General features: G+C 42.1%; 3 protein-coding genes and 3 long non-coding RNA genes across 10 annotated transcripts in view; 4 read left to right on the top strand and 2 right to left on the bottom strand.

Moving 5' to 3' along the window:
- Positions 1-12,840: 12,840 nt before the first annotated feature.
- Positions 12,841-163,836, top strand: PHLPP1 (PH domain and leucine rich repeat protein phosphatase 1). The gene is made up of 17 exons (XM_068931584.1): positions 12,841-14,415; positions 96,948-97,144; positions 99,403-99,528; positions 114,089-114,255; positions 125,269-125,415; positions 125,910-126,140; positions 128,843-129,045; positions 130,726-130,786; positions 132,679-132,774; positions 136,588-136,743; positions 145,869-146,069; positions 147,049-147,211; positions 152,275-152,405; positions 156,002-156,106; positions 157,006-157,200; positions 159,507-159,735; positions 161,763-163,836. The coding sequence occupies exons 1-17, from the start codon at positions 13,038-13,040 to the stop codon at positions 162,885-162,887; spliced, it is 4,911 nt and encodes a 1,636-aa protein (XP_068787685.1). The 5' UTR covers positions 12,841-13,037; the 3' UTR covers positions 162,888-163,836.
- An 11,627-nt stretch (positions 163,837-175,463) lies between these two features.
- On the bottom strand, positions 175,464-194,537 carry LOC104145928 (MARVEL domain-containing protein 3-like). 4 transcript variants are annotated; one of them, XM_068931585.1, is made up of 4 exons: positions 194,441-194,537; positions 193,146-193,301; positions 189,404-189,573; positions 175,464-176,352 (listed from the first exon to the last, which is right to left on the bottom strand). In XM_068931585.1, the coding sequence occupies exons 2-4, from the start codon at positions 193,259-193,261 to the stop codon at positions 175,646-175,648; spliced, it is 993 nt and encodes a 330-aa protein (XP_068787686.1). In that variant the 5' UTR covers positions 193,262-193,301; positions 194,441-194,537; the 3' UTR covers positions 175,464-175,645. The 4 variants fall into 4 exon arrangements, with proteins under 4 accessions (XP_068787686.1, XP_068787687.1, XP_068787689.1 ...); XM_068931586.1 differs by lacking the exon at positions 194,441-194,537 and adding an exon at positions 193,585-193,621; XM_068931587.1 differs by having other exon boundaries at positions 175,475-176,352; positions 189,420-189,573; positions 194,441-194,521.
- Positions 194,538-194,627: 90 nt separating this feature from the next.
- LOC138065958 (uncharacterized) lies at positions 194,628-210,193 on the top strand. The gene is made up of 3 exons (XR_011139000.1): positions 194,628-194,748; positions 194,880-195,021; positions 210,123-210,193. It is a non-coding gene; the product is annotated as an uncharacterized lncRNA (long non-coding RNA).
- Positions 210,194-212,905: 2,712 nt separating this feature from the next.
- BCL2 (BCL2 apoptosis regulator) overlaps positions 212,906-288,358 on the bottom strand; it is a 97,461-nt gene continuing 22,008 nt past the window's right edge. Inside the window, exon 2 of the mRNA XM_068931589.1 lies at positions 212,906-217,825. Coding sequence (XP_068787690.1) covers positions 217,691-217,825 — 135 coding nt within the window. The 3' untranslated portion in view covers positions 212,906-217,690. The remainder of the gene's footprint in view (positions 217,826-288,358) is intronic.
- On the top strand, positions 217,245-225,241 carry LOC104145929 (uncharacterized). Of its 2 annotated transcripts, XR_011138999.1 has the most exons (4): positions 217,245-217,337; positions 219,291-219,376; positions 220,810-220,937; positions 222,063-225,241. It is a non-coding gene; the product is annotated as an uncharacterized lncRNA (long non-coding RNA). The 2 variants fall into 2 exon arrangements; XR_694472.2 differs by lacking the exon at positions 220,810-220,937.
- Positions 239,056-242,197, top strand: LOC138065959 (uncharacterized). The gene is made up of 3 exons (XR_011139001.1): positions 239,056-239,207; positions 241,275-241,368; positions 242,076-242,197. It is a non-coding gene; the product is annotated as an uncharacterized lncRNA (long non-coding RNA).

Raw genomic sequence — 288,358 nt, forward strand, 5'->3', positions numbered from 1 at the left:
TGCTCCAAGTTAGTGAGGGTATAATCTTCAACGTTCATACAAACTTAGCATTCCCTTTCTCATTAGCCTTTTCTAAGGTTTAACATTGCAACACTGCAACTGGGAAAATCATATCATTATACTGCAGAAGCAGTAGAATTCCTGCACTAGAAAGCTGCTGGGTGGCTTCCGAATCACTAAATGATTAATAATTAATAGATAATTGTTGGATAATCTGAATAGACAATCACAGCACAGGCAATTTATTAATACCATCTCTGGAGAATACTTATACTAAAATAATAAATTTTTAACAAGTCCTCTCTCATTATAACCCTAAGGGCTTTCTGTTGAGAAATAATGCAAAGCTGCCACATCTTGCAATGAATTGCCATGTATTAAAATTAGAGATTCTACCTTTCTACTAAGCAAAGTGTACACATGTTCTTAAAGTAGAAAGTCAGTTATTTTATACACATAGCATGCATGTTATGTGACAGAGATAAGTATTTGTGTGTTCAGATGGATTTTTAAAGAAAATAACTCAGTTCTTTTTGAAGTATCTGATTCATCTTGTTTGTGCTACCATTTTGGCCAATTCCTATGCCCATTGTATTTGCTCAGCTCCTTATTTTCAGTTATTTCCAATTTCATTCGTGAATTCTAATTTACATAGGCTCTTGGAGAAGTGTCTAAAGTGCTTATATTACTGCAAAGAAAGAAATCTTTAAATTAAAAATGCACAGTCCTTTTTCATAAATGTAACTCCAGCACAAGGTGATGCAGTAAATAAATGACATAGGCTTTCAACTGTGAAAAGGTGTGTTTAGGACTTGCTGAGGGCAGGAAGAAAAAAAGAATCCAGTGATCTTTGTTGCTCAAAATCACTTGCTACTCTAACACAGCTCATCACAGTTGGCCCAGAAATGAAATAATTGTCATGCCGCGTTTCAAAGTTGTGACTCAGGAGCTAAGGGACATGTCTTTGTGTTTCACAATGCTATTACATATGGAGATATTTACTGTGAGGCTGCCAAATGCAGAATTTTACAGTATCACAGAATTATGCTTTATTTGAACATTGAAATATACAGATTTTGATAAATGACAATTTCTCTTGCTGACTAATGATCCTATGTTGAAAGGATGGATGTTCTAGAATGGGCCGATATATTATTCTGCATATTACAAAACCTGTTTTGTTCAGCTGTAGTTCGAATGTGATTGGTAGCTATACTGCAGAAATAACGCAAAAAGATAAATTTGCCTAGTGATGGTAGCTGTCAAGTGCTACTACACTGAAGGGCAGAAGCACTAGCTTATAGAAAGCAGTGTCTTCCAGCAAAACAGTTTCAGTCAAATAAATGGAGCTTAGAAAATAATGTAATGTTACAGCTGAAGTACCAGGATAATTGAGCCTATAACATCTGCTCAAATGTAGTGACACCAAAAATAAACACTTTGGTGCACGTTGTTATTCCTTGTTAAAGCAGAGTGTAAACATATGACATGACCCAGCACATCAGGGAATTTGGGAATGGAATAATCTTGCTATCACAAGCACCCTTCCCCTGCCAAGCAAGGAACTTTCCCAAAAAAACTTCAATAGACCCATTGTTTAGGCTGGCAAAAGGGACCATGAACTTAATTAGTCCCTTCAGTAAGGGGTGTTCTTGTGTCTGTTTTACAGCTGGAACAAAGGTCTTTGGTTTGGGGTGTTTGCTTTTTTTTCCCCTAGTAGTAAAAAGTTGTACTGAATCATTCCTGGAAGGAACGAATGACCCACTTTGCTTTTCTGGAAATAGAAAACATCTTTAGTATGTTACAAAGACTAATTTTTCTCAGACAGTGTTCAAGGATAAGATTTTCCTTTTCTTGCAAATTACTGTTGACTTTGATTAAACAGAGCCCTTGATTTGCTTATTCTTTTCTGTTGTGATTTCCACTGGTTTGAAGCTGTGGGAAGCCAATCCTAGCCTCTGACCAGGAAATTCTCTCATAAATACATGCTGCTGTTTTTTCTTCCACAGTATAAACACAAATGACTATTCAATTTAGTTGAAAAGGGACACATTTAAAACTGATAAAAAGGAAATAAATTTTTGCACAACACACAATTACTCAGCAGAATCCATTCCTTCCTGGCATCATCACACCCAAAATCCTAGCAGGCATTGAAAAAGAACTGGTAATACAGGCATAAAAATAAACAAGGGCTTTTAAGGGACTTCCTTACACTCTTGCGCTTCTGGGGAGAAGCCAACATCCAAGTACTGCAGTTTTGGAAAAAGGCTTCTAAGGCTGCCTATCCCACACTGTCTGCCATCATGCTCCTTGCATCTTTCCTTGAAGTATGCGCTAGCCATCACTTGGCTGCAGGACCCCATCTAGAAGGACCAGTGGGTTTAATCCATTATAGTGACTTTTATATTCCTAAAAAGATGTGGGTAGGAAATCTTACCTTCTTGAATAGACATTTACATTGTTTGACTGTGGCAAACATGAACCTGTATTTATAAATCATTTCTATATCCCAACTCTTGCTAAAAGGCTGTTGGTTATGTGTTTCACAATCTGTCATTACACTTGTTCAATAGTGACTGCATTGACAACGAATTTCTTGTTGTGTGACTCAGGCTGCTAATTTCAGCCTGTAAAGCCTTGCCACGCTTCTGTTTTCTGTGTGACAAGGCACTGCGCAGTCTGATCTAACTTTGAAGTTAGCCCTTCTCAGAGAAATATGACCTCCAGCGATCTGTTCCAACCTAAATTTTTCTATCATTCTGTTCAAGGCCCTGCTGCATGAAGATGTTGTATGAAAGCAAATTAAATTCATCCATCTTAAAGCACCATAGCTCTAGTTAGCTATCGTTCCCATCATTAGGAACACTTCCCCTCTGCAATGAATGCACTCATTGTATGTGTTGTGTGGAGGCTTTCCAAGTTACGTGGCTTCCTTCAGTCTCCCGCAACTGCTAGGCATTCTCCATACTTGGATCAGAGCGTCTTTGTACCTGCATGACCTCCATCGCTCCATGGCCACTCTGGCTCAATGTGATTATTTCCTCTAAAAGCTGGTCCACAGCCTCCGAGCAGACGAGGAGGGTTGGCGCAGCTGTTCTGGCCATGACTTGCTCCATGTTCTTGCACAGCTCCCACCAGAGCTCCTGACTCTGGCTGTTGGTTTTGGAGAGACACATGCTCAGTCTGATTTGGAAAAGAGTCAGTAGATGCAACCACTTTATTTTCAGAGAAAGTGATGAACAGAAAGTATGTCTGAAGATAAATGCTGCATCAAGGCAACAGAGCCCTGGCTAAAGCAACTGAAGACAAGCATCATACACTGGGAATTAGATGGTATTTTTTGCAAGCGATGGCACCACGTTGCTCAATGACGAGGTAGATGGTTTTCTGACGATCACCTAAGAATCCAGTGAACGTTCCTTGTATATCGTGGTATCTAATAAGGGGAAAATGTAAAAGGCCAGCAAAAAATGATATGACACAGAATATTAGGGTATCGGATAGAAATCCATGCAGCTAAATCAGTATGGATATGAGCTCTGCCAGCAGCCAATCTGCAAATGCTGTGGAGAAGATCTCTGTTGCAAAGTCTTATTTGCTATACTATAGACCAGCTGTATGGGGAAAACTTCACTATTGTTTGCATGGGAGGGAGCAGGGGGGATTAAACCTAATTGCTCACTGCCACACGTACCAAGGTAGATCCTTCTCTCCACCTGTTTATTTCTGTAAGAAAAACCTTCACCACGTGCTCCAGATGACACCTTTGTCAGAAACTTTACGCTTGAAAGCTTTAGTTCCCCACAGTACTGAATTCCAAACCTAGGATCAGGCAAGGACTAATCTGTTTGGTGTCTCACAGAAATGTGTCAAGTAGGTGGAGGCTGAAGTTCGTGATGCTGTTACGAAAATGGCTTATCAGTATCTGCTGGCAGCAGGACTGTTCCCAAAAATCTAGCTGACTTTCAAAGCATGGCATTTCCCAGCTGCACTGGGGCCACTGATGGATTTACATGTGCTTATCACCTGTCTTCCCAAAGATACCAATGAATATTTTAACGACAAAAGACGTCTTGATCGGTTGAACAGGCAGATCACGGGTTCTGAACTTCCTGGAGAGTGCTGTGACAGCGGCTAGGCTCTGAGGAGTTCAGGCATTCATGTGGCTGGAAAAACGGGGACCTTAATCTGCTCTAGCAGAATTCACATTACTTTGGAGAACCTGGCTTAGCCTTGTTCCAACCAGAGTATATGGGGTCAAAGCAGAGCATTCAGCTCTGTTCTTAGTATTTGCAGAACAACAGAGGATGCCTTTGGAAAGCTGAAAGCAGAATGATGCTGCTTCTGAAATGGTTGGATGCTGAATGGCGATATGTGACTGTACTTTGCTGCACCCTGGCCAGCATCTGCAAAGCTAAGGAGGCAAATTTTCACTTCAGTGAAATCTGGACATTAAAACCTTGGCTGCTCCCCACTTCTTTCCCCCTCCTTCCCCCCAGTTCTGGGCCAGCTTCTATACAAACTAACAGAGAGTATGGAAGAGGGTCTACCAGTGACCTGGGCTGTTGCACGGGCAGCTATATAATCTATAGGCTAAATAGCAGCCTCATTGTCCTGGAAGTTTTCTTTAGATTCATCCTTGAAGACTGGGTTCCTTCACGTTGTTACAGAGTAATACTAAAAGCATTCTTAATCTTATGTAACAGCTCAGCAAAGCCCTATGACTAGATAATCGTAGCTGAAATTGCTGAGTGAGTGAGTAAGGGAAGGGTGGAGATTTTAAGAAGAGGGATCTTCAGTAGGCACGCTCAGGTGCCACTAACATGACACACGAGGGCATTTTTACATGTAGATGCAAGGCTGCTCACATAGAAGTCAATAGGAATTTTGGCGCTGTAGTAGCTAAGAAAAAAAAATCCTGGAATTAACTTTTTCTACTCCTGTTCATCCGAAAGAGATTAACGTGTTCCGTATCTGTTTCTTGAGAGCCTGAGATGGTTGCTTGAGGAGTGCCTGGGGAGCTGTAACTATACCAGTGAACTATTTTAGTATTAACTTTTAGGTTGATCTTGCCAATATTTTAATTTTATAAGGCTTTATTTTATTAATCTCCTTGGAGGATGTGTATGTTTACTTTTAACAAGATACATCGTATGTGTTCAAGAAATAAAGTGGTTTCTTCAAATGCATAATGTGCATCTTTGTTTATACTTCTAGTAAATGACTGTAGATGTAGCCGTTGATAGCAGTCTGTACTAGCACAAATCATCAGTATTACATATTTTGAAAGCTTATCGTCAGCTCTGCTATTCTAATAGTGCTTATTCCATTCACAAATAAATAGTGGGTATTTATGTGATATATTCTTACTGTATTAAAGTAATATCTGTAAATCTTAATGCACAGTTCATTGCAGTAAAGAGCATTTCCATCACTGGGTTGCCACCACAGCTCCAAAGTCATATTGGCACAGTGGAGCGGGCAACAACTGTGCAGAAGTGGCAAATAAAAGTGGGTAGAGGTATGAACTTTGTTGCCAAACCTACTGTATGGAAACATATCCTCAGTCTTGCATGAAAGGTCTTTACGTACAGCCCTCTACCAACAGTGGCATCACTCAGCTAAGATATTTACAAATGAATTAATGGGAGATTACCATATTCATGAAGAATTGATACAAAAAATGTCTGAATCTCCTAGGTCACTTTAAACGTGCCAGTCATACTATTTAGGGCTATATACTATGTAAAAGCATTGCATCCAAGTCATTGCGTTGGTTACAGCTTACTGAATCCACATTAATCCTTCTCTATCAGTGGTGACGATTGTACCTTAAGGAATTGTAGGGCTCCAAACCAAAAAGGGTTTAAGAAGCCAAACCCAAGCACGAAAGATAAAAAGAAATAATTACAGGATCTATACACTTCTGGAAAAGAATCTTTTAGTGCATTAATACCCAACAGCCAATGAAACTCTTCTCCTTTCAAAAAAAACCAAAATATGTAGCTCGAGATGGAAGAACAGAAGACACAGTAAGAGGATTAGTGTATAGTAGGTGCTGAGTCTACTGGCAGTTACAATGTCTGGGTTTGCAATTAATATCAACATATATTAAAAATAAAATCTGTAATATATACTGCTTTCACTTTAAGGTAGCCTTTATCGTGACACCAGAATATATAACACAAACCTGTGAACAATCCTAGTAACAAACCTGGTGTTTCTCAAATGTGTTTCCTCTGGGTGTGGCTTTCAGCCCTATGGTTAACTCAGAGTCAGCTGCTCATTACCTTCAACAGCAAGAGAGAAGCTGATACTTAGTTCTTTACACTGCCTCCTTCACATGTGACAGCAACAAGAAGTTTGTGCTGGAGATGAAATTCCAAAATTTGCTAATGAAGATGCACTTCTGAGCTATTTAATTGCAACACTAATATAATGTATGTCACAAAGGAAAAGGTTTGTGTAATCAAGCACTCTATACATCACAATGCTGACAATCGCTTAGGAAAACTATACCTCGTCAGAAACAACACAGCTCAGCTCTACCAGAAACTGAAATTCAAGTTCAAGTCTTACCCTCAAATCCCCAGTGCTGGTGGAAACCAGAGGCAGTGTGGGAGTGCCTTCTCTGGCGCGGGAGAGCCTTGCAACAGCCTTGTAATGCAACAGCGAGAGTATGCCCAGGTCCAGACCGTCAGGTCAGACTAAGCTGGGACAGGATTGCCGTTCAGTGGGCAAAGAGCCTCACTGCCTCAAGATCTGCTTTTGGGAACCAGTTTTTAGTTTTTGCTCATTGCTTTGACAGGGATTTCATGTACGACCATGAAGCGGCTGCCTCTTTTCTCCTATCTGTAATACAGAAATAATTGCACTTAGTCATTTTTGTGAAGTGCTCTGAGGTGTATCGCTGAAGAACATTTAGTAGTGTGGCTATTACTTCTATGGAAGTGGTTTTGGAGTCAGAAATATGGATTAACCCTTGCTGAAAATTAGGCAGGGGGCTGTAAATACAAATAACCTTCCCGGCAATGCTTCCCAACCTCCATTGTTCCTTAACACAGAATACAACCTGTTACATAATTTATAGCCTAACTTAATTTCAGGCCTCAACTGATGGAAACATCCTAGTTCAGGAATGATTCTTAATCTTATGCTCAATCTCAAATATCTTTAAAATCAAGAATTTCCTTGAATAAGCAACATCTTAAATGCTTCACCACACCGAAGGCCTTGCACTCTAAGATGAGTACGAATCTTCCAATGAACGTAATATACATATTGTTGTGCTTAAGCTCACAGCTGGAGCAGCAGTCAACGTAAACTTAGTTCCTTGTCATCAGCATATCCAATTTGCTCCTGTAGCTGTGACAGTTGCAGATAAGGACGAAGGGTATAGGTGTCTACCTAACGTTTTGAAAACTCAGATTCATCATTATTGATAACACTAAGTATTATTTTGAGAACAGTTTCCATATGAAGACATTCAATTGCTCATTACAATGAAAGATATTATTTATTATATTGTTTTATTTGAGCTGGCCTCTTCTCTCATCCTTCCCCTGCTCTTTGCATTATTTTTACAGTGGCAAATGTTTTGTCTCTTGTTTCAATATTTTGTAATTGAAATAAGCCTCTTGCTTCCTTCTCTGTAGGGAAATTTTCTCTTACTAGAAAAACAGGCCACTAAAGAACAGAGCCAAACAAACTCCCTAACATGTTGCAGGGCTGAAGGACCTTAAATTCCTCCTTCCTAAACACCTTCCCCACCTTCATGTGCTACCTGCAATCACTACAGTGATTCATACCTTCTTAAAACACAGATCAACACTTAGCAGCACCATTGATGATGACTTACAGCAGAGAAAGTACAATTTTTCCCACATTAGTATTTCTCAGTACTCATCAGCTTTGATCCAGAACTGACTTGTCAGTCAAGTTTTCTATAGTCAAGGACTGGGGATTAAGCAATTCCTGTTTACTGAGGTCACACTATTTTGAAACGATATCTTTCAAAATAAAAATCAGACTGGGTAATCATTGCATATTTGATATAGTAAAAAAAAAAAAAAATCCGTTTGAAAATAGTTCATGGTAAAACTGAAAAAGTGTTTTTCCACAAAAGCTGTATGCAGTTTGTACTATCCCATGACAGCTGGAAGTATTTCAGAAAACACAGAGAAAAGCAGTAAGGTGTCACTGAATTGCCCGCCAGCTAACTATTAATTGTAGCTAATAGCCAGGATTACACTAACTGAAATGGTAAAATGTTAATATAGAACAGAACTTGCAGTAAAATGAACCGAAGGTGGACCTGGTCCACTCCTCTACGCTTGCAATGAGAAAGTAAAACCACAGAGATCAACTGATGCCCATAATCTGTCCCTTGCCCTGTAGAAATATCTAGTAACAGCACAGGGTGTCCCCAAGGGCTTTATGGGAATTTGTGCGAAACAGGGGAGGCTGCCCTCCTGCAGATTTTATAAGTAGTAAAATAGGAGTTAATGTACTCCAAGCACCACTACAGTTATTCACTCAATCAGCTCTATGGTTGCTACTGAGCAATAAGAGGGCGTATGGCAGCCTGACGTCTCCCACTGTAGCTGGGCTAACTGCTGGCGGAGGGGTAGCCAGCAAGCACCGCAGCAACTCCAGCATCTGCGAAGCTTTCACCTAACCTTTGGTCTGCTCTTGTTGCACAGAGATCTCCCTGTCTCTGATAACCGTATATTTAATAAAGTCCACCAAAGTCATCTTGTGGTTTCCAGGCCTTTTGGCATTCTCCTAGCAGATTATCCATGGCAGCGTATAAGTTGTTCATTCGATATAAAGAGTTTTGGTATGGAAGCATTTATAGCAATCTGTGGCTAATTTCTTTTTTTTTTCCTTAGTTTTTTGTTTACAGAAAACTCTTCTTCAAGATTGCCAGATTCTGGTCAGAAAACTCAAGACTGCAAATCATCTTGTTTCATTTTGCTTTTTTTCCAAACAGCCGTCGTCAATCAAACTTTGGAAAAGGGAAATGTGTATTTCATCCTTCCACTTCCTCCTGAGAAAAATCAATTTCCTAAGCTCAATTCACATGTCTTATAGCAGCGGTCAATCTATATCAAAATTCACCATTCCAGCAGAATTAGAAACTATCTGTTACTGGAAAACAGTGAATAGTACAGTTTTGTCATACGCCTGGGAGTTCACTTTGAATATGCATACAATTACAGATTTCAAATACACAAATATATATATATAAGAAAATATAGGAAGACATTGCTGATGAAAAACACTTCCCTGCATAAAGTAGAAATAACCTGGCTTTGTACCACTGACATTTGGACAGGTAGAGTCACAGCAGAAACCACTGCTTTCATATTCAGAAAACTATGAAGAGCTACAATGTGGTCTCTTTTCTCCTGATGGCACAACTCAGGTCTTAGAGGATGCTGGCAGTCTCACTGTAGCCTTCTGCTCCTGAACAGTTTTCACAAAGCAGTGATAATTCCAACAATTTTCCACCCTTGGGACTTCAGTACCACTACTTTGTTTTTTAATTGCATAAAGCTCTTCATTAGCAAGGCCCCTGGCAGTGGTAAGTTAGCCTAGCAACAGGAAGAGTGAGGTCAGTGCAGTCGCTCGCCAGTTCTCAGAGCTGTATTGCAGATTGCTGCTGCTCTGCGTGGACTGAGAAAGCTTCAGAGTAAATCAGAGCAGGAGCTCTATCAGTTCACCCCACCGAGGATCTGATCCAAGGCTATTTAAATGACCTTAGCTGTGTGTTCTTACGCTATATAGACTATCTCACCAGAGGAGATGAGAAGAGCTTGCCTTGTTTAGTCTGTCAGACAAAGACAAAGATGAAGACTGGTAGGGGATACAATTGCTGCCTATAAGTACATTGGGGGAAAAATACTTGACGGGAGTGAAGTGAAAAATAGCTATTTGAGTCAAAGGGCAATACTGGCTTGTGAACAAATGAGTATAGGCTACCCATGTGTAAATTCAGACTGAAAACGGGAAGAAAGTTCCCAGCCATTAGGGCACTGTCTTCCATTTGTCTTCCATTTCGATGGCAAATCAAGTCAGCCCATTTCAAAACGATATGCCAGAAGTTAATCTACAGTGTTAGGGAGACCTCACAAACACGCAGCACTATGGGATGCGGTATCAGCAGTCATAAGGGAGAAAACTTGATGTCCCCATGAGATCTCTTTTCCAGTTCTATGTTCCTAAATAATATCTGAGAATCTCTTGTGTTCTGGATTTTTTTTAGTGCAATCTTAACTATGAACACTCTCTCCCTGCTCCCTCCCTATCTCCTCCAAGGCAAAATAGCAACAAAACTTCCTTCCAGGGCAGCAAACTTTTCTAGAAGCTCCCTTTTATTTATGTTATTTACATTTAAGGAGTTATTACTGTTAACATGTGTATCTACAACTTACTGTCTCCTGCTGAGTGTATCTGTGTGTGTTTGCATGTAAGCCTTTATTCTCACACACTTAAATCAAGACACCTGGAGTAACTGTAGTGAAACTGGTGGCATTAGGGTGCTGTGAAATCAGCAGAAAAAATTGAAGAGAACGTACGAAGCAGTCAGAATCAGACTGCAACACGCTCAGTGCTGCTCTTATAGCATGTACTGCTACCGTCGTTGGAGTTTTTGGGCATCAGTTTAATCCTTTTACGGCCAAGTGTTGCCATCACCCTCTGTTAGTTTATGTTTGGGATGTGATTCTGGCTATCTAGCGCAGGAAGAACTCCAAAGACGTTTTGCTGGTGACTGGAACTGCAGATATAGACGAGCGAACGGCAGGATCACAACATAACAATTAATTTACAGATTGCTCTGTTCACAAAGTGGATGGTTTCCATATAAAGGTAAAACATGATCCTCGGTATTACAAAATCTCTTAAAAGGTAGACAGCTGTTTAATAACAACTCTCTATATATGTACATTCTGTTGTAGGTTCCTTAGGGAATAACTCTGTTTTCTGTGACGTGTTTAACCCACTCATACAGGGTGTGAAGACAATACTGTGCAAGGGTGGAGGAGTGTTTTATTAGAAGAGATAAACTTTAGTTTTATTATGGTTCTGGTTTATTTATGGTTCATATATTATGCGTATGTACTAAAAAAAAAACTAACCAAAAGTACTGGTTCACTGACACTGAGGATTTATCTCAGGGTTCTCAGTGATGAAGATTTATCTCCCCTAACACTGATGTAACTGGTTAATTGCCCAGAACTCCCACTTTATTGAAGTCTATAGCATTTCTGATGAATATCTGGCAAGATGCTTCATTGCAGTTTTACAAAATTAAAAAGGAAAGATCTCAAGCAGCTACAGCCTAATCCAACTGACATTACTCAGCTAAAACATCCCCATGAGTTTAAGAGATTTTTCTGAATACTCTGTCCTTACAGCATAAAAACTCATGCTTTCAGCTGCTAATTGCATTTATCTGATTGTAATTTATCTTTTCTGTAATTCATTTAAAATCATGTTATTAAATAGCAACATTTCCCCCAACTGCTGCTGCTACTAAGCAATTTTTTAAAAATTAAGTATTTTCAGTAATTTCAGTCCCTGAACACATCAGGCTAATAGCACACAAACTCTGTGCACCTACTCACAAAGCAGCTCTTTTTCTCTCTCTTTATATACATACAAATATATATCTATATATATATATCTCTATCTCCCACGCACACGTTTACATCTTGACTCTGAAGAGACTGTCTCAGATGAGCAGATAGCTCAGGCTCAGCTGAGACAGGCAATAAGGAAGATATGTCAGGTTTAAGAGAATGGCATGGCTATGGTCAATGAACCTGTAAAATCATGTCGTGTATGTTGCCAGATGGCTATTAGCCAGCAATTACTGTGAAGCACCGGTGTTCATAGCGAGGCACAGCAGAAGGGTGACAGCCCACAGGTCTCATTATCAGTGCTGCAGGCCATACCGTTTCCCTTGATCAGCTCTTTCTGCAAAACCTTCTGATAAGACTTGAGGAATATAATCATCAGGCACGGGACAAAGTCCTGGAATAATTTTAAAACTGCTTAAGCCCCGTGCCGCAAAGAGTCGCAGCATAGCACACCTCCCCAGGGTCAACGACTGGAAGTGAAGAGACTTCCAGTATGTTCTGGACTCCCGCCCTCACGCTCGCCCCCTCGGCGTGCTCTCACCCCACAGGAGCTCCTATGAACAGCTTCTAGGAAAGGAAGCAAGGCGCAAGGGAAGCTTGGCGGTGGCAAGCGGGCAGCTCTGAAACACGACGGTCCTAGGGTGGGCAGCCCAGCGGGCCCCGCCACCCGCGCGGCGGGCAGGAGAGCAGGGGCGGGACCGCACTAGGGCTCTACGTGCTCGGCCCGGCAGGCGGGCGCCCTTTAGCAGCGGCAGCAAGCGGCGGCAGGCTGCCCGGCCGCCCGGCCGCCCGCCGGGGACAACGCTCGGGAGCACGGCGTGAGGGCCGCCAGCAGCCCGGCCGCCCGGCAGCGCGCCGCGCACGCCAGACAGCCCAGCCCAGCCCGCCGCCGCGCTCAGCGGCGCAACCCCCCGCCGCGGCGGGGAGCGGGTGCTGCCGGGACTCGTAGTCCGCGGGCGGGCTCTGGACTACGCTTCCCAGCCGCCCCCGGCACCAGGCGCGGTCACGTTGTGTTTATCGGCCAGGCCCCGCCGCGCCGCGCCGCGCGAGCGGTGGCGTCACCCTCGCGAGCCTGCCTCGCTCGGCGGCTCTTGTGAACGGCCAGGCGGGGGCTGCTTAAATATTCATGAGGCGCGGGGCGCGGGAGGGCAGAGCCCGCCCGCCCGCCCTCTCCCTCCCTAATGGCGCTCGCGACAGCTGGGGAGCGGGGCTGAGCCGAGCGCGCGGCGCGGCGGCACCGGCGGAATGCTCCCCGCTGCTACGTAATCCCCACGGAACGCGGCGCCTCGCTCCCTGCCGCTCCCCCCGCGCCGCGCCGCGCCGGGCCGGGCCGGGCCGTGGAGCGGCGCTCCCAGCAGGGCGGCGGCGGCATCCCCGGCCCCGCGGGCAATGGAGCCCGCGCAACAGCGAACGAGAGAAGCCCCGGCGGCGGGGAGCGGGCGGGGGGAGCCGGAGAGTAGCTCCCCAGGCAGGAGGAGTCAGGCGGCGGAGAGCAGCGTGGAGCCGTCGGGCAGCGGCGGGGCCGGGCAGCTGGACGGTAAAGGAGCCGGCGGCCCGCGGAGGCGGCGAGGGGTGGCTGGCGGCTTCGCTCCCCCCGCGGCGCTGGCGGCCACCGGGGCTCCGGCGGCCGCCGGCGGGGCCGGCAGCGCCAACTCCCTGCTCCTGCGGAGGGGGAGGCTGAAGAGGAACCTCTCGGCCGCCGCTTCCTCGCCCGCCGCCGCCGCCGCTGCCCCCGCCGCCTCGCTGGGCACCCGCAGCTTGGACAGGAAAGCGCTGCTGTTGAAGCCGCCGCGGCAGCTGCAGCCGTTGCAGCCCCCGGAGCGGGACTGGGTGCGGCGGGACCTGCAGCGGGGCTGCGTCCACGTCTACGAGCGCCACATGAACTGCTACCTGCGCCCGGTGCTTTGCACCCTGGAGACCACGGCGGCCGAGGTGGCCGCCCGGCTGCAGCAGCTCGGCCACAGGGGCGGCAGCAGCGTGGTGCGGGTCCTGGGCAAGGCGGGCGCGCCGCCGCCGCAGCCCCCGCCCGAGGCGGCGGCGGCGGCCCCCGCCGAGCCCCCCGCGCCCGCCGGGGCACCGCCCGAGCCCGCGGCGGAGAGGCGGCGGCCGCCGCCGGACGAGAAGCCGAGGAGCCACCGGGGGACGCGCAGCGGCTCGTCCGGCGCAGACTGCGGGGAAGCGGCCCGGCCCGGCCGCCTGCCACTGGGCGGCAGCGCCGAGGAGGGTAACTTGGCCGGCGGCCGGCCCAGCCCGGCGCCCTCCGACTTCAGCCCCGGGGCGCCGGTGCCGCCGCCGAGCGAGCTGTACCTGGCGGGGCCGCCGCTGTCCTGCCCTTCCCTCCTGGGCGAGCTGGGGCCGGCCGGCTCCGACACGGAGAGCTTCAGCCCCAGCGCCGAGAGCGTCTCCGACCGGCTGGACCCCTACAGCAGCAGCGGCGGCGGCGGCGGCTCGTCCTCCTCGGAGGAGCTGGAGGTGGAGCCGGTGCCCCCCGACGGGGAGGAGGCAGGTGCGGGGCCGGGCCGGGGCCAGCCCTGCCCGGGGGAGCCGCCGAGGGCGGCGGCGGCGGGCGGCGGGCGGGAGCTGCCGCCGGGGCCGCCCGCCCTGTACGTGCAGCTGCACGGGGAGACCAGCCGGCGGCTGGAGGCCCACGAGAAGCCCCTGCAGATCCAGAACGACTACCTCTCCCAGCTGGGCTTCCGGGACCTGTGGCGGGTGCAGGAGGAGGGCATGGACTCGGAGACCGGCTGCCTCATCCGCTTCTACGCAGGTGAAAGGGGAGGGCGGGCGGCGGCGACCGTTAGGTGGGATGGCGCGCGGGAGGGGGGGACAACGACCGTCAGGGCGCGCCCGGGCCGTTGGTGCGGCGGCGGCGGGGCGGCCTGTGGGGCAGGGCGGCAGGGGGTTTGCCCGGCGCGGCCGGGAGGCGCCGAGGCCGGTGCGGGGCGGGCAGCGCCGCTCCTCCTCCTCCCCCCTCCCCCCCCCCGGCTCCGGAGCGGGGCGGATTTGCGGCGGGGCCGTTAGCGGTGCTGGCAGTTGCCGGTTGCCTGAGCGCTCCCGTTGGCCCCCACAGGGCCGGTGTTTCGTAGCGCGCTGGGGTCACGAAGGCTGCTCTCGGGTTGTTTGCTGTTCCCATCAGCGACGCCCGGCGTTTGAGGTTAAATCGGTTTTAATCTGTCGCCTTCTTCAGGGAAGGGAGATAGATGCGTTGGTGCCGCTCTTCAGGGCGGAAGGTCAAAGCCCGTTTCAGACATTTGCATAATGCTGATGGCTCGTTCACGGTTCAGTCTAGCTGTTTGCTGTGGTGTGTCTTTTAAATTGCTTAATAACGGCGCTGAGGGCAACGTGGGGTTATTGAGAAGGGATGTAAGGGAAGATCCTCACAGTTTAACTTCTGAAATGAATTGTACAGGGTGCACAAACTCCTGAACTGAGCGTGATGCCTTCCTGCAAACAAAATCCTATACTTAGTTTTCTCTATTGCTGGCACTTGTGATCAATTTTTAGAGCTGGAACTGTCTGTTAGGGTAGCAGGGCTTCACAGCGAGATTAAGGCAGGAGGCAAAGGAAAGTATGGCAATACGGAGCATAGCCTTTGAAACAAGTTAATCCAAATCTTAATCGTAAAAATACGAAAGCTATTTAAGGCAGCCTCGCTGTTAGGCTTGTGGTGCAGAATTCGGGGAGTATAGGTGGAAAAGTTAGTTCCCGCGTTGTAATTATGCAGCACTTTGCAGTTTTATAGTGGTTTAAAAATACTTTCTGTGCCAATTGAATTGGTCTGTATAGAATACCTGTTGTAATCTTGAGGGACTGCTTGTTTTCCTAAACGGTCTTGGCCACTCTCTAAGAAGAGGAGAAATTGTTTAATGTCCAATTATACATTCAAATACTTACTACATTTACCTATTTTGCAGGACAGCATGCTGTCTGAAGATAAGGCCGAAGATAAGTAGTGCTACCAAAGTAGGAACAAATGACATCCCCTTGCTGAGCTGGCTTAGCAGCGTGGTTCTTGACTGAGCCCTGAGACTTTGGTGCTTTAGGACTCAAAAATACTGAGATTCTTGTCCGTTGTGAATACCAGTGAATGTAAAATAGAGATTTTAATGGTGTGGTGGGAAGGAGAACAGTACGCTAAACAAGTGCTCTTCTTTAGTCAGGAGAGAATGTGGGAGAGGTGGTCAGTAGTTGCTTCAGCTTTTCTTCAGTTTTCTTGGTTGTATTAATGACCCCAGCATAAGAAGTGCGGGAGTGCTACTCCACTCAGGAGCTGACAGAAATATGTTAGACATGCTGGGGTCAGAAAGGAGCTAAAACTCATCTTTTCAGGTGATGGTGGTGGTCTGAATGTTTCTCAGCTGTGCTAATAAGGGTAGAATTCAGCAGATGATGTTGAAAGGAATGTTGCTTCCGTGATTTCCGTTCCCACAGTCAAATGGGAGTGCACAAACATGTTCTAAAATGGGACAGCCATATTCCTCATTTTTCTAACAGGGTGTCTTTTACAGTTAGCCTGTTCATATGTACCTTTTATGCATTAAATGATTAATACTGTCTTTCAAATGCTGATGGTCCAACTCTGTTTATTTCAGTATTTGAACTTCCAAAGTTGATCCATTTGATTGCATGAGCTATGCTAGCAATCTCGATTTCCTAACACAAAACTTAAACTGAAATATTATTATAAGCACATATAGGAGTACATTAATGCAAATTTGTTATGCAGTTTCACATACTAAGTAGTATGCCTCTGTATTTCAGAACTGCAAAGTTTTTGAAATCCTTATTTTTTTGGCAGATCTATGATGAACATCTAAAGCACCTGTGATCAGGTGCTTGTGGCAAAATGGTTGCTGCATCTAATGTCTCAGACCAGCCAAAAACAGCAGAAGAAAGTGGTATCAACATCTAATCATACTGATTTTTATGTAACTGTCTTGAGAACTTAACCTCTGCTTCCATAATGTATTCCCCCCATCCTCCCTAATGATGAAAGGGAGAGAAGGAGAGAGACTTTGGATTTTGGCCTCAAAATTAGGGTGTTTTGGATAAGAGAAGTAGCGTTCTTTTGAATGATCCTGCAGGAATACCCTAAGAAATGGTTTAAAATCATGCTTTTCTATTTTCCCTGGACTTTATAGGTTTAAGCAGACTGACACTTGCCCGTATGGATAGAGAACAACTAGCATCTCTGTCCCTGTAATTTCCTGCAAGCTGTCTCAGAAGGATTTGGTGATCCTGGACTTGTAATCATGTAAAATGGCATAAACCTAGGCTGGATTTATTGCATCTGTTCTAAAAAGAATTCTTTTGCCTAATCTCCATGGAGTGGGGAGAGAAGAGAGCATTAAGGTGACTTTTGTGATTCTTTATTTCTGAAGAGAGACAGTTCTCGGATATCAAGGAAGTTGGGAAATAAAACTGGAGGACTGTTATACTAAAACCTACTGTTAAAAATTCCAAACAAGATAACATGATGCAGCCAGTGATTTTAACATACTGATTACTGTATGTTGGTAATTTCTGTAGCTGTGGAATCTATAGAAGACATACTTCAAAAAAACTACCAAAGCTCCAGAGAATCAGATCTTTTTTTCTATTAACAGAACAGCTTTTTTAAAATCTATAGCAGTCCACAAGCATTCTGTAAATGGAATATGTTCTTTAAATGCAGAGTTCCAAGTTTAAAAGACCCAGGAAACAAAAGATGACATTATGTAGGAAGCACATTTACCTTCCTATTGTCTTGGTTTGTTCCAAAATGTGATTAGTGCATCTTGTTTTTTGGCACCTCCTCTACTCTTTTTACTCTAAAAGCGTGAATGTGGTTGATTGTCTTCCTTCTCTTGCCTCTGAGGCTTATGCACGTAATGCCCTCGCTAAAACAAACTCCCTTACAGACTTAAGGATCTGATCTTACTCCCTCTAGCATCAGTTTGAGTAGAACTGGGCATTAGTGACTGGTCATGCATGTGAACTTCTCTCTCTCTTGTGATCTAACTCAAGAAAAGACATTGTCCTCTAAGTTTTAAATATTTAATCCCTACTTAAAAGGATATGGTTAAATAGTTTTCCACTGAGATATTTCTTTACTGGGTTATGGAACTATATAAGAACCCAGAGTGCAATTACAGTCATGGTAGTGTAGCTGGGAGACAGATTAGGTCAGACTCACTGAACTATTCCTAAAACCATAAAAGTGACTGTGATCCAGCATGCTTCTTGAATACAGGTTATAGTAGTCCTTACTGCTCTGCGAAAATAATTTTTGTGAAACGTGATTTCTCCCTGTGGCCTTGACTTCTCTATAATTTGCATGTAGAGGAAAAATAGACTAACACAATTTTTAAATGACTAGATTGGTGTAAAACTGCTTACTTGAGATTTTAGGTCAAAAATAAGTATGAGAACTCATTTGGTGCTGTTTTCCGAATCATCTGCACAACAAGGAGCATGAATAATTTGAAATCGATCTTGAAGCCTGGTTCAGTGCAATGGATGTTTGAGGCCTTTCAGTTTTACTACTGAAAGGTGATTTTATTTGCGGTTCTGGCACTTGAATGTCATTAAATCCTCTGTTCCCTGATATGACATAGAGCTTCTGCACCTGCTAGTGTTATCAAACACTATTATCACTTTTCAGTAGACTGCCTATAGGCAAAATACTAAGAAATGCCAATTGTAATTAGGAGCGTTAATTTCACAACTGGCTATCAGATTTTATTTGGGAAGAGATGCTTCTTGCTTGTGACTTTTTAGGAAGCTGTGAGGAGAAATGAATCCAGCTTTGTCTTAAAGTTCGTTATACAAACTCTGGTTCTCTCTGATATCGAGATAAGGGTGGGCAGATCTAGCATCAGGAACAATTGCAATGATCTAAGCAGTAAAATTATATTAAAAGAAAAAAAACTTGGTAACTGAGGTCACAGTAAAGCTTACAGCACTATGGGTGAGAACATGGTTTTAGATGCTTAGTCTCACGTGAAAACACTCTAGGCCTGGCAATCCCGAGCTTCACAAGATGTAATATGTATTGAATTGCTAGCTGTTTGTTGTGCTCCTCAGTAGTAAAAATAATGAATAACTCAGTGCAGCTATTTAATACAATTGGTAAATTCAACTCTAGATGACCAAGTGCCCTAAAAGGGGGGAAAGTGCCAAAGATGGAACTGTTTCTTGATTTAGGGTAAGACAATAGCTGTGCTGTAAAGAGCTTCTGACTTTAGAGCGCTGACTTAGTTCTTAAGTCCAGCATCTTATTTAACGTGGAAGAAATTCACAGACTATAAAAACAGTTGAGGTTGGAAGGGACCTCTGGAGATCATCTAGTCCCCCCGCCCGCTCAAGCAGGGTCTCCTAGAGCACGTTGCACAGGAGGATTGTGTCCAGACAGCTTTTGCATCTCTCCGAGGATGGAGACTCCACAACCTCTCTGGGCAACCTGTTCCAGTGCTCAGTCATCCTCACAGTTTTTTTTTTTTTTTTAAAAAAAAAAAAAAAAGGTTGAGAAGGAGCTTCCTGTGTTTCAGTTTGTGCCTACTGCCTCTCATCCTGTCACTGGGTACCACTGAGAAGAGTCTGGCCCCATCCTCTTGACACCCTCCCTTCAGATATTTAGAACACCTTGATAAGATTTGCCCCCCCCCCCCCAAGTTTTCTGTTTTCCAGGCTGAGCAGTCCCAGCTCTCTCAGCCTTTCCTCATGTGGGAGATGCTGCAGTCCCCTAACCATCTTTGTAACCCTCTGCCGGACTCTCTGCAGCAGGTCGATGTCTCTCTTGTACTGGGGAGCCCAGAAGTGGACAGAGTCCTCCAGATGGGGCCTCCCCAGGGCTGAATAGAGGGGCAGGATCCCCTCCTTCGGCCTGCTGGCAATGCCCTTCCTAATGCAGCCCAGGATACCATTGGCTGCCTTTGCCGCAGGGGCGCGTTGCTGGCTCGTGGTCAGCTTGTTGTCCACCAGGACCCCCAGGTCCTTCTCCTCAGAGCTGCTTTCCAGCAGGTCAGCCCTCAGCCTGTACTGGTGCCTGGGGTTATTCCTCCCTAGGGTACAGGACCCTGACCCTCCGTTTGAACTTCAGGAGGTTCTTCTCTGCCCATCTCTCCAGCCTGTCGAGGTCCCTCTGAATGGCAGCACAGCCCTCTAGCGTACCAGCCGCTCCTCCCGCCTGCCAGCTTGCTGAGAGTGCTCTCTGTCTCTTCATCCAGGTCGTTGATGAATGAGTTGAACAGGATTGGACCCAAGTCCTGAGCCCTGGGGGGATACTGCTAGCTACAGGCCTCCACCTGGCCTCTGTGCCACTGATCACAACCCCTTGAGCTCTGCCGCTCAGCCAGTTCTCAATCCACCTCACCATGTGCTCATCTAGCCTGTAAATTAATCCACATTAATGTGAACGGATACTTTTCCTATGGATGTGATTGGAAAGGTGAGGTCTTCATGTGTGAACCTGAAACTAAAGGGAAAAAAACCACATCTGCCTAAGGCTGCCTTGATTTTAATTTTTTCCTTCGTTATGTGATTTTGATATATATTTTATTTACTTTGTAATCATATATGTGTGTTTATCTCCTGCAGGGGGAAGAAATGCCTAAAAATTCCTACTTTGGGAAACCGGTTCATTTAAATCCTCTAGTGTGTTTAAACTCAAGCAGCTAACCTCCTTTGCTGTGACCAAAGTAGTGAAATTCCTAGCCCTATTCTATAGGAAAGCTTAAAATGGCTGAGCTGCTGTTGGCTTGCTCCACCTGTCCATCTACATACTAGTGTGCTTATCTAGTTCTAGCCGGAATGGCATCTCCCTAAGGTAGGCAGTTTTGCGAGGCTCTGGGGCAGTAAGTACGCTAGGGCCTCTCCTACGCAGGAGGAGCTGTGCAGATAGTGCTGGAATGCTGGTGTGACTTGTAGCTAAGCTTTGGTATGTGACAGCTGTTAAGTACAATGGTTTCTGCAACTTTTAACTTCTGGTCTACTCCTGGCTAGCATCCACAATTTAAGTAGGTGTAAAGTACAAGCCCAGGAGATTTCAATGTGATTTACATAGGAGTTACTATATGTACTAAATATATAGTACCTAAACTGGTACATCCAGGAGCTGAATTTCCTCACTGCAGCAGTATGAAATGCAGCTTTCTCCTTTTTTTTCTCCTCTTTGCATGTTTTGATACTATTCCTCTTTTCATATCCCACCAGCAGCTATTTCTTTGCACTCTCTCTTTTTTTTTTTTTTTTTTTTGTTTCCTGCATAAGCATCCTCTTGATAATGGAATTGCTAATATACCTAAAAGACCTTGTGCAGTTAGAACATCCATCTCTTCTGCTAGGACGCTGACAGACTGTGATCCATCTAAAGCACTGCATAGTTCTTATGGAGACACTGCTTAAGAGTATGAAAAAGAAACAACTATAATTTGAAACGATGCTAGCAACTGGTATGTGTTTCTTATCTATTGAAAATGGCTTAGTAGTTTAACAAAACTATACAGAGAGATTTCTTTATTATCCAAATGACCCTTTGAAAGAGAAGGAGGTATAGAACATCCATGTCTGCGAAGATCAGTTTTGAAAAGTGCGTGCATGCAGAACTTTGTAGGAGCAGAACTTTAGAGATGTCAGTCCTGACGACTGCTACTTGTTAGACTCAGCTGTTTAATTTGAAGGGACACTGTGCCTCAGATGCTCACATTTCCATTTTCCTATGGATATGAGGTCCTATGGTCATTTTGGATCAACTGTTTACGCTATTACTGTAGTAACTTAGACAATTAAAAAATACAGAAACCCCAAAGTGACTTGCAGCTTTCTATTTGCCTTGGACAGTAAAAGCAAAAACACATTTCTTATTCTTCAGTATTTCATTATTTCACTGCTTGTGGAACATGGAACACTGGCATTTGAGATCAGATAAGAAATCTGCACATATATTTGTTTTCCCTTTCCCTTGGCTCTATTGCTGTATCTTAGAACTCTTACTCAGTAAGGATTTGCATCCTATGAAGGCATATATGTCTGAAACAGTCCTGTAATTAATAACTATTCTTTAAACAAGAGAACTGAATGTTGCATTTATCTTCAAGGTTTTTGGTGAGGTCTCTCTTGTGTGTGTTCCAATGGAATAGACTTTGATGCTTAGAGTCAGTTGCAGTGTCTGTGGGGAGGGAACTAACTTGATTAAGTAAAAGTGGCGCTTTTTTTTAATGTTGGTAAGCTTCACTATCTCAGCTATGTAATTTCCAGCTTATTTTTCCATACCAAAGATGTTTCAGAGAAATGCAACCAGCCTTTGTAAACAACTAAAAAATTTTCAACCCCCTCAAGAATGAATGTATCTTAACTTTTTCTAGATTTGACTCTAAGCCAGGAATTCTGAAGCGTTTAGCCCTTTACAAAATATTAAGGACACTTCACAGGAATACAATGTCCACGTTTAAAAATAATGCATAACCTCTGGCTTATGATACTTATCTATGAGATAGAAAACTGAAGCTAAAATTACAGCTGCATGGTAATGACTGAGTTATGTGTAGGGTTGAAGTAATCAAGTAACTACAAATCTTACATCAAGAAAGCGTTTCTGTAAAGTCTAGATTTCCAGCTTTCTGTTTCACTCTGAGCTGCAATTCAGTGAAAGTGCCTAATTTTATTCTTTGTATACTTTTTACCTTTTGAAAATCTTCTCTGGACAGTCGTGTTGTAGCATTTACTTTTTTGGAGAGAATGACTTTTTCACTATAGAACGTTTCTTTTTTCCTCTTTTATGCTGGCATTCGTCCAATATGCTATCTTAACATAGATGTTGTTTTCCAAAAGTAACTAGTGTTAAATACTAATTGAACATTTTTCCACTGTTTGATATTAAACGTTGAAGCCAGCTTAGATATTGGAGAATTTTAAGCTTGACTTATAGTATATTTTAAATAAGTCTTATTTTTTTCCTGTCTGCTTTATCATAAAACGTTACATGCAAAGAATAGACATCACTTGCCTATTGGAATGTAGCAGCTGTCCTAACATTGTAACCCAACATATGTGGGTTTTAAATGAGTAACAGTATTGTCTGTTGCTGAAATTCAGGTCAGGATTTCAGGTAGGCAGAATTAATAGTAAAACCAGTTTTTTTTTATGGTGTCTGTGTTGGCACATCTGCTTTGTGTGCTTGTTTTTAAAAAAAAAAAAAAAAAAAAAGCAGTGACAGTAACTATCATTTGGACTCTTCTCTGTGAGCTGTCATCCTTAGGGTGACCCCCTCCATACCCTCTGCCACATAGAATCATTTAGTTATATAAGCTGATAGTTCAAATTCCTTATGCCACTTACCACAATTTCGATTCCCTGTATAGCTAACTAACCAGACCTGACCATCTTAGTTGGATTGCTGTGACTTTCTGCTCCTATGGCTGTGGTTAAAGCATGTGGAAGAATGGGAGTGATGTAGTATCTCCTAGTGTCTCCCTCACCCCCCAGTTATTTAAGAGGGAAAATTATTCTCTGAAGAATGTTGCATTTAAAAAATGATGACTGTTAAATTGAGAAGAAAGATCTCCTAGAGTGAAGAGTCGTTTAATTTCACATTATAGCATACTATCTTTGAAGCTTTTTCTGTTGATGGAGAAGTAAAATTTCTTCCAGCTGGCTTTGACTTATTTGGAGTGATGCTGAAAATACTTATTGCCCAACCAACCGTGTGTTTCTTGATCTGACAGTTAAGAGTAACTATTTATATATACTATTTTGAATATTAATTTCAAATACTAAATTTTAGGAGATTTTTCTCTCCAGCTTCATCTAGCTTAGTTCTCAGTGTAGGAGGAAAATGAAGTGAAATTGTGTAAGAGATGTAGATTCAAACATCTAAATACAGTAGAGAGGATTTTTAAAATTTAATTTGCGCAGGCCGAAGGTGAATTTGACCCTCTGAACTTCGTAGGCTATCCATTGTTCATGGTCTTGTCTGATGGCAGTGGGAATCTTCAAACGAACTTTACAAGGCTCTGAATTGTATTCATAATTCTCAAAAACAAAACAAAAAACACATAATAGCTGCATTTTCTGGTTCCTCTCATCTGCAAGCGCTCCAAGTACCATGCCAACTTATTTAAATAAAAACAAAACAATGGGCCGTCTTCCAAAGGGATAATGAGGAACTGGAATGTCTTTGAAGATCAAGACCCTAGGCTGTAGGTGCGATTTACATAAACCTAATTAGGTAACCTGAATGCTGTTTCTCTTCCTGTTTGTCCAATCTAGGAACCTTTGTGTCCAAAGAGGTAATAAGACCTGTAATTAAGATACGTAGCAGGCCACTCCTTTTCTGAATGTGTGCTCGGGTGAGGAGAGAATTTTAGAGGCAGCATTAGAATAGAACAAAACTTGGGATTCGGATACCTTCAGCTGATGAGTGTAATACCGACTCCTTTCCTTTGAAAAAAGCTGCATGCTTGTTTAAACAACAACTATGCCTAGTTCAACCTATTCTTTGCTTTAAAGTAAGTGGTATAGAAAACCTGAAAATTCTTAGTGGCAAAGATTTTTACTTCTATATAAGCCATAGATGGTCTTTATCTAGAGTGTGTGTGCGTGTATACGTATATATCAAGCAGCATATCAGTTTTAAAGCTACCTTGAAACTAGCAAGTTTGTAAGGTGGGTAGTAAGTTCCCAGATGAGAACTATATACAGTGACATTTCATCATTCAGTCAAATGCTTACTCTTTATTCGTGTCTAATCCTCTCTAACCTATCTAAAGCAAGCAAAACGGTAAGTAGTAGTGCTGGGTTTGCGATAAGAGTCCTGTAAACAGCTGAGAAGTTAACTATATATGCAGCCTAGTTCTTCATAAGATGATCAGTGAGATTGGTTATCCCAGTTGCTTTATGGTACACATTGACTTAAATTATAGGTGATGGAGGAACGTAATTTTTCCCTCTACTGTGTATTACGTCATGGGACAGGCACACTTCTAGGGGACAACAGTCTCCAGGAGCAGTCATTTTATTTAAGAAATTTAATTATATCTGAGATCACCTGATACTATATGTTGCTACTCACTTAATTCATCTATGTATATTGGCTTTCATACTGTAAAGTGTGCCTGTTGTAATAAAGTTAATGACAAAAGTTGTTATGAATGAAGTATGAAACTCTACTGAAAGGAGGTTTGCACATATCATACAATCAGGATGATATAAAAACTTTTTTTTTTTTTTAATCTTACACCAATATTACGTGGATATAAACACTCTTAAAGGTAGAGTAGTTTGCAAATTGCATATGGGGTGTTTCTCAAAGTAAAGTCAGTCCCATATGTATGGGAAAGGCAATTTACCATTTCAGATATACCAACATGAGTCTGTTGAAAGCTACATAATGTGTAATTATAAGATTTTTTTCCCCCCCCCTCCTCTCTTTTCCTTATTTCAGTGTAGTTGAATGAATTTTTAACGTACTGTCTTGGTAGAAGCACAACAGAAGCTATGAGGTGGCACATAGCATGGTTTTGTGGATTAAAATTTTAAGATTGAAAGCAAACGCTTGGGCCAATATCCTTTCAGAGCAAGTAGTTAACTACTTTGTCTTGGGTGTCCTAACTAATAAAACAAAGGACTGACGGAAATGGGAATCTGAGCTCTTTGAAGTGTCCGTTCAAGAGGCTGTGGAAGCGTCTTTTTTTTTTTTGCTGTGTATTTTTGGTAACATAAAACTCTTGCCCCTTGTTTGCACCAACCAAAAGAGAATCTATAGTCTGTATGTTCCATGTGAATTAACTGAAGATTAGTGTGATACATTTCAGACTACTAAATGCTGAAATTTTTCCATTTCATAACTTGCAAAACAATGGAATTATTTTTAAGTTCTTCATTCCACTTAAGATTAGATTATAGCACTGAGAACTACTTACTTTGTCTCTTTAATCTTCTCAATCAAATGATGACTTTACATTCTGTTCTTCACACAAAAAAAGTGCATTGTTTTGTTTTGCTTCAGAGATTTCAGCTTGGGCATGTCTCTGGGGAAAAAAAACCCACCTTTCAGAATGTTTGTTTTCGGAATCCATGAGATAACAGATACTAGTTTATATTTCCACTTCTAGCTTTTTCCTCCACATTCCTCTGGAATGAAAATATGTTGATCAGTATTGATAGTTATGATACAAAGATTGAGAGGCTTTGTAGCCTGCAGTGGAGTAAGTGATGCTCCTTCCATCTGTGCCAAAATAAATGTCACTCTGGAGGAAATGCCCTACTGTGACTTAGGGTGCATGCTGTATATATTTAATTCGCAACACTGGGCGGGGTGTGATCCTTTCTGTAATGCTCTGTTGGAGTGTGAGCAGTTTCAGCAGCTCTCCGTGCTTCAAATAGAATGCGTATTTCCAGTTCCTGGCAAATAACCAGTGTTACTTTCAATATGGGAATGGGGGAATGCAAAGGTGTTTACCTAGTCTCAAGACAGCGCTGTTCATAAATATCAGTAGATCACAAAAGTGTAGATCAAAGGTACATTCTTTTTGCCTAGAATATGCAACCAGACTTTGTCCCCTAGAAAGCTTTTGGGTGTTCTTGGCCATGGCTCCCAACTTGACCACTTTGTACAGCAAGTTCTGTTTTAGTTCTCTTCTGGAACATTTTTCAGGGCTTTGGCAGTGGCCACTTATCAGTATGGCTCCGTGTGAGTTTTTTTTGTTTGTTTTCAATATCTATAGGGAGATGTATGAAATAGTACTACTGAATTACTTGTGGAGAAGAGCAGTCATTCTAGCATAGCTAACATGGGGCTGCAATAAATAGGCAAAATTCTGCCTGGAAGGTGACAGCATATAGAAGAAGTTGCTGTGTCTGTGAACAGTGTAGGATCAGGCTATGATGTGAAATCCTGAGATAAGAAGAACAGAGCATTAAAGGGGTTAAAGTAGATTGCACCTTGTATTACAGAAACAAGCATGTAGGGGGGAAACCCTTGTCAGATGCTTCTTTCCTTACCCAGCAAAGTATCACTTTCAAATGTAGGATATTAGGAGGCAAAGGTGGTTGTTACTTGTTTAATGCTCTCAAAGTGCTTGCCTGCAAGAAGACTTTGTAAACTGATTGTTGAAGGGAGAAACTGAAGGCTATCTTACATAGTAAGAATAATCACAGAATGGTTGAGTTTGGAGGGACCTCTGGAGATCATCTAGTCCAACCCCCCCCGCTCAAGCAGGGTCTCCTAGAGCACGTTGCACAGGAGGATTGTGTCCAGACAGCTTTTGCATCTCTCCGAGGATGGAGACTCCACAACCTCTCTGGGCAACCTGTTCCAGTGCTCAGTCATCCTCACAGTTTGTTTTTTTTTTTTTTTTAAAAAAAAAAAAAAAGGTTGAGAAGGAGCTTCCTGTGTTTCAGTTTGTGCCTACTGCCTCTCATCCTGTCACTGGGTACCACTGAGAAGAGTCTGGCCCCATCCTCTTGACACCCTCCCTTCAGATATTTGGAACACCTTGATGAGATTTGCCGCCCCCCTCCCCCCCCCCCAAGTCTTCTGTTTTCCAGGCTGAGCAGTCCAGGCCAGTGGACTTGTGGATGTCAGGTTTGCCTAAATGGTCCCTAACCCATTCCTTCTTGACCAAGCAAGAATGGAGAGTCTTCCTTTCTCCCTGGTCTCCAGGGTCTGGAATTCCTGAGGGCCAGCCTTAGAAGTAAAGAATGAAGAAAAGACAGTATTCAGTATCTCTACCTTCTCTGTATCCTTCATCACCAGGGTCCCTGCCCCATTCAGTAGCAGGCCCGTGTTTAATGACTGAAAGTAGAAGAATTCATGCTGTTAAATGGCTTTGAACCTTAAACTGGATGTACTGATCTTTAACATTAGACTGACTTTCTAGCAGTGGTATTAAATGCCACAGTTCAGTAAGGCTTATGTTTTTTTAGGAATGTGTTGTCAAACGTGGAGGACTTTCGGCACTTGGCAGTTCTTTTACTTGCTGTTACCCACTAAGCATGATCAACTGGTCAAGTTAGAAACTATGCTTAACAGGCTTTTTTCCTTCTGAACTGTGAAGGAAAGTGTTGCTGAGAAATGGTACAGAGCAGGTCTAGTCTCCTCTTGTTGCCTGGAAAAGGATGATTCCTAGTAAGCAAGTTATGTGAACTCAGCATGCAGACTGCTGTCTGGGGAGGGTGGTATCTATGTACTTGTCAGTAATAAATGAAAGAATGTCTTTTTTTGTTTGTTTGTTTTTAATTGGGGTGCACTGTCCTTGTGCCCATATATTGTCTGTATTCTGTGCCATCTGTAAGCACACCGCACTTAAACTGATGAACCGCCTTTCCAGACTTGGAACTGTTATTTCGAGTTTCTTAAGATGCTATGCATATTGGCAAGCCTAAATCAGGGTAGATGTTATATGAGGCTCTACTCAACAGGTGTTTGGCCCTAGTGTCTTGGTACCTTTTTTTTTTTTCTGGCACAGGCTTTTTTTGAATTTTCAGGGTTTTATTTTTTGCTGAACCCTTCATTGCTCCTATTTGCAATGAACACGTAGGGTGTATGCTCATTGGAAAATCCTTTGAGCTTTTCTCTGCAGGCATTACTGTACTGCTTCACAGTAACAGGTGTAGGTGTTCAAAGAAGGTCAGAAACTAATGTCTAACTTCTTTACCTAATGTGGAAGCTGTCTATACCAAAACAAACCTCCTGGCATAAAGTTAGTACTTGCTAGCCTCTTTGTAGCAAAATGTCTGAATATAGTTGTGTCTTCCTCCTCAGTAGCAGGGAAATAGCTTGGTATCTTTATTTGCCTAATGAAAGGTCAGGCAAACCCTGACCAATCATTTTTACATGAATGTACTGTTAGCTCTGGAGTTACTGTTGTCCTTCTGGTACTTCTGCTCAGAAGAATATATCCCAATGGGACGGTCTGCAGACAAAGGATGGCAAACTGCTTGGTGCATGGCATTGCCTGGCTCTCTTTGAGCGCATATGTTTGTTTGCTTTGCTTCTTGTTAGCATTAGTGAAAAGCATGGTAGTAGCTATTTCTAGATCTCATTTAGCATAGCAGAATGGCCAGCAATCTCAGTGTCAATCTTCAAGTAACATGGTTTGAATTGATGGAGGACCAGCCCCTTTCTGGTAAGGTACAAGGGAGCAGATGCTGTTATCAGGAGGTCTCTTCAGTAGAGATGGCGCCTATAACTAAACTATTCCTGAAGCATAAGCAAGGCTTGCTGGACTCTCAAGAACAAGTAGGACTGTGCTGCAGCTTACTCTCATCCTTTCGACTGTCTACTGTTCTCATCCTTTCGACTGTCTACTGTTCTCATCCTTTCGACTGTCTACTGTTCTCATCCTTTCGACTGTCTACTGTTCTCATCCTGTCCACTTTCTTGTGTGTGTATGGAGCTATTGGGAGATTTGGTGAGAAGCAGTGTCATTAGTAAAAGGAAGCTGCCTTGGTTTTGTTTTCTAACAACCTTTAAGGCAAACTGCTGAGTTTGTTCCTTCCGTGTTGTTTGTTAAAAGGAGGAAAGATGGCACATAGTTAAAAAAAAGAAGCAGAGGTTTTAACATCTCACTGTTTAGCTTCAGTTCTTGTTAATACATGCACTTTAATTTTTACTGAAGGCACTTGAAATAAAATGAGATCTTTGAATACTGTAAAGTTACAGTGCTCAGTTATATGTAAAAGTGCTCCAAGTACATGTAAATATCTGGTCAGAGGTTGAAAGTACAGTGGTAAATAAAATTGTAGTTTCCCTGGGAAAGTCACGAGTTTCCCAGTGAATTACGATCAAAGGCAGGGTGGGGGAGGGGTGTGGGGGGGTGGATGGTTTATGTTGTGGGGTGGTTTTTTTTTTTTTCTTGTGGTGAAGAAGCAGGCCTTGTCTGCAAAGTAGCTAGTAAAGACTTTTGTCTCTTCAGGTAAAGCAGGACTCCTAAGAGCCTAGCTAGCTCTTCTAGACACCAGCAGAAGCATGGTGGTGACATCAGCCGGAGGAAAAGGGAGAAGGTCAGGCAAAGTCACTGGGGCTGCTTGTCCCACAGGCACTTGGGAAAGGGTTTCTTTCGTATGCTGTCTAATAGATTCAGCCTTTTATTTTATAATATAATTAAATAACCAAGCCTTTGTGAGGCTCCTGAATTCCTTTAATTTAGCGGCTGCACAGAAGCTGAATTCAGAGCATTCATGGGTCTGTACTATCTCCCTGACTACTTGCCAGGTCTATTCATGCTGTTCTGAGTGCAGGAAGTTCTCACATTCATTCAGGACTGGGGGTGTGTATGGGGGTGGCAGGGGGAGGGTGGAAGGCCCCTTCCCCTCCCCCCCCCCCAAAAGGGAAATGGTTGTAAGGAAAATTCTTCAGTGATTCCCTGGGACCAATTTACCAACTGTTAATCTGTGAGTAAATAATGGGAACAGTTTATACACTTGGCAGCTCGTGAGAAAGAACACAGAATCATGAGAAGTTCACAGTCCGCAGCCCCAAGATAGCTGAACACTTTGTGTTAGGATTTGTCTGAACAGGGATAGACAAGTAACTTTTTTTGTTAGCCCATGTAATCTAATGCATTCTGAAGTATAAGTGTAAGAAAAACTTTACTCTGGCATGTGCTGGCTGGCTGCTTATGCTTAACTTGCTCGAGTTAGGTAATTGTTTCTCTACTGGAGTTTTAATGCTCTAGCTGGTACGTTCATGTTCTTTTACAGGCTGCTACTTATGCTTTCTTGAGGAGGGGCTGGGGAAGTGTATTTACTGCCTGGTGAGAAGGAAGCAGGTGATAGCAGCTTTCCCTTTGGATAAGGGAAGGGCAGAGGGGAGAAAAAGATGAAAGAAAACTGAGAAAGCAATGAATAAATCAAAGCTAGTAGACAGGAAGTGCAACATGCTCTGCAAACTTGCACATTCATTTCACTTCCCAGGAACTGTCCCACATCTCTAATCTGTGGCATCTAATCTTTATAACTAGATACCACAGTGATTGACCTAATTGACATTTCTGAAGTACCTAAAGGAAAGTGACTTCTGAATGTGAACTTTCTGCTGATGAAAGCATCGCATCTTGGGAAATACACAGCTAGGTAAATACAGCAGATAATCTGCAAGTTGCATTTTCACCAAATGAAACAAATTGGGATGGTACAGCCTCTCCCACAAGTTAGGTGTTCGCATCTAAACGTCAATGTTCAGGTTCTCTGTTGCAAAGCTAAAAGAGGAGGGGCAGTGTTGGGCAGAAGAGTGAGTATACACTGTTCTGAAACTTTTGAGTGGGAAAGCTCACGGCTGAAAACCTTTTCACGTAGCCAAGGCATGCTACATTGGATGTGTTCCGTCTGGGAACTGGATTGGAGGAGCGGAACCCAAGGGTCTCCTCTCCAGCCCTTTGGATGCCCTGAAGTACACCTTTTCATAGGGGATGTGAAACTTTTAAGTCAGTGTACCCTTACAAATAACACCTTAAGTGCAGATTACCTTAAAGCAATGTGATCACTTTTGTAAAATACTTCCATTACTGGGATCTGAGCATGCCATAGGACTTAATGATTCTCCTGTTAAGGGACTTAATTTGCTACTGTGGTGTTGACCTGCAGCTTCCTGTTCTAAAGCTGCAGTGAGTCTCTGCTGAGCTTTGTTCCTTTCCTTTGTAATTCCTACAGGGCAAGGCATTCCCCTCAGACTCTTGATATAGTTTGGTTTTTCCACAATAAGTACTTCCTCTCTTTGCCTTTTTTCTCTTTCCATCCTCCAACTTGCAAGCTTTGGAAATCAATTTAAAATCCTCATCATGAGATAAAAATTGTCATGAATGGAAGTTTAATTTGCTGTAGTTTCTAGAATGAAAGGTCTGTTGAGAACATCTACTTATAGATTATGGCATGCATTACTACACATGTAACTGTGTGAAAGTAATGCCAAATGTCTGGATTATTCTTGTAGAAATAAGGAAACGAGTGTAAAATACTGTCACTGGACGGCCTGTTCACGTTCCTTATTTTTTTTTCTTTAATTTAGAACTGTGAGTCTTGCTTTCTCTTTTGCAGTAAGAATAACGGTGCTGAATATCTATGGCAGCTTTTTCCTTTTAAAACAGTTTGCCGTTTGGTAAGCTATAAAAGTGCTGTAGCAGCTTTGCTTTATATAGAGATAGGCACGCAGAAGGTTTTTAATCTCTTCAGAGTTTAGAAAGGCCATTAGTTAAACTTACTTTGAGAGCCCAATTTCATGACAAGGCTGAAAAGTATGTGGAGGTACATATTTGCTTCAAGGATCGTTTGGAATCGATTTTTTTTGTTGTTTTTTTTTGGAGGGGGGAAGGGGGGGGGTTAACAACGTGTGAAGGTCTTTAAGAAAAGAAAGATAAATAGCATCAGCTATTCCACACATTCTTGAGTGGAGGCAGGGGATATGTCAATTGAGGGAGAGTTTACAGGCTAAATAAAACTGCTGTTGCCAGGCAGCCCAAGAAATGAGTTGGCATCACTTGAAAATAGGAGTAAATTGTGGGTTGATTTCAGAGCAGAGTGGACAATGGAGAAGTGGAGAAAATGAAGAGAAATTGGAATGTTTTTAAACTAGCTTGTTTCTATTTCCGGAACAGAGTATTAAAAGAAGGGTAGCTATCTCTAAAAGCCTAACTGCACTGTGTAGTAAAAGGAGAGATGGGCTGCACTGGAAGTGTAATTCCCTTCCCTTTTTTTATTATTATTATAGCATGGCATGTTGAGTTAATGACTGCTATTAAAAAATGGGTGTTAGATCACTTGAAAAGATACTGTTCTCCTCTGGGCTATAAGAATTTTGGGAAGATAGATGCTTAAGAGTTACCTTTTCCTCCTGTAATACTAAATCTTTTTGTTTAGCTTTTAGTTTATATGAGTGAGTTGCACCAAGCATCTTGTTGGCAAATGTTCAAGGTACTACTGCTTACAAATATGAGTCCCTATGGGATTCTACTGTTCCCTCTGCCTTCTTAATTCAGGATTAGGCACCTATCACACAGGTAACTAGCTGTCAAAGACTTACTATGTGGATGAGATTTATACATAAAAAATGTTTTGGCTATTAAAGAAAGCCACTTCTTGCTTGTCTCCTCCCCCCATCATTAGTGTAGAATCTGCTCTGTTGTAACATATGCCTTTATAAAATTAAACTTGTCAGTATGTGTTTAGCAGAACGTTGTAAGATAGTAATTAATGCTCTAGCGATCATGTGAACGGAAAATATTTCTACAAACATGTCTATATATCTAGATACTTAAGAGGATAAAATTAGGTTTTGGAATTTCCCTCAGGTCCTGTTTAACTTAGCTAACTCTTAGCCATACTTGTGTTATGGCGATAACAGTTGCATCTGACATTGTTTTACTTCTAATGTTAAAGATGCAGTGTCCTCCACAAAAGCCTAATATGCAAACCATAGCAGTTGGTGCAGTGAAGATAGTCGGATGGAGGTTCTGTTGTTATGTTCTAGCATCTGGCAAGTTGCTTCCACTTCTTTGTTTTCCTTGCAAATTAAAAACTCTTGTGGTTGTTGCACAGCATCATTTCTTGAAAGTGCCTTAATATTTCTACTTCAAACCTTGAAAGTTGAAAAATACAGTATTAAAGATATGGAATTTCAGTTTGTCCAGTGATTTTAATGTGCACCTTGTCTTCAGTGTTTGTAGCTGTTTGTAACTAATGAGTATAGAAAACATTGATTTAGCTGCAACTCTTAGCTTCTCCTAGGATTATTGTTTGTGCAGGGTGAAGCTTTCTTACTGATACAACAGTACTGTTTCTTCTTTTGGTGTACTTATGTTTGTAGATGAAACTGTGTAGGCAGTTTTAGTGGATGCACCTTATTGTCTGCCATTATTTATTTTTATTTTTGTTTAATTATGTTTATTTTTTGTTCAAGTATCTTGAAGTTAGAAATCACTTGGGTTAGGTAGCAAAACTTGTAGCTGTCAGGTTTTCCCTCTTTACGCTGCTGAGAATTGTGAGTAACATTGCTTTAGCATATGTATTTCTTCCACAGTTTTGATCCTGAACTTGTAGGGGCCAACTGTGTGTGTGCTTCGTCTCTCTTGTTTTAATGTCTTTATTTCATTTCTTGCAGTTATGTGCTGATTTGGCCATCATAGAGCATCCTTTAAAAAAAAAAAAAAAAAGTAGTGCTGCCTTCTCGAACAGTTGAAAGTTAGCAAAAGTGAGGTGACAAGATGTTGTTCTTCAATGGCTGCATATGAATGAGATGAGGTAACATGATGGTTTGAGAGAACAGTTGCAGCCACAAGCAAGGTAGATTCCAGATGGCACTGGTAAAGCCAGACTGAGATGAAAGAATAGTCTCTCTAGGCTATACACTTTCTAAATTTTTGGTGTCTGTGAAATAAGCTTGGAAATCCTTTGTCCTGAGAGTGCTTGAGTGCAAAGTTCATTTTCTGCTGAAGCTTCTTACTCAGTGTACGTATAATGTGCCTTCCTGCATCTAGTACAAGGATTCCTGCATGCTACAAGAATGCTAACAGAAAGCTAACTTTCTGGCTGCACATAAAAGAAAATACGTAGTATTAGCATGTTAGTCCTCAGCCCTTTGCAGGCTATAATTGCACCGGTGGTCCTTTACTCGTGTTCAGTGCTGCCTCCTCTTACAGAACAGCTCAGGCTGCCTTGCGAGTTCTCCAGAGGCTTCTCCTGGGATTTTCTGTAGCATGTTCAGTAAAGTCTGAGCTTTCTTTTCTCCTTCTAGGATTTCTGTCCTGGAGGTGGGAAGAGGGACTGCTTGTGAGGTGGGAATTTCGGTTGGGGGGGGTGCCTTCCCCTTCTCCCCCCCAGTGTGGTATAACCCTGCCATCACAGGAAGTCTCAAGAGTAGTAGCTGCCTTTTGGTTTCTGTAATGCACAGGTGGGCCTGCAGCATGCTGTAGTGCTACAGGTAAAAGCATTAACCTGTCCTCTGAGGAAACCTTCAGACAAATTGACGGGGCACTATGCCACGCTGCCACACAGTCGTCTAAGGAGTTCTGTGTTCTTCCATTTGGACAGACTGTCTGTCCAGAGCTAGATTTGTATTTTAAACCACCAGAGGATTGAGGTGGCCCTGATGTTGGAACTTTGAATAGTTTTTGTTAGCAAATTGCTAGGCTAAAACTTACCTAAAACTTTAGTGGCTCCCAAATCTCTTGTTGTAATAAAATTCTTGGCCTCCTGTTAGCTTCTTATCCAGCATGTGATTAATTGCAGCAAATCACTAGAGCTCTTTTCTGAGTCCTCAATTTGCTCAAGAATCAAGTTATTGATTGAAGGATTCTTCTTTCTTCCCTTCTGTTCCCCCTGCATAAAAATTTAGATATGGGAACTTTAAGACTAAAAATGGAGAATTTTAAGATTATAAATCTCAAACGGGGAGGGAGGGATTGAAAAACAGATTACCTCGGGACTGTAGTAGAATGGAAAGAAAATAAGTCTTGTTTAAATATCTTTAAATTTTATTTTTACCTTTCATAACAAGCTAGGCAAAAAATATCAATTAAGTACATTAATTTTTTTATAAGCTTTAAACCTTAATTAGACCTCAGAGTGCTGCTTTCGAGATTGGAAGCAATTATCTAAGTTACCAAAATTAAGTATTTGTGACTGTTGCAGTTTTACCACAGTCTTCTGGGCTACTTGTACTTTTTACCGTGGAAGAAAAACTTACCTTTTAGGCAACTATAACATCATTGTAGCAGTATTGGGGGCAGACAAGGGGAGAATGAAGAGTACCCTGAAAGCAAATGTAGGACTTCTTGTGTTCGGTGGATGGGTCACTGCTCAGCCATCTTGATTGCTGCATTGTCGTTAAAAGGCTTGGAAATAGCAGTTCTTAATTGAACAGATTGTCCTTTTTCTTGAACACAGCTTGGTTTTTAGACAGTGAGGAGAGTTCTTGCTTTTTTTTTCCTGTTTGTTTGTTTTATTTTTGAAGAGATATTGTGTACTCTGCTGAACTGCAGCCCTTGGTGACTCTAGGGAGCCTGTCGCTGTTTGCACAGCTTCAGGGAAATCTGACTCTTGTGAGCCCGAGGGCTGCTCTGTGCTGAATGAGAAATGAAATCTATTTCCTATCAGGGGATTGCTGTACTGAAGACAGTGCCCTGTTAGATTACTTCTAGAAAACTTCTTGAAGCAGCAGCTTTCCTAAGGCCTGGTTTTAGGTGAGGCTTTTTGCTCAACTCTTCTGGATGTCTGCTAAAGGAAAATGGACACCGTCTTGTGCTGGGCAGAGCTAAGTAAAACCTACGTGATCTGTGACTTGAAGGATCTTGTGATTCTTATTCCTTTACATAAATGCACAGGAGTGGGATAAGTCTTCTGAAAGAAAGATCTTTCTTTGGTTGTTACGAGTGGGTGTATGTTGGTTTGGTTTTTACTGTGGTGGCATATGTAACAGCTCCCAGCTCTGTTAGCCTGTGAATGACATGCAGTCATTCAGCTGACATGCAGTTCCCCCCCCCCCCCCCCCCCCACCTCGTGGTCTGATGAGATATTTTTTCCAAGAGTCGCCAGTCTCCATTATAGATGATACCAGAATTTTCTATCAATCTTTTTTTCTTTAATCTTTATCTTCAGTTGCAGTAACACAGCCGTGCTTTGGAGCCACTGAGAAATGCTGCCTGTTGTTGAGCTTGGTGCAGCTGCTGTTATGTGTTTGCTTGGGTCTAACACCAACGGCTGGCCCTGGCAACGCGTTGGGCTTCCTTCCACAGACTTTTCAGTAGAGGATAGTGCTCAAATCTTGGAGGCTTGGGGTTAATACATGCTAATCTCTGTAAGACCAAGTCTCAAAAGCACTTCAGGTGTTCAAATATGAAGCAGGCAATGATTGCTGTCATCTCCTCTGTGTTACCTGTATTGGTGAGCTTCTTTTGGATAGCTGAATGGGGATTAATGGTGTCTACTTGTGCCCTCTTGTGCATACTCCTTTTTTTATTAAAAGGGTTACGTATAACGTGCATTGTGCTGGGACTGCAAAATCGGTGACTGAAGTGATGTGACATCTTGTTTTTGAAATATCTTAAATAAGTGAAGAGTTTGCTGCCTCTGTCTCTAGCAGCTGTTGGGTTCTAACAGGCTTCTAACTTAGGCCCTCTTAAAAATAAATGTGTAAATATTTACATGATACCTTTTTTCAGTGAGTGTCCTCCTACGTCTCCTGCTGCACACCATCTGAACCACATATTACAGGCTATAGTTAGTAATGTATTGAAGCTGTGGGGATATTCTGTATTAAGTAGGATGTGATTTAGCCCTAATAGAGCAGAGATTTTTTTCAGCTTGAGGCTTCTTCACTTTTGCTAATTTTATTGCCTAGATGCCAAAAAAAGACAAGGGTTGCATGCAATTCTGTAACTCCTGTAGGATTGCAGAGGGGTAGAACTAGGATATGAAGCTCATCATGTCCTTACTTCTTGATGTTTAAGACCCTTCTGTCAACCAGGCTTTTTATATAGGAATGAAAGTTTTCATAAAGGCTATGCATATAAGTTTTGCTTTCTAAAACAAAGGGAACTGGATCAGTATGTCTTGGGTAAAAGGAAGTTGTCGTCTACTTTTAAGAAATGCTCATCAAGGAGGAATTTGATCTTCTCTTTCCTTCCCCTTCCAGGTGTTGTCACCTTACACAGAAATTTTGCTAGGTGGGTGATTAGTATTTTGAAATATGATTAACTCTGCAGAAGGCTTTCTTGCTACAGAAATTATGGAATAATGTTTTACAGTTAAAGAAGACATCTTCAAACTTCTTAACTGTAAATTAAAAATGAACTAGTGGTATGAAGGTATTTAAAGAAGCCTACGCTCCTATACACACAAATTGAAGGTTAAGCCAGGGTTAACTTTTTTTAAAGACTTAGGTTCTGAAAATAAACAAAACAATTCATCCTACTCTTCTCCAAAGTAGCACTTGTTGGTGCAGATTAGAGAATTGCTTTAGGGTATTTTGCACAGTAGTGGTAGTATCGTGTTGACATATCTATTGATATGTCATATCTATTGACATTGTTAGGATCCAGAGGTCCACAGAAAAGACTCAAAAGTAGGAGAAATTGTTATGATATTGAGAGGCTGATTAAAAGAAGGTATTTTCCTTTCCTACCGGTATCTGATTTTTTCAGATGGTTTCTCCACTGTGCAGTCGGCTATTGTCTTTGGAGTTAGGTTATATGCTTTACATTTTCTTTTTTTCTGGGAGACCTTTTAGGGGAAAGATACTTCTGTCCTACCTCGCTGAAAAAGAAAGCGGAGCACTAGACAGGAAAGTCTTTTCCAGGAAGCAGTGTTGTCTCTGTTAAATCTTTTGGAGTTCGGTGTTTCCGTTAGGATATGCTGTAATTTCTGTATAAATGTGCATGCTGTAGCATGCAGCTGCTAGGCTGTGAATCACCAAGAAAGATCATTAGATTTGTCTTGTATGGCTTTGTAACCTCCAACTGATAAAGTTTTACCAGTAGTACAATTTGGGTAATATTTATGGTATAGGGATGTTCTGGAGTGATTAAAACAGTCTTGTTCTGCTTGTTGTTGTCTTGCTTGCCGAAGCTTATCTTAAATTCGGCATGCTCCTGTAAGCTGACTGGTTACAAAGTGGTGTTACTGTAGAAAATAATTTTGTAACCCCTTTTGCAGCAGCTTTTTTGACATGCAAATGAAGTTCTTGCACAGAGAGTTGACTTCTGGAATGGAAAGTGTTGGCTCTTTGAAAATTACTTTAAAATACAGATTAAGATAGGTGGTTATTATACTAATCAGATGTGCTTGCTCAAATGTAAGGTGGATACATCATGAGTGATTTAAAGTTTTTCTTCTTTCTGTAACTACCTTGGGGTACTTATGCCAGCACTATTGCATATATTCTGTGCTCTGAGTTCACCAGAGGCATGGTGAGATGGAGAACAAGCTACTCAGATAACACGGCAACCATGTAATTTGGGCAGCAGGGAGGGTTACAGATTCAGACACTGTTTTGAAACAATCTCTTTTTGTGGTTTGTTTAAAAGACCTTTGCAGACCTTCATTGCCCTGCCCTCCTCCAAACTATAGCTGAAGTGACTTGTTCTTATGCCAAGGTTCTTTAGATATCAGGAAGGAAAAAGGCTTAAACATAAATGACACCCTTTTAAAAAAAAAAAAAAAAGTAGATATGTGTGAGGGTGTTGCATTGCCCGTTTATCCTCATTCAACTCTTGTGAGCTCAGTTGTTAACGACTGCAAGCAAACACTCTCCTAGGATAGTATCAGGTAAGGTCTTTTATGATAAGACAAAGGAATCAGCTGTTGTACTGAACCCTCCAGGACTGCTGCATATAGTGCTAGTTCGAGGCCCTCTTCCTTGAATGTGGGTAACAATGACAGAAAAGGGACACTTGAAGTAATCGGGAAATTAACTAATAAAGTTAGTTAGAAGGTGGTGGGTTTTTTTTTTGTTGTTGTTTGTTTTTTTTTTTAACTTTTGAGGCTAGCAAAATGGAGATTGGGAAGGATTTGATCTAAACCTAACGGGCTGGATTGTATGCAAACCAAAACTCGGATGCTGTCACCCCATCTAAGAGAACATTATTTCAGCCATTTCTGAATTGTGATTAAATGAAATGTAAGCAAATGTGATTTGACTCTAGGCAAGTACTCCTTAGGAGTATGCCTGTCTTGGAGTTTCTCAGCCACTTTTTGTAATGAGATTTTCAGATTTAGCCTGTCTTGGAGACAAATGGGCTGTGCAGTAGAAAGGCAGGCATACATCTATTTGAGCCTGTTATGCTCTCTAGGAGATGCTAACCTCCTCTCTCAGCCCTCTGCTACTTCCTAGAATTTGTGATCTTTCCCATTTAAGAACGTAGATTTCATGTTTTCTTTTTCTACTGGAGAACAATTGAAGCTGACATTACTCTGTCGTTAAGTCTAAATTTTACCCCATTAAGTGCAGCCTGCTTATTGGGTGGGGATTTGCAAACTGTTTCTGGAGGAAAATTTCCCTCAGAGGAGGACACAGTTCTTTCTGTCCACTAGTGGAGAACATACTCTTTTTTGAGGAAGGGAGTGGAATGGAGGATTATTTGCCTTCTATTTTTTAAGGAGAGTAGACTTCAGTGGTTATCAGGGAAAATGAAGGTTCATACATGTTAGAAGGGACCTCAGGAGGTCTCTAGCACAACCTCCTACTCAAAGCAGGGTTACCCACAAGGTCAGAGCAGGTTGCTTAGGGCTTTATTCAGTCAGGTCTTGACAACTTGTAAGGATGGAGACCACACTGCCTCTCTGGGCAACCTGTTCTACTGCTTGACTGTCCTCAGGGTGAGAGAGCTTTTCCTTATGTTCATTCTGAACCTCTCATGTTTCGACTTGTGCCCATTGCCTGTTGTCCTGCTAGCAGGCACTGCAGTGAAGAGCCTGGCTCCATCTTCTTGACAGCCTCCTTGTAGGTATGGGAAGGAAGGCTGCTGTTAAGTTCCCTCCAGAAGCTCTCTTCTCCATGCTGGACAAGCCCAATTCCCTCAGCCTTTCCTCACAAGGCGAGTGTCCTTCTGTCTGTCTTAGTGGCCCTCCACTGAAATCATTACAGTTTAGCAATGTCTTTCCTGTACTGGAAGGCCTAAAACTGGATGCAGTATTCAAGGTGCAGTCTAACCAGCCCTTGTTACAGGGGGATGATCCTTTTCCTTCATCTACTGGCTATGTTAATGCAGCCTGTGATGTTTTTGGCTGTCTCTGCTGCCAGTGTATACCACTGGCTCATGTTCAACTTGTGCCTGCCAAGGCCTCCAGGTCCTTTTCGGTAGAGCTGTTCTTCAGTCAGTCTGTCCCCAGACTGTATCATTGCACAGGATTCTTCTTTCCCAAGTGCAGGACTTTGCACTTGTCCTGGTTGAATTTCCTAAGATTCCTGTCAGCTCCTTCCTCTAACCTGTCTAGGTCCCTTTGGAAGGCGGCCCTACCCTGCCCCCCTGCTCTCACTTTGCCCCCCCCCCCCCAATTGGTGTTATCTGCAAACATGGTAATGGGGTCATATTTCAGGGGCTATCTTATCGATGTGTATAAATATCTGAAGGGAGGGCGTAAAGAAGACTATGCCAGACTCTTTTCAGTGGTGCCCAGAGACAGGATGAGCAGCAGTGGGCACAAACTGAGATACAGGAAGTTCCATCTGAACACAGGGAAAAACTTCTTTACTCTGAGGGTGATAAGCACTGAAGCAGGTGGCCCAAAGAGGCTGTGGAGTCTCCATCCTTGGAGATATTCAAAACCCATCTGGACAGACTCCTGAGCAACCTCCTCTAGGTGACCCTGCTCAAGCAGGAGGTTTGGACTAGATGATCTCCAATAGTCCTTTCCAACTTCAGCCATTCAGTGACAAGAGTGCACTCCGTTACTTCCTTGAGGTCATTGATAAAGATATTAGACAGGACAGGTCCCAGGATAGACCCTCGCAGTACCCTACGTGTTACCAGACTCCAGGAAGGATACGGCTTGCTAGCCTCTCTTCTCTGAGCCTGAGCATCCAACCAGTTGTCCGCCCATCCAGACTGTAGCATCCTAACTTGGATACAAGGTGTTACGGGAGATGATGTCAAAAGCCTTGCTAAAGGAAAGGTTAAATGATATGCTCTGCTCTCCCCTCATCCACAAAAACTGTCATTTCATCATAGAAGGCATTCGGATTGGTCAGGTGTGACCTACCTTGATTTCCAAAGAGGACTAGTTCCATGATTTTCCCTGGGACTGAGGTGAGGCTGAGCGCTGTAGTTCCCCAGGTTGACCTTCTGGCCTTTTTTGAAGATGAATGTGACATTTGCCTTTCTCCCGTTGTGGGAGGTATCTCCTGTTCCCCATGACGCTTGAAAGATAGTAGCAGCCTTGCAAGACTATCAGCTGCTTTTCTCAATAGCCTTGTTAAATGCAGTCTGCTGGGTCTCATGGACTTTAATGGGTCAGGTTCTCTAAAATAATCTTGACCTCATCCTCATCCCCTGCTGGTAGTTCTTTCCCTTGAAGTTTTCTGTCAAACATAAGATGTCTGAGATACCTTCTCACTGAAAGCTGATGCAAAGGAGGCATTGGGTACCTCAGCCTTAAGCGCGTCTCCTCCCACTAAATTGCCTCTGAAATTCAGCCAGAGGCCCAGGTTTACCTTGTTCAGTCTTTTATGTAGCAGTATACCTCCTTTTACTGCCCTCAATGTCCCTTGCAAGTCTTGATTCCAGTTCAGCTTTGGCTTTCTTAATGCTGTCCCTGCATGCCTGGGCAGCGTTTCTAAATTCCTTCTTTGTAGCCTGTCACTGTTGCTACCTCATGTATACTGCATTGCACTGGAGCTCTGTCAGGACTTCCCTGCTTAAACAGCCACTTTTTTGATAAGTCTACTTGTTTTTCTGAGTATTGCAGTGGACCTGTCTTGTGTTCAGAGGGGGTCCTTGACACCAGATCAGCTTTCCTGAGCTCCTCTGCTTGGCAGAGTGGCCTCTCATTGGATCCCACCTACCAGTTTCTTGAATAGGTCCAAATCTGCTCTCCTGAAATCCAGGGTGTGTACTCTGCTAATTTCTCCCTTGCCCCCCTCAGGATCTTGAACTGCAGTGTTTCATGGTCACCACAGCCAAGGTTGCCACTGATTTCCATGTGCTCAAGCAGCTCTTTTTTGTTAGTGAATGGCAGGTTGAGCTGTGCCTCACCTATGGTTGGTCCATCTGGTAGCTGTATTAAGAAGTTATTCCCAGTTCCCTCCAGAAATCACCTTGGCTGCTTGCATCCTACTGTGTTCTGCTTCTGGTACATGTCAGGGAGGTTCAGGTCTTCTGTGAAAATGAGTGTCTGTGATCCAAAGACTTCAGGTTTGTTTAAAGAAAGTTTTGTCGTCTTTCTCACTCTGATCAGGTCGTCTGAAACGTACTTCCGCCGTAGCGTTACCCTTGCTAGGCTCTCCTCAGATTCTGGCTCTCACGTTCTCAACCAAACTGCCACCTGTCCCATAAAAGAGCTCTATAAATCTCGGCTGTTCTCTGTCATGTAGAGGGGTAGTCCCCTCCTTGTCTTCCCTGATGCGCTTATCTGTCTATTGCAGCGCTCCAGCTGTACAGGCTGTCCCATCATGTCTCTGTTATTCCGATAGTGCCATAGTTTCGTGAGCACATGTGGAGCTCTAGTTCGTCCAGCTTACTCCCCAGTTTATGTGCATGTTTTTGTGTACACTTGAGGCAGGTGGCTCTTTGCCCTATTTTATTATTGGAGGTCATCTTGTTTCCGTTCCTCTGCACTTCTTGCTTTTGACCCCTGTGTGCAGCTCTCTCACTTAATTGTGGGTTGTAATATCATTCCCCCATCTGTCCTCGTTCAGAGCTCTCCTCACCAGGTTGGTCAGCCTGTTGGCAAAGATGCACTTGCTCTGCTTTGTCAAGTGGAGCCCATCCCTCCTAACAGTCCCTCATCCTCAATGTGGAGTCTGTGGATGTAAAAGCAAAATGCCTATCGACAACCCCAGCTGTGCAGCCAGATGGTGGCTTGGAAAATCTGCCTGTTCCTTCCCAAGCCTTTCTCCTGCACTGGCAGAATCGAGGAGATACCACCTGGGCCCCCATGCTCTCGGCCCTTGCCCTCAGGCCTGTGTAGTGACTCCTGATGTGTGCAAGGTTTCCTCTGGCAGTGTTGTTGGTGCCCACCTAAATATGTAGCAGGGGGTGATACTCTGAAGGCTGGACAAGCCTCAGTAGTCTCTTTGCAACATCCGAGATCCAGGCTCCCAGCAAGCAGCAAACCTCCTCAGATCGCATCCTGTTTTGTAAAGAAAGTTGCTGTTTGCATGACCATGATTTAGGCTAGATTTATTAAATTGTGAGTTTCCGTGTCTATGTACTTTCAGTGACGTGTGAAAGCTTGAATGGATTAATACTTGTATTGCATAAATGTAACAACTTGTTTGTATGTCCTTCATATATTAAAAATAAATAATTTAGTAGAGCACGTGTGACTGGTTTAGTGGAAAATTGATCTAATACTTTCTGTGCTACTTCTGTAAGTGAATTCAATTCTTTACCTTTTTAAGTAGGGGCTTTGAAGATGGATTTTAAAATTAAAAGTAAACATGAATGTTAACTGTTATGTGTTAGTACTTCTCACAGCCAACTTAATGATAGGAATGTGTGTATTTGAAATTTCCATGAGGTGCCTGAATCTGGAAAGTCAAATTTTTGTAACTTGAGCTTTTTTGTCAGTGTTTCTGATGCCCCTTTTAGAAGAAACACCATTGAAAGCGTTTGAATGTCAAATGTGCTTGTAGAATATTTCTGCTTTAGCTTGTACATACTGTAGTAGGTTTACTACGTTCTTTTAATAGTTCACTTCTGCTCTGTTGTTGTTGTTGTTGTTGTTTTTGGTTTGGGTTTTTTGCCATACCTACCAGGAAGTAATTGGTGACTAATTCCATATTTCACTTACTCCTGTCTGTCCCCAGTCCCCCAGTGTGGTTTGATGGCTCTTGTGTAAGAGTGTTGTTGTTTTTTTTTTTTTTTTTAAACCCACTACTCTCACTTATTTTGAAGACTTTGATCAACCTTTTCATTTTCAGTGGTTGGGGGAGGAGGAAGGCAGCTTATAAAATCTCTTAACAGGTGAGAGTTGAGGGGGGGAAAAAAACTCCCTGCTATCCACTGCATCTGCATCAATAGCATGGTTTTGGTGCCTTGTACAATGTGTAGCCATTAAATCAAAGCACATTAGAACCACGCTAGGAAGGAGAGTCAAGTGACTTCCTTAAATAGATAGAAAGGGCATAGGCAGCTCCCTGCCACTGTAACAATGTTGTTTATAGGTGAATAAAAATGTAAGTATAAAATTAAGATGTTAATGTGATGTGTTTGGTTGTCTTACTAATTCTGTCTTGCATTGAAAGAGTTTGCGCGCCTGACCTTTTGAGGTATCCAGGAACACTTGATTCTTCTATTGCTGCAGAGGCAGCGTTTATGAGGAGTAAGTTTCACTGCGAAAGAGGACCTTAGGTTCCCCTGGAATGTAATTAGACCTACAACAGGGGTGCCTAGAGCCCTAGCCTTTCTGAAAACAGGACAAAGGTTCGTTTTCACAAATATTTCTGTAGGTGTTAATTCTTCATGTGGCTTTTGGCTTTTGTGTTATACCATGATTTGGCTACACTTGGTTTACCTAGCAAACTAGGTATTTGCTGTCTGCAGAGGGTAGTAGGTTTGGTGACACAGACAAATAACTTGTGCACAGATAGAGATTCACTTCCCTTGTGAACAAAGGTGAAGTTTTGGCTGTCTCAGGCTAGCACAGAAGAGAATGGGTTTAACTTGGGGAACAAAGTATTGCCAAGCCACATTCTTCAAATAGTGTGTGTGATGTCAAACTGATTTAACAAAGCTGAAAGCGCTTGTTAGACTTGCATTTTCACTTTCTTTTCTCTCTCCTATCTGTCCTGTGTTTTGTCGTGAGTTAAGCACTTTAAAGCATCAGGATGATGTTTACTTATCATCATGCAGAATACTTTTTTCTTTCAAGCAAGGCAAGGAGAAGGTGCTTTGTTCTTCTAGGAGCTTTTTTCCTTTTAACTTACATGTTCCAGATACTGATTGGTAGAGTGTAGCCTTGCAGATGTCATTTGTAAATGTAGAAAACGGTACACTGCAAGAAAGCAAGACTGTGGGAAAGCAAAAAAAAAAAAAAAGTCTTTGTATGGAGGTGGACCTTCCTTGTTCTCTTGAGTCAGATCTGCTTCGCTTTGTAAGCTAACTGTGCCTTTGTAGCTGTCTTTGAACAGGGGTTACTTAGGTGTTTGATCACTATTTGCATCAAACTTGTGTATGTTTCTTCCATTGGAAGTAAGCAGGCTCTTTTTGGCTCTTCACTTCAGTGTGACTCTGTAGTTCTGCAGTGTTGTGAACATGGAGCCTGAACTACGTGCAGCGTGGCTAGGGAAGCTGGGAAGACTTTTGGACTTGAGTTCTTTCCAGCAAGGGTTATCTCTTGCTTTAAAGTGTCTTTTTGTGGGAAAGATGCCTAGGGCTGTTTCAATCCTCTTGTCAGCTCTGAGTGATTTTTGTTTGTTTCTACCTGGGTGCTCTTATTGAAAGATAAAATAAGGCTGCTAAGGTACTTAAAGATTTTCAGCTACCAGGTATTTCACAGAATCACAGAATCGTTTAGGTTGGAAGGGACCTCTGGAGATCATCTAGTCCAACCTCCCTGCTCAAGCAGGGTCCTCTAGAGCATATTTCCGAGGATCACATCCAGGCGGGTTTTGAATATCTCCAGGGAAGGAGACTCCACCACCTCTCTGGGCAACCTGTAGTTTTTCACAGTAAAGTTTTCTCTAAGGAGACTTTGAATTAATTATTCCAAGATAGATAAATTGAAATACCTTCCACTGTCTTGTTTCTGCTGGATTTGTTTGGTATTTAAAATGTTATCCTTTGTTAGTATTCAAGCAGGTCAGGTATATCCCTGCAGCCATCCGTTCAGGTGTGGACTCAGAAATATCTCCAACCAAAAGGGGCTGTTAAATTTCTGGTAGTCTTATGAAAGATTATGTTAAGGGAGAGGGAACTTTAGTTGATAGATGAGTGATGCCTTTGTCCAGTTGAAGGGAGGAGTTTATGGTGTAGAGGCTGTATGAAAAACTGTGGAGTTGTAAGGAAGTGAATGTTGTGATAAAAGCTTGTTGGAGCAAGGGGGAGAGTGGGCAGGATAACTTGGGTTTGTGAATGGAGCGGTAGACTTACTTTTCAACTGATTCCTTACATATGAGCTATGTATGTAGATAGAAACTGTCTAAATATAATGCAGAAAGAATGGGAGGCAGATTTGGATGGGCACTTTTGAGACTCTTTTTCAAGCATGGAAAGCAAGAGGAAAATCAGTTGTATCTATGGAGCTGAGGGAAGGCAGGATGCTGGATGAGGCAGACTTAGATATGAGCTATATTAAAAAGCCTTAAGTACTGACCAGTGGTGGAGCTTTTAACCTGGTATGTGCATGCAAGTACTATCTAATATTCAAAGGAAAACTCTTAACCTAGATTATGAAAGCTGCATGCTGGAGAGAAAAATCACCAGAATTTCCAGATTGCCACTGTTGTTATTAATGATTTAGAAATGGACTCTCTTGTGAATTAAAAGTTAAAGTTCATTATCGTTTCTGCATGGAAAATGTATCTTCCTTTCGAAGTTAGTCCGTATGTGTTTGAATGTGTAATCCTTCCTTCAAGCTGTTTTAAGCAAAACTTTGCATGTTAGTGGATTCATTTCTTGATATTTTTAGAATATGGTATTCTGCCTATAAAAGAAATTAACTATTTCAGAGTTGAAGAGCAAGTATGCCAAAGAAAGTTGAATCAACTTTGTGGAACATTGGCAAACCTTGCAGAGGCATTCTGGTTTCATTCTGCTGCTTTTGCAAAAATAATTAGAACTGCAGGGTTCGTTCTGCAGCATACAACTGTTGTAGGTCCTCTCTGTTCTGCAGCTGCTTTATTGAACTAAAAGTTGAGAGATATCCTCTGAGTCATTCCTATATTGAAGATCCCCATGGCTTCATCCATAACTGCAGCATCTCCTGTGGAGCTCTTGTTCTCCATTTTTACTACTTCAAAATAGACACAGGAGAGATGGTTTTTGATGACAGAAGCTTGAACTTGAGAATCTAGATGAGTCATTTTGCATTCTCAGAGAAAGCACTTTAGGTGACCCTGTTGGGATGCTTTGTAATACAGAGGATTAGTAAAGACTTGGCATTCATTTTGATGACTTTCAATTCTGTGAATAGTGTCCTTGTTAGAAATGGAGGGTACATCAGTATGGACTAGATAGATTAAAGTATAAGCATCTGTTTCCTTCGAAGAAGTTACCCTTGATTTGTGTTCACAAATGTTCTATCCATTCTTTAAAACAGCTTACCATCTCTAAAAAGAGGATATTGAATCTTTATCAGGACCTCTCTAGGATTTCTCTTACCTTAGATAGCATGAGTAGGGCACTCAACTTCATGGCTGTGATAATAGTATCTTAGATAAACTAGTACTATTTTTGTCAGCTTCTGAAATTGGATATTAAATCACTACAATGCTAGTGAATACTGGGTTTACATTTTGATAGTTAAACAGTAAAGATGTCTAATCCAAATAAAGGTGAATTTAGTCTTAACCTTTTAAAAAACACTTGAAAATGCATGGCTTGAAGAGCGCTTGTGTGCCTGAAAAGGTCTGCTTTTTCTAGCTAAACATTCAACCTTAAAAATTGTCTACCTGCATATGTTGTGTTACATCACACACAATTAACTCCACAGCTGTGGGACTGTGTCAGGAAATGCACTGGGATTCCTGCTGACTCGTGTGACTAAACAGAAATCAAACTTAATTATGATCTGAGACTATGTACAGAAAACTGTCTTTAATTTAGCTTTTTTAAAAGATTTCGAAATAAGTCAGAGTAAGAGGCAACCTGTGTAGCCCATCTGAAGAGGTCCGGATGCATGACACGTGATAAAAAGCACCTAAAGTCCTGATGCAGTGATTTAGTCCCATTTGTAGCTATATTTCAAAGTAATGAGACAATATTACTGTACATACAGAAGACTTAACCTCTAAATTACTGTAAATTTTCATTGAATTTATATGAACATTACTTGTCTTTAAACATAAAACCTTTCCTTTGACTGGGATTCTAATATAACGTCTGAAAAGATGTGTAATTCATCCTATAACATAGCCTAATGATTGTTTATATTGCTTGACTTCTTGTAATATCTTAGCAAAAGTGTCGAGTTTATCTGATACTACCTTTAGCTTAAACTATTCCATCAGAAACTTGCTATGAACTTAAACTGGGGAGCCCTGGCCACCTGACCCTAATGGGTTAACACTTGAATATGCTTCATTGGTTAGTAAGCTCAGGAAATTCCAGGACCACAAGAGATTGAATCAAAGTCTGCTTCTTTATTTAAAACAAAAAAAAGTATTTTGAAAGCATCGTTGCACAAATTTTAAGCTCTTGTGAGGATACTTAAGCTTGTCTGTTTAGTGGTGAACATAATTGATTCACCTTCTCATTGCACAGAACATAACTCAATTATGGTAAGAACAGTGTCTCCAGAGATATGAGCCTAAGTGGATATATGAGATCCTGGCCTCCATCCAGCAAATCATGCCATGACTTCTTTTACTTCTGATGCTTAAAATCTTATATTAGAGTACTTCTGCATAAATTAAAGCAAATGGGGAGGAAGGGGAACTGAGTGGTATCTACTCAGTTTAGCAGTCCTGAGAAGGCATTGCTGCTAGTTCAAAGTATAACATGGAAAATTGTGGGTCTTAATCTGTACCTTTTCAGGATGCTTGCTTATCTCTGCTAGGTATGCAGACAGTCAAGGTATTTTTATCTTATTTTCTTTTTTTTTTTTTTTTTTTTTAAATTAATACGTGACCTCCACATTGGGGCCTTTCTGCTATTGGGCCTTGACTGCAAACCTTGCTCTGTGTATGTATTTTTTCCTTCAGTCTAAATACATTTAACATATGTTAAACAACTAAATGGCTTTCTTGCAAGAGTCCATTAATAAACTTAGTACTATCTCTCCTCTCAAAGCATGTCAGCTGCAGGTGTGTAGGGGGTGAGGTGTTTGGGGGGTTTTGTTTGGCTTAAGTTCTTTTTTCATGCTATTCCCTAATAGGAGTCAAGTTTTGAGATTCTTTACTCAGGAATACAACACCAAAGTTTGTTTCAGAATGAACTGTGAATCTTTCAAGCAGAACAATTACTGTCTTTCTCCGTGGTGTTTCTGTTTCTGTTGTGGCTCTTCATCCACTTAGTCTGCTAAGGTAGCAGAGTGATAGAAGCATGACCGGAAGCAAACCCAGATCCTAGCAGACCTTTTGTTTCTGTAAATAAATAAATAAATGAATAAAAGAGGACGTTTTCAGAGGGGAATAAAAAATAAGCCACATGGTCTAACGTGATATTTGTAGATTTCCTCACTCTTTATTTTGTGCTTTGCACCTTGGGATGATGATGTAGTGCTTACGCTCTGCATTAGTCTCCTGTCTTGTGTGTCCTTTTTGGCTGCAGGAGGGATTTTAGGTCCTGTATAGAGAAGGGCAGTGAAAGGGTATGAATCCTGTCCTGAAATCTGAAAAGGACCTAGAATTTATGGCAGATGCCAAGTTGAATGTGACCCAGCAGTTCACTCTTACTGTGAAAAATGGGCACTTGGTCCTGGGTGACATTGTTAGGAACATCTTTAGCAGAGTGGAGGATATCCCTCTCTATATGTTGCTGAGGAGGCTGTACCTGGTATCCTGTGTCCAAGTTTTGGACTCTCAGTTAAAGAGGGATGTGAAGAAACTGGAAAGAGTCATGGAGAGCTACTGGAATAGCTGCAGACCTAGAGTTCATGTCCTGTAAAGACAGCGTGAAGGAATTGGGCTTGTTCTGTTTTGCAAAGAGGAGGCTTACAGCAGCCTTAGAACTACCTGAGGAGTTAAAGTTAGAGCCAAACTCTTCTCAGCATTGACGCGTGGCAAAATAAGGGATGACAGCGAGCAGTTGCAGGTTGGGAAACTGACACGAGGAAAAGCTTTTTCAGTAGCTGTGGATAGCGTAAGGCTGGAACAGGTTACGCCATGAAGCTGTAAACCTCCGTGGAGATGTACGAGGTTTGACTAGACAAAGACTTGGCTAATCTCTCATAGTGTTGATAGCAGTTGCACTTCAGTCACTGGATTAAGTTTGAAGGGACCTCTAGGGCTCGTTGGACCCCACTTCCTGATCAGAGCTCAGGTCCAGTTAGATTAGGTTGTTTGAGGCTCTGCCCCGTCAAATTCAGCATATTTCCAAGAATGGAGATGCCACAACCTCTCCAGTGTCTGAATGCCTTTATAATGAGGTCTTCCTGCAGCCTTTTCTTCTGAAGGCTGAACAAAACCAGTTCCCTCAGCCTTTCCCTGTACAGCAGGTGTGTCAGCCTCTTATTCATTGTAGTGGTCCTCTCTTTGCCTTACTCCAGTATGGCAATGCCTATCTTGTCCTGGGGGTCCCAGAACTGGATGCAGTACTCCAGATTCAGTCTTACAAGTGCTGAATGGAGAAGAATCGCTTTCCTTGACCTGCTGGCTGCACTTTTGCTAATATAGGCCAGTACGCAGTTGGCCTTCTCTGTCACAATGGCACTAAACTGGCTTATGTTCACATTGTCTACCTGGATCCCCATGTCCTCTTCTGCAAAGCTGTTTCCTGCCCATTGTACTGATGCGTAGGGTTATTCTATCGTGGGTGCAGGACTTTGCAATTGCCTCAGAACTTCATGAGGTTCCTATCAGCCTGATTTTTTTCCAGCCTGTTGAGGTGTCTCTGAGTAGCGCTGCCCTTAAGTGTATAGACTGCTTGCTCCCTAAATTTGAGTTGTCCATGAACTTTTGAGAGTGCCTACTATTCGTTATATAGACCATTAACAAAGACATAAAATAATCCATGAGGTTTGCCACCAATATCTGACCCCGCACTGGGCTTTGTACCATTGATCAGAACCCTCGACCCTGACGATATGACACCTTACACAGTCCTTGGCAGTACAGCTAGCTGTGAGAATGCCATGGGACACCCCAGGAAGGACCTTGCTAAAATCACAGTAAGCAATACCTATGACTTTCCTTTTGTCTCTGTAGCCACTTAGTCTCATTCTGGAAGGCAATGAGGTTAGTCTGGTGCAATTTAGCCTTGGTTGAACTGTGTTGGCTGTTCCCAGCCATCATCTTGTCCTTCATGTGCCCTGAAATGGCTTCCCAGAGGACTGGCTCTATAGTGACTCAAGTTGTGCTGACTGGCCCCAGATCTGCCTTTTTGCAGATGGATGTGATGTTTACCGTTCAAACAGGAGGTTTGGGATAACGATGTCCAGATGTCTGTTCCAGCCAGCACCTCTGGTCTTACATTAGTGGGATTTCTGGTAAACCTGGGATTGCCCATTGCCATTTGTACTGCTGGCACCTAGACTTTCTGAAGAAAATGGCTCTTCTAGACTGCAGATCTGAGCGTTGTTTCACTTCAGTGGTGCCCTTCTCAGACACTTTTTGTAGACTTAGTTGTTCTCTGAGAACTTACTTCAGAATAGCAGAACGAATTTTCCCTTGGGCATCTAATTTTATTAGTGTTTTGTCTTTGGTTCACTGGGAAGGTAACAGTGGAGCCAAAGTTTTCATAAAACGTGAAGCTGCATTATTGCTAAGCTCAGAAGAAGGTTGGTTTGAACCTATAATGAAACATATAGAGTGGACTTGATTAAGGATCTTTCATCTGAATATATTGCTGCAAATGCTGACTTGCCCTAGATAAAAGTACAATATGGAAATCATACCTGTTTTGCAGAAAATCCTAGTAAGAGCTGTAGCTGCTGCAGGTGATTTGCCTCTTCATAGGAAGAACCAAAATACAGACAGTTGTTTCCTGAAGCTATGGCTGTTCTCTATGGGCAGTAAGTTGTGAGAGAAGAGAGAGTTATGAGATCTTGAGACTTCTGTAGGAAGGACACTGAAGAAATCTGGCTCCTGTTTAAAAATTAAATGCGTTTTTAGTGAAGGAAATAAAAAGGAATGTTTTTCCATTAACAGTGCAGTTGTTCATAGTAGGCTATTGAGAAGTATAAGCCCTGGGAAGGGTAATGTAGTTTTTCCATGCCTGAGCTGAAACTTTGGAGATGGAGAAATTAGCCTTGACAAATGGTACTGTGTTTTTTTTGACTGTTCAGGATTTGTCGGCTTGCTTAAACTTGTGTGTAAGTTCGTGAGTATATGGAAAAATTGGTTCACTTCTGTGTATGTACAGGGGTCAAACTGTAAAAGTTAGCATGAATAATTTGAATAGTGCTAGTTTAGGGTGTTTGTACTTTTATGGTCGAGCTTGTGATTACATGTTCAACCCAGTGTGCCTGCGTGCCCTTCTGAAAACAAGTGCTGCTGTTTTGTAAGAGTCCAAACAAGTATTTGTATTTAGCTGACTGCATTCTTTTAGCCAATGTGTAACTTAAAAAAAAAAAAAAAAGAAAAGAAAAAGAAACCTAAATACACTTACTACAGGAAATGAAGTAGAGCAGTTAAAGAATCTTATCATTTAGAACAGAATTTGTCTAGAAAAACACGAATATTGTGCATGTTTCTGTAATAAGAGGAAAAGGATGAACGATTCATTTATTAGGAGTATGACGCTTGAGTTTCTTAGTAACTCTGGGTAAGAGGTTATTCAGGGTTATAAAGACTAAATATTACTGAAATCCTGTTGTTTATATCATCCTCTGACGATAGGATGTTAGTCTTTGTAGCGTGGGATAGATGCTGCTTTTTCATGTTTCCCTTGTAGTACCTCAATGCTGTTAAACTGCTGTCCTTCACAGAAGTTTCGGCATGCAAGTAATGAGGGGACTGGCAGCTCACACTAGTTTAAATAGCAGTTTTCAATCTTGCTCTTCACATAAACAAAGTAGCTTTTAAAATACTACATGGCCTTTCAGAAGATTGAGTCTGATGCTTTTTAAAATCACATCTAGCATTGTTGGATAAAAACTTTTTACAGCTTAAACTCTAGCGTAGTTGAATTAGGGGGTATTTTCAAAATAGAGTGGATATTGTGCAGGGTTTGTGTGTGCATGTGAAAATCTTTGATTTTTAGAAGAATCTAAATTGTCCCTACTTTAAGGTGCACTGAGAGTAAAAGAAACTGAACGACTCAGCTGGGAAGGATGTGGGAAGGTAACGCCTGTTGCTTTGTAAAATTTTTGAGATTCAACTTTAATATGGAGGATTTTGTGAGGTACCTGAGAAAAGATTGTTGTGTAAATGCAGGCATTTACCTCTTCAGTTCTGTTGGTTGTGGACTTTTGAGTTTATAATGGTGGGTTTTTTCCAGTGATAGAAATGGATAGGTGTTCTTTCTCTTCACCGGGCTTATGCTTCTGTTCTGTCAGATCTGTAGACTTTTTTTGTTAGGAGTAGACTGGGTGATTTAAATGTTTTTCTGCAACTTATTCTCTGACCAGCTTCGTCTAGTGTTTCTTAGATGAAGCTTGGATGAGTATACACTCAATGAATAGATTCCTAGGTGCTTAAGTTGTGAGTTGTGAACAGAGTCTAATCCTGGTACTCTTTTATTTTTTTGCCTGTAATTTCTTGTGGATGGTACTTGCAGTTCTTTCTCAGGCATTTCTGTACTGTCTGTTCTGCTTGTGATAGGCTTAGATAAATGCTAGATTGTAACACTGATCATAACAAACAACTATTGTGTTCTAGTCTTCAGAATGAATGTCTGCTGTATGCTGTAATTAATAGGGTAAAAGAGGACACTTGAGTACTTAAAGTAAGCCATTTTCTGCTTCTTTCTTTTGCCTCTCTTTCATTGCCTCTCGAGGACAACTGTCTTCCAGACTGTAGAGCTGAGAGTGCTTGTGTTGCGTCATCTTATGCAGAAGAGGATTACGAGACAGGTTGATTCCAGTTTACGCTGGTTGGTTCCTCTACTAGAGGCCTTCATGTAGTGGGACCCTCATACAAGTTTGGGGGAGGACAGGGGGTTGTATGTAGCGTGCTAATTAAAAAAAAAAAAAACAGCAACCACAAAAACCCTACATTGTCCTCTTCTATGGCCTGGGACTGAGTGAGTAAATACTCCTGTTCAAATGAGTCCATTTCTCAGCATCTTCCTTACTGATTTCTGTTTTCAGCCAGAATTGTAGAAAGTCTGTGTGGCTGCCTATACGTAGTAGATATCGGCCGGCCTTTTACAGCTCTGAAGGTGTGAGAAAGCGATCTTGTAAGACTTATGCATCAGGACAGTTGAAATGAGCATCAAGGCTTGGGCTTCTTATCGTCAATGGATGTTGTTAGTCACTATTTCCTCAGTAACTCTGTCAAACAGTGTGACAGAGCTGTCTTTTGAGAAGCAGTCATGGTGTTCAGTCATGGTGTTCCTTTTATCTTAAATCTTAGGCATTCATTTATACGCTATTTTGAGTTGAGGAAAGATACGGCGTGTGGTATGGATGGGGAGGAATTGGTTCTTGATAGCATTCACATCAGCTGTTTAATAGCTGGGAATTTGGAGTTCTCCTTTCCGGTGTTCTGTCTGTTTCCTTAGCTGTTACTCCGTGCAACAACTAATGGGCATCCAGATGGCATGACGGATGCCTTACACAGATCAAAAATGAATGTTTCATCACCCTTCCAAAAGATACTGTGTAGTCTACTAAGAAGCTTTTTTAAAGCAAGTAGCTCAGCTTTCTGAGAATTTCACAGCTTCCAAGTCTTTGCCTCTTTGAGGGAAGGGAGGACTGGAGTTTTAGGCTTTGCAACTGATCCCTTGCAGGAATCTGGTTCTTGCTCGCAGATCTGGGGTGGCCAAGTCAAGCTGTGGGATCAGATTCTAAAATAATTCTTAGTGGCTGGGAACATCTAACCCCAGTGCCTGAGTCTTTGATCTTAGATAGTTATTTGCAGGGTACTGGCAACCTAGGGGCTAACTTGGAGGTAAAAGAGTATGGGTTTAGGGTTTGTTTTCTTTTTTGTTTGTTTTTTAATCCTGAAATGCTCCTGGAAATTAATACAATCTCCCTGGTTGGGGTACTTTAACAGGGTGAAAATGATGGGTATGCAGTCTCCTGGTTGAGATCTGTAGTCATAGCAGCACTTAAGTGCTAATTAGTTATCCTCAGAAGTAGTAAATGACAATTGGGGCAGTAATTCTCTTTCCTGAGAAATTGATACAGTTTTATCAAAGATAGATTAAAAGAATTTCTAGTCTCTGCTGGTTGGAGATTTGAAGGTTCACAAAACTAAGCCAATTTAGTAGGTGGTCATGCGCCCTCAAGCAGTTCCCTGGTTCTTCAGAAAATTTTCTTCTGCCTTCATCCTCAAATAGAGGGGTTATAGGGATTGACAGAGACAGTAGCTCATTTTTTGTAACTTCCTTGAGACATGCAAGCACAGCGAAGCTTTGTCGTGTGAGGGTGCTCACAGGAAGTACGTACTGCAAGGCATTCTCTCTGTCCCCGGGCTCTATGAAAGAGCAGTGAAGGAGAACGTGGGAGGATTGTGCTGGGCAGGGTCTCTTCCCTCCCCACGGGCTGTCACTGAGTTGTGTGAAGTCTCTTCTGAGAGGAATCCAGGGTGTCATGTTAGGGCAGTTCTGCTGTAATCCGTCCCGTAGAGGTTCTGCTCTTCAGCTCTTCATGATCAGCGTTAAAGGTAGGTAGGAGATGTCCTTGCAGGTGCTGGTGAATCTGAGCTCTGCTTGCTGCCCAAAGAAGAGCACAGTGAAGGCTTTGTTTGCCTCTTCCTCAGCTCAAAAGATGCTTCTGCTCTTATTTTAGGTAGTTGAAGGCTGACCCTCTCTTCATGGCTTATGATTCATAAGTACTTTTTTTTTCTATTTTGATTGACTTTAATTTCATCCTATAAACTGAAAGAGAAATTGAAGAAGTCTTTTTAATGAACAGAGCCCCGATGTCTAGATTTACATCCTCTGCAGCAAGTAGCTAAGAAGGCAAAGAAAATACTGGAGTCTTTGAAGTAATGAAATGAGTAATACTCTTCTGTTTTTATGACTTGTACAATATAGTCAAAACTGGTGATGCTTCTGCATTTGTTTGTCAGACAGCTTTCCATTAAAAGACAGACTGGTGCAGTCACTGGTAAGTTGTGAAAGCTGTTTAGGCTTACATTTTCCATACAGAGTATCTGCTTTGTGCTGAATTACTTTTAGAAAACCTCAAGGAAAATACGTAAGCCACTTCCAGGAAAGGTTAAGGGAAATAAATTTTGCTCCTATGGAAGAGAGGGGTGGGTGGGTGTGGTGAGGGGAGGAGAGTTAACAGCTTTAGTATTTCTGTATTCTGGAGAAATAGAAATTTGCCAGACAACAGGCATTTTACTTACTCTTTCTGTGAAAATCTCCAAATTTTTGTACAGCTTTTCAAGTTACTGAAAAATCTTGCCGTGTACGTGCTCAGAGGAAACTTAGTTTGTAAGCTGCATTTCGGGAAGATAGCAGCGGTATGAAACATTCAAATTCCAGCCCCCTAAGATGCTAAAGGGCTTTCTCTGGTTGCACGCAGGATCCAAAGAAAGTGCTACTGTTGTGTAGGATGCAAGAAGTGAAAACTAGGATATTCTTTGTTTTCTCTCTCCCACTGCCTCCCCCCCCCCCCAAAAGTCAGCACTGGGGGATTTGGGGGCGACACATGTTGACTTGTAAAAGGGGATGAGAAATAATCTTGGCATTGCCTCTAGATTAAAGACTTTTGAGACCCATATTATTTTTTTGTGGCGGGTGTTCCGTTACCAGACTGTTTAGCAGGTTGCAGAACTTCATTTCTCAGAGGTGTATCTTATCCCTATATTTTCGTCTTCACTTGAGTGTTCAGTAAAGGTTTTGAGGCGTAACCAGTTTCCTTGGATGAAACGTCTTTTAGTGCTGTGTTTTGCCCGTATTGGAATCTCATTAACTGTCATGCGTATTTTGGGGTTAGGAAGTGACTTAAACTTCTCACAGGCTTCAAACAGTATGTCAAAATAATAAAATCTTGCTCTTGCTATAGCTGTTGGGGTCCGCAGAGTAACGGATCTCCTGTCCTAAAACAAAAGGAAGAGTCCCACGTGATTTCTGGCCAAGTACTTACATGCAGTCTTACAAAATGAGAATGAGCTTGATATGTGTTTATTGTGAGAATAGTTCCCCTGGTATGTATTATCAGAAGACTGGAATTTAAGTCTAATTTTCTTTACCAGGAAAAAATAATGAATTGCAGGCTTCAGATAAATTAATTTTTAACAAGTTTTTTTTCCTAAGTGAGGCCATTTCAGCTAGGCTATTCTTAGGGTTTTTAATGCTGTTGGAATTTCAAATAGCGACCCTTCAATTATAGCTGAAGATCTTCCTGTAGATACTATAGACTGTGAAAGTGTCTTAAGATTTGGGGGGAAGGAGAGGAATTGTATTGCCATCTCAAATTTTTCAAACAAATTTAACAATTTAAGTACAGAACAGTTGATTTCAGCACAATATAAGACAGGTGGCCCTAAAGAAGACACAATACAATTGTCTTTGTAATTTGTAGTGTAGCACTCTGCTCAACAGAGCTGTCATGAGTAATTTTCTTCATACACAAACCTGGAAAAATACTAGTAATCCACTCACTGTGTGGTTAAGATACACTTCAGAATATAACTATGCTCTCCCTGACACTTAAAATGAGCAGATTATAGGGTTCCGGTTTTGTTAAGTAATTGTGTGGTTTCTCTTCAGATGTAGCTGCTATAATTTAGAAAATGGAATACGATTGCTTTGAGAAATTGTGTCATGAAATCCTGGAAAACAGGGGCATGCTGGGAAGATCACTCCTTTCAGCTTCTCTACAGCTCTTCAGTGAGAAGAGAGTCGTATCTGTGCCTTGGAATTTTTAGTAATGTGTGCTCTGTCAGAGTTAGTGGTATACAGAATATGGGGAACTCTAGTAATTGGTACCTTTCCTATTTAGGCTTGCAAAGACTGATGGCAGGTTTTTTAATTTAATTGCAAAATCGTGTCTGAATGTTCTTAAAGAACTCTTTAGCACTGCAAGCTGCTAGGATAGTGGTTTCTCCTGCACAAGACAAAGTTTTGCCAACAGTGGCGTTTTGACTGCTGTACAGAGAGTCCTCAAGACTGTATTTTGTGAGGAGAGTGAGAGAAACTTGGAAGTCTCAGCAAAATCTTTAGCAGGGAATAGAGAGAATCTGTGTGAACTCCTCCTAATTTGCTCCCTGTTGTTAGCATATAAGGATAATTTTTATTCCATGTCCATCATAGTTGCTGCTGCTTGTTGTGACACAACGCGAAGACCAGATTTTACAGAACTTGCCAGGATAACTAAGCCAATATTGGGCAAATTCTTAAGCTTAATTTTGGCTTGTGTTCTGTTTCTTATTGGGGAGACTACTAATATTGAAAAGGGAAGAAAAAAACTACAGTGATCTGACCAGGTTTGGAAAGTTGAATGGGTAATTTCTAGGCCTGAAAATGCTGTGACTTAGGTGCATGTGATTGCAAGGTGAAGGAGGAATGCCAACTATATTTCACAAACAGAACGGCGTGATGAAAATACAGCTACTCCAAAGCCTGTTTGTAGTTTCAGCCGTGTTCTGCTTTTGTCCAAAGAACCACATGAGCCCTCATTTCTAGAACTCTGAACTACTTTTAGTAAAGGAGAGGAACACTGGGAATGTGGAACATTATGCTGTTTGCTAGTCCTCTTTCAGTTGTGCAAGGAGTTTTCCAGGAAAAGTGGCTAAAGACAGCTTCCTGTAGCTCAAGCCAGAGAGTTTATAGGCCTTATGCAACTAAGCTCCCCCTCGCCTTTTTTTTTTTTTTTTTTTTTTTTAAATACGCCTCTTCATTTTGTGTTCAGCCCAGCCATGAACTGGTAGAACTGATTGTTACATCTTTCCAAGGGATTGCCCAAAGTGGGTGACGAGGTGAGTGTGTCTAGTTGACACTTCTAATATTAACTTTTAATAGAGGCTTCTGTCCTCTGATAATCCATTTGGATTCGTTGATTGTGTGGCAGACTTTTTTGTTGTAAGTCATGAAATCAATTAGTAGAAAAATCTTCTTCTGCAGCCTTATGTCAAATTATGAATGTCACTGAATTGCTCCTGAAGTTTTCATAAATACATGCTCATAAATACAAAACTGGCTCCTTTATGTGTATGTGGCCACTAGTGTATGTGGCAGGCAGAGTGGGAAGAGTCACCAGTCCTGTAAAGCGACAGTATGAAGTAACCAACAGTGGTATTTACTAATCTGGGAGTCTCCCTTTATCAACCGCAACCCCTCTTAGAGTAGTTCTCACCAGGGGTCCTGAACCAGAAAAGTTTCCACTACGTCTATGGAAATGCCTCTTGGTGAGGTGGGCTGCACTGATCAGCTTGTACCCCAGTTGCTTTCTGTGAAGAGCTGGGTTGGCTTTTTGGCAAATGTGGGGAGATGTGTTTCTATGCACGCACATGTGTGCCTACTCTTGGCTTGTGAGTAAGATCACATGCATCATCATGGGCAAAACTGAAGGAGAAGAAACAAGCTTCTTAGTAATGTGTTTGCATTGCAGCTTTTAGTGGAGGAAAAACTTAACAGACTGTATAGAAAAGCAGGTCGGTATAAAAGCAATGTAGCTGATTTTCTGTATAGCTTGTTTACTTATAAACATGCATAATTTGACTTGATCTCTTGCAAATAACAAAATCTTATGTTAGAGAACTAGCAGGAATCTCCCAAGTTAGGTTCTGTCCTCTATTTAAAATGGTCAGTGTTCTTCACTGCGCACAATGTTGTAGAGTTAGTGTGTGGGGAAAACAAAGGTTGACAGTTGTAGCTGGAAGACTAGCTAGCTAACTTCTGTTGTTCCTTCATAGCAGCTGGGTCTCTAAACAGGAGGAAGGCTGCAATGAAGGGTATGGAAGAAAACAGACAGGAAAGATGAAGGGGAATATGCATAAGCGTACAAATTGCTGAGAGCTGCCACTTTTTTTTTTTTTCCAAACCTGTGCTAAACGTACGTGATCCGCAGCGCAGGGAGCTATACAGCCTATGAAAGCAACTCTTACGTTTTTGGGGCAGTATTTGTTAATACTGTTTTAATTCAGCTTGCCTTTTATCCCATCTAACCTCTTTGTAGAGGCTTCTAAGCTGCAGTATTTTGCTGGACAAGGAAAAAGATACAGCCTTTCTCCTCTCAGTCTAGAAACAGTGAAAGCAGTTATTACTTATTTTCAATTCTGTCCCTGCAAAAGAGGGAAGTAATCCAGTCTGCTCTGCCTGAAATATTGTGTATAATATCACTTTTAAGCACTTTTTTGATTGTTGCCAGCAAAAGCCTCTACTGCTAATGAGGGAATCTTGTGGAGACTGCGGTTGAAAATGGACCGGCCAAAGTCTGTGCCTGAAGAGTCTCCTGCTATTTCTATCAACAGAGGCATCGTTGCTGCGCTGTGTCGGGAAAGCCTATAAAGTCTGATGAGCCCCATCAAAGCTGTACATCAGTTGGTAAAAGCTCTAGTGCTACACTGATACTGCAAGCCTTGTCAGCCCCATCATATGCAAAGCAATTGCCATCTTAATGTGTGTTGGAAAGAGCAAATTGGAGTGTAATCCTGGAGAGCTGAAAGCATTTTTTCAATAAAAGAATATTTGACATTTTAAAAAGAAAACTTCATTTCATGTGTTGTTTGTCTAGAGCTAGGCTTTGCTGCTTTGATTTTTTTATAATCTTCTGTTTCTCCATTGCAAATGAATTCAAGGGGTGCAAGAACTGCATATACAGCCTTGCATATAAACTGTTACTGCTGTTATAGAGCCCTGAAACGCCCAGGTTTCTTCAAATTATTACATAAGGCAACAGTAGTATTTTTACTTATAGCAACTTATAGAAGACTATCTGTGCACAAATCAGGGTTGTATTGTCAAGGGGACTGTATGTTGCACTGATGTTTTATTCGTGATAGAGATGCAGGCACAGCGAAGGCTGGGACTGCAGCGAGAGTGTGGCTTTGTAGTTAGTCGCATGGAATTCTTTCCTCTCCTTACTTTCCCTCAAGGCACTTTACCAAGTTACTCAAACCACAGTTTTTGCAGATGGCCACTTGTTTGTTCCTTGCTTTCTAAATTTGTTTTGTTTTTAATTTGATGCACTTCAAGTTGAGATACCAATTCTTAAGTCAGTGGGAGTAGTAGAACTTCACTATCTGAAGGAGGGAGCTGAGGAATGAGAGATGAGATCCTCCTTCTGCTACTGACTCATTGTGGCCTCAGGCAAGGCTGTCTCTCATCTTAACCATCTGCAGAATGGTGAGGAAGATACTTGTCTCATGATGTTACTTGCTAGCATGTGAGACAGTTAATGTGGTATTGGAGAAATGAAATGCTCGATGCATCCGCGGACTAAATAAGGCAGAGATTGCTAACTGGAAGAAGATAAACTAATTTTGTCTCATTTCTAGAGCAAGATCACCTTTTTCCGAGGTTAGCACTTTACACAGGTAAAGTTCACCATGTTTTAGAGGTGAGAACACTCTTTTGTAGAAAGGAAGACTCTCAAAGGGCAGCCTTTCTTTTCTAATATCTCCCTCATTTGCTTGAATTAAAAGTCTTGGCTGATAATTTTAAGGAGTTTGAAGGCCCGACTGTGCAGCCTGAAAGTTTTAACAACTACTTGGTATAGCAGATGACTGTTTTGTGGTTTTGGTTTTTTTTGTGTGCGTATGGCAATTTTTGCAAGTCTAGTGACTTCTGTTGATATTTATCCAAATTTGTGGTGATCTCATTGAGTGCACAACACAGTAAGATGGTTAAATAATGGGAAATAACAGCTATAATGCTTGTGGAAAAGAAGGAACCATATGGTAGATATAAGGCACAGTGAGAAGAGCTTGTTTCTTCATATATTGAGTCCTCATGGGGTCTAGGTGGTAGGAAGCTGTTTCCTTGCAATTGCTCTTAGGATTAACTCAGTTGATGTAAAGCTTTTTTTGAGTTACTGATGCTTTGGCCATTTGTGTAACAATGCCCTGACCACAGATGAAATTAATGTTTTCAAAACTGTTTTCAGGAAACAGACAGCTGATAGGAAATGATAGGCCACAATGATTTTATAGCGTGTTTCTAATGTGAATCAATTTTCCAGATCCTAGAAAGGACAATTCACTTGCTTGAAGATTGCTTCTTTAGCAAACTCAGAAAGTTGCAATTGTTTGGAAAGAACTTTTTTTTTCTTCTGAGAACAGGTGAAAACATAGACCACACCTTTATGTAACATAAAGGTAAGTGTGAGGCAGTATGTGTGCTTCACTTCCAGTCTCAATTTCTTAGAATGCATTTGGAGTGTGACTGAGGCCAGGGGATAAAAACAGTTAAGTACAGGCCGGATTTATTATGCCTGACCCGTAATTTGGTAGTTCTGAGATTTATGAAGATCCAGGTTTGTCGTGCGCTTCACAGGAATCTGGAGGCATGCTGGGAAAGAGGTTGCAGCATGCGAAAAGCAAGCTGCTTGGGACAAGCTTGCCTTTTGTGCGTGCATGTTTTGTCTTTGTGGGTGTAACTTTGCTGCCTGTATTTAGCTAGTACCTCGCATAGTGGGTTCCTGTGCCACGACTAGGATTCCTAGGTGTTACACAGAGAGAAATAAGGATACGAACAGTTGAAGCAGATGGCCTAGCCGAGAACTGTTGGAACAGAGGAGGCATGAGCAATGTGGTGAAAGCACGGTGGATAAGCGTAGTGAAACACCTCAAATAATACCTTGCCAGTGTGTGTTTTTTTTCTTTCCTCTTTAAAGAGACCAGAAGGGTTCTGAGCTGGTCTGCAACGGCTTTTTTGAAGTTACTTAATGGTCTGGGATTCTGAATGTAGAAAGTGCATCCTTCTAAAACCTGTTGACCTTTTATGCTCAATCACAGCAATTTTCAAGAACAGACTGTGCATATCCAAAAAAAAAAAAAAAAAAAGTGGTTCAATGAAGAAGCCTCTGTGGCTTAGAGTACTATTTTGTAGCTTCACAAATGGAAAGGTGTGAGACTTTTCGTAAGCTCTTTGGGGTTTCTTTCAGGCTCCTGGCGTTATTGCACGCTCTTAACTTGCAACATGCTTGATATAATACAGCTGAGGAAGGAAGATTGAATACAAGTTCTATTTCAGTAATGGAAGCCAGTATACTGATTTCAAATTAATTAGCCATCATGTCAGCTGGTGGCTGCTTCAGCACTAATTATAAATTGTCTGGGTTACCTGACAGTTCTACTTTAGTTTGCTCTGCTTGCTAACTCCAGCTTTCCTTTTCTAATTCAGATTCTCAAAAAATTCGAAGGAGACTGTGTGGACACCCAGCCCGCCCCCCCCCAACCCCGGTGTCCTTCACTTGAATACTAACGAAAAAAGCTGTTTTAGTGATAGCTGAAAAAGACTATATTCTTTCTTGCAGCAATCCAGCATGGTTTGACAGCAGAGGTGATATTTTATCACCTCTTTATACCTTATCTTCCACTTGTTGCAATAAGAAGCAAAGGACATTGTATGCTGCCTAGATAAGAAGGTTGATAAGGAGATTAAGTCTTTTAAATTCTAACAGGGTATCTGTGTGGGTTATCTTGTCCATAATGATTGTCATCTCTATATTTTTTGAGCAGCTGCAAAAGGGGCAAATACTAAAAGTTAGGATCAGCTTTTTGATTAAAAAGTTCAAGTCTTACTGTAGGGAAAAGATTTTGAAGTGCAAAATCAGAATCAGCCATGCAAGTAAGGCACATGCCATATTACTGTTTCCAGGTTTCAGAATGACCTCCCAGATTCATTCCTTTGTGTTGCTCTATGTGGGTGACTGCAGTCGTCATTGTAGTTTCTAACGATGTAGACTCCTGAAAGTAGGTGATTATTAACACAGCACATCTGGATTCTTATACTTTTGCAGTCGGTAGAGCCAAAGGGATGCTTTGGTGGTGGTAAGACATTATGTACTTGGGAGAATGTCCATCTCTATACGATAAATCTTTTTAGCATCAGTGTTAAAAATCATTGTAGCAACTTATGCTGTTCCTTTTGGTTGATAATGACTTTTGGTTTAAGAAATTTGAGAGCCTGGCCTTTCAGGATCTGCGGAGTGCCTGGATGTGAACCCCATGTTTGTATCAACAAGATTTCCTGTCTCTTCAGCTCCCTGCTGATAAGCAAGGTTCTCTACCATGACACTGCAAGAAAAAATGATCAACTACATGGCAGAAGGAACGTACTGTCATCTCATCCAGCTTATTGTTTAAACTGTTGTACGCCTTTAAATGGTTTTTTGTTTTGACAGACTTGTTCTGTTAGAAAAATTCTTAGTACCCAATCAAAATTGCAGTTGGGCAGGATGTACTTCTATATTCCATAGGGTTTTATGGAATTTAACCAATTTTCCCATTCAAAGCCAAGTATTTTGCTTTGTGTTCTAGTCTGTCTATGCTAGTTTTAACTTCTGTCATTCGATCTTGTTGCATATTTGCCAGACTCGAACATAATTGTTAAATTTTTCATCCAGGATAGAGAAGTCTTGAAGGCTAAGTTTAAATTGCCGCTTTCACCTTTTAGGAGGCTAAATAGGTCAAGATCTCATTGAATTAAAGGTTCATCTTCCAGTCTTCTCATTTTTGCATCTGTTTCTTGACTCTGATCTCATTTCAGTCTTTGAGCTGTAGATTCCAGAACTGGTTATAGTATTTCACTAGTAGTTGCATCAGTAATACAGCATTTTTAATCCTATTTGCTATTGTCTATTTATATTCTCAAGGATATAGTCAGCCCCTTCGACTTAGCCTTGCATGGAGCTTTTCAGGTGCAGGTGAGAAAGCAAACCAGACCCATGTGCCCTGAACTGTTATACTGGGATGCGAGAATCCTGTAGGTCTGCCCCGTTGTTGAGACCACCACGTGTCTCTGAGGTTAGCTATTGCAAGTACATTTTTCACTGATTTCCCCCAGCTGCCTGGAAGTAAGTCCAGGTTTTTCTGCACTGAATAGCTTTAAAGTATCTCATTCACTGGCTGGTGGTTGCCCTTCATTCCTTACCCAAAGAGATCTGAATTTCATCTAGACCTGTTAATTGTTTTCTGGAAGCCCGGGTCTCTGCATAGCCTCCATCTGATTAGTTCTTCCATAGACAGTGCATTTCTTTTCTTGGCTAGGCTGCGTTCAGGCCTTTACAAGATCACTTCCTTACACCTCTTCCTGGATTTATATTCATGTTCACTAGAAACGCCTTCCTTATGACTGGCTCGCGCTGCCTGTGAAGGTGGCACTTTCTGAGGTGCTTGTTAGCTTACCCAGAGAAGTTACTGGGAAGATAAATCACCTACATGTGGGCCAGATATGTTAGAGTTGTCCTAGGTACACCACTGGACTCTGATGCCTGTCAAAGGGGTCAGTTGGTCTGTCACCTGGACTTGGGTGATTGTGCATATTGATCAGCATATGGTTCGTTCCTGTCTTGCTTATTTGACTAATTCCAATAACTCTGTTGATGACCAGCCCTCTTTGTTGTTTGCTACTCCCTCTGACTTATTTCTCCTCTTGTTCTAGTCACTTAAGCCCTCCCCCTACAGGACCTCAGTAGAATCGCTTACCTAGAATTTTCTGCGTATTTTTTGGCCTTTTGACCAATTTATTTTATATTGTCTCACTGCACAATATGAAGAAACTATCTGTCAGGAGACTGCTGGAAGTCTGTTATTTTATCAAAAATATCTTCTTCAGCTATGCTTACAAACTTATCCCCCTAGAAACAATGATTTTGCAACCAGTTTGGTTAAAAACATGTTGATTTTTGGGGGGGGGAGGGGGGAAGGATTTCTTCCCCCCACCCCCCATCTCCAAAACCGGCATGTTTGGAGACTACTGATTTCAGCTTAAAAGGTCTAAATACCTGGTTGATTTGGTTAAAATCGCGAGGCAAAAGATCAATAATGACAATAGTCCAGAAAGCTCAGCCAGCTCTTTACAAATCTTTTGAATGTGACTGATTTAGAGTTGTTGGGGTTTTTTTGTATGAAATGTAGTACAGCTTTTGTTAAGCAAGTAATGTTTAACATGTGTGCAACTGTGTTGATAATCTATTTCCATCCTCTAAGATGGAATCCTCTAAGAGTGTAATATTATTGCAGAGATTCCTGAGAGATTTGATTCTGTTGACCACAGACTGACTGATGTTCTTTTGCTTCCGCTGCAGAGTATATCGTTTTTTTCATAGTTCATAGGTTCTAACTTTTTTTTTGCTATAAAACATCTTTTTTTCTTTTTTTCCTAAACTATTTTTGCTTTTCACAGCTGCTTTAACTTCTGATGTGTTTTTCTTGGGCATGTGAAGGGGATTCTAATAAAACGTTTTAGCTCTCCATTATTGTATGCTTGTATTAAAATCTTGCTTCTAGCTGATGTGCCATCATTTCTCAATGCTGCAGCTGCTCTTTTTGAAGTATCGAATACTTGCTTTGCTCACTTGGATTTTTCTGGTTTCTGTGCAGTAAATGTAAAAAAAAAAAAAAAAAAAAAAAAAAAAAAGTCATCACCACTTGCACCTAAGCCTGTCACTGATGTTTTAACTTATTAGTCCTTCCTTTTTACCTTTATGCTACTTAATCTCAATGGATAAAGTTTAATCATAAACCTGCTCAGTAAACCAGGTTCAGCCAGCGTCAGGATAGTTCCCTTAGGTTTGGAAGAGGTTAAGTTTATCTGCATAGTTCTGATGCTGTGATGTCCATAGCTGAACAGCAGGTAGCACATAGTTACTTAGCATTGCTTTTGTGTATTTGCTCAGTGCATTCCCTCACACACACACACACAAAAAAAAAAAAAAAGAAAAAAAAGAAGAAAAATCCTAGCTGACACTAGCTGGGCACTAAAAAGAATGATCTGCAAGTCTATACCATGGGTAGAGTAAGGATGGATTACTGACTGAGCAAGAGAACAATTAAATGTGAGAAATTTGTTCAAAGAGGGAAAAACTCACACTGTTTTTATCTCTCTAATTTCTCAGAGGGATGAGATTCCTGCTAATTCAATAGCATCAAAATAAGCAATAGCTGTAAAATGGGAGTGACGAGCAAGAACCTTTAGGGCAAAGGTGTTAATTTAGGGCTGATAGGGAAGAGAAAAGGTTTTCAGAAAGCTTTGCAGTCTAAACCAGCTTTTTCAATAACTGGTTAGGAGTGTTGTATCTGCCTAACTGTTAATAGCAGTAAAATTGGTCCATAGGCAAGCTGACATTTAGTAACATCTGCTACAGAAGTGCTGATGAGTAGTTGGGTTTGGGTTCCTGCAATGTCAGGCATTGTACAAAATATTAAATTCCTGCCCTAGAGGTCTTTGCGTAGACAAGACAAAAAGGTAGTTCAAGCAAGCGTAAGCAAGCAGAGTAGTAAACGTAGTGGTTATGCAGCTGCTTTACTTTCTGGGTTTGATTAAGTGTGGGTAATTTAATGGAAAGAAGTGAAGGCAAGCTGCAGGGGAGCAGAAGAGATGGATGGGAGTGATGTTGCAGTCAGTTATGGAGGAGCTTGATTTGGAAAGAGTGGAGGAGATGTCATCACTGTAACCAAGAACCAAACCAGAGTCTGTCAGTATATTAGAAGGAGGGTTAGAAGAGGAAGGGAAGTGAGGGTCAGACTAACTGATGAGGCCAATATTACAGCCCAAAGTGATTGCGCTACAAGGTATGTTCCTTCTTTCCTTTGGACTGTGAAAGCTGTTTCCCAGCTTTGTTCGCTGTTCAGCGCGAGTTGTGGCAAGGCAAGTATTTGCAGTAATTAGAAAAAAATAATCCTTTATGAGAAGCAGAGGCAGTGATTATGCTGTTTACCATAAGTTGTCCTTATGCACTTCCTGGTGTGGTTAAAAGCAATTGATATTCATAGGGGTCTCCCTCCGACCCTTGCTTCATTCCATGGTACTTTGATATTTGAAAAATAAATACCTCATCCCCTGATTATTTCACAAACAGCTCCTTTGTGGCAAGGATGTTTCTAAGAGCTTGCTTTAATTGGCAGAGGTTGATCAATACAGAGTTGGGCCAATGTCTAAGAGCTAGTAGCTGACTTGCTGAAGGATGGAAAATTGAATTTTCCCTCCCTTCTGCCTCTCCAACTAGCTCCTTTGTTACCGTCACTGAATCTAGAGGTGCCAGTGTTCTGTAGGACACGGAGGTTTCCCTGGAGCCTTTCTTCTTTAGCCTTTCTTCTTTAAATGGGCCTGCATTTGAATCCTAATTGTCACTTTTGTGGTGGTTGTGGATCATTATTGCTTTACTAATGATGGAACACTAGTCTCCTGTGGTTTACTATAATAAGATGAGTCACTAGAATGTTATGTAACTGCTGTTGAAACGTCTTAAGGTAATTTTCTTATTTAACTTATTTATTCCAAAAGGGATGCTAATATTTATCATCTATAACTTACAAAATATGTAGTCACAACAGCATCACTTGCTAGAGATGCAGACAGTCTGCAGTTCAGAAAAATAAAGCCACACTGGGCTTTCTGACCACACTGAGCTCCAACAGTCTATTTTATATACCTAACAAGGCAATGCTGTTGAGTGACCAGAGTAATTAATGTTATTTGCTTTTCAGTAGGTTTGTAGGTCAAGCATGATACTTCTCCCTCTTTATGTGAATATGGTATGTAGAGGCCTACATCTTTGAGAGGGGGTGCAGTCTGAGCCTTCGTAACCCTCAGGGATGAGATGATGATTGTAGATCAAGGGTGAGGAAGACTCAGACTAATGAATTCAAGGTCTGCCTTCCATAATAGCATCTACTGATACCTGAAGGATGACAGACTTCTTCCTCTACAGATCCTTATGGCCCTTATTTTTCCCCCAAAGTAGGGAATGATGGATATTAAGTGATTAGGTGCTTTTAAAGCAGTATTTGAAATTGGTTTGTGCAAGCCACCTTGACTCTGCCAGCTGTTCCTTGTTTGAATGGGATGCATAGGAAGTGAGACAAAGAATACATAGGGAGCTTTTTATAAGCTCTGTCAGCCTTTCCTCTTGGTTTGGCACATGCGTTTTTCTGTGTCCTGTATTTATTCTCATTCCGAAACTACTGTGAAAGGGTAAGGTTCCAGGTCAGGTTCACTGATGTTGGAGGGCAAAGGCGAAAAGTTTGCCCAAAAGTGATGAACTAGTCTCACGAATTAGGAGCCCACTCTGCTTTTTGAGCTATATTCTTGGCTTGTGGAATGATTTTAGTGTAGCTACAGCGAGATAATTAAGTATTTCCAGCTGTGAATGATTAAGGGGTACCTGATCCATGCATATTGCTTCTGGGAGGAGGCAGAAATATCTTTTCTTGTTCTGCTGTGTATTGAATAAAGCAGGCTTCTATGTGTAATCTTGCTGTCCTGCAGGAAAACTGGACATCTGTATTTGGTGTTCAGTATCTTAGTTGTACCTTCTGTCCTTGAACAGTGATGGGAGGAAAGAAGACCATTTCACATGTTCCCCTTGTAGTTGTCTGGAATATGCTGCAAATACTGTAGGTAGCAGCTCAGTCCCAGGAAAAGCAGGCAAGCGGGGCCTTGACTATCAAAGGAGTGAATCTTTGTGCTTTAGTAGCCTTGCTCTTCCATGTTATTACTCATGCTTGTACCTTAGGATGTGGGGGATAATGAACAAATACATGGCTGTGTGAGAGTATTTTGGGGCATATTGTCTTCAGGGAAAGTACCAGTTCAGGTTCACCCTCTTCTTGCAGCACAGGAGCGTGCTGTGGCTCTAATAAAGCCATATCGCTACAGAGTAGAAAGGATGTCTGGTTTCTATCGCTGGAGATCTTCAGTATGCCTAAAAGCTACCTTCTCCGCCCCCCACCCCCTTTTTTTCTCCTCTCTTTTCTTTCTCTGGCAGAGAAAACAATTAGGCCTGATAACTATTTTTGTTTTTCCTTCAGTCCTTTTCTCTGTAGGTAAGTGAGTGCACCTTGGAAGGAAGGGCTTAAGGGAGTATAATTGGCCCCAAACTTTGAAGGCAACTGTAACTCAGTCACTGGTGTGTTGGGATGTTGGCACTTGCCTAAGAACTGGAAAACAAATTTAGTCAGGAATGGGATGGGAGTAAGGGGCTATGCCTAGTCCACCCGTCCCTTGGACGCAGGCCTTAATTCTGAAACTCCAAGAAAAAGTTTGAGAGCAAACAGCCTTAAGGGCTCAAACAATAAATTGTAAATTGAGGAATGATATTTTAAAGAATAGTGTGAGTGGGGGAACAAGTTACATGCTTCAGGTTTGACAGTATTAATGATAGCTTAGCTATATTATGGATAGTAGTTTTTAAGATGAGAACTTTGTCATTGGTTTGGGTGGGGGGGGGGAATTGTAAGTCGTATCTGAATCCAGTGATAGTTTTTCCCATAATCATAGCAATTTAACAGAGAAATTGTTATCGTCGTGGAAGAGAGAGTCTTCATTTGAATTTTAAGGGCACTTGAACAGATGTCAGGAGTTTGGGTGCTTGGTGGAGGAGAGGGAACACTTTTTTTCAGCTCTTTTAAGATTTAACCAAAAAAAAGCAAACAAGATCAATTAGAATGTTTTCATTTATTTGTGCAAAACATTGAAAACTGAAAGCTTTAGAAACTTACTTGCATCTTTTTATAAAGCTTCTGAGAACTAATTTACGCGGAGTGATGAGCACAAAGTAAGGTGACTATACCAGTAGAGGAAGTTGTCAAGGCTATCACCCATCCAGTCAGATCAGGATAAGAAAACTATTTAGAGATTACAGCAAAAATGAGGAACTTAATATTTTTACTAATTTTTCTACTTTTTGTAAGCTTTTATTTTTTTCCTTATTAGAGAACAGAGAATGTCAGGTTTCTTCCCCCCAGCCCCCAACTTAATGTGTCTCCAAACTGTGAAGACTGGACTCTGAGAAGAAATAATATGTAGCAAACTTCTTGCCACAGGTCCTTCTGTTGTGCCTGAAGCTAGAAGGATAGCTTGCTAAACGGAATTGCAGACTGTGCAGGTCTAGTCCTGGATGGCTTAAATTTAAAAAAACAAACAAACAAACAGCAATGCATGATGTCTATCATTTTTTGGGACCGTTACACAGTGAAATGTGACTATTCTACAGGCTGCTGCTTCGTTCCCCACTTCCATTTCTGTACTGAGACCAATAAGCTATAAACTCTTTGCAAGATACTTTAAATGAAAGCCAGCTCGGAGCAAATATAGAACAAACAAATGCAGAAGCGAGCATGGAGGGATGCCACCTCTGACCTTGCACGTGGAATGGAATGTGTCTGTTTACAGAAGCATAAAAATAACCACGTCAGGGCACATTTTGCCTAGACGAGAGCACATGTGCAACTTTTTTCTCTTACCTTCCATCTTTTGTTGTTGTTTAACATGGTCAGTATAAAGCTTATCTGTTCATCTGGATGCTTATTAATCTGAGGATGTAAACTGAAGTTTAAATATCTGATACATAACTGAAAGAGCCAAATGGTGTCAGGCTTCTGTGAGCTATCTAGTGGAGATGATAAACGGTTATATTTAACTTTCGTGACCTTGCTTTTCAGTGACTTTTCTAACTGTTGTTGTTTTTTTTTCCTCCTAGTAGATGGACACAATAGCGCGCTTTTCTGGCACAGCATATATCAGGGCTCTAAACCTATGGGCCAAAGAGCCATTAGAGTATTCAAAAGCAGGGCATGAGCTCATTTTAGCCCGTTAGTATAACGTAACTTTCTGTATTGCTGCTCATTTCGTCAGAGTAGCCCCTAAGCTCAGCAACCTTTCTACCTTAGAGAATGGCTTGACAAATATTTACATTAGCAAGCTATGGTGGAGGGTATCAGCTGGGAGGGTGGTTTGTTTGAAGAGAGCAACATGGAGACTTTCCTTGCTAAGGAATAGAGACTTGTATTGGAATTGGGGTCTGGAATGTGCTAGCTTTAATGCTTTTACATTCAATGATGCTTTGTTTCATAGGCAAGCATCTTGTTGGACAAGTTTTCCCTAAGAAAAACAGCCTATAATATAATGAAGAATTGTGATTGGTTTCTTCCTTTTTGAAGCACCATCTTGTGTAGATTTTCTGATCTTCTTGTATTCTAAATAAGTCATTTAAATTTAAAATATCTCTGATCTGGGAGTTTCCCTAGCTGTGGTTTGGAGATCAGGGTGCACTTTGTTCATGCCCTAAGCAGTGTTTTGGCATGGGAAAGGTTCAGAGTTAGCCCACATGGTTTGGGTATGCTATATGCAACTAGTTTTTATTCTTTACCTTTTTTTGAGTTTGTTCCCAGATCTTAAAGATACTACTTCAACGGTAGAAAACTGTAACTGATTTGGATATTGACATGCAAATGAATGACTCATCACATGTAGCTCCAGAATTTCTTGCCTAGTGTTTTCCTGCTACATGCCCAATTAACGGAAGCTTCTCCTTCTGTGTCTTCTCCTAGTGTTGCCACTTATAACCACGCATTTCCATCACTTTTGCAGACTGATTGTAGCATTGCGATTTTGTATCGTGGGAGGGATGAAATTAAATTTTATTTGTGTAGTGATTATGGTTTGTTTGGGGATGTAGACCAGATGTATTCTGTTAATTTAATTGCTACCTGACTATTGTTACGTACTTAAATTTCTACATATGAAGAAGTCACCTGCAAACGGAAAGCTCGGATATTACAAGGTACGAAGGAGTTGGGCAAGGTGTTGGGTTGCAAAGGAGTCAATAAACAGTAGTAGCTTAGGAAACTTCAAAAAAAGCTCTATCATGGCACGATAGTTTCATGGTTTGGCCAACAGTGCGGTCCAGCAAACAGATGCACTGTCACAACTGTGAGGGGTAAAGGGAGAGGGACGCTGTGTGGAAATGAACTGCAGAAATGAAGGTAGGAGGGATGAGAATACCTTGAGATGATCTTGTTGCTGAACTGGACACATGGTGTGGTGAAACCCTGGTCTGCGGAGGGACCCCAGAGGGAAGGCTTGGATTTTGTATTCAGAGCACAGAGGTGGCATGCAAGGTGGTCGTATAGGGAATGAATCAACAGGGGCTTTTTTTTTTTGTTTGTGCTTGTTCTTTTCAGTATTGCTCAAGTTAACTATTTTCTTCAACTTTGCAGTTGCTGGTAAGCCACACGCTGCCAATAGCTGGGCATTTCATGGAGGTCAGGCATGAGTAAAAAGAAGCAGCTTCTCTATTAGTAATCATTTGGGATACGGGAGGCGTTGGGGGGCAGGAAGGGGTTTCAGAAGTGAGTTTGGGTGATAGCAGCCCTGGGCTGAAACCATTTGAGGTGCTCGTTATTCAAGAGCAAGAGCCAGACATAAGTGCCCTCTGCGCAGCCCACGTGACTCTGCTTGCCTGGGTTAAAGACAAGCGACTGTGGCAGTTTCCAAAAGTCACGTTAACATCGTTGATGATGCTCTACCGAGGCCTAGCTTATGTGCTTCAATTTTGAAATACTGTGCAAATATAATGCTATAATACCATTGTCGAGAAAACAGCCCATAGCTGCAATGGAACAATGCAGACTGCCTTACAGGTACAACAGCATAAGCACACACTCGCTTGCTTCCTGGAACATGAAATGCATGTTATATTCAATTACTAGCATATTTTTTGTTCTGTCTGCAATGGTTGATACTGAGTATATTGCACGCTTATCCCTGCTAGGATATGAAGACTGGCTCCCCTCTACTTTACGTTAGTATGAAACTACCTATACCATTAGTTGACTGTTTCAGAAATCTCCTGTATTTCTGTAAGAGTGTTAAGAGCGTGTCAGTTCTAGAACAATTTTATAGCAAGCTTCTTCCTTACACAGGAAGCTGAGTTAGGTTGACTGTGCTGCAAGTATTTCTTAGGCTGCTGAGTTGTTAATTCATTATCAAAGGTTTTTAATTCTTTTTTTTTTCTTTCTTTCTTTCACGTAGTGAAAGTGACTTCCAGTTCAAGGGAGATGGCATTGTGGTTCACACTGGAAGCTGTTGTGTGGGTGTAGAGAAATGTTGATATAGTCCTAAGTATGCAGGATTTACTGCAGTTTTAATTGGAACAAGTGAGATTCAGGAAAGTTGACCAGTCCTTGGAAATTAAACGGGCAAACTCAAGGCCTTGGCAGCGTAGAAAAAGCAGTACATTTATATCACTTAAAAGAGAGTCTTAAAAACTGCTTCTTACTGCTTCTGAGTATCAAAGAACAACTGTTTAACACTAGTTGTTGACCTGATTTTTATTTTTGGTAGCAGGAGTAAGTGTCTGATTTGCACCTTATACTTTACTCCTTTATCCTATAGCCACTTAACAAGCTAGAATAAGCTTTGTATTTAAACAGAGTATGTAGTATTGCAGTTATTTTTCCATTGTTCTGAAACCATTGATGAAATAAAATCCGACGAGACTTTTTTTTTTTCCTCCTCTATATTTTTGCCTAACCCTTGTTATATCTATGGAGACCCTGATACTCGTGCACAAAATATACCTAACTTTCTTATCTTGCCTATGGAGGGTGTCTCACTGCTACTGCTATTTCTGATCTTTGCCTCTAAGTGATGCCACTGATTTGGTGTATGTTGATGTCAGGCAGTTGCTTCTGTCTGTGTTCCAAACTAAGAATTGTGGAAGAAGAGTGAGGACGAGACATCTAAAATCTCTCGTGCAACAGGTCTTTGGTAGGAAGACTGAGAGAGGAGAACAGACTTGTGTTTTAAACTGCACTTTACACAAAAAGTAAATTGCAGGGGCGATGCAGTTGAAGGGTTTTTGTCTTCACTGATAAGTTGGTCCCACTGTTCTGTACCCCTTAGCGAGTGTGACCGTGGGTGTCTTTGCGTGCAGCAGTCCTTTTGTTGCTTTAATGATAAAGCCTGAGAAATCTAGAAGATTAAATATCTCCACCCTGTCCTCTGATCTGGGTGTTTCACTGTTGGATTTTGGCTGTAAATGGGCAAACAACAGGCTATGGGACTTGGACGGGATTTTAGGTCATTTGAAAACAGCCTCTAAGTCTTTTCAGTCTATGGAAGTCTTTGCAGTCCACAGAAGCTATATTTTTTTAATGACATCAAACCCAATAGTAAAATTAAGCTGAAAATGGAAGGAAATACCCGAGTTGTTAGGAAGTACTCCAAAGAAAAGGTAGATAGAGACCAGCGACCGAAACTCAGCGAAATTTTGTTGTATTTGCTTCAGAGAAGCCTGTTTTCCCCATGTGTAGCACTCAATGGGAACATAAATAAGGAGTGCATGTATTCAGATTCTTATAATCTCTAGTTGCAACTGATGTAAACTCAAGTGAGTTTTTGGGGAGCAGCACTGGTGTTCCTGCTCAGCTGTGAGCTTTGCTTCCTCTGTTGCTGCGTGGACCAATTATCTCTGCGTGGACAATGTTTACCAAAGCCACGTTCAAGGTGGCTCCAAAAATACTTTTTGGGTCCCCCCTCTCCTGCTCCCAGCCCCTTAAAATGACGAAATTGATCTTTTCTGGTTGCCAAAATGGTTTTAGGAGCCTTGTTTTATGGCTGTGACTTACTGCTACTCCTCTGGCTTAAGAATTTGCATATGCCTGGGGATAAAATGATGGTATGGAAGAACGTATATCCAGGAAACTATAGCCAAAGATTACTGTTGGGAATGCTTTGAACTTGCAGGTGGTTCCTTTTTATTTGTGCTTGACTGAGTAAGTTTAGTTATATGTTGTAACTAAAATTGCTTTATTCATCTAGTCCTTAATAAAATAATAGGCTTTGAGGCTGTGCTCTTACATAATCCCTAAACTTGGGGATAAGTGTGAGCATTACATGTAGACTGTTTTTGATAAGGGTAAGTGAATTTGTTTATACAGCTGCTTTGAAGTTCTGTTGCCAATGTACTTCATGCTAAACTTTGATGTAGCTGGCTTTAGGAAGAGAAACATTAGCTGAGCTGGTCCTTAGCTGCAGAAGTTTGTCAGTGTCAAGGCTCTTCAGAAAAAGGGCTTATATGTCACTAAGTGACAAATTCACTTTCTCCTCCTCAAAGCTACTCACAAATTCCACAAAATGTGGAATGTGGAATCTCCTCATGCATGCTGTCTGAAGTAAAAGCATCTTTCATCTGAGCACGGAGCTCCTCTATTTAATGCGTAAGTCTTTCACTGTCATTTCTAGAGCAGTAAGTATGCAAGTAAGATGAAGTTGTTCCCTTACGATTCCTGGTCAAGAAATGTAAACTAGTAAATTGACTCCAGGCTTTCTAGCTTTGTGTAACTTTGTCTTTTTGTGTAGGCTTTGCAAGAGATGTAAGCAATCAATCTCAAGGAGAACTTCATTTTGGAGCAGGTGACTCTTCTCATTTTCTCACCTTCTTGTAACAGTTTAATCTCTACTCCCATATGCTTGAAGAACAAAATAGCACATTAGTATGCCACATAGACTTTGCAAATAGGGCTTCATCCGTATGCTTTTCTGATAACTGAAATCATGTGAGTGTTACTACCTGTTTTCTGAGTTCCGCTTCTCTCATCATGGCATGCATCTCCCATTATGCATGGTAGAAGATTGCTGGCTCCTTTTTAAGAGCTTTTGCCCCCCCCCCCCCCCCCCCCCCGATGATCACTGCAGGACAGTAGCACCATGATCTCGAACAGCAAAACTTTGCTGTACGGAAGGAGCTGGGGATACAAAGCAAGAAAGTTCATTTAAAGCATGTATAGAGGAACTTGAAAAAACGATTCTAAACCTGAAGCCATATCCTTATAATGGGTATACCTGCAGCACTGTAAAACCCTAACAACCTTATGGTATGTTACAGTGAGGTCACTGACCTTGGAAATTCCTGTTAGTGCTAAGAAAATGAAAAAAGAAAACATGGGGCAATCCTGATTATGAAGGGTGTATTGCACTGCGATGTATTTATTAGTGTAATATTACTTTTTTTGTCTTGGTATCACATGATCTGACATAACATTTGTATTCTAGGTGCTAGGCTGTGTCCTGGGGCATGTGGAAAATAGTTTTATGTGGCTACAAGAATGGAACATACCAAAAGGAGTGATCCAGAAATAGTCCAGGCTGGTCAGAGAATTGGTATTTAAGATGCCGGTCTGCTGTGTGTCTGTAAAGAAATGGTGATATCCATAGGTCTTTGTGCTCTGAGGAAAGAATTGTGTATGGTGTTGCTTTGTTGAGACAGTTAATAGGTGAGGCTAAGGTAATCTTTCTCCTGAAGTCTAAAGCTTTTATGGTACTTTGTCCTCAATTTGAGAATTTTTTTTTAATAAAAGTGTGTTTATTTTTGTTTTGTGTTAATAGCTGCAGCTATTCACTGTTTGCAATGTGCAGCAACCTGGCTGAAGTTACTGAATTGGCAGATTCTGTTAAATGGGTGCTCTTAAATTGGGGAGTCTTGTACTTTAGAGGAAGCATGGAAAATTTATCATTTGTGGCATGCAAGTTATGAAATGAGATAGTATTTACTCCTCTAGCCTTGAATCACTGTCCAGCAAAATCTAGTGTTACCCCTTCTCTCCCAAAATTCCCAATCCTAAATGGAAAGAGCAAGCACTAAGTATGGAGTTCTATTTTTGCCTTTAATACTGCAGAAAGGGGTATCCTGAAAGTGCGTGTCTTACCTCTTATGTGTTTGATCCTTTTTAAAAAGAAGCCCAGTGATGCTGAATCAAGACACAGAATTTGAAGATAGAATATTACTTCCAGGGTTTTTGAGGGCCGGTGGCTTGTACATTTATGTATAGATATGGGGGGTGCAGCACTTAGTGCTTCACGGGGTGGAACCCGCTAGGAGAGCATCGCTTTGTTCCAAAATGTCATGTAGTGTTAGCTATTCACTAGCCTTTTCTTTTGAACAGCTTTTTCTTCAGTAAAAACTGAAGTAGGAGCAGTAGCATAGGTAGGTATAGGTAGGGAGGAAGTACCTTCTTGAGAACTGGAACAAGAGTGGAACTAATTCCTCTAAAGCCAGCAGGGATTCTTTGGGAAAAGTAAGTCTCTATAGACAGTGCAGGCTCTTGAGCGTGTGTTTCGTTGTACCTACGAGAAGACATGGTGAAGAACTTGGAGTAATTCCTCTGCAGCTCGTACAATGGACTTGAGGGAGCTTTCTGCGCGAGCGTAATTCCAACTCAGATACAGTCTGAGCTGGAAGTGCTGAGTGGTTCTGCCAAACCTTCCTTTGAACTTCCATATGCACAAACGTATGTATGAGAAACTCTTAAAACAATAAACCTTGTTTAAGAAGACCTGGTAAGGAGATTTAGGCCAAGTGTGGGGTCCCAGTTGTCTTCGAGAGTCTCACTGTGGAATAGCGCAAGTGAGTGTGTGTGTGTGGAGAGACCAGGTTTGTAGAGCAAGAGGAATAGACAGTGAGGTTCCACAGCTGTTGTGTGGCTCGTGACAGCTAGACTGACCCTGTTATGAATCAGAAATCTTAGTGACCTTGCAAATATTGTTTGCTTCACAAATGAGCAAGGATAGCAACGACTTGGTTAAATTTTGTTAATGCAGCCTGGCCCAGAGCCGAGCATATTATGAACTGGTTGCAGGAGCGTGTTTCTCTTCTGACAATATCAGCTAGTGAATCAACATAGACGCAACCTGCCAATTTTTTATTTGTATACATTTTATAACACTCTATGGGACCCAGGTTTAGGATATCAGATTTGATACTACTGCACTGTAAGCAATAGTGCCTTTTTTTCAGTAACGTATGTCCTATTTCCAACTTCTAATTCTGTCTGGACTGAATACTGCAACTTGCCATGCAGTAAGCGTTATCCATAACCTACATGGTTCGTCACAGCAAACAAGTCAGGGGCTAGCTTTGTTGCTTGTTTTCTGTGGAAAACTTTCCATCTTAAAAAAATAAATTAAAATAGGTTCTTAACAGAAAAACTCTGACAATGTATTTACTAGGTCAGGGAAGCAGCTTGCTTTCTTTAAATTCAAACAAAGTACAGACAGTATATATTTTGAAAGCTTTTTTTCATGATTCAGCTCACTTGTCCCAGTTACCAAAGGCCCACTCAGTAGTGTGTGCTTGAGAAGTACAATGAGATATGTCAGTATTTATTCTGCTTCTTCTCCACTTAATAACATCCTCCTCCCATTATTTTATCCCTACTCTCCTCCCATTGTTAAATAGCTTGAATCTGTCAGATTGAATAAATATCTGTTCTGTCTACTGGACAATCGCTCAGTTCCATCAGATATAAGTGACCCACAATTTCCAGAAAATGGAGCAGCACATTGTTGCTGCCCTTATCTGTTTGTAGGCTACCCCTTTTTACAAACCCACTAAAATTGAGATGGAGTGGTGAGAGCTAAGGCTTGTGGTCTCCATGGGCTGCACCTTTGTGTTTTGAGTGAGTATGCAGTTGTGTGAGCCCCGTGCCTGTGGGCTGTACTTTGGCCACCCGTGTGTTCATATATCATGAATGATGGTTAAAGTACACCATTTTAACCACTGATTGCTGTGGACATGCTGAAGTAGCATGTTATATTTTGTAAATATGATTTGGAGCTAATGAAGCATATCAGAGAGGAGTAGCCTTTTACATGATGCCGTTGCTTCAGCACTAATATGACTAATCTATTTGGACAAGTAACGATGAACTTCTGAATGGGTTATTGCAGGATGCTTGAGTAACTCAGTTAGAAACAACCACCTTTGTGTTAGCATGATAATCTCCTTTTTGAAAGAACGAGTAGCTAGGTTCTCTTCAAAAGCATACTATTTTTGTTTCAGAACAGTGGGATGAAAAGCCTTGGGGCAATGCACTAATAAAAAGAAAAGGAGGGGAAAAAAAAAAAGAACCAGTCCAACTTCATTATAACTACAGGCTGGAAAATATTATTTGGAGCATCATCAGTGGATAGAGAAGGGAGGATAGGATTAGGGATGCCTAGTGGTACAGGAAGTGTGTTGGGGAAGAGATAATACCATTATTGCCCACATATAGAGAGTTTTGTATCTTGGACCTGAAAAGTTTAGGTATATGATAATTTACCTTTAAACTAGGACACTTTTAAAAGTTCAGAGTTTCCGTGTAGTTGAGTTGCTACAGACTCGAGATAAGTCTGGGTTAGTGCCAGACTGACAAATCCAGTGGTTAGGTATTTCTGTCTTTTGTAGATTCACAGGCTATTTTCACCTTTCTGAATGTCTACTTCTGGTACCACTCTTCTAGCGTATTACATAACGTGGAAGGCTGAATCTCTAATAACAGGATTAGGCTGAATTCGTTGTTTTCTCTACAGATTTGCTGTAGTGTTGTTGGCTTGTCTGCTTTAAAACTTTACTTCTGGTATGCTGCTGCTGCTCTGCAGTGCTAGCTAACTTTGAAGGAGAGGGATCAAGTAGCTTATATAGATATGATCAGCTCACCTACTTTACATAAATTTTGATAAATTGAAGCTGCCTTTTGTCAATGAGACTGATATTGTTGCTTTATGCTGGTTCTGTTGAAACTGGGCAGGTCTTTGAAATTTCATAACAAGACTTTGTATCAAAAGCAGACTTAAGTTAGGTGGGAAGTGTGCAGCAGTAAAGGAGCCTGCAGCATTCCTGATTTTTCCTTCCCAGTGTGGCCTTTATTTTTTGTCAGAGGCACCGAGAAGCTATCTATATCATGGTGGATAAATCCTGTATTTGATATCCCCTTTTTTATTTTTCAGTAATATATTTAGGAGAAAGAGACTTAAATATATTTTGTTGCTGTTTTATTTTCATTAAATAATAAATTTAGCAATGTCTTGGACCTTTACTGTTCTACCATCCTGTAGCCTAAGGAGGAAGCTAGAAGGGCAGACTAAATACTGTGGATTTGGCCTCATCCAACAGGAATCTTATTGTTTGTTTAAGACTTGTGTAGATAGAGCTGAAGGTGCCCTGATAAGGAGCGGTGCGCTTTGAAAGGATAGACTTCCTGAATACGCTTTTTTCATCCTTGCGGTCTTCTGGCCAGATCTGTCTCTAAACTGCTGCTGCACCATTTTTACCTTTCAGCAGACATCCTTAACGGAAGAGTTATGACCTTATCTGAGACATCTCTGGGAAAGATTATATTTAGTCATGGGGAAACGATCTGTTGCAACTATTTCCAAGAAATTTAAAAGTAATCCTGAGCTACTGTGCTGAGATTGTCATTGTGGCAGTAGCTAGTTAGGACTATTAAGTTTCCAAATAGATTCTGAAGAGATTCTGACTTTGTGCATTGAATTGTATTTACTTTGCCCCCAAACAGATTTTTCTTTTAATGAGAGTTGGATGAACAGAGTTGCTCTGCTTGCAGCTTGCATGGAATGCTTTAAAAAAACATTTTGTCTGTGTGTTTTTTTTTTTCCTGAAATGGTAAATAAAGCATAAAATTTCACAGGCAAGAAAAGCTGGGGGTAGCACTTTGCGTTTCAATCCAGTATCCTGAGGCCTAGCATAGTGCGTGCAGATCACTTCCACACTCTCCACAAGTGAACTTTACTAAGGCACGCTTACTAAGGGAACAATTTGCTTTACATGCATTGAATCCTGTTTAGTGAAAACTTAACCCCCTGTACGGATTCAGAATGTCCTTTTGTATTAGCTTAAAATGTCTTGGAAAGGAGTAACTTTGTTTATTACTCACTGACTACTTCCATTCCAAAAGTCCCCGTTGAATAGTTTCAGAGGTTGTCTGCACTCTTATTTTAAAATGTCTGGGTTATGTAGTTTTGACTGTTCAAACTGAGGTGAGAAGTTAAGAATCTGTTACCAATATCTCTTTCAGCTTAGACTTTGAAGAAAACAAGTTGCTCAATTAAGAAGCAAAGAAGTTAATCCAAAAAAAGTTATGTATGTTTGGTCTAATGATCAGGTTCTGGGTGAATTGACAAGCTTCTTTTTCAAAGATGGTCATAGATTTTTAAAACGGCTTGATGCCTTTGGACTCTGATCACTTCATGATTCAGTAAGACAAAACCTCAGTGACAGATCCTAACTCATCACCTCCTTGAGGCTGAGATCTCCAGGTCCAAGTCAAAAGTTCAGACAAAAGTTATTTTTGGAGAAGAGTAGTCAGTTTTGTCTCTTTAGCAAGTCCGGTTGGCTTGCTGTGCATATTTCATAGCAGTAGAATATATCAGCCTTCTTTCCTCAGAAGTGGCTTATAAGTTTTAGTGCCTTTTTTTCCAAAGCAAAGAAGTATGAATCAGTGCTGAAGTTAGCTTATGAAGACAATGGTGAATTCTGCCCTGTAAGTAGCAAAAACTAAGTCAAAGGAATAGCGGAAACATTTCTGGAAGAAAAAATTAGCTAGAAGTGATCGTAGGAAAAAGATTTCACTCTCATTGCAAAAGGAGGACGAGAAACTTATGGGAATAATTCTTGTTCAAATACCAAGTCGCGTAATGTTTGAGTACAGCTACTATGCTTTTTCAAAGCCTCTCATTTCTGAAGGGTCAAGATAACTGTACCCTCTTGTGGGAAAAGACAAAAAATTAAATATTAACCAAATATGTTTTTAAATTCATTTCATAGATTCTCACATTATCTTAACAATTCTAATGACAAATAGTTCAGTGGAGCAGCAAGATGAAGTATGTCTAAACAGCGTTTTATACTGTGAGTATGCAAAATGCAAATTGGATGAGGTAAACTACCCAGTTCCTGTCTCATAATTACGTTCCAGGTTGTTGGCTCACTTCACTTCAAAAACCAGCAGGAGGCCAGCACAAAAACTCAGATTTGTGAGTAGGACTTTGGGCAAGGCAAACTGGGGCAATCAAGAACCACTGGAGTTTCACTTTTCCACACTGGAGAGGCAGTCATCCCCTCCCTCCCTCCCTCCCTCCCTCCCTCCCTCTGAATTTCTGCTGAATCCTTGCAGGCGTTCCACTGATGAATTCCTGTTCCTAAGTCTACCTCTTGTCATCCAGATGTGACAGCGAAGCCAAAATCCATCAGTTGGCACCCCTTGAAGCTGAAAACAACTGTTTGTGTCCACCATTTTCTTTTAGCTGTGTCGCCAGGAGCTTGGTTCACCGAGATGTTGTAGGGATGGTTCTACTGGTGGTGGCAGCAACAGCTCCCTGCTCGATGCTTGAACCAGAGATGGCATTTTTTTAGGGCCTAAATCCTTCTCCCCATATCCACAGATGCGTATGCACCCACACACCCCTACATGAAGATGGCAATAGTGGATCCAAACTTGGCTATAACAGAGAGGGGTTCCGTTTTTTTGGCAGGGATAGTTGACTGAGCAGCTGTTCCCCATTTTCTTGGGGAGCTGTGGGGGGGACTCAGCAAAATTTGGCCTGTTGACTAATGCTGCGAGGTATGTTTGCCAATGCCAGTTTAGGTTTGTGAGTTTGTTGTGTGGGTAGACTAATGGACCAACTCTAGGGACTTAGACAAGTTGAATGCAGCACAATTTCATGAGTAGTTTCATCAGCTGTCTAGAGTGGAAGAACAGGCTTAATTTCAATTACTACTGATAAAATAATTTTGTTTGGCTCCTTTTGTTGGAGTGTCTTTCCCAAGTGTACTGTCTCTTCTGCTATGCCTTCACACTTAGTATGCTAGCTAGCGTATGTTTTCAAAATTGTTTTCTTCTCCTCTTACTTGTTTCTGTAAGATCCCCTTAGCTTTAAGGGGAGCTGTTTCCAAGCACGTGTCCTTCATTTTTTGTTGTATGTGTATCCAGAATAATAATGAAGTACAAAAGAAAATGAATCTATTTGCATTCTTCATCCTGTAATGTTGTGGTAAAAACTTTGCATTGAATAATTTTATGGTGTTTCACTGTTCTTTCTGTACTTGAATGTGACCCATCTAGCTACAGGAAATCTTTTGATACTTAAAGTGCTGGAAAATTAGGTCATCTATAAATCAGTTCATTTGACAGCACAGTGTAACAAACTTTTTCTTAACCATTAATGCAAATACTACTGATCTGAAGTAAAATAGAATGTTACCAGTTTGGAGGTTGACTGTATGCTTGGCATTTCTTCATGCAAATGAATAGTTCAATTGTAATTAATTTTAATATTCACTTTGCTCCTAATAATAAAGTTCAGTGGAGAGATTTGTATTTTTGTTTCTACAGCATTATAAACAAAACTAAAGCACTGACAATCCACAGAGGACTATAAAAAAACAGCTTGCAAGTATAATATATCCTTGACCTCTTCCTTCCCTTTCTTGCTGGGGTGGAGATGAAGATATTTGGAACATAAATAGATTGTGTCCAAAGGAAAAAAAAAATTCTTTGGGAGTTTCAGTTCTCCTGTCTCCAAGAAGAGTGAGTGGGCAGAATAATCAAAAAGATGATATTTTGAGAGGAATTATTTGCAAAATTTATTTGAACACTTAAAACTTAGTCCTGTGAATGTGAACGTTTTGTGAATGGGGTATCATCGTGAGCTTTTCCTGTCTTTTTCTGATAAAGTGCTTCATATATGTTTTAGACGGATCAGCACTAGTGGTGATCTCTGAAGAATGGCTTTATATTGTGGATGTGTTGCTATTTTCAATAATAGAGCAGAGCTCTGACAAAGGAAGGGCTGCGGAGGATTCTGTGCCTGTTTCCTTGTTCCGCCTCCCTGCTCAGTTTAGTAAAGTGGCAGGTGAGCCAGCACAGGGGAGGCCTTCTGCCACGAGCAAAGCGTGTGGGGTTGTAAAGTCCAGTCCATTTGCGTTCCACTGCATCGAGGCAACCTGTGAAATGACTTTCAGTAAAACAAATGTGATGTGATCTGTTACTTTCTAAGCACCTGAAGACTTAAAAGACACGGCAGTTGGATTGGGATCAAAATACAGAATTTGAATGAACTGAATCTTGTGTATTTTAGGGTTTTTTTCCCTGCTAATTTTTTTTTTACAGTTTTAATTAAGAAATTAATATATGTTGAATTAAAACAATGCACGTTTGCTTGCTCTTTTGCGTACACAGTCTCTTGTGCATGCCTTCTCATGTGCTCGTGCTGTCTTTTTTTTGGTGCTGGTATTGGAGGTGGATGGAAGTGAAACTTTGAGTTGCAGTGCTTTTTCCAAGCAGTTTAAATACGGTCTCTTCAGCCACCATTTTTTCCCCCATGATACAGGAAAGTATTAATTTCTATGGTAAAAATATGAAATCTTACTGTGGTCTGACCGTGATCAAAACACCTAAGCACTTTCTTGTGCTGGGTATTATACGGAACTCTGTCCAGCTGGACTGCTCTTATCTTTTGCTATTGAGAGGTCTTGCATTAAAATACCAGTAAAGAAGGTGCTCAGCCTTCAGGATGGGTGCCTCAGATATGCAGATAGGCACTTCAGACTCTTGTATAATGGCATCTCTCTGAGAGGAGAGAGCTTTGCCAGGTAGTCCTAGCTTCAGACTTATCCCACCAGTGTTATAGAAAGCACTCACTGTGAGTACTAACAGAGCTCTTTCTAAAATTATCGTGAACCAGGGTTTAAGTGGCGCTCTGCTGAACTTTCAGGTTCCTGGGGTTGTTTTTAGCACGCTCACTTTCCTGCCAAAGCTGAATTTACAAACTTGTTTTGATTTATCTTAGACAACTTCCTGACTTAAAACTGACTTTGGGAGCTCTAAATCAGACTACATACTGGTAAGACTGGACCTTTGCACAGACTTTTTCTCCCTTTGCTGTGGGTGTGGAATTTTCTACTTTTTTTTTTTTTTTAATAAAGCTGCACAACATGGAACAATTCTTAAAGTGTAATCAGCCTTATTAGCTAGCAGATGTGATGGTCCTTTCACAGACCCTTTGAGTGCTTTGGATAGAGAACTAATGGGTTTGAAGATGACTCAGATGTGTGACAGTTGATTTAAATTAAAGAGGGAATGGGAAAAGAGGGAAAGCTGATCTTTTCTCTGTGTTTTTTTCCCCTCCCCTTTGTAATAAAATCGTACAGCACGCGCTCCCAGACAATTCCCATATGCTATCCAGTTACTTATAGTCTCTGTGGTAGAAAAGAGAAGAAACGGTGTTAAACCTGATATCTGTGGGCATATGATAAATCTGCTCTGCCTCTGTTTCCAAGGCTAGAAAGGCATTGGGAAAAGGTTCCCTTTCATGGGTTTTCATGATACATATCTCCCACTCCCCGCTGTTTCCTTGTTGTCTTGCTTTGTGAAACCAGCCACTTTTTCCTTGGCTTTGTTTTTCTCTGGAATTTGATCTGAACGACTGAGTTTTGATAAGAGTTGTCTTTTATTGCTGCATTCTTTCACGTGTTCTCCAGCAACAGAACAATGTTGTCAACTATAAGCAGGCAAAAATCAAGGTAGTGACGCTTTCTAAGGGTACCTGTTGGTCCTTTCTCTCCATTTCCAGCATTTAGACTTCTGTGTAGGATTGTTTGAAGCTGCTAAGAGCAAACTGATGAGAAAAAAGGGCTGTTATGGGTGTGAGCAGGAACAGTCTCTAGCTTTAGAGTCATAGGAGAGAAGGGGAGACATGCAACCAAAGAGAGTCCTGGCCTATTGCAGTTCTCACTTACAGCTAAAGTTCTACTCCATCCCATTTACTGAAGTCAAAGCTATAAACCAAAAAGGCTCTTACTTAACTTTGCTTTTAAAAAAAGTTTATATAAGCGTTTTGCACACACATACAGGCACACACACATATTGGCCACTGTTACATGGAGAAAGCAGCCCAGGCATACGTATAAAATATCTGAGCCAAGCTTACATAGTGAGTTGTGAGCAGGCTGGCTTATATGACAGAGTAAGACTGTTTTATACGGACGTTTCCCAGCCAGAATTCCTTCTTGTCTTAGCAAGGAAACCTTGTGTTAATGAAACTGAATTTGAAATGTTTAGTGTTTAAGACTGTGACAGGTAGTCTGTCCAACTAATGTGCTTATGCCGTTCCTGCTGGGTTTTGTATTTTTTGTCTCTGTGCAACTTGAAGTAGTCAGTCTATTTTTACCTACTTGTTTCACTTTTTCTGTTTATTAGATAATGCAGCATTTGATTGTAGGTGCTTAACAGTTTTAAATGCAGCCTTCTAGCTTTCTTTTCACGGTGCTAAATTTTGGAGGGACTTGACTAGACGGTGTCTAATGTCTTTACATGTTGTTCCATCTCAGAATGCTTTGGGATCTTTAAGCTAGACCTAATTGAGATGTGGTAATCATAGTCTTGCAATACTGTACAGAATTGTTTTGACATAAACTGCTTATCAGATGAGTTTTATAATAAAACTTATGTTTATATTTTGATCTATACAATAATACTGGTACAGGAATCTTTTGTAGGAAATGTCGTACTCTAAAATGCTTTACCTTTACAAAGATTTAGATTACCATAAGCTTTTAGAAATGTTGTAGAATACCAGATCTGTTTTTTTCTGATAAAAGAGCAGGAAGAAAATTGCTGTGCTTACAACTTGAATATATTTAACACACAAAATAGTTTGATCATCTTACGGCTGCTGAAATTTTAGTGTAGAATACCTTTTGAAAGAGGTGGCGTTTGTGTTATGTATGACGTTTATATGAAACCGTCCTTGAGCTAGCTAGGGTGCATAAAAGTATTTGCTCTATAGTTCTATAAGCTGAGCCGTTCAGCTAAATTGATCATGCCTTTACATTTCACCAGTGGCATCTTACTGTGCTCAGGACAAGACAGGTGCAGGGTTGGGGAGGAGTGGGAGTTGTCTTTTGCTGGCAAAATTTATGGGTTTCCATCTTTCTGTCCTGGTATCAAGACGTACAGATGAACTACTGCCAGAGGCTGCCGTTGTTCCTTCTCAGAGGAGTGTGTGCTCAAATAGTTATTTTGAGCTTGCATTGCTATACTTCGTGTTGAGCATCTAACGCTGATAAAACCTGAAAGCCACTGTTAACTTCAGTGGAGTTATCAGTGCAGTTTTGCTCTTAAGCAAGCATCATCAAGACTCCAGCTTTGCCTAAAACAGTTGGTTAGCTCAGAGCTTTTGCCAATGCAGCAATTGCATTAGACAGGGTAAGTATCCTTTGGGATGCTAGGGATTTTACTGTGCTTGTGGCTTTTGTGTGTTGAAAGTATAGTAAGTAGAATTCAATTTTGCATGACTTCACAAAAATAAGTGTACGTTTTCAGGATTCTCTTCAGCTGTGCTTTATGGGGATTGGGAAGGGGAGAGAAAGGGGAAAGATCAGGCTGAACAGTCATTGGGTCCTATCCTACTGAAACTGTTCATGTTCTTTTGCAAGTCGTGATGCTACTGGCGTATTTGTAAGGTTTAGATTTTTGGGCCTGTCTGTTAAATACCTAGCTCTAATATTAGTGCATACCACAATAAAACTATTTGGGAAGTTGAGCTTCCTGAGGTCCTCCTAATAAGGGACAACATGAAATCTGTTGCTGAAGCACTGTTTTTATGAACTATACTGGTAAGAGATGTGATCAGGTGCTGGCACAAATCTTATCAATATTAGGCTTATTCTGTGTTAAATTTACTTTTGGCAAAAACATTTGGTAGAAGAGTAATCGAGAATCTCCTTCAGTAGCTTTCTTAAGTGAATCCTAAGTTCAAGATGAGAAAGCTGTTTCAGATAGTACTTCCTGGAAGTTCTAGGCCAATACTGTAGCTTTTTATTACCTTGTTAAAGCAGAAGAGAAAGAAGACTTTTTCTCCTGATGGTTTCTTTTCCTCTCTGTATTTCAATTATTTTTCCATGCAGAGGTGACATACAATAATTTTTCCAAAGGAGTGGGTTTTGAGGTTTACTGCTGAAGGATAGGAGGCTCTCTGCCCTTTACAAGCTTTCTTCAAACTGAAGTATTTGGGCATAACAGTAGATTTCAGCTCACACTCTTGTTCATTTCTCATGCAAGCAAAAGGACATACAGGAAGCCTTGAATGTCTCTTTGTCTTGCTGCAATAAATGAACAACCTGCTTACATGCAACTTGCTATAATTTCCTGCAGACGAGCCAGGAGGATAGGAATGCTCGGGGCTGGGAGTTTGAATGTGATGGAGCTGTGTTTCAGCCACAGGAATGCTCTGTAGAGAATGATAAGACGAAGAGTTTGAGAGAGCGGCGGTTCCCCCTCCCCCATGCATGCTATACTCTGCTGCTAAAGGCTTTCAAAATACATTTGTGCTGCTACATCTGGAATTCACTTGTTATGGTTACAACTGGATACTAAGACTTAGGGTGCACTGCCTCTACATAGTAATCCAGAGGAGCTGCTTGCTGGGCTTGCTTGCTTTTAACTGCATCATTGTACCTCCTACTTTAGCCTCTTGCCTTTCTTAAGTTGTCCCAGTGCAGGAATCGTGCTAGGTTAACACTGATTTTTTTGGTTTTTTTTTTGGTTTTTTTTTTTCCAATGATTTCTGTTGAGTCACTGTTGTTTTTCCTGAAGCTTTTGGCTTACACAGGTTGATTGAGCTTTTAACACTAAAGCAGTTGCAACCGTTTTCCATTGATAAATACATAGCGCTTGATAGAAATGCCTGTGAGAACAGGATGCAAGGAATAATCCAGTGAACAAAAACCAGAACTCCATCTCAGTGGAAGAAGGAACAGAGGGACGCTTTTTGCATTGTGCATACACACCTTTCCTCCAGTAAGGATTTAATATAAATGGAAGGCAGAATTATTGCTATAAAAATAATAGATGTGTCTTATTCTATCACATCATATAGTAATAATGCTTCTCTTTGAGGACGATCTTGTTGTAAAGTTGGAATATACTTCACAGTTCACTAGAAGCTTGTCTGTCTGCCTGTTTTGTCTCATAATGAACATGTCTTTAAAGAAAAGGCTGAGGTAACACAATTCTATCAAATCCAGCTTTTGTGGTCTACTTGCATTTCTCGGGTGAAAAGGTAACAGTCCTCAAGTATTACAAATTGAACTGCTAATCTGTTAGAGGAAACATAACCATTTCAGAGCTTCCCCTAGCCCCCAAATTAAAACAGAATGCAGCAAAATGAGGAGTTTAATGAGTGAAGTCTATTCCAATAGTTACATGCCTATAAAAACAGTGTAATGGTGACTTGAGTCCTTGTTTAGCAGAGCAATAGAGAGTCAATCAGCAGCCACATAAATTTCATAGGAATTTTTAAGCGTCTAAGTAGATTTGGATGCAAAGATGCAACTCCTGTTTTTGGAAGAGGATGGTTTACCAAGTAAAATATTGCTTTGTTATCTTTGCAAAAGCATCCTCTGTTGATTGCTGTCAGAGACTACTAAATTAGATGAATCCTTAATTCTGCTAATTCTGAATGCTTTCCGCTAATTCTGTGCCTTTGTTCTTAAATTATGGCAGTGTAGTACCTTCAGCAAGGAAAATCCCCTTGACGCTTTTTTTAATAAGCGTATAACTGTGAGCATATAACATAGCACTTTCCTCATGAGTTTAAAGTTTAAAAAAAAAAAAAAAAAGAGAAGGAGAGAGAGAGAGTGGTACAATAGTTTCAGAATTATATTACTTCTGCTGCTTTTGCCCTGCTCCAGCTTTTGTTGTTGTTGTTGTTTTTTATTCAACTTGCTCCTTTGTTTTTATGCATCTCATTGTTGGGGCCTTGCCTGAAGTCATCACTGCTGTCCTTGCTTTGACAAGAATGGTGGAGGAAGCAGCCTTAAATGACTGAGAAGCTTCCAAAATATCCCAGGCCATCGCTTTCTCAGTATTAATGAAAGAGCTTGAGTGAGAGTAGAAATAGGCAGAGTGACCTGGTGGTAGGGGTTCAGCAATAACTGTTCATTCCAGTGCTGTCTCCTAAAGGTGGGTAAAGACATTCAAGGGCTTTCAGTGTTTTTAAGCTAATTGAGGACTTTTTGCACTTGTAATTAGGCAAAGCCTTGGCTTGGGTTTGTCTGCCTGCCCTCATTGGTCAGTGTAGTTGTCACTTACCAGCGGCTAAGGGCGGGAGGTTTGGGGGGTTGTAGACAAGGCCGGTGTGACGTGCTCTTGATTTCAGCTCAGAGGTATGGCTGAGAAGATACTGCAGGTATGAGCTGAGAGACTTCCACCCTCTCAACAGATTTCACCAGATCCGCTAGGAAATACTTCAACTTTTCTTAGTGGAGTCCAACCAAAGTCTTCAAAATTGAGTGGTGGATTTGGAGGGGTGTGTGTGTGTGTCCCCAGTGTATGCCCTGAAGAGATTTGATGCCCACAAAGTGAAATGTCTTATTTGTGAAACTGCTCACTGAAAGCTGTGGGAGGGCTTAAATTACGTATCCCCGTCAGCACAGCTACCGTGTTACAGCTCTGGCCACTGTTTGCCATCCCTCTGTTCTCCGTGCTGAACTACTCACTATGAGCTGTCCCTATAAGCCCTTTCAGTCGAAAAGAGACACAAGAACTAAAGCAGCCTGTTTTGTCTGAAAGGGCTTAGGGACAGCTTACCACGAGCAGCTGATGCAGGAGGGTTGATGCAATGTGGGCCTCAGGCCAAGGGCCCAACAAGGAGCAGATGAGAAGGATGACCTCTTTAGCTAGCCCAGCTGTAGCTGGAAAAGGATGTCCCTAAATTAGGCACTGAAAAACTGAGACATTCCATGACTTCTGAAAATCCTCAAACTTGGACATTATTCCTACTGAATACATCCTCTGACTGGATATATAATTGTACTTCTAAATGGCAAAACTAGATATTTTAATTGTTGGTCAATACCTGAGACAGCTCTGAGAGGGCAATCTTTCAAGTTGGCCGGGCTGACTGTGTCATACAGGCCTAAGATAATTTTTAGTTTTCATTCTGTCAGACCGATATTAGTAATAAAAATAAAACCCACTGCACAGAAGTGAACACGTTTCTTATGTCAGCACTTTTCCCCGCTCTTATTTTGGTAATGTCTTAACTCTTTACAGGCAGACTTTATTGGCTGTACTTTTCAAACAGGGTGGAATAATAAGTACTCACAACTTAATCAGCTTTATGACTTCAGAGGTTTTCTTCCAAATACTTTTATGTCCCCTAATGAGCTGGTCTCTTATAACTTCTTATAGTAATGTATTCCATATGCCTTCCATTGCTAGGTTAAAGAGCTTTATTCCCGAATCCAAAGCAAGTGACTGTGGGTGTTTAATAAGGTTTGAAGTCTTTGCACCAGGCAGGATGTCAGCACATTGTGTACCCAGAGCTTCTTCAAGCTGCTTGTTGGGAGGTCTTAGGTTTTTGACATTATAAAAGGATCACTGGTGTCCCATCCATGCTTCTTATTAAGAACCATATGGTTCTTGGTCTAAACAACAGTCCTGCCATTTAAATCAGATACCCTGCTTTTCTCTATGTCCTTGTTCTAAATACCACTAATTTTCCTCCAGGTCTTAAGGCAAACTAAAACTGAGAGGAACTCGACCATGAATGTCAAGATAGCCAAATGAATGGTCTGTTGGTAGTTCCTTGAGGCATCTCCTCTAATGCCTTGTGTAGAACAAAAGTCCTGTTGTAGATGTGCTGTGCTGTGCTTAGGAGTTGCTGTAGCTTTGGACTCCTGACAGGAATGAAAAATAATCTTTTCATGATTTCTTACTGAAACACCCAAACTGCTCTGGTTGGGCTTAACATTTGAAAAACATTTTCTGGTATGCAATTCTTCTAGATCTTCTGGCATGCTTGCCTCTACTCTGATCAAGGCAGCAATAATTATCTTCAGGTTTTTGGCAAGAATTGAATTTGTGTTTCAAGTCACAAAGGATCATAGTTACCTTTTTATCTGCAGAACTGTCAGCTTCAAAATAATATCACAAGCCTCTATGAAAACTCATCTACTCCCTTTGGGTATAGCAAAAACTGAAGAAAAATCTAAATATGAATCTCACACCATCTCCTCAAGTGCAAATGGGAAGTGTGTCAGATGGACTGAGGAAGTTAATTTCAGAACTGCTGATCCCTTTACTGAGAACAATATTTTCACCAGCACTGGTAGGTTACCTGAACAATTGATTGATTTTTGCTGGTGACGGTATGATTATGCAGTCATTGCTATTCTTTGTTACCTCTTGAATCCTTAGTCTACAGAAGTTCTAGTGAAGTTCTAATTGTCTGTCCCTCCTCTAAACTCTGAAAAAGGAGAAGGTCATTTGCATCGATTGTGCATGCCTTCTCATTTCATTATTTTTCAGACCGTTAAAAAAATTCAAAATGTGGGTCCATTTGAGTCTTAGCTCCTTTTCCAGCTCCCTCCTGTCACTGGTGTGCTTTGTTGCCGTAGCTGTGCTCTGGGGCAGTGGGAGACCCTGCCACCTGCTGCTTTCCGTGGTGAAGTGGGGAGCAGCAAGTATTGGGATTGCTTTGCACTGTTTTCAAGTCTCGTCCCTCTTTTATTGTGGCAGTATCTCCATGGCTTGCTGTCGTTTAAACCTTTCCTGTTCTTTATTCTCTTCTGTCAGCAAATAGCTGAGCTTTTTAAAGCTGCAGTCTGTTCAAGTTTATCTTTCAGTAGGCAGGGTTGCCTCCTGTTAGACAGCTTTTGCTCCAAGTTATCTGCACCACTTGTGGGGATTTAGGAATTCGATTCCACTCTTGGTTGATATGTCCCCGAATAACTATTATTTAAAATTGAAATAAGCCAGCAGCTTTTACCATTTGGTGGATTTCTCTCTTGCATAATAATAGAACATTGTGATACTAGTAAATTGCAGTGGCAACAACCCTTGAACAGGAAGAAAACAGAATGATATGTGAGCAGATTGTGTTTCAGGCAACTTGTGATCCAATATTAAATGTAGGCTTTTCAAGTTATGTAGTGATGTGGACAAGAATAGAGAGAAATAGTTTGCTTTAATGAAAGAGTTTCAGCATTTTGTACTTTCTCATCAGGGCTGTTCTAGCTTTCATGTAGCAAAGATCAGAACTTGCTAGAAGTGTGTGTTAAATCCTTCGAACTTGAAGGGGCTGTTACAACAGTCTTTGGGGGAATAGCTGAAGATTTTACCCTGGTAATTGTTTTGTCAAATCTGTAGTTTGAGAGAGAGTACAGTTCATACCTAGCAGGAAGACTTCAAGTGATGGCTCTATCCTAGCTTTGCTAGGAAAGATTTATTAGCAATAATAATTTACTGTGACTTGCAGTTATAACCTCAGTTGAATTTATCGGAAGTTTGCAGAAATGCCTTCTTGAAAATTTTGGATACTCTTACTGGTCCAGGTATCTCTAACTATGGGGGTTAATCCAGGAGAGTGAATTGTTTAGTCTGGTCCCAGGAAGCAGGTTTCCCAGGCTTCTGATTTTTTTTCCTGTAACTTTTCTGAAGGCTCTCTAATTTTTCAGCACCCTTTTTGAAGTGTGGACAGCTAGTGTGGTATTCCAGTAATCATTTTCCCAGTGCAGTAGACAGGGTAATGTTACTTCTCTGCTGCTACTGAATGTTCTCATGTTTCATGCCAGGCCTCTTGGCTGTAGTGGGAGCTCATGTTCTTTGTTATCCACCATAATCCCAAAGAACTTCTGAGGACTAGTGTTTTCCAGGACACAGTTCTCCCTGTATTAGGTGTGACCTGAGTTCTTTGTTCCTACAGGGATAAAGTTGCATTCAGCTATATTAAAATACATGATGCTGAATGGACTTGGCTTCCCAAGGGATTCAGATTGTGCTTTGCAGTCCTGAAGAGTTCCCTCAGCAATGAGTTGTGCTTTTCCAAACAGGTGATAAAGTTAGAACCCGTAGCTAGAAACAGTCTCTGGGAGACAATCTTGCTTAAAACATTGCTTTTGATGTGAAACTGTCCATATTTCTTAAGTCATTCTTCCTGCAACCATACTTTTGGCATTTATCAGGCACTTTTTAGTCCATTACAGAGGTGTTACTGCTTTTGTGCATGGTTAACTCTTTCATCAATGCTTTGTGGCGATGTTCTGCACAAGCTAAGTAAAATATCAGTAACTTTGCAACCACGTTTTTCATATTCCAAATGTGAAGTTTGATTCAGCTTTTGTATTTAGTTAGTGCTGAGTTGCTCTCTGTTTTACTGACTTGTATTTCCTACCAATCTTTCCGTAACTTTGTGTGCAATGGATAGTCTCTGCTTCCTCTATTCTGTTGGGCTTCAGGAAAGTGTTTATCCACAGTTTCTGTTGTTGGATTTGAATTTGCTTGGCAGTGAAATTATTGCTTTCCTGGGGCGGCTGTTTTTTTTATTTTAGTAAATGCCGGTATCCTGTAGGCATTAGAGTTTCTGTCTTTTAGCTTCAAGCAGCAGTAACGTTCCTGCATATCCAACCTGGCAGACATCGGTAGCCTAAATGCCAGTGTTTATTAGAGCAGAGCAAGGTTTGAGTTAACTATGCCAGGTCTTGGCTCATTAAACTGGCAGGAAGATTCAAGAAGGCTGCTTTTGAAGATAAGGGCAAGAATTGGTGCAGGATAGTGGGGGTGAGAGAAGTACTGTGGGTAGGCCATGTGGTAAGCATCTTCTGTCTTCAGTGAGGTAATTTGAAAGAAAGAGCAGAATCATTGAGACAAATGAGCTGTCATATAAGGAGTAGGAGCAAGCTGAAATAACAGTGTGCAGCAGTTGTCAGTGCCTTGATTTAACTGGCACTGTTCTGAAATATCTGGGTTAGAAGAGAGATTCAACCCTCTGCTTTTCTGGAGTCGTAATATGTTAATAATTCTTTGTTTCTGAAAGATTTTTGTTAAAGATCAGTGTAGGAAGATGAGTGGTTTATCTTGAGTGTCATGATCAAGAAGCTATGTAGAGGTAACGCAGCCTTTGGCTCTTCATGCGGAGGAACTGCCTTTCAAAGTTTCATTGCCACTGATGTTCTTCCAGAAATCTCAAGCAGTTTAACTTAAACGTGATTACCTCTTGTCTCTGTTTGCAGGAGACTCTAGGGTTTTTGGGGGGGATTCAGATCTTGGCTTGATTATTTAGGGTTTGATTGGGTAACTTGATGTGGATAAATTCTTTGTATTAAAACGAGCTAATTGTGCTTCTTCCCATTTATGCCCTAAAAGAAGTTGGTCCTGTAAGAGCAGAGGCAAGAGATGGATGCTTGTCTTCATCCTGTTGTCATTGTTAATGGTTGTTTCTGTAGAAAGCACGATCCTATCAGTAGATCAGATTAGTAGAGCCATTTAGATAGGAAGTGTCTTTTAACAGATTGGGTCTAATTGTTAGTCTAGCTAATAATCTGAATTATTATAAACAGCGAATTCATTTTAACGCAGACAAAAGTACTTCACTCTTATCTGAAGCTCTGGTTAGACTGAAACAGAGTCATTTTGGGGTTTCATCTAGGTTACCTCTGTTTACGTTCTGGCTTAGTATGCCAGCTCTGCTGCGGGGCTTGGACTGAACAAGGTAGGCCGGAGGGAGTCCCAGCTGTACCACATGGGAAGCAGTATTTAAGCTATTCAACCATGACCTTAAGGATGGCAAGAAAAGAAACAGGGAAACGCAAAGGTGTAAGTGAACATGCAGTAGTACCTCATGCCCTTCTGCAGTTACAGTAGCTTGAGCATGAACTCAACAGTAAGCTACCTTGCATGGCATCCTACTGTTGAGGATGAACATTTGCTTGCCAGGTCCCACAGAAAAGGTTGAAAGTACCATAGAGGAAGTACCATTAACTGGTACTTCTGCAACTATTGCAGGTTATGGGACTGCGAGGCTGAGGTCTACTCTTTGTGATAGCAACTTGTTCATATACTTCTACCTATGAAGGAAGTCTGTATTGAAGCTGATATGCCATTATCTGCTTGCATGGTTCTGAAGCTGCTTTTCATTTGTCACGCTGTGGTCTGTATCTAGAACCCTTGAGTGAAAGTAGCAAAGATTCTCTGTGGTAAAGTAGATGCTTTTGTTTCCATTTCAGGGAAGCCCCACAGCATTGGCAGCTCTGAACGGATTCAGCTCTCAGGAATGTACAATGTTCGAAAAGGGAAAATACATTTGCCAGTCAACAGATGGACAAGACGCCAAGCTATCCTTTGTGGAACGTGCCTGATTGTCTCATCAGTAAAAGAAAGCCAGACTGGAAAGATGCATGTCCTCCCTTTAATTGGTGGAAAAGTAAGATTTTATTTTTAGTATTTGCTTGCTAATGCTGTGTGTTTAACCCCTGTCTCTTTACACAGAGAAGACTGTGTTCAATTATGATGATTCCTTTTCCTCCCCCTTCCCCCACCCCAAAAGATTGTTCTGCAGGTGGGATCGTCGGAGCTGATTGTAGTCAGCTTCCTACTTAACAGTTTAACAGTTTACAAAGTATAGATTAAAATATTAAAAGAGCAGTGATGGAAGTACATTCAATTTTGTATGGACCACAGTCTCCTTTTCTTGTGTGCTGTTATCAATATTGCATATGTACACAACTAAATGATGCACACATCTGTATTGTGTATGACCTGTAGTATGCCTCTTTGTCCAGTTTTTGTCCATGCTGTGTTACTCTTAAGTCCTGAAAACCAACCTAAAAGGGCATGGGTTTGTTTTGAACATTGGGTTTTTTTGAGCATTCAGCATTATATGAGCAGTGGTCCAACGTAAGCGAACAGTAGCAAACGTTTTTATTTCCAAAAAGCTGAAGCTGGATCTTTTGTGATTGATTATACCTGTGAAACTTTAGTAGTGACAGTAGGATTACACCATTAACAACTTCAGCCTAAACATGGTTTCACATTACTATTACGAGGTTGATTACCCAAGGTAATGGGGAAAGAATCCATTTTACTCCCTCAGCCTGAGGTTGAATTTACACCTGAAATAATGTTATTTTACTTTGCGTATTGATAAGTTTGATACTTAAGAGTCATTGAAAGAGAAACAAGCTTCATGATGTTACATACGGAGACTGGAGTTGATTCATTAATGTTCTATACCAGCAGTGTGAAAAGCAGTCCCTTCTTCTAGGAGTTCTTTTTCCCCATCCCTTTTTATGATTCTTCACATCATTGTTCAACTCTTTTTCCTGGATGCACTGAAGTAGAAACTGTGTCCTCTCTCATAGCAGCTGTGTGCATGCTCTCCAGCAGTGAGTGGTATTCCTAGCTGCTGCATATTGGAAAGGGCAGAATTCACACCCTCGTAGACCTTCTCTTAAAGATAAAAAAAAAAAGAAATGTTTTTAAAAAGGGTTGTGTGCCTTTTCTTAAATGCTTAACATGGAGTTTCTAAGTTGTTGTTTTGCCACAGAAACGCCTCCTGTAATGTAAAACATACAGACTGTTAAAAGGAAAGTTGACAGAAATTTTAAAAAGGAAAGGAGAGTGGAGCTGGGAAAAATGTACCGAGGGCTTCTGCTGACAAAGCTTGGGTGGAGGATGCTTGGCACAGAATTAAGTGTTTTTTAAATTATCACTCAAAAAATATTCTTCCTCAACCCCATAAATACTCTGTACTTCCTGGTTTGCAAAGGCACTCCAGAATGCAGTGCTGAGACACCGAGACCATAAGTTGTGTGGGACTCCTCGTGTATGGTAGCAGAATGATGTATTCTGGGGTGGTTTTTAGCAAGTTGAGAAATGCCAAAGAATTTAATTGGGGTGTAAGAGAAGCATTTTGTTGAGCCAGTTTTTAATGGTGTACTGCTAGTCAGGAGTATAAACTGTGCTCCTGTAGGTTGTTTAAAGACAGCTTTAAATGTCTCTCCCTAGGAAGCCTTCTATGGTGCTCAGCCTCTCGTACAATGTTAACATTCTTGGTGTTTTCCTTCTTTGGTTCCTTCATCAAACCTGGAAGTCTCTTTATGTCTTGCATACTTTAGTAAAGATAGTGAGCAAAAAGAAGGTTGCAAATACCTGGAATAACAATTTTTAACAATAAGACCAAGTTGCAAGGAGAAAAACCCCAGAGAGCCCTAAACATTGAAAACAGCAACATATGTATTTTCTTTTTATTTCAGTCTTACCAACAACTACCAACTCAAAACTAGAATTCTTGCCAAATCGTTCTCTGCCTGCAGCACCTCAGGTTTGCATTCGTGTTCATGTGACATGAGGTTTAAGTCACGTGGCTAAGAGATGGGGTTTGAGGTTTTTTTGTTTGTTTGTTTGTTTTCCACCATAAAGCCTATGTCATTTTTTGGATTTTCCTGTGTTCTGGAAAATAGAGTTGAGCAGGCTTGAAGGTTCTGTTAAACTCCTTTCAGTTGTTCTGAGTCCTTGCTTATGTAGATCTGATGAATATTTGACACTCAGCTGGAATACTTGGGAGGGTTAATACAACTCTTTTTGAAGAGCTCCTCCTGGGCACACTTTAACTTTGCCCTGGGGAGTTGTGCAGAGAGGTTTTGATTCTTGTTCACTAACTATTTTGTGTCTTTACTGCAGGTGGAAGAAGTCAAAAAGCACCAGCACTGTTTAGCATTTAGCTCCTCTGGACCTCAAAGCCAGACTTATTACATTTGTTTTGATAACTTCACTGAATACTTGCGATGGCTTCGACAAGCATCGAAGGTGAGCAGAATGCTAATTCCTGACCTATTCTCTCTTGCAGTGGGATGGGGTGTTCTGTGCATTTCCCCCAGGTCTGTCCTTGGCAGAGTGCTGTAGTCCCTCTTCTCGGCTTGCATGGTCAAGAGCTGCTGCTGCTCTTAACAGTGGTGCACAAAAGGACTCTGTTTGGGAGCTCTTGGTAATAGGCGGTGGTGAGGTGAATTTTTCTGTGTTGATACTGAGACTTATTCCTGCTGTTGTTGTGTAAGCAAAGTTCTGTGTTAGAGTTTTTCTCCCTTCTCTCATCTTGATCCAGCTGGACGGATGGAGCGAGATCATTAGAACAGAGATGGAGGGAAATATAATTGTCAAAATTTCAGTATAAAAAGCTTTGTTTCAGTATAAATAAAACCTGAACTAGCATCAGAATTTTTTAATTAATCTCCTACACAGAGCCCAAAGCTTAAATTGTTAGAATAAGCGATTTTTTTTCTGTTGGAAATGTTGCTGAGTTAGTTTCATAACTGATTTTTTTAACCCACCTCTTATATTAATTAGTAAAGCTTTTCTAAACTAAATTTTATGCTGTGTTTAAAGCAGGCTTTTCCATGAGAATTTATGTCCTCCATTATGTTCGTTTGACTTTTCAGTTCCATTTTGTGTTGTTTAAAGGTTGTTTTCGCAATTCTTTTACCTTTTCATCCTTCCTACCTTTCATGATAAATTTTCATGATATCTAAAGCATCTTGTAATTGTGTTTCTTGAACTCCTGATTTTTTTTTTGTTTAATTAATTAATTTATTTTAACCATAAAGCTTCTGTTGTGCTGGTAGCACTTTCTCTTTGGTTATCTGCTGTGCCTAAACTGCATTGGTTCTGCACTTGAAAGGGCTATCTGTTCATGCTCTTTGCTATATTAAAGCAACTTGCTTTATGTAGTGTTACTTAAAGATATATATGATCTTTCAGTGACCGTCTTTTTTACGTTGCAGTAATGTTATGTCTATCTGTTGCCAGATTTGGCTATTATGTCAAACTTTCTTTGAGCAATAACTACTGCAACCTCCCAATGTACGCATCATTTTAAATGTCCTTTACATTTTCTCTAGTAAGAAGTTTTAAAATTCTTTTTAAATACGCTGTTCTGGCATCCCTACTTGGGTGTGCTAAGTCTCTAGGCAAAAATCCCAAATGCATGTTTTATGAAATTGTAAGGTATGGTCTGTCAGATTTTGAGTTCTTGTTGCTTTGTGGCGCTCTCTGGGAGAGCAGCGTCCTTTCGTTTTGAGAGGCTTTCGCACTGAATGAATGAAAGACAAATCTAATGAGTGAGAAAAACAGTGTGAAACAATGAACTTCAGAAGTAGAGATAAATGGTCAGAAAGTCCCTCTGAATTACTGGCAGCATAAACTTCTTCTGTGCCACGCTGTGCTTCTCTCTTTCTCGCTGGTTCACCCAAATGACTAACAGCGTTGGGAAGATGGCCAGCATGAGAACACATCCCCATGTAGTCATGATATCCTTCCATCTTTCTTATGTAAGAGGAGAAAGAAACTGCATAGTTTAAAATGTGTTTTCAGACTGTGAGAACTGAGGAAACTTGCTGTGCTTGTTTTTGGTGAAATATGCTTCAAGGAAGAAATAATATTTAATTTTCCCCGTCTCCCTACCACTCTACTCTGTTCTTGTAGTACAGAGACTGAGGTTGAGTTTTATGGATTCATAGGTTTTGAAGACTACGTTTCCACTTCAAGTTGTTGCTTTAACATTTCATTTAGGTCTTCTATCCTTAGACTGAAAGACAGATACAGGCATGATTGTATGCAAGGCAGTTGTGTGGGAAGCACTGTGCGGTTACGCTGTTTCTAGAGATAGAAACAGAGAAACTAGCAGTGCTGCAGCAACTGAGGTTTCCTCCAGCAGATGCTGTCCATGTCCAACTGCTTAAGATGAGTTGTTCATGGTATACCTGTGCAAATAAATGATAGAACACTTCAGTATCAGCTCAGTAGATCACATAGAGTTCTCATGCAGGAAAGAAACAACGCTTTCTTTAAAGTAGTTTGCCACAGATTTTGCACACTTGGAAGCTACTCCAGTTCAAAAAAGTTTAAATACTCTTGCTAACCAAGAAATTGCTATATAAAGTGTTTAGGCCTACTGGTTAGCAAATTTAGGACGGAAGGTGTTATGTCTCTCCAACTTGGAACTTCTGATTGTTTGTTACAGGCTTGGTCACGTGTTCCTTGCAGATACTTTTTTAATGGTTGTGTATATTTTAATGGTAAGGCGTATAATGCTGTCACCTTTCTGAGTTATGGTGAATAACATCTAACTCTTTCTGAACCTAGTTGTTATGTAATAGCGTTTGTTTTGACACTAACGGTCATGCTAACTCAGTGGTGGTTTGGTTTCTGTAGTCCTTCGTGCTCTTGACATACACTCCTGCAAATAGGTTTCAGCTACTTACAAGTGTAATGCAAGTTTTAATAAAAATTTTAACTTGGGAGGAGACCACTGGTGAAATATTTCATTACAATTTCTCACTTCAATTTTCAACGGAAAGTTTCAAATTTGTTGCGTCTGTCTTGTGTATACTTCAAAAGAGCTAGAAAATGATGTTATTTTAGCTTTTAAATAGCAAGCTTGATCTTGAAAGGGGACTTTGCAAAGAATGCTTGCTCTGCACTCTTTCTCCCCACAGAATACCGGCAGTGACAGCTTTTTCAGTAGTGTTCCGGACATGAGACAAATCCAACGCATCACATCTACAATAAAATAAACGTATGCTAGAGAAAAGATTTTAATTCAAGTTTGCGAGGACTTGGGCTCAGTTGCATTAGAAGTGAACATCTTTTGTATAATCTGTTTCATTCTAACAGTCAAGTGTATCTTGGACAAGACAGCTGTCAAGCACTGCCCTCATAGATTTGTTGGAGGGGGTGATGAATAGGTTTTTGGTTTGATTTTCTTATATTTCTGTGTGTCTTGAGGTGAGCAGAACTCACTTTCAGGACTGACTGGAATTATTGCACAAATGCTGACCTAGATGTCGAACTTGGTGACATACTTATTTCAAATAGGTCAGTTTTAGTTATGCTCATTTAGCCTCAGACAGAATATTATGAAAAGCTGGAAATGTCGCTTATTCGTTAATATGGATAGTTTTCTACACCACCGTGCTTTTTTTTTTTCCTTTAATTTTTGAAATACTGGAGACATAATTAAGGAAGCTCAAAGGAGAACAACAACAACAAATTTGGTCCTTTGTGATCTAATACATTCGTTCTGTTGCCAAATGCTGAAAATAAGCTTATGCAATCAGAGGGAGGGGGAGTGGAGGGGGAGAGAAAGGGATGTTTTATGGCGTTACAGAACTTCACCTGTGTGAAGTTGGCACGATGGTGCTGGAGCTTGCACAGCCACTTGCAGAGGGATCCTGAACTGCTGCCACTGACTACTTGAATGTAAACTGCAGCAGGACAAAGAAAAACATGCAGTTACTGGTGAAGGGGCGGTGAAGAGGGCTTTCTTCCTTTGCCACTTCCAAAATTTTGGAAAGGTGGATGATTTAGCAGAACTAAAGGGTACACCCTTAATGTAGCTAGAGAGAGAGTTTTTATGTATAAAATGTAACTGAGTGGTGGAACTGCTGTCATGAGACTTGTGTTTGGGGTGTGATGGTGTCTTCCACGTGCTTGACACTTCTAACAGCCAAACTGAGTTTAACATTTTGGCAGACGTGAAATTGCTATGTAAATGCTGGCTACAACATCACTAATGACGTGTACGGTTTAGCTAGCATAATAAAAGGGTTATCAGTCCTCCATGCTTCAAGGCATACAGTTAAAATGAGCCATCAATGCCTGTCTCAGAAATTAAGTACTGCATAGCTTAAATAGGGGTATATTACAGAATTTTATCTTCTTGGAAATAGCATGTGTCATTGGGCACTCTGAGTTGGGTTATCTGACCCCACAGCTCTTCTCCCGTATCTGGTTTGGAAGAGCAGGAACTGCGTTGACAGCTTATTGCAATAATAATTTCCTTTAGTGTTCTCAGTTCAATGGGGCAGGTAGAGGAAGAGGTAATGAGACACAAGGACTAAATAATACACAACTACCTCACGTAAGCTGTCTGTGCATGACCATACTATGTACAGATGCAGGTGCACAGGTGTACATCTCTGTGTGTGTATAAGTGTGTACACACACACACATATTATATATATATATACACACACACCCATACATATATATCTATATCTATATAGATATAAAAAAGTAGGCCACTATCAGCCACTTCCCAGACTGCATTGCACAGCTGTTACCTGTAGCAACAGCGTGTTTAGGGGGGAATAAACTGTTGTATGGGACTTGAATGCCTGGGTGGGTTTACACCTATGCACAAAAAAAGAAACTCCTCCCGTATAAAATATGAGGAACATCCAAGAAGTGTCCTTGGTGGAAAAACTACCAAACTTCGTCATTTTCTTCCGTATGCTTTTGTTTTCCCTTTCCTGTTTCAGTCACCTTTGCCTTGAAATCTGCAGTAGAAAACGTGCATGGTGTTCAGACAATCATAGCCTGCTATTAAAAAGGATAAATTGTGATGTAAGTATGCTACAATAGCAAGAATATCAATTTCAAGGGTGATGGGCATGCTGCTGCACTGGTTTTATTCCTTTGTCATCAGAGCAGAGCACTCTGTTTATAACCGCTCGCATTGCGGAGCTAGTGGAAAATAGTAACAACTTTAGTTTATGTTACACAATTGGGTAGTGCATGAGCCTCTGCACCAGTATGCTCCTTCTTCCTTGAATTTATGTAGAGGCGTATCTGAAGAAGCAATACAGAACTTTTTTTTCTTTTCTTTTTAAGTTTCCTAGTTCTGACTGGCTGCCTCAATCATTCTTCCAGTTCTCTTTAATACAGCAGTTTCAGGATTATGTTTGGAGAATATGCTGTGTGGTGTGAGTCTGAATAGCGTGAAGAGGAGGAAAGTGATGAAGGCCTCTAATAATAAGGTTTTATTTCTACTGAGGAAAAACAGTCTGAATTCTGCAGTCCGAGCACACTTGCTTGGAGTTACAGAGCATACTTATATACGTGAGAAACTCCACAGAATCTAAAAAAAGAGTTCTTAAGCTTGATTGCGAAATAGGAGACGAAGCTCATCAGCTTGTGTAATTCACAGGAATGGTGCTGAGGTGCAAAGAAATCTGTTGAATGTTACTGATTAAAGTAGTACCTGCTTGTCAGTTGTGCTTCATCTGCCTCTGAGGTAGCTGAAGGTACTCAACAGTGGGATTGCCTTTTCCTTCAGGACAGAAGATTCTGCTCATTAGTTACAGTTACGTGTTATAAACCATATCCATTGGTGTGTACAGCTCAATCTTTTTTGCAGATACTGTTAGATACTAATGTATGACTCATACTAGGCCCGGTCAGCCAGCAGAAAGACTAAAATGCAGATTCAGACTTAAATGTGGAAAACTTTTGCTTTGCAGAGCTTTCTAATACAAAATATGATCTTCAGCCTGTAAAGGAGGCTTGAAGCCCGTAGTCTTATGGATACGTTAGCCGTACTTTGTACCTGCTTGGCTTGCCCACTATCTGATGAACTTTGTTTCATATGTATTTCTAGATACTATAATGAGCTGTACCATTCCTACAAAATTTATGCTTGTAGGGAATTTTATCAGCAAACTTCGGTTTTCTCTGGAGATGTTAAGGACAGGCTGTACTAATGCTTCCTGACTAGGACCAGGTCTGAACACTTCCCCTCCCCCTTCTCAAAGCCTTGCTGACAGCGCAGAGCTACTGCCAAGGGAGGGAAAATCAAATGCAAACATAAAACGGTTTGTTCCAAGCTGTTATTTGTTATAGTACCTTCTTCCTACCTTCTTAGAGGCACTAGATGCTTTCTCTTCTCTCCTGGTTTCAGTTTGGTCTCCTAAGCAATGTATATCCCTCTTCCAGAGGGAAAGCATAGAAAACTTTACCTTAATTTCCATTGGATCTGAATTTGTAATACTTATTTTTCTTTTACCTGCAGAGTTCTACAGAAAACTGTTGTATGCAGCAAACAGACTGGATGTGTTGCAGTGATTAATATCTGATGTCTTCTCAGAACTTGTGGTCTTACTCTGCTTGTTTGAACTCTGGGCTACTCTGTTTTTACATGTGTGTTGGGGCAGGTGGGAGGACAGGGACATGCTGATCACTGGGAGGGTGACTCTGCGCTAGCTGGTTTGGTTCCTGCGTCGGTAGGGTTTGGAGGCTTGATAATGAGTCCATATGCTAGTTTGACTTAGAAATGAGTTTAGTGTAATGCCAGCATGGGTTGGCATCCTTTGAAAATAGCCTTTAATCAAGTCCAAGGCTCCACAAAGAACTTGTTTTCTTTGAGAATGACAAATATCTAGGTTTCTTCAAGTTCAGGCTAAACATTGTTAGCCTGTTTTGTAACCGTTGCTTCATCCTCTAGTGGAGGAAAGAACCCTGAAAGGTTTTCTCATTTTTCAAGATTTTTTTGAGCTGGTCATTACTTATGGGAAATTTGGTAGCTTTAAATTTAGTAGGAGGAAACCATTTTTTCCTCTGATACCCCAAACAGACAATATTGAGATAATGCTTCTCTAAAAGTAGATCCCTACAAATAAACCACAGCTTCCTTTTAGCAATGATTGCAAGTACTCTAATGAATGAAACCTCTAGTTTCCGTGCAGAACTTGACTTCCTTTTTTGCACATTTGCAAAATCTTTAATGTTTGGGACCCTTTTACTGTGCAACGATATCTGGCATTCTTGGTATGGGTGGCTCCTCGTCAACTCGAGTCTGAGAACAGAAGAATGGGCAAAGCAAACTTGAGACTGGTTTTGTTTCTCTTTTGAATGTAACACTTGAAAGCGTTCCTCCTCTTCTCTCTCTCTGCAAAACTTGTGCCTTTCGTTGTTAGAGGTTAATTGACGTTTTGGAAATGAACCTCTGTCTACTGAGTGTTTCTTTATAGCGTTTCTCCTAATAGTTCATCAGTGAAGCTTTGTGCTTTAATTCATCTGGTTATTTGTCCATGTTGAAGTAACTCGGCTGACTCCAAATTGTGTAATTAGCAGCTTAAAGCTTTTCTTTTAATTTCTGTTCTAGCCCAGCTATTAGTTCACTATTTTAGTTTTTTTTTTTTTCCCCCCTCAATGAAGTTTAGTTAGTCTGTGATCCTTGATTTGGATTTACTTTATTACTAGCTAATGGCAGCAGTTATTGAAGAGTTGCAGCCAGGAGTGAGAACGTGAAAACTAGGTATTGCCCTAGGTATCTGGAATAGCTTTCCAGTAACATCATGTGAAGCCTTTAAGTCAGGTTCTGACACTGAAGCTGAATTTATGCAGTTCTCGCATAAATACAAGATAGCTTAACCGTGGCTTACAGCTAAGAACTCAGTGAGATGTTGCAGATGTTGCCTTTTAAAATGTATTCATTTCCAGAGGGTCCCAAAGTGTTTTCAGTTATCTCTGGTGGTAGAGGGTGGGAGTAAGTGGGGCAATACAACTTTGCTCATGGTGCAGCTCAGGGGAACTAAGTGTCTGCATTGAGGAGATCCCACAAGACCGTAGGAAGTTGCAAGGACTGATACATTGCACAGTACTTCAATATCCGTACAAGCGGATAACTGATTCAGTCTTGACGTTGGCCGAAACACTGGGATCCTTTCCAACAAAAGTCTAGCAGGGAGGAAGGAAAGAAGAGGAAATATTAGCAAAAAATAATTTTAGGGAGGTTTGGTCTCCTTAGACTCTTTCTGTAATCAGTGGAGCGAGAGGAGGGTCTCTGGGGAGAAGAGGGAAACAGGGCTGGTGACCAGCTTTAGACCCCAGGCCAGTAGAACGATATTTGTTGTTTGTATTGTAGAATACATGGGTCAGAAGGCCCTTCTCAGTTGCCGTAAAATCATGACATGGAAAAAGCTGCTTCTTGCAGGATTACTCTATGTAATGCAGAGTGTGCAGCTGTGTGGGAGAACTTGGGTCAGAAATTGGAGACCTAGCAGTACTTTTTCCTTAAAACCAAACCAAAACAAAAAAAACCCCGAAAACCTCCCCTTGTGGGACTGGGGAGACTCAGGCAAGGAAGAGCTGCTGGAGGGGCTGATGATCTCATGGGCAAGAATCTGAAATCTGTAGCAAACACTGAAAGAAAATCTTTGCTGGAGGGCTGTTCATTGTAACGTACGCTTAGTGGCAGTACAACTGTTTGCCATCTTAAGTATACCAGAAGTTATATGAAAAAAGGAGGTATTTCTCAATTTTTGAGAGACTGCCACCTGTTTGGCAACATCTACTGGAGTGAATAACAGATTGATTATTTTCAGTCAAGCTGTTTTAAGGATGTTACCTGCTCCCACCAAATGGAGGTTCACATGCCTGAATTATAAGTAGCTTAATGCTACGGCTAATTACTGTCCATTAACTCAAAGTTATATCTTAAGGCTTGTCCTTGCAGTGATCTTATCAGTGTGAACATCCTGAGGTGACTACCACCGAGGTAACAATATTGAGATCACTCCCTGTGTGAGAGCAGTTGTCATATTGATAGCACTATCTAGTCTCTTAAAGATGAGCTCTCCTCCTTGTGAGCAAGCAAACAGTACTCTCATTCTGGACTAACTTCTTCTGGATAGTTCCAAACATTTCCAGGTGGTAGATGACTAATGCCATCCTTTTGACAAATTCTTACTTTCAATATTTTGACACTAAGTGTGCGACCTTGACTTGCATAACTGTGGGAATTCCTTTTGGATTTCGACCGCAAAGGGTAGGGGTGCGTGACTTCTGCTTCATTGTCTTTGTATGTTTCTGTACCTGCTGCCCCATTTGTTACTGCTGCTATCGGTTACATTGCTATAGCTCTGCCTAAAAGCCAAGAGTGAAAACGAGCTATTTCTGCAAGCTACGCAAGTCTCTGGGCAGAGCTGAGGAGAGCAAGGACAAGTTAAATAATTTTTGTATCCCCTAATCACATTGCCGTGATGTTTTTGTACTGGAATGTTTTGGCCGCGTGATTGCGTAACCTGCCAGGTCTCGCCTGCAGAGAGAGGGTGAGAAGCGTGTGCCCCGAGGACGGTGTCGCACCAGCACGTGCTGTTGCCGTTTGTCTCAGTAAGCAATTACTGCTCATACCTGTCTGATTGCCTGTTGGTTTTGTGAATTTTGCTAGCATGTTTTCGAGTCTCTGCCAAGTTTTATATTCTCTTTTCGAGCCCCTTAACTTGAGTTGATATGCTTTTAATATAACGTTTAAAAGAAAATAAAAAGGAGAGATGAGAAAAACTGTTACCTTCTCACCCTTTGCACTGGACCCATTTTAAAAGTTTTCATTTTAAAATGAAAAGCTACTACTGCTTCAGAGCAACAAAAATGAAGCCTGCTTGTTTTATTTCTCATTTCTCCCACTTTCGTTAAGGTTTTTTGGCATTAGCTTGTTTACCCACCTAACTATTTCCCGAGTGAGTGTTTGAACGTGGATTAGGGCTCAGGTCTGTTGCCTTGCTGCGAAATTCAAGCCAGTGGGCTGCTCTGCTGCGTGGGGCTTTGGCATTTGAATAGAAAAGAGGGCTAGGATTTGTAGCAAGGTTAGTTTTGAGGAGAACTTGTTTGCTCTAGGTGCTTTGCGTAGACGTTTGGAGTGTTCGGTATGGCTGTTTAGTGGAGCCTTTGGCATGCGTGGAGGGGCGTGATGATTACCACCCTGCTTAAATACAAATCCTAGAGAAGGAGCAAATTATAATACTTTCGTATTAGCCTTTCTACAGCAGGTGTAATTTAACATCATCAGTTCAATTCTAACAGACTGAGAATTTGGCTGCTTTTACATTGTGGGCTGCTTCGTTATTCTAATTGTCTTCTGTTGAAGCCTTAAATAGTAATCTCTTATCTGAATAGAGCTATAGGGAATGGGATGAGGGTAAACAGGAAGAAGACATAATTACATGGGTTTAAATTCACACCACAGGTCATAGGAAAGATGTTCTTGTGTAAACAAGGCCTGTGTTTGTCCATACAGCTGGGTTCAGCTGTGTCCATTGCTGACATCCATTGTCAGCAACAGATCATTTTTGTAGTATAGCCAAGGCTTTCAAACAAAGGCAGTCATCAGTCTTGCAGCATAGCTCTGTGACAGAGGTGGCATTATTCTGTTGGACAAAACAAAATAGTTTTTAGCTCTCTGTAGCAAGAAGAGGCAAGAATATCTGTTGATAGAAACATTTTCCTTAATTTTTATTGGCAGCTGCTAAAGACTTAATGTGAACCCATGCTACATTTTTAACCGATCATGAAATATTATTTTCTTTAAATTAAAAAAAAAGGGTTCCTTCCCCCTCCCCCCTTTTTTTTTTTTTTAAACGACACCACTGGCTTTTGTGAATCCTTGTTTATACTTGTAAGGATTATCATGGGACAAATAATGTTTAAAAATGAATTTTCGTATTCGAGAGAGTCCTAATTCTTTTTCAAGTGTGCAGATCTTAGGTGGGGAGTAACAGAATTTTTACTGCCTGAGGGAGGGGAAGTTTTCTGGCGCTGCTGCTTATGGTGGTATTTGCATTTTATTGCTATTGGGGGAAAAATTAAAAGCGTTAGCAGCTTTTTGATATTTGCAGTGGAAAGATACAAGGCTTTTTGTAGTACACGTGCTGTAGTTGTATTCCACTTCTTAGAAGCTGCACTTCAGTATGCTGTACTCAAATGGAAACAAACAAAAAAAAATCCTTAAAATACTGTAGACCTGGCCTGCATAACTGAGTTTCCTACATGAACTGACGGAACTCTTCCATTGGACTTTACCGTTTTGATATATAAAGTTGTATTTGGCCTTGCTGTGTTACTGCTTCACTAATATTGCAGTAGGAGACTTAGCAATAAAATAAATGATCTTTTTTTTTTTTTTTAATTAGATTCAGGAAGTGGAGCTTAGCCAAACATTTAGTCGTCTTTTTTTGTATTTTTGGTTTAAAAAAGACCAAAAAACCAAAAAACTGAAGACTGGTACTTCAAAAGTACAAATCATGCTATGTGTTAGAGCAACGCTGTTGTGGGACTGTTGCGAGTCTTGCCTCTCTGGCAAAGCCAGACTTTGACTGTGCAACACATTCTCTGCACTGCTACAGTATGTGAGATGGTATCAGGCACCATCTTTCAAGGGTTTCGTTTCCCCCAGCCTTTTTCCCCATTTTATTAATACAAGAAATGCGACAGGGATTCTGCGTGAGAACAAGCACTGAGGATGTGTTCAGCACGATTAGATGACGTTGCAGAGAGATTGGTCTGGGCAGGGGCTTCTTTCTGCTTGGGGATTCAGGAACTATGCTGCTTGTGTTGGCGTTAAGTGCACAGACAGAGACGTGCATGCACTTGCAGTTCTTTCTTTTATATGTACATAAAAATAAAAGTACAATGGAAAGTCTTCCAAACGGGGGGAGAGGAGAAGAGGGGAGTGGAGGGGAAGCCCCAATGAGTTTGATGCTGATTCCACATATATCTAGGAAGTGTTTCCCTCGATTCTAGCTAGCATTGCTGCCCACACTGACTCTTCAGTTTTTTTTGATGAAACACAGGTCTGTTGAACCCAGCACGGATAATCTGTTGAGACGTTTACTTACAGTGGAGCATCTTAATTTTTCTTTTAGTGGGAGGCCTACTTTCTGCAGATATGTCCTTTCCTCAGGACTTTTTTTATTCTTTGAGTGTCAGGGGTCTTCTAATCGCATCCATTATCAGTCTATCTGTGCAGTGTTTCCCCACATTGAATCCAGGAAACCCAATGCTTTATTAAAAGCTGTATCATGTTTTAGAAAAATGCTTTGCTCCTAATAAAGAAGAGCAAATAAAGAAATAAGCAGATGTGCCCAAGTCCTTACTGCATGTAGATCAATTGAAATGCAAGATTGACATATCCCTTCATTGCTCAATTTGAGAACAGTATCGTTTGAGTTTTAATACTGCAAAGCAACTGATGAAAGTTTCTGGTCAACCAAAGTGAGTATTGTTATTGTTGTTGTTCTTTGTCTCTCCTCTTTGTTGTTCATCTTTGTTCCTCTATTCTCTAGGAATTTGATACAGAACAGTATCAAGCAGTGAAAAGAGAAAAGGCTTTATGTCCACCCATGAGAATAGCTCTATTTGTTTATATGAGTATTTCCTGTAGGATTCAGAAACTAATTGTTAGAGTACTGTTTTGCTTAAAAAAAGGAAGAAAAAAAAAGATTTAAATAAAATTATAGCTGGCTCCAGAACTAACCCATTTTTAAAATATATGGTGTTAACCTCTTGCAGTTATCTCTGTGGTAGACGCATCATTAAATATCTGTCAATTGCGTAAAAATCTTAATAGAATTCTTCCTGTAACAAAATGATTCCTTTTAAAAAAAATACCATGACACACAACCTGCAAAAGAAAATTACCGTTAATTAATTTTTTCTACACAACTTGATAATTTTAAGGAAGCAGCTCCATCCTTTTTTTGAGACCAGATTAAAATTTGAATTAGTTAGCCGCATGATTGTGTTTCACGCTCAGAATCATCAGTTCTGGTAGTTTCAATGATTTGGGGTGACATGCAGCGTTAAGCACTGCTGGGTTGCTTATCACTATTTGGATTGCATTCCGAGCAAGGAGTTGAACAGCAAAGTATGTGAGCTTTACACCTGACATTACACATTCTTCTTTTTTAATTTAACAAGTGTCAACTCTTTCATCTGTTGTGTTTTCTGTGTGATAAGTGTATCGTACTGGGCAGGTTCTGGCACCATAAATAGACTGATTACCTGGCTTTCAGAACCGCTGCTGAGAATAGCCTGTGAGCAGTTTTTGTCCAGTACTACAAGGGGAAGAAAAACAGTAGCCACAATAACAAAAGGAGTGAACTAATTGAGTAACCAAAATTCGAGCATTTTAATGGCTGTGGAAGGGCTGGATTATTAACGGTCTCATTAGAGAAAAACACTGCACCGTCTGTGCCTCTTGAAGCTTATGTCTGTGTGTTTACAAAAGAGACCACTTATCCTGAGGCCTGGGTAGCTTGCACTTGGGGAGGGAGAAAAGGGGAGAGGAGAGGGAGGGGGAAAAAAAAATCCACTGGCGTTCCTTTCAGTGTCAAGCTCCTTGGCTTACGGCAGCAAAAAATGATCTATGTCCGTGTTCAGGGCTCCCTACGAAAAGGGCCATATTTCTGCCTGGAAGATTAGGTGATAACTCCTTGATTGGAGTTCAGAAGTTCTAATAAGCCGTCACCTGTGTGCTGGTGTGAGGTTTTTTTCCTTCATCCCTTAGATGTGGTGTTTGTGCATGCTGCATCTTTACACGGGAGGCCACTAACCATGCCAGGGACCAAGCAAAGCGACCGCTCCTGTGCCAAGGAGCAGCTGCCAGAACTTGCAACTGCTCGCGTACTGTTTGTGCTGCCCGGCAAGCCTGAGTGGGGGGGCACAGCTCTTTACTTCCCCATCTAGAGCTAGACGAGGTCCACTCCAAAACACCTCATCTTCTGCAGAGCTGATGTTTGACCCTTCCTCCTTGCCTGCTCCCGTCACTGTGTTACATTACACCATGACCATGCTTTTATATTGCAGGTATCTCCATGACTTTTTAAATAAAATTTCATGAAAGCATTTTTTTTAATAGTATTGGATAGAAAATATAAGGAACCATTCTGCATCGCAGTGCTTTTGTAAAAATGAGTAATAAAAATAAAGAGCAGCAGGATGTAGTTCATTCCCTCAGCACGGTCGTAGAGATTTGGCAAGGAACAGAAGTTGCTGTTACTTAAATTTATTGCCTGCAGGTCTTTGTGAAACAGAGCTACCTCTATATAATGCTAGGTCTGATTTCTTCAGCCACTGTAGACTGTGTTTGTCTCATCTCCTGCTTTCTGGAGAACAAGGTTAAACCCCAAATCTCAGTTTTGTTTTCACTGTGTTTTTACTGGTTATTCTTGGCCATTTTTTAAATTCATGGTGAGAAAAACTAAGTGCTTAGCGCTTTGCTGCTGCTACAGTGGCACTGTCTCCCCCCCCCCCCCCAAGATATAAATGGAATAACTTGTTTTCTGTCATTTAATACATTCTTTTGATCCTTGAATCTGAGCTAGGGTTGTGACTCACCTCCACTCGTTTTTGCCTTGGTATATTCACCAGTCATGCAGCAATACAGAGGACTTCTGCTCTGCCTTTTTGTTGCTGTTGCTCACTAACAGAAAGGTTAATGTCAAATGCCTTATCGTTTTTTTCTAGCTATAGAGTATCACATAACTTAATCGATGGCAACTAATTCATTTCACAAATTAGATTGACAAACCTTTCAACTTTCCCTCTGCTAGCCATCAGTGGACCTAGTTTTAGCACAAAGCAGAAGAAGTTGTTGTGTAGTAAATTGCAGTGATGATGTGAACTGCGTTGGATCAGCCTCACATGCTGATGTTGACTTCTGCTGTGGTTAAGAAAAGTTTTATCTTGTGCTAGTAAGGATGAAGGAAATGTTTTTCTTTTATTGCGCTATTAACATGTTGATTTGCTTGATTTCTAGGTTGCATCACAGCGTATAAGCTCAGTGGATCTTTCATGCTGCAGCCTGGAGCATCTGCCTGCCAACCTGTTTTATAGCCAAGACCTCACTCATCTCAATTTAAAGCAGAACTTTCTGAGGCTAAACCCTAGCCCATCCACAAGTCGAGCGCTTAGTGAATTACAAAGGTAAAGTCAATATGGCTCTAGTTCTTGTCTTCTCTTCTTCCTCTACAGTCTGGCTTCTAGAGACCTTTGATCTGCAGGAGCTTTGCTAAAGTGACCTTAGTTTAAAACTTAATGCCTTCTCTTGTGGAGCAATGAGCAGGCTGTTAAACTTTTGAGAAATGAGCTAACTCTGTGTGCTACAAAAATACTGGTATTTGTCTTCTAAATAGAAGGCTATTTTCAATCCAAAATGCAGTTTTCAAAATGAATTGTTTTCCACCTAACTACTGAAGCCAGACTGTGTTTCTTTAATCTGTTACTCACATGAGTATCTGAATTTGTGTTTGTGACCTGGCTATCAAAGGGATGCCTTCTACATAAGGAGAATACTGTGGGGGCTTCGCTTAGGGCTTTATCTTTTCCCCTAAACAAAGCAAGCCCTCATTTCATAAATTCTGCCTAATGTCTGTCTACTTTCTCCTCTAACCCACCCTCACTCTACTTTCCTAGTAACTGTGGCCTTCTGTTTTTTATCTGATTTTGATTGTTACGTGGTTGCCTTTTTCACTGCAGTCTCTTCTCCTCCAAGAATGTAGCAAATGGATAGACAGTGGCAGTTATCAGTGATCTGAATGATTTAATGTTTGTGTCCCAGAATGGTGGAATCAGCAGGCTTTTTGTATTCAAAAAGATGAATGTTTCCATACTGAATGTACAACTGTGATTTTAATTTCAGTGGTGACTGAATTGCAGAATACCTCAGGATTTTATTTGTGGACGGTCCCCTTCAGATGGAAGGTTTTAAATCACGTTTCTATTCTTTCCTCGTTGAAAAATAGCCAAAAAATACAAGATGGATTGTGCAGGCTGTTGCATTTTTACATAATTCCAATTTTCTTTTGGAAAAACAAAAAATTTGGCATAATGGGAGATGAACGAACTCAGCAAGTCTGCTTCACAAACAAAGCAGGCAGTAATTCCAAGAGCAGATAAACACAGCCTGGAGATGAATACTGGACTGAATGCTCTCTGAATGTTGGTATATATCTCCAGATAGAAAGCGGAATTTTAGCAGAAGTTAGGTCATGGGCAAATAATGAATGTTTTTATTTTAATCATTTTTTTAATCATTTTTCCTTTTTTAAATATCACAAAATGCTTAGGAGATAGTTTATTATATTTTGTACATGTACATACAGTTGATTCTGACTGGAATTAGAAAGCATTTTAAAATAGCTTGATGATGTGGCACATTCATTGTCTGTTTAGTGTTCTCCTGGTGATGCAGTAGCAGGAACTGCTAAAGAGCCTTACTGAAAGTCAGCGTTAGAAAGTGCTTAAAATTTTCCTTGCTAGCCTGGGCCTGAATGTGCAATAGTGAAAGCATGTAATTCACCAAATGAAACTCTCCCTTCTTTTTCTGGAGAAGTGATGTATACCTGAGGTGGTGTAAAACAGATAGTGTCTTGTTCTTCTGAGAACTACTCCTACTCTGCCAGGGGATGATAGTCTGCTCTGGTCCCACTGGTTTGAGCTTACTAAAAAGTCACCAAAGGTCTGCGAAGCTGGAGCAGGGGAATGAATGATTAGGAAGATTACATGGCACAGTGCTGTGGATCACGGCAGTGTCTTCTCAACAGCTGCCCTGTGGCTCTGTCCTTCCCTTTGCCTGGCCTCTGACGCCACTGCCGATGTCTTCCAGCCTTGTCTCTGACTAGCGCAGGTGGCCTCACCCTGGTCAGTAAGTAGCTGGAAGCTGCTGGTGTAGCAACTGCCAGTAGCTCTGCCAGTGGAAAGGACCGTCCAAGGTGATGGTTATTGCTGCAGGCTGGCAAGAGCGTCATCCCACCTTTTTCCTCCTAGCAGCAGCAAAAGCAACAAGCCTGGCTCTCTGCAGTACACTCCCAAGCCATGTGCTTTACTGTCCTAAGCAGTGCAGTTCTAGCTTCTCATCTTTAGAGTGGGAAAACTGAGTTTCACCTGTGCTGCCAGAGCACTTGAGCCAGCTTGACTGCTACTATAGATCTAGCTTATCAGTAGCAGCTAAATACACAGTATCTAGCAAAAAGGGAACACTGTATCCTTTTGAAATTACGCGTGAATCCCAGAGTAAAAGCCAAGTAAGGGAAACTGTCATTTCTGGGGACACAAGTTGTTGGTTGCCTGGATTTTTTTGTTTATTTTTTCATTCAATTTAGTAAGACTGTTTTCAGATATTTTTGCATTAAGATGAGGTAGAATGTACCTGGATAAACCGAAAGTTTTGTGGTGTTTTTTGTTTTTAGTTTTTCATTCCTATTCACTCGGAAGCGCTGCAAAACAAGTATAGAATCTCTGCCGTTCTGGTTTAGCACTGTTGGCTTTTATACCAAATTCTCAATAGCAAATGCAGCTGCTCTCAGGGCACAGCCCCAGTGAAACAAGCCCAGAAGTGTTTAAGACTCCAAAATAACATTGTGCTTGGATGTTTTGAAAAAAATGCGTTGACATTTGTGTATGCCTACCCTGCCTAGGTCAATTTTTGATCACGTTTGGTTTGCAAGGCAGTCTAGTGAAACTTGTCTTCTACAGCAGCTCTTGATACTAGCTGTTCCTTTTAATAAATCACTACTTAAGTGGTCATTTAGTAAATGCTCACAAATGTTGGATTTCAAAACAAAAGGTATATCAAAAGCAGAATAAAATGCCAGCTTTTCTGTTACCCACCATCTAGACTTGCAAGCAGCTTGGTCATAGTAATGAGATGCTGACATACTCACTGACTTGGCAGGTACAGTCAGGAATGGATTGAAAAACCAAGAATCTCTACTTTTGCTTGTGCAGTTACTTCTTTCAGTTGTTAGGATCATGTAGTTTGCAATATTCCTGAATTATGTAGTTAAAAGTCTTGCTCAGTGAAAGTTCCTGTCTTGGGGACTAAATTGCTAGTAGTAGGTGAAGGTTTAGAGAGCTGTAATGCGCCTTTTTTCCCCCCTATAATAGCTGTGCTTTCACTCATTTTACTGTCCACTCAAACTCAAAGTCCTGTTACTGCAGATACTCTGCAACTGTAAACTTCTGTGATGGTCTGAATATCTGAAGGTATTTTTTTCACTTACCAGGGAATGCATATTTCATGCTACTTCTAAAAGTAGGCAGTGTGAAATTCGATCTATGTTGAAATGAAAACAACAGAATTCTGGTACTTGTTCTCTCTGACCATCTTTTTAAAGATGAAGGCATTTTTTTCCTTGAAAAGAGGTTCTCTAGTTGTTGGACTACTAGAAATTGATGACATGCTTTGTAATGGTATCCCCGTACAATGGGAATTTGCCTTAAAGCGTTTACTGTTTCGGCATCCTTATACTGCAGATGAAGAGGCTGAAGACACTTCATCTGAAGTTGTCACAAATTTTATTTCCCGTCTTTTAAAGTTGGCTGGTAGATTTTTAATCATAAAGTTGAGTTTTATGTATATATTGTGTTCCCACACTCTTATTCTCTTTTCCGTTATTTACAGTGAAACTTTATAGCTATTGTTCTGAATTGCAAACAAAAATTAAAGTTTAATAGTTTTGCAGAGTACTGTCACTGGAGGAAGCAAATGAATGAACCATCGTCATCGTTTACTGTTGCTCTGTTTCATTGAGCTAAGCACATTTTGTATTTATATGTAATTGTTCAGGCAGAGCTATTAGAAAGAGAACCTCTTTGCATCAAGAATGCTATTTGCTTGTTAATTATTGACAATAGAGTCAATGAATAGTAAATTGTCAGTACATGGGTTTTTAATGCACACCACAAGCACATCACAAAGTGCAGGACTGATAAAATTGGCAAACGTTTTGTTTATTGTTAAAATAAACTTCTTGTGGCTTATTACCCATCTTTGTTACCTGAAGATCAAGTTATTGTTCTGACTGTGATTGTTAATTAACAGTGATTATATGGATTTTTGTCTTAAAATCAGTTGATACCTTTTTTTTCCTCCGCAGAGCCCCTCTTAGAAATGGTCTCTCTTCTCAGGCATCTTAGCTGAAATTCCTCTGGGCTAATAGCAGTAATTTAAAATTGGATTATGCACTGAGAAGACAGGCTGGCTGGAAGTTGGGGCCGAACATAGTTTGATCCTTAGGGATTGAATAGGAACAGGGTTTAAAGTCTGAAGAAGTCTGCTGGTTGGCTGGTCTCAAGGTGTAATGAAATGCTATTTGAGATTATTGCTATTAGTGTGTATATATGAAACTGAGGCTAGTGAATAAAGTCAACTGGATTAATGACATGACAGATATACATCTCCCTTGCCAGATCCTAAATGGCATTGCCAGTAGGCGCACTGGAGAAGGACAACTGAGCCAACTGTTCTTGGTCCTATGCTTCAGGGAAACCTGTGCCCTTCGTGTTTCATGTAATTCCCATATTCAAAGATGATCTGAGTTTCCTCCCTTTCTTGGCTTCACTTTTTTTAAAGGATGGTCTCCTAGAGAAGAATTTACTTTCAAATGGACACAGTTATTTAAATGCAGCTGCTGAAATTCGGAGTGTGCTTCCGCGAGGAATGGAGTGCCATTGCATGCTCCACTGAGCGGGAAGGTGTCGGAAGGGTTGTCTAGCTCTCTGATGATTTTAAGAGCTGGGGACCTTTTATACTTGTTTGTCCTCTTTTGTTTGAAGCCAGAGACTGAAACATAGATGTCTAGGCAGAACAGCAAGACAGAGCCGTGTGCGTGACGTTAGCAACTGGAGGTACGCTGGTAACAAAAAACTCCCTCCAGCGTTTGCTGTATTCCGGGGCTCACTTGGTTCCCTCAGCTCTCTAGCCTCAGAATTTCTTTTGCCGTTTATTATACTAAAGACCACACTTGCGGTGTGATGCTTATGCAGATTTACTGCTTTTGTTTTATTCAGCTTGTTAAGATGTTTGAAGGAAGAGTTTGTTTTTGTTGATGCGTCTTTCAGGATCTGCATGATCAGTCTGTCTTCTGCATAGCATTTGTATAGCTTTTAGAATTCAAGACAGTACCCGTAATATGAATACCCTACAAAACGCAGGGACGTTATTTCTAAAAATTTTCAGAATCAGGAGTTGCTATAAATTAATAAAATGGGCATAATGCAAAATTGCTTTAATGTCTAAAACGCATTGAATTTTCCAATTCAAACAATCTGAAACAGTGAAGTCCTGGATAGTGTTAGGAAAAAAAATAGATGGCACTAAGACGTGTGCCATAGAAAACAAGTTTTGAGAATAATGTGGTCTAAATGTAGAAATTGCTATGCTTAATTGGATTCGGTTTAGTGGAACTATTAAGCTAAATGCAGCAGTATCTCTTGCAAATATCACTTTAAAAAGTGAATATATTTATGGAAACTGGTTATTACATATCAGCCTACTCTGATTTATTTCTCTATTGCTTTTTGATATGGCTTCCAAAGTGAGTGTTTTCTTTTCATGTATTTAAATGTGTGTTTAGTAACAGTATGTAATAGTGTCATGGAACAACATTTCTGTTCTTGGTTATGCAGTGGCTGTTGCTTTACCTTAACAACAGATTCCTGGTGTGAAGAAAAAGTTAATTTGTTTTGTTTTAGCCAGGAGGATTTGGAAATTATCAGCAGAGCCTCTTGCATGAAGAATGTGGTACAGGTTGACAGTACCCTGAAAGGCTGACCTGGTAACTCTTTCTGTTCTGTGGATATGCACACACATTCGGCTTTAGAAAGAAACGTTTCTGAACAGTCTATCATAATTTTTAGTTTGGTAACCCACCCCTAGCTTATGCTTCTGCATTTTAAATACAAGTTTTCAGGACAGAGGAGGAGAATACGTGTTCATTTTTTCTTTTAGGAATTTTGTTCTTCCTCCGGAAGTAGTATCGAAGCAGTGTGCGCTAGGTTTGTGCAGAAATTGAGAAATGCAGAGTAAAATAATGTAGGTTCAGGTTACTTCCGCTAACAAAAACGTACTTTTTACATTTTTCCTCTCTTAACGGTCATCTTACCAACTTCGTCATAAGGGCTGTAGTGTTGTCTTGAAGTTTGGATATAGTCCTTGTTTGACTTAACGTTTGTGATTATTTGTATATTTTGAAAAATAACTGCCTAGGCTTAAGGTTATTCCTTTTTATGCCGTGCGATCTATTTTCTTCTATTTATTTATTTATTTGGAAGACAATCTACCAATTAATTTTGGCATGTGGTCTTCCACAGTTCTTGTGCCTTTTGTAGCTTTGAACGAGAAGAGAGGGGAGAAATGTCAGGATGACTTTCTGGTGTGTTGGCACAAAGGGTAATAAAGATACCAAAACTGAACTCTCAGTCTGCTCTTTTTTCTTCCATAGGGGTTTAAGAAAGGGTGGTGGAGGAAGAAAACAGAAATTCAGATAGAGCTGTTTTCACTTCTTCATTCAGCTAATGGAGAAATTGATAAGCAATGGAAAACTTGTTCAATTTCTTTTTGACTTGACCAGAATCGATATTTGCCCTCAAAATAAGTAATTGACCCTCTTTCTTGAGATAGCTTTACTCCATCTGTTTTTTTTTTGTGGTGCAACATAAGCTCCTTGGTTTCTGGACGGGCAGGAGTCTAGCCCAGAGAAACAGAGTGGAAGAGAGCAGAACTCCTCCCTCCTCCTCCCCCTCGTCTCTATTATGTTTCAAAAACTCTTCTGTATCAAAGTAGGAAGTGCTGCTATTAACTTCAGTTAGGCAAAACATCACCTGCAGCATCTGAGTGAATTTCCCTAGCTATCCCCAAAACTATCTACCCCTATTCAGCTCAGGCTTGACAGATTTAGCAGGGCAGGGAGGACTGGAATGATGCCTTTTAATAGTCTAGCTAATTTGGAGCTTTCACAGCTACACCTTTCTGTGAAGAGAAACACTATGAAACTACTTCTGGCACTAGGCTAGCTACTCCTGTAGGCAATAACGTTATGGATGGGGGAATCTGACACAACTGCAAAAAGGCAGTAAATCGGAACTTCTATTTCCAGGAAGGAAATTAGTGAGTCACGCTTATAAGCAAATTATTTTCATGATAAGCTAGTGGCCAAAGTAGGCATTCATGAAGGTGGCAGGCTGTATTTTTGACACTTAATTGCCATATGCTGTTCCACTCCGAAGTGGTGCTGGAGCTGAGGGACGGTTCTGCTGCTGCTTGACGTGCTGATGTTCAAGTATAACCACCATGAGTATGCACTCATGAGATGCCCCAAATACTGGAGACTGGACTGGGAAAATGGTAGCATTCACTAGGCCGAGTCCCTTATTAAGCCGTGTATTCTTTCCTGGGTATTGTAGAAGATCCCTTTTTAAGTGCTTTTGAGAAGAGTAGGACAAGACTGGTTTTGTCAGGCTAGGTTTTTATGGCTGTGTTCCAACATCAGTGCATGGCCAATTCCACTATCCCCCCTCCCCCTCCCCCCCCAAATATATAGGAACACAAATGCTGTGTTGTGTGATGCAAATTCCTTTGCTGTGCACATTAAGTAGATCTGAACTTGATGTTAGCATGTGAGTTCGTTGCTTTGCCATGATACAAACTTCTCTTGTTATCCCCTCTCCTCATTTTGCCTATGTCAAACTAAAACCACTCCTGAAGTGGCAGCTTCAGGATTAAGTAAGTCGGCATTATTTGGCTCAATTACAGCAATTAGTGTTCAGTCATACTGCATGCTCAAAGTCGAGGTTGACATGTCAACATTTTGCTCTAGTTTAAAGTAAGACTCTCTTTGGTCAGAGAAATGACTATTTTTGTCTTGGCTATTATAAGAGAAAACTTAGTAAGCTAATATTCAGTTAGTCATATTGAGAGATGCTGTTCTTCATGCTGTTGACCTTTTTTTTAAAGGCTAGCAAAGTCTCGATCAAGGGAAGGTGGGAGAAGAGGAAAGAAAGCATGTATACTTGATATGAAGTCATTACACTGTCGTGCCTCAAACAGATAAGCAATGTTGTATCTTTTTTTTCTTCCCACAAATGCTGTGGAGGCAGCACCTGCGTGTGCCCCCGCTTCTGCTAGGAGTAAAGATCTGGGTGTGGGAAAACAGCAGGGATGTTGTTCTGTAAAATCTAATTAAAGCCCAACACTGCAAATGTAGCAGCAACAGAAAACTTGATTCCATAAAATACTTCTCTCTGACCTTACTTACATTGAGACTACAAGTGCTGTGGGTGCTACTGACTGCAAATCTATCTAGATATAAAAAGCGCTATAAACCGTTCAACATTTTAAATGTGCAGCATGGCAGTGCTCCATAGTGGAAATATGCTAACCAGTTTGCGTTGTTGATAACGTGAAGTGAATGACCAAAGATGAGAGGTAGACTTACGGTGTTAACTTTGAGCAAACGCCTTCTAGTCTTGATTAATCATGTTTTGTAATTGACGCTATTCCATGAGGAGAAATGTGGCTTTTTAGCATCTTGCAAGTTCACAAAAAGGGAATAAAATAGGTATTTCCTGCCAGTTGTCTTCAATTAGCCCCTTAACTCTAGCTAAACTTTGTGTTTGTTTCCCAGCTTCTCTTTAAATGTGACTTAACAAGCTCTCCTCTGTGGATTATCTAACATGCACTTAAAAGTGCGTTTTCAGCTTCTGTTTCAGCATCTCCAGTACTGGGAAGTACTACTTATTCTCATTTACACATTACATAGCTCTGCTGACCAGTTCAATTTGTCCTTAGTAGTTAGATAAACTGGGAGTTTAACGTACAAATCAACTCACAGAAGACCCATAATAAACGTACATCAGGGTAGCAAAGGTGTAACACACGTACATTCTTTCGTCTTTCTGTTTCGACTCAGGATAATCTTCCACTAGAATGTGCATAGAAAATCTTGAAGCTAAACACTGCTTTGGAGTTAGATAATGCAAAAGTAGTTGAGGAGTGAGAAGGAACCATACCCATGCCATACCCAAATTTTCAGTGCTGAAAACTTGAAGTAGGTAGTATAGTTCGTTGTGGGGGCATACACTTGTGTGCGCTCTACCTCTCAGGCCCCTCTCCCTCTCCAGAGCACATCCTCTTGCGTTTTGGGTGTTTTCTTTGTTTGTTTGGGTTTTTTTTTTCTCCAGCTGATCATATGCAAAAGAGAGATGTTCACAAAGGAATTTTGATCAGTTCTTGCCCAGAGACTGTCATCTGGGTAGGCTTTGACCCCCAAATTTAAAGCCAATATCTTTATGACCTAACACCCAGTGCCTTCAAAAGACTTACTGGATTGTGGTTTATACCCCATGTTACAAATTGTTTATTGTAGGTTCAAGATTTTTAAGCCCTTTCTCTCAAAATAGAGGAACAGGAAGGCATTTTTTCTGGCTAGCAGCCCTCGTTAACCTCAGCTAGTTTACCCTAGCCTCCTTTCTATTTTACAGTTCTCCCTCTAGAGATACATTAGTCATTGTTTCTGCACAGTAGCATTTTTTCCCCTGCAGCAGTAATTTGATTGCAAGATTTCATTCAGTCTCTGTCCAAGTCTGTTCCAAATTTCTTCTGCCTCCAGCATGGCACAGGGTGTTCAAAATCTGTGATAATTTGGCCATGATTTTTCCTTATCTTTCCCTCCCTTCTTTGCCCCCAAACACCAATAGAGAGCATAGCATTCCCATGCTTGCTGGAAATCTTTGTAAACATTAAGTGTATTTACAGCCTGTCTCTTGGGATAAAAGTCACACTTTGCTTATACTACATTTCAGTGGGAGCTGTGAAGGCACTGTTTGCGTGTTCATGTTGAGTTTTGATCAGTTGCATGAGTTTGACTTAGGCAATAGTAAAGACACGTGTCAGTTAATTGGAATAGCTTGTGAGCTTTATTTTAAGAGTCTCTTTAGCATTCAAACTTTATAACCCATTTAATGCTTGATGCTTTTTATGTCCTTGTTTTCTGGATGGGAGAAAACAAAGTGCTTTGGGGTAGGAACATGTTGAGCCAGCGCTGAGGATGTAGATGCATTGGCACATGCTATCAGAGATTAATTTCACGCAAAGTGTTCATATTCATTGGAGTGGTTTAACATGTTATATAAAAGCCTACTCACACAAATAAAGTACAGGAGACCTAATGAAGGGAAATAAAATGCCCTGGCATAAACCATGCCAGAAAAGAAACTTCCTTCCATCTTTTGGAATCTGACACAGATCTTTTCATTCACCCATTTATTTGCCTTTAGGCACACCTCCCAGTGGTTGTTAGGCAACCTTGATAATGTTGCTGAACATGCAGCCTGGCTAATTGGAATTTGTTTGTGGGGTGATTTTTTTTTTTTTTTGGTCCAGTCTTACTCGTTGTTTTTGATAAGGGCAGCATATGCAAGTTACCTCTTTGGTTGACTTGATAAATGGAGGGTATTTTAGGAGTTCCATGACGTGTCAAGGACAAAATTTTGAAATCGGTGTGAGTGATTCATATCAATACTGATCGATAATGCCTAATTGACAGTTTAAGAATTTGACTCGGTCGCTTCAGAAGTCTTGCTAAATTTTGCTTTACTTCAGCATGTATGCTAGTTCTGTTCAAACCAACCTAATATTCTAATGACCTTTTTTTTGGTTGAAATGCTGTATCTACTCACACAAATGGAGCTGAGGTAACCCGCGAGAATTTTGCGTTCAAGTGTGCTAAGAAATTCCTGCATCTTGTTACCACTGTCACTAATTATATGGGTAATCTTAATAGCAAGCAATACGTTCAGAATGCAGCAGTGCTTTAGTACAGGATCGGATGCCACAGAAGACCTCATTGGAAATGACATATATCGTAAGGATGGCAAGGATCTGTTGTTCTGTGCTACGCTCATAGGAAAATATATTTACCGTGTTGTTCAGGAGGACCTGTTTTTCTTGTGCCAGATTAAGATCAATGAACTCTTGCAAGTGCTGTCTGGTAGTTTCTGTGCTTATTCTGAATATTGGGTGCGTAAGCTAAAAATGCATGCTATTTTCATTTAAGTAACCCATCCCACGTTGTATTAATTATTGCACAGCAACTTGGTATGTTTATGTTCTACTTCCTTAAAATGTCTTCTTCCCCCCCCCCCCTTATCTCGTTGTAGATTCACCAAATTGAAGAGCCTTAACCTTTCCAACAATAATTTAGGAGAGTTCCCGTTGGCAGTCTGCAGCATCCCAACCCTGACTGAACTTAACGTGTCCTGCAACGCCCTCAGAAATGTTCCAGCAGTTGTAGGCGATATGCACAAGCAAGTACTTTCTTAAAACTTAATGTGTACAGCTTGATAGTAAAGGCAGTCAACAGCTACCCTGTACATAATCAAATTTAAATTTTGTTGAGTTGTGTCACAGCAAACTGACTTGTAGAGTTGTATTGAAGCAGTTGTGAGCTTCAGGTGGTGGGGAAATGCCCTGTATCTCGAAGCTCTTCTAATCCCCAGTGTTTGCAACAAGGATCATCTTCATGCTGAAGGGACTCTTCAAACCTGCTTCTTGCTACTGTGCCTCAGTCGTCATCGTGCAAGTTGCAATTCTGGAGGTGTTTGACGATGTGGTGCAACTGCCTTTTAAGGCGTTTAGTCAATATCTTTAGCAGATGATGTTTAAGGATTGTTCTGTAACCTTTTCCCACCCTTTTATACATGTTATTTCACTGTAACTACAGTAGATTTGTGAGTTATAACAACTGAACAGGTCTCTCACTTTCTTCGTTCTCCCTGCCCCCCACGCCTCCCTTCAATAGCTTGCAGACGTTTTTGCTGGATGGTAACTTTCTCCAGTCCCTTCCTGATGAACTGGAGCATATGCATCAGCTCAGCTACGTGAGTCTGTCCTTCAATGAATTCACTGACATTCCAGGAGTGTTAGAGAAACTGACTGCTATGGATAAACTCTGCATGTCGGGAAACTGCGTGGATACCCTCAACCTTCAAGTGCTAAGAAGGATGCCTCATATTAAACATGTGGATCTAAGGTAGGTATTTGAAAAGGGGGGGAAATAAGTGAATCTAAATTACTGGTTTTGAAACAATTTCTCTTTGGCTATCATAGTAGCCCCCGGGTATGACTGTGTTATATTAGTCCACTGGACCATGTTTCTGACTGTATTATGTAACTCAGTGATTACAGTGACTTAGCGTTCAGAGGTGGCTTTTAGGGGAATTAATAGTTGGGAAAATGAGTTTTGGGGGAAACTACATTGAAAAAAATAAACAAAAAAGTACCTGGGATACTGGTGATTCCAGCAGTTCAAGTTGATGCAGTACTAATATAATGTAATAATATAATATAATAAATAGTATAGTAAAATAATAATATTATATATAAAAATAATAATTTAATCAAATAATATAATGTCTCAGACCCAAAGAGCTTCTGTCTGATATATTACAGATGAATGAGGTGAAGAAACGGGCAGTAAAGGTGAGAGGACAAAAAACAGTTGTTGTAACGTTTCTCAGTTGTCTGTATGTTACAAAGACAAATCCACCATGAATAATAATATTTTTGATGCCCACAGCAGAGAGTAAATTGATCCTTTTTATGAATGGCTCTGTTGGTGCAAGGTGGTTCTCTATTCTTCAGGGAAGCCAGCTCCTATAATCTGCTGAGCAAGGCTCATTTCATAGCCTGGACTCTGGGGTCCAGGGGTAAATTGGGCTACTAGAGCTGAAATTTACAGCCATACCATAATGCTGTGTAGCCTTTGCAGTGCGGGACGGGCCAGCGTAAGTATGAGCTGGTTAAGAAAATAGCTAAAATGGATGAATGAATTCTGAAGTGTATTTGGCAAGTTTGAAATATATGTCTCTGGGTGTACATCTATGTTAAAAAAAAAAAAAAAAAAAAAACCCACCACCACCACCACTGCTGTGCTTTAGCTTTTATGTTGATTCACTTTCTCATGCCCTTTGTTAAAGCCTGATATTTAATCAGTGCAGTTTGCTTAGTTAAGTCAAAAGCTATCTATTACGGAAGTATGAAAGGCAATAGAAGTAGGTAGTATTACTTGTCAGACCACCTGATGCTAGAGGCTGATGTCAAGGGACAGGAAAAATGTAGAATTAAAAATAAGCATCTTGGATGCTGATTTTTATCCCTAAATAACTTCATTTTCTGGTTTGAATTCAACCATGTATGTTTTGGTTCATTTTGAACATGCTAGGAGACATGCATGAACTGACTTGTTGGATTTTAATTATGTTTTAGAAGTCCTTGTTTGAGAAGGAGAGGAAAAGAAAAGCAGCCCCTGATCCCAGAAGGGAAACAGAAGACTTCACGTCCTAGGCCCAATCTGTTGTCAGTGCTTTTGTCAAAGGCCTTCTGCTTCCCAGTTGTCCAAGGTCTGAAGCTCAAAAAGAGCAAGAGAGACTCTTGAGACCTACATCGGCTAGTCCAGCAGTTCAGCTTTTAGTAAATGTGGTGATACCAATTAGGGGCTCCAAGGCCGTCACTTCTGGCATCAGAGTAGAAATGCTATGAAATGTTTTGAGTTGGCCGAGTTTGCCATCAGTTCTAGCTGTGCGGTTGAGAGCCTTCTCATTGTCTGCAGCCTCCTTTCTGCATGGAGCAGTGGACACTGGTCCTTTGAAATGCCACCTTGGGTATTTTATGTTGACTGTGTTTGCAAGCCATACTTGCTGTACAGCAAAGCGTTTTGCTTCAGAGAAACCACAAAGAAGCGTTTCCTTATAAGTTAGAAGTAGACTGTGGTGGTGAAGGGATCATATTCCCTATTTTCTTTTAATTGGAAAATGTAATTAATTTGCAAACATAACTATAACACAGAGGGGAGAGTCCTTAAAAGCAAGAGCAACAAGTGAACTACAGGTACGTGTCCTGGTCCTCACTAGGGGGTTTAATGGATCCACAGAAATTACTACTGTGATTTTCAGGTATTATGGTCAGAGCTGAGAATTTGCAGCTGAGCTCTTTCAAGTGCTCTGGCCTCTCAAATGTTGCTGGATGTTATAGATCAACTTTATTTCAACTGTAACTTCTGGGGAAGTTGCTAAGGATTGGCAGCTTCAGTGCACTGCAGTGAAGATATGGTAAAACCTGTGCTCTTCATCTTCCAGATCCATGCTTCTTGGGGGTGGGGGAGCACGGGGGGTTTCCTTCAACGCTTTTTTTAGCTTCTGAGTTTACCCACTTTGGAACATGGTGAAGTGAGAGGCGAGTACAGGAGTTCATAAATCTAAATATGGCCTTTCAGTAGTTTGATATTTGCAGATTACTTATGTCTGCCAGGCTTTTCCAGCAGATGCTCATGATGGCTCTTTGAAGGCCAGCAGGAGCTGTAGAGATTTTATTTTTCTTTTCCATACTATCAGGCACAAATAACAACCAGATCATGTTTTTAGATGCAATAATGACAATACCTCCTTTCTTGTAGAGCTTTTTATCAGTAGTTTTCAAAGTGGTTTGGAAAGGAGCTTCTTGTTATGATTCCTTTGTCATAATGGATAAAACAAGATACTTGATCCATCCCACTTAAAACACCATAATGGAGAGAAAAATACTTAAAATCGAACTTGATCAGAACTTTGAGGAGTGCTAGTTTAATGCAGTGCCACTGATTGTAGCGCGAGTATTACTTTAGCAGCAGAAGCCTATCGTGCAGGTACACTTAATCACCCTTTTTTTTTTTTTTTTTTTTTTTTTTTTGTCTCCAAGACTGAATTCAATTAGGAGGTTGGTGACTGATGAAATAGAGTTTCTGCATCATGTGACCCAGTTGGATCTCCGAGACAACAAACTTGGTGAGCTGGATGCAACAGTTTTTAACAACGTTGAAGTGTTGCACTGTGAAAGAAATCAGCTGGTGACCCTCAAAATCAGTGGATATTTTCTCAAGGCGCTTTATGCTTCCTCAAATGGTAAGAGTGTTTTCAGGGCAGTCATCTCATTCCTGGTTGTCTGGTTTTCATACCTGGTTCTCTGTGGAACGCTTATGGCATAAAATGCATGTAATCAGGAGGGAATCGGGGGGGGCTGTTGATGTGACCCTTGGTTAGAGGGTTCAGCACATGCTGTGTCATGTTATGGGTACTCCTGAGCTTCAGATATAACTTTCAGATAACACTATACTGCTGACTTGAAGGTCTCAAAACCATGGAAATCTTAAAATTTAGGCTGAAAGTCCTCTCTGTGTCAGCAGGGAGAGATCTTGAAAGCGTCAGTTCTTTGTGCTGCCTAAATGTGTTACTTTACCAAGGCAAATGAAGGAATTTGTTATTTCTCCCTGGAGTTAAGGAGGCTTGAACAAGTGGCCTTTTGTGAGACAGATTAAAACAATGTATATATTAACTGCAGCATCTAGTTACTCTGGTAAGAAAGCTACAAAATCTGTGATCAGTAACTTCATTTTTATTTTAAAATAAAAATTATGCAGCCTTTTCCAGTTGAATAACTCCTGTGTTCCATTAATAGGATTTGTTTGATATGTCTCTAGAAGCCGCTATTACTTATATAACTGAAATACTCAGTTTTCCCTACCATTTTTATTGTTTGGAGTAGGTTGGTGTGGAATAAACGAAACAGAAGTTCAGCGAGCTGTGAATTTACTGAACAGTTTGCACTGCCTATAAAAGGCTGTCATCTTAACGTTACCCAGGCCTATGCCTTCATTAAGTATTCATGCCAAGATCTTTGCTGTTAAGAAAAGTTAACATAGTCGGAGCATGCGCTCTGCAATGTAAGCTGAGAACCCAAGCCATCCTGGGTCTTGCAGTCAACTGCCTATCTGGTCAGAGAAGAAGAGAGTCTTGCTTTTCCCCCCAACTAACCTCTCTTTGCGCTCTTGGCCACCTTGTTTTAGTCTCATCCTTCGGAGAGACTGTAATGTTCATTACACTTGCACTTCAGTGGATTTTCTGTAAGCTTAAATTCTGTTTTTCTTTCAACCTGAACATTAAATATTACATAGAAACCTTAGGATATGAAATATAGTTTAGGAAATCAAAATATAACATTGCTAGCTGTACTTAAGGAGCTATGCAGTCTATGAGGCTGCTTATCACCAAAAACTTCCAAAGGACTGCAGATGCTCCTGTACTGTTGTGTTGAAAAGTATCGTGTCTTGTCATGACCTGGAGGAATCTGGAGTTTTCTATAGCTTGATGTTCCAAAGTGGGGAATCTCACTTCCATGTCCATACTAAAAGTGACCAATGGGAAAAGCAGAGTAGGTTCATGCGTGACTATTCTGGCTGGAGAAGACAAATAAATAAGCGTGGCAGAGGTTAAGTTACAACTGAGTGGGACAAAGATAAGAGTTTGCCGTGAAACGCCTCAACTCCTCCAGTTTCTCCTCTCTGATCTGTTAGGAAGTGACTGTCGTAGCAGGTGCAGCCTGATACAGCAAACGTATGCGTTCAGACGTAATAGAGAAACAAAGCTCAGTTCACAAAGGTCCAAAGCCTGAGAAGCTTTTCTTAGGTTACTGACTTGTACTGAAATCTGTGAGTGTTAGCTACTTAAAATACATCTTGAAGATCTGCACCTATATGGCTATTTTGTATTTTGAGACATCGCATTTATTTCTATTTTACCCCCTAGAACTTGTTCACCTTGATGTGTATCCAGTTCCTAATTACCTGGCTTATATGGATATTTCTAGGTAAGAGTATTTGTTTTTTCTTGGGGTCTGTAAAACATACATCAACCAAGTTTGTGAAAAACAACATTCACTGGTGTTTTACTGAGAGGATGTTGAGACTGAAATTGGATCTTGAGGTATAAAAAAGTTGATTCTCAGAGTCAGAAGATGGGCTTTCTTCTACTGGCCCGCTCTTCTCTGTGTCCTTTTTATTCATTTGCACTGTGAAAAGCATAATGCATGTGAATGGAAAATAATGTCATTGATTTAAAGATTTCTGAACTTGCACAAATACACAGGGTTATTCAAATAAGCACTGATCTGAGACATGCATGCAAGTTGCTTTCTGGGTGTGTCTGTATCACAAGCCTGGCTTGGGTCGCAGTTTGATAGTTTACTCATCAGTTCTGCAGCTCCTGCAGCTCATCCTTATTCCATGGCGCCCTGCCTGCTGCAGGGCTGTCTGCAGTTGCCCTCTGAACGTATCTCTAAATCCCACATTAAAAGGGAAGGCAGGGTTAGGAAAGAAATGGAAAAGGGGTTATTTTAGTTTGTTCTACAATGAAGGCTGAATCAGGAACACCTCGCACATGTGCTTGATGTCTTCCTTATTTAAGGAATTGCTCATCTGCGTGTTAAAGTGATAATGCAATGCGTTTAAAAGCCTTCTTAAAGCACACCTAAGCTTTTGAGGATGACCATAACAATTAGTGGGTTAACCTGGGGCAGCAGCCATCAATTTTGAAGTAGCATCAATCGTGAGTTACCGTCACTGTGCCCCTAAGTGTAGTATACATGTGTGGCTGAGTAAGTGTGATTTACTGAGAAGTGCTCTTTGTAAAGCTGCATTCTTCATTTAGTAGCGATCGTATTGGCAAAGGCTGCACGACTTTGTAATTGCCCTTTTTGTGCCTCAGTTTTGTGATGGCATGGAACTACGTGGATAGGGAGTCTTTAGCTTTTTGGACCTCTTTGGCTCGCTTGGAATTTCGGAAATCTTTTTGAGACTGAAAAGGAAGCCGTTTCAGGAAAAGAAGGGTTCTGTTGCTACCAGATATTCTGGTTAAAGGCTATTGCATGAATGAAACGGAGGGTACAAGTACATGAACGAGCCAGAACGCGTGCACATGTATGCATGTATCTGTTGCTTTAGTTAACATACACAGATGCGCAATTGAGCATAAAATCACGTAAACAGGCACATGCAGATTTGAAGTTCAGGATCAGGATTCTTATATGGCACAGACATAAAATAAGTCTCCTCCGCGTATGTTGTGCTGCTAATGTTTGCAATTTAAGGCAGGAAGCGCAGGTGCCCAGCCTTGCCTAGCTGCATGTTTTCCGTGCAGTGTTTGGAAAAGCTTATCTCCAAAAACTCTAGTTTTTAAAAAGATTAGCTTCTGTGGAGGCAAATGTAAGAACAGCAAACTTTGGCTTTGAAGTTTTTGCTCTATTCAGTGAGATTGTTGAGTAGTAGTAGAGTGGCTTTCGGCATTGAGTTTCTGGGGGATCAAAGAGGTGCATTGCAACTGTATTAGGATGTGAATGATATTTGGGGAAGTATCTCTGAAATGGACAATAAAACAATTTCCTTCTCATTCTTGCGGAGATTTCTTCATTCTTGATATTCTGATACTCTTGATACTTCTTTCTTGGTAGTTTGGCAGCAGCTTTCTTCCCTGTCTTGGTTACTGTCTGCACATCTAGGGAGAAAACACTATGAGCTTTCTTACTCCATCAGTCAGAATCTTACTGTGTTTGTAGTGCCCTTAGTGAAGAGGGGATGTACACTCTCGCAGGAAGCATATATATAGCAAATCTGCTGGTATCTGTATCTCTCTTGAGGCTGTATTTTTAATAGCCTTTAAATCTGGACTGTGGTTTAGTTTACCTCTTGTGTTCTCTATTCATAGAAACCACCTGGAAAACCTGCCTGAGTGGGTATGTGACAGCAGAAAACTGGAAGTGTTGGATGTTGGCCACAATCAGATACGTGAGCTGCCAGCCCGGTAAGTCCTGCAGACAAAGTTGCACAATCTGGAACAGGATAAGCAATTCAGAAATAATTGCTGATTCAGTGTTTAGTTTGTTCCAGTGACAGTCAGGCCCGTTTTATCTTTTGTTTGATTTTATTTTTACCTTGTGAGGTGTCGTCATGCCACAGGCTTCCACACACAGCCTTTCTTCTCTTACTTTCATGCAGAGAAAACAGTGCCTTTGAATTCCAAATGGAAGTTCTGAAGCTGTTTGTGCCACTGTTCAGAGAGGAAAGCACTTCATTTCTAATACTGAATATTAAATATTTACAGCCATAACTTTGCATGACACTTCAGAGATCCAGAAGTTATTACTTATTTCCGGTTCAGTGGTGCCTAGAGACTCCGGATCACAGCCCTATCTGAGTATTGGGTAAGAGGGATTGAAAGGAGAGAGTAAAGCCCCATAAAGCAAGTAAGCTTCTGCAAATAGAGCAATTGCCTTCACTACAAAGATGGTTTCTTTTTCCAGGAGTTTAAACTTAACATTGAATACAAATGATAGGAACACCAGTGAACAGGGAGAAAAGATTTTAAACGGGAGTCAGAATTAAATTATGAATGGCTCTTACTAATTTTTTCTAGAGAGTCCTGGTCCAGATGAGTATACTGGTCAGGTGATGCTGTTGAGGATTTCCGAGTGCCTGACTTCCCTGGAAGAGAACTGTCATGCCTGGCTTCTCTGTGCCCTTCAAAAAGGGTGCTGTGAAAGAGGAAGAACGAACCCAGGCAGAAAGGGTGAAATCGTATGGAGACATGCAGAGCCATAGAAAATTCTGGACAGCTAATGTGTGATAAGATATCAAGTGTTTGCCTTACATAGCTGCATAGCACAGAAGAACATCATAAACCAAAAAGATAATTGTGTCTGGTTCAGAGAAAAGAGAAATATGGTGAAAACTGAGGATTTTAGTGTTGGGAATGGGAAGAGAGTAGATTTCAGAAATGTAGGCAGAAAAGGATGTGAGGCAGGCTAACAGGCTAACATGCAGTCTATTAAATCAATCTGGTTTTTCACACAAAGTGAAACTGCACCTACTCAGAGGGTGGCGGAGCAAAAGTTCATTTGCTTTTCATTTGCACTTCATAACAGCAAGGACTGTCAAGGCATACCGGATATCTTTGGGAGATTAATGATTAGCTGAAATTAGGTACAGTCAGCATCCCACTTGTCTCTCCTGCCATCTTATCATTAACCCCAGGAAATGGCTTATCTTTGGAAGTTCTTCTTTGCAGTATGTGTCTAGATAACTTAGCTCCTAATAAGTCAGTTCAGTTTAGAGCCCAGTTCAAAACCCAGGCTTTGAACATCCGTTAATCTTTAGGGAAACTTGGGTCCGAGTTCAAATACAAATGCTGTAAGTATCAAATACCAGTGCCGAGTAGGTGCGTTCATGGGCACCGCTGCTTGCTTTTGATTCTCTGTAAAGACCTGTGAAGCAGGTGAACCACCCTCTCCTAGGAAGATGCGTATAATCCTAACCACAAATGTCCAAGCCTTGACTGACCAACAGTTTCCCAGAAGGATGAAGGTCACACCTAATCAAAGCAAACTGCAGCGTTGAGTTTGAGTTCGCCTCTTTTAACAAGAAAGCAATCCTTGAAGGCAAGGAGTTGGATCAATTGAGTTAGAGGACTGTCTGTTGCCCCAGTTAAAGAAATGGAAACTATGTATGCTGTTAGGCTGTAATAGAGCCATCTCTGCTGTAAAAGTATCGAAAAAATCACACGTACGTTTTAACTCTACAGTACAAACTCATTTTTATAAAACTGACGTTGCCAGAGATTCTCCAAGGAAAATAAAATGCTTTAAGGGTTTGTTGAAATGACCTGGTTGCCACCAATGCAGAGATGTCTGTGTATGCATTTTTGTTCCTATGTTTATTGACAAATGCAAAAGATCTATTTGTATTCAACATCATATTCTCTTGAACAGTTGCTTACTAAAGGAGCTGCTTGAACGTTTTTACCAAACCATGTTTTGTCAGAAGGTGCATCTGATGCTGAGCATCATACTTGCCCTTGGGAATTTTTTGATTTCATCTAAACTTTCTATGGGAGTTGAGCAAGTTGGTAAGCTGCCCACAGGGAAGAGCAGCCCTGGCTCCCCACCCACCTTGGAAACTGGGTGTCCCAGGCTCATCAGGAGCTTTCTTAGTTGGATGCTGTGGTGGTTTCAGCTCTCTCCAGGGAGCCTGGTTCCTTTGGTGCTTTTGTAACTTGAGGAAACAAGCCAAAAACAACAGCAACAAAAAACACCTCAGCTCTTCTGAATTATTTGTAAAATACTTTCCTACTGAAAAGTTAATTGTTCATGTTTTCGCTAGGATTTGAACTTTTTTTTTTAAAGTTAAAAATAACGTGCCCCCCCCAAATCCAAAAAAAAACCCCAAATGTGCTAATTTTTTGGTAGGTGCTCTTACCCAACTCTACTTTTTCCTATTATGTTTGGTGGTTTTGATACTGGCCAGTCTTGATTAAGAAAGGAAAAGAATAGAAAGGCCAGCCCATAGCTGTGGGGCACTTTCAAATAAGAGTGAAATGAAACTAAAATGGTTAAATGATGAAAACGTAATAAATGTGCTTATCACTGTATGTTAAGACTTTTTGTGCAGTGCTGAGCCTTCCTGACTGATACGGCTAGCTGTTGACTTGTATCCATGGTCATAATGCAGACAATCCACCCAACTGAGATAACTGTTAGCACTGGCACATAGATAAAAGTATGACTGTATCCATCAAGGGAAAAACTCAGCATACTTTATTGATTATTTTGGCGCAATAGTCCAATGACCTACAGTGTTACTGCATCTTGCCCTTATGTAGGGAAGGGGTGGAGGAAAGGCTGTTTGTGTGTATTTGGGTCATCTTTGTAACAGAGAGAGGGAAGGAGGTTTCTCCTGTAATGCTGAGTAATTTGAGGATCTTTGGTTGAAACAGGTCAGCATTAAACAGTACAGTAGTGAGAATGCAAAACGGGTGGCAGATGAAGAGTAGCTTCTTTTTAATTTGCTGAAAATGTCTCCTGCTCAGAATTGAGATGAACAGCATTTTGTTTGAGGTCCTTAGGTCCAGATTTTGAACTCCTTATAAGGTTGTTTTTACTGCAAATTTGAGCTTTGCTATTTGATCAGTACAGCAGTCCTTTCTTTTCTCCTTACGGTGCCTCCCCTCCTCAAAAAATGTGGCAGGGGGGTGGGACTGTGGGTCATCTATCGTTTGTGAAAGCTCAAGAAAATAAAGCGGATTAGATAAATTTCATTTGCTGTAGAACAGGAAGGGAGGCTTTGTGTTAGTCCGGTATTAACGAGAAAGGAAAATGGGGGGTAGGGAATAGCATTGGATTATGAGTCAGCACATGATGAGTAAAGTACTATGAAGTTTGTGGGGTGGCTGGTGATTTCATCCATGCTTTTTAAATCCTCCCATTAGCTAGAGGGATCCCACAAGTGCAGTTTTCCACAGCCGTTGTTAGCAATTATCCACTTCACCATCATGCTTCTATATTCATATCTCCTACAGTGCAATAAGATAACCCTTTCTCACTGCTTTCCCTCCTTAATCATCCTTAAATCTCCCTCCCAGTCTCTGAACATTCACCCTTTTTAAGAGGTTGATGGAGAGTGGGAAGATATTCTCAGATCTGTGTGTAATTAATACCACGTCTGCTAATCAGTTGGCTGAATCACTTTCTTGTAAAGAGCTGTGATATCTCACCTAAAAATTCTCAAAGCAAATTTTTCCAGTTTAGGTTTTTCTTATTTTTGGTGTTTTTATTTCCCTAAGGTTGTTTTACAATAGCAGCTTGCGTAAGCTGCTCGCCGGACATAACATGTTAGGAAGGCTACCAGATCGGCTTGAACGAACTCAAGTGGAAGTCCTGGATGTTCAACACAACCAGCTCCTTGAGCTGCCATCTAATCTGCTTCTGAAAGCAGACAGGTAAATATAAAGCCATGCTGATCTCAACTTGCGTGTAAGGAACCTGGCTTTATGTTTTATTTCCTTAGCTGAAAGGAACAACTAGGGGTTATCTGAGGTTCCGCTGTTTCGAAAGCTGCCGGGCCTTCTATGATATGAGCAGATGTCTGCCAAACTCACCAAAACAGAAAATCTTTTTATTCTGGTTTTGTTCCCTTATATGGTTGCTTTTTCCCTCCCCCCACCAAGCTCCTGCTGTACACCTACTTTGTGAAATCTAGCTGTACAGTGAAGCTGAAGCACATACTATTTTCAGCTACATATGCTGAGATGGGTTAGTGGCAGTTTCTTTAAATACGTATTTTAGCCTTGTCTGTTGGAGTGTGAAAACGTCTTTCCTCTCAATCACAGGCTGGGACTTATTTATGCCTTTCAAACAAAGCAAAATCTGTGCATAAGGCTGGCAGAATAACTCAGTCACAGGAGTTTCCCCTGTCCTTTGTGAGATTTTTATGCCTTTCAAATGTTTATCGCTAATTTACCGGGTGTCACCACTTGATATGATTTTTGTCATCTTATTTTTATACCGCTGCTTCTTGAGTCTCAGAGTCTTCGGAATCTTTCTTCCTGGATATAAGCATATCCTTTAAGGTGGCTCTGGTTAATGGCATGTGATAAAATAGCAGAAGCTGCTAGCACAGTCTGGGGATGGTGAGTGGTCTTGCTTTGCTTAATGCCAGTGTTCCTCATACCTCCGTGCTTCAACAAATGGTTGTGGGATTTCTGGCTGTTTTGGGCCATGCATAATTTAACAGGCAGTGAGACTGTGTGTTGTTGGATTTTATTTCCTTTCTTGACTGTGACAAAAGGAGTACGTGGCTTGTGAGAGGTAGGGAGGTGCAAGAGGAGCAGTGATCTCACTGTCTCAACTCATCCCCCAGTTAAGTGTCCTTCACTTTTATTCTGTTATGAACCTCTGTTTAAATTTCCTAGGGTTCACATCATTTTGGGTTGTAGAATTAGTTTGGTGGTTGAGATTGTTTCCAAATAAACTCTTGACCTGACTGACTTCTGAGCAGTAATGTTTCCAGGAAACTATATTTTAGGTTAAAAATTATCATTCACAGGATGAACTTTACTATGGCAAGGTTTTAGTTTTGGTAACTAGTATGACATTTCAGTCTTAATTTACTTTAAAAAAAAAAAATCTATAAAATAGCTTTTATTCTCTGAGGTTTTTTTTCTTTCCTTTTTTTTTCTTGATGCTTCTGACTGCTTGTCTTTCCACGGTCAGCCCTGTGTAGGGCACCACTTTTGGAACAAATCAATTGATCAGCATTGTTCTGATGTCAACCTACTGTTAGATGTGAGACTTTGCATAAAAGTACAGTCCAAACAAGGAGTCTTAGCAATGCTATTGTAGTAATTGTGATCACCTATAATATTTTGTATAAAAGTGGTAAAATTAATAGGCTATTCATTTGGCAAAGGTATTTCACGCTAGCGGCTACAGCAGCTATAATTGTCTTGTGGATGACTTTTCAAACTATTGTACATTAGATTGTGTGAACTTAAAAAAGGTAAACCTTGTAAAAAACTTTTTATAAGAGATTGCCAAGGTTAGGTCAATTAAAAGCAAACAAACAACACTGTTTACAGGTCCCGCGTTGAAATTTCTGTATGTTAAATTGGAAAGGAAAGAAACCTTTCAATAAGTTTCAGAAAGCTGCATGTATTTTTAAAAGCAAAAAGATAAGTACTCCATTAAATTAGATGTAGAGATTGTAGGTCTAAAATGTGGATCAATGCAATTTGGCAGTGAGAGAGAAGCCACACAATTTTTTTTATACTCCAGCTTACCTTTTTAAACTGAGCTACAAAATTGTAGACAGTTTCATTTTTTGTGACACCAAAATAAATAAGGACAGGCTAAAATCAAAACTAGGGGTAGCCTTCCGTATGTTCGCTAAACATAGGCTGAAAAGAGGTAGCACTGAAAATACATAGAATAACAGTATTCTGTAGCTGCACCAGACTTTGAGCTTTCTCCCTGCTGCTGGTTTAACATTACGCAGCAGCAGTATAGGGAATGTGTTTTCCAGCTCTTCTGCAGGTATCAGCAAAGTCAGGTGTTCAGGAGATGCACTGATCCTACCCAGTCTGGCACTTCAGCGTCACTGCAGCCTCCCTCGTTCATGAGAACAGCAGAAGCAGTTACTTTGTGGGGGGTGGCGTTTTTTTTGTTTTTTCCTTTTTGCATACCCCCCTATTGGTTTAGATGACTTGGCTGTGAAATGCCTGACCCATCCCATGCTGGTACACCTATCATTGCTGAACAAGTGATAAATGTGAAGGAAAAATACTAGTGCAGATAGTCCACAGTGCGTGAGCTTAAGTTTGGAATTTGGTACAGGAAATAACCTTGGCATTTTCTCGGATGTTTGCATCTGTCAAGCTGCAAAGTATCAACAGAAGTGGGTCTGGGCCGAGGAAGGAAGGGTATTTGGGGTTTTGAGGTTTGGGTGGGGGATGTTGTTGTTTTTAAAATGAAAAGAAGAAGAAGAGGCGAAATGCTACTATACTGAAAGCGTTCCCTGGGAAGCACAATCTGTACTGCCAGACGTGTCAAGAGAGCTGGGTTCCCTGTGAGGTCTGCCATGATCTTTCCCAGCATGTAATGTTGGACAAATCACCTCACAGAACCTTTATCTCTCAATAAACCTTTTGGAGCCTGAAAAGATTAGTTTGGTTGTTGGTTGCTTTGTTTGTTCATTTTTGGAAAGGTATGTAGGTCTGTGCAGATGACAGATGATATCTTGTCTTGACACGAAGTTTCATGCTGTGAATTATAAACACTTTCTCCTTCTCAATCCTGAATATTTGATTAAGTGGGTCTGAAGTGCCTTGGGCAAACTTTAGCACAGGCACTGGCAGGCTTTGACATCTGAAGAAAGGCAGGGAAATCAGTGCATTGGTACGCCCAGGGGGAGTATCACTTTCGTGAAGAAGAAGGAAAATATACTGAAAGACCTCTGTTCTCTTCACAGTAGAATCCATGGACATCAGTTTTCTTCCTTAACCCTTCAAACAGATAAAAAGGAATAAGCAGGCGTGTTTAATTCTCTGCTGAAAAGTGTAATTTAGGGATATTGTGTGTTGGTCTCGTTTTTAATTAATTTTCTATTTTAAGCTATTAGGTGAGGAGAAATTGAGGACTTGTCTAGAAAACACTCCTATGACCAGGACAGAACTTGGTTCTGTTTATTCCACTGAAAGTATGCACATCTTGATCACGTTAGCTAGAATTTCTCTTATGGGGTGGAGATTTTCTTGGCAAGATGTGCACCACAGAGACAGCCAGATAATGCGTTCGTTTCTCACTACCAGATGCTGTGAAAACACAGAATTCATGCAAGTGCTATGGCTGACGGGAAAAACTCCCAAGCAGCATCCTTAACCTTTCTCTGTGCACCTGCATTCCCGTAGCCTTAGTTTCTGTCCGCTACTTCATTTGTTGTGATGGCAGATGCCTTTCCCTCTCTCTCCAGTTTCTGATACAGGTTTTTCACTGTCTTCCTTGACCAACTTGTAGCAAATCACAGGTTCACACCAAAAAGTTGAACAACAATGTTGAACAAATGTTCTTAATATAACATGGGCAAGCGTTTAATAGTTTCAGCTAAGTATGGTAGAAAAGCAATGGCTGTGGTCAGGTGGGGTCAAAAAATGGAGACACGGGAATGAAGGTTGTGGGTATGCCTCTTGCCTAAGTTTCCTTTCCAGTTAATATGACTGTCTTGCACATAGTCAGACCCTTAAAACAACCGTTGGGCTGTTTAAAGCAGTTGGAGGGTGAAGGTCTATAACCATGATCTGCCTGAATTAAATATAGGGCTTTCTGTTGATTTGCAGTGTCTGGCAGTGGCCAACTGTGGTGGCCGAGGCACCGTTGGCTGTTCAAAGCTTATCCTCTGGGTTCTTTTCTGCTTGATACTTGCTTTCAGCTTTGTTCAGCTATTCTTGTCTGTTTTGGTGATTACTGTTGTTGTTTTGATTTGTTTTGTGTTTTTTGGTGGAGTTCTGGAAGGTAACTCAATTAAACTTACTCTTGTTTAATATTTGCCATTTCCATCACTGTGGCTGTTTTGTTTTGGCGGTAAGTATTCAATCATATTATGGATGTAACAAGAAAGAAATACAAATGAATGCAAAGAGCCATTTGAACGCTTGATGCACACACTTCAGTTGCAGAAATACTTAATTTCATTTGTATACTTTTTTTTTTTTTTTTTGGTATTGCTAGTAGGCTAGAGTATGCAAGCAGATATATTAGAAACCGGGGAAATATCAGTTAATGAAACAGCTGAACATGGGTTAGAAAGTAAGAGCTGAGGCAGTAGCACTGGCTAGTACTTTTTTTGGCAGTCCATCAACCAGATTCACTTGAATGTTTTCATCCTCATCTAAAGGAGCAGAAATACCAGCTTCACATGGACTGGCAAAACTGTCGTGACTTTCCTCCAGACGTGCTTATCTTACAGGTTCTATCCTCTCACTCACTTGCTACTACAGTTATAAATCATTTTAGGATTAGATGATCAGAACTTGAGGTTGTCTCTCTGCAAAAAGGACTGAAGAGGAAATTGTGTATTTTTCCGGCTCTGTGCTGATGGAGACCTTAAGGCATAGGCTAAACTGGATATCTTCATTTCAGTTTATTTTTGCAGCTGCAATAGTCTTTCCAAGTCTATCCATACGTTCAGGCTAAGCGTAGTGGTTTTGACTTTCTACTGCTTCTTCACTGGACGCTCTGTCTCTGTGTTGCTCTTTCTGATGTCACACGTTCCTAAGCATTTTAGCATACTCCTTTGCATTTTTCCAGTGATAGGTGTCTCTTACCAGCAAGCCAAGTTTACCAAGCTACCTCAGAAAATGGTGAAGAATTGTGGAGATGCTGTATAAGTGAGATCTAAGAATTGTCCATATTTAGCCTTTGTATATACTAGAGGCAGACATCAGTGTTCAAGACAAATTTTTGAACCTTTTTACTGCTTTCAGCAGAAGATTTTCTTCCTCTGCTTTTGGAAGTTAAAATTCACATCAGAAGCCTGATTTAAATAGGGAATGCATGGGAATGCTGTATGCATATTAGATTTATTTGGTTCAAGTAGATCCATTTTCTCAATTCAAGTCTATTCTTTGGGACAGTCGTGTTCCCCACCACCACCAACGGATTGCCGTCTATCAACGGATTGTACCATTAATACCGCATGAAATGAAAGGTGACTTATTCCAGCCGGAGTTCAGTGTTCTCAGAGGAGAGTTTGCACCTTGTCAAAGCTGAAGAATTCTGGCATCTCCCTACCAGTGCCTTAGTTTTTTTAATCCCCAACACTCTTTTAGTACTTGTTAATTCATGCTTCCCTCACTATATTATACTCGGGTGTGTGTGAGGGCTGTTGAATTCAGGTTTCTGTAGTGGTGCTGTACTTTTTTCATGAGCTGGTGGTGTAGCATGTGGGTGGAATTGGAAAGGGAAACAATTAATTTTGGACTGAGCTTTAATACTTGACATTCTGTTTCCATCTGATAAGCAATGTGAGTGGGATATCTTCAAGGAACATGAATCAGTTTTTTAAGTCCAAGCACTCAAGAGATGGGAACAGTTGTGCCCAAGTAAATTTCCACTCCTCTGGAGGGCATTTGTAAGATGTGCCTTCTAAGGGAGCATCTGGTGCGCTGCATGAGGATGAAGACAGAGAGGACAGGAAATAACCTGGTGGAGGACTTCTGTGTTAAATCAGCTTGAGGAAAAAACCTGATGGTCAAGTACTGATTTTCTCAGATATAAGGTTCTAGCGTAGAATTAGCAAAGCTCTACACAGTAGCAAACTGCTAGTTCATTCTGCTCTCTGTCCAAAGAATAATATCTCTTTTTTTAGTCCAGAGACTATATCGAAAGATTTATTGGCTGATAACTTTTTTTTTTTTTTTTTACCATTTTAATGTAGCAGCTGGTCAAAAAGAACATGTAAATAAGCAGCCTGTTCTTTTTAAAAAAGTTTTAGTTCAGTTGAGATGATGTTAGCTACAGATAGAGATTATTCTGAACCTGAATGTGAGTGCTACGTGGTTGTTAGTGTGCACAGGTAAGTATTTAATGTGTATAGGGAAGGTGAGACAGCCTGCTACTTGCAGGATTCCTGTTTTAAACTGCTGGCAAGATTTTGCTAGCCACCTCAGTGTTTTGATAACATCAAGGCCCTGAACTGCAAGTCAGGGTGCCAGGGGTTTATTTCCAGCGTTGCCACACCAATTGCTCTGGAAGATTTGGCAAAAGTGGAGGCAGGTAGAGGGTGCTGGAGGGGATGACGCTTCTCTCCCATTCCCCATTGGAAAATGTACATACCAGAACTTTTTTTGGACAGGAATATGCAGAATTTCAACCAGTTTTAATACCAGTGAAGGAATAGTTTGAGATTTCTTGTTGTCTCCCACCAATGTTGAAATTTTATTAACAGCGACAGAGCTTTTCTTGGATTCATTTTTCTTTTGAATTTGAAATGGCTTCAGTATAATACGTTATATCAGTTTCAGCTTTATCAGAGCAATACACTTTTTCTTACTGAAGCTTTCAGCTGTGTTTTGGGCTAGCTGTACTTGAGCAAGCATACTTTGTGCTGTGCATGAAGAACATCCTACAGCTGTAGGATGCCTCTGTAGCTTACTGGTCCATTTGATTATTAAAAGAAGGTGCCTGTGAAAGACTGCACGTTGTTCTGCTGCAGCCTGCAGGACCATACGTAAAATATGGATTCCCCTTCAAGGTAGAAAATGCTCTTTCTTGGGAGATGTTTTACTGCCACCTTCTCATCCCTGACATATCCCTGTGAAAGTTCACGCTTCCCACAAGGCCATACAAGGAGATGAGCCTCATGTCTTCCTTTGAAATCCACCCAAAACTGTCTTGGAGCAGCTGGTGCTTATTTCCGGGTTGAGACTCTCTATGAGAGTGCCCTGCTCTCAAGGGGCTGGAGGTTGTAGGTGGAACCTAGTTCAAACACTTCTATTGACTGAGCTGTGGTAATGTTGGATTATAAGAAGATGACTTTTTAAGTGGGAACCCCTTTAACCTTTCCAGACTGCGCTGAAGATCGTCATTTTGTACTGACTAGTACAAAAGATATTGTGGCTTTAGTATTAATCAAAGTGCCTTTGTTGTGGAGAGGGAAGACTATCACGCATGTTAGAATGATCTTGCCAAAACAGTAGTTGCCTCTACTTTAGCAATAGGTGTGGTTGTTGGTGTTTAATTAAATAGGGGAACTGTTGATGTAGTATGCTTCGGTTTAATAATCCGGCTTTGAGCTTAATATATTTTTGGTTCTACCCAAAGGGTGAAATTGAACAGCATCTTTTTAGAATAAATAAGTAATCTGAAAACCCTTGCAATTGTTTGTTCCCTTCTTTCCTATACTAATCCTCCCTCTCCTCTCCTCCTCTTCCTCTGAAGTTTTACCACCCTTGTGAATAATGAATGAGCCCGAGGATTAGACTGTGTTTCTCTGTAGTAGACTCCTCTGCCTCTGTAAACCAGCTAACCTAGTTTCAGTTCTATGCAGTGTTGAGAGATTTTTACTTTTAATGGAAATATATATATTTTTTAATCCTTCAGCATACCACATGACTTCTCTGTAGCATGCTTGACCCTTATTTGCAGCTGAGCAAATTTCAGCAAGCTGCAACTCTTGCAAATCCGTTCCATTCATTAGAAGATCTTAAAGGCCAGTGTGAGTTCCTGTGTAGGTGAAAGGGGGAAAGAGCTATCAATATTTTATACCTTTCTCTTAAGATCAGTCAACGACAAGAGCACACATGCCTTTTGTCTCCTGTGCGCTGGCTTTGTAGGCTTCAGCAAGTTCATTTCTGAGTCTTGTTTCTTGGAAGTAACTTTGACTGTTGCAGCTGCTGTTTCCCATTAGTTGACAGGAGCACTGCAGCCTGGTTTGAGCCCAGCTGTGCGGTCACTGCAGACTGGCATGCACACGTTTACCTCTGCATGACAAGTTCTGTTTGTTAGGCAGCCTTTTCCAACCGGGGGAGGAAGGAAGAGAGAGAGTTTATTTCTCTTAAAAAGGCACGGTCATGCTGCAATTATGATACTAAAGATAAATGACCTTATTTTTCCATTTCTGTGGAATTGCCTGTGGGAATTCTAGTCCTCAAGTTGCCTAGTGTGTGTATTCATCTCTAGGGCTTTCCGTGATCACCAGACTCCACAATGAGAATGTGAATCCTCCGTCTGTGGTACTCCACTTGCAAAAGTTGGCAATGCCAGTGCCTCAGCATGTCTTGTTCCCACTCTGGGAAAAATTCTTTGAGAAAGAAGGAATAGCTCCGTGCTGCTTCAGTCCTTGCTGTTTATGATGGGTCTGCAGAAAATATTAACAAGGAAAATATAATAGAAATCTGGTTTTATTTCTGCATAGATCAGCAAGCAAATATATAACTGTTTTTGTTGTAATTGAAGATGAGCTCTATCTCAATTTAAAACCCAAAAGGCAAATTACTGCTTGAATCTCAGCTTTTTGTGACTTATGCATTTTTAGTCATCCAAATATTCCAAGAGTACTTTCTCATACTTTGTAGCTGCTTTTAGGTCTGCAGGTTAAAATGCTACCTGTGACCTAGCCAACGTTTTAAATACTGAAAAAAAATTGATGTGTGTTTTACTGTGGCTTTTTTAGTCACTTGAAGGGCATCTGTGCTGTCATGGTTCCTTGCTGATGGATTCAGAATTTATTTGTGTGGGGAATGGTTACGGAAATGATGTGATTTGTTATTACTCTGACTTGTGAAGCACGTGTATAGCAATGTTAGAGGTACTGAATTTTCGATAAATGGCTAGAGGGATTTAAAAGTACTCTATTTGCTGATGTTTGTTCATTTTTAAAACATGATCAGAATTTTTGTTTATGTACTGCTAGACTTCTGATCTTTCTATACGTTGCTGTGAACTTGTTGCTTCTGAAATTTATTTTGTAAATATTATATATTCTTAATTCATATGTAGATATTTTATTTGTATTTTGGACAAAAGCTGCAGGACTCTTCACTGAACTCCCTTATGCAACTTTTCTTTGCAGCCTGAGGTTTCTTAATGCCTCTGCCAACAAACTGGAAATGCTTCCTCCAGCCACTCTTTCTGAAGAAACCCATAGCATCTTACAGGAGTTGTATTTGACCAATAACAACCTCACAGATAAATGTGTACCCTTGTTAACAGGCCATCCGCACCTCAAAATCTTGCACATGGCCTACAATCGCCTACAGAGCTTCCCGGCAAGGTAAGTAACGGTGTTTTCCTGCCTCAGGCCCGCTGGTGGGCAACATAAAACATTTCTGCAGCAAGAACTAAACAGCACAGAAATTTGGTGGCACGAGTTGTTTCAAATGTAGTGATATACAGTGATGGATTCATCTGTTACGTCCTTTTGCGCATTGCTGTGCGCTCTTGCATTGCACAGACAAGTGAGTTCTACGTGTTGGTTGGTGTGTTTTTGTTGTACTTGAAATTCTTTTTAGCCGGACTCATTTCACACAACGACATTGTGCTTTTGGAGTCAAGCAAGAAATTTTCTGTTTTCCCTAACTTAGTCACTTTGCTCACACCTGTTGGACTTCTCTTCATGGGAGGTTTGTGAAAATGTCATTTGGAAGTGGACTAAACTACACTGAGGAGAAAAGGTCCTCTCGCTGTAGAGTTTCTCCCTTGACAGCGGTTTCAGATGAACTATTCTACTTTAAGTTCACTCTTATTTTAGTCAGCAATCTTTCAAGTGTCAGGTGTACTGTAATGGTGATGGGGTACAACCTTGGAAAAGAGATTACCATAAATAGACATTTTTGTCCTTTTGTGATGTTTTAGGCAGCTGGGCTTCAATAGCAAGGGGAAGGGGGGGGAAGATGGTATAGTAAGGGATGGGGTGAAGGGATGAGCAGGATACTAGAAGACAGAGGAGAAAAAGTGGGGTAAAGTGAGAAACTGGGGTTGAAAAAAGAGAGAAGGAAGAGGGGAGAAGAGTGAAAAGGAGCTGGAGAGCAAGGGGAACATAAGGAAAATAAAACAACAGAAGCAGCACAGCTTTTTTTCCACAACTATGTTAGCGTCCGATGTGAGGAGAAATGATGGGCCCTAGCGTGAAAAAGGGTAAAGTCTGCCATTTTATTTTCTTAAAGTAATGAAAACCACTGCTTTTATCACCATTTTAAAATAAAATGTGCATATGTATTAAAAGAAAAATTCTCAAATTTTAATTTTCATAGCAAAATGGCTAAGCTGGAGGAGTTGGAAGAAATTGATATTAGTGGGAACAAACTGAAAGCCATTCCAACAACCATCATGAACTGTAGACGTATGCATACTGTGATTGCTCACTCCAACTGCATTGAAGTCTTCCCAGAAGTCATGCAGCTTTCTGAAATAAAGGTAAGGAATGAATGTACTTTGGAACAAGTAAGTATAATGCACGCTTGACCGATCATATTCTCCCTTCAGCTTTCTCGTTGCTACAGGATAGTATATTATTATCAGAAGTTGTAGAGATTTGACTGCTGCTTTTTCGTCTGAAATCAAAGCCAAATGCTCTCTCCTGTGCTGCCTCAGAGTAGAAGGAAAGAAGAGTCTCTCAATCTGATTATACGCTCACCTTTGCCAGATCCCATCTTCTCTGCCAAATAAATGCTAATAGTTTTCCTGTGACCAAGTCTGCTGTGATGTGACTTAAACATCTGGCAAAAGCTATGCATAACTAACTCTTACTGCCTTGGCAGTTGGATGATTGTGTGGAAATGGACTTTGCCTAGAGCTCGTGCTCATAGTTTTAAAAACTATTGAAGCTGCAAAACGGAGTAGGCCTTAGGGACAGAGATAAATTCCAGGAACAGAGAATTTGACTGTATAGGCAAGCTAATTGCAGTCATATTTTGTACCACTGCAAGAATGCTTAATTATCTCTTGTATGCTCTTCCAAAAGCAATTCTGAACTGTTCTTGACGCTGTTTCTTGTAGAAGGCGTTCTTTGCTTGAGTATGCTGAAGAACCTTACTGTTTATCTTTTGTGAATTAATTTTCTCCTTCAGTCTGGGTTATAATGCAGAATATTTCAGGTCTTGTGCTATTTCAGGAGATTAGAAAGTGGAAGATGGTTAACTCATAAGTGTGCATATCTTGTGATAACACAAATAAAAAGGCTATCTGTAGTTCTCTGAGAACTTATTACTTGTTTGTGAGGTCAAAACAAACTGAAGTGTCCTTCACACACTTGGTAAAGTCAAAAGGCTAAGTTCCCAGACTGGTGTGTGTGCTTCAGTTTCTGGGGTCATGCTAAACAGCAGGAGCAATAATTTTGTTGGACAGTGAGTACACGTAAAGATGAGCTTTGTGGTTTTAGCCAGGAAATCTCAAACAAACTTGTGGATTTTTCAATACTCCTCCCTCCCTGGAACAATGGCCAGAGGAAACCAAGGGCCATTTAGAATCAATTAGAAGTAAAGCCTTTTTTCTTAGAGGAAGAATTGGGGTGGGGGAGTGAGGCTCTGCACAGTAAACATCTCTCTAAAAGTATGAGGGTGTTTTTTAACCAAAAAAGGAAGATAATGTAAACATGCTGATAGGGAGCAAAGAACTTTTTCCTTTTGTTGTTGCTTTTTGGGAAAGCTGAATGTTCCATAAAAGCATCAGTATTTAAAGTGCTACTCTTTGCTACACTACATAGCAGAAAAATGCTTTTGAAAGACAGGGCATTTTCTTTTTTATGCTCCCCTACAGTTTAGTTCTCTTTACTAGAAGAGGCATGGAAGTCATTCATTGTTTTAGGACCACAGGGATAGTGCGCGTGACTTCACCTAAGAGGACAGAGTGCTTTAAGACTCCACCTTTGTAGAAGAAAAATGCCTGATCATTGTGAAAGTCTGGTTTTGACTTAAGTAAAACAAGTCAAACTAGTTGCCACAGGGGAAGGTGCTATGTTTCAAAGTGTTGTAGCCTTGACGGGCAGAGGGATTCTTCGGGCCTCTTAGTGATTTTTGTAGGTCGGAGTTAGTGTTTATGAGTTCAGAGTTTCAGCTTGTATTGAATGGCTGTATCTGTTACTTAGCTTAAGTGGAGCTCGGCCTTAGGCATTTGAGAGCCTTCAAAAAGTGCCAAAGTAAGTTTAGAATTCGGTGTTTGTGTATGAATTTGGTAATTAGGTGAAATAAGTCTGGTTGTAGCAAAGCATGTCACATCTGTGATTATGTCATACTTAATGGTTAATTCTAACTGAGGTGGCATTCAAGTACTCTTAAATTTCTTGCAAAACTCTGTTGCCTGAGGTAATGGCAATCTTGTTTTCACATTTAATTAGCCTGAGAGGCTGAGATGTTAGATTTTTGGAGTCAATGATACTGGAACAGTTAGTAGCAATGGTTGCTTTGCTCTCTGAAGTCATTTCAGAAGGAAAAGTAATATAAATTATGATGCTTTACACTTAAAGCAACTCCAGGATTTCTGAATGAGGTCATTCTAGTGATATGATTGTCTGTAAGCAGATTTTACACTGTACAGTCAAGGCTGTAGAAGTTATGCATAGTCCCTTGCAAGGTTTACATTACCATAAAAGACTTGATCATAGGAAGAAAACGAATATGTTCTGGAGAGAAGGCAAGTTTGGAGAAATTTGAATGGGGTGTGTGTGTGTAACTAGATTAGCAGGTGCTTCATCCTATTGCCAAAGTGTCTAGCCTTTTCATCTCCATAACTTGTGAGGTAGTAGCAATGGAGCTGAAGTTCTTGCCTGCGTTAATGAGTGAGGTGGCCTCTAAGATACCACATAATATACATTTTTTTAGTTCACATACTTAAAAACTGTCTTTTTGTGTACATTCTCATATGTTAAAAGTACATTAAGGATATGAAGTCAAGCAATCAGAACTTCAGAACTGTCAGAATTAGGGTTGTCTGTGCACACTGGATTGTCTTCTGTGAATGGTCAGGCAGCTGGAGATAGGCACACCTGGGCAGTTGCCCAAGCAGACTTTTCTTTGCAGCATTTCTGTCCAGCTTCAATTTCCTTGTCTGTCTTACAAAGTTAGAAAGAACTTTTAAGTAACTATCCAGCCCCTCAGTGTTCTTTCTCAATTGAACAACTGGGTATTCCTGTAAGCTTAAGCAGAGCTCAGCAACCCTTTTTTTTTTTTCCCAGCCTGACACCTGCATTTACTTTTCTCCGGTTTTTGTTAACAGGTATGGGTAGTGAAGTTGCTTCTGTTTCATCTGTATCTTGTTGGGCTGCTGCAGTGAAAAGTCAAATTGAGGTTTCTTGTCACAATTTCTGGTCAAGTTTATCTTTTGTAGGAGCATTACCTCGAGATCTGAAGTGAAGGAAGATCTAATAGCAGTAGCATCTTAAAGATGAAGCTATTAATCTGTGATAGTTTGTCTCCTAATTACACAGATAAATGTTGTTATGCCCACCTTCAGCCACAACTGGAGATAACTCAAGTCTCTGTCAGCCATGGGCAAAACAGTTACAAAGCTGTATACGTAGTGTAAGCAAATGCTGAATATTAAACTCTTTGTGCTCAACTTGGCCCATCCCAATGCAGAATCCTGTATGCAGTTGCAGGAATTATTCTGATGCTGCATGGGCTGGGCTAAAACAGCTCACATGAAAATGACGCGTGAGGAAATTAGGATCAGTTAGGAAATACGCTTTCCTGCTTGCCTGGGGAATAGAATAGAGCTAAATTTAACATGGCTGTGTAGAGACTCCCTGTTAACCTCTTCCTCAAACACTACAATAAAATTTCAGAAATCATAACGTGATGAATAAGCTGTATTCACTAGTGCATAGGGACCAAGCAATCTGCTACAGAGTGTTGCTGCCTTTTGCACATGGGCCATGTAATGAGAACAATGAGATTAGTTTACCCATTTTGTACTCCTTATTTCAGGAATCTCTTCTATCAAATTTGTAGAGGCATTGAGGTTTTGAATGCAGCAAGGCCTGCTGGCAGCTCTTTAATCTGAGAAGTAATTACTGGATCTGTGGAAGCAGCAAGGAGTTGTGCAGGAGAAAAACTCACTGAAATAGCTGTTCTGTTAAGCTTTCTACTGTTTCGTGTGCATGATGGATTTAAATTTTGATTTTCTTATCAGGCTTAGATAACATCTGCAGTTTGCTCTTCCTAGATAACGAGGCCTCCATATCAAGCAACCTTTGGATTCGAGATTTGGATCAAAAAATTCATTGTGTACATTGAAAATATTTAATAAAATGTTACGATTTTTCCAGTTTTTTAAATTCTGTTGGATATCCTGTATCTGCTTCCAGCTCATGACTGTTGTTTACAATAAACTCTCAATTTATTTGAATATACCAACAAAAATGTAAGGCTCTCCTACTTGTATCAGTGGAAATTAACTGACAGTCAAAACGTGCAGCTAGGAAAGCTTTTCTCCTCTCCCGTCAAGCCTTCAGTTTCACTACAGTTTTCAATCTTTCTTTCTGTTTTCACAGGTTGATAGTAGGATGTTCTTATCTTCCCGAAAGATATGTGGATAGTTCTCTTGTCCTCTTGCTAAATATCAACTTGCTCCATCCTCTAAAAATTATTTTTGCCAGTTTTTGGCACATACTACAGTGGTCATCATGTAACAGGGTTTGAATGGTTGATTTTGTTCTAAAATGCCATATTTATTTCTGTATATTGACTTTCATTTGGATATGCAGCTTCAACTATAATTATTTTGGGGTTTTATCATTCTAGTGCGCTGTTCTAGCTAACTTGCTCTTAGCTGGTCAGTAGCCAGCAAGTTTCTCTTCGTTTTTGTATCTTATTTTTTCTAAAATGTTTCAGCTTTAGTTTTTTTTGTTTACTCATTGTATTGACTTCAGATTTAAATATGAATTCTTGCAAGATTATATGAATTAAAACCATGTTTAAAACTGCTCTGATATATCTTTCCTCTTCTTCCCTGCCATGCATTCGTAACACTGCTTATTTTAATATCCCTCAGTGAATTGAATTCCTGAGAGTGTACTCCTATCCATGCTGGTTTAAATTGACTCCAGAGGAGAGGCTACTATGCCAGTGTCTTAGAAGCCCCAGCTGTGTTTTATTTCTGTTTGCTTAATCTGTTTAAAAGACTAGCAACTATTTTCATCAGCAACATTTTTTTCTAAATGACTAGTGTCTGTTAATGAAAATACATCGATTATCTTTTTCTTTATGGAGAAGCAGACAAGCCTTACAAGTTTTGTAACAGGATTATACCTGGCCAGAAATGGAAATGGAGCAAACACTTGCAGGTGTCCCGGATGTCTGGGAAAATGGCTAAATGCCATTTGAAAGTTCTTTTGTAAGAACCACTTACGTAAATGAATGGTCTTAGGTCTTTGGTGCAGCCTTTGTTATTCATGAAACATATATTATTACATTTAATCAAAATTTGTAGGACCTTAACGACAGCTGAATTCTCTTGCTTATTTGGCTGCTTTCCTTTTGCAGTGTGTGGATCTAAGCTGCAATGAACTAAGTGAGATCGCGTTGCCTGAAAACCTGCCTCCGAAACTACAAGAGCTGGACCTGACTGGGAATCCCAGACTAGCCTTGGATCACAAAACCCTAGAGCTGCTGAAGTAAGTTAACTTAGAGCTGAGGGGGGACAGAATGACCCCTGCCATTAGTATGTGACACAACCACAACACACAGAAATGTATTTCTCTTTAAATAGTATGACTCCTTGCTGTCAGAGGATCAGAAAGTAACAAATTGTATAGATAATTCAGAAATTAATATTTTATAAAAGGGGACCACTTTACCCACTTCAATGCAATTGCTTTCAACCCCTGGAGGGGTCAGGTATAACCACCGTTGGGCCAGTTTGACCTCCCTTTAACTTCTGACGCTAGATTCAACCAAAATAATTGCTTTATTCCACCACTGAGATGTCGGTAGCTTTTTTTTTTTTTTTTTTTTTGCTCATGTTTATCTGTTTGTGTAATCACTTGGGTCCATCTTCGACACTGTGCTTATTGTTACCTCCTCACGTACTGCTTCCTGTTACCCTTCTCGTACTTCTCTGTTTTTGTGTATAAATAACTTTCCCATAATTTATTTCCATTCCTGGTTTACCTTACTTTGGGAGCCTCTATTTCTTTCCTGCCTACCTGTTTGTTTCCTGCCCTGTGACCAAGGTGTCATCCGTAAGTGAAATTTAGAAAGTGCCTTGTGCCTACTGGATGCTCCCAAGAATGATTGAATTGCTTCCCTTATAAGGATTGACTTGAGGTTTTTGTATGGATTCGTTCTGTAATGCATTGTGAAATTGTTGTCCTAAAACGGATAATCTGTGGATAGTAGTGCTGCCTTGGGCCTTTCTTATCTCCTGAATGGAACTGAACCAGCTGCAAGTTTCCTTCTAGGTCTATCTGAGCCTTAAATGCTGAATGATTTCAGGAACTTGTTGATTTACTTCTAAGGGTTGAGCACTTGCTTCACGTGGTTTATTTGTAAATGGTTAAGATGAGACACGGAAGCATTAAATCTAATTTCTTGTGCGGACAAGGTAAACTCACAGTACGAATTTGCTTTTAGTTTGAATCATCAGATTTCATCAAATTTAAATGGAAGTTCAAGTAACCAATTTTTACTGTTGAGAACAAGAGCCCATGCTCCACAACAGACAGCAAAAACAAGCAGGAGGGATATTCCTCTATGTTAAGAGTTGCTCGTTGTATACAGGAAACCTTCCTGAAGCAGCAGTGTGTAACGTTGCTCTGGTTCATAGGAAAAAAAACATCAAAAAGCTAACTGCGTTGTATCTAAACTTAAAGCGAAAGATCAGCTTTTCTTTTGTGTGACAGGCAGACAAGGTAGGCAGGCCAGCCTCTCGCCGTTTTAATGTTCAGGGGTCATGCCAATAGCAGTATTGTACAAATTTAAGTCTTAAGCAGTAGAAGAGTAATATGTCCCAGTTGCACACGGTATATGTGCATCATCACTGGCATGTGAATTGTCTTTAATTCACACTTTTTTTTTTTCCTTTTTGCTCTAAATGTTACCAAAAAAAGTTCTTAAGACCTCAGATCTGTTCTCTTTCTTGCAAATATTCATTAGCCTGGTCAATTGTTTCAGGCCTCTTCAGGAGCTGCTTTTCGTGGATGTACGTATTGATATACTATGCTGACTTCCACAATATACTGCTATAATTAACTCAAGGGAGGAGATGCTCCTTTTGCTTGTTTTTTGTGGCAGGCATAAAAATACTTGTACACTTGGCACTTTTTATATCTTCTTTCTGCATGTGAAAGGCAGCTCTCCATCTGTGCCCTGCCAGGATTCAAGCAGGTAGTAGGTTAATATCTGTTCTCGCTTTTGGTGAGGAGAAGAAAAGTCCTGTCACTCTTTTTTTTTTTTTTTTTTTTTTTTTTTTTTAAATATGTATAGAGATCTTGGAGGCGGCTTGCATGCTCGTGAGGGTGTTGCCAAATGGTTTATAGGTTGCAAGGATTTGGGTAGCAATTAAAATAAATTTTTAAAAAGTACTCCTACTCTGATCTTTAGTAGCGAGTATCAGGTTCAACTGTAACAGTCATTTTAAATTAGGGAAGAAATAAGCACTGATGCTTGGAAATCTGAGCACATCCTCCCCCTGCATGGGATGAGTTGCTAGATGTTGTTTCTTTCTGGGGAACGTGGTCCAATTGTGACTGTGCCACCAAGGAGGCTGAAGGCAAATGCAGTGAGGTGGCCTTTTCATTGCTGCTGGGAAGCCTTGAGACAAATCTGGATTCTTGACCTGCCCAGGAACCAGGGATTGGTCAACCCAGTTAGAAACACAAACAAACAAACAAAAACTTTTGATCCAAGTTCCTCTATCCTGTCCAGTGCCTTGTATGGGAAGTCTTGGGTCTTTGTGGATGAGAGTGTGGGAGCTCGTGTGTGTAGTACTTTGCAGATGCAGACAGAATTACGATCTCCGAGTTTCTGATTTGATTAGCGTCTGATAATTCTTTTTCTAATGCTCTTGGTAAGAAGTTTGCCTTCTGTTTGAGACGCAGGCAACTGCAAAACCTTGGGCTTAAAACACCAGTGGTTCTAACGTTATTTATGGAATTTGTTTGCTTTTCGTGTGCTCTGGCTGGTGCATGCCCTGACTGCTGCTATGTTAGCATTAAAAAGAAATTGAACCGGATGTGACAGTCCTTCAGGTTATCAGAGGAAGGTTTCTGAGGCTATACAGGCTGAGAGATGCTGAAAAGACTTTTTTGTGTGTTCGGTTCAGGTGGGAGTTTGGATAGAGAAAAATGAATCTTCAGTGAACGCTTAGACCTTTATGCTTGTGTCCTTTTATGATTCATTTGGTCCATGAAAGGCTCCGGTGCCTTTGAAGTTTGTGCAGCGTGTGAGGAGCTTGCTTTCCTTGCCTTTGGAAGAGAGCAATAGGGGGCACAGGGGAGGTCATCTCTCCCCGGCAAAGCAGCGGTATGAAGAGAAGGGTATAAACAGATAGGGTTGGTCCCTTTTTAAGTCTTTACTATGCTATGCGAGATATTTGAAATTCGGGCTATGCTGGTAGTAAATTGGAGTGTAGAGGATCAAGAGCCTAACTAGAAACTAGACTGTAAAATCCCAGGAGGCAGAATGGCTGTGCTCTCTGTGCAGACTGCAGTCCTAGTGTTGCAAGTTAGTGGAGGGTTAGGATGAAGCCGGTTTCTAATTTGTGCATATTTTCGTGGAAGGCTATTTTACATGCTGCTGTTTCTAAAGGCTTTTTTTTTTTCCCTTAGGAGCTGGTGTGGGTCGTACAGATTTCATTTGAATACAAGGAAAAGGACCCAGAGACTTGTTCTTAAAATGGGTGGGAGAGAAATACAACTTAGAAAATGACTCTCCTATTCCAGCTTTCATCAAGCTAGGGACAAATTTGCCTTGTATTCCTCCTGGGCCAAGTTTGGAAAAAAAGCAGCTAGGGGGTGGGGGTAGGGAAAAGAAAAGCCACATAAGCAAAACAGTGCAGCTGACCCTTCCAGAGGCTCAGGTTTTTGCTGTTTTTCCGTTCTTTGTATACGGACACATAAAAGTAACCACTGTAGATGTCCTGCTTCATCTTATTCTGTTAAATGTAATACTGTAATAGAACTGGAAGGTGACAGCTGCTCTCTTTACATCTAAGCTGGATCGCGTCAGCATTTCATTCCATTGCACCTTTCCCTTTCTTTTCTCCTTGCAGCAATATTCGTTGTTTCAAGATTGACCAGCCCTCAGCTGGTGATGCTTCAGGAGCTCCAGCAGTGTGGAGTCACGGTTATACAGAAGCATCAGGAGTTAAGAACAAGTAAGACCTGAGTTTGTTTTTGTTACACAAGCGTCCTAGCAGCAGAGCGCCTCTATGCTGATACAAAGAAACCCTTCTTTCAGTGAAAGTTTGGGGAGATTTTGGGCCTCACAAAGGCAGAGGCCGTGCCATGACTTATATTTGTATACTGGGTCCCCGCCTGGCTCTCAACTTTCTTCTTTGTTAGAGATGTTGCTAAGATACAAGTGTAACCAACACATTTTGTCTATGCAAGACTCCAGTATTTGCAAAAGATCTGAGTGAAAGCATTTTTCTCTTTGGAAAGCTGCTTTATCTTGAGCTAAAGGATGTTTACCAACCAAATCAGAGATACTAAAGGAAGAGGTAGAATGGCCAGACTCTGAATATTCATAGTATGTGGAACTTCTGTGACTAAGGCAGCACTTGACAAATAACGTACCAAAAGTCTGGCAGTTCTTGTGTTGCTGGCTATGTGATGAATCTTTCTTTGTTCCTTAAATACCTTTTTAGAAATCTTCTGCTACCAAGGTTTCCCTAGCAAGTGCCAGCAAACCTTTACTCAGTGTTAGCTAAGCTAATATAGCAGCTAACTTGGTCGTCACTGTGTTAAATGGTAAAAATGGCTTTTGGAGGGGCAAGTGCAGTTTCAATTGATGTTGTTTTGGGGCATACTTGTTTTTAAAGAAAGGACTTATTTCGCATGCTGAAAAGGAGGAAAAATCCTGAGGGCTTGAGTTTTCAGCATAGTTCTCTCCACTTACCAGTACTGTTAAGTGGGCCTGATTCTTCTCCGCAGGTCAAAATGCTTGTGAACAGTGCATGTTAAAACTAGCTATCAGACCAGGTTGCATTTTCCTGGCCAGAATGACGAGAAGTTGGTGTAACGATCTTAATATGGTCCTACTTTGTTTTGCTAGGCTGTGTGTGGCAGCGCTTTCAGCCAATAACTTCTGCGATAACAGGGAGGCACTTTATGGCGTTTTTGATGGTGACCGCAATGTGGAAGTACCATATCTCCTGCAGTGCACAATGAGTGACATCTTGGCAGAAGAGCTACAGAAAACAAAGAATGAAGAGGAATACATGATCAATACTTTCATCGTTATGCAGAGGTGAGTCTTGGACCTGTAGCCTTTCTTACCTTATGTGTGCTTACTGTGCAATTTATTTACTTTCAGGCTGGACACCTGCTCTTTTCTTGCTTCAAAAAACAGGAGAGAGGAAAAAAGGCCTTGGTACCTTCCTACTGTGTTTTCTCTTACTGCTTTTTTTTTTTTTTTGTGAATATTCATACCCTCTGTTCCTTTCAGGTGTGGGAGGAAAAAATCCCAACACTTTCCCACCTATCCAAACAGAATAAAACACTCTCCAAATTCTTAAATGTTCATGACTAAGCAGTGGATGGAAGTTTTACTCTTTTTGGTTGTTGGGTTTTTTTGTGTGTTTTTTTTTTTTTTTAAAGTCTTACTACTCTGAATTGGCAGTAGCCAAGGTAGTGGTGTGAATCTCTAGATCATCTTTTAAACTTTGTTGCTACTACTGACTGCAAAGCCTGGGCTGGTCCTTTCTGTTTCTCTGTATCGATTCAGGTTATGTAAGGGCACATGACTATTTAAACCGTATATTTTGACTCCTTAAAAATGTCTGTTTCATGTTATCTAAGGTCTCATTTGACCTGAGAAGGAATATCGCTTGAGCGAGGCCCAACTAAAGAGATATGATAGCTATGACTGTAATAGTACCTGTATCTGATGATTTGGAACTAGTATGTGTTTGTGTGTGCTGTTCTTGACAGAATAAGAAACTGTGCCTGGGGAAACACTGTTGAGTGAAAGAGGAGGAGGAAGGGGATTGAACAAAAGAGAAGAAAGAGGTCAGGGAAACAATGGAGAAAGCAAATAAGCAGCTTAGCAACTCAGGAAATGGATCAAGTTAAAAGTAGCATCACTTGTCATTCCGTTGCTGCCTCTTTGGAGAGGAAAAATAATCAAATTCTGATATCCGGAAGTAGGAGCAGTAGGGTGGTCTGAACCTTCCAAACACGAGAAAAAATGCCTCCCTCCCATCGTTGCTTGTGACACTGCTTCATTGAAGTTAGACCTGTAGCTGAAAAAAATGTTGCATACTTAAAATCTTAGTTTAAAAAAAAAAAGAAAAACTAAATAAACTGAGCATTGGAAGTACTTAAGTGAGTCTGTTTACTACTAATGGAATTTCACAGGAATGTGGCATTCCTGCAGAAAGTTTTAGGTTTGGGTTTTTTATCGTCCCAAGTCAAAATAAGCTAATCAGTCCTTTGGAGAAACAGAAATAGTATTCATTCTAGTTGCATTTAACCATTCATTGAGGATTATTACAGATGTTCTGCAACATTCTTAAAGTGCTTTTAAGTGCTTTTTTGTTTGTGTTGTGTGTGGTGGTTTTTTTAATTAATTGAAGCTTGGCTACAAGTGTATTTACACACTATCTCCCCAGTATTCTGAATCAAAAGTTTTTCCCAGCAATGCCTGGCCTTAATATAATTTTAGTAGGCTCCATAATTCAGCTTTGAAATTACTGTAGGAGAAGGCCCCTGCAAATGAAGTACTGGGAAGGAGAAGTGTTTTTTTCACAGTCCTGTTTGAATTTAAACAAGTACAGCTAATAGTATTGAAATGAATGTACGTTCTAATGACAAGATTTTGAAATACTCTATCCATAGGGTGTGTGGGGTGTGTGTGTTTTTTTTTTTTTTCCGCCCTGTGAACCCTGCTAGAACAGCAGGCCTTGTTTTTAAAAACATATAATAGAAGCGTGCCTTCTTACAGTGGAGTTAACTGCTGTGCCTTGTTGCTCATTTTGATACTTTTTTCAGAATAACGCTCTGTAATAAAACACGCCACTGAAGAGTGAACTTCTGACTTAGCTTTTTGCTTAAAAATAGAGAGTTTCTAAAGCTAAAATTATATAATAAAGTTTGTAGCTTAGAAGCCAAAGCTGTGGCTAGACAACATGGACCTATTTTTATGAGGGTCCTGTTTGTCTTTACCTGAACTGATGTAATAGCCTTCAGTACTTTTCTAACCCTCTTTATTTCTCTCCATCCAATTTCTAATGCAAACTCGTTTAAGATTTAGAGGAAGAGAGCATACCATGTAACTCCTAGGAGTGCAAAGATTTTTCTGTTCTGAAATTGAGCAGATATGAGTACGTACATCTCAATGTGAATAGCATGCTTCCTGAGAGTTATATGTGATTATTGTGGCACTGTGGCTGCATTGCACAATCTGCAGCGGAGACTTTTGGTTTTTTGTCCCAGTGGTGCAGTAGAGTCAATGCCCTAATGCTTGTGGTTGCAGAATACTGATTGTTTCTCCTTAGTACCCATAACACATGTTTTCCAATGAATTGTTCAATAATCGTTTTGTTTAAATTCCAGGAAACTTGGAACAGCTGGACAAAAACTTGGAGGCTCTGCTGTCCTTTGCCATATAAAACATGATCCCATGGACCCTGGTGGATGCTTCACGTTAACCTCAGCGAACGTGGGGAAGTGCCAAACTGTTCTCTGTCGGAATGGGAAACCTCTGCCGTTGTCCAGGTGTTATGTGATGAGTTGTGAAGAAGAGCTGAAGAGGATTAAGCAGCATAAGGCCATTATCACAGAGGTTAGGGAACTATGATGTTGATAAAAGGAGGACTGTGGCAAGTTGCAGCTTTCTTTGAGGGTATTTGCACAGCAATATGTGAAATTAGATGACCATATTAATAACTTCTAAGAGGTGATGTTAGTAACATGGATTCCACAGTAGCTCTTTTTCTTTCAAGATGATTCATGTCATACAGTCACATTACTGTCCCATCCCGTTACCATGCTGCATTGTGGTTAGCTTCAGAGAGTGTACGACCGTGAGCATGTTGTGTCGCAACAAGGAAGGCAAGACCCTCCTCCTAATTGGGAGAGGAATTGCTATGCTGGTGTGGTCATGAAGAGCCCCTCCAATCCAATAGGATAGTAGAGCTGAGCACTTGGAGCAATGCTGCCGTTCTCCTAGGAGACTCCTTACTGTCTCTCCTGACAGGCTGAATTTGCTGTCTGAGCTCATGGGCTCCCAGAGCTGTGCTCTGACATGCAGCTCCTGAGGAGAGCCCAGAGGGAGAGACCATCCTGTGCTTCAGATTGGAAGCACTGAAGGAGCTATGGAAAGGTTTATTTTCTTCCCTGGACCCAGCAGGCAGCTAGTCAACACAAGGCATCAGCATGGGGGACTGGCTGCAGGCCATGACAGAGGAAGAAGGCTGCTCGCTCCCTTCTTACGAGCCTGAAGCCACCGCTGTCAGTTTTCTTTTGCCTTGTGTAACACATGCATAGGAATAGGAAAATATTGTATCCTCTTAATGGGGGAGGAAGGGGCAGAAAACTGACTGCGGTACGCACGTGAGCAGGGGTACGTGTGTGGAACAAAACGTGTGCCTATTAATCTTGCCAAGGAAAGGTGACGCCTGGAATCTCAAACGTGACAAGTTTGAAGGGAGTCACTCTGTAACATAGCGTGCATCACTAAGGCGCTCTCATTATGCTGCTTCGTAGAGCAAAAGGGAAATTTCTGGGCTGAATCTTAAGATGACTCACTGATTTCATGCACTTTGATGGCTTATCACTTCTGTCAGGCTTCTAATGGGGAAGTTAACAAGCCAACAAGATTTTTTTCTTTTTTCTTTTGAGTGGTTTTAAAGGGGAAGCTCTTTTTAGTCTTGATTCACTTTTCTGTCTGTGTTTGCTTCATGGTGACCACTGCTGTCATCAGCTGGACCAAATGAGTGTAAACCCTTGCATTTGTTGTTGTTCTTGAATACCCTATTAGCGGGAGCGCAGCTACCCCCACCAGGCTGGCAGATAACCAGGCTCACCGTCTCAGATGCTTGCTCTGCTTATTCTGGCAGCTCAGATTCTAAGCAGGACGGGATCCTGGGATTTGGATATGCATGGGATTTACTTTTCAAATATGCCCATTTTTAATAGTGTTTTCCCTTCAGATGTTACTCCCCCTCCTCTTAGAAATGAGTTATCTAAGTGGAAGTGTAGTAAGTAATTGGGGCATGTAAAACATTTCACTACCGCTCAGCTGACAGAGAAATGCAGACTTGCACTCTGCTATATTTGACTTGTGTGCTTCATTTAAAGCCTTCTTTTTAATGAACTCTTGTTTCCAAAGTGATGAGCCAAGATGAAACCTACATTGTTACAGCTGCAAGAGAAGAGTCATAACTGAATGACCTGCAGCTATACCAAATGGATATGTGTGTGATCTTGTCCCATATAAAGCCAAATCTCGTGGATGGGGAGGGATAAGTCTGACTCATTGGTAAAACAGGCCACTTGGCTCTCGCAGCTGCAGGAGGAGAATAGATGGCTCTTTGTTGCAGACTTCTACTTTGGTCTGTGCATAGGTGATACTGATGACAAATCAGTAGGGTGTAGGATGCTTAGCACAAGATTGGAAACCAGCCATTGCTCTGTTTTATCTCAGCCTTGTCACCTTCTTGCAAGTCGCTTTGCTCCTCCATTTTCTCATCTGTAAATGGCTGTGTTTGGGGTATTGCAAAAACAGATATCGATTAAAACCGGAGGCAGTGCAAGTGTTGTGTATCCTTGTCTGCTTTGTTTCCAATTTCCTTTCCTTTCTCATTTCAGGATGGCAAAGTGAATGGTGTGACGGATTCCACAAGAATCTTGGGATACACATTCCTTCACCCAAGTGTTGTACCGCGTCCTCACGTCCAGTCCATTACCTTAACTCCACAAGACGAGTTCTTCATTCTGGGGAGCAAGGGGCTGTGGGACAGCCTATCAATGGATGAGGCAGTGGAAGCAGTCAGAAATGTGCCTGATGCGTTGGCAGCTGCGAAGAAGCTTTGCACTTTGGCCCAGAGTTACGGCTGCAACGACAGTATCAGTGCTGTCGTGGTTCAGCTCAATGTGACGGAGGACAGCTTCTGTTGCTGTGAACTTAATGGGGTTCCTCCCCCCAGCCCAGGCATTTTCCCCCAATCTGTCAACGTGGTTATCAAGGACAGGCCAACAGATGCACTTGGGATGCCGTCCTCAAGCAGCGGCATGGCTTCGGAGATCAGCAGTGAGATTTCCACCTCCGAAATGAGCAGCGAGGTGGGGTCCACAGCCTCTGATGAGCCTCCACAGGTAGCCATGAACGAGAACAGCCCAGCCTACCCTGGGGAGCAGCGCTGCATGCTGCACCCAGTCTGCCTGTCCAATTCTTTTCAAAGGCAGCTCTCCAGCGCCACCTTTTCCAGCGCCTTCTCCGACAACGGCCTTGACAGTGATGACGAGGAGCCAATTGAAGGGGTGTTCACAAACGGCAGCCGTGTGGAAGTGGAGGTGGACATCCACTGCAGCCGAGCAAAGGAAAAGCAACTACTCCAGGTGCCTGCGGAAGCCAGCGACGAAGGTATTGTCATCAGTGCCAATGAAGATGAGCCCGGCCTTCCCAGGAAAGCTGAATGTTCTGCCACGGGCACGATAGGGCGCCGACGGGGCAACGGTTCGGTGGCACCGCAGGAGAGGAGCCATAACTTAATTGAAGTTGCAACAGATGCCCCGCTTAGAAAAACAGGGGGCTACTTTGCTGCTCCGGCACAGCCAGATCCAGATGACCAGTTCATCATCCCACCGGAGCTTGAAGAAGAGGTCAAGGAAATTATGAAGCAGCACCAGGAACAACAACAACAACAGCAGCAGCAGCAACAGCGGCAGTATCAGATGGACCACCTGGCAGACTATTACGATACACCACTATGACCCACTCTACTTACTGCTCAAAAATAAACTAACAAACAAGGAGACTTGAGTGCAGGACCCAGTGGGCTCACATTACAGCAGGGGTTATCCTTTTCCTTTATACACTTCCTTTTCCTTATCCTGCCGCTACAGATGACTGCAGCTTTTCAGTTTGTTAGGTTTAATATTCATTGACTTTCTTCTAGAGATGCTTTACCAGTAAGGTTTAAAATAGTTAACTTTCCCTTAACATATCAAGTATTAAAAAAAAAATACAAATAATGAAAAGGTTTAATATATTGCTGAGAAACAGATGATGATGTAATATTTTTTAAAATGGCTTGTTTGTTTTGTTTGTTTGAAAAGCAGGGCAGTAGCCAGTGCTAAATGATTTAAGTAATATTGTAATACTGTATTTCTTTGAGAGAAAAGGCTTTTTTTGGTCTTGAAAATGATAGACATTTGTAGAATATGGAGACTAACTCCTAGGAGTTGCTTTACTCTTTCAGGTGACTTAAGTCACTGAGATTCACTAATTTTCTCTGAGAGAACAGTTGATTGGGAAATTACTGTAAATAGCTCAGTGTTGTATAGTGATGCTTACATGTTTTGTAGCCTTGGCATTAAGGACACAACCTGAAAAACTGACCTTTTTTCTTAAGCAACTCTTTGGGCCATGGTCATTGAACATAATGGACTGAGTGACTGTGCACAAGTTAGCTAGAAGTTAGATGGTATAGACCATTTAAACAAAAAACAAAACAAAACAAAAAAACCTTTTTCCTCTGATCTCTTTCTTTTCCTTACTTTTACAGATACGTTTTGTGTTCCTTATTGCTGCCACAACCAGCATGATTGTATAGAGCTCATTTGCTGTAGAACATTTACATACCGAGAGTTATATTAAAGCAGAATGCACAAATGAACATGTCATAATTTTTGTTATAATAAATATGAAATTTACAAACGATGCGTGCTTTTATGTCCGAGTAGCTGAGCAGGAGTTTTTGAACAGTGGTTTGCTATGGTTTACCAGGATGCTGCAGTCTCAGTTTAAACTGGAAAGTGATTTAAAAAAAAAAAAAAAAAAAATTTTTTTAATCGGCAAACATTTTTACAATTGCAGATGCTCATGTATATTTTTAGACTTTCTAGTAAATAAGTCACCCAATATTTCGAAATACAGAACGTCCCTTAAAAGATACTAAGCAACTCTTTGATGGAGGAGTTAACATGTTATTTTATTTTCTTTCCTAGTACTAATTCAGCGCTATTGATTTGCCCTTCACCACAGTATTGACCACGCTAGAAGACTGAAGAGGAGCTGTGCTCTGACTCTCTTCCACTGGGACTGAGTAATTGAAGACAGAAATGATGGATAGTATGGGCTAAGAAAAGGGAGAAAGAAAACATTGAATATGGGGAGAAGAGGGAAAATGTAAAGAGAAGGTGGAAAAGCAAACTTAAAGCTGCATACATAAACTCCGATTTGGTTGAATGTTTTTGAATAAACCTGAGTTTAATAACAGTTTTCCCTTCAGGAACAAAATGGCATTTTTTGTGATTTTTTTAGGGGAAAGGAGGCACACCCGTTTTCAATGTTGCCTCCAGCCAACAACTTCACTTGTTATTCTTTAAAAAGTAAAACTTGTGTCTGACCGTAACCGTGTCTTGCTCCTGCTTTGCATTCAGTCTGCATTTTATGACAGAACCATGGTACAGACAGGCTGCTGTCCGTATTCTTTTCCAAGATGACATATCCAAGGTCTATCAGGATTGCCTTTAAGAAGCTGCTGAGTTGCTTTTTCTTAAGTAATAACAACAATTGGCAGAAGAGGAGTAAACGCAAAAATATATGGTTTGGTTTGCAGCACTCTCTATTATGGATCTACTGTAGAACGATAGTTTGAACATGCCTATTAATATCATTAATGAGATCAGCGGGCACCTGCACAGCTGTAGAAAGATCATACTTTACTGTAAATTCAGCTTCAAAATACCACTTTCTTTTTTAAAAAAAGCTCATTAAATAATGCATTGAAACAAAATAGATTAATAGTTTATTGGCAAGTAACGCTGTGTTCTCTGGTAAGCAGTTTTTTAATTTTAAATTGTGTTAATGACTCCTCTTTCTTTGGTGTGCTTGGAATGTGTTATAGATTTTGTTATTTTATTGTCTTCTGCCCTTCTGTTGCTTGAACCTAAAGGTGCTAATTGGCAAGGACACTACCAGGGCTTAGGAAAGTGATTACAAGTTTAGGATTTCCTGCGCAACTTGGAAAAAGGAGTTTCCTTCTGTGTAGGATCCACTGCTGCCAAAGCAGTAATGTTGCTGTTGCTGTCTGTGGTACCTGTTCATAGTAACATGTCTCTGACGCTCTGCATATGCAGTGCTTTTGTGAGAGAGAAATGAAGATCCGACCAGGGATGAAAGGGGACTACTTCATATGAGCCCAAGTCTGGCCCAGCAGCCTTCTGAATTCACGCTCCGTGCTGCACCCTTTCCTAATGTGAATAGGAGAAGATGCACACAGGCTTTATACAGAATTTCTCTTTTCTTCATTTGGAAGACAAATTCCAATAACTGTCCAGGCTGTAGCTTTAGCTGTTTACAGGAAGCAAATCAGTTTCTCTCCTTCTGCCCTTGCCTTGAAGCATAAATTGCTGGTCAAAACCAACAAAAACTACTAAAAACTACCGGAACCTGCCACTTTCACCATAGTACATTTTTTAAAGTTAGCAATTGCCTTCTGGAGATGGGGCTTTTATAGCATTGAAGTGACAGGATTTTGACTGGAGAACTTGTCTTTGGATTTCTGGTCCCTCTGTAGAAGACCGATTTACATTAGTAGCCTATCTTAACAAGTCATGATACAAAAGACTGAAGAGTTCATAGGAACTTTTTCATCCCTCCACTGGGCCCTCTATAACATACTGAGCTAGATGAGTAAGCTGGCTGGGTGGGAACATCTTTGGAAAGTTCAGCTTTTCTTTCTAAACAAGGGCAAAGGGTATCTTATTCCGGCTTTAAACTGGAACTTGGAAACCAGGTGGTAGTTTTTGCAGCTCATGACTTTTTTTGGGTATTTCTGTCATCTTTTGTAAAATGGGGTTAGTATGTTCTTTTCTGGTGGACACTGAAGCTAAACTACTTTACTGTGAGGGTGACTGAGCACTGGAAGAGGTTGCCCAGAGAGGTGGTGGAGTCTCCTTCGCTGGAGATATTCAAAACCTGCCGGGACATGATCCTGGGCAATGTGCTCTAGAGGACCCTGCTTGAGCAAGGGGGTTGGACTACATGATCTCTAGAGGTCCCTTCCAACCTCGACCCTTCTGTAATTCTGTAAAGGCATTGACTTCGTTTTGGTGTGTTGTTATCATGTGCAAGTTTACGATTAAGCTGGCAGTATATTTCATATGACTTTGACCAACCAGGAACTGTCTAACTCGAACAGGGAAGTGAATTTGTTTGCAGAGCTTGACAGCTGTAGCAAGGGTAAAGGCTGGGGGTTAAAGAAGAGGAAGGCTTGAAACTGGAAGAAAACTAGAACCGTATTATCTTTATAATCAAACCTTTATATCCTTTGAAACCTGCTGATAGCCATGTCTGAGACAAGCAGAAATGCATGAACAGGAGGAGGTAAGTGACTAGTGGCAAAAAAAAGAACGTATTTGTGATATTTACTGGATGATAACTTTAAAGAGGAAGTTACGATGTTAAGTAACTCAGCTGCTTATATGCTTGTGTATGGAAGCCCTTTTTTGTGGGATAAAAGCTTTTTTTAAATCTTGCTTTCTGCTACAATGCTCTTACATAATGCGTTTTGTTGTACATGAGAAACCACTGGCATCCTGTTTGTGCATTCAAAGCATGGCATAGTCTTCTCACCGCTCAGTCCAGTGGTGCTTCTGCCTTCCTGTGGCTTACTGCTTTTAGGAGAAGCCAGCGTATCTATGTAGATTGTCTCCCTCGTTGCTAGGAGAACGTTGTGCCGTTATTGCAACACCTCTTACGTTGCCCTTTAAGCGTTCCCTTCGTAGTGATCTCGGTCTGATTTCTAACAAACAGTCTTGCTTGCAACTCATAGGATTTTCTTGCAAATTGTACACATGTATTTTCTTATGAGAAGAATAAGCATGACTTCCCCACTTTGGATGCACATGTGGTAGGCGTTAATGAAGTTTCTGTGCACACCATTGGAAGTCAGTTCTGAGAACTTCCCTGGCAATCAGCTGTCCTTCAGTGATACTCAAGTAGTTAACCTCTCTCTTGTATTTAGAAGAGTGTTTCCTGAAACGCTTGAGTCAAACACACCAAAGCATCTTTGAAGTCTGTACGGAATACTTAATCCATGATTTCTTCTGATATTCTCCTGCTAAATAATTCTGTTTTCTTATCTTAGTGCAGGTAAAACCTCATTCCCCAGAGGGGTGGACTTCTCAGACGTCACCATGCAGATGCCTGTTTAGTCACAGAGTGTAAATCCTATATGCGTGAAAATAACAGGGAAGAATGACCACATCTGACTGTCCCCTTTCCAATGGCAGGCTGTGGTGGTTTAGCCAAGACAAAGTAAAATTAGGGTTTTGACACTAACAAATAACATGAGAGAACAGTGGTTTCCACATGTTTCTGTAATAGACCAGGGTTTGCCTTGCCAGATCACCGTTAACTAAAAGTACAGATACTGGGCCTCCTAATGAACCTGCACAGCATCTCTGCACTAGTCATGGATGATGTCTTGTGGGTTTAGCCTTGCGGCTCGGGGTTCGCTGTGAGTGAGCTGACCAGAATAACCTAGTGAACAGCTTAAGCATCTGGTGGAAGTGCTGGAGTTGATTGTAGCAGAGCAATAGGCTTTAAAAGAGTAAGCAAAATGGTAACTTCAGCCTAGTCGGACTGACTTCCCTGGACATTGCCTGCAGTCAATAAAGAGATGAGCTTTTCTGAGAGGAGAAGGGTGTCTGAGAGCAAAATTTTAAAGCTGAGCTCTACTGTATTGCTCTCTAAAATAATCTCTCCCCTGTGGCTTGACGGGAGCTGTACGGCCAGAGTTGAAAGTCAACAAATCTTTGTGGTTCACCTGGAACCAGGACTTCTAGATGTCTGCTAAATGACTACGTTTACTCTTTCCTTTGTTAACCTGCTTTACTGCCCTGCCTTGTCACTTCAATCGACTTGCTTCTTGGCCAACTTATTGCACTATTGTTGGATTAATTGATTTGTTGCTTACTGATTTTAATTTTTCTGTTACCTGCGTGCTTGCACTTGCTTGAAGTGAAGATTTTGTGGAGTGCTGCATGAACACTGTGTTCCTCTTGCTTGCCTGGGTTTTGATGAAGGTTACACTGGGTCCTGTGCTGATGGTGATGTGTTCAAATGCCGTCCATTGTAATAGACTGCTGCTTCTATGGAAAGATAAAAGTTAAAATTCCATTGCTGTTTGAGAACAGATAAAACTATGCACAGCAGTTTCAATCAAAAAAGGGTGTGGGGGGGGACCTGAATATCTCTTAGGTTAAAAGCAGCCACAAGGTGAGAATTAGGATACTGTTTATCTAGGACATGGTGAAAGAAAAATTCCTTTTTTGCTGGTTTAGCTCTCTAGTTTAGATGACTGATCCTTGCTTTTCTCCAGTCTTTTATTTATACTTCCATTCCTGTTGAGTTCAACAGTTCATCCTTTGCACCTTCCTCTGCCAAGCTGAAAAGTTGGAATTCTCCTGTGGTTTACTCAAATACCTCCTCTACCTCTTCTGCTTTTATCTCATGCAGCGAGTTAATCCTGTCCTCTCGGTTATGACTGAGGCAGGATCTAAGCAGGGCAGACGTTAGTTCATCTTATTTCCATGTTTTCTTAATACTGTGAACCAAAGGGCAGGATGCTTGCTCTACAAAAACTGGTCAGGAGCTTGACAGCACTGCAGTGGTGAGGAAGCTGTCATGTAATAACTGAAATGTAACTGAGACCTTTGTGGGCCAAGTGAGAGCCAGTACATTCTCCAGTAGTGAGACCTGAGGGTAGATGAGCCTCAGTTTTTTTGCCATAGGAGAAAAGGAACAGGCTTTTGTGCACCCCAAACTAGGGTGAGTGGATGAGGTTGTTAGTACAAAGGTTAGGATCTGGTGCATGCTGGTGGGGCAGGTTTATTGTGCTGTTGTTGCCCCTTCACCATTAGTGTCTCGATTGCAGTGTTGCTGTACTTGTCCCAGCCCCTGGTGCCTGTTTCATACTTCCATCTGAACTTGGGTCTTCTCAGTTGCTTATCAACACTCAAATAAACAACAACAAAAAGGATCTTTTTATGGAAATGCCTTTGGGGGCCTGTGGTTGGGGTATGTCAGTGACTTACAGGCTCACCGGCGCCCACGGTGGCTGGGGGGATGGTTGTGCAGGCTTGCGGTAACCCTGCTGTCCGCCAGCCCACAGCCCCGTGACAGGAGCCTAGAGACCCGCCACGATGCCCCATAAAACACAGCAGGCCCTTCACCTCTCCTGCCAGATTAAGCACAACTGCAGTGAGACAAATACGTGGATTTAAATAATGAAGTTGTCAGTACTGAGTCACTGAACAGACTGGGAATTGTTTGGCCAAGTAAAAATATGCTGTTGAGTGCTTTAAAGAAAATTAGGACACAGTAACCATGAAAGAAGGCTGGTATAGCAGAAGTACGTGAGTCAGTGACTTGTGAAGAACATGTTTTTTCACTGTAATCCCTACAAAGGAAGGAGGCACCAGCACTTTGTAGAAAATCTTGCAAAAGGTGCACTTGTGGTTAGTGCTTATAATTTGATCCTGAAAAGTAGAATATACAGAATTCATAGCAAAGTGTTCTCTCAGCTGGATTTAAAATTATGCGACGGAGAGTGCCAAAACTGCTGTGTCTTTTCAAAGATGAAAACAAATTGATGTGTGCACCCCAATGGCCAAAGCGCTCCTCCTAAAAGAAAAAAGCAGCTTTCTGAAAGAAAGCTTTGTGAGCCCTGCTGACAAGTCGTCTGTAGTAGTCATTTAACACAGGTTCAAGAGATCCTGTCCTCTCGTTTTTGTTGGACAAAATTTGACCACAAGGCTCTTCAGAGTCAGCTCAGGTATCAGCAAAGTCTTTTCACAGCACTCCTGCAGGGCCCTGAAGCAGCAAATTAGGTAAGAACATGGTTAAAACAAGGCAGACAGAAGTCTGTCCTGCCTGGTGTCCCCTCTTCAGAAATGGGAAAGTGTAAGAACAGGACCAGCAGCTCGTGATCGTCCCCTCCCCTGGTGTCCTGTGGCTTGCACTTTTTTAGGTCAGAAATGGCCTCCTTGTGAAGGAGATAAAACTGTAAAACAAATGTCTTCCAGGACTCGCTTTTCTGTTAGAAACTGAGCCTTTATATTAGGGGTGGAAAAAACCTGTGTTACTAGGTCCCTGGTAATTGAACACTGCAAGAGCTCCCCCTTGTGTTGCCACAGGAGAGGAAAAGATTTGCTGCATCTTAATCTCTTAATGGCATTGGTGAAATTAGTGCCTCTTGCACCCTTGCCCATGCTGTCCCATGAAATCATTCAGGAATATCAGTGGTTCACAGTAGCTTTCGTTCAGCTGAACAAATGGCAACAAAGCATCCACACTGGCATTAATTAGCAGGTATCTTCTTGATTAAGGCCAAGGACTCTCGTGCACACCAAAGCCTCCCAAAGTCCTAGAAACAAGTATGCTGTGTTTCCAGACAGGCTGAGGGAGCCAGAGCAGCTAGAAATGCTGCTGCTGCTCGAGAGAGCATCTAAAATGGTCTCTGGATAAGAAGGTGGTCCTAGCAAGCTCTCTGGTAGTCCTAGTGAAGTCCTAGTGAATCAGCGATGAGACCTTGATCTGAGACAGCCTGATTTATTTGAACTAATAAATTGCCTAATCTTGACTCTCAGAGTGCTCCCAAGACAGCCTAATAGTTGAATCTCATTGAAGTTGCCGAAGAACGTAAGCCCTCTTGCTGGCGAATTACTTCTAAGATCTGAAGGAAGGAAAATAACCTTTGAATGGTTTATGTGCCCCCATGGTGACTAGGAAAGCTGGCTCGACTCCAGTTAGAAAGTGCTTTCTAAAAAAAAAACCCCAAAAAACAAAAAAACCCTCATTAATATTCTATCACCAGCTCTTCGCTTAGTGTCACCTGCCTTCCACTGTTTTGTGCTGAAAATGCTGCTCTAAAAACGTCTATTTGGAAGTCACTGTCATGGGTCTTTCACACTCAGAGGTAAGGGCTGCTGTGGTGTGGATACAAAGTGTTGTGGGTGTGCCGATGATAGTACAAAGCTATGTTTGAATCTATAAATCTGGGTATGGTGGGAAGCCTATGAGTAATATGTATGCAATGTACACAGGATCTTCACAGCTGATGAAATTCCAATTTTCACTAAACAGCTGGGCAAGTTTAAGCTCTTGCATCTTTTTCTATCCTGCACTTCAATTATCCATGTTCTTCTTGGAAGTCTGGATAGGATAGCAAAAATTCAAAGGTTTTCATGTATCTGCAAGTGTCTAACCACTTCTTGTATACAGTTTTCTCTTGGGATGTTGAAAGTAATGTTTCCAAAGCCACAACTGAGTTTCCTAAAGTCTATTTAAAGCATACAATCCTTACCTATATATCTGTCCTACGAGCCTTTCTACAACCTTTTGAAAAACTAATTACCTGTCAAATGCATGCATTTCCCTCACTTAAGCTTTTCAACATGGCCTGAGAGCTTTGGAAAGTCCAGTAGCAGGTGCAATTCTGTGTGCAAATAGCATCGTTCAAAATCAATAGACCATTTGTAGTAATGAAGGGCATCCTGTGACTTGCCGGTTTTGCACTGTCACACGCCAAAACCAATTACATCAAACGTACTGACAATCTGCAGACCTTGCAAGGAGTCTAATGTTTTATTTATGATGAGTGATGGTGAGCATCTGTGACTTTTTATGCTGTGCTGGCATTAAGCTGCTTTAATATATCAAATGCCACCCTTTCTTGAAGATTGATGTTGTGAAAGACATGAGTAATGGTGAATGTCATAGCCATCATAAACAACCTGGTTATAGTTCCATTTAATAACTTACCTGAGCCTTGAGAAAGAAAAGGACATGTAAGTTCTGCAAATGTAATTGAGAGATCAGAGTTGCAGAAAGTATGCGTTTTGTATTCATAGCTTTGCTTAACTTACAATGGCTGTAAGTTGTGGCGGAAAATTACCGGAAGACTAACTTTAATGAAGAGAAGTCTGCACTGTGAGTAAAATACATGGATTAAGAAAAGAACAGCTTCCATTCAAGCTGTTCTGTACAGCTTGGTACGGTAATCCGAAGATGCATTCTCATCACCTTAAAGCAGTTTTACATGTAAACTGAGATCCCAGGTTTTCTTAACGCTAAGCTTTGCGTTTAGTTTCTGCTGTTGCACAACTTGTTTGCCTTCTACATTGAAACAAAACAAACCTGAGTCTTTGGATACTAATTCTCTCTATTCAGGAAGAAACATTTCCCCAGACTGAAGTAGTTTTATCAAATATTTGGATAAAAGACATTCAGGAAGAGGCGTTCAAAGATGCACAGTCCACCCTGGTGGAAATTTCACAGCAGTTCAGCCAAAGGTGGGATGTAGAATCAATTATTTCTGTTTTGTTTTGTTTTTAATATAGCCGTCGTAAATACCTTATGTCCTCTGTGTTACCCTCAAAATAAGGGCATGGAGAGACATCTTATTGAAAAATGACTTCACGTTTCTGTGCTTTAATTGAAATAGTCTCTCTCCAGAGCTGTTCCATGAGGAGGGGGTCTTCTAGATGACGAATGTTTGGTGAGCTCAGCTGAAATTGCTGGTCCCATACTGACTAAAGCTCTTTGCCCTTCCATGGAGGGAGACAGGTGCAAACTGATGGTCTAAATGCAGCAGGGGCTGGCGGAGAGTCTTACAAGTAACTCTGAGATGAACGAGCTACCGAATTTGCCCCAGAACCGTGTGCCAGTTACCTGTCTGCAGTGGGGCTTTTGTCCTGGCAGACGGCTTCAGGCCACCCTGCAACCCAGATTAGTTCCCTAGCATCTCGAAAGAATGGGACCCTGACTATTTTATTCCTCTTTTTGAAGATTCTGCAGAGGCTTGGCTTGCCAGAAGGCCTCCTGCTGTATCGGAGCAGGGAACTAACCCAGCGTACGCGTCCAGGTTGAGAGAGGCCACGCTGTCTGCCTACAGCAGAATCTCTCAGACGAGCACAGATTTGACCTTGACTATGATCCTTCTCATCGGGGCAGGCAATAAGCTGATGGTGATCCTACGGGCAGGCGGGACACACCTTGAGCATCCCTCATATCGAAGAGAGACTGAGGGTAACAACTGCGCACAGTCCTGCAGTTGCTAAAGGCCTGCACTTGCCTTTAGGCCTGCACTTGCAGGCAAAGCTGCTCCAAAGCAGCGAAGGGAAACGGGTGAATTTGTCTTCAGTGCTGATGTGGAAGGCTGCACGCAGGCTTCCTGTACGCACGCACAGGGTGGGGAGCAAAGGAGGGCTTAAAGAAACGATAGGGCTGACAGGAGCCGTTTGCCCTGCTTGTTTACTGGTTCAAATGTGGATTCTTGTCCCGTACTTTAACTGCAGACCCCACCGAGAGGTAGTAGCACAGCGCAGCAGAAGGTGCGAACGGTAATGTCCCTGAGGCCATGGCAACCTGCAGCAGCAGCTGGGGATGGCAGCCTGTTGCAGCCTTAGTCATCTGTGCGGGGCAGAAAATCTCTGCTCTTGCATTACGTCTGCCCAGCTTGCGTGGTCAAAGTTGTCCAGGGCAGCTACAGACCCCTGCGCTCAGTTTTGCTATGGGCTGGGGGTAGAGTTGTTTAGGTTCCCCCAGTTGTATGTGCCTCTCCCTTCACCTTGAGGGGAAGGAACATTTTCTTTTTCATTTTCTTTTTCCTGCCCTGGTCTTCTGAGGAGTACTCCTGGCATTTTCTACCCTTCCCCTCTGCGATTAAAATTTACAATGCACGCACGTTTAAGAACCGGGATTAAAATTTACACGTTCTTATCTGTAGCTTTTTCTAACTTTCTGAATGTGTCATTTCAAGGCTTTTTTGTTTCTGTAAGTTAATAACAGTCTGTGATCACGTAAGTAAGCCTGCATTCAAAACGTGCAAGACGTAGAGGTGGCGTGGGCAGTTGAATCTGGTGTAGCCCAACACAAAGCTTTTGTGAACAGCTGAAGGTCCGAAAGCTGCAAATGGACAATCCCCGTCTGCTACAGCATACTAGTGAAGGTCTAGTTCTCAGCAAAGAGCTGGAAATAGAAAAGGTCTTAATTTTGTGGCTTTAGCACTAATGTAAGTCATGGCAAATTTGGAAAAACTCCTCATTCATGTCTCCGTGTAAGAAGGATAACGCTAATGAAGCTTGTTCAAAGCACTGAGGAGATGTTTAAAGAATTATTTAAAGTATTATATAAATGCTAAATACTTCCTGTAAGGCTCATGTAATCACTTCTCTCTGATCAGAACCTTAACATTGTTTGGCTCTTATTATCGCAAATATCCTTTGAGAGACAGGAATATAGACGGGGGGGGGGAGGTGTATGTACAACAAATAAAAAATGAGCTTTACTCCACTTCAAAGGAGCCACATCTGGGTAACGATTCTCAGTCAGACAAAACCTAAAAGAAAGAGCACAACCGGAATCAAAATTGCCTTTTCCTTCCCTACAAGCTGACAGATCTTGATGTACTTCAATAATAGTCTTTTTTTCTCACCCTCCCATCTATGAAGTCCAGTGATCTATTTCATCTGCCTCAAATAAAGGACTCTTGAAAGACGTTCTCTTAAATTTATTTCCTCAGCCCTGGGGGCATACAATTACTGCTGCTCACTCAGGCTTTTCATGTTGAGATACTGAAAGGCTGCATGTGTTTTTGCCACTGTTACAGCGTTCCCATGAAAAACCCAGCGGCGGCCAGCGTGCTCCTGACGCAGGCTCTGCTCGGCACCGGCTGCACCGCTCGCGAGGGCAGCCCTTGTTCAGGTGGTTACAGAAGGGAGCAGAGTCTTTGTTGAGCTGCTGGCTGACGAACGCGCTGCCTCTCAGGTACTGATCTGCGCTCAGTGACGTGGGGAAAACGCAGTCGGGAGCGGGACGTGGGCGCCGCCTTGGACGCAGCAGCTGGTGCCTCTCTCCGAATTCCTTGGGGAGCACGTGATCAGCGCGTGCCAGCCCCTGCGACTCCAAAGATGAAAGGCTCCACCAGCCCGAGCAAAGCAGGTCAGGAGTGTAGCTTAGGCTGTTGTTCAGAAAGGCCCTTGAGCGCCCTTTGCTTTGTGAGTACTTTGGGCTAAGTCAATAGGATGCTTCAGCAGGACCCGGGTCTGTTCGAGGACCTTTCTGAACAGCTGCCCGCCCGGGTTAGCAGTACGCGACTCCTTGCGTCGTGGGAGGGGAAAGGAAGTGGTTGTTAACGCAACCTTGGCAGCGCTGGGATTTTGACCCGTTAGCAGCCCCTTGTTGTTTGGATTTGCTCTGTGCCGGATGAGAGCACTGGCACCAAACACACTTTAAACGTAAGAGTGGGGCTCGAGAGACTTGACGCAAAGCCTTGTTAAAACTTCCTCTCAAAGTGTCTGTTTTATTACATTACGTGTTATAGCAGTACCGTTACATTTGGTGATTCGATACCTTCGTGGACAACACACGGTTGCACGGGTTGCCTGTTTAGCGTTTAAAATCCAGCGACTGTCCCCCGCCAAAGCTGCTGCCCTCTGGCACGGTCCCAAAGCTGACCTTACACTAACGTGGCAAGAGCCTGGACGCCGTGGGACCTCTCGGAGCTCCTGTGGACCACGCGGTGGTCTCCGACGCTCCTGTCTCTGAGGCTGCTCTCGGGGCTGCCCCGAGCCTCGGCGGCGCGGCTCCGGAAAGCCCGGACGGTCCGAACAGCGAAGACGCAGACCGCGAAGCTAGCAAAGTACAAACAGGCAGCAGCGACACCAAAGAGGCCGACGGCCGCGTCGCCGCCCTGGACCGCGCAGTTCATGGAGGTATAACCACGGCGCGCGTACAGCCTCTCCCGCCTCTTGCAAACCTCCGTCGCGTTCACCTGGATGACAAAATGCAAGTAGAGGCCAACAGCAGCGACGTACCCGACGCCAGCCAGCAGGTTGAAGGCACATTCGCCCGCAAGCAGCCCCACGGTGAGGCGCTGGATGGGTTTTGCCCCCGCCACCAGGAAGAAGAGAGTAAGTGACGCTGCCGTTAAGCTGAAGGCTACTCCGCCGTACACGCAAGGGGCTCTCATCTGGGTGAACTGCATGTCCAGCTCTCTCACCTCCTGCAGCTCGGCTCCCTCAAAGGGGCTATAGGCTGAGTTCAGGTTAAAGGAGCCAATACCCAAGCCCCCAATGGACGTGAAGCCTGCAACAGAGGCCTGGGCAGCCCCCACGCAAATCAGCACCAGGAGGTTAACTGTGATCTCCACAAACTTCAAAATGCCTGTAAGGAGAAAGAAGGGGAATAGACATCTAAATCACATCCGGTGCAAATCGGGGGGAAAGAAGTGCACCAAAGCCATAAGCAGCAAAACACAAACTATTGGCTACACAAACACTCGGCTACAGCTACAGAAGAGCCTACCTTTAAAAAAGAAGCACGAGCTCTCATGGGTATGTTTCAGAGGCTGGGCAAATTACTTTCTTTAATTTGTCAGTGTGCTTGACAAATGGGTCTCCGTAAGGGGAAAAAATCCATAAAAATTTTACTGTGCTTGTGTTATTGCCAAGGAAAGCTAACGGTGATTGTATTTTGGCCTATAACTACTTGGCATAAATACACTGAGCAAGAAATATCCAGTATGAACAAAACGCTGAGGTTAAAGCTGACAAAAACCTAGAAGCTTCTAATGGCTTGAAAAACAGTCCAAGTTATTTAGGTCTTTAAAAATGTGTTTACTGCTTTAACTTACACATCTGTTCTCATGTATTTTTACGTGCTTGTTAACGTAAACTGGTTATCTAGGCAGATACAACTTTCACTTCGTTTCCTTCAGAGAAAATAAATCTCAAGAAGCAGTTACTTGCAGGGGAAAAAAAAGGGGGGCAAAACCACCTTATACATGGAGGTAAATTAAGAAGTTAAGTGAATTTGATACGTTCTCTTACCCTTGCCCACTTGGAAAAGAAAAAGCCTTACAGCTCCTGAGCTGACTCTCCTCTCCCTTTCTTATGTTAGGCTATGGGTAAGCTTAAGCAAGTTAAAAAAAAATAATAATAATAATCTGGATAAATGACATCTTTTTCTAGTAGTTGCTTGTCAGGCAGGAGCAGCACGGATTATAGATAAAACTGATTATTCTGTGACAGCTCACTAGGGGTCAGACTAAGATTAGTAAATATGACTGATGTTGAAGTTTAGGCTAGCTAGAGTTGCCTATTTGGGAAATGAAAATCCCCAGCATATCACGTGTGCTGCTCCTCAAGTCCTGAAATTAATTACTGATTTGTGAATCTTATCCCACTGCAGTCTGGCAGACAAGGACGCGGGAAGCCTGGCAGAGTGGTCCTGCATTTATTTGTCTTTAAGGTGGGGAGGGATCTGTGGCTTGCACGCAGACTTTCATTTTATGCTGCTACCACTGATCAGTGTGACGTTTCCCTCCTGACCAAGGGCTCAGCTGCTGTCAAGGCTGTACGGGCTTGAACGGAAAGGGCTGAAGCAGCACATGGGGGAATTGGACAAATTCCTCCCTTGTGCTGTCAGGTGCTTCTGATCCACAGAAGTCAGTGACAGCCACCACGAAGGTGTCTCAAATATTCCCATCCCATCCCTTCTTGTTTCCTCCCTGCAGGACTGAGGTAACTCATGCTTTCCTGCTGCTTGGTGCTCCTCACCAGGAGGCACTAGCTGCGGTTTGACAGTGACCTCTGGCACCTGCAGGAGACTTCGCCTCTCCCTGCACCCAGACTGGTCCCTCCCTTGTGCCAGTGCAGCTGTTGCTCAGTACAGCACCAGCTCACAGCTTCGCCCTGCAAACTATCCTATATACACGAAGGGGAGCAATGACAGTGGTGGGAATACCTGGGAGTAGCTGAGGCTCAGCATGGTGCACCGTTGTTAGCTTCCCTGGGTGTATGTACGTGTCTATATATGTGTGCACGTGGACATGCACACATCCAAAATGGAATGAGGTAGAGCAGGTAGCAAAGAGAAAGTGCTGTCACAGAGGAGGAACTAAGCACGCAGAGCTGTCTAGGTTTTCTTCAGAGGTGATCCTGATTTCTGCACAGCAACATGCCTCTTCCTGACCATACTGTCAACATAACTATTTTTGCAAAGGTGTTCAACAACCGTGCTCGTTACCAGATTCAAGAGGTTTTTGCCATCAAAGGAAATATTTATGAAGCTAAATGTAAAGAGAACTTTAAATCTTGGTCTATGAGACACGATTCAGGGCTCCTTGTGCCAAATTGAAACATGCAGCCAGCAGACTCAAAGTTTTTAATGGGCATGGAGTCATCATAAGGAGTCATCGCTTAATTGGGCTGTTCAAAATAGTCTGAAGCTGCAGTGCAGGAGATTGACTGGAACTGGATCAGCTAGCCTGTGTCTACACCGCTCAGGCTGTACGATGCGCCTTCCAAATCCAGGAACTCACCTTAGGACCTCAGGGCCCTTAGCAGTGCTTGAGGCAGCAGGCTGCTTCCCTCTTTAAGGGTTACTATTGACTTCATAGACGTTCCCTCAGGAAGTGGTTCCGGGACCACTTACAGGGAGGAAAGATCAGTTAATGGAAACATACTTTGTAAAGTTTCAAACCTTTTTAGGAACTTGAAAGATGGGAATTCATGTCCAGTCAGCTTTCCCTTCCTCTGTCCTGAGAACCTCCTTCTTGTCTATGACTGTCTAGTGAGACATTCTGCCCCACTGAGTATCCACTTTTGCTCTATGTCACCTTGCTGAGCTTCAGAAAAGGCAATTTTCTGTTTGTCAGCGTGGCTAGTGCCTGCTGCTAACCTCCTTATGTTTACAACAGTGTGAAAATAACTGACACCCCCCCCCCAATCCTCAATGACACTGTTCCAAAACTTCACGCAAAGTCTGTTTGCAGTCTCTTGATTTCACTGAGTTGACTGCTGGTAATAACAGAGTAGGGCTGGCAGAATGTGGCTCTCCGCTGATAAGATGAGGTAAAGATCAGTGTGGGTCGATTGTATTTTTAATGGCAGCAGTAGATGCTTTATGGTATGCTTGAAAGAAATCCCGAGACAAGGCATTCAGGTTGGACAGGTTTTATACGTACCTGTACAGTTTTTGCATAAGCCTGCTATAGAGTTGATTAAAGTGACTAACAATGGCGAGCGGCTCATTAGTTTCCTACCAGTTATTTGCAACATGTAGGTTGACCTGCAAAGAACGTGCAATAACTAAGAATCTCGCGTTACAGAAAAATCCTAAAATGATGTGCACTATGTAGGAGAAAGTGGGCAGCTGTGAATTACAAGTCTACCATGAGAGCCAACAGGGTCCGTGAAAATAATAGATAATTAATGAAAACCCCTAAGGTCTTATGCAACCATTAGGATTTTGCTGGAAATAAGCCATTTAGTATGTTCAAATCTTGACCTAGGGTACCCCAAAAGCCTTACTCAATCTTGCTCTGTGTTAGTTAGTTAAAGGCTGACACGCAATCTCCTGTATTAGGACCAACAATAGGCTAGACAGCTTGAAGAAACAAAGAATAAAAGGACAGTTAACAAATTTTGACTTTTAACTCTGTCAAGGCTTGCTAACTAACCCGTTCTAGCAGTGCTCTGCGTAAAGTGGTGCACTGCAAGCAAAAAGAGCTGAGTTGAAATCTGTGCTTCTGAGTCTACACTGTCGTTCCTACTTTCACAGGCTGGCTAGCTGCTTCATCTTAAGAGCTATAGCTGCAGAACCTACTCTGCTGAAAGCGTCTTTCCAAGCAGAAGTTTTTTTATTCTTCTATACAATTATTCCCTAATCCCATGCAACAATGACTATGTTGCAAGACTTGAATGTAAAATGACAGGAGATCTGAAAAATCTCAGAACTCCATCAGTTTGTTTGTGGTTTTTTTGGTTTTTTTTTCCCCTCCCACCCTTTCTCAAGTTCAAAATCTTGGGATCCATCTAAAATGATACTGGTTTGTATTAAAATAAATGCAGTGAACAGGTGGCTTTGGGAACAAACTCTCATTATACTTAGCAAGCAGTAAGACGCAAGTCTGGCTTCCTGGATTTCCTCTTCCTTTCCCATGCCTCTTTTCTGCATTGCTTTTCAGCACTGAAGGGGAGAAGAGTTGATGCAATCTGGAAGGTAGTGGGTATTGCTTCATTCATACCATAACAGCCAAATTTGCACTGGTTGCTTACTTAGATGTGTCATACTTGTTAGCTTGTTTGCCTCCAATCCCTTTTGCTGCAAGCTGACAACCTGCTGAACTAAGGCTTCCACCAAATGCAGCCTCCCAATTTATACTATTTATTATTCCATATTTTTCCTTCCTTTCTGATATAGGATGCACGCTTTGCTAGTGCCATCGGATTAATTCAATGATCAATGGTTTGATCTTCTGTCAAATGGTGGGCTCAAACATGCAGCAAAGCAACCTGTCAGGCTGTAAGAGTACAGCGCTACCGGCAGCTGAACTTAGTCTAACGGCTCCTACGTTTGGCTTCGCAGTCAGCATTTTCTTCCCCTGCCCGGTAATCACCCTGGCCTAACATCAGACCCTTCTTCCATGAGCTGCTGTTAACTAAAATAGCAGGAAAGTATTCAACTCTTTCTTTGCATGCTGGTTTTTTTTTTCCCCCTGCAGCTTTAGCAAGTTAAAGTGAGTCACAGAAGGCTCTGATGAGCAACAGCACTGGCATGACTTTTGCAGGGGAGATGCCACAGCCAGGACCCAAGAAGAACCAGAAACTCTCCTGTTTAGGAAAGGTGAGCTCTTAAATCTGCACATTCTTGTCTCATAAAACCACACTGCGGCTGACTGTGTGGAAACCAGTATTTCAGCTGTGAGTTCATGTCTCATATGCTGGAGGCTGTGATAAGGCGTCTTCATCCAGGCACTGTAGCAGGATGACCTTGATGTTTGGACATCGGATCTCAGTGTGGGTACGTACCTAAAGTGAAATAGTCAATTCATGCTTGTTCCTGTGTTTCTGTAGCTGGCAAAAAAGTCTGGCTGTAGGACAGGTAGGTGTGACTCTATCTGACTGACAGATGGGGGCCTTCAGGGTGTCCCCCTCCACTGTGTCTTGGCACAGTAACCACATTTTTCCTCTCTTGACTGCCCATGCAGTCCCAAACTCTTTTGTTACCGTTCCCTCCTCTTGAGTTGACACCCCTGTGTATTTTTAAGATGTTTTACGCTTATCTTTCTCCAAGCTTCTGGCTCGCTTCTTCCCCCTGCTTCCTCTGCAGGCTGAGTACTCCTGGGAACAGCAGTGCCCAACGGGGAGCCCCCGGGGTGCCTGGCTGGACACAGTCCCAGAGCAGGTACGTCGGGGCAGCCCTGCTGGGGCTCCGGTGTGTGAACCTCCACGCTTCACACCTCTGTCACACCCCATTAGGGGTCGCTACAGGAGAAGGGAAGAGAGGAATTAAGGCTACCGACTGATGAAAATTCTCCCGGCCTTTCTCACTGAAAGATTTTTTTTTTTTCTAGTTTGGGTAGCTTTCTCTTTCTTTGGGTAATTTTCTTCTTCTTTTCTCCAAAGGGGCAGAGCAGTATTTTGACCATATATAGAGACTTACACAAGCAGGAGTCAGCCCTGAAAAGGATCCCATATGCAGACTTCTCTTGCCAGTGCAAGGCTTTGCATGTTGCAGAGGGTAAAGATACAGCTCAATCAATACACAGCTTCAGTCACTGCCGTGCTAGACTGAGTTGGGAGAAGGAGGAATATAGTGGGGGAGGAGAAAACGTCACAGGAAGAGGGGTTTTGCTCTGCTTCTTGAAGGGGACAAAAATGTAGCCAAAGTGGGGAGGAATCAAAACCAGGGTGGAGAACTAAAGAAGGGCAATGAAGTGGAGACAATAGTCACAACAGACTAAAAAAACTGAATCTGGATGAAAAGTATTACAATAAAACATCTTGTTTTACTCCCTTTATGTATATAGGCACAAAGTAAGATCCTACTCCTACTCAAACCAATAACAAGAATTCAGCCAACTTCAGTGACGCAGGATCAGGGCAACAGACAACTTTATCTTAAACAAACAACATCCCCCCCACCCCACAAACCTCAATGCCCCTGCTATTTGTGTAGATAGCTGCTCTTGAGGCAGCGGTGGGATTCAGGCATATTCACTGAGTTCTGCTAAAATCTCCCTAATGGAGTAACGTTCAAAGGAAAAAAATCCCAAAACACAAGAGTTAGGCAACACCACCAGCTATTCACTGAATCCTGGCTTTTCAAAGGACCCAAGGGAATTATATACCCAAAGCCAACTAAATTTACATGGCACTTACTTAAGTGCCTAACACATACTTAGTTGCTCTTTTTTTTTTTTAATGTATGTCTTACTGGAAATCAATGGAAAATAATTTAAAACTAAGAAAATTAAATTATTTGTGTTCTAGAAAGAAGCACTAATACTATATTTTAACAAGTTGTCCCTCGTTAATGCAGATAATTGCTCCATTAGGAAACCTCAAAGGATGATCAGCCTTGTTTCTAGTGATTCAGAGAAGCTTTAGGTTCACAATCAGAGCACTCAAATCCAGATGCTTTGCCCTGGTTCCTTCCTCTATTGCCTTCCCACCTGTTACCAGTCCTCCCCTTGCTCCACCTCGCAGCGCTCCAGAATTACAAACCCATTCTTCTGGCCGCAACCCGGGAGGCTGTATTATATCTCGGAAAGGTAGAGTTGGGAATGCTCAAGGGGCAATGCCGGACATGGTTACCACCACAACCTCTTCCTCTTGCCCTTTTGCCAGCTGACCCCCAAGTCCAGGGCACAGGAGTGCTACCTCCGATATTTACTGTTCACACCTCCACGCCAAATCACTGAGAGGCAGCTGCTTTGTGCTGATAGGGAACCCCATGGCAATAACTTCAGCCCTCTAGAGAACAAGGATCTCTTATCCTTTCTGTTGCTTCTGGCTGTCCCCCCTTACTCCTTCTGTTTAATGAAAGCCCTCCATCTTCTAAACAGAGCTGTCCAATTTTCACAGAAAATGCTGAACTTAATTTGTAGAACCAGTCCATCAGCCTCTGTCTCCACACAGTTTCCCGCTACTGTATGGCACTGTAAGATTTACCTGCCATCAAGACACACCTTTAATGCAACCGGTTTGTCCCGGAACAGCAAATTTGGTCCACTATCTTTTTTCTAGTAGTTCCTTAAACACACCAGTTCTAAGCATGATCCTGATTCTCTCCTGTTAACCTGGCAGGAGGTATCTTCCAGAATTTTGGAGTAGGCGGGAAGCAAAAGGTCTTGCATTAAACTGGAGTTCTTGGCAACACTAATTTCAATACAATGGCTGTAGATGTATTGGAAATGGCAGTAGGTCACTTCATGTTCCATATTTCAGGAAATAATTTTTTTTTTCTTCCTGAGGTTCCATAGTTTTTTCAAGTAGTAATCAAATACCTTGGTACTGAAACAAACTTGCAAGATTCTTTAAAAATGAATAAATAAATAAATCCAGCGAACAATGAAATACTCTTGCGCTAAGGTATCATGCCAACTTTCCACAGCCACTCCTTCCATCTGAACTGAAACTGAACTGTCTTTAGTAAGTACAAAGCTTGGGAGGTTACTGCTCTTTAAATGAGCATAGTCTGGCTGAAGCTAGGTCAGGTTGGGGGAACCCCAGGGCTGGGGCTTCTCATTCACTTTATAAATTGTGGCTTGTCACACCTGGTGAACAACATTCCTGACTGGGTTCTTTTTTTTTTTTCTTCTTCTTTTTTTTCTTCCTTTAAGTGAACTAAGATCACCTCCTTGAGAAATACAGAATCACAGAATGGCTGAGGTTGGAAGGGACCTCTGGAGATCATCTAGTCCAAACCCTCTGCTCAAGCAGGGTCCTCTAGAGAGCATATTTCCCAGGATCGCGTCCAGACGGGTTTTGAATATCTCCAGCAAAGGAGACTCCACTACCTCTCTGGGCAACGTGTTCCAGCGCTCAGTCACCCTCAGCTCCATCGAACGTATGTACATACAGCTCCATACAAGAGGAAAACTCCCAGTCAGTCTGCTGTAGCGCTCAGCTTTGTGAGTTGCCTTTTAAAGAGAAGAAAGGTCTTGATGGTGATCGCTGTGCAGCTCCTGTTTTCCACGGCTTGACTAAGATGTCTCAGCAGGGAACGGTCCCATGGACTACTGTCTAACATAGACCTAACATCTAACAGACTTTGCCAGTATCTTTTCCTGCTACCTGAAGTAAGTCATCTCTGCTGTAGTTCTCCCCCCCTCTAAAAACAGTAGCGTGTATGTCAGCACAATCCTGAAAGGTGGATGCAAACCCCTGATGCAGCGGCGTGGGCAGAGAGAAGTCGCGTATGTCGGCAGGACAGCACTTCTGCCAGACACCACTTTGCTAAAGGGAACACGTCGCATCTCCAGCGAGCGAAGCCCCTCTTCATCTTTTTGCAGCGCTAAATGCTCACGGCTCTTTGCACTTCACGGCAAACAAGCCTTACCCCCAAACAAACTGCTCTGTGAATTCAGAACTGGAAGGCTACCTGCAGCTCTGCTATGCACTGGATCGTGTTACAGTGCAATTTTAATTAAGCGTTTTTGAATAATCTGGATTAGCGTAAGCTGTGTAGCTCTGTCCAATTCCCACTACTTGGCATAATGTCCTCCCAATTACAGGATTAAAAAAACCTGACGGCAAATTTAGTCCGCTAGTCACACTGTATTTAAAATATGCTTTGTAACAGCTAGGAGGGGAAATCCAACTAATTATAAATGAGACTCTGTGGAAACTTATTAGTCCATTTTAACAGCAGAACTAATAATTTGAATTTAACTAACTGCCTCATGAACAGTGTATGACAGGTTTGAGCACAATATAAAACAGTTAGTTAAGAACGGCAGGTTATAGAGGCAAAACGTGAAGACGGTGACTGGAAAAATACAGCAGCTTCTAATCCAACTGCATGCCTCCACACAAGCGTCGTGTATCCCACTGACCGCGCTGCTGGAAAGATCTAACATTCGCTGCTGAACGTTATTTCTCAAATGCCTGTTGTCACCCACAGTAACCGGCATTACGTGCATTTAACGACCATTCGATGCCTTTGAACACAGCTGAAATTACAGAAGGTCGTCTACTTCAGCCCAGTGACTCTTGTAGACTACTATTTTCCCCCAGCTTCTCCACAACATTGGAAGTGACTCACGTGCCCTGCAAAATATTTTTGCCCTCCTGTCCCGATGTCAGACTGACCATGAAGAATGGTGTAGGACATAGTAGTGCAACACAGTATCAGTATAACTGAACAACAGCATAACTCAACGCCCATGTCTACTAGTTTGACCCCTGTATTCAGGGTGACTTTTCACCCCAGTGTTTTTTCCCATCTATGAGTATTTGCCAGCACGCACGGCTACAGGAAAAGATTTGGACTGTGTTTGTGAAAACAAAAGCTTATGGATGTTTACACTCGAAATAATGTTGGCTTGTTAAAGCATGAGTATATCCCGGAGAATGTCACTGTTGCTCCCTAATTCTGTTTTCTTCTCTAAATAAATTTAGTTTGATATTTCCTCCTGGCTATGTCTGAAATCAGAGACTTTTCTTGTTAAACTGTAATGCTGCCTTTTTCTGAGAGGAAATTGGTTGGAAGGCTTTATAAGAATTGTGGATTTTAGAATGTAGGTTAAAGACACGATTGTTCAGAAGCGCCTACGATATGCTTAAGAAATCTGACACTATTCATGGTGCCTGCTTAAGTTGTATTCATGGCATCAAAGAACAGGGATTCGATTATACTTGCTCCCCCACAATCTTCTTTCTAACCTTTTAAGGGCTGTCTGTCTTCAACGCCAAGTGGGTCGAAGAATTAAAAAATAAGTTATGTAGTACAGGAATTATGACTAGCACAGTACAATTCCATGCAAGGCAAAAATGCAAGCATTTTTTTGAAGCAGATACCGGCCAAAGATGGGAGAAACTTAGTTTACTCTGACTATTTAAGCAAAATTAAAGGAAGCAGTGTTAGGCAACCTCATTGCTCCATCTCTTTCCCACCAATATACATCATCAAAATAAAACCAAAGGTTTTTGAAGTCAGTTGGCCAAACGTCTATAACTGACTGAGGATCAGCAGTTCCTCTTGGGTTTGGCTCAGACTTTGCTTATTCTAAGGTGAAGGATGCACCACGGCAGCCAGCTTCAAACATTTCTCGTTCCCTTTGGTAGCCAAAAGCACTGAACTTGACTAAGTAAATATGTGATAACTAGTTTAGTGTTCCTGCTCTGAGGAGAGAACTGCAGAAACCTTAACAGCAAGCTGAAAGTTTTCTTCTGAAAGAACTGCAGTTCTTTCAGTATCCCCAGGCTAAAAATTTTGTCAAGCTTTCAACCTGTGCCACTTTAAATGGCACACATTATGTATATAAGCTGTAGGAAATGCTTATTGCAAGTGCTAGTTCCTTAGTTGATGAAAAGTTTGTCTCTGTCAGGGATAGTTTATTTCCAGTTCCCATATAATTACACAGGATTCCTAGACAGCAAGACACCAGTCTGCAGCCTGTTGTTTAAGTCTCCCTCCCTAAAAGAGAAAAAGAAGGCAGCACACTCCCGTGCTTCTGGTGCCTTTCAGATTTGCGATCTGCAGGTCCACAAGTCTGACTTCCAGGTGAGGAAGAACAGGTAGCAATTAGACATAAAGACAGTGCAGCAGGGAAGACTGGGAAGTTTCTTAGAGGGAAGTCCTTTGAAGGAATAGGCACGTATAAGGAGACAGGCAATCCAAACGGTGCTGCATTTGCCTTTCCAAAAAGCTCGTGACTAGGCCTCTGGCCAAAAGCTGTTAAAGACACAAGCTCCTGGGGACATAAAAGGGAAGATCCGCCTACAGATTAGCAGTGGTTAAAAGAAAGTAAAGGCTAAGAAGAAATGACTGATTTTCAAACAGATGGAAGCAAGAGTCAAATCTCAGCCCTGTGCTGCCTTACAGTCGCTAGCTATGTTCGTATCAGCGATGCAATGGGGGTGGATCTGTAAAGCAAAACAGTTGGCGCTGAAGACCTAGGGACCATACCATTCATGTTTTGGGGGTGAGAAGTACTTCATTCTAGCTCTAGTTTGGTCCAAAGGACAGAGCATCTGCTAGCAGTCACAGCTCGTTCGCTCCTTTAGTTTGATCTGACGGGAATCCAGTTCACGCATCCTGAGACTGCTCTGCAGCACGACCCAAAGAGCTGCGAGTCGGGACTCCTAAGAGATTCAGTTCAAAAGCGCACACCTGATTTGAACTAAAATACTAAGGTAGATGCACAGATTAATGTTGTGGAAGAGACTGAAAAATGAGATGATAAAGTCTGTTTTAATAATCACACTGAATTGCTCATGGTTGCCACCTCTAAAACCGGTAGGCTACCGCGAGCTCCAGATACTGAATGGGAAATTAATGAAAGTTAATTACACAAAGAGTGTAACTATATTTGCTGGGCCAAAAATTAAACAAACAAATAAATAAATAGGGAGCGACATAATAAGGGACTAAGATTCACATTTCAGTTGTTGCTTTGAAAAAGGCTGTGGTAGGCACTTGATTTACCATGCTTGACACTAACTTATTTTGGAATTAGCAGCGGTTAGAAAGGGAGATTGCACTAGAGCAATGATAGATCACTGGCAGAAGAGAGCGTTGGTTAAATAGACGCTTCCTGGAATTTTTGTGCTGTAAGAAACCGTAGCTCACATGCAGCTGACTTCCTATTCAACAAATCATGTAGTTTTTCATTTATAACATTTACTATCTGACTGCAGGGAATAAAGCAGCCTACAAAACAATTCTAGGAAATTCAGCTAAATCTTGGTACTTTCAAAAATTAGAGGAGTGTGTGTTGGGGGGGATAGTTTCATAAACTTATCAACCTTCAATTTCTATATAGTTTTTGAACTAGAATAGCTAATAAAAGGGTGTATTATCTACTGATCTCCCCTGCCTCCACTGCAAGCTCAGATATTAAACTTTTGGAAGATACGGAGCAATATGTGATTATGGGAAGGAGCGGCAGTGAAAGCACCGTCTTCAACTGATACATCCAAAACTACGTAGTTTTGAAAATGGTAAAGATATTTAATGTACTGAAATAATGGGAGGTAAACTAGGGGAAAAACCCCAGTCACATTAAGTTATCCACCAATCTAATCTGCCAGTGAAACTGAAAGCTAAAAATAGCTTGCCACTTCATTTTTCTAAACCTGTGATAAAATAAGACTTGGAGTTTTTTTTTAAGGCTTCTCTGAAACAAGTTAAAATAATTCAATATTGTTGAAGAAGGAACTGCTGATACATGGCTCCGGATCAGTAAATATGCTCTCTGAATTGCTGGAGTTAAATCTCCAACAGTTGAAAAACAAACTGCATACCAATACACAGTTACAACATATTTATAAGAGAAAAATCGTTCAAGCTCATCCTTAAAATAATTCACATATTCACATAGAGAGAAATGCTAAAAGCAAATTGAGTATGTCATTTCTCTTTCCTTCACAGAACGAAGAAATAAGATTATACTATGTATTCTAATTTACTTCCAACAACTCAAGCCTTCCATTTCTGTCTCTGCTGGAGAACACTGTCAGGCTGTTTGGACACTCTGACCAGTGACGTTGCCCCTGGCTGCAAGTTTCAGAAGTGGGCTCTTCCCCAAATAAGGTGAGAATGCTGACTGTCCTGGAAGAGGAAGGCTTTTAAACAGGAGGTATTTTAGCTACGTTTTTTTTGGTTTACAGAAATGTTTATTCCTCTGCCTGTTATACTCATATCAACTATGGAAAAAACAAGAGTTATTACTCAAGAGTTGTTCCATCAGATTCATGTCCATAAAACGGTTTTGCCTCCTGCAATGTTGATTTATAAAGACATATCAGTGATGACTGGATTAAATCAAGAGTTGATAAGAGGTCTGAGGAGAATGTGTCAGAAAAGAATTAGCATCAAAGCTTTAACAGCCAAATTTAATAGCCGAAAGATGCAAATATTTATTTTATTCCTGAATCCCACCCGTCAGCCACACAGGTTAAGTTTTGCTGCAAGAACTGAGAGGTTAGGCACCTGACCCACTCTGATGCTCCAGGAAATGGCTACTGGCTGCATGATCAGATATCTAAGTATCGCTCTAAATCTGGCCTTTAGATGCCTGAAACTAGTTACTAGCCTGCAGTTACAGCACTCATGAATTTTAACTCTCCTGGGACTTTTTGTTTGCTTGTTTTTTAAATACTCCCCAGCTTTCCTTTGCCGGCCTTCTGAACACACAAACCCATGCCAAGACCAGCCTCAGTAAGGAGAGGAGCGAACGGCAAGCAGTAAGGATCTCACATACCTCTTGTCGTGCATACCTTTGAGCATTTCATCGAGAAGGTTTCCTTGGAAGGATAACATTGCGGTGGTGGGTCCAAGTACTCCTGCGCTGCTCCTGAGGTTTTGTGGTAAGGGTCTGAGGAACCAGTAGAAGCCCTTGCATGTTGACCACCCTGGATGCCTTCTGCTGATCTGCAACGGCATAAAAGGGTAACGTACGTTAATTAGGTCGTGCTCCCTCCTGAATATTTGAACAAGAAAAATTGGCAGACGCTCCTGCTACTGAAACCACCTAGCTTGCTTCGTATCTTGTTTTGCTTGCATACTTCGAAAGCAAATATCCCAAACACTTGCACATATCAATGTTCACGAGGATATTTGCACTTGATCATTCATTGCTATTTTGGAAAGTTGCGTACTTACTGAGTAGGCTGGCTGAATTGTTTGGGTTACTTGCAAAAGGTAGTTAAGGAGAAGGGTGTGGGGGGAGCTACTGTCCATAAACATGGAATAACAGCCTTTTCACGAAAACCAAATATTTTTAGCTAGTCTACAGCAGCCTAGAGAATAAAAATGACATTTTCACATAATCAATCTGTAAAGTAGCACAACTATTTTATGGGTAAACATTGTGTCAAGTTTATATTTCCAATTACTGTGTCTCACAAAGATGCCTTTTGAAAGAATGAAAGCCATAAAAAAAAAAAAAAAAACAGATACAGATTTTAAAAGCAGGAAAAATATTGGCCTAGTTAGACCTTTCTCTTTTTTCCAGAACTCCCTTTAAGTCTGATAATATTTGAAGAAGAATCTAAAATCGAGCAAAAGAAACATTTCTGTGTTAGTCTCTCCATTTGTGATCAGTCTTTCCATTTGTGTATTCCAAAACTGAATTGTCCATTTTGCTGCAACGACATGCAGCTCCACATCTCAAGCCCGACCCTCCAGTGTTTGAGGTTGACCCAAATGGAAGAAGGAACTCTTGGAAAAATAGTCTTAAGCATACAGAAAAAAATGAACAGAAAAGGCTGAGATTTTAGGTTTTTCTGTGGGAGAAGCACCAGTTAACCTTTTTAACCTGAGAAATACTGGACGTAAATTCATTTGTAGGTGTTTCGTCCTATCTAAACGTTCTTCCTAATTTTCAGGAGAATTGTAACCTATGTTTTCAAGATACAGCTGAAAGATTTTCTTGTTGAATGGTATTTTAAGTCTCACTCAGCATTATTATTTTAAAAAGTCTTTTTTCCTACTTATCCTGAATTACTTAACCACAGATTTGCGTTTTCCTCAATTGTAGTTTTATTTCCTAGTACCACTGCACTTCACTAAGGTTCATCTTCATCCAATTCCACCGATTCAATCTACACATATTATCTTATTCATCCACATTAAATCATGTTCTTTGTAGTTTTTACACTTAAATTAAGACGTTCAATAATAAGACCAACCCTAACATCTCCACGTGTAGCTGCCAACATCTCTGTTTCGGCTGAAACATTCCTGATTTTTCTGACCTTTGTCCTGGGTCTTGTGCAACCACCAAAGCATCCCACACAGCTGTGTCACATAAATTAAATAAGCCGTGTGATTTATAAGACTTCCAGTTAACTTGAAAGCAATTCCTTTGGTACTTCTGATGCAGCTGCCTCTCTCTATTGTATCTTGCTACTTGCCAGGAAAAAAAAAAAAGCCTGATGTTCAGCAACTGAGTATGATTAAAAAAAAAAACAACACCACTCTTCCTTTTAGATATGTTTTTCTCACAATTGCCTCTTCTGGTTACCTTTACTCCTGTTTTCCTCCAGACTTTCCAGTTCAGAGTAACGCAACTCCTCCTCCCCGCTCGCCAGCACAGCGGGGTAGGAGTTTCAGGCACAAAGGCACTGTGAAAGAGAGAGACTCTGGCTGGAGTCTTGCTCATAAAGGATGAAAGCACTAGGCACCCAAACTACAGCTCCCACAAAACTCTTCCCATCTCTTTAATTACAGTATCGGGAGGTCTTTTGGCCAAAAAGACGTCTGTAAGTCCTCAGCAAAACACTGAAATTTCCTTACAAAAGCAGCTGTTTTTTCATGGGAGGTAAGCAGGGGAAATGTTGTTAGGTTAAGCCAAACTCCGTCAAAACAACTGATGGAAAAGTTTTTTGACCAGTTGTAGTGAGGGCTGGCGCCTCCTAGATTCTTGCCTTGACTCTGAGAGCTGCCTCCACCGCTGTCCTAAATCTGTGGCCGCAGCTTCCCTTTCTCTAACCCCGCGTGGATACACGGACGGTCTCTCGGCCTTTATGGTCCTTCCACGAATTCTCAGTCACTGCCCCCAGACCTCTGTCCTGTATAACTAACGTCGCCAAAAAAAAAAATCCAGAAAGGTGCTTTACTAAGAAATGGTGGCTTAATTTATGGCTATCCTTCATAGATTGCTTAACTGATGCTATAAAAATAATCCCTTTTCTGGAAAAGTACCTTTAATACATCTCTGGCATTTGCCTCTTTTACTTCTAATATGCTCAAGATGATTTAACTGTATCTCCTCTTGATTGCCCCTTTTACTAAGAACAGTCATTCAGACTTTGGGGATGATTCTTAGGCTGGCCTTTGTTCCCATTTTTCTCTAATTTTCCCTGAACTAAGAGACAGAAGAAAAATTCATTAGCTAGTTTTCATAATACACTACCATCATCCAAGTTTTTATACTGAGTCAAGTACTCCTTCCAGTCCATACAATGCTCTTCACTGCTGCTTCTATTCTCAGCCTTTTTTTCTTTTTTTTTTTTTCCTTCTTGCTTAAACGCATATTATCAGGAAGGACTTCAGTATTTCAGCTTTTCTCAGATCTTAAATACATTTATCTGCTCCCCATCTTTGCCTATATTCTTAAGCTGCTCTACATTGCGGTCATGCCCCCAGAGGCTAAATGGGAGTGCTTGACCGCCTTACTGCCATGGCTGGTTTGCTACTGCTGTTCAGAGCTACCGATCTGTCTCCTACCCTGCAGTCACTAACACACCCCCAGAGGAAAACATAAACAGCCTAAACTCAGGTCTGACACCCTGCAGGCTAGCTAGGCTGAAAGGGAGAGGATAATACCCCCAGAGTTTATTTTTCACACCAACCCTTCTATTTGTTGCTTTGCTCCTTGTACTGACCAGGGCCTGACCTGCTATGCTACCTCGTGCCGCAAACTGCCTAAGACACTTAAACAAGTACTCGTAGTCAGCTAGTGACTGGGACTACTGAAATCCATGTTTGTTCTGGATTTGCATGAACTTGCTCATAGCTGAGCTAGACCAACACGAGAGTTTCAGTTAGTCTCTGTGCCAGGCTCGGTCACAAAACATCCTCACTTCCACAGTGCAAATTTGGCAAGCCCCTCGCTCACTGTCACCTGCTGACTGACCCCTTCAGGATACATGTTAAGACACACGGCCACCCTTCAAATACCTATGACCCAACTTTATCCAGAAAAGTCCAAGAAATTCTTATCTCTGCCTGAGGCAAGCTGCCTACCTTCCTGCCCCCTTCTTAGCTGACTGCTACCCTGGAGCTCAGCACAAGGGAAAAGGTTAAAAATTCTTTAAAACGTGGAAGTACAAAATAGCCCCCTGATTCTGAATGCGGCATGATCATGCTGCATGATCTCAAGGCTGAATAAATGCTTCCTCCGCTACTGTAATGTGAATGTATTTAAGCAACAACAAATGAGATAAGAAATATTATAGGCCTGCTGTGATCTGTGTTTCTTTAGGGTGGTAAAGACATACCTCGCACTGCATGGGTATGGTTTCCTTGCTCTTCTGTCCTCCTTATATCTATCAGCTCCACGATTTTCATGGTACCAGCGTTGCTTATCTTTGTATCGTCCCTCAGCATGAGACATCTTGTCTCTTATATGTATTCTTTCTTGCTGAAATAGCTTCCTGAGCCCGTAGAAAAAAAAAAAGTTCATTTTATAGCTCTAATTTAAGTTATTCATTGACCAACACTTACAAAACACATCCCTTTCCCACCGATTCAAGACTCAGTAAAGGCTTCCTTAAGAAGGGAAGGAAGTAAAGGCCTTTAAACTACAGGTAAAGTAACTTCCTTAAAGAAGCAAGTTTTTCTCCACATTTTCTCATTCACTCAGTAATCATAATTTTTCTATATTCAACATTTAATGCATTTAACTTATTCACGAGGTCTACTCTTACTTCCCCTCACCTTTGCTGCAAGGACAACACATGCTATCCGTACAGAGTATGAAATCTAGATGTCTGTAATGTTGTCTCTTAAGTATAACGTCAAACACAGCAAACATCAGTTCACTGCACGAGCACGCATATCTAACTGCCACCCACTCCAGGGCAAACCCGAAAACGCAGCATGTGGCTTTTATTCTAATTTCCTAAGAGGAGAGCACACATCAACGCAGACAGAAGGTAGCCTGTGATCTGGGAACGTGTTAGATGCCAACAAAAGTATGTTGAGAGGCAGTTAAGTTTGCGAGAAGATTTAACCTTGATAAATTGGTATTAAACATTATAGGCATGCCATTTCTAGAAAGTATCTTTACCCTTTGAAGTGAAGAAGCCTTAAGTCCAAATCCAAAAGATATGGATAGGCATATTTGAGTGCATCATCAGGCTTTATTCTCATTTACCATCTTAATCGCCCTTTTTTGATTATTGCAGAAGTGTCCGTAGTTGATTTGATTTTATCCGATCAGGCTAAGGCCTCTCCTCCTGCCTCCCCCAGGCTGCCATTAAGTTCAGGAGCTGCCTTTTTTTTTTTTTACGGCTGACAGACAACGACAGACACCGGCTTCCCCGGGGGAAGCTCAGCGCCGCTGCTCCCCAACAGCGCAGCGGGCGCGCTGCAAAAGCAGCCGCCCGACGACTCTGCCTCAGGGCAGTTTCTGATCCCCACGGCCAAAGTCGGAAATCCGCCTCGCTCCCTTGAGGTGTAGGCCAGACCCAAGACCAAAAACAAAGCAAAACAAAACAAAACAAAAAAAACAAACTATGTTTCGCAATTTCATTTAAAGCGCCGCGGAGCCGCCGGACGCCCCGGCACTCACCGCGCGGAGCCGCCGCCGCCGCCTCCCCCAGCGCAGCAGCCCCGAGGGCCCCGGCTGCCGCCGCCGGCCCGGCCCGGCCCGGTGCCCGCGGAGCCGCTTCCCGGCGCGGGGAGGCGGCGCCCAGGTGCGCGCTGGCCCCGGGCGCAGGTGCTGCCTCCGGCCGCGCCGCCCCCGCCGCCGCTGGGGCGTGGGAAGGGAGGGAAGGGCAGGGCGAAACCCGCTTTCTTGGAGGGAGGCGAGAGGCCTGGCTTTCGTCGGATTTAGTAAAGAGAGGGTCTTCGTCCTCTTGGCTGCTGAGGAAGGATCTGGTAAATGTGACCCCCGCAAGAATATAAAACTAGAACTTTGTTTGTTTGTTTGTTTTAAGCCCCCTGCCATCAATTCCCCCTTTTAAAAAAAAAAAAAAAAAAGTTAATCTCCTCTACTTTGTGACGCTTAGGGTTGGAAGTCCTACAGTATGGAAAAAAAACAGCTGGAGGATGGAAGGCAAAAGAAAATGGAGGAAATGTGTCCCCAGAAGCAAGTGGGTAGGAACAGGCTATTTCAAGACAATAAACCCAGCTAATGGTTTGGAAAGGGAGGTAAGCAACTTAATTTCTCCCTGTGGTGTAAAGCTGACTTGCAGATATTTGACCCCTTGAATGAACGCTACCTGGTTTCTTGGGGCTCTGCTTGAAGCCCTTGCTCTGGTGAAACACGTGTGGATGTTCAAGGCTTTCGTCTTCTCGCTGCCAGCCTGTGATGTGGGAGAACAGAAACACAGCAGCCTTCTGAGCAAAGGAACAAGATGCTGCTCCCCTCAGGATGCTTACTGTCCACAGGTTAAAAAAAAATGCTTTTTAGAAGCTCTAGGGGATATATCTATTTTGCAAAGGCAGACCTACGAGCCAGCACTGCTATGAACTACTTGTTCGTTGCTCAGTCCCATACAGAAAAATTATCTGGGTCTCAAAAGTAGGATGGTGGTGTGGATGTGGCACTGTGCCTTGCTAATCTGAGTTTTGGAAAGCTTCCCTAGGCCCGTGGCGCTGTCCTACAGAGACAGACCCCTCGCAGTGCTGGGGCCAGGAAATCCCTTTCCTTCCAGGGCTTATTCAGCAGCACACTTGGGTACCAGCACCTCTTGGATTTGGGCTTAAGATATGCAACTGTTACAGTGTAACCGTATTCTAGGGCTAAATCCAAAATCCCCTTTAAATAATATGTGGGTATCTGAGGAACGGCTGTCCCTGAAACGAGGAGATATCTACAGGAACTGAATATTAGACATGCATTTTGTAACTTGCTGGAGCACAACAAGACTGTGATTCCCCGCTCCAGCTGAGCTGTATTAACAGCTTATTTTGCTGGTTCCCGTTCCCACCTCGCCTAGGCTTTTCTTCTACTGTTCCTGTTTCCAGTTGCACAATTCCTCTTCTCTCTGCCTTGCACCAGCTCTGCTGCTCGCATGATCACACGGTAAGCCAATTCAGCCTGTTTACCAGCCAAAAATAATTTTCTTTCTGCTGTTTTAGTGAGTTGAATTGGCTTTGGGCTGCAATTTAATGTGTGCTGGAGTAAGGCCTTGGCAGAAGCACGTGTCCCAGAGGGAAGAAATGTGGGGAGGGGAGGGGAGAGGGGTACCTCTCTTGGCAGTGATGTGCAGTTAATTTAACTCGAGCCTTAATGTGAAGTTGGAGTTTGAGACGTTGCTACCTGTCAGTTACTTGCTACTCGTTCCCATCTTGGAGCTATCATCCCCATAGCAGAAATGGTGAAACAACAGGAGTGTTTTAGTGCTTCTTAATCTGAGTTTCTAACTAAAGGTGGTTTAGGTTCATTTGGCACGTTTTACCCCGAAGAAGATTCGGGTGCCTCCATGAATTCTGTTCTGCTGTCTAGATGGTAAAGTTTGGGCAGTACTTTGGCCCTGGCCAGAAGAAGGTGCCCGCTCTAGGCTTGCAGCGTGAGGAATCTTGGCCCTCCTTTAGTAGGCAGCTTTCATGCAAACAGCAGATGTTTCTTGGGAGCCAACTCTGCCTCTCTGGTGGCACAAAAAGAAACGAGCTGGAGGAGAGAAAAACCACGGGGAGGCTTGACTGGAAACAGGCTTTGGGGAGGGGGATTTGAAGTATGAAAGGATCGTGGCAGTAGTTTGTTAAAGCATTTATTTCTCTTTGTGAGCTGGAGAGGCCAGGGTGTTACCATTTTGGTTTGATGGAAGCCTGGCTGGCACTGAAGCAACAGCATTTGTAGACGAGGCAAAATTCAGCGAAGCTGGCAGGCAAAAAGAGTGCTTAAAGAGTGGTTAAACTCACTACGGAACCAGGTAGCTGGAGTAACAGGGCCACAGATCTATCCAGGATTACGTGGCAAGATTTACGTTAAAAAGCTAACTGTGTGACCAAGCGGGTTTTCCCTGGGAGCTCGTAAAACGAACACAGGGTGTTGAGGTAGTCATTGCTGGAGTTTTTCTATGTACGACATAAGAGCCAGTGAAACAGCCCTTAGAAAGCGATGCTGATGAGGGGGGAGCAGCCAGAGGTAGTAGCAGAGTACGTCTCTAAGGAGAAAACAGTAGAAAGAACTCCTGGAGGGATTAGATATGGTACCGGCTGAATTTGGGTGAGAACCAGTAAGGGGAAAAAAAAGTCTTGCTGTTTGTGCTTATCGTGTTGCAGGAAAAAGAACTGTATGATGTATGTAAACAAACAATTTTATATTAAAGATGCACCTGATTCTGTCATCAGTTTCTCCTTTTAATAGAAATAACTGTTGTGACCGAATTTTGGCTAGCTGCTGAAGTCCAGAGGGAGTAACTTGCAGAAAATGAAGTGTTAACCATTTTGAATTTTTTTTTAATATTTTTCTGGTAATTTACTTGTGTAGGTCCCATCTGTGTCTTGGATCAGTGCAGTCCTGGATACTTGCTCCAGTGTAACCAAAAAAACCTCCAAACGAATCTAGATGTAGGTGCGGCAACTAGATCTCCAGGGAGAGATTTCTGCAGCCAGGCAGGCCGGGCACCGCTGGAGTCTGTTCTGTGTGGCGGGGACACTGGGTTTCTGTAAGCAGCAGGACTAAAATTAGCTTTGGAACATTTATTTCTCTTCCCCCCCCACCCCCCCCCCCCCACCCCCTTGGTGTTGCTTTTACATGAAATCTGTTGTTTATTGTTATAAAAGACAGGAAAAGAATTTGGGTTGAAGGCTTCTTTTTATTTATTTATTTATTTTTCTTAAGAAAAGAGATTTCAAAATCTCCAGTCTTTGGAATAGGAGGTAAATTGAGTTTTGAGCTACGTAATTGGTTATGTGTTGTTTTTCTTTTTTCTATCATAGTGGAAAGAAAACATCACCACACCAAATACTGCATCAGCAAAAAAAATGCAGTCGTTGACTGGTTTTATATTAATATTGTATCCTTGGTGTGTGCTATTACAAATACTCATTTTTAAAAGCAATCTAAACCATCCTTAGGCTTCTTTTATTGTTGTGTTTGGTAGCATGTCACTTGTTTGTTTGGCAGTTGTTTCTTTTCCACGGCTGAGTCCTTCCCAGTGTCTACTGAGCAGTTGCCTAGTTCTGATTTCAAGACCTTCCAATGTGGTTTTATGGAAAGCAGGATTTTATTGCACTGGATCTAGACTATGGCTGCGGAATAGCCTGCTTCTGAGACACATCCAAACTAGACTGAAGGCAGTGAGGGTGTTTGCATTAAAGCCTTGAATCCAAAGACACTGTTGTCTGTGGGCCCTTTCATGTATTTCGGAAACACAGTTATATCAACTTTCAAGCGCTGTAATACCAACTGCTGCAGTGTTGTGTATCACCACAGCTGTCATTTTCATGCTGACTTTCTTTCAGTCCTGCTGTTATTGGCTACCTAAGCTGTATCCGAAACCTTATCATTCATTTTCTTTTTCCTTATTCATAAATTGAGTCATAGTAGGCCGAAGCCATTTTTCCCTTTCAAAATGATGAGTGAAAACAAAACAACCTTTGATATCTGAGAAACTGTTAGCATTAACATTTCTCCCTCATTTCGTAACTGTCCTCTGTCAAGAATTCCATCTCTGTGTTGTGCTGAAGTTGGAGGAAGAGCTCATTTTTATGAGTAGATCTCAGAGACTTGATAACTGCAATCCCATACATGAAGTTTCCTATAATAACGTTATCACTTAAATGTAAAAGTAGTTCAAGACTGAAATTTGCTTTTCAAAGATATCTTGAACCTGTTCAGATCTTTGCAGTCTGACTTGCTGTAAAATTCAGGCTGGGGGACCTCTGTGAAGGTCCCAGTAGTCCTGGGCCTCTGATTCCAGGTGCCAGCCTGTAAACTGCAAGAAACTGCATTAAAGGGGCTGTCTGTGAGTTCAAGCCACTTCGCTGTCTCCTGGCATGAATACATTACATTCTGGATTTCTGTATGGAAGTTTATATTAGTAAAATATTTATGAAGTTTTATTAACCTGGTAGGAGCTCTTGCCTCTTTTACAAGAGGTAGGAATTATGAGCAGTCTGCCTTCTCTGTCATTTAATCTGCTCTCCCATCTAGTGTTTTTCTTTTTTCATCTGGACGTAGATAAAATCAAGTGGACATTTGTTTTGCGGTCAGAACTATTGGGGTTGGAGTCAACACTCTTGACAGTCATTGGAAAGACTTCTTGCGTGCAGAAAATTTATGAACGTACAGAGATGCTAGGTTCAGTAATCTAGCCTTAAAAGGTATCCAAACACTTTGTTCCTGATCAAAACACTTTATACTGTGAAACTCTTGAGTTATTTACATCTGCTCTGTCTGGCTCTGCAACGTTGGCAATTTTATGCATTAAAAAGGGAAAAAGAGGCATTAAATTTAGTGTCCAGTTCACACAAGCAGCTTGTCTTGGTTTATTTTGACCTCCCAAAAAGAAATGCAATAGTGGCATCCTGTGGCCTGAACAGTTAATGACAGGTGTGTCCTGTGCAGAGCAGAATTTGTCACTTGAGTTCTTTTACCGGGTGGTAGATGGATCAAGTCTTCTCCAAGAAAGTTTACAAGAGTAGTGCATAGTATTTCATGTACGCACTATGCACATTTTCAACCTGAAGTACAAAGCTAATGGCTGCTCTATATTTTTTTCCACTTGAACTTGTGTGTTCTCTCTCAAAACACAACAAAATCACACAGCGCATTTGACTTTCCATGGTTTTATTGTTTTTGGATTGGATGAACACTGTTTCTTTGACTGTAGCAACTTCACCCTCCCATCCCTCCTCCTAAAACGATAGAAGGAGGAAGCTCCACAGGAATGATAAAAAGAAAAAATATATGTTTAATATAGAACTTCCCATTGTGAGGAAAAAAGCTCTTCATGAAGCACTGGAGTTGCAAGTGTTGAAGAAATACCATCATCCCCATTTTTCCTTTAGCTCAGGATAGGAAAATGGATTTCAGCTGGGCCTTTCCACTCACTGAGTGGTCTAACCACCAACTTACCTTATAGCCTGCTGCTCGTCTTGCTATCAAATCCTTAGGTGTTGGGACAAAGAGGATGACTTCAGTTACTCACCTAGGAGACAGGACTTAGGTGTTTCAGTCTTTGTTCTGCTGAACATTTGCTCATAAGAAGAGGAACAGAGGAGAGACTTACAGTCTCCTTTTTTTCAAATAACCCATTGTTTAGTGCAGTATACTTGGTCTAAAAATAAGTGTTTCAAGAAAGTCCAATGAAGAAAAGACTAGTAAGGGTTGCTTTTTCCTTGCTTCCACATCACGTCCAAGTGCTCGCTCCTTCCCTCCCTCCCTTCTTCCCTCCCACACACCGTGTGTGTGTTTGTCTCTGATTTTCCCAAAGTTGTAGCCTTTCCTTGTTTATTTGGGACAGACTGTGGTGTGCTACCCCCTCACCAGCAGGCTCTGGCAGAGGCGACCGACAGGCTTCCTAAAAGCTTGCAGGCGCACCAGCAAGCACGTTAGTGAGGAACCCGCGGGCTCACCTGGCTGCCCTGCCGCAAATTGTCCCTGCCGTGAAGCTGCCGACAGCCTTGTCTTCTCCTCCTCACTTCCCCGGTTTACAGTGACTCCCATTTCAGAAAAGGGGAGACGTTTAGGTGATGTCTACGGCCCTTTCCTTCCTCCTCCTTACGTTCCCCATCAGACTTAGAGGCCTAAATGTTACTGAACGCTCGTCGCCGGGAAGGACTGGAGGGGAAACTGACCTCACCAGGGAATGAAATCCATTTCGGTCGTTTTAATTTTGCTTTTTTTTTTCTGTGTCCAGAAGGCTCCAGCTCCGTAGGTTTTTTGCGATCTACTTTGAGAAGGGAAAAGCAGATTACAGGCAAAGTTGTCCCCTGTCACCTGTGTGTTGAAGAACCTGTGGGCATTGAGTTTTCTTTTGTGCAGAAAAGTCGCCCCAATCTCCTCCTGGGGAACGTCGGAGCAGCCGGCAGGGGAACAGGAATAGCAGTGGACAGGGGCTTTATTGTTGCCTTTAGTAACGAATGAGAACTCCTAAGATTTTTGTGAAATTGCTTCACTGAGCTTGCACCGCGGTTTCTTGCCAGTATTAATCCCCGGGCTGTCTCTGAGAACACGCACACGCATGAAAACAAACAAATGTTAAGCCTTGCTGTGGCTCCAGTAATGTTAAACCATGCTTCTTTTTGTCAGTTAAACTGACAACTAAGATAAGAAGAGCCGGTGTCAGTATCATCTGTTGCATAACAAACCGCTCTCGACAAAAGAAGCAGCCTCCCGTCAAACGAATTTCCTTTACAACTGCCAAGGGGGCTATTTTTAGTTTCATCTGCCATGCTTTACTCCTTAAGCGTTCATTTCACTTTGCTGTGTTTTTCTCTGATTTTTCCCTTACCCCGCCAGCTCTGATACCAGGTCCTGCTGATCATCGGCTGCAAAGGTGGCACCGGGCTCTCGTGGGTTCCCGAGCGCCTGTATCTTTGCGGCTGAAATGCTATTTGCAGCCGTACGCGACAGGTTGGTACCTGCCTCACCGCACCCAGTTGGGCTCCGGTGTGCGAAGGGAGGGAAGCTCCGGAGAAAAACACACAAACCACCCTGAATCTAGGTGAGGGATTTCAAAGAGCAATGAGTAAGTCAGATCGGCCGTTGTCAAGAAAGGGTTTTCAGTGAGGCCGTGTTCTGCCAACATGCTTTAAATTGCAGTAGGGGACCTAGGTTGGTGTTTAAGCAGTGTCACAGGCGTACTGCGTCAGGCAGTGAACTCCATAGGCCGTTAGCCTGGTTTTTCCATCAGAGATAAAATCAAAGTGCTTTGGCAATAATGGTGTTTATTCCATAGGTCTTGACTTTACAGTGTGGGCTGTTTTCCCTTTTGGTCTGTTTGACCCACTGCATGTTTTTTAGCCCTTTGAGCAGACTCTTGTCTTCGGGCTGAGATATAAAACAGAAGTCCTGCTTTTCTGTAATCCATTAGAGATCTTGTGGTACTGTTTGCAGGAGTAGGAGTGTCTTAAGGCTTGAGTTGTTCTGCAAGGAGCACTGCTTGGCTCACTTGTACATGGTAATTCAATTATGTCCGTCATCCTCTACAGCATCTTTCTAAACCCCGATTCGTGTGGGTTATTTTATGCTCTATACCGTCTTCCTCCGCAGTACACAAAAGCCTCACTGTAAGGCGTGTTTTTTGGCCCGCAGTGCTTCTGCAAGGTACAAGTTGCTGTAATACCCACATTGTAGCTGGATTTGAGGAGCACAGAGGCAAAGTGAATTGCCCAGTGTCAAACAGGAAGCGTGTGACAGCGCGGGGTCCCCCAAGTGAACAGAACAGTCTCAAAGTTAGCGCATTAGCGTGTGCTAGGAAAGGTACAGAGTTCACATCGAGACGTGATCACTAGAAATGGTCACAAGCTTTAATCATCAGTGTTTTATTAGCAAAATTGAGTTTTCAGATCACACAAAACGTTTGCAAGAACATGCCGTGTGTTATTTGTGTGCCTCTATAAGTAGCGTTGGTTATTACCCCTGCTGTGGTATATGCCTCCCTGCAGCTCTCCAGGCTGGTGTAAAACTGTTCCTGCTTTTCTTTTCCTCTTTATTCCATCCCTTTTTTCTGTTTAACTTTTTGGTTTCTCTCAGCTTTCTTTATCGGGGGGTTGGTGAGATTTTTTTCTGATTCTGCCATTTCCAAGCCCCTGCATTAGATTTTGTTTTGGAAGTTGGAAGTGAGGGAAGCACTAGGAGCAAAACTGATTTCATCCTTTTGAAGATGCTTGAAAGTCTGCCAGAAACCTGCCAGGTTGTTGATGGCTTGTGACATATAAAAGCAGACAAGTGAGGGTTCCTAATAGTTCCAGATCTGTTGAAAACAGGATTGAAGCATGGTTAGCAGTCAACGCTTTTTAAAGAGAGAAAAATTATTGTGGGTGTTCAGACTTGTAAGTGTATTTCAGCCATCGTGGAATCATTTTAGCTTCGTGCGCGTCTCTGGACTTTGCCTCTCTCACTCGGATTTTCTTTTTCAGTGCTTCCATTCCCGTTCATCTGCCACGTTTCTTGCCGAAGTGCCTGCAGGCACGCTCTCTGTTCTGCTCTTGTGTGCTTGCATGTATGCCATCCCTGTTCCCCTGCCACCTCTGCGTGTGTGGAGCTTGTCTTTTGGTCATTTACCCCACTGGTTAGTAGTCCAGTTTTCTACCTCTGTAGCCTCTTGTCATTCTGTAAAAAGGACAGGTTGCTGAATCACTGGCATGAGAAGCAGGAAGAAGGTTCCTGACCAAGAGCTTGGGAAGAAAAAATCACTTAGGTTCCACGGATGAAGAGTGTCTGACCTTAAAAATTTTTCACAGCAAGTTTAGAGGTTTTGGGCGGAGAAGTCAGGAAGAAATGTGAACTCCACTTTCAAAATGGATCTGAAAGGAGAAAGGCCAGTATTCCTCTCACGCAGTACAGTGTAAAGGGCCTCTATGCCGAAGACATCACCAACTGAACGCGTATAAGAAGTCGCCAGCAATCATTAAGCTCAATCAGTCTTATTCCTGAGGCCACGATAACAGCTGTGGGTTATTTAAACAAAGCAATGGTGGGCAAGTAAGAGAGGAAAACTAAAGAAAAGAGGTTCTACTATAAACACTCACCCCACCATCACCCAAACTACACAGTAATGTAGAAACTGGGTCAGAGACACCCTTCCCCCAACGCTCTGTCAAAGTTATTTGAGCTCCTATTGAAACCCTCACAATAGAAGAGTTTGGCTCATGCATTCACTAAGCACAACTGATTTGTGTTTCTCGGTTCAGACAAAGCTGCTCGGTAATTTTCCATGCAAGTACAATGCAGCAGTTCAGCTGATCCCTGAGAGCTGATTTCTTGGTGATTTGCCTTTCATTTAATAAGGCACCACTGCTTCTACTTACTGTCTGAAAGTGCTGAATCTCTGCTTAGAAGCCTTAAACCTCTCTTTTGCTGTATAAAGTTCAGGAACTGTACTGCCAGCCTTCGTTTAGAGCTCGAAAGATTGCTTTAAGTCCATTGAGATGTTGCTTGCTCTGTTGTCTTACTGATGATATAAATCTAGGTTAATTAGTTTATTTGCTTCTAAGATAATTGAATTAAATGTATTAGTTAGGAAGTATGGTTCCTAACACAGCTCTTCTGGACTCTTACTACTCCCCTTTTTAATCATATATTTAAGTCTTTCATCCTTGTTTACAGCTGTCCTAATAGCAGCCTCAACCTTTTGGTGAGCTCTGTCTGCTGGCTTTTTTCGTTTGTTTGCTTTTTGTCTTCCTTTTTGGGGAGTCCTAGTGGCTTCACCTTCTCCTGAAAAGGAAACCAGCCTCCTCTTTATACTCACATAATGACTGTCTGCACAGGTTGTTAGCAAGCACAGAACCTGGGCGTTTAGCTGTCAGAAGCAATATTAGTTGGCCACAGTCATAAGCACTTGCTCAAAAAGAGACACTAGTGCAGTGAAATGACAGGCTCCAAGGGGTGAACCTGTTTTCTAATAGTTGATTAATACATTCTCTAATTTCACTGCCCCCCTCTACCACCCCGAGTGTGTACTTTCACAGAAAGAGCGCGTGCCCTGTCATTTTTTTCTTCTCCTTGCATAAAATGCCATTTGTTTCTCATAAAACACCTGACTTGGTGGGCCGGGGTTGCCAGGATGTGTCTGAGGCGCTGACTGGGCCGTGAAGCCGAGAAGGTTATTTGGGCCGTGGCGGCTAGGAGTTACTAGCCAGGGAGTGCAGCATCCCCAGGAGACGTCCTGGAGGTGGTGGGGGAGAAGGGGAAGGAAGGCGGTTTCCTTGCTTCCTTCGTTGCCTAGTCCGCTCTTGGTATTGCAAAATACTCGCTGTTATCAGGCAGCAGAGAGACTCTTCTACCTGTTCATGCCTAGCTCGCTTCTGATTCTTCATCTTACTGTGTGTGCTAACAAAAAAGAAAAGGAAAGAATACCCCAATATGTGAATTAGTTTCAACAGTGAATGTTTTTTGAGCTACATGATGATGATATGCTCTTACCTTTGTCAAACAGACACGCTTGGTGAAACTGTCCAGGTTAATGTACCTTCATTGCATTCTCTCTATCAAAAAGGAAAAGATGTGGAAATTCCTGCCGTTCCATCCTGTTGCCCAAATGAATAAACGAAAGAAATGTTTTGGGGACAGACTTAAGAGAAGCCATTTGCACCCTGAAGTTTGGCAGCAGAATGACTTCTCGTGTTGTCAAGGCTAATCATTTTCCAGTTCGGTCTCTGGCAAATAGTCTATCTATAATAATCAAGTCAGCGCATATAGCATAGTTTTTTGACAGGGTAATATTTCTTAATAATTTAGTAACATCACGCAGGCACAGAAAGAGAGTTATAATTAGCTCTTGTCCCAAAAGTTGGAAGAGCTTTTCAGTTCATTGGAGGCTGCTGGCCAATTCCCTTATCTAATTGGATGAAGTTCCTACTTTCTCCCATTTGTATGATGTCTGCTTTTACACAAACTCATTAAATGCAGCTGTACTCAAAGTTTATAACAACAGGCTCAGTGAAGACCAGGCAGAAGTTTAATAGCAGTTCTGTTCTCTCTTTGTCATCTGATCTCGGTCCGTTTTGGTGGTTGATACGTGCCCAAACTTCTTTCCTTAGCGCCTAATTCTCCCCCCTCCAGGTTTTTATTATGAATTATCTTAATAATTAGAAAGCAGACAAATTACATGAGGTCCATCTGCCTGTTTTGAAATTTGAGAGTTTACAGCTTGCTTTCCAGAAAGATAAAGTTTAAAGCAATTACTAGTTTCTGTGACATATACAGAACTGATTTTTTTGCTTCATTTTAAAGTTAGAGTTAAGGCACAGTTGAGTAATTGCTACATTATTCTTTAAATCTGCAGAGACATTAGCCTGATTATACAGGTAGCATGGCAGCACCATAGTTAATATTATATCAAGCTCTTCCATTTAGATGGATTGCAATGTTTTGGCAAAATAAATGTATCTTTAAAAGTTTTCACTTTTTTCAGTATGACTGTTTTTTTCCTCAAGATCTTATGTGTAATTTTAAAGGTACTGAGTAGAATATATAAAATACTTGAAAATCTCCATTTTCCAGAATTTGAATTCGTCTCACTTTATTGCCTACATATATTCACATCACATTTACGAAGAAAGATTCGCCCCAGACTTTCTGCAGTACAGATATATCAGTTTTAAAAGCCATTTCATAACTTTAGTGCATTCTTTTTTTTCCCCTTCCACCAGAGAGCTATTCCAAGATTTCCTAGGAAACTTCCAGCTGTATCATCTCCTTCCCCTACTGTCTTCCATCTTCCCACCAGATGGGGGGAAGGGCAGGGAAGCTGGGGACTGCGGGGGAACTCAGGGAAAAAGTTGCCTCACAACATTTCTCATTTTGTAAGGGCACCTACCTTTGACCGTAAAACCTTTGACCGTAAATGCTCTCTCTATATAGCTCAACGGCAGGGAGACCTGTCTGACAATGAAGAGGACATTCATCAGCTCCATGGTCTTAAGTTACAGCTATGTGCGCAGAGATCTGCCGTGCAGAAGTGGAGGGGCTGAAAAGGAGCACAGTGAGACATCAGTGGGAGGATTCGAAGGGACTCCTTGCTAAGCCAGGCTCCAATAATGAGGAAAATTTCCTTCAGTTGGCGCCCCACCTCCTAGCATCTATACCCCTTTCGGTTTGCTGTGCTCTCCCTGCTCTGAGGGGTCAGTAAAGGCTTGACTCCTACTAGGTTCACAGCACCCTTAGCTCTGTCTAGGAATTTAAGATGCAAACCATGCAGAACTGAAGCCTTTATGTGAGTAGGGAGGTAGGTGGAAGGTGGGAACTGCCCCCTCACCTGCATCCTACTCGCACTTGCTCTTCCCTGTCCTCGTGTAGTCCTCCCTCAATTCTCGTGATCACGGAGAGGTACTGGAGTTGAATGTTTTGTTTCTGTTCCTGCCCAACTATGAAAAGTGAGCAGCATTTGTAACTGAGTTCTTGGTTTTTGCTGTCAATAGACCTTTACAACAAAGTTCACGCATACAGATTGATTATGGTTCTTCTCAGTGATGACTCAAACAGGTGGTTAATAATTGATTGTTTCAATATAAAACTTAACGTCAGCATGACTCACAAGTAGTTTTGACTAACAAATGCCTTTACTAGAAAAATGAAACCCGCTAACATCTCTGTGGTTTTGGATAGTTGGTTGTGTTTGTGGACTATTATGTGTTTAGCTCCTGTTTGGACAAATATAAAATAAGGGTATTCTTCTTGCCTAGTGTCCAGCAGCTCTCATTGTTTTCATTTGGGGCTGCTGCCCCAAGCATGCATTAAATAAGCTTGCCTGACATTTATAAGTGAGAACATTTAGGGCTCTCCTACCCAATAAAGATAATGTTTATAACTGACTTCTATCATCCTGTATCTTCCAAAGATGCAAGCTTATTTTTATAGGAAATACTTTATATATTAAAGGGGCTCATACAGTGCCAGAAGATTTGTTTTGCCAGCCACAGTCATCATGGGCACATCATTAAAATGACAACGGTAGCTGCTCTGTGCTGTCTATTTTTGTAGTGTTTTGACAGAATTCAAGACATGAATGTATGTTTGTGCTACTAGTCATTGGTGAATCATACCCTTTAACTGGATGGGTCAAGTAGATAAATAGATGTGGTCTTTAGGAAGTGAAAATGACTTCTTCCATTTGTGGTTTTGAGCTTGTTTGTACACTGCTTTTGTTCAAAGTAGCATCAGTTGATGGAGATTAAGGGAAAAGTGGTGAGTTATTTTCCCAGCACTTGAGTGAGTGGTGATAGTTGTTGGAGGGTGTGATGACAGAAGAAAAACGTGTTTTAATTTTGTTTTTTGAAGTGGGTGGGGGTGGGCAAATGGATGCTCAAGACACATTAATGAAGTTATGTTGACAACTGTTAAGTGTGAAGTCTGTCATGCATCTCATTGCAATGAATGTGTCTTTATGAGCAAACTCTGAGACATCTGTGCCATTGTCAGCCGTAGTTAAAGAACAGGATGACTCGGCAGTGGACATACAGTTTAAAGCAGGGCAGGATTTTTTGTGTAGGTGTGTATACCTCTGTTTGCCAAAAGCGACTTATTTTCTGACTAGGGATTCCTTCCAAGCAACTACTAAGCTGAAAAAACTAAACAAGCCTGGGATTTTGTGTTTTTAAATTTTCTCCTATAAGAGAGAAATTTAATTTTTTAAAATAAGTGAATAGAAACCCTTTTTGATCTTGGTCTTGTTGATGATGTTCTAAAGATAGGTAAAGAAAGAGATTTCCTAAAGGCTGGGAGAAAGTGTGAGGTAAAATGTCACTTGTAAAGTGTGCAAAATAAGCAAAGAAACTGGTGTTGCCTGGACTGGGATACATCTGTGTTTGCATATGTTGTGCTTACCTGCAATACATGTCACGGCTGTTTGTTGTGTCTCATTTTCCTAATAGCTTTGTGACTGTATCATGGTTTTTGGTGCTGCTTTCAAACGGGCTTACAAGTACTGTAAAGGGGCAGCTGGGTTTCATCAACATGAGGGATGAACAGGACTTCGGACTGTTAACTGATGTTTTTGAGCCCTCCACCACAATCAGCTTGAACTGAAGAAAAGTGAAGATGTTTGAAGAAATCCTCCAATTTTTTTCTTTTTTCTTTTTTCTTTTTTTTTCACCCTAGATAACAGTTAAAACCGCTCTGCAGGGCGATCAGTGACTCCACTTGCAGTGCAAGTACTAAAATACAGCTACTTCCTGCACTCCGGTTGGTATTAATGGGAGTTTCGCAGTTGGTGATGCTGGGAATAGTTAATATCAAGTTAGTATCATGCCTTCAAAAGCGTTTGATGTGAGCAGGAGACTGGACCTGTCTGAACCACAGATGCTATCTCATCTCTTGGTGGTGGTAGCCCTATGATTTTTTTTTTCTTTTTATGTTTCTTAAATGTCTTTTGTGACCTCTGGACTGGCCTTACTTTTCCCCTCTCCATTTTGGCAGCAAACAAGGAAGCGGACGCAAAATAGCCGCAGTGAAAACTAATTCCAGAACTGAAAGCTGTGACTCGGATATAACTGGAAACGGTGCCGCCTATCTGTCCTCGGTTAAAGACTGATTTTATGTCTCTGATTAAAGCATGGGGACAATTCAAAGTAGGGGTGATTTAGGTGGTCTGCAGCCGGAGTGGAGGGTTTGCTAGGTACCTTGCCTGTGAGGAGGAGGAGGAGTTAAAAGGAAGCACCTTTGTTTAAAATACGTCTGTTCCTTCTTCAGGGTCACATTTTTAAAGTGTAAAATATACTAGTTTCCTTTAGAGCTATGTGTTGGGAAAAGCTGTATTCTGTTACCAGTAAATGAGTTACATAATGGGAAGCATGTTTGCAAAGCCTGTAGAGAAATAACAGCTGCTTTTGTAAGGGCAAAAAACCTATAATATTTCAAAACTGTAGCAAGATGAGTTTTTTTTTGTTTTGTTTTGTTTTTGTTTAAGGGTCGGATGAGAGGAAATTAGTAATGTGCAGAGGGTGCTGAGCGGAGCAGACACCTCACCTGTTTTATTCGTAGGTGGAGAGGGGATTCGGACTTAGACGCCAGATGGAAAGCAACCTCCAAACCACATGAACCTCTGGCCGGTTCCCTTCAGCAACATAAATTTACAGTCTCACAAGAGAACGCCTTGGTTTTTTTGTCGGTTTTAGCTCCAAGTAAAATTATACGAAGGCAGAGCAGTGCAGGCGGCAGTGGCCTCTGGGCCGCGGCGCTGGCCGCGGGCTAGGCGCGCTGAAGGACTCGCAGCGTACGCCTGCGCCCAGGGTCCCCGGGGAAAAGCTTCCACGTGCAGTAATGCTAACGCAGCCCCGGTGCTACGAAAGCCAGCCGGCCGCAAGTGTCGTTGCAGGTTATTTGAAAGGTTTGGCGTTGCTGGGTCCTGCTTTGTTGTGCAGTGAAAGGGTGGTTGGGTGGAGGCCAGACAGGTCGGAAAGAGAGCCTGCCTAACTGAAGTCGTTCTGGTTTGCCCCTGTGGGGTCACGCAGTAGCAGGCAGGGGGGCGTCACGCGTCTCGGCCTCACTGAGCGATGCTGGCTTGAAGGAAGCGCGTTGCCAAACCGCCCTGTAAAACGTCGGCGTGCCTCCTGCGGCGCTTGGGTTCGCCCTCCAGCCTTCCACTGTTTTCTTTCCGGTGTCATTTTTTTTCTCCCTCTTGCCTGCCTGATAGGTTCCGAAATGCTGCTAAGATGTTAATTTAAGATAACGCAAGATTGGTACCAAACTCTGCAGAAAGAGCCGCTCAGTTTGCACGGCGCTAAGCGTTCTTCAGGCAGCATGTGTGATCACACGCGTGCCTTGTAAGGCTGAGCCCTAGGAGAGAGCAAGAGGCTTTTTGGCAAGTGAGTTTTTCTCTTTTTTTGTGCATAAAATTCTGAAATAATGGATGATTTCTTCTGCTGCAGCAGTAATGTACAGCCTGGTTTTTTCCTCATTTTAGTGTTGAAGGCACCATTTTCTTCCCTTGCAAGATGTAATATAATTGTCCTGACAAGGACAAAGACTAAGGGCCCAGTAAAGTTGCTACCAACCCAGTGTGACGAATAACTTTTTTGTGGCCTCAGTCCAGATCAGTAATAGACTGCACGCGTTAATCTTGCATATGTTTGTATCAGCTGTGCTTGTTCGTGTGTGTTTATACGCCATGAAGCTCTGCGCATGGAAAGGTTTCTTACTGAGTTTCAGTGATACAATAAATCCAATTTAGGGGCTCATGATACCTGACCAAAAGTGCACTTCTTGAAGAAATATGAAGTAGTTGCATGGCATGCATTTAAAAAATGCATGACACAGAGAGCTATACCAGTGTAATCCTTACTGGGTCAAAGTGGCCTTTTTTTTCCTGATAAGCTAACCTTCTGCCATAAGGTTTTAGGGTGAATGGGATGAAGTCTTTTTTTGCCATGTTAAGTCGATGATGCTGGGTCAGGTGTCACTTGTCCTCCTGCAGCCAAGGTAAGCACCTTACCATGTGCTACTGTGACAGAAATGGGATCACGTGTCTCTGCATGATATGGATGAAATCAGTACAGCTGGCTGGTCTAGTAATGTAGAGATCCAGTGCTTATGATCACAGTAGCATAGCCTGAGGAGTGCACGTGGGCCTGTGTTAATAATCTGCTAATAGTGGCAGCAGCATATTTCACCTTGTCTGTTGAAGGGACATCTGTTTTCCTGGAGAGGTGAGAACAATTAATATTCTGGGGGGCACAGGTGGGCAAAGGGAAAATTTTGAAAGCACATACTGGATAAATTGAGGATCAGAATTCTTTTTAGGGTGGGAAGGTGCAGGTGGGGAGAGATTTAAATCTCAAGAAAGTGCCCAAGTAAGGCATTGAGGAGCATCTCAAACCACGTAGGTAGGTAAGTGCCTGTGGCTTACGAGGTAGACGAAGAAAGGGCAAGAGGTACCTTTTCAGTTTACTCTCCGAATAATTAGATTGACTAACTTTCATTTCTGTCACCTGTGGCTTTTATAAAGCTTTGCACCACTGCTGCTTCAGTTGCATGTTTTTATTTGCATGACCATGGCCTTATTTGAGTTAGGTAATTTCAAAGTTTCTGACTAAAATCAAGACATTGCATTTTCTGGTGGCCAAACTTAGCCAGAAACACTTTTCAGTATATGTCAGGATGACAAAGATTACACCTGGACGTTGGAAAGTTCTGAAGAAATTGGATACTACTGGTTTTTACTGACTTGTGTTTTTATCCCTTTGAGCGAGCCATTTTGAATGTCTTTAGTACTGGTCCTCAATTTCCCTGAGGTGCTTTTTCTGCCTGGAGCTAGTACACAACTTATTGTATTTATAGAAAGTTCTTGTTGGTCTTCCTCCAAGTACTGCATGTAGAAAGTTCCACGTAGATGTGATTTTTCCCAGTGTTGTGTTTGTAACCCACAGTACTTGGCGAACTGACCTGGAAAGGGTGGGATGGATGTGAGTTGACTGACTTAATAAATCTATTATTCCTGGGAGCCTGAGCTATCACAAAAGAGAAGCTGAGACTAAACCATGCTCTTTCAGTAATCTCACTTGAGGTGCTGGCTTGCACACATACAGCCCTGAATGTTGTAGCAAGTGTGGCAGGGTGCTGGGAGGGGTAGTTGCACTAAGCACCTGATTTTAACCAGTCTCCTAGCTGTCAAAGCAAAGATGCCGCTCTTCCAACTTCTGTCTCGGTGGTTCAGACGGACCAAGAACCAGCTTTAGCTACTCTTACTCTCGCCCCCTCAGAGACCTACCTCTCCACTGACTTTATGGGTAGCCTGTGGAGACTAGCTGGTAAAGGCTAGGCCCTCGAAGGTGAATGTTTTAATTACATTCCTGCACAGAGCCCCTTTGGTTTAACAGCAACCTGGTATGAGTGCAAGTCTCCACCTACTATCTTATGACATATATCACATCTTTTAAAAATTTTGATACTAGCTTGAAAAATATCACAGCTTAAAAAGCTGTACATTTTAAATTTTATATGTTTCCGTTGCATAAACCTTAAAGGCTCTTTTTTAGGAAATCTCAGACTCAGTTGTATTGCCATGGTTCTACAGTCTGTGGCTTTACAAACATAATATATTTTGGATTCAGAGAAAAAAATCACATGGGTCTGCAGTACTTCTACAGAGTCACTGTAGCTTGAAGATGTTAATACAGAGCACAAGGTGTTAACAGAACGATCAGGAAGGAACAGGTTGGAGCAGGTTGCCCAGAGAGGTAGTGGAGTCTCCTTCACTGGAGATATTCAAAACCCGTCTGGATGTGATCCTGGGCAATATGCTCTAGAGGACCCTGCTTGAGCAGGGAGGTTGGACTAGATGATCTCCAGAGGTCCCTTCCAACCTCAACTGTTCTGTGTGATTCTGTGAACGATTACATTTTGTTTATAGGATGGCACTCATAGATGCTTGCGTAGATTTTTATCAAGGAATCCTAAGCAATTCAAATGCAAAACAAGTAACTCACAGTGTGCTTTATTATTTCTTCACAATATTAACTAGACAGACATGGAAGGTTTAATGGCAGCATGTTCTTATAACATTTTAAAGACAAAGAACAACATAATCATATTAAATGATGATAAACTGACAAACTACATTACCATACATACATCATCCAAAGGTACTGGATAAATGCTATCTGCTTATGTACATTTATGCTGGTGATAATTAAAATTCAAATATTCAGAAGAAAAAGAAAAAAATGTGCTATTTAAATTATAAAAATATATAGTTTTTGTGTGGAAATCTTAATGCTGTATAAACTAGTGAAAAGGATTTCGTTGTGGAATGAAGCTGCATTAACTCTTAGTATAGGAGTGTGTTTTAAAACAAACGCTGATTAATTTGTCTCTTTTAGCTTCCTTTTATTTAGCCTTGTTTGAAAGAGATAGAAGTGAGAAATCTGGGTTTTTGCAACGAGAAGGAATTTTTATGCTCATAAACCAAAAGATACTTAATTTTTCATATAGTACTGAGCCATTAGCTTGTAATACAAATGAAACATTTAGCTAGTTTAAAGACAGAGAGAGAGAGGGAGAGAGAGAGAGAAAAAGAAAAAAGACAGGCTTTAAGCATGCTACTTCACTATATTTTTAATCAATAGGATTTTTAAGATGGTGAAACTGAGTGCAGATGCACAACTAAGCACAGTGCCATGCTTCAGGGCCAAAGCATGCAGTCCTTACACATACCTGACTCCCACTGAGTCAGCTGGGGAGAATGTGTGCATGCAAGGATTGGGCATAATGGGTCCGTATTCTCTGAACGGTATTACCCCAAGCTTTCCTTTGCTCATCTGTGTTCAAAGACACGGGTTTTTTTCTTAATTGTTCTTTATTAGTGCAACTCTAACGAGGCTATGAAATCCCAAATCACAACAGGAAGCCAATGAACTTTTTATACTGATTGGATACTTTTATAATATCTTTTTAAAAAAGGTTTATAATGGCAATTTTTTAATATCTGGAGTCATGTAGTAAAGCACAAATTTTTATATGGTTATAGTTAAAAGTTGTTTTCAGACCTGCCTCATATGAAACTTGAGATTTTCTTACATACCAGTGTCATTCACATCTTCCAGCCCCTGCTTTATCTGTATATTCTCTGTTACCTCGACAGCCCCATTGGGGCTCCATTGGATCCAGCTCCACTGTTGGATCCAATGCCTGTTCAGTTAAGAAATATCCTCTGTGTCAGCTCTGATTGCAGAATACTTAACTTGAACAACTTTTTTTTTGTTTTTCCATTTACCTTTAAGCTGTTCTTTATAACGAATCTGAGGTGATCTTACAGGTTTTTCTTTCAGAAGCAGAATATCTTCCTTTGTTGTTTTCTTAATAAATGAAGTGAAAAAGAATTAATTACAAATACGTTGAATACAGCACAATCAAGTATTTTTCTTGAATTCCTAAGGATTTTCCGTTTTGCACATGACTAGTTTTAAAATTAACAAAGCTTTATAGTGAAGAATCATGGTGGGGGGATCTCTTTTATCTTTTACTCTGTCCTCATATCATCCTTTTCCTGGGGAAAGGATGAGAGATGAACAAACCCCCTGTATCGGTCACCTTTCATGCGGGAGATATTTCCACGATCTCCTTGTTTCCCTCCACGTCTTGACCTCCTCCTTTGTTGTCCCCTGATCTTGCACGCTTAAGGAGCTTCAGAAGAGTGTCATGTTAGTTTTGGCTTTTACAGCTTTGATACGCTGTGCGTGGTCAGTTATGTGCGTACAGGTAGTGACAGAGAACGGACTTTCGCTGAAGCGTAGTCTTAAGAGCATGAAAGTCTGTAAGGCATTTTGTGGAAAAAATTCCACGTGAAAGTGTAATGAGGAATAGGAGAGACGGGAATTATTGCAAAAGAAATGAAGGAGTGAAAGGAGAGGATTTTATTAAAGAAGTTCAAGCTTGTATATATACATTCAATGTTTCTAGTATGTTTCTTAATAAATGTATTATCAACTATCATTATAGCTAATGCAGCCACAATACTGTAACTATTCTGCAGTCAGGATGGGAAAAGTCTGTTAGCTCTTTAATAAAATAAAATCAGCAACAGTCATCATGACTCTTCTTTTTGCCTCGTATTAACTAATACACTGGGAAGTCCAGTGAGTAGACACAACAGAACACAAAATCGTCAATATTTAAATGTGTATCATGTGTCGTCTTCATATTATTTCTAAAGCAGCCTTAAAAATCTTTTGCCATTGGAAGGTATTAAAAATAAACCTCATTCAAATTATCCTGGTAGTATAGCAGCACAGGAATCAATAGTTACTCTTTTACTCTTTTTGACAACGTAAACCTTTAATAAAATAAACAATATTGAAACAATTTGAGGTCTAATACTTCATGAACTTTAACGGGCATACGGGCACAAATAGAAACAAAGACTAGATTGTGAAATGAAATGCTAGCTCGATACCAGCCAATTCCAGTTTTGAAACTGGCTTCAGACAAATTCAGCTTCGTAGCTGAAAAAATAAAGCCCACACTCAAACCACAGTATTCAGTTCCTCCCATTTCAAATATTTTTTATTCGTAGCCTGCATGAGTGTGTCCACTTTTGACCAAAGCTCTCTAAAAATGTTGTAGGTGCTTTTTGTTTCATGGTGGTTTTTCTTTCTTTCTTTCTTTCTTTCTTTCTTTCTTTTTTTTTTTAAGCAAGCAAAGTTTAGATCACGTTTTTGTGTTCTTCGAATCATTTCCCTTACATGTTTCTATAAAATTTAAAATAATTTCAAATTTGAAATGTAAAGCTCGCTCCATCTTTGCTCATTCAAAGTGTAGGTGCCACAACTAAATAGCAGTAAAAATGCTGAGATGTACAACTCTTTAAAACAAACAAACAAACAAAAAAGCAGCTTTGAAGACACCACATCAACTACAGCCTTAACATTGAACATATTACATTCCCAAGTTAATGGAGATAGTTTGCATATAATGCCACAAAGTTATCCAACTGAGCTCTTGAGGTTGCATCTACAGTTTATTCACTGTATGGTTTTTCACCTTTTGAGCATTTCTGTATTGTACTGTACGTTTTATCCAGAGCTTTTATAACCTTTTCTTTTCTTTTTCTTTTTCCCCCCTCTGGCTGTCCATTTAACCACAAATCCCAGACTTCAAAAGTTTCATAGAAAAAATAGGAGCACTTGGCTTAAACCTCTGAGGGTGGCGGTTTCCATTCGCCGGAGCAGCCCGTCCCACCCACTGCAGGTGCTTCTGCTGCGCTGGGGGGCCTGGCCCCCTCCGAGCCCACAGAAAGCCCCGCCGCGAAATCCACCGCTGCATCGCGTTGCAGAACACAGGTCTGCTTATAAAACGGTATAGTGAGTATCCTGCCTTCGTTTTACATGAGTTGCATTTATAACGTGAGCCGATGACTTCACCTCCCCCCGTTTTTCTCCCCCCCCCCGCTCCCGTTTTCACTTGAAAGGACAGCTGGCACCTGCGCGGTCGAGGTGTCGGAGAGTCTCTGTCCAGGCAGAGGGGTTAGAGAGTTTCTTCTTCATCTTTTCTTCCATAGATAGTCAGAGGAAATTATTAGCTGAAACAATTTCGAGGGCGAGGGGCAGGAGGATAAAGCACGCTTTTTTTTTTCCCCCTTTTTTTTATTTTCTTTCTGTTATGGAAGTGAACTTGATTTTGGTGTCCAGTTTGGTAAACAAGGATAGTCAGAGCTACTCCGTAACTCAGCTGCGGTCTGCTTCTTGCCGGATAAAACCAGAATCTTTTTCAGCTTCCAGGGTCTCGGAGACCATGTGGAATTGGTTTCACCCCCCCGGAGGGGCTCAGGAAGTCAGTGGGCTTCGCTGCAGATCTGAGCCCGCCGGAGCGGGACCCAGGTCAGGACGCCAGACTCCCGCTCTGCTCTGTGGAAGCAGGCACTTAAGGTCTCCTGGTGTTTCTGTGTCGGTAGTTGCAAAAACATTTTCCTGCTGAGAAGATCGATGCAACAGCCGTTTCCCGTTCTACGCTACTATTTAAAAAACAAACAAAAAAAAGTATTTGCGTTGCCATGTATTAGGGTACTGGACGATGCTGTTATGCATATGAGGTGATGGCACAACCGGTAACTTGAAAATGCACTTTTGCAAGGTGTAGGCCATCGTATTTCACGCTGTTATCCTGTTGGATAGCCAACTGGCCTTCGAGAAGTTGCTGGTTTTTTGACTCAACGCATGTACCATGTTGAATCGTTCACTCTCCTCAGTTCTTGCCAGCAGGACAGGCAACGCTGTCACCCTTTGTTCACACTGACCCTTTTATTTATTTTTTTATTTTTCAGATCCCTCCGAGCCATGCAAAAAATGCAAGGAAAACCGACACAAATTACACAGCCTTTAGCAGCTCAAATAACTGCCTTCATAAGTGTAAGCAGGTAGGTCTTTGTCAGTATATCTGCTCTTCAGAGATAAAATAATCCAGCCAGCTGCATTAATTAAAAAAAAGAACCTAGAAGACTTTGGGGCTCATTAAAGTTAATAACAACATGATGTGATGACAGATACAAGTTGCAGAGGTTCTGAAAATAGCGGGTTAAACTGTAAATATCTTTTAATAAATAATTTTCCTGCAATGTAAAAATAAATGATATTTCCTTTGGCAGTAATAGCTGATTTAATCTTTAGCCAGGAAGTTGTTCTGCTCATAAAATACCATTTTGCTACAGAAAAAAAAATATTATTTTGTTGTTTTGAAAGACTTTTGTAATCCATGATAAACAGGGTGACTCTACTTATGTCCGAGATAAGCGCCAAGAGTGATGCAAGCTCCCACCAGAACCAGGCTCAGAATAGTCTTCAGAGAGATCCAGGAGAAATCGAACAAAGGCCTCATGCTGTTGCCATATAACTCCACGAAGGCATCCTAGAAAGGGAAATAAGGGAATATCAGAATAACAACAGTAGTGCTATACAGGAGGCCACAGAACAGAGTTTTCACTGTAGTACCTGGGTAGCGACCGACAGAACTTATTTACAGACCTAAAAAACCACCAAGTAACTTCTAAGAGGGAGAGTTTCTTCATGCACAGTGGTCATCCACTAGCCCTCCCACAGAAAAGAAAAGAAAAAAAACAACAAAACTATTAAAAATAAACAGTGACTCGGAAGCAATGCTTTTGTGCAGTGCCCAGCACAAAGTTCTGCCTATTTTCTTACAGATATTCTTGGAATTACTTAAGGGCTGACTTCTGCTTTAGGTATGCCCAGCCTAACAGAAAACACAGGAAGAGCATTTATATTTAATAATTTTTTGTATTAGTGCCTACATTTTGGTTCCTGAATGTACATATACAAACATACACAAACAAAAGGAGCTAAGCAGAACTTCATTCTCCAAACCTTTGGTTTCCATTGGACTCAGGAGTCCATATCGCTGGTCACTGGTCCTGAAAATAAGGCAGTATTTATTTAGGGATGGATTCAGATGCCTAAAAGTGCCACTGAGATGTTTCTTCCCTATCAGTTAAGCCTGGTAGGGTGCAGTTCTGTGTTGCACCTCTGCAGGTATTTGACCACAGTCACCATAAGGGGTGACACCTTGGTCCTGTGCTCCTGACAATCGTTCTTTGCCTCGACGTAGCAGTGGTCTGGCTCTAGAACAAGTTGGGCCAACCTGCTCATCAAACAGAAGAGTAACCCAGCCCCGAGAAAGGACTCTTTTTCCTTGTGATCATCTTGTCGATCCAACTGCCCCGGAGCCTACAGCCACAACATTCAGCTCGAGGAAGAGGAGGGAAAATACGTAGCAGTAGAGGGACTGCCACTCTTGGTGGCTGCCCACAATTCACCTGGCACGAGGCGTAACGGGAATCCTCTCCCGTGGCCAGGGCCCCAACTGCACCGTGGGTTTCCTCTCCCATCGATGGAGAGCTGTTTTATAAAGCGCTTCTGAGAGAGAAAGTCTGGAGATGCATGCAGGCACCAAATGGAAAGACCATTTAAGTAAAGATGCAGTTTCTGTGACGCGTAAATCCAAAGGCAATTTATAAGGCGAGTGATCAGGTGGGTAATGCTCTGCGCCTAAAGCGTTTCTTTTAAGAAGCCTGGCATTCCTTACGAACCTGAAGCCTCAAAGCAGTCCTGAGAGACAGGTACGTCGTGCTGTGAAGTGTGAAAGCGATAAATAGTGAAGCTTCAAAAACGTGACAAAACTGATAGCACGGCTTAGGACAACGCTTTTCTGTTGCAACCAATTGAGCTCTGCTCCCAGACTACTGGGGTAAACCCACAAAATAGCTATCTAATGTGGAGTTTTTCCTCTCTGCCTCTTATTACTTCGGGTTTTCAGTTTCTTGTAAAAGCATAAACATGCTGTATTTCTGTTACAGTGCCTTTAGGTGTTTCGTAGTGTTACTATGCTAGGAGGTTTCCTGCCTTCTAAAAGTGCATATGTGGTCATGGATTACAGCAGGAGGTAAGAGAAAAATGTCTCAGTTATTAATATAAACCTTTCAACCAAGTGTAATTTTCATAAAATATGAAAATTAATTTAGCCTTGTCATTAGCCATCTCCAGTCGTTATCAAAATAAGAGCATTTGGGTTTTTACCACGAGAGGGCGTGTAAGGTTTTTTATATTTTGTTGTTCTGACTTCTGTTCAGTAGACACTGGGCAAGGCTCAAGTAAATAAAATGTGTTTACTTCCAAAATAGGTCTTTAAATACTATTGGTACAGGTGGTAGGTAAGAGTGAGTGTGTCAATAGGAGAAGAGTTGTAAGATTTGGCCAATAGACTGACCTGAAAATACATCTTCCTTCTATTATCCGTTATTTCTTAACGCTTGTTCCTCCGGGCAATCTTTTCCAAACTTGGGTTTCCAAAGGTATATTCTTAAGTGAAAGCAGCTTAACTTTGGGGGGAATGCCTTAATGCAAACTGTTCATTTCTGAGAAGATTTGGCAACTTTTGCTTAGCTGCCTGGTTTTTGAAATAAACGTTTGCAAACTCTGGCCTTAATATTCTGCTGTGCTGTTAGAGAGCTGAAAAGCATACGCAGTTTGCTGTGCAGTTCTTTGGAAAGCTGCTTTTATTTCTCCTTAAGGCTATGAAGTAACACAATATCCTAAAATGTTACAGACTGGGCTAAATCCTGTTGTCGCCAGTGCAGACTCACTGACTTCGATGAGCGTTTTGCCTGTATAGGGAGCTCAAGATCAGGCCTTATAAAAATACAACAAGGGTAGAGTTCAACACTTTTTGATATTGCTATGGGTGGAAAAGGGAGGAAATGAAAAAAAAAAAAAACCATGGAAATGCAAGTCATGTGAAAACATTTCAGTGTTAGATTTTAAGGGTCTCTTTCTGTGGGCTGAGTCCCACTGCTGTATATGCATGACAGCAAATGCATACGGAGAGTATAGACAGCAAAAGGAACAGTCTTTCTGCCTCCTTGCTATCCCAGTTTAGGACTGTCCAGCCCAGTTGGTTAGGAAGACCGTTTCTAACAGTTCAGCAGGGCTCCTGGTGTTCGGTATGAAGATGGGCTGAGGGATACGGTAACACTCGAATGCAGGACAAAAGTACGGCATCCCCTATGCCTCAGAAGAGGAATGTTAGCAAAAAATCTGCAGCACGCAGTACTTTTTCGTCTGAGATTATTACAACAATAACATGAACCCAACCTCGTGGTGTCTGCACTATATATTACAAGTAGCTCTTTATGGTCCTTCCCCCTCCCCTTCTCAAACATCCTGATTAGGCCTATTTCCGAAGCTTGTTTGAACAGCCTGTCACTATTTGTTTAAGTTTCAAACCTGTTTTAAATAAACATATGTCCATTTTATGTACTAAAACAAGGAGAGGGGGGAGGGAAGTATGACCCATTTCTGAAAACTGTTTTAACGCAGAGAGCGCCCTGAGCAGAACCTTGACTCTTCCGTAAGTTCTGTCGCCTTCTGGGAGCCCCTGGATTTGTCACTGGGTTTCTGTCCTCAAAAGCAGTCCGTTTGAAATAAGAGAAGCTGGGCTAAAACAAGTAAGATTATCAAAATTGCCGGAAACATTTGATGTCCTCTCAAAAGTACCTTCTGTAACGAAAGCAAGGGTCCCCCCACATCATGGCCCTGGGGGCCAGCCGAGACAAGTTCTGGCATGGTCACCCCTTCTGGAAGTGCTGCACAGCTGGAAAGAAAACGGTTATAGGCTTCTATTTTAGACCAACCTACTGAAAACTTAATGCAAAGAAGTTATATCCTGGATGTAAAACTATATCAGGACAGCTGGAAATTATATGGGAAAGAACTCTTCATTCAGCTCTAGGGGTTTTTTTAAAGTATATTTTTAATAATTTAGTGTCTCCAATCTTTTAAAACTAATTTCTGTAGACGCTTACATTGAACCAAGACAGTCCAGTGTTGGTTTGCTGTCTAAATTTACACTGAGTGTTTCTGTAAAGCAAGAAAGAAGGCAGCGGTGAAGGGAAAGATGCTCTGCCTAAGCTCCTCTTAGTACCAAAGTTGCCTGCATCTACAGGGGCTTGATTGGCAGGCCGGGAAGATTGCCTAAAGGGCATCCTGAGCTACCCCTCTTGCCTGTTGAACTATATGCAGCGAAGGCATACAGTATTACTGACTGGCGCTACTTGGATTTCTAAGGACCCCAAGGGCAAAAGGGGAGTTTGTCGCTGTCTGAGGATTAGGAGGTATAATAATGCATTGAGCCAGGGCATTTTGAAAACAAAAGATGCAGATCACCCTACCCTGCTCCTCTGCTGGCCCAAATTTGGCAGCTCTGATCTGACAAAAAAAACGGGATCTTTAATTACATGAACATGTGTTACTTACGGATCGAGCCAAGCTTATTTAGTCTCGGTACTTTTGCAACTCAGCCTTCATCCCCGCTGCAGAGGCAGGGCATAACTTCTAGGCTGCGGCGAACTAAATGCTTCCCATATGCTGAGCCCAGTGATGCGTTCATGTCATGAATACTCCTTATTGCAAATGCAAAGGGAAAAACCAGTTTCAGCGCGATATTCTGCATTTATTACTGCGGGGGTGGTGGGCAGAGCAAACATGAGGAAGTAAAGGCTTCCTTTTTCTACCTGAATCAAACAGCTGGTGAGGAAGTGACTTTATTTCCCTCGTTATCATTGGTTTGACAGGATATCCTCTTGAGCCACATTGTATTGAATGAAGAGCCTGCGCGACTTCCATTTTGCTGAACGGGAATTGCCTCGCGGCTATTTTATGCTGCCCTCGCCGTGACTCCAAAACAAACACACGCACACCAGCTCGAGGCTTTTGAAGAAACCTGCACAGGTCCGAATGACACAGCCCTTCCCTTCTGCTACAGGGGAGGGAATGACATCAGCGCTGATGCCAAGATTTAGCAGCTGAATGACTTTTCAGTCACCCCTGCCTTAATATGAACGACATAAATTCTCATAAAAGCTTTCTTTCCTGAATAGTAACTCATTTCAGAGACAGTTTGGGGAGGGAGGGAGCAAAGAGGGATGGTTAAATCGTCCCATGTTTTCTATGCCATGAAACCTCATTAAAATGTCATCGTGCAGCTAACGAGAAAAGTTCTTGGAACATAAAAAATAGACAAGTTTGTAGCTGTTCTTTTCCTGAAAAGTTTATGGTCCTTTATGCAAACCTAAGTAGTAAGTATATGCAAATAAGGGCAGCTCAGACCTTGACTGCGTTGCGCCGAGGTGTGGTGTTTCATGAGGCCGATATCTTTTTACGCCTGGGAGTGCTGACATGCTGGCAATTGAGCCAGCTGCAATTTATCAAATTTTCATGTGAAGGAAGAGAATGTGTCACCACGCGAGCTATGCTGCCCGCTGCTGAGGAACCTGCCCGCCGAGTGGCTCTACCGTTGGGTGCTCCTGGGCAAAGTCCCATCCGGCACACCAGAGCGTCAAGTCGGAGGGTTTTTTGTCCTCCTCTTTGCCTGTGGCAGGAATGGATCTATTCTGAGTTCTTCATTTGCACAATGCGCTAATCTCAGGTCTGTAGCTGATATACTAACTACTGGCTGCACACCCACTAGTTTCTCCACTAGTGAAATCTAAGGTTTCTGACATTGGACAAAATTGCTCCTCATCATAGTCGTCTTCCCTAACTTCTTTTTTCCTTTTCCTTGCTATAAATTTGTTTAAATGCTCGTACTTGTGGGCCTGTGATCTTGGGAGCAGATCTTGCAGGTGCTGTTCTGGCCAGCCTCTCATTAAAGCCTGTGTGAACTGAAATCAATGGAAATACTGTCTGCCTAAGGCTGACTAAACGTGGCACTCACATGGCGACTTCTAAGGAATAGGGACTAATCGTGGTGAGATTTATTCATGAGAACGGATACACATGCTTAGAAACGTATAAATCTGTGTGGTTATAGTAACAAGCATGGTTATTCCCCTTCACTCTCCTGGAGACTGAATCTGTTGGCAGACAGATCTCCTCCAGGGTTCGGAGCGTCACAAAGAATAAACCTAGATTGTGCAGAATGATCAAGGCCGTCTCTTTAAACACACGATTAGTAAGGTATTGATCATTGCACTTGCTTGGAAATCCATACAGTGTTCAGACTAGGCTGCGTTCTTGTAAAACCAAGTCAGCATGAGAAACATTTCAGCAATTTAGTCTTGGCGTCTCTAGTTAATTCAGTTAGACGTGGCTCTGCAATATGCAAAAGCCTAGACCTAGTGGAGGCTGCCTGGTTTTCTTATTCCTGGAATGGCCCACACTAAAATGAGGTTTTTCTGGCGTCAGTGCAACAGCTGTAATGTCACTGCAGCAACTCACTGGTGGTACTTAATGGGTACCATTTCTGAGGAGCAATATTATAATTAATGAGAGAGAGGGCAGGAAGGCCTTCTGGACAAAATCCTCACTGTTCAAACAATACAGTCAAAGCTGCTCTATTCAGTCCTTCACAATTTTCTTTTCATGGATTTTCGGCACATTTTGCTTTTGCAGGTTGATAATCCTATTCAACTAATTTGCTATTTATTTACATCAATATTTAGTAACCTTAGTTTGAACTTCCCAAATTATCCTAGTTGGATAGAATGCTAGAAGCTGTATATAATTCATATGTAGACACAAACGTAGCACAATTGTGTAATATGTCTGTGCGTGTATTTTCAAGAATCTCAATTCTACCAAGAACCATTCAGTTTTTGGCCACCTCCTTCTTCTTTTAGTCAAATTTATCAAATTGGGTTTAAAGAGTTTACATTGACATACGCGGGTAAACTTTTCAAATAACCACAGAGATTTTGGATCACTTTGGAGGAGAGAACAAGTATCACAGAATTGCTGACTGAACTCATATGTTGCAAAAAATGAAGTAGAACCTTACACTGTAACATTGCTCTTAACAACTGCCTCATTTGAGAAGAAGCTAGATGTATTAGGACTACTCTCAAATCTTTAGCGTGACTTTAAAATGAAAATAATGACAGAATGGATCTGAAAGTTGACACAGGTCTGATTCTCTTTTTCAAAGCCGTGTACCTGAATTCTCAGTCTTGCTAGTAATTTACCTTCCGTTTGAATGCCCCCTACACTGCAAATAGGCCACCTCATTTAAAAGCCTAAATGTGAAAACTTGGCTGCAGCTAGTACTTTGGTAATACAAGAAAATATGAACACATACAGCACTGTGTTCCAGCTGGCAGTGTCTGTCACTCGTGGGCTGCTGCAAAAGAGTTAAATCATGTAACAGTCTGAGAAATGGGAACTGAAAGTAGCCCCTTGTAGAAATGTTCAAAGCACTTTGGCATCGCTTTTGTCATCAACACATTGCTTCTGCAGTGGGGGCTTTTATTTAATAAGTATATCCAGCTGTGCTATGAAAGGGCTCGAGACGCAGGTTATTACCTGAGGTAAGCAGGGACAAGAAAGGGAGAAAGAATATCGGTTTGCTAAAGAAGGACTTGCTTAGAGGGGCCTCTGCCAGAAAACGCAGAGCACGTAAATCGAGCTAGTCTGAGCAGGTTGTACCATCAGCTGAACCACGAGGGACTAGTCACGCTTTTTTTCTTCTTCTTCTTCTTCTTGTTTTAACATATCTCAGGGAAATGCTTGATCCCTCTCTTGTTTGTTGTCTAGACATTAAGCCCCGATCCAAAAGCCTTTGGCTGGACTGACCTGCGTTCGGCCTTGAGCAACAGGAGCGACAGCAATAGCAAACTGGAATTGTCGGCTTGGCGTTCTGGGCCGGCACAGGCCAATTCTGTGCTTTTGCAGCAAACTCTGTTAAAAGTTCATGCAATGCCACTGGCACCTTTTTCAGAAATGCCACACATTCCTCACATGACTTGAAGCAGGCTTTCAGTTTTTTTAAATCTTGTGACAATCAACTGACTTACAAGGGGAATGAAACAACAACTCTAACACTACGATAAAGTATCTGCAATTTAATAAATAAGCACAAAAAAAAAAAGCTTGAGCCAAATAAAAAAATGCTGTAGAGGTTAATGGACAGCTATACTTCTACCAGGGGCCACCTGGAAAATATGTGCATGTGTTTGCTCTGGTAGCTGCTACTTCATTAGCAACCCAAGCCATTTTTGCTCACCTGTAAAAGCTTTATTTGAGGAAGAAGTAGCATTTTTTCGGTCATCGTTTTCTCTTGCCCATTCCTAAATCAGCCCTTGTGTGCTGTACACCACTGGGCACCGTGTGTCACTGCTAGCTAGAGAGGAGGCAGGTGTGTCCTTGCAGGGAGGTAGCCTGATGGAGCAAGCAGCAAGTCCCCCCCTCCATCACTCCATACGAAAGAGCAGGAAGGGTGTTGGCCTCAGTCTACTGAAGTACTCTTCGGAATTGCTTTCAGGGTCTAGTCCACTTAGTAATGTTCTTGAAGGCCTCTAGGTGGCTTGCTCCATGTTTTCATCTTTTCACAGCAAAGTGATAATGGGAAATTAAAATAAGGGGAAGTGCCTGGTCTGCATCTGCTCAGAGGGGTTTTTTTCATCTGGGTGCCTCTCCTCCACTCCTCCTTCTTGTCCTTTCTGTTCTGTGCACAACTTTCACAAAAGCACAAGACATGGGAGACAAATGAAAGCTGAAAGAGCTCGGAAAGGAATTAGCAGAGTCTGTGTAGACCGAGGCATTTGGAAATCTAGATAAAATCAACGGTCTAAATTAAATAGCACAGGAGAAAACTGCCTGTTGCCACAATAAACAGACTCCTGCTCTTAATCTAAGATAGTTTTACGAGTTGTCTTGCTCCATGGGGGCTCATAGGTTAGGTTTGGCTGGTAAATCTTCAATTTTTGTGTTCCTCCAGAAAGTCCTTTGGCAAATGTTATCAGGTAAGAGCCAAAAGGGACCATATGACAAAACAAGGAAAAGTCAGGATGTAAAAATATCATTCAAAAACAGATTGAAGGACTTTGGTTTGTTATTCAAATCAACTCTTAAATTCATTTGCATAGACAATTGTAATCCATTAACTCTGACTGTTAGATTTATTCAAATACTGCCATGCAAAAGCAAAATATGAAGACTTAATAAAATGCAAATCACCTCTGCCCCTCCACCCCAAAACCCAACACAAAAAACAAACAACAGGCAACCTGCACGAGAAAAGCAAGTACCACTGGGACGTCTGAAAGAAACACACCTTTACCCATACGTCTATTTTAATTCCTCTGTGTAAAGAAATAATATATTGCTGATCCAAGAAAGGGCATGAATTCTGTGTGCTTCCTATCAGAAGGAAGCTTTAGACCTGAAATATGTTAGACACTAGTAGCCGGGGAAAAAGAGTTATCCTATACTACCGAGGCTTTGCTGGTATCACTCTTCTGGCCAGATCCCCTAATGCAGACGTGGCTTATACCAGTTGACGAACTTCTGCCAGCACAGTTGAAATAGCCCCCCCCAAGCAACGTGCATTGTACTGGCAAAAGGACTCTTCTATTTGGTGTAAGTCTACATAAGTCTATACAGTGGGGAAGGGAGTCATGCCAAAATAGTTATCTTTGTAGACTAGGGATGTGATTTTTTCCCCATGAGATAGTTATGCTGGCCAGCCTTTGTCATGTAGACCCTAGGAACTTTTATTTGCAAAATAAGACTGTAATTTATTTTAACCAGATGTTCAGCACTGATCTGTGTCTGTGCATTTACAGTGCACTCTTGAGTAATTTTTACTCAGATACATGAAAGAGATATACCTTGGCCACCAGTAAGCTTTTAAAAATGTAATGCTAAAACTTTAAGGTATAGTGGTGAGCTGTTCTTTCCTGTTTGAGTGGTGATCTGTATTCCCAACGAGGTGTGCTGGTGTTCTGGGTATTGAGTTTTGCTCCTATCAATCATGTCCTGCAAGGCAGAAGTCTCTGCTCGAATGAGTATCGGACATTGGCACCAATTGTTGCAGCAAGTCATTCGGTTCCTTACAACCCAGCAGTTGCTGGGAGCTTAGGGGGAGAGCTGAGGTGACCTAGAAGCTCTGTTTTTTGGCAAAAAGCAGGCATTAGGAGTGCAAAGCCAGTCCTCTTGAAACGACGGCTCCTTCTTTGTTTTGTTTAGGGCCTGCTGTTCCCGAGAGGAGGCAGGGGCTGGTTCTGCTCCTGGACGGTGACAATTAGAGTGCGGTCACATAGCTATCACCGGCGCCTTGAGTACCACTATCAACAAGTTATGCACACACATCCTTGGGAACAGCTGAAATACAGCATAGCCCGCATTCCTCTGGCCAGTCACTCAAAACAGAAACTAAAGGATTTGGTTAACTGCCACTTCTTTTTTTTATAAGCCTGCATGTCCTTGCAGATCACTCACAAAGGATTGAGCATTTGTATTTCCTGTCGACGTCCTTTGAAAGGGAGAATGCCACTGGAAATTGGATCTTTTAATGAACAATTTCTGTGGGCAGAAAATGAGATGCAAATTCATGAAGTATTTAAATCCGTCATTGTGACCTTGAACTAGGGTTGCTAGGAAGGAGAAGGCCATTAACTTCAGCAGGAAAGACTGTTAATTACTTCATGTGTTGGCGTTTACAAGTGAGCAGAAACTCACTCATGCAAGATTTCAGATTCCCAAAAGAAAGAATTTTAAAAAAGAAATCAGTAATATCAGCCAAGAAAAAATAAATGCGATACCTATGAAATCAGTGACCTAAACTTAGTCATTTACTTTTAACAATTCAACGTGCAGGTGAATCTATATGGCAGACTGCAGTTACACAGAGAGAGAGAGATCTGAGCTTGCACTGAACAAGCCAGCTCAGGGACAGGTATACGGGTGCATGCGCTATTATAGCTATATTAGAGTAGTTCTCCAGGCAGGCTCTCTATTCCTGCTGTGAAACTAGTACAACTGCTGTTTAGAGGAAGCCCACCTATAGAAGCAGCGCTGCACTGGGCCATGCAGACGTGCCCTGAGGTACTATGAGAGTCAAAATGATGGATTTTGTTGCACATGAAGAGGCTTAGGGTGCTGTCTTCACTGCACAGCAACTTGTGCAGTCACTCCTGCACCAGCAGCTGCTGTTGAAAGGCCAATCATCTGTCTTGCCCCTTCACTTCAAAGTAGCCTCAAGAATTTCATTAAAATATGAATCTACCCTTACTTAAGAGCCAGAGAAAGTGATTCTAAGAACAAGGGGATTCATGCGTGGTAGAAAGAGAGGGACTAGATCGTGTAGTAAGCACAGCCATCATCTACAGGGATGACCACAAATAACTTCTGTGTGCAGCCACCGTCTGTGGCTGCCTCTCTGCAGATGATGACCGGTGCCCATCATGATTCTCTCTGCATCAGAGTCCTGCTATTGCTGCCATCCTGCTGCTTCTTCTCCCCTAGATCATCCATCTCTGGTGTTTGTCACTCCTACCCCTGGGGGGGAAGGCACAAGAACTGTTTCTGTCAGCTTGGCATCCGTAGGGGCTTGGGCCACAGTGGTAACGCACAGCTGGCACTTTATGGCTGGAATCTAACATATAAGTGACACAATGCATCCAGGAGCTGCCTGCAGAACCTTCTATAATTAACTGTTGCTGCTATACGTTTAGACAAACCCAGGAAATGACGTGCAGAATTCTGCCTGATTTGCTATCTGATCTTATTCTATCTAGGTTCTTTACACCACACACATGCTGTGATGGCTGAGCATCCTGGTGCTGGGATGCAGTTCAGTTGACCCCTTTGCAAGACAGCAGACAGAGCTGCAGTCCCAACACTTTTGCTCTGCACAGCCAACTGTTTTGCTGTGAACAAACTGGTGAAGAAGCTTCTTCAAAAGCTCCCTGAACTTACCAGCTTCTCTCATCTTCCTTTCCCAGATAATGTAAGATTGGGAAACTTGCCAAGCATCATGCTAAACCAAAAGAGACATTCAAATTGCTGCAAGTATGAGAGCCAAGGGAGCCCAGTCTGCCAGAATGTTATTGTAGTATTCACAAGAAGCTCACGGCATTAAGACTTCATTTTGAACTTGATTCCTTTTGTGTCTGTCTGTCTAGGAGGTTCACCACTGGAGGCCAGAAAGTCATTGCTTCCTCAATATTAAATACAAGTGTCTCAGGCAACTATAAACCATTCTTAGCTTCAAATTTTTGAGTCAGTTTTATTTCTTTTCCTTTTAAGATCGGAGGCATTTGATTCTGCGCTGTCAATTGAAATAAAACTTTTGTTTTCAAGGGGATTTTAAATATGCCCTTTTCTGATGATCATACAATCAAACCAAGAACACTGAAACGGACCAGCAGTCAAAAAGGTGATGACAAGAAGCTGTATTATTTCTAGATGAGAAATACTAGATATAGGTTTGATTTATTGAGGACTAAACAAGGGAAGAGAAAAGTTCAGCACTTATCTATGTTCTATCAGTAAAGAAGCCATCCTCCCCCCCAGGAGGAACCTTTTATACTGATACCAAAGTGTATTCTGACTCATTAACTGAAATATGTTATGCTGGTGGAAGACAGTTATATCAGCAAGATTTTGTCTACATAAGGGTTTGCACCAGTATAATTTACATCACTAAAAAAGTCAGATGCCTAAGCAACACAAGTATGTAGCAGAGTGTAAACCAGCCATGAAAGATGGGGAAAGCTCTGCAGGCTAATGTTTCGGGTTGTGTGCTTAATTTTTACAAATTTGTGCTTTAAAAGTTCTTGCATGTCTGTAATGAGAGCAGTTAAAATAAAAACCAATCTAAAGCAACACAAGCACCAAGAAACTAAAAGAAAACCAAAACCCCTTCCTTTTTTTGGCTATTTATTCCCACAGCTTTGCACATTGCGTTGTTGGTGGGGGGGGAGGGGAAGAAACTGAACTGAGACTTGTGATCACAACACTAAGTTGATTTGCCTATTAGAAAACTTCAATTTAAATATTCCCCACAGAGCTTCTGGTATGTTTTCCTCATCTACTTCTTGAGCCTCTTTAATACTTTGACCTAAAGGAAGAAGACTTTGCACAAACAAGAGGATTAAAGGTTCAAATTAGTTAAAGATGAAATAAATCCATTGATTCATTAAAGGCCAGTGTCCTCAGTGTCACCAGTGATACTATCATGTTTTAAACAGTTAATAAGCTTGAAGTATAGAAGAAAGAAATTTTCAGCATAGGCTACAGATGGCACTTGGCTGGAAAAAAACATATTACTTCACATCCCTTTTGCCTGACATTTTCTATCCCATCCAAATGGGCATCCTATGTATTTAACAAAAACCATGGGGTGTGTAACGGGCCTGTTGTCACATCTGCCTAAGTCTGTGCATTTATTTAAGTCTAATTTTGTCATCTTTGTCCACTGTAAAACTGTGCCTCTTCACTTACACCGCTGCCTTATGTTTATTCTTTTTTCTTTTGCATTCTTTGTTCACATACTTGCTTTCCTTTTCTTCTGTCTTTCTGCAGCCACTTTTTGTATATGAATCTTTCTTTCTATGGCTGTAACACATTAACTCATTCATTATTTCTGTTTTTACTTTTCATTTTCATGCATCCCATGCTACCTTGTACCTTGTACCTTGTTTCTGCAAACCACGAATGCATACACAAGGTATGCCTTTTCTTGCTGGTACACTGCCTACTCCTGCCTATAGAGTTGAAGTTAGTGTGCACAAATATATGATTGTCACTGTGCCAGCTAATCATGCTTAAGCTGTCGTCCCAGCAGGTTTTAACTGCAGCTGGCTGCCACAACGCTGACTGTAACTTAGGTGAACGTAATTGCAAAGTCATTGTGGGCATTGTGCCAGTGGGACTCCTCAAGGTTGTGTTGTGATACAGTGGCAACTTGCAGTGAAGATGAGCCCTGCTTACTACCCTGTGAGACAGTGACACATTTTCTGTCTAGAATAAAACTAAGTTGAGATGGTATTTCTACAGCAGCGAACAGGGTTGGATAGGAGTGTTCCAGACAAGGCTTGGTACAAATACCAGTTGGACCTGGCTCACTATGAAGCCAGCATAAAACCGTGCTGGGAAGGTGGGCATATCAGGAATACCTACAGCTGCAGTTCAGCCCTGCTCAGTGAATCCTAAATACATGGATGATGCAGTGCGTCAGTATGTGTTATCGAGCAACTGATAGCAGCTGAGCCACACGAGAAGTCTTCTGAAGGCTTTCAGGCTTCCAGGAGGAGCAGCAGGTCATAAAGCTCTGTTTAATACTCTCCTCTGTTCGCCTGGCCAATTTTTAAGGATATATTTAGGAGAAAAAAAAAGATGCAATTGCTCCTTGCTGACTTTCTTAGATACTATATTTCTATGTCACAGTTTTTAAAGAAAATAAAATAGTATCACCTCAAAGAGATGAAATTTCTGATCCATGAACATAGGAGCTACTGAACTGAATTAGACTTGTGGTCTATCTAGATGTTAAGACTAATGAGTCAGCGACTATCAGTTTGTGATTAATACCTGAGTTAAGCCTAGTTTCTTCCTTTTGTGTGTCACTTTCCCAAGATGCTGTTGCCTAAGGTGCCAAGAAACCTCTCTTCTAACCTGTGTCCCTCCCGATCTATTTGGCCAAGTATAAGGAGTAGCCTACGTCCCTATCACTACCATTTTGTTAGCAGCTCTTTTGAGTTCAGCACTGCTTACTCAATTTCCTTTTCTTAGGCTGGATGTTAGCAACCAAGTCCTACTAATATCTTTACTTTCCAAAAGTTGTTAAAATTCTTTGGCATTTCTAGTTTAGCATTTATTTAATTGTCTTTGGACATTCAATTGCATGGCCCCTCCCACTTAATCTACATAGCATTTACACTGTCCTTCCATACAGCAATGTCTCCTCTGCTTCTATGGACCAGCCTTTCTTTCCTGAACAGTTTGCAGGTAGGTACAATGTTGTTCCACAGTGTTTCCGTATTGCCTGCTATTACTGAAATCATCCTCCATGGCAAAATATTCTGATTGCTTTTTGAAGCTTTTTACATTTGTCTGAATACTTACTGTTAAACTCCTTTATCGGATACCTTCTGGGTTTTACTGAATTCCCTTTTGTGCGTTTATCTTTTCTCTCCTATGATTGTAATCGGCATTATGTTCTCTGGATTCGCAAGATGCTGCCATATATGCAAATGTCTTTAATAGACACATCTGGCTGTTGTGTTCCCCAGATCCTTAAAATTTCTGGCTTATTCGCTAGCATCTACTTCGGTTTTGATCCTCTCTGTTTTCTAGGCTCTCCTTTCCCCAGGTTTCCTCCCTGTCTCCTAAACTACAACACCTTCTTGCAGAGGCTTGTCTGGCAGCGCTCAGAGCCGCGTCATTCTCACTGCTCCCTCAGCCTTAAGTAGGAAACTGGGAACAGCTGAGAGAAAGCTATTAGCTTTGTCTTGGATACCAGACTTTTCTATCTAGCCAAATCAAATTAATTCCCAGAAAGTCTCTCTTACTTACTGATATCAAAAGCTCATCCAGTGTCTTATGATTTCCATGGTTTTGGCTGAAATTAAAAAGTTTGCTGAGTCTGTGCTCCTCATGACTGCACTCCCTATGGCGCCAAGGGCGGGGGGGGTTGTCTCGCCTCTCTTGTCCTGCCCTGTGGAGCGACTGTCTTCGGTCGGGAAGAAGTACAGTTTTTGTCAGAAAAAAACAAAGCTCACCGAGGTGATCTGACCCTCAGATCAGTCTGTAGCTTGGCTTCTCTTCTATCAGGAGACCGACTTCTTTGAACAAAAAATTGGCCAAGTCATATCTAAGAGCTGCCCTTCCCCTCCCACATGACCTTTCAGCTTCTGAGCTCCGTCAGTTTCTCTTTGCCATTCATGGGATTTCAGCACATTTGAAAGCACGGATGCAGAAGCATTATGAGATCAAGGGTTCTTAACAGCAGGTAAAACATTTTAACCTGTTCTCTAGTCAAAAGAAGAGTTACTATCTTTTTATCTGTTCTCTCTTGGTTTCAATAAAAAGCTGAGTTTTTGGTTGGGCAAATAACTATCAGTACTGTATTGCCCAAGAGGTTTCTTTCTCATTCTCCCTGTAATGTATCCTATTTCCCTAAATCTTCAAAATATAAGCCTTTAGGGTAGATTCCTAAGCACATGAGTAGGCACTTAAATAAACAGACTGATTTTCACAAGTGGGACCTCTTTTTTTGGATGTCTAAAGATAGGTAGATGCCAGGCTTTGAGAGTCTTGGGCCAAGACCTTACAAAACTACAGTCTGAATGAGGCGAAAGGGAGGTAAATTCATTATCCCCTTTCTAAAATGCTGATGTTCCACTTTTAATAGTCACTGATAATTAGTTAGTTAAATTTGTGGGGATTTTAAAATCTTTTCTGAAAATTTTATTTGAATTTTCTGCACTATTTATTTGACATGGTTCAGAAAGGAGCAATGAGACTATACAAGAAAAGCAAAACTTTTGAGTAGGGAGAGAGAGGTCACAGGAACGATCCACGTTAGTAAGGAACCAAATAACTGAGCAAAAAGTACTGAGGGGCAGGGAGAGAGAACATAGATACAGAGACTCTGCGCTCACGGTCCTCGTGCAAGAAGGAGAAGGAGTTCAGTTATGTGGGGGAAGACAGGAAATTCGAAGCTGATAAGAGGAAGTACTTTTGCACAGGATCCACATTTAGACCATCAGATTCATTGCTACAGGATGCTGAGACAATGAATTTAGCAAGCTTCAAAGAAGAATTGAATTATTTCAATGGAAAACAAAAGCTGTAACAGTTAATCCAAAAATAATAATAATAATAATAACAACCACAGAAATTGGAAGCCTTCTGCTTGAAGGATTAAATCAATCTCTGACTTCTTGGGATTAGTATGAGGTCTTCATGGGGAGTAGGCAGGAGGGTTGGGGGAGAAGAGACTATCCTGCGTCAGCCTCCTGTGGCTTTTCTTCACCTTCATCTGAAGCAGGTGGTGCTGAGCGCTGGCACAGGCACAGTCTGGACAGGATGGACTGTGGTTTTGGTGAGGAAGGGCAATTTTTAGTAATTTTGTATTAGTTGAGCAGGGGATTTGTGCGTCCTTCAGGCATCTAAGAAAATTGTTTAAGCCTTTTAGTGTTCGTTTAACTGAAATGGCTTTTACTGAGACAAAAGCCTTGGAATCCTACACTAAGAAAGATTTGTACAGAAATTTAAAAAATAAGCAACATACAGTACCTTTAACTTAAAAAAAAAGTATGGTTTCTTTTTTATCTGAAAAACTAACTTTACCCTTTAGTATTCAAAAAAATCGGGAGAAGTTAAATGTTAGTCATAATAAACAATTAAAAAAAGAAGTATAAGAGAGATTTTAAAGAAGATTTTCATGGACAAGTTCTTTAATTTTCAAAGGAAACATTTTCATAAAATATCTACTGAAAACCAAAAAGTAAACAGAAGAACCTTTTGTTTTTGTCCATGTGCTTTGTCCAAATGGAAGAAATAGTAATTAAACATGTAATGACAGCAACATAAAAGAATGAGGGCGTATTAAAAAAAGATAGCCATGTTCCTTAGTTAATCAAAAGTAAGGCAAAAAAAAACCCCTGCTAACAATACCTAATCCAAATCTGTGCCAGAGTATGAAACACTACTGTTCACATATGGCTGCCTTTGCTCTTTTGTCTGAATAGAGCTGACTGTGATTTTTTTTTTTAATAGAATTCATTACAGTGGGGCGAGCAGGCTCCCAGATGCTGACCTGACAGATGTCCTTTGCCACTTGCAGAGCATCCCCGTGTCACGTGGGGCTGGCAGAGGCTGCCAGCAGTGGGAAGGCCACAACGCTAAGAACCCCCAGCAACGCGAGTCCCCTGAGCAGCCCACGCCCTGGGTGGTGGCACCAGCTGGTGGCACCGGGGCAGGTAGGGCTCCACCAAGCTCTTGGCCTCGTGCGGGTTTCCTCATGGAAAGCCACCCATGGGATCAGCGCCTGAGGCTGTCTCACTGCACCCACTGGTGCCACAACAAATACCAAAGCCATGTTGAAGTCTGCAAGGCTGAGTTCGTCTTGTGCTTGTCTCTCCCAGGAGGAGTCCTCACAGCTTATTTTTCAGCCTTCCTTGAATCTCTCTTTCATTTCCTCCCTTCTTTAATTATGCATCACTATATTATGTATTTTTAGAGATACGTACATTTTTAATGACATAAAGTGTTTTAAAACTGCATTCACGGAAGAGAAAACAGTGCACAGAATATGCGCCCGTAAGGTGCGCTGGGTAGTGTCTTTCTCACGATCGGCTGGGCCTCCCCAAATCCCCTCCCCACCCATTAAGCACTTTCACTCACCTCTCTTCAGACCACTAACCAACCACTGCCAGTCACCTCTTGCACCCCAGCCCACCGCTTTCGTTCTCAGTCACTGCAGCCCACTGCTGCAGCTCGGTCGGGGTGCGTCTCACCAAAGCCGTGCAGACGCCCACCCCTGCTTACTCACCTCGCGCGCTCGCTCACGCGGGCAGGGATATTAAACAGTCAGTCAGCTCGAGCTGCTGGTACTGTAGAAAACCCAGAAAATTCAGAAGAACAGAGGGCACCAGGTGGGAAAGTCCTTAGTCAGAAGATGTGGCAGGTATTCATCTCAGAGGGCTCGGGGAGTGCCTGAAATTCACCTGCGTCGAAGCACTTATTCAATAATGCCTACACCCAGAGGCTGGTCCTCTGAAGTGCACTATATATAATAATCACTGTATACAATAATAATGGAAGGGGAAAAAAACTCTTCTAGAAGGTGATTCAGAGAAGAAGAGGCTTAACACGGGTTTCCCAAGTTACCCTCTGGAGAAACCGCTCTCTCCCTCAATTGACTGTATAGGGAAACTCCTTGCCAACACACCCGAGTGCGAATGCCTCACTTAATCTCCGTATCTCGGTTCATCATCTGTTGATGTTGGTGATAAAACGTGTGGCTGGGGACATGTGGAGGAGTGTTCCTGGCAGGTGAGTGTTACAGCAGCTGCAGAGGCTTTCCCACACCAGGAATTACTAATTTCTTTGCCTGTGCCCAAGAGCTGGGAAGTCCCAAACAAAGAGGTTGTCCCTGCCTGGTCAGGCCAGTGACATATTCTCCTCTCTCCACCACGCTAGTGAAAAGGGTCATGGTATTTTCCTTTGCAGATTATGTATCACAGCAAATCATTTTTAGCTCAGTTTAGCTTAGCTGGTTCTATATCCCTGCACGAGGTTGCTGCAGTAAAATAAAAGCCTCCATTTGCATTTGTGTGTCTCCTCATATTCGACTGTGAAATAATGAGAAAACATTTCTCAGCTATTCTTCAACCTGAACATTGCTCATCTTTTCATTCAGCCTACTGCTGAATGAAATATCTTTTCAAGCTAGGGGAGGCATTATTTGGCAGAACAATAGATATCTATCAGCACAAACAATAGATATCTATCAACATCTGTCAAGCTGAAGAGTAACCGGGAAGGTACTATATTCTGATCTATTGTATTACATAAGTATTATGCAGAATCCAAACATATTTTTTTTCTGTAAATAAATCTAAAGGCTAAACATTGTATTACAAATATATATATAGGTCTGTATATTGCTAACAGAGTGAACTACTAAGTGAAAAATCAAGACCTGTGTAAAGGAATTAAGTTTAGTTCCCAGTTGCTGATCTCCCAGATAGTGACCGGCCTCTGAAATGGCCTGGTTCATTAGGACAGTCCCCCAACCAGTGGCTACAGATGCAATATATCTACCTTAGACGTTACGGAGGCTGGTTGCTGGAGTCTGCACTCTTCACAAGCGCCCGTTTCATCCACAGCTTTGAGGTCAGCGGAAGGCAGCGCCCTGTTTTCCTTTGACTTTGGTCAGGTCCTCAGCATGCCAAATTGAACCCTTCCCCGGTTTAGAGTGAAATCGCTCATCTCTGCCAAGGACTGCGGCGCCAAGCTTGTTTCGTTACCGGGAGCTTGAGGGCAGCGTTGGCGGAGAGAGCGAGCAGAGCGGGCTCACTGGTGCAGCTCTGGAAGAGCAGGGTCTGCAACCTGGGCTGAGGGCTTCGGTCACAACGGCCACGAAGCCAAAAAGCCCTGCAGAGGCCCCACTGCCGCTCCCTTACTCTTCCTCCAGCGTCCTATCTTTGCAAACATCACAGAGGCACCATGCATAATACGGGTTCATTTGAGCTTTCGGCTTGGGACCGTGACCTGACCCTAGACCACTAAAGAGCCGATCTCATCGCAGCTAGAAGTTGCCTGTGTGAGAGCTTACAATTCTCGCCTTTGACCGATAATTCTTAAAACCGCCTATTGTCAATTAAATCTCCCTATTGTGGCGCAAAGAATGATAGCAGCATTTTATGTGTCCACACATTCTCCAGACTGATAAAATGCTCCGTATATTTTAAGAATATAAGTGCGCTCAGTCCATTCACAACCCACAATAAGTGCACAATTCAATTAACTAATGCAATTCATATTTCATTAGGACAGAAGCTGTTTGTGACCTTAAACGGACAACAATTTGATGACAGCATTGCAGAATTTTAATTAGACAGGCAAATAACAAAGAAAAATGAAACAGAGGGAAAAAGAGCTGCCTGGCAGAATTGTTCCAAAGAACGTAAAACAAAAGATGCATTTGTTCTGCTCAGGCCTTCTCCTCCTTCCCCTTGCTAGGGCAGCGAACAAAACATTGTTGCCTTTCCGTGGCTCTGATTAACCATTCGCGGAGAAGGCTGTCTCAGCGTTTATGCTTCGCACCTGGTGGTACCGAAAGACCCGGGAAAGAAAAATCTAATGGCCCGGTTTACCCTTTGTTTGTGGGTATGTAAAAGCGAAGAGCAACTCCCCTAAGGAGAATCGTTTGCTATCAGTTTCTAAAATCTGTTCAAATCCCCAGAATATTGGGCTGAAATCGTTTGCGGAGGAAGGCGATAAGCCAGCAACAACAACGAAATACTGGATAATGCGATGAATAAAATGCAAAAGAACATATCAATACACAAACTACTGTAGTTAAAATAGAAACAGATTCCCACTTGAAAAATGGAGACACTGCTGCTTCCTTGCCAATATTAAGCTGCAATTGCTGTAATCTTTCCTTATCTGATACTTTTAAGAAAATGAGGAGAAAGTAATAAGGTTAGCTATTATGGTCCTGCGGTAATTTCATATTTAATCCAAAATGTTACCATCTCTGGTGACCCCTGTGCAAGAAAAATGGCTCTCTACAGTCTGTAATTCAGTTTCATTATTTGATTATATAATGCCAAAACTGTGCTGTGTATTACGGAAACATAAAAAGAAGAGATTCTTCTTTTTTTAAAAAAGTACTTTATAAAGAAACGACAGAAGAATGAAAATATCAGATCACAGTTTGTGGTCTGTAAAACACATTTCCTCTCCCCAATCCCCCTCCTAGACTATGACTTTTGTTTTTGAGATAAAATCAGTAAATACATGTTACACAAAGCTTGCCAGATTTGCCATTATAGCCAAGATGTTGTATAGGAAGCAAGAGGATATGTAGCAAGATGTGTCTATTTAATCAGGATATGCGTTGATCTGGGTCAGTAACAGCATGGTTGTTTGTCCCTGGCCAGTGGGTGGCAATGGCAGCAAATGGCTTACAGTAGACAAGGACTGATTTTGATAAACATGTCCAGATGGGTATGATTTAAACCAGTAAATATATTGCTTTGTATAAAGGGATATTTTAAAATTACTTTTAAACCATTGTTTACCGGAAGCTGCCCACATCTACCTGTCACTAAATGGTATGTATATACTCTTAAAATAATATTTAAACCAGGAATGTCCTCAGTAAAGAAAAGGGAAAATAGCTTCGTCTTCTCCAATCCTACTCCATCTGATGCATCTCTTCTTTATGACGTATTAGATCAAAGCTCTCTTTTCTGTAACGGGTAAGTCACAAATATTAAAATTATTTAATAGTGCCTTTTTCAAGCTTACCGTGAGCCGAAGCTAAGTTTACTGGAATAGATTAAGTTACTTTATTGACAGGATTGTCAAATAACTTTTTAATGCCATGCAAGCATCAAAAAGTACAGCTGCTAAATGAAAGAGATCATAAAAAGGGAGTTTCCAGAACTCACTGATATTAGCTACTCACCCATACATTCCCTTCCTCTCAAGTTTCAAGATGAGATTATTACAAAAAGGGCTGATTTGTCAAAAAAAGAAGAAAGAAAGAAAAAAGAAAAAAGAAAGAAAGAAACTATCTGAACAAATCTGCAAATAAACCAACTTGGGGAATTCCCACGCCTGTGTCTGACCCCCACGATCAAAATAAGGCATCCTCCGCCCGAGGAAAAGATTATTCTCCTTTTTAGCCCTCCTCTCATCCCCCCCCGTCTGGCCGGGCATCGCGGCGCTAGCGCCCCAGGAGCCCAGGGCGGCGGGCCGGGCCCGCGCCAGCCCTCCCGTGGGCTTTGCTCGCCTCCGGGCGCCCGGTGCCGCGGGGCCGGGGCCACGGGGGCCGCGCCAGCGCCCCTCGCGCCCGCACCGGCCCCCTTCTTTTGCTGCAATTCAGTTAATGAGCCCTTTCGTGCAGTCCGATTGCTCTGTACGGCTGCCTTTTTAACTTTTTTTTTTTTTTCCTGTTTTGATTTTTGGCTTAGCTCAGGGAGGACGGGGAGGAAATTCATCCCTCGGAAAACCGCCTCTCGGGCTGGCGGGGCCTTGCTCCAGTCACTTGCCTGGCCTTGGGCTGACAGCGCTAGAGACGCCACGCAACGGTGCTGGGCTGAGCTGGAGAGGAATTACTGCTGTAATCCTGGAGGGGCACAATAATACGAGGTGGCTCCGGTCTTTTTTTGCTTTCTGTATACAAATTTGACGCCGGATTTTTTTTTTCCCCCCTCTTTCTTACAGCGCTGCTAAAATAGAGTAACTGCAGTGCAATGTTGGGAGTTACTCTGAATTGCCTGTGATGCCACTGACAGCTCTTAGACAGAAGGAAACTGAGGTTAAAGGGCACAGAATAGTTCTCTTACTGCATTGTTCCTGGAGACTATTTCTGGCACACGGGAAGGCCTCACAAAATCGGGATCGCACCTATTTCAGTTAATTCCATGCGTGACGTGGCGACTCCAGAGGTGTGCGTCACGAGAACTGGGGGCAAATGTCACTCTCTGCTTTCGCTTAGAAACAGAAGTACGACACTGGAGGGGCTGACTCGAAATGCCCTATTACAAACAGTGGGGAAAACGGCCTGCAAACGATACACAAGAATATTAACAGGATTGGGTCCAAATATTGTATTCTAAAATGAGCGCTTTGATAATCATAACAATGTGGTTTGAAAAGCATCACTTTAAAAGGTCAGCTATACCACCCTCTGCCTGCACATTGAAAGCATAGCGGATATATTGAGTCATACATATTGTTCATTGTCATTTGCATTTGGTGAAATCCCTGCATTTTACCCAATTTAGTAAGCAAGCACCGCCTTGGGCTCCCTTGGCAATACTTAACTTCTAAGCACAGTTACTGTTTGTTGCTCTAAAACAACAGCTTAGCCCATCCTGCACCAGTAAATCACTCTTCGTTCCTTTGAAAAATTTCTGTTGTTTAAAGCGTGTGAGTCATTTTGCATTCATGGAAAGAGAGGGAGCGGCAGACAGAGGCTATGCGGGTACTTTGAGATTCACATCGTGGATCCTTGGGGGTGTGTGTGTGTGTGGGTGGGTGTGTGTGTGTATGTATGCGCCGATTCTGAACGAAACGGTCGTCTACATCGGCTTGCAGAGGACCACAAGAGCATGACAAGGTGTTAACCTAACTTAATATTTGTGTGGCTAAAGAACTCCTGTACCCTTTCTGCTTAAATCTACAAGCACCACTTAGCATCGTGCTACACGTCATGAAAAGGCCTCACCAAATTCAAGTAAACTTTGCACTCCAGCATTTTCTTAACTGGATTTGACTTCATATCCTTTTCCCTGTTTTTTGCATATTTCCACTAATAGGGACTGTTCGACTTTCCAATTATCATGTGAGCGATATTTCCAACCAGAATATGGCGGAAGCTGCCCTCACCCTTCCGGGGGCTACACCTGAAGAGTAAGCAAATTTTGTGGGTATTTAAGCCTTTTTTTATTTTCTATGAGCAATGTAAAAAATGACTCATTCGTGCTTCAGCTGGAATACATAGTTGGTAAACATCGACGGGGCACGATCGTATTTCTAGATTTGTAAATAACAACAGTCCTTACGGCACTGACTGTTCAGGGCTGTTGTTAAGTTTTCAGCATCAAAGGCTGGGAACACAGGTTAGCGCACGCAGCTGGTCGGGGGGAAACCAAGAGCCGTCCAGCAACAGGGAAGCAGGGGGGGACTCGGAGCAAAGGAACAGATGCACCTTCCTATCATAGTACCGGTATAGGCTTTGAAACCATTTTGAATGAAAAAAAAAGATCTCACACGAACGCACATACACCCAAAGCAACACAGCATCTGCTCCAAAGGCCAAGGAAGCACGTTCTGGCTTGAGCCCTGCGTGATGATCAGTTAAAATCAACCCCCCCCCCCCCATACACACATACACTATCTTAAAAGTAATTGGTTTGCTGCCCAAGTAAGAATTCAGACTGAATTGGGTACAAGCACATATACTTTGAAGAAACTGTGCAAGAGAAAAGTCAAAATGGACTTGTTTCTGTAAAAAAATAATAGTTTCATAGCACCCTGGAAATAATAACCTTGTTGCACAGACTAAATACTCTCCATCCAAGAAGATATGCAAGTCATGTTCCTTTCTCTTCATACAGACGGAAAGACTGATGCTCAGAGAATTGCATTTAGGTCCATAACCCAAGCTACGTGAGCAATTCTGAGGGCAAATTTGGAACTGAAACCTGCTGACTTGCTCCATCTCTCCATTAGCCACCAAAAGGAGTACACTGGAGTCCTACTGGGGCATAACGCTGAATACCATCTGTGGATTCTTCCTTTTTTTTCCTAGTTTGGTTGTTTTGTGGCTTCTCAAACATCTTGGCAAGGTGAGCTGTCCTGCCCCGCTCTCTGCTTCCCACAACTGTGTGCCTATCACTTCCTCGGTCCCCGCCGGAGCGGCTCTGCCACACTGGGCTGCACAAAGTCTGCCTGAGATCTTGCACATCCCTCTGGTGACGCCTGCTTGGAGTTACCCGTTGATGAGTAACAGTGTGCAAAACTCAATGACGTTCGTATTCGTAGTTGCCGGCTACTTAAAACGTTCACAGTGGCGAAACTTGCCCTACAGGAATGGGGACGGGGCAAACTTTTATTAGCCCCACGTGGACTTTATCTGTTTTAAATGTTGCGTTGTCATAGGGGAAGAAGTGCCATTGTTAGCAACATTAGAGGCAGTCAGCTGTGCTCAATCTAAAATTAAAAGGAGAAGAAAAAAGGGAAAGGAGAGGAGAGGAGAGGAGAGGAGAGGAGAGGAGAGGAGAGGAGAGGGGAGGAGAGGGGAAAGGGGAAAGGGGAAAGGGGAAAGGGGAAAGGGGAAAGGGGAAAGGGGAAAGGGGAGGAAAGGAAAGGAAAGGGGAGGAAAGGGGAGGGAAGGGAAGGAAAAAAAAAAGTCTGCCTGACATCTTGCACCATGGCAGGCTATGGTAACTTGCCCCAGAAACATTTTATTGAATGAAGCCCTTCAGTACAAAGAAATGCTTTAACTGCTTTGTGATGTAAAGCCTGCAAAAGGCACTACACGGCTTGGCCAAAGCTAGGCTGCTGCCACATGCCCCACAAGCAACATTCACCTATCAGTGTTTAGTCCAGAGCTGCATTTACAAGTAAATATTACCAAATCCTGCGCAGAAATGATGTATCCCTGACTGGAGTCTGGCCTGGCTGTGACGCGAGCCCAAGCCATGCCCCTGCCTCACATCCCACCACTGCCGTCACGAGTGGCAGTGCTCAGCTGGCACGCAGGCAGGCGCAGGCTGGGAGCGTGTGGTGCAAAGATGGCATTTACAATCAGCTGGTGTTGGAGTCCGTGTGCGCCGAACTTGCCCCCGGTCTGCACAGAGACTAACAGCTACGCAGGAGAGCCCTTCTCCCACCTCCCGCTGTGTCCCGTGCACCCCATATGTGGTGTGGGGATGGCCCAGAAACCGCAGGGCCGACCGCACGCACCAGGCCGGGGACACTACCCGTGGAGCGGCCCTGACCCTCACACAGTATAAGGTCCACTCCAGTCCAGCATAAGAGCTAGTGGAGCCAGATGTATTCTGCATGGAAAAAATACTACTACCTGAAATATCATCTTCATTACTAGGGGGACTTCACCTTTGAAGGTGTTCTTCACTGGGAGTAAAAAGGCTGGGGGCAAGAGAAGCAAGTCTGACTCTGGAAACTGAGAGTATCTTCACATTGATTTAAGATTTCCATTCATCACCATACATTTTCCAGTTTGCACTTCATTGACGCACGTGGTGATGAAAGAGTTGTAAGAGCTGATGTTTATTGTATTTGTAGACCAGGTGGCCCTACTGCCTGAATTACACTTTCTGCCTTCTATTCCTAACGCCGCCTTCACGAACAGAAAGGTTTGCGGATGTCAAACAACTAGCCTTTCACCCTCTTAGAAAAAATAAAAGAGAAGTCAGTCACGGTGTCACTCAGTTTTAAATAGCCCATTGATACTTTTCATACTGCAGAATCCATTCAGCTCCTGACAATCACAGCGTGAATGAAAAAGAGTCATTGCTGAGCAAACAGATAAGAGTTTGGAGGAACTGATCAATATATTTAGATAAGGTGTAACAAGAACACATAGCAACCTGTATCTTTGCTGGTGCCTGGTAGAGTAAAGATTACAGGAGAGGAAAATAAAAATCCCTCTATTAGATACTTCAGCCCGAATTCTTCTCTTTTACACTCTGGTTAATCAACGCCACAGCAGCGTTAGTCTAAGTTCAGGATAACTCAGCGGCATTTTAAGAACCTCAGACACAGAAATACAGTTGGAAAGTCCTAGGCCTCCTCAGCACATTAATCCTTTGAACTCAGACCAGCCACCTGCACCTTCATGTATACTGGTTTTACAGAGAAGATTTTGGAAGTTTAAAAATAATTTAAAGTGTGTTAGTTATGCTTGAAATGGCCAAATGAAGATTAGAAAAAAAGCAGCAAAAAACCCCAACAGCTTAACTGAACATGAGGTGACATTAAAGGGTATGTAAATATTTATATATAATTTTATAATAGTACACTATATACCACACTTTTTTTGCCCACACACTGATTCCAGTGCTCATTAAATGGAATTTCTTTAATTCTGAAAAAGATCTTTATAGGATTGAGAAGAGAAAAAACTAGGACAGCATCAAATATGAACTAGCTTTTGCGAGCAGAGCCAGTTACACGACCAAAGCTGTATTCAATTGCCTTTGCTGTTTTCTTTCAGAGAAGCAGCTGAGCAATTTTAAATAATGGACGAAAGGAGTCTGTTTATAGAACAAACTAGAAATGGGACTCTACCTGCATATGCAGAATACGCGGCCAGAGTCATCTTTGGCTTCACTTAAGTTTCAGCTTATTATGAAGCTAAAAAAGGTGTTTCATCTTTTTCTTCTCTCAACTATATATATGAACACATATGTGGGCACACTCAGGAGAAAACGAGCAAGCAGGTCTATATAAAATCCCCTCTATCTTTGGCTGAAAATTTTTTGCTGTGCCAAATTCAGAATACAGTGCACAAACAGAATCTAGAGAAGAGTACTTTGAGACCTGTTCAGTTTTCAGGGGATTTTTGTCTCATAAATAGACATGAAAAAATTAAGACCACGAATTTACCTGTGTGTGCTATAAGAATCTATTACAATTCTTTCTTTATACATGTTTGTAAGACAGTATGTTTAGCATAGGAAATTCTCAAAATACCTGTCATAAAAGAGCCGTTGTTAATCAAGTTTTACAGAAAATCTTAACAAATTGCTTATGGGGGGGAAAAAGCCCATCAACAGCACGTAGCTTCCACGTTGGTCCAAATATATTTTTAGTGAGCACACACTGTATTACCCAGCAGAAACCCCCACCCAACAGTCTGCATCTAAACCCTGAAGTCCAAGGTATGTTTATAGAGGTGTCTCTGTCTACTCAGTTTCCTTCAAAAATAATTTCTCCTCAGTTTACTTAGGTATTTTATTAGCTAATTTCCTAATAGCCTGGGCCAAACTTTCAGCTGCGGCTTTATCTTCAGTTTGCATCGACTGAGTCCAATAGGTTTCAAGTGTTGTTTTGACCTGAGACTTGTCAATCATCCATCTCTGAGGAAGGATTACCGACTGGCAGCTGAGGGCCTTAAGCAGGCAACACTAAACCCTTGAAACTACCACTGAAGAGCAAAGGTAGGCATGCAAACCCACAAGAAGAGTCATACACCTAGCTGTTGCTTTAGGCATGTCAGTCCCAAATTTAGGGACCCCCGTTTCAGTCACTGCCTACCACTGAAGTCCTAATTTTGTACCAGTAACATTTTCCTAGGACTCTAGGTGCTGACTGCTTATCTTGATTTGCTCTGGCTCAAGCTGGTATGCTCTCACACAGATCACCGTCAGGACCAGGCCTTGCAAAATGTCAGCTTTTATCATCTTAGTGCTACTATTCTTCCTTTGCACAGCTTATCAAAACTACTCAACGTGGGGCGAACCAAGGTCTATTCCCCCTTGCCTGCTGTCCTACAAGACTGCTCTCACTAGCTCTGTAGGCGGGTATATCTTTATAAGTGGGTCTCTCACCTATCAAAGCTTTTCCATTTTGTATTAAATATTTAAATTAGTCACTGGAAGAGGGTGAATCCCACATCTTTATGCCACATCTTATGCACTATCAGGCTACAGATCAGTCATGTCTAACACAGTTTTTGCAGGACAAATGAAACAGCCTCAGGAGGAGGCAGCAGAGATGGAGGCCACTGTATAACTCAGGGCAGTGGGAAGACAGCCGCTGTGGCATTCAGCACGTTCTTTTTGAAGACCAACCCAACGCACGTTGAGATCAGGCTTCCAGATTGCAGGACGCAATATTCACAGTAATTACAACCCTAACATTTGGACTCCATCAAAAAGCAGCAGCTCATGGCCAAGTGCAATTGTAAATACCACTTACATTTTAGCAAAGCCTAAGCCAGCACATAGATCCCTGCAGTCCAGCAAATGCTGAACTACAGCGCTGCTGATTTGTTTGCCAGAGCCAGGAATACTGCTATAACCATAAACTTAAATTGTAACCATGCACTTTACAATTTTTTTGCTGTGATTTGCTTTAAAGAATCCTGAAGTAATTAGACACAATAAAGATATGAATTGTCATGCCATCACCTAGGATAGCCATACTATCAACTGTCAGAGCATATACTAGTGTGCACAGTTGTTCCCTCCCCCCACCTCAGGTCAAAAAGGGAAACTATTTTCTAGCACGAAGCCCTGCAGATGACCAACAGCTGTGATAGGGGTGCTAGCTACAGCACACAGTTAGCAAAGACAGTGCTCTCAGCTTTAGAAGAACAATTCTCAGCGGGGTTGAGATTTCTGGGGCCATCCCAATGCTCTCTGAAACACTGGCTCGTCAGCAAGCAAAAGTACCATTGCGCGAGCACGACATCAGAGGCACAAAAGAGCAGAGTCCTTGTGGAGATGGCGAAGTCATCTGCTAGTCCCTCTGCTTCTGAGTCACCCGAAATCCTGAGAATACCCCAAACACCTGTTTCTCAGGACAAATACTTGAGAAGAGAAGAACAAGAGCCTGGGAGCATCCTTAACTGCATCTGCAGAGTCAAAGGAGCATTTTCTTATTCAGAAAACCTGAAAGCAGTTTGCCTTGCCTGGGTGCAGATCTGCCTCAGCAGCTCCTTGCTCCTGCCTGTGTTGTGGAGGAACCCTCAGTGAGGCTGCCCAAGCAGTCATGTGTTAATACTTATATATGAAAAAACACCATGCTAAAGTGTATTTAACCACGTATCCAAAACGCTCTACATTTGTTCAGCATGGATGGGTTCAGTGGTTCAGTTAGCAAAAGCTCAGGCTAGTCTGAACCTGTTAAGTATTCAATTAGGTCTGATCCATTGCATCTCTTTGCTTTATTTTCTGTGTAGCTGGATTTTGTTTTTTCCATGACACAAGCATTTCACTAGCCTTTTGGAAAAGGCATTTAGCTGAAAAGCACGAAGTAGTAGGAAATAGTTTGCTCTCAGTGTGCTTCGAAGGGAATAAAGTCAACATGATAGATTAGTACTGAGTAAGTGGAAGTTATTTTTCCCAAGATGTCACACTCGTGCCTCAGAAATGAGTGATCTAGAGCTTTGAATAAAGTACTAGCAAAAACACCAAAATATACATCATTTATAGCAAAATAAATGCCATAAAGAAAAGCTTTACAAGCTCACGCTGAGCCATACAAAGCCCAATAAACATTTGCTTGTCATAGTGCAAAGCAATGGTTATAGCATGCGGAGGAAATTATGTCTACACCGCAAAGAGTGTGTGTCTGGATTTAAAACTAGGTGAATGGATCAGATCTTCATCTGGTGTAAGTCAGAAAAGCTACAGAGATTTCAGTCAGGTTTTACATGATTATTCCTAATGAGCTCTTGTTCCATAAATTCTGCAGAGATGCCTGGTTTACAAGGCCACTGCTTTGAAAATTCATAATCTTCCTTTTAGGCTTCTCCATAAGGGATTCCTTAAACAGATTTGTTGTTTGATCCTCCACAGGAGGAAAAAAAGCCTGAATAACTCCTGTCTCATTTGGCTACGGCTGACAAATTGACATAGGCACTGAAATTAAAATTCTGCTCAATTCGATTTGGAAATGAAGGAGGAACCTGATCTGGGGAGGGAGGAAAGCCCACATGGCAGATTGCCTCTAGCAACTCACATAGGTCCTGTGAGCTGCTCTGACACAGACGAACGCCGACTCCCAAAGCAGAGATGATGAGGCAGTCTCCCTTGAGGGCTGTAGCTGCAGTTCATGAACGTGCAACTTCATTAGCAGCCTGTGACCCCATTAGGCAGGGCTCTTCATTTCTTGGCTTGGACAAAACTCTCCGCAGACTGTCACAGCTGTATGCCACCTACAGAGACTTCATTGCTGGGGCATGGGAGAAGGCTTTCAAAGCCACCTTGCGGAAAGGCTAAGTGATTCAGAGATCGCTCTTTGGACTTATGCAAAAGAAAGTGGTTTGGTTTTTCGCTTAATCTGATTGCTCTAACCTGTACAGATACCTACTCTCCAGTAGGCAAACTCTTCCTTCCAGATGAAGAGCTGTCACTGCGAAACTACATGTAGTCTAATAACGCTCCTCTTTAAATAATCAAGTTGGAAGTGTAAGAGTACTTATTTCTTCCATGTCTTCACATCCCTTTCTTTTTTTAGACAAAAAAACAAAAAAGAACCACTCATGAGCAGCGGATGACCTGATCCATGTAGATCAGTTATAGAGAAGTGTCTGTGCTCTTTACAAAGGACTTTTGATCTAGGCAGCCAACAAACAGTGATTTAAGAGGGGCTGGGGCTGAGCGGTGGTGATGGTAGGGGACTTTTGTGGCAGGCCTGAACTGTTTGCTAGTTAGGTCACACCACTGTAGATCTGAGCGTCACGCTCCCTCGGGAACGGGGTGTTTTGGAAGCCTGTGAGTGTGTTCAGCTAGCTGGGGGCCACCGCGGACACTCAGTGCTGTCTTTCAGTCCAGTCACAAAACAGAGGGGAGAGAACAAATGACTAAAACTAGCTCGGTGGGACGGCTGCAACGAACGCAGGGCAATAGGCACCGAGACCTGGAAGACAGCAGAGACTCAAACATGCAGTCATAAAAAAAGAGCTATGTGAGCAGTGTGGCAGGAAAGGTCACGCTGAATGTCACCTTTTTCACTATTCAAATCTGTTAGATCGCAGATGCTTTTGAGCAGCCTGTAAAGGCTTTAAGTTGATTTGTGCCATTAAGCCTTGCTGAAGCTTTGAGCTGAGTTTAGATTTGGGCTGGAGACATTAAGCAGCAGCAGTAGCATTCGGCAAAAGCTTGCAGTGATAACAAGATGTAGCGAACACCGTGCTAACAGTTTCAATAGTACACTCATGCTTTTCCGTACAGTTCTCGTTATGTATTTTGGAGTGGAAGGGGATATGTATGTTGTCATTTGTATATGCCACATCAACTGCTGTTCCTAATGCATTAGTCTGGCATGATTTTCTGTTCCTTTCCTTAAAATTTCCTTTTATGGCTGCCATGCAGAAGATCTGTTATTTTTAAACTACTGCATTTTTTTTCTCTTAATACTCATCTGATTGTTCAAAGCCCAACCATGGATTCTCAAAATATACATCTGCATTCTTCCACAGTTACACGCTGAGTTCATTTTTGATTTTTATCAGCAGAAGGATTTCAGTCTGGGAGGTTTTGTATATTTAAACCCTGGTGGCTACAGGTGGGAAGTGTTGATTCATTAGCGAGCAAGTTAAAAGACTGCAAAACAACTTTCTGCCCTGGCACCAAGGCTGAGCAACAAGCTACTTGAGGTACTGGAGTTTCCAATGAAAGGCTTTTTTCAAGAAATATCAGCAGTTCTGAACTGCTGGTATGAGTGAAGGGTAGTTTTTAAACTGTCCTGAACTCTCTGCTCTGCCAGCTTTTGCATTGCTGTTCTACTCTGGAAACTTCTTTTGTTGTCGAACTGTTAATGACGACATTTTCATTTAAGAGAGCTGCTCTTTTAAGTTGAGCCTTAGCTGACGTAAAGTGGTTCAGCTTCACTGATTTTTCACTGGAGTTGTGCCAGTTTGCACCACCTGAGATAGCGCCTGCTGCGCATTTTCAGAATCAGATCTGCTGTATTTAGAAGCAAAAATCAATTTCAACAGTTTCTTAATCTTGTTAGCTCTATAAAATCACGAAGCAGGGCAGGGAATGGCAGCTGGCAGGCATCTGTTACAGAACAAATTTTACCAGTGAATGGAACATCTCCTTAACCAGCTGTTTGCAATGTGCAGAGAGAGGAATTAACATCGCTGGTGACTTCAGTCTCGGAGATATTTGCTGGATAGCTCATGTAGTCATTCAAAAAAATACCTTGGAAGGTCATGTACCCAACATACCTTAGATCAGTATTGCCCTCATTCAGATGGACCAAAAAAAAAAAAAAAAAAAAAGAGTTCACAGATTGAAGAATTAGCAGGTGGCTGCGCACAATGATGGCCCTACTAGGATCAAACAGATTAAAGCATCATCCAGGGGGGAAATGTATGATAGAAACTTAAATGTGTTAATTTCCCAAAACTTGCAATATTAGCATAACTGACTGGTGAGAGAAATTAGCAAACGAAAAGGTTAACAGAAACAGGGTATTATAAAGGATATCCACAATTTCACTGGTAAGTTCAAACAAAAAGACCCCTGAAGCTATTAGTCTCTATATATAAAGGGACATTTCTACTTCAGAAAAAGAGATACAGAAATGGTGATAAAACATCCAAGTGTAAATGGTGGTTTAAAAAAAAGAGACAAATTCAGTTAATAAAGAATTTAAAAATCAACATAGGGGCCTGGTACGAAAAGCCAAAGGCATGTTACTATGGTCCCAGCCCAGTGAAGGGAATTTGAGGCTATCCAAAGCGGAAGTAACACATCTAGGCACCGCTCATGAAACTGTTCAGGGCAACGTGGTATGTTGCAGCACAGTGCTGGTGAAGGTGCCTCTCTCTAGGAACAGGAGCAGTGATACTCTTGTTAAACTAGTTTGTTTCTGTCCTGGCTTGTTCTCCTTTCTGTGGACCCGCAGCTAGCCCAGAGCCTGTGCATCGCTGCCCCATGCAGTACCAGCATGTCATGTCCTCTCTTTGGAAAGGTCCTAACGCTCAGAGAGACATGGGAAAACACCACTAGAATTGAAGAGAGAATCATAAAAATGATCCGGGGCTGGAAAAAAACCCTGCCACTGTGATCTATCCGCTGCGATCATCTGACCTATATTTCTGGGCCCACTGGTATTGATGACACTTGCATTTTCTCTTTTCTTTGTGGCCTGAAACACAGCCATATAAAATCTTTTGGACTTAGCAAAGGAACACGTGGGTGAAACTCGAGCATGACGCACAGGCAAGCAAGCTAGATGCCTATTAATGCATCTATCAGTTGCTATGACCCCAACCTCTATGAACCTAAGGACACTCTTACTCTTTCGCATGGATCAGAAACACTGTTAACTACAGACCAGCTAACTCTCTCCTGGCCAGTTGGTAGGTGGCAATGCAAGACCTGTTCTTCTTCTCGAGGCCGAGGGCACGGAGAGCTGCACTGTGCTCAGTCTGGTGGCAGAGGAACTGCACCGGCCTCAGCAAAGCCCTAACTACCAAGGGTTGGAAGGTATTTAGGGACATCTAAAGGTATCACATCATAAAAAGGTAAGTTTTACTTGTCTATTTTGCAAAAAACAAAGTACAGTATTTACAGAGGCCTGGGTGAAGGTACGTGAGCACTCCAACAGACTCATAAAGCACTCGACTGACTCATAAAGCCCTCTGCGGCGAAAGGAGACCATGTGCTCTTAAGGAGAAGTGTATGCGTGGCAGGGGAGCTCTTAGGAGGGGACATGAGGATGTTTATTACTATTAGAGTTTCTATCAGTAGAGCTGAGGACCTTTTCAGCAATAGGAAAAAAAAAAAAAAGCCCAACAAGGCCACCAGAGTTTGGCAACTGAGAGGCAAAAGTGGAATTTCTGTGAGTAGGAAGAGCCTGGTAGATGTTCTCGGAGGAAGGGTACAGCTGCTGCGCTGAGTTGCTGTTTTGGGGTTTAGGGGCAAGTATCATACATTTTAGCATCTCAAGGCTGAAGGATTTTGTAATGAGCCTAAAGTTGCATCAGCTGTGGAAATTGCATGGGTTGTTCTGGGCCTGTCACTAGAAAAATGAAATACTATGGCCTGAAGATCCTGAGAAAGATTCATTACAACTAAGTGAATCTTCTTTCACATATCCAGACAGAGAGTGCCAAAGCCGCAGACTCTTTCTTATCAGCCTCGGGCACTGCAGTACTCATGCCTACCCACCTAACCCTCAAGAGGGTTTAGCCATGACAACTCCAAGACTTGCAACTCCTAGCCCTTAGGGCAGAGTCTGGCCAAGCCACATTTGGCGCTTGGGTTTCCCTATTCAGAACAGAGGGAGATTTAAACATCTAATAAAGGACTAGTGAAAATCACCGACTGAACAAAGAGCCGTTTGAGTTAGCCCAGGGAAAACGCGGAAGACAAACAGTGCCCTCACTCCAGGGCCAAAGTGCGTTAACCCAGCACTGAAGAGCAATATCTCCGTCCTCGTGGAATTCAGACTCCTACATTTGGAAGCACTTGCTTTTCTTCAAATAATAATAACAATACAAAAGAGAGGCATGCACATTCATTTTCCTTCCAAAATTACTCCCCTGACTTGATCCAGGGGACCTGGACGTTCCCCATTCTTCAGCGATATGGGAAGAGCTGGGATCATCCTTCTCTTGGCCCAGAAGGATTGCAGCCCACTACCTCCCTTTGCTTCAAACACAACACTATGGGTTATTCCGAAGTCAAAATGCGGCAAGCGCCTCCTGCTGCAGGGTTTCCACAGCTCACAGTTAATTTATTGAGACAGAGAGACAAACAAGCCCCACGATCTAGCAACAGATGCGCTCACCCAGGAAGAATCCCGAGATCCCGTGTGTACAGCACTAAGAAGGGCTGCACGCCCAAAAGTGCATCTGTTCCCCACCACCACCACCCACCCACCAGAACAGGAACGTTAACAACAGATATTACCTCTCCTTGCAAACCCAGCCTCCCTTTACACCGGAGCAGGTAGCAAGCTCCAGGTCTCTGCACTGCCTCCGCAGTCCCTTAGGTTATGGAAATGCTGTATTACCGCTGGAGCAGCTCCTTGAGAGGGGCGCACACTGGGCTTTCCTTCCTTTCTTTGAAAGAGGCCATGAACATTTAAAGGAAAGTAACTTTTTTAAATCGTGTTCTTTTACAAATAGGAATTAACTTGTGTATCTAAAACTTCCTGTAGAACAAATACAAGCCCTGATTCCTAAAGCTGGGAGGTAAGAGAGGAATGTAAAGGAACAGAAGGGTAGGGAAACCTGATGTAAAAATTAATAATTGTAATGTGTCTTTGAGACAAATCATTTTACTTGTTTGTTTTTTATGTTCAATCACAAATGCATTATGAGCCAACAAAGATGAGCAAAAGGTTGTTTGGGGGGGGGGGGGGGGGGAAGGAAAGGTTCTGGATTTGTTAGGTCTCATGAACTATACTTCCTACCGCTTCACTTGGCTTGAAATTGGAACTATTTGCACTTTGACTTCAGACTGATTAGTTTTTCTAGACTGTTTCCCTAGATGTTCGTAACACAACAACCCAGGTTATCCAATATCTAATTAAACACAGGTGGAGCTTGAATGTCTTATGGGAAAAGAGCAGAAACCATTTTGAGTAGCCTGAAAGAGAAAAGGGTGCATTAGCAGGGAAGTATAGAGAACACGGGGGAGGAAAGCAGATCACTTTTCCATTAAAGTCAGTAACAGTGATACTAGTTTCTTTCAAAGTGATACCTAGCAGATTAACTAGTAGATTAATGTTGTCTTCTTCGATCTCATGTATGTCTTAATGTTAAACTTTGTGCTTTTCAGATGCAAAGAGATCTCTGGTCTGTATGTAAAATTTTGATTTTGCTAGTGGCTGTTGGATTGAGAATTTCCTTATGGGTGAATGGCTTTATCTGTAACCTGGAAGCATCCCTACAGCCCTTTCTTAGAAGAAACCATTGACTAATCCTTAACAGCCTCTGTTTCTTCTGCACCACGAATGTATTTTGTATTAGGTTACTGCTCCTTGTAAAAATCATTACATCTCCTACCTTCTGCTGCTTTCAACTCTGCCATCAACAAAGTAAATTTTTAGGCCTTTAATATAGAAATTACAAAACTAGTGAGTTCTTTGAGTCTCACTTAACTGTGCAGCTACTTCTAAATAAGCGGAGTGGTGCTGACCTCAGATAAACCAGTCCCAAGTGAACAGTTTTATATACTGGTTCCAAACGTATCACAAACTATGTTACTGTGCACCCGATTAATATCTGGAGCCCCAATTCTATCCTCCAACTCTTATATTTTTTAAAAGGTATGTAATAACCTTAAAGGCAATTACTGCACACATGCAAGGCACAGGTGATGCCTTCCTGCCACGGGAGCATGGCGTTGGAGTCCGCCATAAAATTGTGCGAGCCGTCCTCCTTGTTCCCCCATCAAAACCATATTTAGGTATTAGATTTATACAGAGAGCCTATCATCACAGGTAAGCAAGGCAGGTGAGCATCCGTATCTGTTGACTGACCATGGGCAGTGGGTACCTAATGCCCTTCACTGCCCTTGATAACGTTATCCCAATCACATGCACGCGCTTGCCCGTGCTCCAACCCCGTAACCCCTTCACGCCGTTGCTGTTTGCGTTGCTGCTTCAGCGCACCGCTGCTGCGGGTACGGAAACAGCGAGAGGCTGAAGCCTCGGGCACAGCTCGGTGCAGGCAGCGCTGGCTACATGTTTTTAACCAGCAGACCACTGCCAAGGCGATGGGTGAGATGAGCTGGGTGCACGTGCCTCACCACCTCGCTGCCGGATGCCTCCGCCACGGCTGGCACCCTGTTCCACCGATTTTAGGAGACCACCCAGCCTATACTTTGAGAGACGGGGTGCCCAGAGTTGGCATCAGCCTCCTTGCAGTAGCAGGGCAGCTGCGTCCCAGGCTCTATATCACCCCTGTGATTCGCTGTTGTGATGAGACCGCGGCGGCTGACACCGGCCATGAGAGGTTAGCCCGGCAGGTGGGCTCCCCCGGAGGTGCACCCGCCTCGGAGCGCCTTCCTCGCGCCTCGGCAGGCAGGCCTGGCGCATGCCGCCCTGCTCTACAGCGCGTGCGGGAGCGTGGCGCAGAGCCACGGCCGCGGCCACCGAGAAAAGAGAAGGGAGGGCAGGAAGAAATGGCCCTCAGCGAATGAGTCAGGGCTAGGCGGGAGCAGCTGCTCACGTCATCCCTCGCAGCGCGTCTCAACGGGGGTGGCGAGCGGCCGCAGGCCGGGAAGGTCATTTCTGCCATCAGTCAAGCCGGCACACTTTCTTTACCGTGCCCATAATCCTGCGCACGGGTGTGAGACACCATTTCGCATCTCTCTCTCCTCCTGCACATCACTTCTGCCTCTGACAGGCGTCCGCAGGAGAGCGCTGATCCTACGCGCGGTGAGGAAAGGGTCCCGGCTCCGGGGCCGGGCGACTCACTTGTGCTATCACACGCACTTGGGCAGCGGCGGTGCTAGTGAAAAGGGTGAGATCATTGCTGCTTCAGACATTTTCCTTCTACGCTTTCCTTTTTCTGCAGGAAGCCTCTTAGATGTGACAGGATGATTTAATTCTGGGCAAACCTCACCTCCCTGAATTCTTAGAATATAGATACACACCACTACCGGTATTCTTAGAGTTAGGGCTCTGCAGCCTCGCCGAGCAAATATAGCACAATGGAACCCACTTTTTCTTTTTATTGGAATCCCTAACTTTCTGCTATTTACATCCTTTTCTTAGAGAGAGACAGGAAACCGAATGAATCAGACAGATCTCTAGTTACTTCTGCACCGGTCACTATCACAGTCTCAGCGGCGCGGTGCATCTCACTGGCAATGCAGTCAGTTATGCTCAGATTCTGCCTTCTGCTGAGGTGGAGTAAAAGAAGAGCAGAAGTGCTTCAGTGGGCTACGTAACGAAGTAAGCACCATCCTACCCGGTGCCGGGGGTAGGAGGGAACAACTAGAAGGTGCAGGTATTTTGGGAGCTGAGGAGTACGGAGGCCTCCCCAGCTCCTAACCTCGCCACAGCCACTCGCGGGAGAGAGCGGAGCCAACGACAATATTCCAGCAGGCATTTTCCACGGGACACAAAAGCAGCGATGCCCTCTTGGAGGTCAGCACATGCCTGGCGCCTGCAGAAAGCAGAGAGAGGACAAGCCCCAGGGTAAACCTGTGACATCCTCTCAATTACAGTGAAAAGTCCTAATCCTGAAGCGTGCATGTGTGTACACACGGGAAAGAGCGGAAGCAAGTAAGCACTTCACGGTAAGAGGGTTCCACTGAAAACGAAAAAGCAAGTTGTTCCTCCGACCAAACACACAATATAAAAAAACACTGCACACCTCATCAGAGGAAGTATATCCTTTGCTCTTCTTTCATAATACCTGAATTTACATACAAAGTTAAATGCTACTCAACGCCCCTGCAAGTCTTCTGCAGAAAGGTTTTCTTCCTTGAAACTGTGAAGAATACGTGAGGGACATGGCAGCAGCTCACACCTACTCTTCCCAGTGAAGAAGCAATCTCTAAGCGAGATTTCTTTGTGCAAGGGAATCAGTCAGAAATCTCTCTTGCCCGCCAGATATGAGAGGCTCCATTAGAACTGAAATAATGTATTTGTGTGCTCACTACTGTCCTGTTTTAAAGGACACCTCTCGTTTCAGTGAGTCATTTTGGCTGCACGTGTTTTAATCTGGGCCACCTCGGTCCAATCCTCGTATCTTAGATCTCAGAAAACATTTTGGAAAGAAGGACCGTTTCAATGTCCTCATATTACAGATGGGAAAACAGATATAGAAGGGTGAAATGACTTGCCTGAGGAACTAGCGTGTGACTCACAGAGACGGGTGCGCTGGAAGCTGAGGGTCAGTGTCGCCAAGTTGCTCAGACCTCGCTACCCTGAACACAGCCACACTTAGCTGCTGGGTTTCCCAGCCCTGAACAAGCATCGAGGATGTCGTCCCTGAGGAAATGCTGCCACAGGCTTTCCTGCTGGCTCGCTGAGGCAGCTCCGTGCTGACAATTTCCAGTCTGAGGCTCCAAACTGTCTTGTGAAATGTATATGGAGCCTGGACATTAAATTAGGGCTTTGCACCTTCCTGACAGCTTGCGGGCTAGAAGGTGGTGTGGTTAAGGATGTTGGCAGCGCTATATCTAATGCTATGAGTACACAGGGTACCACAGGGAAAGTCAGGTGCCTGGGAATAGCACTTACAGAGCCTCAAATATTTACTATGGAGCAGCTCTACTCAATGCCTAATCAACAGCAGTGTTCACAGAGTGGGGGCCCGATCCTGGGAAGCGTCCCCTGCCATGCTGGGACCTGCCCAAACCCACGGGCTAGCAGCCCCCGCTCATCCCACCTTATGTGGCTGCAAGCGGCGTCCAGACTTTGCGCTGGCCTGACTCCTCGCATGGGAAACCAGAAGCACTCAGGGCTTCCGGGGTCCCGGCCCTTTTTGCCAACAGCAAAAGTTTACCAGTGTGCAGGGAAGACTAGAACAAAGCACCCTTTATGCCTCACTTGACTCTGCAAAACAAGGCGTACGACTTCTTTTCCTCTTCTTTTCATAACGTGAAAAAAAGTATCAGCGAGCTACAGCAACGGGACTTCCAAAAACCTCTCCAATCAAAAGAACGCTAAATTTGCAAAGGCAAGTACGCAGAAGATAGGCGATGCCAGAACTGAGATTGCCTGTTCGACTTCAGGAGAAGTGGGCAATTTAAATAAAGGACAGATGTTCTGCCTGTTCCAAAGAGGAACGAGATTCTCTCGTCTATCATGGCCACTTTGCACTGCCATAAAGTACCTGGAGAGAACGAATGGAAATGTTTTCTCCAGCGGCAGGGGAGTGACAGGGAGAGGCTAAGCCAAACAGCTCTGAGCCAGTGAGCTATAGCCCGGCTGCAGCCCCTCCCGCACCCAAGCTGCGCTTGGTCCCAGTGGAAAAAAAATCAAGCTCAGAGTCTGATTCAATATCATGTTGTTCCAGTTTTACACCAGTTCAGCTCCATTATTTGAAAACAAGCAAGCACTTAGGTATAAAAGTCAGATTTTTTCTTTTTAAGGAAGGGAAAGAGGAAACAGAAGGGAATAAAGGACTCACTACCGATACTCCATTATATGGAGACGTTTCACTGGAATCGGACTGCATAAAACAGAGCAGCAAAACAATGTTTTTGATCCTTACTGAACAGATACAGCAGAAGGTGTTTTTTATTAACGTTACCTATATCAAAGTATATTATTTAGAACTTGCACTCATATATATTTCTGCATTGCGAATGCAGTCGTAATAGCTCGAGTTGTCAACTACTCAGCTCCTACAGTAATTCTGAAACTAAATACCCATGCTTACAAACAAATCAAAATATTCTGGCAACCCAAACTCACACAGCAATACAGAATGTGCACCCTTTTTTTCTAAAAACTATCCTGGCTCCTATTAACCAACTATTTCATTAAAAAAGGTACCTTGTTTGGGAATTCAACGTGCCTAAGTGTCTTTCAGGAAAATGGTATGTTCCATACATGGGTCAAAGGAAGGGTTTTGTTCTGAGGTTTCATTTGCTCTGTGGTTTCAGTCATTCAGTTTATCAGAGGGTGTGATTTATTAGAAAAATACAAACAGCGATAGAAATTAAAAATCCTGTGACCTTTCACTGCAAGGAACAGCAGTTTCACAATGCATTCCTGATTAGAAAAGAACATCAAATGACCCACATACGGGTAGCTGAGCAAGTGAAAAGCTGACTCTTTGCAATCTACAAAATCATGGGACTTTTTCCTTAAAAAACAGAAAAACATAAACAGGCTGTGTTCATGTTCCCAAGTGGAAAACGTGTCTGAGGACCTTATTTACAGACTTAGAAGCACAGGCTAATCCCTTATCCTTGTAGCCAGTTTTACGAACTTTCAGATTTTTCTTGGCAAATACTCAAATGCAATGCTGATGATTGGTCAGTGTAGCTTTAGTCAACATGATTTCTGTTAAACTCACCTGCAGCGTGAATTGGGCAATTGTTTGGCCTTATTACCACCAAACAGTTATTTTAAATAGCAATCCTTACAGTTAACCGAATGACAGCAGAGGCCTTGGCTTAGATATGCACCAGGAAGAGAGCATTTTCTTAGAAAAGCATAGTTCTCAGTAAATGATAAACCACAGAGCTACTGCTGTGCACATTAAACCACAAAGCTACATTCATCTAGAATTAAGGGTCTTAAATCCCACCTCCACTACCACCCCCAGCCTCTGCCATCCAAAAGGAAGCATTTTCAGATGCAAGTCTAGCATGTTGACTCCTAGCACAATCTCCCGACCCACCCTAGTAGGCCTCTACGTTACAGCCATGTGGGATACAAAATCTTTTTCCATAGGTCTGTTTAATTTAAGGCATCTGAAATGTCTCCACCACTTATTATTATTGATCTTTTGGGTTACAGTTGTGCCAAGAGGCCCTACTGTACCCGCTTCATGGCAAAGTAAGAGTCCCTGCCTCAAGCAGCCACCAGCTGAAGAGACCAGAGGGACACCAGGAGTCAGGAGCAGCAAGTGCTATGATCCCAAGCATATACAGGAGGAAATAAATCGGTCTCCACAACAAGACAGCATCCTAGTACAAATATACACCTAAGAAAGCCCTATACGTAACTCTCAGCAGGGTCCTGCAGGTCCAGTGACCTCCACAAGCGCCTGCTGATTCACCTGGGCCAGGTGCCACCACACCACCTCAGCTTGTGGTGCTGGTGAGCCCACCTCAAGCTCACTCGTTTTTTTCAGTGGAGAAACATGAAGAGCCTTTACAGCATGCTGGTGTCAGGCAGTTAGGTCCTTTTAGTGGTTAGATCAAGTATTTGGTCAAGGGCTTTTGCCCTGGGAGAAGCAGAGGGCAAGGTGGGTGGAATGGGATGACAAAACACCCTGTGGGGATGTCGTCCTGTGCCTAATGCAACAAATTCGCTGTAACGTCACCTTCATGGGCTCAGCTGGCTCTATTTTGGATGGGTGAGAGGCCACAGGCATTAACAGTCCTGCGATGCTCTGCACCGGGCATGGCGCAAAGCAGATCCAAGCGCCAGGGATGCAGACGGTCCTCAGGGCAGCGAAACCTGCGGGCAAGTCCTGGACACCACCTGCCTACCGCGCTTACACCCCCGGTCCACCGAAACCAGGGGGAGGATGAGAACGACATACAGAGGACTTCGTCCTCCCGCTGGCAAAGGAAAGCCTAGCAAGCCCTGTCTGGCAGCAGAGGCTCCAGGTGAGGACTCCAGGCCCCGCTGAGCCAACTAGTTACTGATTACTACTTTCTTTGACTTCAACTGGGCAGAGATTTCCCCCCAGCCCCACCAGGCTGACAACAACTCCCTGGCACAAGTGGAAAGACAACACCTCCAACAGACTGCCAAGGAAAAAGCCAAACCATGGAGTGACTCACTTTTCCATATCAAATGTGATTATTTTGAATCTGGAAAGATATTTAATCTCTCAGTGACTCCTCTATCAAGTTCACTCCATCCGGAAATCAAACAACGATTTTCCTCTAGCTGATTCAATGGGGCACCTGTTATCAAGCAAAGTCAAAACACGTGGGTCTGGGCTGAAGCTGCAATTGGTTGCCGGACTGAAGCTGAACGAGATAAAACGCTACATGCTGCAACTTCAGACTGCTGGGAAAGGAGGAGAACATGGGTTAAAAGTACTCAGATGACCTGGTGTGGAAATCAAAATGTAATTCTGGTAGCAGTGAATTCTGTATTAGCAACGTATTAACTGGCGGGAGAAGAGGAACATTTCTGTCACACGTGTAAGGAAAATGGGAAAGCAATGCTGGAAATACAAATGCGGCATAAATAACCTTTACTGCATTTAAAGGGGTTTCTGTTTGGGGATAATTAACTTACTTTCCCTCCAAGGACTGACTTATGTAAGTGCTTTGAATAACAAGGAAAACAATGACTGAAATAACCATTGTGCTCTGTAAGCTCACGTGCCCTATAACCTCCTAACATGAGACATTGGGAACAAGTTTTATTCCCCGATTCGTACAGGCAGCTCCCACTGAAGGCAGCGAGAGCCTCATTAACGCTTCCCAAATAAGACTTTCACCCATGATATTTAATTGTAATTAACGTGAGACAAATCCATACTTTAAGTAATTTGGTGACTGGAAAATGTGCTAGGTATTTTTAAAAGGCAATTTGGATGACACATTAATCTCTGGGTTTACAGTGGCTCAACTCTAATTTATGAAGCAAGAGTCCGGGGAGAAGGAGAACAAAAGCGAGTGGATTTACCTATCGCGCATTTCATGATTAGTTTTTAAATGGAAAAATAGATGAGAGATACCTGAGCCTGGAATAAAACTATGCCAGTCAAGAGCTTACACAGACTAGGTCCTGATATGCATCAAGGCATTATCATGACATGAAGGTACTATTCTAACGCTAGCTACATCCACATATATTGCAAACTTATAAGACGGAAAATACCTGTCATTTCTGAGAGTTTAGTGAAGAGAGAATCCACATGTTCTATTTATTCAAAGCATTTTAAAAGAAAAAACCCACCAAATAGACAGACCATTAGGAGGTGTGGATAGGTAGAACAAACTCTCCCGTCCCTGGACCCCAAATTGTCTGTTGAATAGAGGATGCCACAGGAGCAGGGCTGGCTGCTGACAGCCGTCTCAGAGCCGGGACTAACCACGCTGATTATCTGGCAAGCAGGACAAAAAGTTTAGTCGCTGCATAAAATTAGGGGGAGTTCTAGCTAAAGTCTCTGGAGTGGCTGATGATATACTCTTGGCATTACTATAACCTCAAAAGCTTCCAGATATAAATTTAAAAGGTACCTACTAAGCTAAATATGTCTACTTTGTATAAATAAAAATGGAGGGCGGTTTGAATCTGTAAAAGCTTTAAACTGTAAATGCCTGGGAAAGTGAGGAATTGCTCAGTTTTAGAAAGAAAGAAGAAATCTGAAGAAGTTTAATAGGGAAAATATCAATGGAATTATAACAAAAATCCTCCTGATGAGATCTGTTTAACTATAGAAGGAGTAAAAACATTACCACCAGATGCATGTAAAATTTTACTGGACTGTGATAGACGATCTTGCACCCTATGTCCCCACCTTTTCTAGTTAGAGGGGTTTTTTTTGAAATAGACGGGTAGCCATAAGGGAGCAGAGAATTGGTTCCAAATACTTCTACTGCCGAAGAAATCAGGGCATAAGGCAGTAGAAAATCTTTAAAAAAAAATTTTCTTGAAAGAGGTGAGTTTAACAAGATCTGCAACACCACACAACTTTTCAGTAAATTGTATTGATTTCTTTCACAGAGCGGAGGCTGTAATTCTACCTCTTTGTTCAGGTACCAACAGATGGGAAAACTGTGAGGAGAAAAGTCAGCCAGACATCTCCGGGAATTTTAGTGGCATCAACACATGCTTGGTTTGAATCCACCTCATACCCCATTCCCCGAATAAGCCTCCCTTAACTGTGTTGCTGGACGTTCAAAGAAAACTGCATCTCCTTGAAACGGCTGCAATTGCAAGTACCTTACTTGGATTCCTCCCCCCAGCTCCACTTTGCACTGAGGATACATGGTTTCAAGACTGTTCACGAAGGGATTTTTTTCCTCCTCTGGCTTAAACAGTGAATGGCAGAGCTCCGAGTGTGAATAAACAGTGTGGGTGGTGACTGCTCTGTGAGGCCCATGTAAAGGATGCAATCATTTTCTTACTCTGTTCAGCATTAAATCATGTGAAACTAGCTTGATTACCACACATAACATTGACTCCGTTACAGACTATAACATACCGTGTATCCTCTCCTAACTTCGCAGGGGAAAAAATAATAATTAATTCTCCTAGCTTCAAGTGTTTAATTGTGTATAAAGTTCATTGACCTCACTAGTTGCTGTCAGATGATCTTGCTAAGGCCTGTGAAAAACATCCCAGGAATGCAGTGATGTGGGCAGAAACAAAGTGAGTTCATGCCACAAAATGCTTTAAATGGAACAAAATCAGCAACCATCCAGAGAGACTGCACTGAAAACAGAACTTCAGAATAATCACTGGTTTAACCTCACCTAAGCACTGCTAGTCCTTGAAAAATGACTATTATAAATCATATCCTTTAAAAAAGAAATACTTTTGAGATCCTGCATGTGACTGCACGAAGTAACGTTGTTTACCGGTAAATCTCCACAGCTGGCTGAGAGTCAATGTTTTGGAATGACTGGAGAAACTGGGACATCTAGGAGATAAGCCGGGAATAGGGGAACCTGTTTTTATGCCCCGTCCAGTTCCCATTAAATGTGACCTTAGATAAGTCACTTTGCCACTGTGCGACTCAATTCCTTCCTCTATAAAAATGGAAATAAGGCTGCTTATCTACACGCAGACACGTGATGCTTTTTTTCTACGCAGGGAAGCCACTGTTAGCAGGGCGAATTACCACATATTTGACACTTACATGAGGTTTTATAATGCATTGTTTTTAATGGCTCTCTGAAATGTAGCGTCTGAGCCTTATTAAAGGAAATCTTTTCCTGAGTGATTCCGAGGAAGTACGTTCTGTTTCTCATTTCATATGCTTTTACCAAATGAGTAAAATCAGTATGAATTCTGATGGTGGCACCCCATCAAAATGTTAGCTGCTCCGTCACATGCATTTTACTGTCAACGTATGCCATTCCTGAGGGATGTCACAGCCTAATTTTCTAGGGGAAAAAAGTACATGAGCCACTGATTAGATGGTAGCTGCATTAAGGCCTTAAATCAAAAAGCAAGAGTTGAAAGGACATCTGCCAAATCTGTAACAGAGTGCTAGGTCTTCGGGTTCTTCTTTCTATGGGTTTGGAGAGCATTTTGATTATCCCTGCCCTGGCCTCAGGGTGATACATCCAGATGAGTACTGTACCCAACCCGGGTCAGCAGCTGGAGCTTGCGCTGCTCCTGGTGCGTCCGGCGGTGCCTGCCGTAGGGTCCGGCGGTGCCCGGCGCAGCCTGCCCCACTACAGCCAGGCAAGCCTCATCCCGCATCCTTTTTCACAGCCATTTATTTCCCATCCTCTCCCGAGCTGCTCTTCTCCCTCTCCTTCCCTCCTTTGCCCTCTCCAACGGTGGGCACACATGAGAAGGGGACATGTGGCTCACCGAGAATAAAAAGGTGACTCAAAGGCCAGTTTGAAATTACGACCTAGGAGAAGAGCTTTCGTCACATCACAGTATATTGCCTGCCAGCAAGTCTCCCTGGTTTGCTGGGGAGACTTCCTAGGGCCACCATTGTCCAAATGCTTCCAAATATACTCTGTTATTTAGCATTTCTCATGACAGCTATGTTTGATAAGCTCCTGAACAAATAATTCTGGTTACACTATTTTCCATTCAGTTGTTTGGTTCATTTTGGTGATCGTAACAGGCTTGGATTATAACTTCTACCATCTGGAATTTAATCTTCTTCACAGACAGATAAAACCAGATAATAGCCATATTAAATTGTGGATTATTATTTCCCTTGGTATTAAGTTCCAAAGTCTTACCTCAGAAGAGTACAGGATTAAGACAAACCTATACAATTAAGTGCATCAGAAAAGATGTACATTATATTTTCTCCTATCTATTTTATCCACTCATTATCAATGACCATCATGGCCTTAATCTTTTAAGAAAATACTCCAATCCAACTCTGTAACCAAAACAAAGTGTATGCGGGCTAAGGGCGTTCAATTAATTTTTGCTTTCTATTCCCCAGTTACGAGTGTTGGAGTGAGAGGGGAGGGGGATGCAGAGGAGGAGAACACAGAATGTGTGATGCAACTTAATGTTGATGAGAAAAATATCCGGACGACAAGATATCTATGAAATCAATGGGTTCCAGGCCAGAGCCAAGCATTTCACGCTTTTCATAGATGATGGCATATTGGAATGTTTTTGCAAATAACAAAAAGTCAAAGTGCTGCTTCTGCAGCTGCAAGTACGTAAGAAAACTCTAACCCAGCTCCTCAAAAGCCTATAAAATATCAAGAAAAATTAAAATACATTTTAGAGCATATTTGAAAGAAACCTGTAATAGTCAATGGCAAACGGTCCTCTGGGATTATATTTTTACTCATAATAGATGCAAAATTTCCCAAGTAATACTAATAAGAAATAGATCTCTCAGCAATACCCACACATTTAAAGGCATCAAGTAGACTTGGGTTTAGTTTGAACATTTCCAAAGTTAATGATGAATATTCTGTAACAGGAGACTTCAAATAAGTGCAACCCTATTTTTTTACCCAGAAGGGTATGATCCATCGGAATAAACAGAGAGATAATTCACAAATTTTGCAGCTTGTCAAAAACTGAGAAGACGTAAAACTTGCCTCAGGGGAAGAATATATATATATATATATATATATACACTACATTATACCTGGGCATAAAGATTTCCTCCTACCTGAAATTGCCATTCCCTTTTCTTAGCACCTGAAAAATACTACGCTAGGAATCTAAGAACAGCTATTGAAAACCAAAAAAACTTAGAAAAAGGTCTGTATATTGATTCAGAAATTCCCTTTCTTTATTTCAGGAAACCTAACTGGTTTTGGAAGCATAAGTTTCATCTGAAAAAACAGCGTACTTTAGTCACGTATGCTATTAAATAACACCTTGAATCTTATCCCTCCATCTCCCATCTGCTGTATAAATCCAAAATGATTTTAGCAGTCCACTGGCGACATGTTGACTGGACTAAGCAATCATTGCTTCGTACCATGTGAATGCTAGGTTTTTGGATTGTATGAAGAATGGGTTGTTACATCTATGGACAGAGAGACAGAAGAAACACGCTGAAATTTGAATTAAGATGACAAATATTATCTATATATACACAAAAAAGTCTTTTATTTGTATAAATGTAGTATCCTAAGATATTATAGCGCTAGAACATTGTTTGGATACTGTTGCAACAGTATAATCTCAGCCTTCCCATGGGATATGGCATGTGTTTCTATCCCTTGTGATTTATGAGCTATTGGACCTTAAAACTCTCACTGTTTCTTTCCTCTAGCAATGTTTTTCTGGCACAGGTCCAGCTCTGAATATAGCAAGTCCAAAGTCTTTGACTATCAAAAATATTCAGTGCCTGCTCATTCGGAGTTAAGGCACTAGAAAAGTCAACACAACCGACTCTGCAAGGCCAGATTCTGGACTCACGCATGCTCATATAACTCCACCAGACAAACAGCGCTATATTGGTTTGCACCCATCGAATACCTAGGCCACAGTCCCATATTAATATATTAAAGAAACACCAAAATTTAAAGGCAAACAAACAAACCCAAATTCCCATTAAGACAAAAAATGTGAAAGCGCCACAAAATGAAGGAGATACTGCTGTCGCTTCAAGAAGTGAGGATTAAAGGACTCCTGTCTCATCAGATAAGACTCTGGATTTTCTTGTCTAGCACTCCTGTTTTAATCCGTTTTCCAGTTCTATATGAAATGAATTATAGAGAAATCTGCATAGTATTTAAGGACATAAATCTATCCTACAGCGTATTTGAGTTTAAAATATACACAGCCTAATATCTTTCATGCCTGCAAAAAAAAATGGAAGCAAAATCTCAGGGGGAACAGAGCAATTACCTATTTCAGTCAACGTGTGAAGATTAGTCAAATAAATGGGTTAACAGGCCCACCAGCTGGAAAAATTAAACTGAAAGCCTACTTCTGAATGTATGCATTATATCACCCTTAGTCAGAATGGCTTTAATTATTCTTAAATATGGCAGTGGAATGAGAAATAGGAAAATCATACTGCCTTTTCTCTCACAATGGAGAAAGAGATGAAAAATGCCATCAATATAATTTTTATTGCCTTTAGATAGATGGGTAGGTAGTCTTCTGGGTCATGGTAATCCTTCCTGGCTTTTTATATCATCTATTTTGCCCGAGGATCTATAGACATTTTTTCAACTGCTTGTGAATTCTGTCACTCATCATCTGTCAGGTCTGTAAATAGCATTAGGCCCATTTGGCAGGTGGGAATAAGCACCTCTGTGTCAGTCACAAAGTATAATCACTGGCTGCGTTGTTCCTTGCTTTGACCATTAGGCTGCTCCGAAAAGCCATTAAATATAGGACAGGATTTATTTTACTTAACTTTGGTTGTCTTAAAACTACAAGTCTAGACTAAACTAATCATCTAGGTTTCTGCTCTGGATGAATCATCTAGCTTCACCCCACCTATTTTAGGATGAGATGAATCACCTTCTGAAAGTATCTGTCTGCTGGATGCCTAATTTCTAGATAGCACATATCCATCCTGTGCAAAGAAGCACAATTATGTCTAGCTGCTAAATAGCTAAAAAAATGCCATAATACATCTAGCTAAAGCTAATATTGTAGTGTCTGATCTGGTGTTCTTTGACTGCGATTACAAAAATACTGAGGTTTTAATTTTGATAATCTCAACTATATCTCATGACAGAAAACAAACCAAAAAGTCACTATATTTCAACAGAAAATGCTTTGAGAAAAAATTACTAGGATGTCAGGCACGCTACACAATTGAAATGAAATCTCTCAATCAGGGTGGTGAGGAAGGGAGAACAAACACATAATCAAACTTCACAGAAACTTGCCTTCTTCTGTAGCTCTAGTTTTTTACATATATTTCTTCTTTCATTTTTTATGAGTGGCTGAATTTACATCTATATTTTCTCTGTAGTCATCTGCTAGATGGGTCTTTCTTTAACAGGTGCTGTTATGAGACCTCATGCTGCCTGAAAATATGCAGGAGAGTTCCTGGCTCAACTACCCCTTGGTGCTGCAGTTGAGTATGTATCTCTATTGTCCGTATAAACCTGTACATGCTCCTCACTTATCTTTTGTGCCCCATCCCAAAGAAGACAGTAGAGCTCAGTACAGACCTAGCAGTAGGAATTAATTGTTCTAGGATGACAGAGATGACAGAGAGTTTCCTCTCTCTGGAAAACTCCCTAGTGAATTCCCACATGAGAGCCAAACCAATCCCAAGCCATCAGCTTAAAAATAACAAGTTGGCTTCTGGAAAAAATGCGTTTCTGGGGGGGGGGGGTTCATGTAGCATCTGTTTTTGACCCTTTATGGTTGCATTTGAGTGGAGTTTTCAGAGATCTTTGCAACAAAGTTATGAAGGGTTTTTTTTTTTTTTTAAAGGTGAGGTTCTCACATTGTCTCATCACTCCAGGAGCTGAGGCCTTAAGAAAATCAAAGCGAGAATCAGCGCTGCAAGACTTGGCAATACTGCTGACATCAATGGCAGTCTGGAAAGGCTCTGAAACCCAAGAGGCCATCTGAGCACAATGACAGAAAGACAAGATGCGTCTCACATCCCACAGAGACAGGTGCCTTAGTTATACCAAAGACATTTTCAACAGCAAGTCAACAGATAAACTGTATCAAATTCAAACTGATGAATCCCTATTTGATGACTGATTTTACTCTTTTGGGTAATCCCCAGGGTAAAATTTTCTCCCTGTTTAATGCCAAACTTCTGCCAGCAGGTTTTAGGGAGGTTCTGTATAGCTTGGGGTATTTTAAAACCTACGTGATGAAAATCACAGTGACTAAAAGTGGAAGCATGGGCATTCTGGGCCATATGTTACTGCTTTGCCACAGAAAATTGCAGGGTTAACAGCTGGTAAATGATGAGCCCCTTGCCAGAAGTTGCAGGTATTTAACACTGTCCACTGCTGCACCATTAGTTCTTTGATTTCACATGCAGAAGGAATCAAAGGCTTTTTTTTCCCTTAAATCTGTTTCTCTAAAAATAAATCTTTTAAAACATTTCAGCAGAAACCACAGAAGGACTTCTCTCCTAGTCCCAAAAGTACAGTTTCCCTGCTTTAATCAGTCAGCTCTTAAATTGTTTAATTACAAAGAAAAGCTTCTGAACGTGATCTGATGTGACACTAATATTCCTGAGTCTACCAGTACACAGATCAAAGCGCTGAGAACTGCTCCTGTTCATCTCTGTAGATGTTATAAGTGGTTACCGTCAGAGCACAACCTCAATGATTACAGCACCAAACTATTCATTGCTGATGACATTAATGGCACAACCAACTCCCCAGGTACAAGGGCAGAGCCAGTGATTATGCGTGAGCTAGAATATACCTATATATTTTTCAGCCAACCTCTAACCTTATTCTGTATCTTCTTTATATAAATAACTGACCAAAACCTGAGGCCCTCGAATCTTTCTCTATTTAAACACTGAAATCTAGGAAACAGATGATATTACATAGAAGGAAACTGTTTTACTTTCTGATGAACTAATTCTTTCTTAGCTTGTCCATTTCAATGCCAGGTTTGTGAACTATACTGTGATAGTTAGAAAAAAGAACGGGGATACAAAACATAAATTACTGCTAAAGAAGACATTTTATATAAAAAACAGCAAGGAGTGAATTCTAAACTCCAGAATACTATAATGCAAACTCTATTAAAATATGTGTGAAAGTACAAAGTGCATAAAGACTGGTAAAACTGAAGGCACTTTCTCTGTTCTGAGTGACAAGATTATTTGGGATTAACTTCGGTACTGGATGGATGATTCTCAGTACGCTGTGGGTAAGAAGGAAATAATACACATTTTTGTGGCTACAAACACTAAACCAAAAAACTAAACTGTCTGGCTTCATATTGCTAAAACACAGAGTTGCTGAAACACTGCAAAACTTTGGTTGGTACAGACCATGGCACTAATCTTGTCTCCTCCTCAGTTTCTTTATCTCATGCTTAGTCTTCCATTTACTTTCTACTTTTTTCCTCTTTTTCCTTTTCGCTTTTCCTTCATCTCTCCTCCTCACCATTTCATTGCTTTCCATCTCAGGTAGAGAAAGGTCAGCAGCGCGGAAATCCTGCTGCAATGGTGATGCTGTCCTATCATCCTTCATTACTTATCACAGCTATAAAAACATCATGGATGATATCGTTATTGCTAAATAATTTGCACACAGATTAAATTTCAGCAGCCTCACCTTCCCCTTTTGTCCCATTTTAAAACACACTTCCTTTTTCTGTACAGCGTACGGGGAGCATAAGGACATGGACAGCTCACCTCTGGGCACCCTCGTTTCTCTTGCAGCTCCAGATCACCCAGGCTCCCACGGTGGCGCTGCGCCACCCGCCCCGATCAACGCCGAGACGTGCCTGGGCCTCCGAAACGGCCGGCTCCAAAAGCAGCGCCAGCTGGTGTGAAGGCCCGCGCGACTGCCCTCCCGCAGGCGTCGGTTCCCGCAGGCAGAGCCCAACGGGTGGCATCTCGGATAAGCCAGACCTTACAGGGACCTGGGAGCGGAGAGGATCTTGAAACTCTGCCCTACGCTTTGAAAAGCAGGTTTTCACATCTCCCTTTCCTTTCCCCCCCATGCAAGGCTGCAGCTCCGCTAACATCTATAAGATAGAATTAAGAGAAGAGAGGCATACATACTTCATGCATTGATTGCTCCTTGGCACTCTCTTACCGCTTCCATACTCACGTCCATCTGTGCAAAGTGCATGTAAAACTACTTAACCCCTTGTCAGCCAGACATTTAACCATGGGATTTGAATTGTTTCAAGTTGCTGCACCTACTCATATGCATAAAAGATGGACATGTGCTGCTGAATAATGCCTGCTGAACTGCAGCTTTTGTATGTTGTTCGCAGGGGAAATGGAGTCCCTTTGTGGACATGTGCCAGCCCCAGCCAGATAAGATCCTGCATTGTCTGCCTAACGAAGCATCTACATTTTAAGAAAACACACTGAGTAAATTTTCAACAGCATACTCTGGCTCTGTCTTTTAAAATAAACAAGTCCACATTTCCTAAAAGCAGGAAAGCCTCTAATCAAAACACTCAACAAGAAGACCTGAATTTCCCCACCTCTGGGCGAAGGGCACAGAGGGCAAAACTTCCTGAGTATCCTCGAACAGTGAGTGCCCAGGCCGAGACACCCGGGGCCTAAATTCACGGCTCAGCCATGGTCGCTGAGCACCATGACGCACAAGTGCCAAGGGTGCTCAGCACCACATGGCATTGCCTTGGAGGTGCTCGAGGCAGATACGCCAAGCAAATGGAAGCTTTCGAAAGTACTGGCTCTACGGAAAACAGCCTTTGCTGTGTCTCATTTCCACCAGGAACACACCTTTGCGAGTTTTTTTTCCAGCTACAGCGAGACACTTATAGCTATATATTTACAATTATGAGGCCAGGAAGATAACCTATATGCATATACTTCCAAAATATATTCGGACAAGAACTGGAATTTTCCTCTGCAAGTAGCATAACAATTAAACATTCATACGATTAGAAGCCCAAACAGCTACAAATGAGTTAATAATACCCACCGTTCTCTCAGTTCCTTATATCCCCCATTGAGGACAGCTGTAAAACAGGGCCCAATGCAAAATTAGTACTTAAAAACTCAATGTAATAATTAATAAACAGCTAAACAGAGCAGAAATACATATGCCGCCTTTGAAAAATCTATGAAAAGGCCAGGCCCATGTTTTAAAGGGCTTACCATTTTCCTCTAGTTGTCTATGCAAATCACCAAACACTTCGCTGGTAAATTGTTAGGCAAAAGGATGCTTGATGGAGTTTGGAGTAATTAAATAGTCTTAGTCAGACAGACTCACAGAAGAGCCTTATATGGGCACTGGGTGGCTCAGCAAATGCACAGCGTTGTGCATCCACAACTGATGCTGCGGCTTACAGGCAATTTGTGATTGCTGTTGCCGTAGTAAGCCCGGTACCTCCCGAACCCTTAACAAATAACCACGCTGATGAGAAGCAGCCAGTAACGCTCTGTGGCAAAGTGGTGGTGTCCTCATGCTGTGCGCGAGCGAGAAGGGATGCAGAGATGAATGGGGAAGAACGTAACGCGGAAGGACAAGCAAAGCACTACAGATGGCCCGTCGGGACTATGCCGCAGCGTTCCCGATACATCCCAGCAAAGAGAAACCCAGCGCGAATGCAAACGTAGTTGGTATGCATTCAGTGAAATTGGTTTTGTACACAAAGAGGAGCTCAGCTGCTGCACGGCAGATGGGAGGCACTTTTGGCTGCTCTGAAATGTCCAGTGCTGGCTGCGTTCTGAAGCGTGCACGGGGCGAGAACAGAATATACTACTGTATAACTTAAATTGCCTGGTGGAAAATGAATTTAGTACAGAGATATCTGAACCACAGTAAAAGAATGAGAAGTGGATTGTCCAGACTTCGGCTCTATTCTTTTCTTTCTCCTAGAAGAGAATGACCCAAATAGCTGGTCATAAACCCAGATAGCTGAAAGGAAGATGAGGGGACAGAAAATGTCAGAGAGCAGCAAGAAAACTAATTTGTTTTTCCAGAGCAGAGAGGAGAGAATAGACAGTAGCTACCAACCGGGAGCATTTACCTTTGGCAGGGCACCCGACACCACCTCTAATCGCTGGCGGCAGCTCCGGGGAGTGGGGGAGCCCCTCCAGCCAGCGAGCACGGCTCACCCCCGCTCGCCTCTCCTCCGCGAACCGAGCTGCTGTGGACTTCCAGGGCGGCGCAGGAACAGGTGAGCCGAAAAGGGGCCACACTTCGGGAAGTCTGAGAAACGCTTTCCTAGCCCTTCTTGTTTATACGACCAGTGTGATTGCATCACTCAAATACGTGGTTTGCGAAAGGCTTAATTGGGCAAGCGTTCTTCTGTTTAAACTTGCAGGTCTCCATAGATCATATACCTTCCAGTACCCCAAGCCTGTTAAAAATCTTTCTCCCAATCCAGTTTTGTATGGTGCTAATGTCAATTCACATCAAAGTCCACAGGAATTCTACAAATGTGAATTCAAGTTTAGCCAAGTGAAAAAAAGGGCTCAGTTTTTTATTACGTGAATTTTATTGGAACATTCCCTTCATGTCCCTGCGTACAGAAGAGCGTCTGGATTCAGTTACAGCTGCATTTACTCCCACACATCTGCTCTCTTATTGTTATAGTTACCTTTTCTTGGGGGATTTAAGAAACTACAAAAAAAAAAAAAAAGGCCCTTCACCTTTAGGTACATGACGATGAAGATCAAAAGCCTCTGGCATTCCAGCACCGTGACATTCGGCAGGAATTATGCTTTGAAGCTGTTGAAAACTCGCCCCCAACTCATCCCTTCCTAACTTGAATGCCGCCGTTTGATTGCCATCTTTCCCAAACCCCGGAGCGCGCGCTGCAGGGCCAGTGCTGCAGAGCGGTGGGCATGCCCTCCTTTTTCGGCCACGTAGGTGTGCGGCCGCTGTTTGTAGCGCGCCGCTGGTCAGCGAGCCGCGTCTCACATGAGCAGACACAACACAAGGTATAGGGTAGTTCCCTAGCAACAAATGCGGGAACATAAAAACAAACTTTGGACGTACGGGGCTCAGTATATTACATAAGCTGTTTAGCAGGCGGCGTGATTGAAAGCAGTCGGAGGACAGTGCCGAAGGGGGCTGAGCCCGCCGGTGGATGTTAGCAGGATTAAAGGTACCCGGCACATGGAAACATAAGGTCCCAATTGTGCCAAAAGCTTGTTTTAATAGAATAAGCTTTACCAGTTGCTACAGTATGATGTGAGATACTCCCTTCCTTCCAAATTGTTCGTATGTGCAGACCGTCTGCGACGCTTTCAAGAAGAGATCTTATCACGGCCGCGCTGCAGAGACTAATCCTGCTCCAGCTGACGGCAACGCGGAAGATCTGCTTTATTTCAGCGCTAAAACAACCGCGGGCACTACATGTGTATGTTGATGAACCTCAACGCAGGAAGGTCGAGGACGATGCCAGGGCCATCACAGATGAAGCACTGCAGCTACACACCTAAACGTATATCCTGGAAGATGAGATCAGGGGGAAAGGGGACATTTCGCAAAAGGAGCCAAGCACAAAAGGCTGGAAATAAAATGAGCAACCACAGAGATACGGCAGCAGCTACAACTGGCATAGCTGTTACTGAGATGAACATAAAAACTGGGTCTATCCTTGATTCTCAGACTAGCTGATGAGGTCAGCTAGTGCGTACTTGGGGTGGGAGTTTGAACTGATTCAGAAACAGGCATAGGCCACGTTTCCAAGGCAGGAAAACATGGCAAGGTCTCCTCAGCAGCAGGTTTCCAGGGAGATAGTTTTAAATGATTTTTTCGAGTATGGATCAGCATGAGCTCGAAGGACCAAACTGGTACGTCAAGAAATGTGTACACGGCAGGGATAAAGATTAAGTCAAGAGGAGGCATAACTTGTCTGAATTATCTCCTAATGCTATTGACTACCAAACTACTGGCATCTGAAATGACATGGGGCAGCCTGGTGGAAGTGAACGGGGGAAGACGAAGGCGCAGGCTGCAGTGCTGCCTTTGCCCTGGCCAACGCGCTGACTGCCCGGCAGAGATGCTCGTTATTCTTCACGAGAATATGCGCGTTATCATCCCGGTGGCCTGCCTATACAGTAGCGGTCCTATCTGAGACCTGTAAGTAAGGAGAAAAGGCATATTCCTCAGCTTGTAAATTAATTTGATTCCTGGAGTGCACTTACAGAGTAATGCCTGAGGCTTACGAATGCAAAATGGAGCTAGAGCCAGCACATTATTCTCTGGAGAGACACACCAGCTGTTTCACGTCCTGGCTCCTCTGATGGGGGCAGGGTGGAAAAGAGAGTTGTAGATGGTCTGCACCATCCATTTGAAATGGAAGTACTTCCCCTTTATTTTCCCATGCTATTTAATAGTCATATACCATGAATAAATATAGGAAATAAGCAACTTTAAAAGATGCATAAAGTCCAAATCTTGCAGTAAAGCAATGAGGTGAAATGCTGAAATACCAACAGCAGTCTGTTCCTCTTGCAGAGCATTACCAAGAAATAATGATTTTCTCTGGTGGAGAAACAGATTAAAAGAGCAATTAAACTGCAGATTTACTTACAATAGTAGTGCACCCAAGTTAGCTGTAAGTAAGCCAATTTGACCATCTAAATTACGCATCAGTAGAGAATTAAAGTTGACCTCTAGGGAAATTTGATTCCTTTAAAAAAGAAACGGCTAGATGAGTGTTCCCCTTTCAAACATGAAACTATAATCAGCCCTCTCAAAAATGAGAAAGGTTAGCAGCTGAGGGCAAGCAAATTTAATTTAATAAATATGTAAACGGTTTTCAAGACAATGAAGGGACAAAGGCAGGCCCAAACCTGAGACCCAAATGCTCCTAAACTTTGCGGAGGTCTACGTTTAGGTCCAGACCTTGTGACAAGCCCGCATCTTTATAACAAGAGCCTACATCTGGATTGCCTGCCGCTTTGAGACACTTCAGATGCAAAGCTTGTCTCTAGAGCCCAGGTTTCCGTAAGGAATCCCCTTCCTTCCAAAAGCTTACAGTGACTGTGCGGGGCTTTTCTTTCAGCCTCCCCACTTCTGCCTCCCAAAGAGCAGTGGTTGCACAACACTGAACCGCAACATCCCGGCTCCCGCTCAGCCTGAGGCTGCCAGGTAAGCCAGGATGTAGCCGGTAGGTTAGAGCATACAGCTACAGCATCCCTGAGCTGCTCAGAGGGATGCTGGCATTGACAAAGTGGGAAAGGCTAAAAGCATCATGTTAAAATGTCATTAAAACATTCATTTGGCACGATTAAAGAAGCCAGTAATTAGCATTTTTCTTTTGGAGTCTGACTTTTTATTCCAGCTGCTCTAATCCAGCTTCTTTCCACAGCAATTATTGCCAGGACAGCTAAATTTGGCATTCTTTTCATGTCCACTTTAAAACCTGCTCTGTAATCTGTCAGCTAGGCAGGCCCCATACACAGTATTTAAAGATAAGTGAGGCTTTTCCCCCCGTAGTCAAATTATGTTCATAGTAAGCTTCAATTGCTAAACACTGAATTGTAGGAATATGTCCATACTATATTAAACAAATCATATAAATATGGTCCTTCTCTGTTCGACTAGATTCATCTTCCAAGGCTGAAGTTTTGTGTAAAGGACTGACCCCAGGAGCGCGTATGTCAAGCTGAATTAAGGAAAAGGAAAAAAAAACAAGCGCCCTATATAAACTTCCTAAGAATAAGAGGATGTTGATTAAATTGTTAGAAAGTTAGATAAACAAACAATTTTTTTTAACTGTCCTTGTGATACCTCAAACTTTCACTCACCCTAAATGTCACTGAAGGTAAAGAGGAGAAATAGACTGTTGCTAGAGGGCATGCAGAAGATTTCAGGAGCGAGTACTCTGCCAAAGCTTTTCAAGTGACGTTGGGTAAGGAGTCACTGGAGCCTGGGGCATTTTGACATCTAATTTCCATCCAACTAATTGAGCTGTTGTAGGAATAAATACAGAACAGAGCGGGAGTCTCTTACAGCAGAAGGGCAACGCAGCTTCTGCCTGGATAGGTGAGCCCAGCAGCCATGACCCTGCCTGGGGGGGCTCCTCGCGACAGCTAGTGCTGGTGGGGCGCTGCCCCCTTGGAAAGCCACAACCATCCTACTGGGACCACGGCTAGAAAAGGGGGATCAGAAACCGCTGATGAACAACCCATTGCAGGGCTCTGCCAGTGTATCGTTGCGGGTGGGGTATCAAGAGAAAAAGGCAATAAACAGCAGGTATCACCATTTCTGGTGGCTGCTTCTGACTATGTGTGGGCCATACACTATTTTGAACAGCCCTTCCGATGTATGTGCCACACACTGGAAACCACCGCTTGAAGGTGTGGAGAGGAGGATGTTTCAGAGGTCAAAGCAGCCATGCACCCCTCTCCTGCCTCCAAAGGTTTCCGACTTCCACACTATCTTTACCCGCCTTTAGAAGAGCAGTCTGGCTTTAGAAGCGCAATCCAGCTTCATGTTTTGCAAACACTGTGGCATCTTTCACCTCCCTCAGGAGACAGCTGTGCACCCTAGAAGCCCTTAACCTATAGGATAAAGATTTCCTTGGACTGTAGGCAAAACCTTGGCTTTTTCGATGGCATCCTAGGCCTGCCGCGTTCTCGGCGTCAGCCCTCATTACACAGGTCGTGCCTGCCGAGACTCAGCCGCGAGGCTCACGCTACTCGTGAGCGGAGCTGCCCGGATGCTGCTGGGACGTTGTGTTTAGCCGTTTTAGCATCATACTCACTATCTCCAGGCTCTTAGCGAGTAGATTATCTTGGGAACAGCCTCACACCAATGCATTTACATAACTTTTGGACTAGAATATGCTTAGCCTCCAGGCTGCCTTGGCAGTTAAGTGGTATGAACGCAGCACTGTCTGCATCCATCCACTGTGACCTGCAGACACATAGAAAAACAGCATACTTTTTTTTTTTTCTCCTAAATGTCTTTTTAGCACTCCCCCTGCTTACCTCCACTGACATTTCTTCATTCTTTCCTGAACGCCTTCAGGTTTATCAATCTCTTCCTGACAAAGATGTCCCAATTTTTCCAGTTATAGCAAAGACATACAGAAAGGGGAAATGGTTTCTTGGCTGACTAATAATTTCAAAGAGGTAACCCCATTTTCTCCCCATCACATGATTTAGAAATTGGTCTCTCATTTCATACTAAATTGGTTTTTCATTTCATACTAAGTACTGTAGGTAGACATTAACTAGCTAAACAGTCCCTAAAATGACACATTAGATGTTTCAAGTCCCAGTCACTTTTCTGGTGCTGCACAAATTCATAGTAATAACAGCAAGTAATAAATGCTCTTCTTAAATTTGTTAATAAGACACCTCATATGGTCACGTGTTGCCATAGAGCTCTTTCATACTAGAGAAACGTAAAAAGGTGCTTGTACCAGACCTATTTACTTACAAAAGGATCTCACCAGCATTTGAGGAAGAAGAACATGAAAATCAATACCAAGAAACATAAACACAAACAAGGAAGATATTAAATTGAGCCACACTTGAAAAGCTCCTACTCCAACGAGTACATGATGTGCAGCCAAAAACCTATTTTTACACCACAAAAAGCATTTAAGTGAGCACATCAGCAATAAGCTTCTGTGGGAATATATACCAGGGATCTTGTTTACCAAATGTACATAGGTAAATTCTTGTTTAGACAGCGGGTTCTGAGGCATTAAGAGACACACATGCATTTTGTCCTGCTTCCCTGTTAACCATCGCTTTGAAAAATCAGTTCAACCTGACTTGCCCGCGTTTTCAAAATCCCTCTTCACAGGGCTGTGGATCTCTCTGTTTCCCCTCTGTTTGATGAGCGGAACTGTGATTTCTGACACGTCGGTTTTTCCCCACTATTTCCCTGCAGCACACAGGCAAGAGTACTCCTTCTTATCTAACTGAATCTTGCTTCTGGCAAACGCATCGGAGGAAACGGCCGTCCTTGCTCTCCTTTGCCATGCCCCTTCCTTTTAGGAGCCCCTTTCCCTCCCGCAGGCGGCGCGGCAGGCTGGACCGATGCGAAGGGCCCTCGTGCTGCAAACGGCTTCCCAACAACTGAATCGGTTCCAGCGCAGGCGAATGCAAAGCAACGCCCGGGGGAAACGGCAATTCTTGACAGATACCATCTCCTGTCTTCAGATATAATGTCAGTAGTGCTCTTAGTTAATCTCGTCAGTGATAAGATGAAGCGGAAAGGTAACACCGGACCTCACAGGAGAAACTGTAACAGTAAAACTTCAACGAGGCTTATGTCTGAGCAAAACCAGCCCTTTCCTTAGCCATACTTCTCCTTAGCTCGCAGGAATGGTGAGCTCTGTAAATGTTTTCAATAGGCTGCAGTTCCTTTCGTGCAATTATAAATATTTTAGCATATGACATCAGTACAATATGTTTTCATTGTGTTTAGATCTCTTTAATTAGGATGGGGCCTAAGTTCTCCTTGCTGCCTTTGGTACTTAGACTTGGCAACCAAATTTGTTTTGTCTCAACTTACTGTTCTCTCTTCCAGTGCAGAAGAAGCAATGTGTGCTTCTTTTTTTATTTATTGTTCTTGATAATTGGCTTCATTTTCAGTCAGAACTGATCTGATCATCATGGAAAAAGAAATAAAACACATAAAAAAACCATTAAGGAATATTTTATCTTCAAGTTAGAAGGGTAGTGAAAATAACCAGGAGGATGAGATAAGTGGTATTTCTAATCTAAAGGATAAAATCCCCACTTAAACAACTACAGACGATGACATTGCTTTCAAATGAAAGTAGTTATGTCCTTTTATTTCTGGACTTTGCACTTAATATGGTGATTAATTTATAGCGAGCAAAGGCAGGACTCACAGCACGGCCCTGAGCCAGGAGCACAACCCCGACAGGAAGACGTCAACGCCATGCCACGCTTTCTCCCTCGATCCGAGCAGGCAACAGCTCCGCTCGCGGTCACACCTGGACATCGTCACGAGCCGCGGCCTCGGGTGAGGCCGGCGCACGAGGCCGTGCAGGCACCCAGCTCAGCCCTTCCCATGGGGCACCAAGAGAGAGAGTTATTCGTGGCAAACGGCAGCCCCTTTCCCCTTTCCCAGACCATGCATCGGCACATCCGTCGCCCGCGCGCCTCCTCCCTCGGCGGCGCCCTACAGGCCATCGGGGGCTCGGAGGTCCCCGCTGAGCCCCACCGCTCGCCTGCTGCTGGGACCCGCCAGGCAGCCCGGTGGCCGCTGGCCAGGCCAGTCCCATCCCACCCCACTGAGGCAAAAAGCCCCGGATGTGCTCCCAGTGCCAAGTCCTCCCGCCTCGGCGCAGCGCTGGGAAACTTCTGGATTATTCACCAGGAGCTGGAACGGTTGTGCGCTGCTTAGTAATGTGAGAAGTACCAGCGAAGGGTACTTTCCATCACTTATTTAATGTTTACTGGTAATTGCTTCTGATACGCGCCTAACAGAGGGGTCAGGAGACTCTGCAGAGTTTGCTGATTATCTGCAGGTTAGGTGAAAACGACGTCTCGCAGACTGGAAATTTCTGTCTGGGTACATCCAACTACCCAAATTAGTCTGCAACTTTTGCTTGCTCATTTGTGGTCATCGAAATTGCATTGCTACACCGCATTATTAGTCAAAGTAGATACTAAAATGACCAAATCACAAGAACATGGAAACAAGCTAGTTAGAGTGAAAGATTACAAATTAGTAAAGTACACAGAGTAAGAACGCAACTCCCTTTGTAAGCCAGTATGTCAAGGACAACCGTTTTTTTCCCCTTAAGCAAGCTAATAAGGAATGTTAAGCGGGACTCCATTCGCTCTCTCTCGAGAGTCTTTTTAAGCAGATTTAAATGTATTAACTAACACACCAAGATGCTAGATGAGAAATCCTGGCAATAGAATTACCAAGGTTGACAGTAAATTCACAGTGAAAAAGTAAATCACAATTGGTATACCCTGTTTAATCCTATTCAGTTGAATCAGTACGAGAGTAAAATTTGTTATAGAAAGAACAAGAACTAAAGAACAAGATGCTCTGAGACTTTCTGGGTTTTTTCTTCACATCTGCTGGGGAAATACGAAGGTAGATTTCATCCCACGGTTCAGCCAACTGGCCAAAGACTCCAACGCATCTGGGTTTGACTCTCAGCTCTGCCACCTGCTCCCGCATGAGCAAATCATCTTACGGTCAGATCCAAACAAGGTGTTTAAGCAGGACGCCAGTGCAACAGGTCTCCGTAAGGCCCACAGTGAGACCCAGAGGACCCAGCTCAGCCCTGTCTCACCCTGGAGGCGCAAGGACTTGCTAGGTCACCACAGCTTTACTTTTCAAAGCTGCCCTTACACAAGCAGGCAGGTAGCTGGGGCACGAAGCGCCACAGGTTGCAGGAAGGCAAGAAAATAAGTGGGAGCACGATTCAGTGGTTAGGTAGGACACCAAGCTCAGGCCTCCCTGCCAGCATGATACTGTTTCAGTTTTTAACCCAAGATCAGCTGAAGGTACAAAAGCATGCACAGTTCTGGTGGGAGGGATCGGGTCCCTGGCGATCGAGTTAGCCACTAAGTTCGAGGGAGGGCACCAAAGCAGTAGGCAAGCTTACAAAAATTCCTCTTCCTAAGCCCAGCGACTCCCTCCAAACGCTACCTGCTCCCAAGCGTGGGCTGAACCCTGGGTGTGAGGCACCAGAACCGCAGACGCCGGGGGCGTGGGCACCTCGGTGCTTCGCTGTATGTAGTCCCGAGAGCCAGCACCCTCCGCAGGCACCCGTTTGGGCTCTGCCCAGAGTAGCCAGACTGGAGAACGAAAGTACAGAAAAAGGAGATAGCACCTTACATGACCACACGTGAGCACTGAGAGCTACGTTCGTTACTATGCATAAAGCGCCTGGGGAATCAGAAGTTTATACTGTGTCCTCCTCTAGAAAGAATGAGAGCTCTTCAGCCAAACAAAAATATATGTTGTGGGTCTCCTTGAATTTAAAAAGTACTTTATGCATTTTATTACGCAGCATGAAATGCACTAACATAGTACATGAAAGTGCTGAAGCAGTAACATGAAAAAGATTGATATTATTTAGATTTAAAAAATCTCCAAATATCGTACAACTGCATTTTTTTCTTTAAGGATCAAAATTTTTATAGAAAGAGAGAAAAAGGCTGGGGGCTAAAAATAAGGAGGAGGAGCAACACGATACTCCCCTCAGATCCTTATTAAAGGTTTTAAAGAAACCGGGAAGGACAGCAAAAGCAAAGCTTCCAATGATACTGCAAGTTACGCAGCAAAAATCTTGAGGAGCGCATGTCTTTGAAGTACCACGGGGAATGAACAATCCTGTTACAGCACTCCTGAGGAAGTGTTAATCTTCTAGACAAAGAGACTAAGGCTCACTTTCTATGAACTGGCATGTATTTCTGCTTGCTTCTGGCTTTGTTTGTTTGCTTCTTTAAGCCGCATCGAACCTGATTTTTTTTCTGAGGAACTAGATCTATAGTTAAGTCAAACGCAAATGGAAGCTGCTGGTGAAACATTAGGCCAGCTGTTACGATGGTGAATTTATGGGCCTAAGTGTAAGCATTATGGATGAAATGCTGGCATTGGGGAAATCAATCAAATATCCCATTGGCTGCAATGGCACTAGGATTTGATTCTTAATTTAGAAATTGTTGTAGTAAAAAATATACTAATATATTATACATAAAAAATATGTAGTAAATGTATACTATATGTATATGTAGTATGTAGTAAATGTATACTATACATAAAAATATGCAGTAAAAAAGGAAAAAGAAAAAAGAGAAGAAAAAGGATGTTTTGAAGGTTCAAAAAATGATGCAAGGAAAAGGCAGACTGCTAGGAGATAAGCTATACTGATAAAATGTAATCCTTTTATGTCGGAATTAAAAAGGATTCAAGGGTTATACAGCTAGTGCTTTAGACTACATTTATCATAAATAAGCCTAAGTTTGCATAACATCGTGGAACAGTCTGTTGGGAAAAATTTACAAATCAGTCCCTTTATTAGGATTACTGTTACTACTTTAAGGGAGGGCACTCAAATCCAAACTCAGGGCTTTTTTTTTTTTTTATCTTCCAGAGACAGATGAGCAGCTTTTGGTTGGGGATTTTTTTTTTTAAGTATAAAAACCAATTACTGGGTTTGAACGAAGCTGAATTCAATTTCTTTTTCGATGTTCTGCAGTGCATTTCTGAGTAGCTTTTGCATGCTATGACTAGTGTATAGCATTTGCAGTCCCTCCAACAAAACAGAAAATATATTTGTAAGCTCATTACTACTGGAATAACGACATGGATGCCACTCGTGCAACTCATTCCTGCAGTGATGATCAAGAAAATTCCCAGTATGAGCAAAGGGAAAATCACAGTGATCAATTTCTGATTTAGCTAATCAGATATTTTCTACAGTTTAGGCTTGGATTCATCACATCGGATGTTTTATGCATCACCTCCATCTCCTTGCAAAACGGCTGGCACTTCACGGAGGCGGGAAGCACCGGCCGTCACAGAGGGCAGCACTCGGTGTGGCTGCAGGACGGCTTCTTACACAAACCCGTATTGCCGCCCACTGGGCAAGAAGCCTCGTCCCAGCTCAGGGCCACCTCCTGCTCCCCAACGGCCACGGGCCAGGCCGTTGCTGGCGGCTGGGCCATCCCGAGCGCCACGGAGCCGCGCAGCGCCGCAGTGCCCAGCAGCGCCCGCGCCCGCTGCAAACGGCCGGGGAGAGCCCGCAGAGGCCTTCAGTCTGGATTCAGAAGATTTAAGGTCGTTTCATGTTTCTTTTTCCTTCGTACCAATCAGCGATACATCACTTGCCACACTCGCCCTTGCTTTTGCTGACCAGGAAAGGGCTGCCTGTGGCTACCCGGCTGTTTTCTCTAGGAGCCCAGCCGTGCTCCCCGGATATACATCGTGCTGCCTGCCATCAGATGAGAAACGCTGCCCGTGGTCAGCATGAGCAGAGGGAGCAAGATCTGCAAATGCCATGCAGCCTCTACCTAGGATCCAAGGCCGGGATCGACACTTAAAATGAAACAAATGAGTCTGTTGTGGCCATATGCTGCTCTGCTAGTGCTCTGCAAACTCCTCGAGTCAGATATTAAGTGAGGGAAAAAGTGCACCGCGGAATTTAGTTATTGCATTAATTTTATTTGGTTAAACAGAAAAGGGGAGTAAAAAAGATATACTTGAGCAGCTTCAAACACAAACAAGAAGCGTATCCCATTTTGGACAGCCTCACGCGCCGCGTATGGCACAACATGTCGTTTTCTTCTTTTTGTTTGTTGTTTTCAGTTTAGGTTTTATCCAATTATATATCTATTGTGTGACAGGCCTGGCATGAGAGATTCCATTTACAGGAAATATTTCTGAGATCACAGGCCCTGCAGGCTAAATGCAAACACTGGAGCAGATGGTAACTGATCCAGTAGAGCTGTACCTAGGGGTGCTGGAAGGGGAAAAGACTTGGAAAGTAAAGCTGCTAACAAAATAACCTCGTATTACTAAAAACTACAACCGAATCAGTCCAGCAAGCGGCTAGGGACCTAATTAGAGGTGACGTACCGCTTCTGTCGAGCTGCTTACGGTGAGGGGCTGGGGGCGGGCGAGCGGCCGGGCGGAAGAGGGCGGCCGCGTTATAAAACCATTTCCTACCTGCCCGAGGCGGGGAGCGATGGGGGCATTTCACACGTTGATTAATTCCTGTTGGATAGTAACGACTCCTAGGCGAGAAAGCCGAGAGCTAAATGTCAGCTCACCCTTTAACACAGTCATTCCCAGGCTCTGCTTCTGGCAGCGCCGGAGGGCGTCGAGACGAGCGCGGCGCGTTGCCCTCCGCTGCCGAACAACGAGCGCCTGTGTCGGCCCGGCCACGCTGATGCCGCTGCTCAACCGGGCGCCCTCTGATCTGTAACGCAGCTTGTGTTTACAGCAGCCAAGGCCGAAGCCAGGTCTGCCCTGCGAGGAGTCGCCCGGCGTAACTGCATCGGCTTAATTGCACGGGCAAGCTCGCATGGCCCAAACTGCGTTTCTCCTGGGGGAGGGTGGCCATCAAGGAAGGAAGCTAGCATCAATACGCTCGCTAGCACTTTCTTGCAGCAAAAACACCCTTTTGAGGATAAAACTGCATTTATGCTAGGCTGTTTGCAACTATACATGTGCCCCGACAAGAAATCACAGCCCTAACGAACCTTACTGTGTTAGGAAAACAATTTTCCCATAGACCTGCAAAAGCCGGTACTCTGTCTCTCCAAATATTTACGTAGCATCTATCACAGTGGTTTCCCGACCCTGCTATTATGACAGCATCTCAGTACAATGATGGCAAAGTAGGTTTTAAACAAATGAGGGGAAGTTCAGGGAGACTGGCTGGTAAAAGTGAGATTGCAGACCAGTAAACTGGAACAGCTGACCAAAGCCCTTGAGAAACACTGACTCATTCACGATCAGTATTTTAAAGGCTGGTAAAAGTTACATCACTTCATAAGGCAGACTACACAATATGAGCCTAAGTTACTTTACCTACTTTATTTGCTAGAAAGGAGGGACAAGTTATGTCTGCTTACTTACATTAATTCTACTGTCTCATCTTTACTAAGTATCTGCATAAGTTTCCTTAAGCAGGTATCCCTGAAAAAAAAAAGGAGTAGAAGTGACCTCAGGGGCTTCTCCCCTGCCCTTCCAACCAGCTGGAGGTGGCCCATGCGCTGTGCCCACGCCACCGGTGACCCTTCAGCTCTTGGCCCATTTCTTTTCTGTTCTGCGGCTGGTTCTTGCCTAGTTGAAGACTCACCCCGTTGTCCTTCAGCCTTCTGCGCTCTTTTACAGACAAAACAAGCCGGGTTTGCTCTGATTTTCCTTGCAGGTTAAGTTCTCCAGGCCATTCTCACTGCTGTCCCTTGGACTCCCTCTCAGACTGGTCAACCTCTTTTTTTGCTGAAAACTGGACATAGGCTTCCAGCTGAGACTTTAGTGGTGTGGAGGTCTCAGTGTAATGGTTGCTTTTCCCGTCTTACATCTCATTCCTGTTTATATATCCCCTCATATGACCTTTTTTGCCCTTTGGAATGCAAAAATAAGTCTTGATTTACACTAGCAGCCCAGTTTTACCAGGATCCTCTAATACAAACCCCTGTGCTCCTGCAGGGCTCTGTTTAAATCAAGAGGCCTTCACATGGGTGAAGATGTCTTAAAGAAAGATTGGGATGTAACTCTGTCACAATTATTATGATTTGGTAACATTTAGCAGCTGTGGTTTTTTGCTGTAGACATCAGTTTTATAGCTGAAACTGTTCCTTTAATTTTTGCAAGAATGTTTAGCTATTTTTTTTGCCATTGTTGTTTCCTGACCTCCTAAATATAGCCAAGTGGAATAACTAGCACCTCTGTAAACTGTTGGTTAAATGCCACGCTGAGCTTCATTGTGCACTCTGGAAAGCAATTTAAAATACATCAGACTTTTACAGCTCAAAATTTAGGAAATTATTTACATTCTGGGAATAACTTCTAACTGTTTCCTCAGGCTTTTCTGCCTTTAATACATGCTAATGCTATTCCCACCAAATAAAAAGGTGGCTTGAAAAATACCAGGTGTCAATATACATAAAAAATAAATGGCACTTCAAAGTCTAAAAAACACAACTGAAAAATGAAAAACTCAAAAGGTTGCTCTGCTGTCACCAGGTGTTTGGTCACTGCGCTGTTAAGCAGCAGGTTGACCACTTCTGACTTTACTGGAAGTTTCGGGCAAAGCGTAAGAGGCAAATTCACCGGCAGCAAATGAAGTAACTGCTGCACTTAACCCTAAGGAGCTGAGTTCATTAATATCATTATTTAGTCTAAAGAGGTAATATTTCTAAACTTAAAACACTGATGGAATTAACTACCACATTTCTCTGTGAAGGGGAAAATGAGATTTCCATCAGTCTAGTGTCTACATGCCACGAGGCCTAACATGGCAAACGGCACAGCCATTGGAGGCAAGCGATGAACCCCCTTCCCCACCCCGAAAAATACCCTCACACATAACAGAAAGCGGAGGGACGGAGCTCTGTATTCAAAGCACGTAAACTCCTCAGCGATCCAGCATCCCATGACTCCCAAGTCATTTGACAGAATGGATGCTCCAAAGTTCCTTTTAAAATTAAAATGCCTGTTCCACAGGGAGTAAAACTTACATATTTATTCACTTTACTGTCAACATTTCAAAGGAATTATTATCCCCCTTCTGCAGAAACTAAGCAGCTTGCCTAAGGTCAAAGAGTGAATTAACGTTAAACTAGATTAGAGAATATCATGGTTCCCATTCCTGTGGTCAACCAGCTAGCATCTGATTAGGTCACCCCAGTACATTTAATTTAAAAAGAATGTTGAATCTAACACTCTGCTTAAGAAGTGCCCAGGCCTTCAATAAAAAGTCATGTGAAAGTGAGAGAGGGAACAATAAAGAAGAAGGCTTCCTAAGCCTCAATAACTTGCAAACCCAAAGAGACGAAAAGCAATGAGGCCGCTGCAAAGTAACCGTACTAAAATACCTGCATTTGCTGCAAAAAGTCATATAAACACTATAGGTCTTTTGAGTACAGAGACAGCCTGCGGGATGTGACAGTTGTGGCAGTGCGGGGCTGGAGTCCAGCAGCTACTCTCCCACAGCCCACGCAGACCCGTGAAACTGCCGGCTCCTCTGCCATGTGCAAAGGTACCACAGTCCGGCCAGGAATGAAGATTAGGTCTAATGAATATTACTTAAGATGACTTCTTGTATTTTTCACCTTTAAAACAGAAGATACGCTATGTGAACTGTCCAGAACCACGCAGAAAAAAGAGTATCTTTCAAAAACACCCATTGGCTTGTGCTGGAAGAGGGCCTGGAGAGCTTTTAAATTAACTGCTTTTCTAGGTGCTGATGAAATCCATCATACCACAACAAAGCAGAGCTTTGCCAGTTTCTTGTATTCATTGAAATAATTGGAACTATCAGCAGCTCAGAAGAAGAGAAATGTGTTTCTGCAAGTCCAAACTATTGGTTCTGCTGCTGTTGGCAAGCCAAGTCAATGCCTGCCCAAAGCAAACTGCAGCACTCTCAGAGGAGCACTTGTACTCCAGTATATTTAATATTCTCAAACCAACTCTGATCTCCGAATCTGTACTTTGAAGCAGCAGAAAACTTGCAAAGTTTTTGCTAAAAATGGATAGGCAACATCATTTGTTGACAATTTAAAACATCAAATAGCCTCCTGTACCTGTTTGGTTATTTTAACAAAGCGTGTTTAGTTTGACTGCCAAACTAAATGTTTCTGAAGTCGCCATTCAGACAACCACTAAGTAACATAAACTGTGAAGAAACGTCTTCAGAAAAAATAATCAAGGTATCAGCTGACTATCAATCTAAATAAAAAACCGTTTAGCCCCAAACCAAGCCCTGCAGCACTTCCACTGTCTTGACTGGAAGAACAGGGCTTGTCCTTAAGGTGGACTGCTGAAGAGGAGCTATTTCTGAAAGCTTCTAGTTTTTTTTCTGTTTAGCCGAAGCCAACTCTGCAATATACTAAAGCCCACTCAGGAGCAACACAGCCTCAATTTCAAAGAAGAGCATTGGCTCATGGATTATTCAGGACGCTGAATAAGCTGAATAGCTGCTCCTCCATACCTGGTTCCGAATACCGCGTGAGCAGACAAAGCCTGGGAAATCTATCACCAAAAATGCGAGACTATGGTGAGACATGTTAGCCACCCCAGTGCAGGCTGTTGAGTACCAAGTATGGACAGCAGATGATAGCTGACTGTTTTGGATCAACTGTATGAAACGCTGCTATTAA

This window comes from Struthio camelus, chromosome 2 (assembly GCF_040807025.1).
Source record: "Struthio camelus isolate bStrCam1 chromosome 2, bStrCam1.hap1, whole genome shotgun sequence".
Taxonomy (NCBI): domain Eukaryota; kingdom Metazoa; phylum Chordata; class Aves; order Struthioniformes; family Struthionidae; genus Struthio; species Struthio camelus.

Bases quoted from the DNA above. Each gene is read 5' to 3' on its own strand.
- PHLPP1 (XM_068931584.1), top strand. From the start codon at position 13,038: ATGGAGCCCGCGCAACAGCGAACGAGAGAAGCCCCGGCGGCGGGGAGC. The intron at 97,145-99,402 runs GTAAGATTTTAT...TCTTTACTGCAG, and splicing joins TCCCTTTAATTGGTGGAAAA to GTGGAAGAAGTCAAAAAGCA. The intron at 132,775-136,587 runs GTAAGTCCTGCA...TATTTCCCTAAG, and splicing joins ATACGTGAGCTGCCAGCCCG to GTTGTTTTACAATAGCAGCT.
- LOC104145928 (XM_068931585.1), bottom strand. From the start codon at position 193,261: ATGTCTCATGCTGAGGGACGATACAAAGATAAGCAACGCTGGTACCAT. The intron at 189,574-193,145 runs GTATGTCTTTAC...ATGCCGTTGCAG, and splicing joins CCATACCCATGCAGTGCGAG to ATCAGCAGAAGGCATCCAGG. The intron at 176,353-189,403 runs GTATGTGAGATC...TTCTCCTTACAG, and splicing joins AAAGGTATGCACGACAAGAG to GCATTTTGAAGTTTGTGGAG.